This window comes from Myotis yumanensis, unplaced genomic scaffold, assembly GCF_028538775.1.
Source record: "Myotis yumanensis isolate MYYU_CA2020_CCGP unplaced genomic scaffold, mMyoYum1.0.hap1 SCAF_10, whole genome shotgun sequence".
Classification (NCBI taxonomy): domain Eukaryota; kingdom Metazoa; phylum Chordata; class Mammalia; order Chiroptera; family Vespertilionidae; genus Myotis; species Myotis yumanensis.
This window is the reverse complement of record NW_027223761.1, coordinates 21,906,379-22,194,736: the sequence shown is the minus strand read 5'-3', so window position 1 is coordinate 22,194,736 and position 288,358 is coordinate 21,906,379. Positions and strand designations below refer to the sequence as shown.

At 39.0% G+C, this 288,358-nt stretch overlaps 2 protein-coding genes across 2 annotated transcripts in view; both read right to left on the bottom strand.

Annotated features, from left to right (window-relative positions):
• Window positions 1-104,475: 104,475 nt before the first annotated feature.
• Window positions 104,476-248,951, bottom strand: LOC139018997 (doublecortin domain-containing protein 1-like). Its single transcript, XM_070428123.1, is given in 26 exon segments — window positions 104,476-106,122; window positions 113,371-113,511; window positions 116,838-116,947; window positions 119,526-119,676; window positions 123,812-123,991; window positions 125,202-125,338; window positions 131,863-131,964; window positions 132,677-132,829; window positions 137,030-137,222; window positions 139,001-139,204; window positions 140,819-141,004; window positions 143,903-144,070; window positions 146,771-146,864; window positions 151,964-152,164; window positions 153,323-153,481; window positions 157,325-157,484; window positions 158,996-159,131; window positions 160,999-161,098; window positions 165,970-166,068; window positions 169,236-169,417; window positions 177,290-177,413; window positions 234,011-234,168; window positions 234,574-234,708; window positions 240,116-240,176; window positions 246,186-246,304; window positions 248,878-248,951. Coding segments are annotated over 26 exon segments (3,567 nt in total). The 5' UTR covers window positions 248,929-248,951; the 3' UTR covers window positions 104,476-106,059.
• An 8,805-nt stretch (window positions 248,952-257,756) lies between these two features.
• LOC139018998 (doublecortin domain-containing protein 1-like) overlaps window positions 257,757-288,358 on the bottom strand; it is a 174,512-nt gene continuing 143,910 nt past the window's right edge. Inside the window, exons 10-14 of the mRNA XM_070428124.1 lie at window positions 283,208-283,378; window positions 266,707-266,808; window positions 263,387-263,550; window positions 260,100-260,139; window positions 257,757-257,809 (exon numbers count right to left, since the gene is read on the bottom strand). Of these exons, the coding sequence (XP_070284225.1) occupies window positions 257,795-257,809; window positions 260,100-260,139; window positions 263,387-263,550; window positions 266,707-266,808; window positions 283,208-283,378 (492 nt within the window). The 3' untranslated portion in view covers window positions 257,757-257,794. The remainder of the gene's footprint in view (window positions 257,810-260,099; window positions 260,140-263,386; window positions 263,551-266,706; window positions 266,809-283,207; window positions 283,379-288,358) is intronic.

The window sequence follows — 288,358 nt, the reverse complement described above, 5'->3', positions numbered from 1 at the left end:
AACGCTCTGAGAGTCAAATTCATAAAGCCTAAAATGGAACAAATCTACAGGAAGCAAAGTCTATCTCCAGGAAGCCACTCCCAGGAGGCAAAGCCAATGAGCCCATGCTACTGTCATTGTTTGGTCCCTGAACCAAACCACACCTGAAGGTAGATGTACTGTGGACCTTTGAATTTCATTAGCCAATTAATTCCTTCCTTCACCTTAATCCATTTTGAGTTGGATTTTCTGTCACTTGCAGCAAAAAGATTCTTAACTCATACAAAGGTAAGCAAAATGAACAACAAAAGTGAGCATAAAATACACTATTTCTACAAAGAGGTATAACCTATTCATTTCTACTTAATGGGTGATAGTCAATCTGAATTATTAAAGTGGTTGAGTTTATCATTATTAAATAGAAGACTAATAACTGAACAGAAATTCCATTTCATTTACTTTAGAGATATCTCTAACAATGTATTTAATGCAATGGTTGGAATCTTGTGAATCTTAACTTAGGTATTTTTGTTTGTTTGTTTTTAAGAAAATGACTAAAAATCACTTATAAAATGGCACCTTTAGTCATTGCTTAGGACAAGGGGCCCTGCTCAATGCTGTTTGAGGAATATAATAGATTTACTTCTTTATGATAGTGAAAATGTATTCTATTATATCATTAGGTCTTCCTTCTATTATTATTTTTCTAATCCTAATCCAAGGATATTTTTCCATTGATTTTTTTTTTTTTTAGAGAGAGTGGAAGAGAGAGGGAAAGACAGAGAGAAATATCGATGTGAGAGAAACACACTGATTGGTTACCTCCTGCACACATCCTGACCAGGGCCCAAGCTGGGGAGGAGCCTGCAACCTAGGTACATGCCTTTGACCAGAATCGAACCCAGGACCCTTCAGTCTGCAGGCCGACACTCTATCTACTGAGCCAAACTGGCTAGGGCAGGCCTTCCTTTTAAAAAGTAATTCTGATGGTCCTATAATAATTTACTATTTGTTGGTTGAATGACCCAATCAAAGCTCCTATGAATTAATTTAACAAAGGTTTTAAAACTTTTTAATTTCATTCATCAAATAGCATTTATGTACATTTGGAAATTCTCCATCTGTGCATTTACTAGCTCTGTTACAGTAATGCTTGCCTTACATACAGATACTCAGATCTGTGATGTAATTCTATAAAACTCCCTCGCTGACTGATGCGGAAGCTCGGTTTCTTTCCAAGCTTTCCAATTATTACAGTTATTGCACTAGTGTAGTCTCCAACAGGAATCAAAAACTTTTTTTTTTAAAAGGCCAGATAGTAATATGTTAGGCTTCATGAGTTATAACCCCTGTCATAGCTACTTAACTGTGGTTGCAGGAAAGCAACCACAGACACTAGACAAACGAATGAGTGTGGCTGTGTTCTGATAAAAGTTCACTTAAAAAAACAGGAGGCTGTCCAGCTTTGGCTTGTAAGCCGGGGTTTATCTACCCCTTGTGTAAAATAATGATATTTTAAGGTGTTAGGCACACATCTCACGCCTGTGAGAATTTTGTTTCCTAGACTTGAGTAGTTTTAAGGGGTCAAATCATTTATTTGGGGAAAATAGCAAGTATCTTGAATCATAATATTTCTTTTGGTAAGCATTGGTTACAATTAATAGTCATTGTAAATGAAGAGATTATGAAGATAGTTTAATGCGTGCCATATGGCACCATGCTATCTACTTTATTTATATGGCATCCTTTCATTCTTGCTATAACCCAAGGAAAGATATATGTTTAGAGATAGAAATGCCTAGTGGGAAAGGGAAAATTTATAGGTGTGAGACAATGAATATAATGAAAAGAACATGAGTTTTGGACAGATAGACTAGATTTCAAGTCCCAGCTTTACCACATATTCCATATGACCTTGGTCAGATTTTATACTTAACTTCTTATTTTATACTTAACTCCTTATTTACAATTGAAAATATATAGTTATTGACAAGACTATATTGTACTTGTGATTGATAATATCATCTACATTTTAGAGACATATGAGGGTTTACTGAAGTGAGCAAATAAAGCATATGGCATGGGAACATGGTAAGTACTCATGAAACCATTCCTTGTTTTACACATAACTATGAAGTGACATGCTAAAGGTCACATTCTAGGATGGGTTGGAACTAGGATTTGCACATCGGCCTGACTTCAAAGCATGTGAATTTTCCACTGCATAGCCTTGACTCCCAGCTATCAATTTGAACTGGTGGCATTCAGTTCATACATGGAAATTGCTCAATCTATTAAAATATTCTATTTCCAAAGCCAGGTGAATCCCTGTATTGGGCCATGGAGGCTGAGTGCATATTTCTGGAAGTAAACACGATGTGTCGAGCATACCCTGAGGCTGAAGCTGCCATGTAATATTTTGTCTCGCTTCCTCACACAGACACTATGGGAAATACTCTTGACCTTCTAGGTCTAGTTCAAATTCTCTTGCTACCAAATTTTGACACAGCCATAAAATGTGACCGGTGCTCTTAGCCTCTCAGGAATCTGTTACCTCAGAAGCCCAGCCACAGGAAGGACACAAGGGTGAAATGCCCAATCTCTCTGCAACTGCTCTCTTGAAAGGGGCAGGAAAATATGAAACCAACAGCGCTCATCCATGGCCCATGACATGTCTTTGGTTATGTCAAGGACATGCAAAAGCAAGATGAATTTATGAATTTTATAATTGGAGATGAGTTGAGAGAATATCTGGATCTACACTCTCATTTTGAAAATATAAAAATTGAAGCCCTGGAGAGTCAAAGAATAAGCCCAAGTAGCCAAGCTGATCTTTCTCAATTCCAGTCTCAGACCCTACCCCCACACCACATATAATTTTTGGGGAAAAAGAAGCCTAGACTCAGGCTGCCAGATTTAGCAAATAAAAACACAGATGTCGAGTTAAATTTGAATAGTAGGTAAATAAATATTTTTTTTCAGTATCACTCTGGGGGACATATAGTTACACAAAATAATTATTCTTTATCTTAAATTCAAAGTTAACTGGGCGTCTTGTATTTTATCTGGCAAACCTAGCCTAAATCAAATAAACAATGCTAAGATTTCTACCTTATAAAAACATTTGAAACTATTAAGTTAAAAACATGGCTTAAGTGGCAAAAAATTAAGTGGACAAAAAGAAATCAAAACCTTATTAATTGAAGTTGAAAACCATCAATGGCTAGAAAAGAAGTAACATGAAGCTTAAGAAGAACAAGGAAGAAGAGGAAGAAGGGAAAAGAAGGGAATGAAAGGTGAAAGGCAGAAAGAAAAGACCATTTAGAGCAGTGGTTCTCAACCTTCTGGCCCTTTAAATACAGTTCCTCATGTTGTGACCCAACCATAAAATTATTTTCGTTGCTACTTCATAACTGTAATGTTGCTATTGCTATGAATCATAATGTAAATATCTGATATGCAGGATGGTCTTAGGCGACCCCTGTGAAAGGGTCGTTCAACCGCCAAAGGGGTCGCGACCCACAGGTTGAGAACCGCTGATTTAGAGTGTCGTGGTCTGTCCTTTATCTGTGTAAGCCCTACCTCGACAAAATAATGCTCAACTTACTGTCTTTTTCTCCTTTGCCCCACCCACCACTTGCCGTTCCTACTCTACTGCTTATTTCTCTGCTAACATAGCATTCTATTTAAGTTTTAACTTTCAAATTAAAGCCATACATCTGGGTGATTTAAAACTCAGAGTAACGAAAGGCTTATACATTGAAGCGCTAGTCCTTTCCCCCATCTTTGTTCACTCCTTTGAAGAGCCACCTTTATACTTGGTATCTGTTTTTAAGATGAACAACTGTCCCTGTTTGCCCAGAACTAAGGGGTTTCACAGGATGTGGCACTTTCAGTGCTAAGCCAAGGACAGTCCTGAACAAACTGGGACCTTTCATTGGTCACCCTGTCTCTAACCTTAGAGATATTTTTCTCTCTCTAAATAATATTTCCTATTTTTTTAATTTATCCATTTTAAACATTACTGTAGAGCTCCCCTTTTGAGAGGTGAGTGTTCATTTTGGTTATTTTCCAACAGTTGGTAAAACACGTTTCCCACATAGCTCAAGTTCAATTTGGCCAAAAAAAGCCAAAAAGAGAATGTGTTTCTTCAAATCAGAGAAAACAAGAACCCACGTTGTGTGAGTGTCAAGGTGCCATTTTATTTTCCCACTGAAATACTTTCCCCCACCTAGGAGTCCTTTTAAATATTCTTAATTTTAATTGCCTTTCCCCCCCACAAAGAAGTCAATTTAAATTAGGCAGAATCCATCACTGTGATAATTTTTTAATGAGTAAAGATAATGTACTGTACAGAAATTGAAATGAGGTGTTCCCAAGATCATTTACAGTCTCGAAAAGTCCTCCTAAGAGTCAGCTGAAATTAATGAATCTCAGTCTCACGACCATCAATACCTTATAACTGAAACCGGGTTCAGTGAGGAAAAAAAAAATTCACAATAATAATAGTTACACTTTCCAATTTGAGCATTTAGCTCCTTTCATCCTGAGATCCTGAGGAATTTGATAAACATTAATTAAGCCTCACAGGTGTGATTTATTAGATTAACTCGATAGCCATCAAAGGCTCGAAGTGTGCACAGTATTGTTTAATGGAGCTGGATTGAAAAGAGGAATAAATTAACATCTGAGGCAGACTGCCACCCTAGGCTAGAGGCCCCAGGATTTGGGAAAGGTCAGGAGTGGAGATGTGCTCCTCAGCTCAACTTCTTTGACATAACACTGATCTCAAAAGATAGTGACCATCCTTTGAAGTTTCTTAATCTCTATTGAAACACCCACCCTCCACAGTTTATTTGAGCCTCTCTTTAATGCTTTGTCCTCGTTATACCATTAGGTGTCAAAGACAGGCATGGCCTGTTAAATGAGTGACCTTCAGTTCAACAAAAAGTTACCACATTTGTGGAAATCCAAACATACTTTTTGCTGATATTTTGGGGTGTTGAGGCGTTAGTCATGGTTAGATTCAAAACCTAAGGTTTTATTTAACAGGTTTTTCAGGCTCTTTCTGGGGTTGAGGGTTGGGTAGGAGAAAAGAGTCAATGCACTTTTGATAGAAGATTATGAGCAATATGTTGCCTTGATAAATTGTTTTTTGTGCTCAGAAGGCAAAAGGTTGCAAATTTAAAACATTCTCAATGCTAATTTTCAATAACGAATTGAGTTTATGTGAGTTTATGGAGGTTAAAAGATTTCCCTCATCCACCCTATGAACTGAGGAGTTGATTAGCGTGAATATAACAAGGACAATAAACTGGATTGTCTTGTTAATGCTAGCTTTTCTCTGTTAATTCATGCTGTATTCTTCCAAAGTTTCTTTTGTTTGTTTGCTTGGCAGCTGTTTTACACTGGTGCTTCACTTGCAACTTTCATTTACTTAAATGTCTAGATTTTTTTTTCCATGTGATGTTCTCTTCTGTCAGGTCTCCCTCATCTTGTGTATTTTACTCCTTGTCAGGAGACTGAATTATTGAAAAGGCCTGGCACTGGTGCTAACATGCTGGTCCCAAATGGAGACAGAGGACAGGGCACAATATTTTTAAAGCGCGTTTAGAAAAGAACATTTTAGATTATTTTATCCTAGACTCTATTTGCTCTCAGAGACAGTGTCATAAAATTTTCATGAACATGAACTTCTTTTGGCCTCCAGGGCCTTGTCTGTCCTGGGCACTAACTGCCCTTTCCTGATTGTCTTGGTTTCTGTTGAGTACTTTTCCTTTTCTCCTCTTTTAATTTTAAGCATTTTTCAGGGTTCTCTCTAAAGCCCTGTCATTTCTTTCTTTACACAGAAAAGAACATATATCGCCCAGACCGGTTTGGCTCAGTGGATAGAGCATCGGCCTACGGACTCAGGGGTCCCAGTTTCAATTCCGGTCGGGGGCATGTGCCTTGGTTGCCGGCACATCCCCAGTGAGGGGCGTGCAGGAGGCAGCTGATCGATGTTTCTCTCTCATCAATGTTTCTAGCTCTCTATCCCTCTCCCCTCCTCTCTGTAAAAAAATCAATAATATATATATTTTTTTTTAAAAAAAGAAAAGAACATATATCTTTTGAAGGCCTACTCTGTGCTGGGTACTGTGTAGGCCACTTTGTAGTCAATCCTCACAGAAACCTTGTGAAATATCTGTATTCTTATTGGATCGTGAAGAACTTGACATTATACATGAAAGAAGCTAAGGAAATGTTCTGCCTTATAGAGATAGGCCAGGCCGTGTAGAAGGTGGCCTCTTAGGAAAGGTTGTCCTGGGTGATCTTGAGCAGTGTCCTTGCCCACATTGCTGCACAGCAATAAGAGAAGAATTGAAGGAGGCATGCTGTTCAGACAGATTGGATAGTGGCTTCCCAGGAGGAAGCTAAGCCACCTTCAGGGTTGTTACTGACCAGCATAGTCGTTTTATAAGTCTATGTGTCAAAGTGCCTTAATGGTAGCTCACTGGGCAGAGGGTTCATTTCTTATTTTTATAAGGCATGAATATTAAATACTCTCCACCTTAAAATAACTTATTGCCTTCACCACATTAATATTTTTTTAAATAAGTAATATTGCATTATTTACAGGAGTTACTGATATACAGATTATTGGGAAACATTGATCTTTAAACACATTTTTAACATGTTAATTACTAAGGAAACTGAGGACTGGAAGATAGAGAAATGAACAAACAGAAATTGAGTATGAGAACTAAGAGCAAATCATTTTTTGGTAAATGCCTATGAGCAAATCTGGAATACTAGTAATGTTATTTTCTAATTGTCAGTAACTGTCACCCATTAATTGATTAGAGTAGATTTTAAAATAACACATGCTACTATATTTATATTGCCCATTAAAATGGCAAGCAATTTAGAAGCTTCAAGATTTCAGTATTTCTTGCAAAGTAAATTTAAGTGGGAAAAACAACACGCATGCACAACACACACACACACACACACACACACACACTCTAAAACATACTATGCCATGCCCACACTGTAATTTATCAACTGGGAAGGAAATTGGCATGTCTTTTCCTGCTGATTTATTGGTTAATTCCAACAATTCACTGTAGAAAAGGCCAACAATGAATTACAATGTGGGAAAAAATTAAACAGAGCATTTAGAAAGGTGTTTCAGTATACAGCCTTGAGAAACAACTTACATAGCTATTTTGTAGCCAGTCTCAAAGCAATTGGTGAATATGAAATGCTATAGAGGATAGGAAACGTACCAGAAAATGTCACATGTCTCACTTCTCTTATTTAGAATATGCCATGTCACATGAAGATTCGACTTTCCCTTTATCTTCACGTTAGAATCAGATAACATTAGCTCCCACTTACTATTTGTTTAAGGAATCACGCTGGAAGGGCAGGAACAAAAGTGAACAGTCACAGAGAAGCCAGTGAGGGACGCTTTGCTTTGGGAGAGGGACATGCATCCTTGACCGAAAAGGAGCAGAAACTCTCATGAGGAAGAACAAGTGCTCAAAGCTGGAATTCCTGTCACTATCATGTCCTGTCCCCAAGGATCCGGAGCTGATTGAAGAAGGGAATTTCCCCATCAAGAATTTCCATTTCTAATTTCTCAAATATAGTTGAACAAACCAGTTGCCTCTCTTTGCTTTCAAAGTGAGTCCCTTTGAAATGACTTAAGATGTATATGATAGTTAAGTATGGGTTCACGTGGGTGGGTCATGGTGCCCAGATATTTGATCACACATTAGGCTGGATGTTTCTGTGAGGGTCTATTTTTTTTTTATAGATTTACCTTTAAATCAGTGGACTTGAGTAAAACACATCTCCATTAGAATGTGGGGGGCCTTATCCAATCCGTTGAAGGCCTGAGTAGAATCAAAGACTAACCTCCCCTGAGCAAGAGGAAATTCTGCAACAGACTGCCTCTAGTCTTGAACTGCAGCAGCAGCAGCAGCAGCAGCTCTTCCTGGGCCCTCAGCCTACTGGCCCACCCTGCAGAAATTGGGCTTGCCGGCCTCTACAATTGCATTAGCCAATTCCTTAAAAATAATTTTCTTTATGTCTATACACACATTTAAGTGTTTTGCAAGGTTCTCGCTACAGCCCTGTCATTTTTTTCTTTGCATAACAAAGAACACATTTGCCTTTTGAAGGCCTACTCTGTGCTAGATCCTGTGTAGGTCCCTTTGCAGTCAATCCTCACACAAACCTTGTCTAATGTTTGTATTCTTATTGGAATAGAAATTGGCTCTGTTTCTCTGGAGAACCCTAATACGTGCACAAAATAAGTTGACAATTGTAGAAAGCATTGTAGGTGCAATTTACATTACCAATGTTGGGAGACAGGAATACGACAGTGTTCATATGCTTCTTTATCGTTATTCTGCTTCAGGTAGGAAAGGAAGAAAGGAGCAAATCCATTTTCAGTGTCTACTCTATCCCGAGCATTTGTTTATTGGTTTATTTCCTTAATTATTTTTATAAACACCATCGACTCTGTCTAATGTTGCTGTGATGAAGGTATGATCTCCTTTCTATAAATGAGAAAAAGGACACCCAGGAAGACAAAGCCACTTTCTAGAGGCCACAGAGCTCCTGTGTAGCCTTTGTGGGGCCATTTGATTCCAGAATCTACATATTTTGTTGTTGTTGTTTATTTGAGTCTGGGTTTTCCCTATTTCCCATGCTGCTTTCTCAGGTAACACACTGAGTCCTGCTGGAAACACATCTGTACACTGAAGTGCTCCTTTTCTAATGGAAACGACCGCTCTTGGGAGCTCACTGTGCTCTGAGGGCTCTTCCTGTATTACCTGGAAGCCTCATTTTAACCTTGTTCATCAGGTCCCAGTGTTTCTATTTGGTATTTTGGGAAACTTACACCTAAAGTCATATAACAGCCTTCACGTTACACAGCTAAACTGGAATTCATGCTCAGGTTGGTTTGTCTGATTCTAAAATCCACCCTCTTAACTCCTAGACTAATCATGCTCATTTCTTAGGAATTCTACCTCAGCACCTCCCCACAAATCCCCACCCTTGATTTTTCAGACAAAAGAGCTTCTGTGTTTTCAAGTTATCTTCTCACTAGCTCAAGGAAATAACAAAAGGATTGCTACATTTACAGCATGCTATTTACTAAGCGGAAAAATTAAAAACAAATGTGTTCTCTAGAGTACAGAATATATATACTGTAGTTTCTATTGATGTATTCTTTCTGTTGCCAGTAGGGTCTAAGGTTGCCTTTGCCCCAACACCCTACTTTATGTTGGAACAGCTGATTTCACGGGCAAGACACCCTCCAAAGTGGTTCCTTTAAAACAGGCTATCAGCACCCGCCCATTCTCTCCCTGCTCCTGTGTCTACCTGGTCCAAACAACAAAGAAATAAACGTGCCCTAACCGGTTTGGCTCAGTGGCTAGAGCGTCGGCCTGCGGACTGAAAGGTCCCAGGTTCGATTCCGGTCAAGGGCGTGTACCTTGGTTGCGGGCACATCCCCAGTAGCAGGTGTGCAGGAGGCAGCTGATCGATGTTTCTCTCTCATCGATGTTTCTAACTCTATATCCCTCTCCCTTCCTCTCTGCAAAAAATCAATAATATATATATATATATATATATATATATATATATATATATATAAACGTCTTGTTGGGATATTTCCGTACCTCCACTATTTACTGACCGTAGCCAGACATCATTGTCCAAACCCACACACATGTCTGGAAAGCAAAGAGAAACAGAATACAACTTTAAGAAAAGATACAAAATGATGTGGAAAGAAAGGTGAGTTCTCGTGTGGCTGGGTGAAGTGTGGATACCTCGTCTGGGTGTTTGTAAACGTGCAGAGAAACCTGCCTTGACTCGGGAACGGGGATGTGCTTTTTGATGTATATGCCTCTGCAGACTTCAGGAAGGTGAGCCCATTTTTTACTGCGGGAGAGTGACAGAAATCTATCAACCTGGCTTATCATCCCACAATTACAGCAATTTATGGTGTGCCGTTCGCAAGGTCACCTGCACCAGCCACCAAACAAAAGCACTCTCCCTTCTTTGTTCCGAAGAGACCTAATGCTTTGCTGTAACTCAGGTTATCCGGGATATTTTTCAATTAATTTGCAACCGCTTGGGCTGAATATCGCTCAAGCCTGGCATACAGGTAACATTTTTCATGGGCTGGGAACTGCACATCCCCCGTGTTATAGAAGCGCTGCTCTTTCTTTTCCTTTTCAGCTCACTTCATTCAGCCTTTTCTTTCCTCTTGAGATAAGGAACATGCAGCAAGAAGAAAAAAAATTCTTTGTGATTTTGAGAAGGAGCTTTCTGTCCTGATAAGCGGCCTATATTTCCCCCTATCATTGTCTGAAGGTGTCGGAAGCAATTAAAAGCATGGCTAATTCTTCTGAAAGGACTTGGAAGCCTCAGCGTGCAGAATGGGACTTCCCTGAGACAGTGCTGGGTGCCAGGATCCGGCTCCTCAACACCCAGAAGCTGTGTGCGGTGGGAACGTGTAGAGGCAGGGACTGAACCGTTTAGGTCGAAAACACGCGCATGGACACTTTGAGGGAGGTGATTAGCAAGCGCAGCAGGCGGCCTTCTTTTCTCCGCAGTGTTTCTCTGGTGATGCGCTGGCCACGAAATCTTTCCAGGTGCTGCTCTCTGCGGTGCCTGCCCAGCCTCCCTGTGCTGCTCATTCCAGCTGCCAGGGCTTCTGCTCCGCTCTCCCGGGCTCCAAACCCATCTGATCATTTTCTGTCTCCTGGTGCGTGTTTTCAGAGTCTCAAATCCGTCATCCCGGCGCCCTTCAGATTTGAGGGCAAATCGTCCTTCAGACACCTCCTGGCTGGAAGGTGTTTTCACTCTACTCCACCCACTAGGGTCATGGGGAGGGTTTTGCTTTCTCAGTCCCCACACACCTCCGGGTGCCACTGTCCCCCCACCCATTTTAATCCTCACCCCCTTTCTCTGTGAATTTCTCCGTCATCTCTCAGCACTTTTGCGGGGCGGGGTCGAAGGGGGGGGTCGGGGGGGGGGGGCGGAAGTATCGCTGAGTAGTTGAAAGTTAGTATGGGCTCATGTCAGACCCACCTGGGTTCAAATCCTGGCATCACCACGTTAACGATGTAATGTCTGTTGCCTCAGTCTCCCCGTTTGGAATTGTCACTGGTTCATAGGATTAGGTGGGCTCATATTTGGCAAGTGCATAGTACAGGGCTTCCCCACATATTTTTAGCGAGTAGAAATGGTAGAAATTATTGTTTGCCCCCCGTAACTTTCCCTCTAATCTCCCCCTTTCTTTCTGTTTATTTTTAAAATTATTTTTATCTTTGTGAAGTCGTACTTTGCATATCCTGTTATTTAAATAAAAATAGTTACCACCAGTGAAATGAGTACTAAAAACCTGGGAAACAATGTGTTGATGCAATATGTGCGTTTTACAAAGGAGAAAGCTCATGGACAACACCCCTACGACTGGGTAAGAAGGTGTCTCCCCAGGATCTCATCAGATGGAAGGAACAATGGGACACACTACCCTGGAGGGTCTGGGATTGGCAAGCCCGCTGCTCATGTGAGATGTAAGTGGTGCCACAGATCTGGACATAGAGAGCATCAAGTCCAAGGGGTTCGGAGGTGGGGGTGGGACGTTGGGCAGCATCTGGGAAGTTAGTGAGGAGGATGGCAATGCTGATCCCAGGGAAAAGCTGCTTGCTCTCCTCTCCATCACTTAATTTGGGATATGGACACTCTTAGCTCCCTATGTGATGATGGTAGCCAAAAGCTTTACATTTTTACAAGCAGGCGCAATCCAAATAGCTTTTAGCTCCCCCAGAAACCCCATAGTTGATCAATCAGCGTCTGCTGATGCCAGATTCACAATCCCATCCAACTCTTCAAGTAGCTATTCATTCACTAGGTTTTTCATAGAGTGTCTGAAATAGACTGACGACCTTCTAATTTCCTTTTGCATAACCTATACCAGTCAAACAACCTTTTCCTGATTAATCTCATTTCTCAGAGACATTTAAAAGAGGGGAGGGGTATTGTGGTTAAAGGAGAAATGTGTTGCCGAACAATACGCCAACATACTTACACTTATACATGCTATTTTCTTCCTGCTGAATTTGGACAAGGTTTCTGAACTCTTCCCAACAGGGATCCAGGTCGTTCCCTACAAATGGATGGCAATTGTCATGTAACGGTGCTCATTGTATTCCACGTGTTCACCCTTTCCCAGCTTCCCTTGGAAAGACAGGGCTGTAAGGTGAGTTCTACACAATGGACAGCAAGTGGAGGTGATGTGTGTCACTTCCCCTCATGGTCATTGCTAGAGGCAATTAAAAGCTAATGTGCTTCCTCCATCCACTCTTTTTTTACTGTGGCCAACTTGGAGGTCATGCGTTCCAGGATGCATGATGTAAGGAGGGAGGATGGCTCCTTGTGTGCACAGGGTTTTCATGAATGAGAAATATATGTGCATTGGACAGCACCCCTGAAGTTTAGGATTTGTCTATTATAGCAGAAAAATCAGATCAGGCCTAACCTAACTAGAGCATGCCAGATAAAGCGTCTTCGCTATTCCTCATGGTTGCTAAAAAGATAAAGCAGCCAGCTTAAATAAACATGGTTGGCCATGGGTAGACTGAGTTAACTTTCTGGACCTAGAGGTCCAGGGAGTGGTGCAACTCTGGACATCCCCTGAGTCTGCGCCTGAACTGCTGACTGGCTTCCTTCGGTGGCATCTTTCTCTTTACTTTCAATCGGCCTAATTTTAATAGATGAAGAACTGAGGCCCTAGGACAGTAGTTCTCAACCTGTGGGTCGCGACCCCTTTGGGGGTCGAACGACCCTTTCACAGGGGTCACCTAAGACCATCAGAAAACACATATATAATTACATATTGTTTTTGTGATTAATCACTATGCTTTAATTATGTTCAATTTGTAACAATGAGATTGGGGGTCATCACAACATGAGGAACTGTATTAAAGGGTCACGGCATTAGGAAGGTTGAGAACCACTGCCCTAGGAGGTCATGTGGCTTGCTCAAGTGTCCATACAGAGTGGATTAGAACTAGAAGCCAGCCCACCTGGCATGGCTGGGCGGTTGAGTATGAACCTATGAAGCAGGAGGTCATGGTTTGATTCCCAGTCAGAGCACATGCCTGGGTTTTGGGCTCGATCCCCAGTGTGGGGTGTGCAGGAGGCAGCCAATCAGTGATTCTCTCTCATCATTGATGTTTCTATCTCTCTCTCCCTCTCCCTTTCTCTCTGAAATCAATAAAAATATATTTAGAGAAAAAAACAACAAGAAGAAGAACTAGAAGCCACATCTCCTGACTCCAGGAACCAACCCTTCCCTCTTCTCACTGTTCCCTCTCTCTGCCTTCTGCCTCTCTCTGCATTGATGACAAGTAAGAGCAGTGGGGTTCCAGCTACTCTTGATAATGTGATATAAACAGCTAGGCAACAGCAGCGTACACACTCCAAATTATAAAGATCATTAATCTTGGGAATTGTCTTTAAATCTGCAAACTCTGCTCCCCATGAAAAAGGCCTAATTTTTTATTCCACCCCAAACTAGTCATTGAATTTATCAAGCAAAGATTCTCATTGTAGCATCCGGCATGTCTTTCTCCGCTTCTTGATTGATTGATTAATTAGTTATGTGTACTTGGGTCCAGCAGGGAGCCTAGTGACAGCTGTGACATGAAAATTACTGGAAAGTTACAAAAATATGTAGCAGTGTTGACTTGCAGAAATATAGTACCAGGGATTGATTAGAAATAGACACATATAACGATCACATCTTGAAATTACCTGTCACTGCTGAGGCCTTGAGAAGAATCCTTTTGATTAGGATGAATTAATTCAGTTCCAATCTAATCACCTGCAAAGAAAGTAGTGAATATTCTATTTATTTTAAGTTTTTTTTTTTCCTTTTTGGTCTAGAATCTTGAAGTTTAAAGAACAACTCCTGTAGAGACAAAATAATCTTTGGAAAAACTCAAGTCCAATCAGGTCATTTTTGCTTAAAATCCTCTAATGGTTTCACATTATCTTAGGGATCAAAGAATCGACTGACCATAGCTGCTAAAGCCCCGTCTTGTTCAGCCTTCAGCTGCCTCCCGGCCTCATCATATATCCCTTTTCATCCTCCTTCTCTGTGCTCCCCCCCTCCCACCAAGTCTCACTGTGGCCCTTACCACAGGGCTTTGGCACATGCTCTTTCCTTTTTAGGGAATTCTCTCCCTTATCCACTCTTTCTTACTCTTCAGGCCTCAGCTCATGTCACTGTCTGAGGGATGCCTCATCTCCTGACAGGTCAAGTCTCCCTATCCAAGGCTTTCTTAGTATCATGCACCTGCCTTCTTAGCACTTGTCACAGATATCATTTTAATTGTACATTTTTTGTATGTGTGCAAGGACATAATTAATTTTTCTTTCCCTAAATTAGATATTTAAGTTCCATGAGGACTGAGACTGCCTCTGTTTTCTGCTCACAATGTTTTTCTCCAGCAGAGCATTCCTCGGCCAGAGCAGTCACTCCATTTATATTTGATGAATAAGTGAATGAATAGCTCATTGACTCAGAAATATAGCCTGGTATAAGTTTAATAGAAATCACCACCAGGCATTTTGCTTGGAATTTTTGGACAAAACAGATGCACAAGTAGACAAGACTCTTAAACACACACACACACACACACACACACACAGACACACACAAACCAAACAAACAAACAAAACAAAACCCAAAGCTTAGTGTGATTTCTAAGCAGCAAATATCCTGTTGCACAAATAAAACAGCAAGTAAAAAGTCCAACCTTCAGCTTTCACCTGTGTGATTCGTAGATGGTTTAACAAACCTGAGGCATTCATAATTCAGAAGACTCTGAGAGTTGCCTGGTGCTTTGCATGCTCAATAAAATGACCACCTTTGTGCTTAAAAATCTCTTCGGACTGCAATACCACTCTGAGCAAAAGAATACATATCTTAATAGTGGCCAGTAGTGTCAGACAAGGTCCCGGCAGGAAGCACTTGGCTCATTCAGAAGAGATTAACTGAAAAATATATAAGGAAGTGACTACTTACGGAGGTGTGGGCAGGCTTAAGGGGACAACAAAGCAGGGTGAAGCATCCAGGAATTAGCGACATGAGGAGATGTTACTACTCCCAGGCTTGAGGAAGCCAGGGAAGGGAATAGTGGTAGAGAAACCTCATAAAAACGGGTGCCCTGTAGAAGGGACTGCTATCAGAAGCTGTAGCCATTCAGACCGTAGCCACAGAAGAATGCAGCCACTGCCAGGGCCCTGGACAGAGGGGCAGAATCAGGGAGAAATAAATCCTGGGGCCCTACAATGTCCTGGCAAACCCAACTAGCAACCAGAGGCGAGAGAGTTTGGTGACTGCAGTCTCTAGAGGTGCGCTCCTCTGGGCAGGGAGGTGGAGTGTGAGAGTGGACTTATGAAGGGAAAGGAGAGAATGGCCAGCATGCCTTTGATTTTATAAAGCACTTACTATGTGCCACTGTTTTAAATTGTGCATGTGTTCATTCCCTCCATCTTCACAACATCCCCATGGGAAAAAGCACCAATGTTTTCCTCTCTTTTACATGAAGAAACTGAAACCTAAAGAGGTTAAATCACTTGCCCAAAGCCACACAGGTGTAGCTGGTGGTAGAACTAAAAGTTCGAACCCAGGCATTCTGACTCCAGAGCCCATTCACCTCACCAGCATGTTAGACTGCAAATGAACAGTCTCAGTTTTTAGGTGAAGATGAAAAATATCTGTGCTCTTGCCACAAACAAATCACCCAGGCAGGAACTACGGAAGAAACAGACTCAAACTTTTCTCAGAACTAACATAAATATTGATGAGCCATTTGGAGACTGGGAAATCCAATTTATTTTGTATATACTGGGAATATATTGGGAATAAATTTATTTCCCAGTAAAGTGCTGTTTTGGGTTACTGACTACTCATTGCATTGGTGATGCTCAGATATGTGGGCATTCATTCAGCACCTTGATTAAGGATATAATTCAAGCTTAACTCAGAAAAGAGAATATCTACAAGAGTGATGGCACCGTCTGGTCAAATATGAAGATGAGTGTTAGAGATGGAGTTAAAGGATTTTAGTTGGAGGGAGAGAACACATTCAAGAGTTGTAAGTCTGATATTCACCCGTTGGCTCCATGACTTTGATACTTCATCCAGCAGTGAGTAACATGGCTAATATTTGATGTAAGTTTGAGAGTTGAAAGGAAGTCTGAAAACAGAGTAATATCAATCATATCTTATTTTGACCTAAAATAACTTACTGTTTTAAATTTTTCTTTGCTGGAAACTTAGAAAATAGACATACAAAAGGGGAAAATAAAAACCAACTGTAATCTCATCATCTAGAAAAAAAAATAACCATGCATTTGATATGTCACCCTAGCCTTTTCTCGGTTTGTGTCAATATTTACAGAATTGGGATCAGACTGAATATGTTGTTTTAAACTTTAGTGTACATATTGTGTTATAAGCATCTACCCATGTCATTAAGTATATTTTTTCTCATTTTATCATCTGTAGTGAGGTTTTCTTTTGTATGGGTGGAACCACATTTTATCTACTCAATCCCCTAGAGCTGACATTCAGGTTGCTTTCGATTTTTTCTGTATTATAAACAACATGCTCACAACTGAACCCTTTGTATTATTCTTGTAGAGAAAATATCCATGAAGTTATTTTCATTTCTATTTCAACATTCTTGACTCCACTTACTTAAAGTCGGAGATTTTCTGTTAATATTTGGATGTCTAACATGGTTAGGTTTGGAGAATGACAAGCCTTTGAGAATTTAATGAAATTGACTCAGCTTACCAGTATGCACAGGAGCTTTAACATATGTCCTAAGATCCAGTTTAAAACTGTTAATTTTATTCTTGCTTAACTGAAATTAATACTGGGTAATATTTAAAAGACCCTAAAATTTAAAAAAAAATCAAAACATGTAGGCCAAAAGCATCTTTCTACTAAAAAACAAAAACAAAACAAAACAAATAAAACCGTAAAACTGTTGCATGGTAGACTGAGCACTTTTAGGAAGTGTGCGCCTGAAAGCAGACCTCTTTGTATCCTTTGCCACAGTATGCAGTAACTGGCTGTATTAGATTGCAAAGGAAAAAAAAAAAAAAAAAAGCTTCCCAGACCTGTAAGTCTATAAAAAGAATGTAAGTGTCAGGCACTGTGGTGGCTTCTCTCTGAAGTCCTGAAGGCATTTTTAGGTGCTTGTGCAGTTCAGTCATAAGAAAAAGGACTTTGATCTTTCCTGCTGACTTTGCATGAAAAGAAATTAAGACACTTGGTCCTTGATGATGATAGTATTAATGCTACACAACTGTACTTGCAAAATTCAGAGACACATCAGCATCCTAAATGGGAAAGTAAAATGGGGGGAGGGGTTCTAATTTCTCCATCGAAGGGAGAGACATCCAATTATCGAGGCAGAGAAGTGCTTTCTCACTTAGTACAGCCACTGAGAACCCGTGTCCTTCTGCCCAGACCCGGCTACGGGTTTCCTGTCTGTAAAACACGGCTCAAGCTCGCAGGCTACTAATTGCTACATTTTGTACTCATTTCAAAGACTGTTTGTCAGAGCCTTTCAGAAAAGTTTTGCTAACGTATAAGCCATTCAAAATTCAAAACGAAGAACCTATCTTCCTTTAAGAAAAGTAAAATAATAGAACCTACTGTGTGTCACGGATTATGCCCCTGATCCCTAACAACAATATGAGGGAGCATTCTCAGAGAATCCCAGAGTTAAAAAAAACATCTTCCAGATCACATAGCTAGATAATGTTAGGACCAGGAGTCCAGCCCAACCCTGCTGCTCACGCTATTTTGAATACACTATGTATAGCACAGAGTGGCATACTTAAGGTATATCACCTATTACAATGTAGTATTGTGGCAGACAGTTCTTTTTTTGGCTGTCTGGTATTCAGTCATACTCCTCCCTAATTTGCCTTTGGGTGAAACTCTTCTTTGAACGTGGGATTAATGATGATCCTACCATTTCCTTTGTAGAGCCAGGGGAAGGTATGTGAGCGAGGTTGCCTGTTCTGAGAGTATGGGTTCATCACGCAGTACATGTGGTCTAGGGATGAGACATTGCCTACAATAAGATGTGGACTTTCCTCTCTAGTTCCAGAAGTCCCTTCCTTCTGATCCATTTCCATGATTTAGGTCCTCCAACCTCTCACTGATTCTGTGAACTAGCCCCTCCTTCCACTAAATTCTTCTGCCAAGCAGCCAGCATTAGGTTCTAAGGGTTACAACCAAGAGTCTCAAGTGATGTTAGTTCTTGCTTTTATGGGTAGCTGGCCAGAAAATAACCCCTAGTCTTTCCATGGTACTGGAATCCATAATAGAGTTTCAAGGGATCACCTGAAAATTATTTCTGAGATATTAATAGCAATATGTTCATTTAGATCAATAGGAGGTAGATAAATTACTAGGGCCAAGTGTAGTGCTTAATGATTGCCTTCACCTTTTAACCTGTCATATGTGGGCTGTCCCCACTGACCACTTAGAGTTTTATAGCTGCAAGGGACCCTGGTGATCATGGATACTAACTCCCTCATTTCCCTTTTATGAGGCTGCTCCCTCATCAGCAGAGAGAAGGAGATCACATTCTCTTTACCCTTTGGACTTCAATATTCATGGTGTCACTTGCAAGGCCTCCATTGTCCCTTTTGAACATTAGCCCAAAGTTATTAAGCTTAATGCACAGTTCCTTAATGCATGGGGAATGACAAAGGGTCACTGAGAGAAATGTATGCTTCTCATTTATTCTGTATTGTGGAGTTTTAATTTCAAGTGGCCTTTCCTGCTAAGTCTAAGGAGTTTTATTTTTAAAGAAATAATAATAAAAGGAGGGGAGAAATATGTCATCAAGAAAATAAAATCTGAAAATCACTTAAGAGATTCAGAATGGCAAAAGATAACTAACTGAAAACCACAGAAAACAATAACAGTTCATAATTCTACGTGGAAGCATAGGGCAGCCTAAAATGTGGGTCTGACAGGCTGATCCTCTGGGGAACAACTATTAGAAGTTTAGTATGAAGCATTTATATGCTCTAGGTAAACAGTCTTCATGTGTCCACGTACTGTTATGGCGGGTGATTACTTAGGAGTGTGGCAGCTGGAATTGGAAGAACCAAAGTTTCTGTTGGGGTTTGCAAAAGCACCAGGATCTGACCGACAGGAGAGTCTGGCTCAGTGTGATGATTCATCTTATGCATCAACTTGTCTGGGTCAGGGGATGCCCTGATATATGGTTAAACAGTCTTTCAGGGTGTGTCTGTGAGAGCGGTTCAGGGAAAAGTTAGCATGCGAATTGGTAGACTGAGTAATGCAGATGGCTCTCCCCAGGGTGGATGGGCATCATCCAACCCGTTGAGAGCCTGAATGAAACAAAAAGCAGAGAAAGGTTAAGGTTTCTTTTCTGCCTAACTGTTTGAGCTTAGACATCAGTCTTCCTCCGGTTTGCACTAGGACTTACACCATGGCTTTAGAGACAAAGGTAGCTTTGTTGTGATTGTTTAAATTGGATAAACACATTAATGCCTCATCTGCTACAATTAGTTTGAATTTCTTTATTTTATACAACAATTCATAGCTCAATTTACTACATGGTAATGTTAAACAAATATCTGCTATCCCTAATGTGATACTGTTGGGCAAGGGGTTAAAATTTCCCCTCTGATTTGTTGACTGAGCCAGGTGAATTTGGTCAGGCAATTTGTTAGGAGAGCTGAAATATAGTCAAGAAGACTCTCTTGGTTTACAGTTTGCATTTGTTTTTCTTTTATCTTTTCCCCAGTCATAAATCTTTGTTGGGGAAGAGAGTGAAAAGGGAACGAGAAAGGAAAAAAAAAAGTAGCGAAGCATGAGAAGGATCTCTCATTCCCCACACATCCATCCACCGAGCTGGGCAGGAGAGATTACAAATCATACTCCACAAATCAAAAGTCTCTGTTTCCACAGAGGCAACCATCTCAGAAATATATTCTTAGAATCTGTTCTCCCAAAACACAGCTCATTATGAATGGGCTGTAATCAAATTAACATGGCATTTTGACTTGGGAATCAATGAGAATTGATGAAAGGTACATCAATTACCACTTATGGTGTTGTAGGAAAGTGACAGAACTGGGAATCAGAATCCTGGAGTGTGCTTACTCTAGATGACTGGCTGCCACATGAGACCAAGTATCATGATCTCTAAAGTAGAAACGGGCTCTGAATCTTGTCAGGCTATAATTTTACCTTATTTGCATGCATGGCTTTTTCCTTCATTCCCATTCAAATATCTGCATCCTTGTATTTAAGGTCTAAACAGTACATAGTTGAGTTTTATCAAGCCTGACAATTTTTTGTTTTTAAAGTATTTAAAGATCTTGGGTTTATTTCTATTTATTTCTTGAGTTTATATCTACTATTTTTGTTTGTTTGTATCACCTGCTTTATTTTCTTTTGCTTCTCATTTCTTGAATTATTTTGAATAAATCTTATATCTGTATGTCTTCCCCCCATAAACTGGTAGTTATACATTCTTTAACTAACACTCAGCCTTGATTTCTAACAATTTAATATAAGTACTTAGAGCACATAACACAGGGATTTTAGCTCAATTTACTTCTGACTTCTCTGCTGTTGTTATTATGCATCTCAATTCTGTGAATTTTGTAACCGCTAAAAGGCATACTTACTGTGTTCAGTAATCCCTCCACAGGCATAATTTTATGTATTCAATATTCATTTATATTTATCTACCTATTTAATCCTTATTTTGCTTTTTATACTTTCCTGTATTTCCATGTCTCCTTCTGCAATCATTTTCTATCCACCCTTTGGTATTTCTTTTTGCTTAGATCTCCCAATGATGAATTCACTCATTTTTTGTTTGTTCAGTTTGAAGAATATTTTTTACTGAATATAAAATTATAGGTTGGCATTTTTTGTTTAGTACTTTAAAGATGTTTCCCACTGTCTTCTGACTTCAATCGTTCCTGTTGAGAAGTAAACTGTCAATTTTAACATTGCTATTTAGATAATGTATCTTATAAAGTACCTGGCTGCTTTCTAGATTTATTCTTTATTTTTAAAAGAAATGTTATTATTCTGGGGTTAGGTAACAGGCTTTTTTGTTTATTTTTGTTGGGCTGTATGTATGCTTTTTAGGTTCATAAGGCTACTTGTGTCCAACATCTTTTGTCAGTCTTGGAAAATGTTTACTACTATTTCTTCAAATATTTTTCTTTCACTTTCTTTTTCTCTGTTCTTTTTACATGCCTCATATGTCTTTATGCTCTTTCCTGTTTATTACCTCTTAGCTCTCTCTAATGCTTCAACCTGGATATTTTCTACCAACTGCTCTTCCAATTTACCAGTAAACTTTTCTTCTATATGTGACCTGATAGTAAGCTGATCTATTGAGATCTTAATTTCAGCTATTTCATTTTAATTATATAATTTATATTTGATTTAAAAATAAGTACCAGGTATCTAGTGACATTTTCCATCTTGAAACATATTTTCTTGACATAATAATTATAGAAGGAAATTAATTAGAAGGTGGCTGGCAAGGTAGGACTGGACAAGATGGGCCGGACATGCCCTGAAGCCAACCTCCCGCTGTCCCACCCTGGCCGGTTGCACCTGGGGTGGCACTGTGGCTCAAAAGGCCTGCAGAGTGAGCGGGGTCCCTCCAGCAGGTGGGGTCCCTTGGCCTAGCCTGCGGGGGTTGGGGGATCAGGCTGAAACTGGCTCTCCGACATCCCCCAAAGGAGTCCTGGAGTGCAAGAGGGCACTCTGCAAAGTTGCTGTTGTACAGGGTGTAGAATGCAAATGCAAGTGTGCAGTAAACCAGATTTGGGGCCGACAGTGCCCCAGCAACAACATAATCTATGGCCAAAGGTGGAATTGCACAGCCTCTCTAGGAATCAGGCTCCCTCCTCTTTGGTTTCAGGGTGCATCACTGGAGAACCACTGCTGTCAAGTCACTGCAGCTTGGCAGCTCCTGCACTGAGCGTCTACCCCCCAGTGGTCAGTGCATGTCATAGTGACCGGTCGAATGGAAGGAGGGACCCTTAGCATATTAGCCTCCCTGTATAATAAAAGGGTAATATGCAAATAGACCGAATGGCAGAACAACCGAACAACCAATCAAAGTGTAATATGCTAATGATATGCTAAAGCTGCTCAATTGCTCGCTATAATGTGCACTGACCACCAGGGGGAAGATACTCCGGCTAGTAGGTTAGCTTGCTGCTGGGGTCGGCTGTTTGGGATTGAGAGAGATGGGTTCGGACATGCCCCGGAGCCCTCCCGTGGTCCCTCCTGGGACCGATTGTGCACCGGTGGGGTCCCTCAACCTGGCCTGCACCTTCTCGCAATCTGGGACCCCTCAGGGAATGTCGGAGAGCTGGTTTCAGCCTGATCCCACAGGCCACTCCCCTTGGGAGGGTGCCAGATGCAAGGCTCATGGCTGGTGAGCACTGCTGTGGCAGTGTGCAAGCTTCTCCCGATTAGGACTGATTGGGCACGAGCCCGAGACAGGCACAGTGGGGCCAGGATGAGTAGGAGTGGCAGGTAGGAGCTGCAGGCAGCATTGGACTACAGGTTTTGGCCCGATCCCTGCAGGCCACCCAGAGGGACCCCACCCATGCACGAATTCGTGCACCGGGCCTCTAGTTTTTATATATATATATATATATATATATATATATATATATATATATATATATGTCTATTTCCAATACCACTAAAAGTTGGGGTTATCTGCAGGTCTGTTTCTATTGTAAGTTTTTCTCTTGGTTCATTTTTTTTGTCATATCTGGTAATATTTTACTGATGGTCAGCCACTGTTTATGATAGTATTAGAGGCTCTTGCTGTGATATCTTTCTACAAAAAGTTTATTTTATCCTCTGATAAGCAGAAGGAATGGCAACAGATAACTTTAATCTAAACAGACACTAAACTGACTCATGTTGGAGAATAATTTTTCAAACTTCTATGTACTTCTATTTTGTACATGTTCTTGGAGTGTCATCCTCAGAGTTCTCCAACTTATATTCTGATGTACCCATGAGAGGCCCTTCCCAATGTTGGGTCCTGAGAATCAGGATTTTGTGTGTGTGTCTTTCCAGTAATAAAAAAGTAAAAACTCTGCTGTGCAACATGAATCTTGTCTCACTTCTCTGTAAAATCAGCAACTATCTGAAGGGAAAATAGGCAGAGAGTTAGGCTCTCTCTCCCTAGGTCTCTCTTCTCAGCAGGATCTTGCCTCCCATCAAATTCTGGCTGTCATGGCAGCTCCAAATCCATTTTTCTTACTCTGGTGCCCTGTAAGATTGTAAGATTTTCCACTGGCTTCTCTCTCTCTTAAAAAAGCGATATGTCCTGGCCCTCTGAATGGATTCTTGGTTTCCTATCCTAAGAATCAACAAGTACCCAGAGGGAAAAAAGTGGCTATAAGTTGTCAGTTCATCATTTTTTTACAGCATCTTCGCTTTTTATATTGATTACATAAGCAGTTATTTGATAACTACTGTTTCTTTTTAAAAAATTTAATCTGTTGTTCTTTTTCCTGGTCACTCTTAGAGGAGTATTAGCCTGGTACTGTGATGGCTTTTTAAAAACATAGCTGCAAATCCTTTGGTCCCATTCTTATTGAGAGGTGAACTCAATGGCCTTTCCCCTTACATTTGAGCAGATTTGTAATTACTTTAACCAATAGGTTATGGCAGAAGTCATAAATGGCCATTCTACCTCTGCCTTGTGATCAAGAACACTTGCCTTAAAGCCCTGAAATATCATCAACTACTCTGTGACCACCATACTGGCTAGGCTACATTTAGGACACGTGCTCTTGTAGACAATCCCTTCTGATCTTGTCCTTTAGAGATTCTTTCCTAAGTTCCATATATATGATGAAGAAGCATCTTGGAAGCTGATCTCTCAAATTTACCTCTTCTTGCTCTCTACCTGCTTGAGTGACCCCAACTGAGACCTTAGGCAGCAAGGAGCTGATAAGAGCCATTCCCACTGTCTTTTCTGAATTCTTGATCCACAGGCTCTATCAGCATTATAAAATGTTGGCTAAACATCTACCTTGTATACACACTTTAACAGTTGATAGCTCAATTTTGAAAATGAAATGTATTTTAACAAAAACTGCCTTTATAATTATTCAAAGTATGTGTATACATTTTTGGGATACTCTACTAGTATGCTATATTTACTCCCATTGCTTTAAGATTGTATGCTCTACTTATCAGCTGTGAAAACAATAATTATTATAGGAATCTGTGGATCATGGGAACTTCAGTTGAAACAAGATGGTCCAATCCAACTTGCCACCCAAAGCAAATATTCATATTCCTGAGATGCTGCTATCTAGCTTCTGTCAAGAAATTTATTTATCTTAGCAAATTTGAATTAGGAAATTTTAAGACTATGCAGTCAGTTCATAAAGGATGTCACAATGGTGATTTAATGACATTTACAATGAGAGAGGAGCTAGGAAATAAAGAAGAATAGAACTCAGTCACTGGTATCAAGGCTATCACAGTCTGTCATGGAAAGAACATACAACTAACTATCCTACAATTGTATTATAGATGAAAATATATAAACAAAAAAAAGACGCATCTATAAGGAGGAATAAGTCTAGTTGGGTATGTTGGGGTATTCTGGGAAAGTCTGACAGAGAAAATGATATCTAATTTGCATTTTTTCCATAGCTGACAAGTTGACATCATTTTCAAGTTCTTCCACATTCTAATTGCCACCACTCATCTAGACATTATCCAGCTTTTCAGTTCTTGGGAAACAGAATTCTCCTAATATTATTAAATAGTCTGAATGTGACACCTCTATTTATGAAACGTAGCATTTCATTGTCATCTTTGTCAGGCACGTCATAGTTGGGCCCATACTACATCTTAAAGTATATTAAGAATCTTTTCTACATGGGTCATTTTGAAACCAGGTTTTTGTGCTGTTCATATTTTGAAACTGTACTGAAGACTTTATACCAATTCTCCATCTGAGTTCAATGTTTTAGCCTCTGGAGACTTTTGTTGGGGGGCAGGGAACAGAAGAAAGGTCTAATCTCAGATGCTAACAAATGAGCCCTTCCAGGTCTGTAGCTGCTGCAAATTTAATGAACAAGCCTTGTGTGCCTTTCTCCAAGATGGTGATTAAAAATGTTGACCAAGACGGAATCAGGTAATCTAGGCTTGGGCAATAATATATTAATGCATTTATCCTATTAGGTCACTTACTTTCATTTTAACAGTGGCCTTCTGGAGAATAGATACCTTTATCAAAAGAAGTGATGCAGATGATAGGAATATTAGGCATAATAGATGGCTACACTGGGAGATATTGTTAGGCATGAGGCCCTTTCATATTTCTTAAATCAGACTACCTGGGCAGTCTTTCATTCAGTCTATTTTGAGGTCTTTACTTCATTTGAAAACTTCCCTGCATACTGGAATCCTCTGGAGAGCACTAAAATATACAGAAGCCTTCCCAACCTTAGGGGTACAGCCTAAGCTTTGGCAGTTTGGAAAACTAACCAGATGATTCTAATGTGCAGTCAAAGTAGAAACCACTGCTTTTACAGAAAGTCATAAACTCTAAAAGGAAGAGTGTGGAGTTAGAGGTCAAACCAGGATAGACTCCAGCTCTATCACTTAATAGTTTTGTGACTTGGACAAATTGCTTCATCAATGAGCTTTAGCTTCTTTATGAAATCAGGACAAATAAGACCTCCAATGTAAGGTTATGGGAAGGGTTAAAAGAGAAAATGGGTAAATTAACGAGCACATAGTAGAGAAATCGTAGATGTCCACCCTCTCTCCTTTCTTCCAAGAGTCCCCTAAGTTGATCTATAGATCAAGGTCAGCCATGGCTGAAAGACAGATTTGACTCTTGGACTCTCCCTCCTGCTGTTCCTCTGAGGATCAGATAACTTCACCTTTGGTGACCTGTGTCTGAATTCCTCTGGCTCACGGAATGACTTATATATCATTTAAAATGCACAAATGTAGCTTAGTTGGGAAATAAAACATATAACTGACTTTATATTGCTGAATAGAAAAGAAATGTTTCACTTTCCAACTGTAGCTATTGAAGACCAGGCACTGCTCAAGTTTCATTAGTAAGCTTTTCAAATATGCCACCTTATTTTCAGTTTCTCATGTAAGACAATTTTGTATGAATATAGAATTTTTGTGGATATATGTGAAAACCAGAAAGATATATACTAGACAAAACCTTTATTTATTAACTAGAAGTTCACGGGATTTGTGCACTGGTGCAGGGCGTGGCCTGCGGGTATCAGCCCACTGTGGGAGCGCCACTCATCCCGGTCAGCCAAGAGGCAGTCCCACTGTGGGAGTGCACTGATCACCAGCGGGCGGCTCCTGCATTGAGCATCTGCCCCCTGGTGGTCGGTGCGTGTCTTAGCGACTGATTCACTGGTTTTTCTGGTCATTCTGCCGTTTGGTCGCTGGGTATATATATAACTAGTTCTATTGGAAAATCCTAGCTAGAAATTCTTTTTAAGAAAATATTTTTATTGATTTTGGAGAGGGAGAGAGAGCGAGAGAAACATCAATGATGAGAAGCATTGATCAGCTGCCTCCTGCACATCCTACACTGGGGATTGAGCCCACAACTTGGCATGTGCACCGACCGGGAATCGAACCATGACCTCCTGGTTTGTAGGTCGATGCTTAACTACTGAGCCACACCGGCCGGACCTAGCTAGAAATTCTTAGCATCTGAACTGTTAAATGGTTGTTTAAAATAAATTTTAAATTAAAGTGATATACATACAGCACATGTAGTGAAAATGAATGTATTCCTAAGTTTTTCCATTGTGAAAATATATAGCAAGAAGTCAGAGCATAGAATTTTAAATTTCATGAAAGTGTAGTGTTTCATTTACATTCTGCCTTCAACCCAAAGATACACCTATAATTGCAAATAATATGAGCAAACAGGCCCAAATTTATTTAATCGTATCTCCTCTCCTGTATTCTCCTCTCCTTTCTTCTCATTTTAAAAACATTTATTGAGATCCAAATTCCTTAGGCATTGCAAACATAAAGAGGAATTAGATGCATGGTTGCTGACTTTGAAGAGCTCACAGTCTAGTGTAAAAAATAATTAAAACTCAACATAGTTGGCAAAAACTGAATGAGGTGTGTAGTTCTAGTTAACAGTATTGTACCAATGTCAATTTCCTGTTTTTTAAATTGTGGTACAGTTGTGTAAGATGTCCGTGTTATAAGAAGTTAAGAGAACTGCACATGATTTTATGTTTGCAAATTTTATGAGATTATATTTGTTAGAAAATAAAAAGTTTGTGAAAGTCCAATATGGTAAGATAAATACTAGGCTAATAGACTAAGAAAACCTGACCCTGTATAAGAAATGATGGAAGCTTTGCAAAGAAGAGGGCATGGAATCTGGCTCTTGAAAATTGACTAGAAATTTCCCTGGTGTATTAGTCTCCAATGGCTGTTGTAACAGATATCATAATCTTGGTGGTTTAAAGCAGCAAAAATTTATTCTGTTGCAGTTTGGGAAGCCAAAATTTCCAAATCAGTTAGCGAGGCTAAAAGCCTGGTTTCTTCTGGAAGGCCTAGAGGGAAAACTTGCCTTTTCTAGTTTCTGGAGGCTTTCCATGTTCCTTGGCTTGTGACCTCTTCCTCAAATCACTCTAACCTCTTTCTTCCATGATCACATCTCCTAACTTCCTTCTTTAATGCCTCCTTTTTATAAAGACACTTGTGATTACATTTAGGGTCCACTTGGATCATTCTGGGTGATTTCTCCAACTTATGACTCTTAACTTAATTACATCTGCAAGTCCCTTTTTTGCCATATAAGTTAACGTTTACAGGCTCCAGGAATTAGGACCTGGATATCTTTGGCAGTCCTTATTCAGCCTCCCACATCTGGCAAGGACAGTATACCTTGGGGTTTATAGTTGTGAAAGATAATTTGCCCACTTGAGGAATGATTAATAGTGGGGCATAAGACAAGCAAGATAGATTGGTGTATTGGTCAGCTCAGGCTGCAACAATGAAATACCATGGGAGTCCAAGGTCATGGTTCAGGCAGGGGGCTCTGTTTCTGCTCTGGCTTGCCTTCTCTCCTTGAATGTGTGTGAAGAGAGAGGTGTCTTTCGTCCTCTTCTTATACAGCCACCAATCCTACAGGATTAGGACCTCACTCTATGCTCTCATTAACCTTAATTACATTATAAAAGCCCTATCACCAAATACAGTCATTTGGGGGTTGATGCTTCAACATATGAATTCAGGGGTGACACAATTCAGTCCATGGCACTTGGCTTCTGGCACATCATACTCTTCTCATTCTTTCTCAGTATATTTAAGTTTCTGCTCAAATATCATCACCTCAAAGAGGGCTTCCCTGACTACCCCATCTACAGTAGCTTTCTTTATGTGATACCACTGTGCTTTCCATTCTTTGGAGCATGGGTTTAAGAGCCTAGAATCTGGAACAGACTGATTTAATTGAAATACTGGATCCATTAATTATGAACTTTAAAAACTTGGCTAAAATATTTAACTTTTCTATGCCTTGGTGTCCCCATCTGTAAAATGAGGATAATGATAATGCCCATCTCCTATGAGCTAAATGATAAAATATGAAAAAAGCTGAGAATATTGCCTGGGACAATTTAAGGTCTCATTAAATGTTAGATACTATTTTTAAAATCATATTTATCAATAGAGAAAAATAAATACTCCAAAAAAACAAGGACTTTCTACCTTGCTCAATGTAGTATCTCCAGTGCCTAGAACAGTGCCTGATGCATTCCACATGTCCCCTAGGCATTTGGTGGGAGAATGCATACATGAATGAATGGCTTCTTGGAAGAGTTTCCAGAAGTGTGTTTGACAGTGTCAAATGCTTCAGACAACTCAACAAATGAGGACTTAAGTCATTTATCAATCAGAAGGTCATTGGTGACTTGAGCAGTAATAATAGCCATAATTTATTGAGGCACCTTGTTAAGTGTGCTAATCTATACAGTGACCCTACAAGGAAGCCATTATTATTTTTTTTTTTTTTTTTATTTTCCTCTTAAAGTATTACAAAGGGTATTACATAAGTATCCTTTTTCCCCCCCCCGCCCTTGACAAACCACTACCCTCCCTTACCCCCCAGTGTCTTATGTCCATTAGTTATGCTTATATGCATGCATACAAGTCCTTCGGTTGATCTCTTACTCCCCTCCCTCCTGCCCCCCAACTCTCTCTGGCCTTCCCACTGCAGTTTGACAATCAGTTTGAGGCAGCTCTGCCTCTGTATCTATTATTGTTCAAAAGTTTGTAATGGTCTTTATTATCCATGAATGAGTGAGATCATGTGGTATTTTTCCTTCATTGACTGGCTTGTTTCACTTAGCATAATGCTCTCCAGTTCCATCCATGATGTTGCAAATGGTAGGAGTTCCTTCTTTTTAACAGCAGCATAGTATTCCATCGTGTAGATGTACCACAGTTTTCTAATCCATTCATCTACTGATGGGCACTTAGGCTGTTTCCAGATCTTAGCTATGGTGAATTGTGCTGCTATGAACATCTGGGTGCATATATCCTTTCTGATTGGTGTTTCTGGTTTCTTGGGATATATTCCTAGTAGTGGGATCACAGGGTCAAATGGGAGTTCCATTTCCAATTTTTTGAGGAACCTCCATACTGCCTTCCATAGTGGCTGCACCAGTCTGCATTCCCACCAGCAGTGCACAAGTGTTCCTTTTTCTCCACATCCTCTCCAGCACTTGTCGTTTGTTGATTTGTTGATGATGGCCATTCTGACAGGTGTGAGATGGTACCTCATTGTTGTTTTGATTTGCATCTCTCGGATGATTAGTGACTTTGAGCATGTTTTCATATGTCTCTTGGCTTTCTGAATGTCCTCTTTTGAAAGGTGTCTATTTAGATCCTTTGCCCATTTTTTGATTGGATTGTTTATCTTCTTTTTGTTAAGTTGTATGAGTTCCCTATAAATTTTGGAGATTAAGCCCTTATCAGATATGACGTTGGCAAATATGTTTTCCCACGAGGTGGGTTTTCTTGTTGTTTTGTTGATGGTTTCTTTTGCTGTGCAGAAGCTTTTTATTTTGATGTAGTCCCATTTGTTCAGTTTCTCTTTAGTTTCAACTGCCCTAGGAGCTGTATCAGTGAAGAAATTGTTTTGGCATATGTCTGAGATTTTGTTGCCTTTGTATTCTTCTAGAATTTTTATGGTTTCCTGTCGTACATTTAAGTCCTTTATCCATTTTGAGTTTATTCTTGTGTATGGTGTAAGTTGGTGGTCTAGTTTCATTTTCTTGCATATGTCTGTCCAATTTTCCCAACACCATTTATTGAAGAGACTATCTTGGCTCCATTGTATGTTCATGCCTCCTTTGTCAAAAATTAATTGAGCATATTGGTTCGGGCTAATTTCTGGACTCTCTATTCTATTCCACTGATCTATATGTCTGTTCTTGTGCCAGTACCAGGCAGTTTTGAGAACAGTGGCTTTGTAATACAGCTTGATATCTGGCATTGAGATCCCACCTACTTTGTTCTTTCTCAGGATCGTTGCAGCTATTCGGGGTCTTTTTTTATTCCAGATGAATTTTTGGAGAGTTCGTTCTAGATCTTTGAAGAAGGCCATTGGTATTTTAATGGGAAGTGCGTTGAATGTATAGATTGCTTTGGGTAGTATGGACATTTTAATGATGTTGATTCTACCAATCCAAGAACATGGTATGTTCTTCCATCTGTTTATGTCTTCCTCTATCTCCTTTTTCAACGTCCTGTAGTTTTCTGAGTAGAGGTCTTTAACCTCTTTAGTTAAGTTTATTCCTAGGTATCTTAATTTTTTTGGTGCGATGGTAAATGGGATTGTTTTTCTGATCTCCCTTTCTGAAAGTTCACTATTGGTGTATAGAAATGCCTCAGATTTCTTGGGGTTAATTTTGTATCCTGCTACATTGCCAAATTCATGTATTAAGTCTAGTAGCTTTGTGATGGAGTCTCTAGGGTTTTGTATGTATAATATCATGTCATCTGCAAATAAGGACAGTTTTACTTCCTCTTTTCCAATTTGGATGCCTTTTATTTCTTCTTCTTGCCTAATTGCAATGGCTAATACTTCCAGTACTATGTTGAACAGGAGTGGTGAGAGTGGGCATCCCTGTCTTGTTCCTGTTCTTAGGGGAAATGGTGTTAGTTTTTGTCCATTGAGTATGATGTTGGCTGTGGGCCTGTCATATATGGCTTTTATTATGTTGAGGTATGATCCTTCTATTCCCACCTTTCTGAGAGTTTTTATCAAAAATGGGTGTTGGATTTTGTCGAATGCTTTTTCTGCATCAATTGATATGACCATGTGGTTTTTTTCTTTCAATTTGTTTATGTGATGTATCACATTTATTGATTTACGGATGTTGTACCATCCTTGCATCTCTGGGATGAATCCTACTTGGTCATGGTGTATGATCCTTCTGATGTACTGCTGGATCCGATTTGCTAAGATTTTGTTGAGGATTTTGGCATCTATGTTCATGAGGGATATTGGCCTGTAATTCTCTTTCATTGTGATGTCTTTACCTGGTTTTGGTATTAGGGTGATGCTGGCTTCATAGAATGAGCTTGGAAGCGTTCCTTCCTCTTGAATTTTTTGTAGTAGTCTGAGGAGGGTAGGTTTTAGTTCTTCCTTGAATGTTTGGTAGAACTCCCCTGTGAAGCCGTCTGGCCCTGGGCTTTTGTTTGCTGGAAGCTTTCTGATGACTGCTTCAATTTCTTCCATAGTTATTGGCCTATTGAGGTTTTTAGATTCTTCCTGATTGAGTTTTGGAATGTTGTATTTTTCTAGGAATTTGTCCATTTCCTCCAGGTTGTCCAGTTTGTTGGAGTAGAGTTGCTCGTAGTATTGTTTAACAATCATTTGTATTTCTGTGGGGTCTGTTGTTATTTCGCCTCTATCATTTCTGATTTGGTTTATTTGGGACCTCTCTCTTTGCTTCTTGGTGAGCCTGGCTAGGGGTTTGTCAATCTTGTTTATCCTTTCAAAGAACCAGCTCTTGGTTTCATTGATTTTCTGTATTGTTTTTTTGGTCTCTATTTCATTGATTTCTGCTCTAATCTTTATTATCTCCTTCCTTCTGCTCACTCTGGGGTTTTCTTGTTGCTCTCTTTCTAATTCTTTGAGTTGTAGAGTTAGATGATTGACTACCATTTTTTCTTGTTTTTTGAGATAGGCCTGTAGAGCTATAAACTTCCCTCTCAGGACTGCTTTCATTGTGTCCCAGAGGTTTTGGATTGTTGTGTTTTCATTGTCATTAGTGTCCAGGATGTTTTTAATTTCTTCTTTGATGTCATCGGTAACCCAATCAATATTTAATAACATGCTATTCAGCTTCCAAGTGTTTGAGTATTTTGGGTTGTTTTTATTGTAGTTTATTTCTAACATTATGCCATCGTGGTCTGTGAAGAAGCTTTTTATGATTTCAATCTTCTTGAATTTGTGGAGACTTTGCTTGTGACCCAATATGTGGTCTATTTTTGAATATGTCCCATGAGCACCTGAGAGGAATGTATATTCCGCAGCTGTGGGGTGAAGTGTTCTGAAGATGTCAATTAAGTCCATCTGATCTAGTGAGTCATTTAGGATTGCTGTTTCTTTGCTGAGTTTTTGTCTAGCGGATTTATCCAGTGATGTCAGTGGTGTATTAAAGTCCCCTACTATGATTGTATTGTTGTCGATCTCTCCCCTGATTTCTTCCAGAAGTTTTCTTATGTATGTGGGTGCTCCTGCATTGGGTGCATATATGTTTACCAGGGTTATATCTTCTTGTTGTATTGATCCCTTTAGTATTATGAAGTGGCCTTCCTTATCTCTGGTTATGGCCTTCACTTTGAGATGTACTTTGTCAGATATAAGTATTGCTACCCCAGCTTTCTTTTCCTTTCCATTTGCGTGAAAGATATTTTTCCATCCCTTCACTTTCAGTCTGTGTGAGTCCCTTCTAATGAGGTGGGTCTCTTGTAGACAGCAGATGTATGGGTCATGTTTTTTTATCCATTCAGCCACTCGATGTCTTTTGGTTGGAGCATTTAGTCCATTTACATTTAAAGTTATTATTGAAAGGTATTTGTTTGTAGCCATTTCTTTTTGTGTGTGTGTGTGTGGCTGTTTTCTTTCTGAGCTTGATATTTCTTCTTTTTACACCAGTCCCTTTAGCATTTCTTGCATGGCTGGCTTGGTGGTGATAAACTCCCTTAGCCCTTTTTTGTCTGTGAAGCTTCTTATTAAGGAAGCCATTATTATCACCATTTACAGAAGACAGAGTATTTCAGCAGCTCTGTGGGACAGAAGACTGAAGAGGATTGAGAGATGAACAGGAATTAAAGATATGGAGACAACTCTATTATAATTGGCAGTTTATTTAACTATATTAGCCTATTTGAGGGAAATAAATTCAATTGGTTGGAAACATAATCTATCAACTAATATTATCAAAGAAATCAAGTACCACTGAAGCAAAGGAAATGAGAAAAATATGAAATAAATCAAATTTCTCATCTTCATAATTTTGTTTTCTCTTGGATCATCTTAAATGCTATATCAGTGACAACCTCAGTTTTTGGATCCTTTGTGTTTGAAAATACACGGAAGATATATAAAAATCACCATTTTAGTAAAAATCTTACTAGATGAGAAAGATGTTTTTACAAATCAAACTACTAAAGAGATTCCAAGCAGACTTGGAAACCAAATCAACTCAACCTGTGGCAGAATGATGTCAGAAACAAGTCCCTGGAACATTTGAGAATTACAGGTCTGCACCTCTGCAAAGACTGTCTTTCAGATGGTTGGTGAGGGAGTAGGAGGAAATTTCCTGGGTAGGCCTATAATAACATAGCTTCCAGTGATTATGAACTACATTTCTGGAAGCTGGGACTGGGGCTTGAGTGTTTACACTGATCTTTCTAGGATAACTAAAGACATAGGTGTCTCGTTGCATGAAATTCATGCACATTAAAAGGGAATTAATTAGAGAAAATATTTTAATATTGCTATTTGCCCTTTCTCTATAATAGAAATGTCAGAGATTAAAGGAAATTAGTAAAATGTATATGAAAATCTTCCTCCTGTCAGAGTCTGGGGCACACTGCGGGATCCAGAGTCAAAACCCCGCCCACCCGCACATGCCTTGAAATGGCACGAGACCCAGACCAGGCCGGCCCCACCCCCATCAAGTCCCACCTGGCGGGGGGTGCAGCCTTAGGTACCCCAGGGCACCCTTAGGTCCCCTGGCCCAGAAACGGGGCGGGAGGCGTGGCCTCAGGTCCCCCAGTCAGGCGTCAGGGTGGGGACTCGTGGCCTGAGGTCCCCTGTCAAGCCGCGCTGGGTGGGAGGCGCAGTCTCAGGTCCCCTGCCCTGACTTGGAGTCACACAGCCTCAGGTCCCTGCTGATCGTTCATTATGGCTCATTATGGGAAGCCCGCCTCCTCTGTGGGCTCATCCATCTTGTGTTACGGGAACCCCGCCTCTGCTGTGAGCGTAGCCATCTTGTGATGGCATGATGGTATGAGGGTTAATTTACATATTACCTCTTTATTCTATAGGATAATTTGACTTCTACTTTGTTTTCTTTGGTGATATGACCTGGACTTATATGCATGTCCATCCTGCCTGTCACTTTTCAGAGCTCAGTAAGGAGACAGCAAGAATGAAGAGGCCTAATAGTCACTCTAGACAGGGAATATTAAAAACTTCTGCCTTTTGGTTTCAGTGGGAGGCTGCAATACCATTGTTTGTTTTCAGGGCAATGGAAAGCCATGAGCAAGGCTCCAAAGGTAAATTTGGATCCAGAGAAGGCACGGTACCTATTCCTCACTCTGTTCATTTTTTATTTTTTATTTTATTTTTTTAAAATTTTATTTTTTTTTAATTTTTTTATTTTTTTAATTGCTTAAAGTATTACAAAGAGTATTACATATGTCTCCTTTTTTTCCCCTGCCCTTGACAATCCCCCATCCTCCCCTACCCCCCAGTGTCTTCATTTTTTTTTTTTAATCTGTATTAGTTTTCATGAGCTATGCCTCCCCTCATCACAGCCTCCCTGTTGCTGTTCTTCATTGGTTCTCTGTTATTCGACATTTCCTTGCCCCTTAGTCCTAGCTGTTTGGCTGTTGATAAAGATGCCTATTAGGGGTTGGCAAGGGGTAATGGGTGGTGAAAAAAATCTAGATTTCCAAACTAAGAGGGGTGATTTTAGAATGCATTTCCTGCTTGGAGTATTGAAAATTAAAGCTGAAAAATATAGCTAATCAACAGTCCCCCACCCCACCCCCACCCCCATTTAATTTAAAGCCTCCGTATTGCCAGGGTGACCTTTCCTGTTCTGTGCTCACATCACCATATGAATTTTAAGTCATCTCCTGCCCCTGTAGCTATGTTAAGTTGGTAGTTAAGTCCCAGACTCCTGCTCTGAAGCACTGCACTGTTCCTCTCAGTGCCGGGCGGCAAGGGGTTAACCGTCCCCAGCGCCTACCGAGTTGTAAAAGGAACTGCTGAAGCTGATCAATGACCACTGTTAAGACCTGGAAACCAATTATAAACCTGAAATTTGTGATGAACAAAGCCCTGAAACACTGGGATGAAAACTACTGAATTAGTCCAGTTCATTAAAATCATTAATAGTCATGAAATGAAAACCACCGGAGTCCAAAAAGGCTTAATGCTCTATCCATATTAATTAGATGGGAGCAAATCTGAACTGAAAAGCAGCACATGCTTTGTAGAATTAGCAATTGGTCTATGCAGACTAAACAGATCTCTATTAAAATTCAGTTTAATTAAAATTGATCACGTTAAGAAACTGATGTGGTTAATTAACTGAATTCTTGGACTTCTTTTCATACATTTCACAGACGCCTTGTACCCTGCTTTGTTGGGTGGCACTTCATGTTGCACAGAGCAAATCCGATTGCAAAGGTTAACTCTCTGTGTTCCTGGAGATGATACAGATCGTGGAGGATGGGTGTGGAAGGGAAGAGGAAGCTAAGCTTCCTGAGGAGTCAAACCCCAAGCTAAACTCAAGTAAGCTCCTTTGGAAAACTGGCCCCATTCATGGTGTATGCATTAATGTGTACCTGTCTACAACAAAAACGTTCTCTCTCCCACACTGCCACTTCTGGAAGAACTGAGAAATATTACCAAAGATTAAGAGAGTCACTCTAATGTTGAAGGTAGGACAGTGCAGAGTTGGTGGAATGCAGTTGCACAATAAGTAGATGCCGCACCAGTCTGGCTACAGGCATCGTAGTTTTGTTACCCATAGAGCTTCTTCTTCTTTTTTTTTTTTTTTTAAATATATTTTATTGATTTTTTACAGAGAGGAAGGGAGAGAGATAGAGAGTTAGAAACATCGATGAGAGAGAAACATCGATCAGCTGCCTCCTGCACATCTCCTACTGGGGATGTTCCCGCAACCCAGGTACATGCCCTTGACCGGAATTGAACCTGGGACCTTTCAGTCCGCAGGCCGACGCTCTATCCACTGAGCCAAACCGGTTTCGGCACCCATAGAGCTTCTTATTCTGTTTGGCTCAGAGTAAGTCATTTTGTGTTTTTCCATTTGAAGAATGGGAATAATGACATTTCTAGATTTCACCAGAGTGCGTGGGGCTTAAGATGATGGCAATGGTCTCACTTGGGGCTGTCCTGTTGCTCATGGCCAAGTCTACTCCTCCCCAAATCCACCAAGCCTATTGCTGCCAACAGAGCCTTTCTGAGACTGCTGTTAGTTACGTCACTGACCTGCTCAAAACTCTCTAATGACTAGTGCACTGCCTACTGGATAAATTCCACACTCTGTAAATTTGAATTCAGAGTTCTGCATCATCTCGTCCAACATATTATTTTCTTCACCTTCTAGCTCCCTATGAAATATACTCCCGTTTCAACCAAATTGGCCAACTTACAAACTTGGAATTCCTTATTTTCTTTCCAGCCTCCAGTCTCTTTCTCTTAGAAATCTATTTTTATCCAGCCCATGCTTCAGGGTTCAACTTGAATCCCACCTCCATGAGGTCCTTCGGTCATCAACCATCCTGTCCTTCTGTAGTAGGTTTTATCTTAGATGCCCATTTGGCTCTTGTTCCTCAAGCTCTGAACTAATACCTCATGATGTACTTATCAGCTCTTAAATATTTTAAGATCTTTGTAGGTAGAGGTCATTTTTATATTTTAATGAATTATTTGCAACAGGCATCGGACAGAATGTTGCTCCATAAATGTTCGTTAATAATGAGGATGATGGTTGTCCTTTGACAGTGTCTGGCAACTTTTCCCAGAGAGGAAAATTTGAATTAGATATATTGTAAGATAATACAATAAACTAGTAGAAATATTTGAGTGTGGCATGAAAATAACAATAATAATGATAGGTATCATTAAACTTACATGCAAAGCATTGTGCTAAGGACTTAACATTTACAAAGAAATCTCCCCCTTCCTCTGATTTGTTGCAAGTGACGTTCTGGGGGTTCACTTGATTTTTTGTTGTTGTTTTTTAAAATCTGTGATTGTTTCTACTTGTATATTTTTGTTTTTTTCTTCTAACTTTCCTAATTGGGCTTTCTGGGTTTAAAAAAAAAAAGTAGATCTTATCAAGAATCAGCTTTTGAATATCTATGTTCTTTGTTTTTACCTTCATTTAATCAACATTAGCTTTTATCTTTATTAATTTCCATTTACTATTTTTGGTAGATTTTACTGCTTATTTTTTCTAATATCTTAATAAGTTTAAAAAATCTTAATAAGTATTCACTTCCTTTTCTCCCCCTTTTCCTTTTTAGGATTTTTCTCTGTGTAACACTGAAGGCCATACATTTCCCCTAAACACAACTTTTATTGTGATCCTTAGGTTTTTGACAAAGTATTTTCATTTTCACTCCTTTATAGACCATTTGTAATTTCATATTTGACTTCTTTTTTATTTACTTTAAAAAATATGTTTGTACTGACTTTTTTTAGAGAGAGAGAGGATGAGAGAGAAACATTGATCAGCTGCCTCCTGTAGGCCCCTGAGTGGAGATGGAGTCCAAAACCCAGGCATGTGCCCCAACCTGGAATCAAACCTGCAACCTTTTGGTGCAAACTTTGGCGATATTCAATCCACTGAACTATTCTGGCCAGGCTGATTTCTTTTTTGATACAAGTGCTTTTTATAAATTATTACTTCAATCTATTTAAAAATTACTTAATCCTATCTCAATTATATTTGGTCATAGAAAATGTCCTATACAGTTTCTTTGGCCAAGTATGTAATTAATTCTTATAAACATTCCATGGATATATACACAATGTATTTTTCTATTTAAAAGTTATAAAATTGTATTATTCATTTCTTTTATGTACTTCCTCATTTTTGGTCTAATACAACTGTCAAATTCTGAAATGTGCATATGAAAGGGTACTGCTATTTTGTATTTTAATTAAATTTTACTTGCATTTTTATACATTTGGATTTATATTCAGCTGCATTGTTTATTTTTATCCAAAAAGGTTTATGACAGTATATTTAATTCTGTCCAGTATTTTTAAACTAAATTCATTTTCTAATTTTAATATCGTCACTCTTTTTTCTTATAGTTTACCTTTGCCTGTTTTCTCTTTGCCCATTCCTTGCTCTCAAACTTTTTTTCATTTTTTGTAGGTACTTTTTCTTATATTTTCCTCTAAAATATAGTTGTATGTAGGCTCTTTTAAAAGATTGTTTACTATATCCTTTAAAGGATTTTTCAAAATGTATAATATATCTTGTTATAAAACTTATTTCAGGCAATTAAAAAAGCTACAGAGACTCAAAACATAAAATATCACCAAAAGGAAAAGTTAGAATGTTTAGAGCCAAAATTCTTGCTCAACTCTAAAATGCAAAGTTGATGGTACATATTTTCCTATTAATTTTTAATTAATTAATATTTTGCCTCATTTTATTTTGTAAGACTTTATTGTCCTTTGTATTTCAACCATTACAAAGATAGAAACAAGATCAGTTAATTAATGGTCACATTTATCTGTCATTCTTTTTCCTGATTTGATCAAGCAAAGTATTTATTCCAACCCCTATAACCCTGCCTATATCTACTCATTTAGAAGGGCAATTTTATTTTCCATTCCATTCCTTTTCCTGAAATTCATAATCAAACTCATAATTTTTAATTTTATATAAAAACAAGATAGTCTTTCTTTCCCAACTACTCATCTCCCTTCAGGAAGATCTATTCTCACACTAGTTTATTTGTATTGCTTATTCTTTCCCCATTTCTACCACTTTGACAACTCAGGTTTTGCTAAGATAGTTTAAAATTTTTAGTTCTAAACCATTATTGTGTCTTCCCTTGAAAAATGGCTCTTATGTTTTAAAAATCCTATATAGCTCAAATATTTATGCACTCAGGCAATTTTTTAGCTATATATTTCCCGGGGTTTATTGTTTTTTCTTCTGTCTTCTCCTATCTTCTCTATTCTGACTTATTTATTTTTAATGTAAGTGCTTTCCTTAAAAGGGGCATGTTGGCACTAAATTCTTTGAACTCTTTCATGTGTACAAATACCTTCCCAACCTCCTGGTGATTGAATAACAGTAAATCATTCTCAATCATCTATAGATGATATTTCAATGCCAGAGAGATTGTTTTCTTTTGCAAATAGTTGTTATTTTTCCTCAAATTATACTCAGAACTCAGGAAGGCCTTTTACTCATCAGTCTCATTTTCTTAAGCAAAGGGACTTTAAATATTGCCTCTCATCTATCTGTGTTTTTCTCCTTCTTCTAGATCTTCTATTATTCATGTTTAGACATCTTCCAAGTCTTCTACCTTTTCCCTCATGAGTCCCATCTCTTTGTAGTTTTGCAATGTTTTGGGATATATATTCCACTTGATATGCTGGGATACTAATTCATTCTCTGATTCAATTTATAAATTAAACAATTAGTTAAAAAATAATGATTTCTAGGCTCACAAATTCTTTAGGGATTGAAATAGAAACTTCTAATTCCTTGCATTATTTTTGTTGTATCACTTTAGTAACTGCCTATCTATTTAACAGCTCTATTTAATTAAGAGCCACCTTTTCTGGATGTTCTGTATATTTTCTTCTCTCTGGCCACTAGAACACTTTACAGAAATTACAGTTTTCTTTGAGGCTAAGCTCAAAGAGTAGGTACTTCTGTGGGTGGTGAGACACAAAGATATCTCTGTCTGTGTGGCTAAATACCAGCTGGCAGTTGCCAGTACCCAACTGAGGTTCCCTAGGGGAAGAGACAGGGACATCTCCCCTGGAATACTTTTGTGCCAAGGCACCACTTTTCCTCTTGGGATGCCAAAGATTTGCAACAGTGAGAAAGTCTGGCCCCAACTTTCTGTCTGGATCTATAGGGCCCCCAAATCCTGCCTGCATGACAGATAGACTCAGGGGAGGAGGATTGCTGTTAGACAGGAATTGAGGTCAACAAACATTGGGAACACCTTCAGGGTGCTACATTCCCAGCATTCCCCTAAATACATTTCAAAATTTTAAAATGTGAAATATAATACTCCTACAGAAATATTCATGAATCATAAATGTCTGTATAACAAATGACTACAAAATGAATCCTTATGTAAGTGCTACCAAAGTCAATACAATAAATAGAATATTGCCAGCAACCCAGAAGACCTTTATGTCTTTCTTCTTTAACATGATACCTTCTCTGCCCCTCTAGAGGTAAATCACTAGCCTGATTTTTTATGGTAGTCAGTTTTCTTGTCTTTCTAATAAAATAAGTCTTACATTTAGATATGTATCCACAAAAATTTTTAATTTAGTTTTGCCTTTCTCTCTCTCTATGTATATACAGGTTGGGGTAAAAATAGGTTTACAGTTGATCACATGGGATATAATACAATAATTAATAAATAATACTAATACAAGAATAAATTCTGTGTTTCGCATACTGAGAGCTTTAAACCTATTTTCCCCACCCTGTATATATATTCTGTTAATTATATTTCTATAGAGAACTCTTTTCTCTGAGCATTTATGGTGAGAGAGAGCTCTAGTATCTCTTCCTGTTCTTATAAGGGTATGAGCCCTATTAATTTAAGGCCCCACCCTATCACCTCACTTAATCTTAATCCCCCTCCCCCCCCCCCCCCCCCCCCCCGCGCCCCAACAAAGGCCCTATCTTCAACACAGTCACACTGTGGGTTAGAGCTTCAACATATGAATTTTGGAAAGGACACAATTCAGTCATAGAAGTGCTGCTATAAACATTCTCAACACGTGCTTTGATTCACATGTACACAACTTTCTCTAGAACATATAATGAGGAGCGAAATTGATGGCTAATAAGGTTGCATGTCTTTTACTACTAGATGATGCTAACCTGATTTCTAAAGTGGTGGTGTCAATTTACAACAACCAGCAATTTATTAGAGTTTCCATTACTGCATGTCCTTTTCAACATGTTAAATTGTCCATTTTTTTTTAACATTTACTGATCTGGTGTGTATGTAATGTAATCTAATTCTAGTTCTAATGTGCATTTCCTTGATTCAAGGTTAAGCAATGTTTTTCAGATAAGGAAAAAAAAAAAAAAGACATAAGCCTATGGAGTAATTTAAAGCTAAGAGAGTGGCCCTGGGCAATGTGGCTCAGTTGGTTGAAGCATCATCCTGTACACCAAAAGGCTGTAGGTTCAAGTCCTGATCAGGGCACATACCCAGGTTATTGGCCTGAACCCCCATCAGGGAGAGTACAGGAGGCAGTATATCGATGCTTCTCCCTCCCTCACTTCCTCCCTCCCTCCCTTGCTGTCTCTAAGTTCAATAAAAAGAAAAATTTAAATCTAAGAAAGGGGAAGTAACACAGCTGTGTTTCATAGAGTGGCAATCCCTATAACAACCCTAGAGGTGGCTTCTATTATCCCCCCATGTTCAGATAAGGAAGTTGAAATTTAGTGACAGACAGTGCAGAGCTGAGATTGAAACCCAGACTTGAACTTCTCCTCAGCACTGAGTTCCTGTGCTTGCAGAAGCTAACTAGAGCAGCCATGTGGATAATCATCTAGAGCAGGACTTACTAATGATAGGGAGAGCAGGCATGAGGCAGTAGCAGTTGGTGAAAATTTTCAGAATAAGTCATGGAAGTGTATTTTTAAAAAGCTTGTTCGCTAAGGCCTTAGGGGGGAAAATGCAAAATGTCAGGAAATTTGAGATTTAGTCTTAACAATTCCATGAAGTTTTGAGTACTTATGGCACCCAAAGTAAGAGGTTTTTGGATTTTAAAACTCAAAGCTTTACACATTTTTCTGCGATTAGGAAATATATAGCCTTGGCCAGGTAGCTCAGTTGGTTAGAGCATCATCTTGATACACCAAGTTTGAGGGTTCAGTCTCCAGTCAGGACGCATACAAGAGGCAGCCAATGCATGCATAAGTAAGTGGAACAACAAATCAATGTATCTCTGTCCCTCTCTCTCTCCCTTCCTCTCTCTAAAGTCAATCAATAAAAAATGTTTCAAAATAAATATATACATTTTTTACTGTCAGATTTTTGGAAAATTTCAGAAACCCAAAAAGCAGAAGATAAAAATTATTCTTAATCTTCCTATCCAGAGTTAATCACTATTAAATATTTTATATTATCTTTCCAGCATTGTCAGGCCTATGGACATGTATTATTTTTAGACAAAGTTGAGATCAGACTGCATATGCTGTTTTTTTTGGGGGGGGGGGGAGGCAGGGTGCCCTAAATAAAATATTGAGAATTCTTTTTCAAGTCATCAAAAAACCTGCACATGATTTTATAAATAATTGTCCACGTTGGGTTGTATCATAATCCTTCTTATAACATTCCAAATAACTAATTCTATAATGAAAACATCCTAATAGATAAATCATTGCCAATTTTCAATTACTTCTTTAAGCAATATTTTTAGAAATGTACATGACTGTGAATTCGATCTCAAGGCTCCTCCTCTTTGCCTAGCAGGATATCAGATTTGCCTTTAGGGTTTCACAAGAATTTGAGAAGCTTATGTGGCGCCCACAATGCAAGGGAATAACACATTCACCCCACACCACATGCACAGCATAGAAACAGCATTGGCCAAAACCCTGTTGTTCCTGAAAGCTGCATAACTCTACTTCTATGCCACCCATGAGACAGGAAGACTTGACAAGGCCCGGGGACCTCAGTGCTCAGAATCCAGGGACACCACACAGCTGCTCCTCTCTGAGCCCTTGTTACCACTCTGGGTGCTGCCAGGGAGAGGGCACGTGGTCGAGGTCCCTGCTGCCTCTCTCCTCAGTTTGGGAGAGAAAAGCCTGGTCTTTATCTTTTCATGATCTTCAAAGGCACTCTTCTCCCTGACTCGACACTTAACATAGGTTCTTCAATGACTTAGGCTTTTCTATGAGACAGGACATGTTCCTGCCTGTAAGCAGCCTCAGCTCTCCACCAGGCAGCAAGGAAGCCCCAAGATTTTGCTACCTGCTTGAAATGGGGAGGAGAAAAAAAAATATGATAGCACCACCGATCAAATCACCTTTGATCCCCATCTGTACACATTCCTAATATTTTCTCTTGCCATGTTTAAAAGGCTTGTCAAGGTGATTTCTGCCTAGAGCAGTGGTTCTCAACCTTGGCTGCACATTAGAATCACCTGGGATTTTAAAAAGATTCCCAGGTGATTCTAATGTGCAGCCAAGGTTGAGAACCACTGGTCTCTACGAACAGATAGAACATACATAATTGTATCACAAGGTAAAAAAGTGAAAAGTCGCATAAGAAAGGCACTGATAGGGTTCTCATGAAATTAAAAATAACAACAACAAACTCAGAACATCTCCTAGAAGAGGAAGCTTGAAAAAAAGGCTATAAATTGGACACTCCAAGCAGAAAGAACATTGTGAACCAAGGTAATGAGGCAGGAAACCAAGTGATTAAGGTCTTGCTATTCCAAGTGTGGTCGGTGGACCAGCCCCATTGGTATCACCTGGAGTTTGTTAGAGATGCAGAACCTCAGGACTCACCTCAGACTGACCGAATCAGAATCTGCGTTTCAACAAGAACTGCAGTATGATTAAGGTTTGAGAAGTTCTGTTGCACCTAGGAACATGTTAGAAATGCAAATTCTGGGGAATCAGAAATTCTGGAGGTGGGGTCCTGCGAAGAATTCTGATGCATGTGCAAGTGTGAGAACCACTGCTCCAGAGCAGAGATTGCACAAATAAACTACAAAATATTTTAGGCTTTGCAGGCAATAAGGTCTCTGCCACACCTACTCACCTTTGCTGTTGTAACAAGAAAGTTGCAACCGGCAATGTGCAATTGAACAAGCATGGCTGGGCTCCACTGAAACTTTTACAAATTGGTGCTGGATTTGGCCTGTGGGTCATATTTGCCAACACCTGCCCTGAAATGGATTTTCAAAGGTGACTGCATAGTGGAATCACTTGGGAGAGCATCATAAATCCTGACATCCAGACAATTAAAGAAGCATCTCTGTGGTCCAGGTGAGGAATCAATATTTTTTAAAAACTCTCCAAGTGATTTGAATGCATAGCTGGAAAAGAGAACCAGACACTGTAGGATGGGAGAGAAGGCCCCCAAAAAGAGGGTGTGAGAGGATCAAAGGAGATTAAGCGAGAGGCTGGCTAGAAGCCTGAATGTGGAAGCCTTTTTCCCCAAACGCCACAATCACATGGAGATTTGAATATCCATATAGGTCAGGGTGTGCATTTTCATTTTTTTCTTAACCACATGTTACTGCATTTAAACCACAATATTAAAAATGAGAAACGTCAGAACAAGGGATGGGCCAAATGGCTTTTAATTCCCCAACAGCAAAACCCTGTTAATACCTTGCCCTGTGTCAGCAAAATAATTGTGGTCCAAGTGAATATAAAAGACTTCCATTCAATCTTCTCCCTCCTCCCTAAGGCAAAGGCTTTCTTATCGTGGAGAAACAGTTCTCCTCAAACTGTCAGGCCGCATCGGGGGAGTTGAACAGGAATTACAAAGCCAGGCTGAATCAAGGCATCAGCTGGGAGGGTGACGTTCTTCTGCAGGAGAGCTTTCTTTAGCCCCTTCTCTGACCACAGCCTCCCGATGTTGGTGTATACTAACTAGTAAACGCTGGGAAAGGCGGCCAAGGCTTGGCAGGAGAATGGATTAAATGTCTTTGGTAGCAGAAGCTGTCACTGGCTAACTCGAGTGAAAAAAAGAAAGGGGAGCTGGAAAGACCTGCAGTGGCCCATAGAATAAAAGGGAAGGCTGAAGAGCTAAGGACGGAACCACGGCAGATCTGGGCCTCGGAGACAGGAGCTGTGGACAGGCTCTCCATGGTGCTGCCTTTAGAGGCATGAGCTTTGTCTGCCCTACAGTCACTCCATTCACGATGCCAGTCCCAGGAAGAGAACAGCTGATTGGCCAACCTTGGCTTGTGGGAACTTAATGAATAGTCCCACTTTGAATGATGGTTCCCCAAAGTCTACCATGAGAAGGAAGAATAGTGGGTGAGGGTACTCTCACTCTTCAAATGCTGAAGGGAGACTGTCCATCGGGTCATTGGCTTTAGAAGGAGGAGCAGGTCTTAAAGATCCAAGTCCTCATGTTACAGGGAGGAATCTGAGGAAGAGCGAATACGTTTCCCAAGCCTATTCCTATTTGTGTTTAATGTTATTCATGAAAAATATACAATTAGGTAAGACTCTAAGCTAAGCTCTTCTAGATCACTGTGCCTGTGGTTGTGAAAGTGTTTTTTTAATTTCCCTGAAGACTCTATGCATGCATCACAGTTGCTCTTTTAAAGATGAAAAATAATGGTCTCTCACATTTATGCAGTGGTTCTTATTAAAAGCACCGATTGCTCAGCTCCATCGTCCAGAGATTCTGATTCAATAGGTCTGGGTTAAGACCCAGGTCACTGCTTCTATAAACAAGCGCCTATATACAGGTGGTCTGGACACTACTTTGAAAAACAATGTGGTCCCACACACAAATGTTTGCGAAGGTCAGGGGGCAATGTGAGGAAAGCTGGGTGGGTATAAGACAATACGAGCAGGAGAGGAGGTTAAGTTGGAAAGTGTGTGTCTTAAGGGCATTCAGATTAAGTCTATTTTTAAGCATCTTCTGGGCCAAACAAAACCTATTTGCAGGAGAAACTCTGCTCTCACAGATTCTATAAGTTCTAAGTCTTATTAGTGCCTCTATATGAATTTTACTACACAGTGAACTTCTAAGAGAGACAAAACAATTATTATTTCCTCCTTCATCAATAAACATTGATGAGAGAAGTGTAGAGTGATCCACAGGAGGCTAAATGCAATCTGCTGAATTTGAACACAAATCTTCCAATTCCTAAATTTAGAAACTTTAAAATATACCCAAGAAATGCATCCTCCTTTATTTTCTCTGGGATGTGGTTTGTATAAACAACATTCCTTTCAAATGTGATTATCTCTGTTTAGTCATAAACGGGGCAGAAAAAATCTGTAATTTTTAAAATATGTAAAAAGCATGTAAAACATGTTGAAATTTTAGGATTTCAAATATGACACAAAGCTTGGCACATTATAATGTAAAACTGCTACATGCCCCTTTAAGATGGACTCTGTTTTTATAGTTTATTTTATCTAATAATGTTAACATATATTATTTCCTATCACAGTTGGATGATTTAGAAATGAAAATATGGTTGGCACAGATTCACAATTCCTTAGTAGAATGAAAGACAAAGTCCCCACAACAGTTAGAAAGTTAGTTATTTATCTTACTCAAAGACTGAATGTTGCTATGACACAGATTAAAACCACACTTTTCAAATAAGGCAGCTATTTCATGTCAAGCTTTGAAAGTGTTGGACTGAATCCCTCTCCCAGTAATTGGAAATTCTGTACATATTTGACTCAATACTTCAAACTATTGCAGTGTTCATACACGATGTCAGAGTTGAAGAACAGAATTAGGACTAGGTTAGAGGTTAACTGTGTAACATCAGTTTTTCATTGAATAAAGCTTGGTTCAGGGAACATGCTTTGACCTATTCTGCCTTAAAATCTTTGTCATAATGAACCAAATTATAACAAGGTTTTGCAGTACATGGAAGACCTTTTGTGGACATTAGAACTGATCAAAGGAACAGAAAGAAATACAGTCCCTTTTGGTGAGAAGGGATCATACTTGTGGTTTTAATTGGGTAAAGGTGGGATTAAATATTTACAGAAATACACTAAAGTAAAATTTAAAATAAACTTTTATAACAAATGAGAGAAAAAGGTTACTATCTCTAATATGTAAAGAGTGCTTAAAAATCAATAAAAATATAAATCAACCAACTACAAAAGGTGGTAAATGGGTAGTGACAATTCACAAAAGAAGAAATCAAATGGCCAATAAACATGTAAAAAAATTTTACTTTTACTAGAAATGTAATAAATGTAAGTAAGATTTGGTATAATAATAATTTTGGAAAGCAATTTTGCATACTATATAAAATTTTAAAACTTTTTCTTATCTGTCCAAATGTATTATAAATAAACTACTAGAAATACAGGTCAATATTAATTTAGAATAATGTTTATGGCAGTATTATTTTATAATTGAAAGAACTTTAGATATCTAATAGAAGATTAATGAAATAATCTAGTGTGTATTGAAATGATACAATATTGCATATCTATTTCAACAATCATATTTTCTATAAATGTTAACATTGTTGGAAAAACTACAATAATTTCAAAAGGAAAGATACAAAATTGATAAGTAGTATAATCTTAATTCTGTTTATAATATATATTCTGTATCAGTCTGCTTGGGCTGCTATAATACAATACCTCAAGCCTGAACAACAGAAATTTATTTGCTCACAGTTCTGGAAGCTAGAAGTTTAAGATAAGGTACAGCAGGAGTGGTCTCTGCTGGAGATATTTCCTGGCTTGCAGGTGGCCACCTACTTGCTTGTTCTCACATGGCCTTTCCTCTGTGTATCCATACTCTGGGTGTTCTTTCCTCTTTTTTTTTTTTTTAAATATATTTTATTGATTTTTTACAGAGAGGAAGGGAGAGAGATAGAGAGTTAGAAATATCGATGAGAGAGAAACATCGATCAGCTGCCTCCTGCACATCTCCTACTGGGGATGTGCCCGCAACCCAGGTACATGCCCCTGACCGGAATCGAACCTGGGACCCTTTAGTCCACAGGCCGACGCTCTATCCACTGAGCCAAACCGGTTTCGGCTGTTCTTTCCTCTTATAAGGACACCAGGCCTATTGGATTAAGGCCCTACCCTTATGATCTCATTTAACATTAATTACACCTTTAAAGACCCACTCTCCAAATACAGTCACCTTGGGGATTAGGGAATCAGCGTATAAACTTTGGAAGAGGAGAAGAACAATTCAGTCCATAACATGTCCTACACACATAAAGGAAATCAACAAACAGCGGAAAGATACCTAAAATGAGGTTCCAAACAAAGGAGTTTGTCCTCAAGGAGTTTGGGGCCCAATATGGTGGGACAACCTGGAAGCTCTCTGAACCCCCTCCTTTTGGGGTGTGTGGAGAGGCTTCATTACATAGGCATGTTTTATTAAATCATTGGCTATTGGTGATTGATTCAACCTCCAGCCCCATTTCCCTCCCAGGAAATCAGGGGTGGTACTGAAAGTTTCAATCCTCTACTCATGATTGGTTACCCTGGCAACCAGCTCCCAACCTTAGGTGGGATCCAAAAGCCACCTCATTACCATATCAAGAGACAGCTTTGTACTTTCAACACTTAGGAAATTTCAAGGGTTTTAGGAGCCCTGTGCCAGAAACCAAATATATATTTCTTACTATAAATCACAACACAGGGGTGGGCAAGAGTAGGTTTACAATTGTGAGTACATGAAACAGAGTTTATTCTTGTATTATTATTTATTTATTAGTTATTGTATTTTCCATATGAACAACTGTAAATCTACTTTTGTTCACTCCTGTATCTCAGGGAGCTACTAAAAGAATATGTAAATATCCTGTTTCTTATCAAAGTTTGACCCATTATTATTAGCTGGTACATTAATGATTCTTACCTGAATCAATTATTACTATAATGGTTGTCAAATGGTGATTTCCTAATTTCATCATTTATTCCACATTGATTACTTGGTATTCCATTATAGGAGTTTTTATTTCTCCCTAATTTATGTATTTATTAATTTGTATCAGTATTGATTCATGCATTCTTATTTATTCAATAGGATTTAATAGGTTCTAATCTGTTATCTTTTCTTTGATGTTTACCTGGTCCCACTGCTCTTCCATTTCAAATTTCTACTTCTCCTGGTGCTTCACTATCCTCCTTTTCTTAATCTCTTCTCCTGTCATATATTTCCCTTTCTCATCCACTATCTGCTTCGTTTCCTATCCCCACCTTCCCAGCCCCACTTCTCTTTGTCTTGGTACTGAGACCATTTTTTTCTTTTATTCATTGGGTGGTCTGAAAAGCATGAAGTTTCTCTTTCATCACAGCTTTACAAATATGTATACAATTTATATATCTATTATGTATATATATATATATATATATATATATATATATATAGTTGATTTTTTTACAGAGAGGAAGGGAGAGGGATAGAGAGTTAGAAGCATCGATGAAAGAGAAACATCCATCAGCTGCCTCCTGTACACCTCCTACTGGGGATGTACCTGCAACCAAGGTGCATGCCCTTGACCGGAATCGAACCTAGGACCCTTCAGTCCACAGGCTGACGCTCTATCCACTGAGCCAAACCGGTCAGGGCTCTTTCATCACAGCTTTCCCCCCATTTCCTTGGTTGTACACCCAACTGCAATTGCCACTAAGCAAATCTGGTCGTTTCCGAAGGTGGTACTTCTCTTGAGCTAATCGTAAAGATGCCAACTGTAGTTAAATATCTCTGTATTTCCAAGGGTTTATAACTTAGCTATAAAAATTCACTTTAGGCTACAGCTTGACATATAATCTCTCAGCCCAGGAATAAATTTCTTTAACCATTTTCTCTTTAATTCAACAGTACTTGATTCAATGTAGCTTTCATTCTCTAATAATATATGTTCGTGAGGTATTACTGCATCAATACAAATCATGTCCATTGCTAAAGTAATTACTGAGGGTAAATATGAAAAAGATAAAACTTCACTGGTTCAAGAGTTATAAAATGAAAAAAGTATTGATCTACTATGATGCTTTCTCTTCTATTCCTCCTTCTACCCATGAACCTCCAATATATGAGTCCTGAAAAAAATTTTAATGTTTAAAAAAAGATACTGTGCTATTTGTAAGACACTAGCTTCTCTGGGGGTGGCCTGTGTCCAACTTTTGTTCCATTATCTGGCCTTAAGTTAAGGGAATATCAAATGATTGACCAGCTATTCTATATTTTGAAATAAGTCACCAGAATTTGTAGAAGGAAAATACTTAGAAATTACTGGGCAACTAGCTGTACAGCTGTGGACAAATTGTAGGAAGAGAAATAGGCTATATTAGAGGAAGGGTTGAATTTAAAAGCAAGATCCTGGGACTCCAAGCCTGGTTTAGTCACCAACAATCTGAATAAGTAAGACATTTCAGCTCCCCTCTGATCCATTTTCCTCACCTATAAAAATAAGTAGGTTAGGACATAATGATCCCTTACTCTGACATAGTTCCTTTCTAACTCTGATATAGTCCTATAATCCTTCAGATCCATGAAAATGGTTGTTCTTCCATTTAGTTTCAATATGATAAAGCAAGTCTAAACTCAGGTCAAGAATGATGAGAAAGAATAGGATTGAAATCATTTCTGCCAGAACAGCTGCTTTAGCCTGCTGGGACTAACCAGCAAACCCTGAGCAACAGATGAATAGATTACTCTGACACACATTTCTGTGAAAGAGAAGGCTAAGGGGCTATTTGGCTTTAGGAACCAAAACAGCCTCGACTGCCTGCCTCATTAGGCTTTTATTGTAACAACAGCTTAAACTAAAATTAACCTCTAGATATAATCAGCAGGGTAAGTATCCTTGAGAAAGCACATACTTCTACAAGGTCAAGTTTGAAGACTAAACATAGAGATTCCAGTAAAACACCAGGGGGCTCAGACTTGTTTGGAAAAGTCAAGGCAGGGCCGCCGCCTTCAGCAAGGTACCCCCAGAGGCCCCTGACCTTTCAGAGAATCCTCCTTACAGACTTTCCAACCAAGTCCCGTGCTTCCCCACATTATCCAAGGTGGGGGTGGGGGGTGGGGGAGGGAGAAAATGAGGACAATTTCTGTCTAAAAGTTGTTTACTGATTTGCCTAGTTACTTCTTTAAACTCATTTATTCCATTTGATCAGAGTGATCTCCTGTGTATATCCAGTGTCAAAGGGTGGCTGGAGGTAGAACATCTTTAAAATTGACCACATATTTTTCTCTCTTCCTAGCCATTCATTATCATATGTATAGAAGGAAGGAAGGAGGCTTTTCCTGGACAGAGAAAAAGTATTCAGGAATCTTTTGCACAAAACTGTCCATTGAACCGAGTGCCTTAGACTTAATGGGCACAAAAAGGCATCTATTGAGTTGAATTACATTGAATCTCAATAGTAGCCCAACTAGTTCTCTGATAGTTTCTTTGTGTTTCCTTCACTGGCTTCTCTTTGTTTTCTCCCCTCTTTAAAACAAGTGTTTAGCACAACTCCTAGCACGTAACAAGGACTCCCTAAATACTTCTGTTGTCTTTGATTTCATTGCATTTTTATTTGCCTCTACAATCTCCTAACATTCCTGATTCAACCTCTTTATAGTATGTACAGCATATGAGTCTGTCCTGCAGTATTATTAGGTACTCATGTGCTGATTGTACCTGAGATACTATTAGCTCCTGGAAGGCAGCATGCTTGGCTGGACCTTCTGCAGTCAGCCATCCTATGAGCAGGAAAAGATGCAAATTTATCTTTTCCACATTTTGAAATTGAATATTTGGTCTGGAACCTGGATTCTTTGTCCGCTGGAGTCCAAGAATGAATCCATGGACAGAGGAGAGTATAGCAAAGGTGGAGATTTACTGAAGAACAAGTACAGACTCCCATGTGGGGAGAGGGAAAGAGTCCCAGAGAACAGATTCCCATGTGGGGAAGGGGAAAGGGTCTCACCGACTTCCTGTTTCCATGGTTTATAAAGGCTGCAGTTCCAGTGTCCTGATATCCCCTATGATTGGTCAATATTCCCTTTCATATTGATTACTATAGTGACTCCTGAGGCCCTCCTCCCTCATTATCCTCCTATTCCTTCTGGGCTTTCTTGCTTCTTCTTTGTTTTGTAAATACTGTGTAGACCTTTTTTGGCTACTTCCAGTTCCCTTGTCTTATGAAAATATACCTGTTGCTGCTTCCTTGTCTTATGGAAATGTAACTGCACCTGGCTTCCTTATGTTATGGAGATGTATCTGTTGCTGCTCCCTTGTCTTATGGAAATGTAACTGCACTTCCTTGTGTTATGGAAATATACCTTCTCCCAGTCTTTTTTTCCATGGACCCTAACTCTAAAAATTCCCTAAACCTGACTATATTCCCTTAAAATTCTTGTCTCAATTTTAATGACCAGAATTAATCATATGGCACCTTTGTGGGGAGAGAGGGCAAGGACTTGTTTCCTGTGTACCCAATAGAGAAATAAAACTGTGTGGAGAATGCAGGCAGGGGGAAAGGGGTACAAAAAAATGAAAGATGAAATATAGATAAGATAAATTCCATTTCTCCCAGATGTGTATGGTGTCCTTCATTTAATGTTTTCAAGTTCCAACGCCACTTAATAAGTTTTGCATGATGTCATCTATCATTGTTTCCTTTATTCAGACATTATTTTACTAAATATTTTTTTAAAAAATAGATTTTGTGTTATTGTTATAAAAGGAAAACCAGCATTTTTCTAATCTGCCTTAAAATAAATCATGAGTACTAAAATAAATCCATTTATGTCTCACCTAAAATATTTTCTGTATCACTAGTGGTAATTCTATACTTTGGGGAACACTACCTTAGTACATTAGAAACATGCACATATGCACATCTCGAATGAGGAGTGTCTTCTGTTCAGCCCGTGTGTTAAGGAAGCATATATCATGGAACAAACTCAATAAGGGAAGACTTCTTCTTGCTAAAAGAATATATATATTTTTAAAAAATATGTTTTTATTGATTTTGAGAGAGAATGGAAGAGAGAGGAATAGAGAGATAGAAACATAGATAAGAGAGAAAAACCATTGATTGGCTGCCTCCTGCACGTCCCCTACTGGGGTTCAAGCCTGCAACTCAGGTACGTGCCTTGACTGGGAATGAAACTGTGAACTCCTGGTTCACTGGAGACACTCAACCACTGGGCAACACTGGCTGGGACTAAAAAAATATCTTACTCTTTTTTTTTTTTTCCTTACTCTTCTTTTTCCCTTTTTCTCTCTTCCCTTTTTGCCTTTCCTTCTTTCTATCTTTATTCCTTCCTTCATTTCCTTCTTTCCTCCCTCCCCTCTCTTTTTTCCTTTCTCTCACTCTGTTAGATTTTGAGGTGATGGGTAGAGCAAAATCTTGGGAGAAATGGGGTTTTAATTACCTCCTCACAGTACTTTTCTTGAGCTATGCTGAATTCTGATCATTAGGGCAACATTCCCAGAGAATTTAAAAGTCCTGTCCAGTCTGGCTGGTGTGGCTCAGTGGTTGAGTGTGACCGAGGAACCAGGAGATCAGGATTTGATTTCCAGGCAGGGCACATGCCCAGGTTGCCGGCTTGATCCCCAGTAGGGGGCATGTAGGATGCAGCCCATAGATGATGTTCCTCTCTCATCCATGTCTCTAGCTCTCTTTCCCACTCCCTTCCTCTCTCTCTAAAAATCAATAAAAACATAATAATAAAATAAAATACTAGTAAAAGTCCTATCCAATGAAATGCCCTTTTAAGTTCGGGAGTGACCGCACAAGCCCCCAGTACCGTGCCCATCTTCATTTCCCAGAGAGCACCATCCTCAGTGTGCTGGGCCCTCCGTCGCCACCACCATTGGTCGAGGCCCTTGAGTGGTAGGTCAGATTATGCCTGTCAGCCTCAGCCAGAGGCTGCAAAGCTGCGCTGTTCTATTTACCTGCCCTCAATTCTGCTGAAGCAGGAGGAAAACCTTCTCGAAGCTCCGGATTCAGCACAGTGATCAAAACCGCTCAATGCGAGTGCCTGTGAAAACAGTTCACTTTCCTATCGACAGAGTTTTACATGTAGCCAGTAAATTTTATCTGAACCCTCTAACTCTAGTAAAATACAGCAATGTGCAATAAATTTCACTTTATGGGTTTTACAGTTTGAAAACAGCTTCAGGGCAGTCTGGTTACCGAGGGAACACAATTGGAGCTGTCTCCAAGGGTTGGTTTCTCACTGCGGGAGCTCTGGAGATGACCCCGTACCCTTTGGTGCCCAGTCCACTCAGGTGACGCATTGCCTCCCACTTAAACGTTATTTAAGGCACGATATAAGCTCTGTGCCTGTACCTGCAAAGCTGGCTTTAAACAGTGAAGAAAAAAGCAATTAAATTACTAAGCAAAGGGCTGCTAGCTTCCCTGGGCAAAAAGCAAACGAGCTTCATTAAAGAGGGGGATTAAGTCACTGACTTATTACAGTATAGCTGACTGCCTCAGGAGGTCCCTAGGCCTTTTTCCAGGGGCGGGGGGTGGAAGAGGTGTTGAACTGGGAGTAAATCAAATACCATTCTTTAAGGGGAACTTCTCCAACCACCCTCCTCCCCCCAATCAAAATTATTTCTGCAATTTACCTGGAGGCGGGCTTTCTTATTTCAACTGGCATTTAATTGACTGTTTTCCTTGTCTTTATAAACTGTTAAGACTTGAGAAATTCTCTTACCCTAATGAAGCCTGGTCAATTCGCTTCACATAGGATCTCCGCCTCTTACCTCAGACTTCAATGATCAAATTCTGATTCCTGCCATCTTTTGTTTTTCTTTCTTCCTTTCTTCCTTTCTTCTTTCCTTCCTCCCTTTCTTTCTTTCATTCGTTTGTTCTTTCTTTCTTTTTTCTTCCTTCCTTCCTTCCTTCCTTCCTTCCTTCCTTCCTTCCTTCCTTCCTTCCTTCCTTTCTTCCTTCCTTCCTTCCTTCCTTCCTTCCCTCCTTTCTTCCTTTCTTCCTTCCTTCCTTTCTTTCTTCCTTCCTTCCTTCCCTCCTTTCTTCCTTTCTTCCTTCCTTCCTCTCTTTCTTCCTTCCTTCCTTCCTCCCTTTCTTTCTTTCTTTCTTTCTTTTCTTTTCTTTTCTTTTCTTTTCTTTTCTTTCTTTCTTTCTTTCTTTCTTTCTTTCTTTCTTTCTTTCTTTTTCTTTCTTTCTTTCTTCCTTCCTTCCTTCCTTCCTTCCCTCCTTTCTCCCTTCCTTCCTTCCTTCCTTCCTTCCTTTCTTTCTTTCTTTCTTCCTTCCTTCCTTTCTTCCTTCCTTCCTTCCTTCCCTCCTTTCTTCCTTCCTTCCTTCCTTCCTTCCTTCTTTCCTTCCTTCCTTTCTTTCTTTCTTCCTTCCTTTCTTCCTCTCTCTCTCTCTCTCTCTTTCTTCCTTCCTCCCTCCCTTCCTTCCTCCCTTCCTTCCTTCCTTCATCCCTCCCTCCCTCCCTCCCTCCCTCCCTTCCTCCCTCCCTTCCTCCCTTCCTTCTTTTCTTCCTTCATTCTTTTCTTCCTTCCTTCTTTTCTTTCTTCTTCTTCTCCTTCTCCTTCTCCTTCTCCTTCTTCTTCTTCTTCTTTCATTTGAATCCGTTAAGATTCGAGTTGAATGCTTGTGATGGAGCCATTGGTGAAAGTCTTTTTCCTTCATGTAGCAATGCTCGCTGCCATTTACTATTTGGCAGTCATGGTTAGAAGCACTTTGCTGCCTTGTTTCATCTTCCCAAGGAGCCTATGAGATAGGGCTTTTAGTCTAATCCCTTTTGCAGGTGAGACTATTGAGGCAGAGGCTGGTTAAGTAATTTGCCCGGGTCACAAAGCTAGCAGGTAGGAAAGCCAGTAACTAACCCAGGTATTCTTGCTCTAATCTCAGTCTGACTCTGAGGCTGGAGTGCCTGGGTGGTAGACACATTCTCCCAGGTGAAAGCATCCAGTTGCATAAATTGATAAGTTGGAGAGTTTTTGTTTTGACCTGAGGAAGAAAGAGTTGCTTTGGAAGAGTAAAAGAAGTCTGAGGGGGAAAAGGATAGAAGAAGAAATGGACCCAAATGAATGCTTCAAACATTTTGGAATAGAAGGTGCAAGGTGAGAACCTAAAGATTCTGGCTTCATAAAGACTGGGAGGCTTAATGCTTTGGGAACCAGGTGGTTTAGTTAATCAGACGTGGGGGGCAGGGGAGGGTGGTGAGCAGGGAACAGAGTTGGGGATAGTAGAGGCACATTCCTTCCACAGCACTACCAGTTCCCCCCAAGAAGCATCCACAGAAGCAGTTCTGAAGCAAATGGCTTAAGTGGCCTACAGGCATCCTCAACCATTCGTCCCAGAGGACCCTTTGACACTCCTCACTTCCCCATTCTGTATCTTCTAACCCAGCCCTGTTTGTATTCCTTGGTAGTACTCATCACAGCTTGATATAAACACACTTATCTTGTTTTCTCACTTCTCTCTCTAGAGCATCAACTCTGTGGAAGCAGGAAGAGTATTTGTCTTGCTCATTGATTCTCAGTGCTCTGCACATGGTAAGATCTTAATAAATATTTGTTGAGTAAATGAATAAAATACCCAGAAAGCCACAGCAGAAGCCCATGGACCAATTTGTTCCTGTGTGGAAAGGAGATACAACCAGAGTTCCCAGGCATAATTCAGAGATGTTCAGTCGGAGTGGGGGTGGAGGTTGAATGTATGGGACAGAATCCTAAGTAGAGACCAAGAGGCATCATGATTTCAGAATAGTGAAGTCTTGGACAGTTTATTACAAACATTATCTCAATATAATTACGACCTATGTGGGAACCATTTCCATTTTGCAGATGAGGAAGCAAAGGTTCATAGCAATTAAGTAAATTAATTGCCCCGGGTACTATGTGCAAGAACAAGCATTTGAAACGCTGTCCAGCTGTTTCTATAGGTCATGCTATTTTCACTATACCATGTCAGTTCGCGCCCACCACTTGGGTCTGTTTCCCATTCATGAGGTGTATGGAGGGGAACGGACAACATGAACATAAATCTCTCAGAACAGCTGCAGTGTGTCGTTTGTTCTGACAGTACTATGCAGAACAAAACAGAAGCAAACATGGCCAAAGTTTGTGGCCTTTGCCAAGGCACAGCCAAAACAAAAGAGAGCTCTCTTTGATGTAGGTGATCTAAAATGATCTCCTCATGGTCAGCTTGTGACATGAAGTGTTTTCAACCGCTGTTACACAAAAATGATGTTGAGCTATCATATTTCATGGCCCACAAAACTCTAGGTACTAGAGCATATGAGTGATGTCACTCAGAAGAAGACTATATGTTGACTATGTGAGGTCTTCTTGTTTAAAGCTAGCTTCTTTTTATTGTGGTTGACATTTCCAGAATTTGCCCAGTTGTCACTGTCTTTTCAAACGTCAATGGTGTAGTCTTCATCCCATTCTTTGTTCCCTCGCAACTCCCATGAGTGCTCTAAAACTTGTTTTACTAGATGCAAAGACAATGGGAAGCCTAAAAAATATTTTATCCCCAATTCAATTTCAGCGATGAAGAATGAAATGACTTTTAAAAGAAGACCAAAGGGAAATTCTTTTAAGAACATCTCAGAAAGTGTACAAAGTTAGAATTAAAATGAAATCCTCAATCTTTTGCTAAAAACAAACAAACATCAGTTTCTGTAAATCATTCTTAGGAAAATGATACTAAATACAGAAGAAGTCTTATGCAAAAATCACTTTATTGAAACAATACTTATGACATTAAAAATTGGAAATACAGCCCTAACCAGTTTGGCTCAGTGGACAGAGCATCGGCCTGGGGACTGAAGGCTCCCAGGTTCGATTCCAGCCAAGGGCATGTACCTTGGTTGTGGGCACATCCCCAGGAGGGGGTGTGCAGGAGGCAGCTGATCGATGTTTCTCTCTCATCGCTGTTTCAAACTCTGTATCCCTCTCCCTTCCTCTCTGTAAAAAATCAATAAAATATACTTTAAAAAATTGGAAATACAAAAGTACATGTAATTATATTCACATATGGGATATATAGAGCAATTAAAAGATTAGGTTTATGGTTTAATATGAAATAAAAATAAGCAGAAAACAAAAGTAAATATTTGGTATCAGAGTAACTATAGTAATACCCTCCTTACCCACGGGAAATATGTTCTAAGACACGCAGTGGATACCTGAAACCATGGTTAGTACCAAATCCTATATATACCATGTTTTTTTCTATGCATACATACCTTTTCATTTAAATAAAGAAGGTTACAGCTTCTCTTTGCATATATGAATTGCCAACATCACTACTCTTGCACTTTGAGGTCATTATTAAGTAAAATAAAGATTGCTTGAACACAAGCACTGTGATACCATGAAAGCTGATCTGATAACCAGTAAGCTACTAAGTGACTAACAGGTGGGTTGCATATACAGCGTGGATACACTGTCATTTCAACATGTAGTTAACACACAAATTTTTATTGAGATATTTTGCATTCTTTTTCATATTAAATCTTCAAAATTCAGTGTGTATTCTACACTTACAGAGTATTTTAATTCAAACTAGTCATACTTCAAGTGCTCAGTAGCCACACATGGCTACTGGTTCTCATGGTATTAGACAGCACAGCTCTAGAGCATGCATTCTCCTTGGGACTGAAATTGTACACACGGGAGTAAAAGTTAAAATTGATTCCAGGGGATGGGGATCTTACTTGCTTGATTTATAAAGCATAAATATGCATATAGTGCACATAAAAATATACAGTTTATCTGTGGCATTAAAGTTTCATGAAGAAAGTGTATATTAGTCAGGGTTCTCCATAGAAAGAGGACTAATAGGATAGATATAGTATATCCTGAGGTCTGACCCTTCCATTTCGAATGGATAAAATAAAAAGAGCAACTGAAGTTTTGCAGCAGAGTACCAAGGTCAAGTACATAGCCCACAGAGCTGTAGGTGGCAATTTAAATGTAAGTTAATTAAAATAAAACAAAATTAGTAGTCAATGTGGCTCTAGCCACACGTCAAGTTCTCAACAGCTACATGTGGCTAGTAGCCACTGTATTAGACAATGCGGTATAGAGAATTTTTATCACTGTGGAAAGTTCTGTTGAACAATGCCAGTTTAGAGTGTGATGAGTCAGGATTCAAATCCCACCTCTGCTACTTGCCATTTGTGTAACCTTGGGCAAGTAGCTATACCTTTCCTTGTCTCTGTTTCGTCAACTGTAACATGACATAATCATAAAGTACCTATCTCAGAAAGTTTTGTGAGAAGAAAATGAGTTAATGCATTTAAAGAAGCTATCTCAGTGCCTGGGATATAATTAAGTATTTCATAAATGATAACTGTTATTTCAGTTGTCCTCTTTCTGTCGAGGTGGGGTTTGTTTTGGTAGCAGTAAATATTTTTAGTATTACTCGATTTGAAAAAAAGAGAGAAATAAAATGCCACTGAAATCACTTAATTTTTGTCATCAAATTAAATCATCCTGAAATAATCTCAATCATTACTTGAGATTTGCTCTTGGTAACTTCATTATCAAAGTATTTAAAATATGATTTTTATTTTGGGCTGCTTCTGTGACAGAAGACTCATCCTCATAAATATTTTAATTAATGCCTCAAATACTGATCTACTATAATTTTATCAGTATCACAATTCAGCTGTAATAAAGTCAAGAAAACAAATTGCATTAATCAGTGGAGTTTAGTCACAGGGGCTGACAAGGCCATTGGCAAATGTTATGTGGGAAGTAAGTTGTATCCTTTTCTTTCAGAATTTCCCATTTAGGTTATTTTACACCATCTATTAGTAATTCCAATCTGTGGCCCTTGTCTTGCTCTTTCCCATCAATCATTTTTCTAATGGACACAAAACCTTACTACCCTCTCTCCATTCATGTATATTTCTCACAAAGTGTCACATTAATGAATATATCAGTTTGGTTCCTGCATTTGGATACTTGGTGAAAATAAACATGTCTCGTGATCAGGATATTGCCAGGTTTTGATCAGCTGAGTTCATGTATAGTCTGATGATTTAAAAGACTACCCAGGGATGCTATCCCAGGAGAATGGGTGATGCTTTAGAATGGGTGTTGATCTAGAAGTAAGGAAAGTTGCCCAAGTTTCAAATTCTGTGTGGTACAAAAATAGTTTTTATTATTATTTTTTACAATAAAGGTCTGACACTGTTCAGTTACATGAATTTTAGAAATAAAATGTGACAAAATGCAATGTCTCTTTAAGCAGTGGTTACAAATCAGAATATGTTTGAGTTAGTAAAAATAGGGAGGAAGCTGATGGGCCATGAGTCTCCCCGCTGCTTGTGTCCAGCCTGGAGTGAACTTACTGGGTATAGCATGAGCTGCCACCCTACTTAGATTTAGGATTTAGGTTAACCTTCTCACATATGGTATTCTACATGCTTGCAGAGTTTAATGGATTTTAGTGACTTCTAAACTTTTAAAAATATATATATACATTCTTTTATGTGGAACATCAACAGATATTTAAAGAAGATAAAAGTGAAACTTCTGGTTGAAAAAAAATGGATTCTATTATCCTCTCCCCACCCAACCACCACCTTTTTATCAAATTGATTAATGCCCTAAAACCCTCTCATATTAAAATTTTGGAGCTTGAGATGATTCTGAGTCCTACCACAAATATTCTTGTGTGATATCTCTGAGAAAATATAACCCAAAGCTTCACAGAATATTGCACAGAAATAGAATTGGGGAGGGGGACTGAAAGTAGAGGGAACTATTCAACTTACATTACTTTGTGGAAATACACTATGAGTTATCATATTAAAAAAGAAGCTAGAAGGTGAAACCAAGAGATGTGATTTCAAGTCCTGACCCCCACTCATCAGCAGGGTGTTTTTTGGCACATCATTTAACCTTTAAGCTCTGTGTGATTTGATTTCATCTCCTGTAAAGTGAAAGGATTGGAATAGATATACTCTTATAACCAGGCATTAAGTTCTACAATGCTGCAATTCTAAATCTAGACATACACAGAGAATCCAACTTGGGTGAGATGTACAAATACAAGTTGAATACTGGCTATTTCATATGGTTCAACCCAATAAGGGAATCCAGATAGTCACCTTCTAAACACACACACACACACACACACACACACACACACACACGCATTATACATTACCCCAATATGACTTGATTATATGTTTGCTATTTATTTAATAGACAGTATTTAAACATTTGCCAATATGTTTACATATATTTGCACAATAGTAAAATAATTTAAGGAAAGAAGAAAGGGAAATTATAGAAAACGTATTTTGAATCATCTATGTATCAATAAGTTTTTCAGGGAGTGAAAAGTAAGGTCTGGGAAACATTAACAGAACCTGTCCGAGATATAACATCCCCAAGTCATTTTCTCTGTAGTCTATGACAAGCCAAGGAATGGTAATAGGAGCCTGTGTTAATTCTGTCTGAAAACACCATCTGGTTCTAAGCACTTATCTAGGCCATGGATGTCACAGCCTAGATGTGGTCACCATGATATGCAAAGGTCAAAGAAGGGTCTAATTACATGCCCCAGTACTTAAAGGGCAGATTCACTAGAGCTTGAACATAATCACTCAGGCCAAACAAGACCCATTTATAATTTTAATTATCAGTGAATCAGACAACTCTATCAAATACCAATTATTTGGCTGTTGCTGAAAATAACTGTCTTGTCTTATTAGTCTCTAGAATAACCCCTTGAGGGATGCAGAAATGTTTCCTTTAATGTAAATATTTGCTATTATCCATCAAGCAGAATTAGACTCCTTTAATGATTTTCAGTGTCGGTGGTTTGTTTTATTTATTGTTAAAAAAAACAATTTCCAGGCTAGGGAAAGGCTGTTGAACTTGTACATCATTACCACCCAGAAAGGTGTGCTGAGACACCATGCAGAGTCCACTCCAAAAGCTCATATTTTGTTTTTATTTAAAGCCATAGTTTCCCTCACAACTCTGCAAAAATTTATTTGGGGCCTTTCTTATTTATAATTATGGATCAGTGACAATGTTTTTGTGTCTGTGCACCTGGGACACACAATGGAAAAGACAGCCTCTCCTCGGGGTTCACAGCCTACATGTGTCTACACTCAGGGATGAAGACCACGTGCTAAATAACAATGTAGCTTTGAGCTGTAAATGATTTCTGTTTTTTTAATTTCAACATTGTGTTTTGCGTAAAGAATCCAAGGAATATGCCACAAACAATTTATTTTAACTTTAAGCAATGGTCACCCTGAACATTTCATTCAATGAACCATATGAGATGGCAGATTCAGTAACTGTTGAATATCAGTAATTTCGTAGGGTTCAACCTAATAGCATCTGGGAGGAAAGAATAACAACAATGCCCATATCCCGACTGTACCCATTTATTTTTAATAAATACTTTTGAATAAATAGTTTTGCATCATGTTCAGGGCTGTCTTGTGAGATCGGCCCTCTGGCGAGTGGCTCTTGAAGATGGGTATGAGCTCCACTTTCTTCCCGCATTCTGCTGTCATCATTTCTTCCCTTTGCTTTTACCTGCAGCAATTAAGACGTAAGTAATATGTTATCGGCACCGCTTGGATATTTCCATTTCATTTGCAACTTCAGCGCTCCTCAGTCATTTTTGACACTCTTATAATTTTTATCTGCAATTATGCTTTCATTATCTTCCTTGCCGATACTTTAGATGTCCAATAAGCCTCTCAATTTCCTTAATTAACAAGTAACCTTCCTTCTTCATGCCGAAGGCTATTTTTATTCCTACAATATTTATTACTAATTGGCACACACACACTTTCGTACTTAGAATAATTTCTCTGGTCTGCCCTTTATTTACCCTCTGTTTCTCTCTTCTAGAAACATTTCATCCTCCTTGGTGATACTTGAAATTAGATCTTGGGAGTGGCAGAAACACTGTCAGTTTCCTTGAACATAGTTTGAGGTCCTCCTCTTCACTTAAAGAATACTTTATGCTCCTGGAATGGTTGCCCCAGGCCCCCGCTGGCTTTTTTTTTTTTTTTTCCAAAGAAATATCACCGTCAAGCTCTGTAACCAGACCTTTAATTTCCTCCTAGTGCTGCTACTTGTTACTGTTGTTCTTTCACTTACCATTTAAATATTCTGCAGTTCTCATTCTGGCCTTGGAACAGAGAGTACGTGGCTTTGGATGACAGCATCATCGACACTACTTCCCTGTACATTTGGAGCATGTCTCAGGAATGCATTTCAATTACAAGTTCATGTTGTCAATTATTTCTTCCGATGAGTAGAAATTTGGACCTCTGTTGGGTAATTTATATATCATCAGAAATTCATAAGAAATTAGTATGTTGGATGTGAGTCACCAGAATATGCCCATTTAGGAATAGTAAAAAAAAATCTATCTTTAAATTATATGTGTTTTATTAAACCAGAAATACATATTAACTACAGACATATCAGATAATACAGATAAGAAAATAAAAATGAAACAAGTATTATAGTACGCCCCCCATGCAGAGCTGACTACTACTCTTGAACATTTCTAATAAACTTTAAGTCTCTCTCTCTTCTTCTCTACTTTATAATCTATATTTTTCTCTCCTGAAGGTTTACTAGTTTCTCAAGAGGTTTATGATGTTTTCGCTTTTCTTTCATCTAAGAAGTCTGCTTTTAAATTTATCTATTCCTCAAGATACAGCTTTCTCAAATTCTCTGACTATATCCACCTTCCATTCAGCTAAATGAGATTCTTTTTTTTGGCTTTTTCTCTTCTATTCTGCACTACCCACAACACTAACATACTTAGGGACTCAACTTTCCTTCTTGTCTAAATGAAAGTTTTAAATTCACACATTGCAATGAGAGGCCATTAAGTCGGAGATTAAAAACCATCTCCTGTGCTTGAGACAGAAATGAAGGAAATCTGATGATTATGATGAGGTATTTGCTCTGCAAGTCAAGTGTTTGCCCCCAAAGCTGTGTGATTGGAAAATCGAGCCGGCACGAGTCCAATGAAAGAACACTTGAACTAAAAGTATATTATCCTAAAGTGCACATTTTTATTTAATTCGGGGTAAAGCAGAATGAATCATAATAGGTCAATAATAATGATTTACGGCTTCCTTCATATGGCACATTTACAATAAATGGCAATTCACCATTAAAGAGAGGCATATTTCTTTTTTTTGTGTGTGCAAGAAAAATTAACATTAAGTCATATTGAGAAAGAACAGGTTTTCCGTGCCTACATTTAGGATTTGTATTCAGTTATTCAGGCTTAGAATATCATATGCAAGCCACTTTCCCTCAGCTTCCCCCCTCCCCATTCCCATTTAGAAAATACAGGAAGGATTAAAATGTAACCATTTATGACATCATTCCAACTGTATGCTGATGGACTGCAGATCCATTCAGTGGAGCCATTTGGAAAATATTTCATGTTCCAGTCATTAGACTTGCTAAATGAGTTCAGACTTCAAATTATATGGGTTGAGAAAGAGAAAGGTAATATCTGTAGGTGACTGTATATAAATAAAAATAATGTGTGTGTGTCATCCAAGCTCCTAAGCATCACCTGGATGTTTTAGTACATTGTATGCTTTTGTTCGTTCCTTCCTTCCTCCCTGCCTCCCTTCTCTTGCTTCCTTCTTCCTTCCTTCCTTCTTCCTTCCTTCCTTTTCTTTTGTTCTTTCTTTCTATATAATCACTTTGATGCTTTACTTCAGGCAAAGATTAATTGTGCTTATTGACAAACATATAAGCCATTATTGTTTTCATCAATAATTAAGGATCTCAGACCTGGACTCTAATTTGGAAAAGTGGAAAGTGATTGATGGTAATTTGTTTGATATCCAACCCCACCTTTGTTCTCCAGGAAAAGAAGTATTCGTGTTCAGTAGACTACAAAAATACAATTCTAAAAGTTCAGTCCCTCTATCTACCTTTTAAATATTTGGCTAAAACCCTCTTCCATCTCAGGAACATCCTAACACTTTAAAACCTGCATATTCTATTTCTGTGGTCTATGAACTGGCTCACAATAACTTGATTAGGGAAAAGTCTCAAGTAATTGGATGAAGTCAGGCTCAGAAGATTTGCCCAATAATCAATGAACTCTAGTGCTCCTAGCTCTGCCGGCTCCACACTGCCTTTCTATCTATCCAAATGGCCTTTACAAAGCTGAAGCTTCAGAGAATGAATATCAAATCCTCAAAACTAAGCTAATTCCATAAGCTTTTTGAAAGTAGATTGGATTTAACAGGGCTGTGCTTTTGGAAATGAATGGTTGATATAAATCAGAGGTAGTGGAAAGGTAACGTTTATCTGATTTGATTTAGCAGCAATCTGGTCCAGATGGCAAAGCAGAATTTAAAGATATTGAAATATACGGTTGCAGCTGGAGACTGTATAAACCTAAATATAAATAATTCAGATGTGTTTATGCATTTAACAATGTCAGTTTTAAATATAGATAAGAGCCAAGACTTTAGGCTAGCATTTGAAAACGGGAAGATGACTAAATGCAGGTGCTCTTATGTACGTGACTATATTTCAATGCCTAATTTAACTCCCATCTGAAAATGCAGGTAGAATGCACCAGATGTACCTGTCTGGCCTAAGATAGCGAAGCACAAATTAGTAGAAGATTAAATCTGGTATAGCAGAAGCAAGAGGTCTGATGAAAAACAAAAGCAAGTAGGATGAACATGTGATTAAATATAACTCAGAAATAAACAACCTTTCTAACCATTCCAGGATAAGAGACCCCTTTCTTATAAAAGGAAAAAAAGAAAGATGGTACTAAGTTAGCTTGAGCCAACAAAGGACTAACACGCTCCAGAAAGCATACTGGGGGGAAAGCCTACGGTGCCCGAATGTTGACTAGAGTCTCTAGTGCTTGTCACACTGCTCATTTACCTGTCACAAAGAACCCTGAGTTTAAAAACCTGAATTCCACTCCTGCATGTCGCTCAAGAGCTCTACGGCCATGGGTCAAGTACATGAAGTAGATAATAATTTGCATCTCCTAGGGAGCTCTGAGCTCTTATTGAATCCAGGAGTATGAAACCCTGAGCCTGCAATACCTGTTAGTTTCTTTTCCTGTGTTGGTCATTTATTTCTCCTTCTTTCTTTTTTATTTTCTTTCTTTCAATATATTACCCCACTGGATTTGAGGGTCACGGTTGGATTGAGACTTTGCATGAATGAAGGCTTTCCTGAGATTCAGAGAGATGGCGATTTTCACTAGTTGTGCCAGCACCAGATGTTCTCTGCTCTTAAATCAATCCAACATAACTAACTATACTTCTTTAAGGACAACTCTTTACATGTTGCCTTGGACTCTGCCTCTTCATTACTCTCTCTCAGCTAGAACCTACTGACAAGGTCCTCAAAATGATGATTGAAACTTTGTAAAATTTAAAGTTGGAGAAAGAAAAAAAAGCGATGACTACAGAAGATACTGTATATGAAAAATTAACAAGGTTTTTATAAGATGTCTGCGGAAAGGTAAAGGTAATGATTTGGAAGTGAGACCTTATGGATGACTCCAGGCTTCACAGTTGGGTCTGATTAAAATTATACCTAGAATCAAAGACCTTACTCGAATCTGAAGAATCTTCTTAGGAGATTAAGTGGCTTGTCAAAGTTCACAGAGCTAATTATAGTTTGGCTTAGAGAAAAGGTTCCCTGGTTCCCAATATAGAGCCTGCTCATTCCATCTCCACAGAAAAATTAGGTGAAGGAGCTCACTGAAGTCATGGAGAAAGCAAGATTGACCTAGAAGAATTTTATAATTGGAAACAAGTCTATGAGAGGATGCTGAAACTTTGGCATTCTTTCTAAGATAGATCAACTTCATCATTTTTTCCTGGAGTCTATTTTAGAAGGAGAAGCAAGAAAGAAAAACCTATTATTGAGGGAGGGTGTAGTAGGGAGGATTGGACAAGAGGTGTTTTCATTCTTTCTCAGATGCTTGAAATAATTATAAATTATTTTTCCCCTGTGATAGGTGGTTTGATTTTGTCAGAAGTATTTTTGTAATGTCAGCACTCTTCTCACCTGTCCACCATGGTTGGTTCATAACCTTGGCTTATTTCTGAAGCATCCAATCTCACCAGCCAACAGAAGGATTGATGCTCCTTTAGGTATCCCATACTTTAAGGCAGTGCCAACGAGTCAAACCTTTACATCAGACATGCCTCATAGTGCATTCCAAAGGCTCATAGCATCTGCTCTGTACTTCTCTTACAGCCCATTGAGCTGCACTCTGTGGTCACTATCCATTTATGTGCCAGTCTTTCCTACTCTGCTGTGAATGGGAAGGAGAAGAAAGGTTCTTATCTGTACATATTTGTAGTCTAAGCCCTTAATACTGAATCTGAAACAAGAGACCCACATTCTAAAAGTCAGCTGAACAATATTATGATCAACTGTTTGCATCTACATAACAAGTTAGTCCTTTGTTCATTCATTCATTCAAATTTGCATCCCAGACTGTTCTAGTGCTGGGATTACTATAGAGATTATGATATATCCCCACCAGTAAGGAGCTAATATAATCTTGCCATTAAAAAGGTAATTCCAAAAGAGAGTAAAAAGTATTATAATCATGAAAGTGCAAGAGGCTTTATTGGAAGGGCCCAGAGAGGGCACCCAGCTCAATCTTCAGGACAGAGAAGTCTTTCTTCTCTGAGTAAGCAATCGCTAAACTGAGATTCAAAAGACTGAAGGAAAGAGGAAAGGAAGGAAGGAAGGAAGGAAGGAAGGAAGGAAGGAAGGAAGGAAGGAAGGAAGGAAGGAAGGAAGGAAGGAAGGAAGGAAAGGGGGGAAGAAAGGAGGGAGCAAGGGAGGGAGAGAGAAAAATAACAGAAAAGTATTATAATAAAGGTGGAGAGGCAAAAGCACATGTGGGAACTGCGTGGTCTCCCATTTTTACAGGGACTTTCAATGCCATTATCTCTTTTGATCCCCCCATAGTTACACTCTGGGATAGATAGGCGAGTAAAGGGAGACACAGACTCAGAGTATAAATGTCTATGCAGATCATACTTGTCAGGATCTTCTGGCTCCAATTTCAGTGCCCACTCTACCATATTACAGTGAAAATCAATTGGACCTTGACTCCTGAGCTCCATGCCTAAGTGACAGAAGCCAGGGCTTCAGGCTGGCCCCTGAGCCAGAAGGGCATGCTGTCCCCATGCCTGGGATAGCATTGACCTTGCTTAGCCCAGTGGCCTCTGGCCTCCGCCTAAGTGCACAGATGCCCAGAGGCTTTAACTTCAAAGACATGCCAACCCTAGCAGCTCCAGCTCTCTGTGGCTTCTCCTGGAATCTGCACTCCCTGTGCCAGGAACTCCAACTGCCATCAGAGGAACAACTTGCCCCTGAGCCTCAGCATTTTTCTGTGAACTTTTGGGAAAGGTCCCTGGGTAACCAGGAGTGACAGGACAGGTTATCTGTGTTCAGCTGACCCCTTGGCCCACCACCAACTGAACCAAAGTCATAGCCCTCCTGGGGTAGAGAAAGTCACTAGGGTGAGTTTCAGTTCATCTCCCTCTCTCACCTTCTGCATCCAACCAGCTCCTGCCTCCAGATGAACCTGCTTCTCCCATTCATGTTGAACCTATAACTTGCTGTTCATAACTATTGCATGTTCAAAGCATGCCAGACTCCAGGATAACATTGACGGAGCACTTACTATGTGGCAGGTGCTGCATTAATTGCTCTACATGTATTTAACTTGTTTAATTTTTTACAACAACCTAGTAAAATAGGTTTGATTTTTATAACAATCTAGTAAAATAGGTAACCTTACTATTCTTATTTTACAGATGAGGAGACTAAGTCAGACAAAGTTTAGGTAACCCTTTTAAGCTTGAACATCTTAAAAAGTGGAATGATCACATTATGAACCCAAATAGCCTGACCCCAGAGGCCACACTTATCTGCTCTGCATACTGCAAGTCATGTCATACACTGAGTGGGGGGAAAAAGAGGAGATGGAGCCCGAAGATGGACTTCCCATCCCCTGTGAATGCTGATGCTGTCCTCCGGGCTATGCTGCCTTTTTCTCTTTCCCACTCTCTCCCTTCTATTCTTAAAATTAAATCCAACTCATTCATACAACAAGTAAATGTAATCTTCCTTTAGCTTCTCCAAAATCAGGCTCAAGTTCATTACTCCTTAATCAGTGTCCTCATGAGTATATAGTGTTGATGTCATTATGAGCCTCACCCCTTATATCCCCAGGAGGCAGTACTTTCTTTGAGGGTAAGAACTACTCATTTTGCAACCCAACTACACAGCACAAAGCTTACCATAAGCTGAGACCCTCACAAATGTTGAGAAAACAGGGAAACACACAAAGGCTGCCATTGAAAGAGGATTTACATTTGTTCCTCAACTCAAACAACAGATAGAAGCTGCCTCAAGCCATAATTATTTTAATAGAAGTAAAATCCAAAGGTAGAGCAAGCCAACAGGAGTCCCTTGTCACCTGCACATTCAAGCAGGTCTGGGCAGTCACATAAAGGAGAGGTGATGAAGAGGATTCTAGGTTCAGGTGGGGATGCAGGTAAGATCCTGAATAGAGACTAATTTCCACTGTTAAGGTCCCCATGGGCCTTGTCTGGACTAGATAACAACCTCTGGGATGATTAATTATATGTCAACTTGACTGGGCTAAGGAATGCCCAGATATCTGGTAAAACATGATTTCTGGGTGTGTCTGGCTCTGGAGGAGATTAGCATTTGAATCAGTGCCCTGAATAAAGAAAATGGCCTTCTCCATCTTCTGCCTTCACTGGTGGGCAGTGTCCAATCAGTTGAGACCCAAAACAGAACAAAAAGCAGAGGAAGGATGAATTCACTCTCTCTGTGTGAGCTAGGACACCCATCTTCTTGGCACTCCTGGTTCTCAAGTCTTTGGACTTGAACTGAATCACATCACCAACTTTCCAGGTTCTCCATATGAGGCAATACCTATAATAAATGCCATATATAGATTATTGCATGTATACTATTACATATACTACTGTAACATATATATATTCACAAACATACATTATTGGTTCTGTTTCTATGGAGAATCCTGACTAATACAGCCTCCTAACTGTTCTCACTCTCAAATCCATCCCCACACTATTGACTGTATCTCTCTCTCTCTCTCTCTCTCTCTCTCTCTCTCTCTCTCTCTGTCACACACACACACACACACACACACACGCGCGCGCGCGCACGCACGGTCATTTCACTTTGCCACACAAAAACTCTCAAAGTTCCCCATGGAGCACTTCAAAATTCCATCTGGTGACTCTTGGGCTCTATAGCGTAACTTAGTAGCTTCTGGGTGGAGTAGGAGGGTGGAGATAAGGAGATTCAGCTAAAAGGGTACTTACTATAAACTTTACCTTCTCTAACAGCAAAAGTAGTCTCACTATTTTTTAAATCCTCACCCAAGGATATGTTTGTTGATTTGAGAGAGAGAAACACCAATATGAGAGAGAAACATCCCATACATGCCCTGACCGGGGAATGAACCTGCAACCTAGGTATGTGTCCTGACCAGGAACTGAACCCACAAGCTTTTGGTATACAGGATGATGCTACAACCAACTGAGCCACCTGGCCAGGGAAGTAGCCTCATTTTTAACCTTTTCTCCAAAATGCCTCTTAGGTTTATATCTCTAAGTGTTTGAATATGTTAGAGGTGATGGGGATCCTATCAACCACTTTCTTATTTTGATGAAAATATTCTTCTCTTTAAAGGCTCAACTCATTCATCATTTCCTCTGCGAAGTCTCCTATTAGTGTTCCACTGACATGGACACTTATCACAGCTTATCGCACACTGACTTTGATACCTGTCTCACTAATCCCTGAACTCTTCATATCCCAATGCCTCTCACACTTGATGATGCACAGTGGGTGCTTAGTAAATGCTTATTAAAATAACATGAAGATGATACCTGAAGAAGAGTGATGTTTTCAAAAGGAAATCTTGGGTCAAGTCTTCAGAATTAAAATAAAATAGTCTTATATAATAAAAGGTTAATATGCAAATCAACCAAATGGCTGAATGACCAATCACTATGATGCACACTGACCACCAGGGGGCAGATCCTGCATTGAGTGTCTCAATGCAGGATCTGCCCCCTGGTGGTCAGTGTGTTCTCACAGGGGGAGCGCCGCTCAGCCAGAAGCCAGGCTCACAGCTGGCGATCTCAGTGGCAGTGGCAGGAGTCTCTCCTGCTTCTGCAGCTGCGCTAAGGATGTCTGATTGCTGGCTTAGGCTCATTCTTGGCCTAAGCCGGCAGTCGGACATCCCCTGAGGGATCCCAGACTGCGAGAGGGCGCAGGCCAGGCTGAGGGACCCCCCCCCCCCCAGGTGCAGGATTTTGTGCACTGGGCCTCTAGTAACAAAATAAAAATGCATGACCAGAGCCTGCCTATAGCCCAGCTTAATGTTTTGCTCTAAATGTTGATGGCCTTGAAGTTCCTTCCCTGAGATTCATGACTGGCACCATAGGAGGGGACATGTGATAAATGGGACCTGAGGAACAGTTTGGGATGGGGCTGTTTTCCAGAGCCGACAGTGCTACCCTAGTCCTGCATGTTGTCAATTAAACTTAATCATATATTGTTCTTGGCTATGTACAGAATTAAAGGAAGCAGGAAGAAGATGAATAGCCCAGTGAGTAAAGGGAGAAGTCAGAGAAGTGATAAAAGAGTCCAACCTGAGCCTTTTCCAATTTAATGACCCTATCCATGGTGTCTAGGTGTCACCTTGCCTGGGAGCAAAGGAGTTGGCAACAGTTCTCACCAGGTGAAAATACTCATGGGGCACACACACAAAAAATGATGTCAGTTTTGCCAACTTTTCCAAGGGAAAATTGCCCCCCACCCAAAGCTGTACTTACTCTTGTGGAATATGTACTTGCTTTAAGATAGATGATAGATAGATAGATAGATAGATAGATAGATAGATAGATAGATAATAGAGATAGATAGATAGATAGATAGATAGATAGATAGATATTACTTTATAGATATTATATATCTAACTAGAGGCCCAGTGCACAGATTCTTGCAATGGTGGGATTCCTCAGCCTGGCCTGCACCCTCTCGCAATCTGGGACCCCTCATGGGATGTCAGGCTGCTGGTTTCCACCTGATCCCCACAGGTCAGGCCGAAGGACCTCACTGGTGCATGAATCCATACACTGGGCCTCTAGTATGCATATAAGATCTTTGGTTAATCTCTTCCTTCCCTCTCTCCTTCCCCCTTCCCTCTGAGATTCATCAGTCTCTTCCATGTTTCCATGCCTGTGCGTTGAGCATCTGCCCCCCGGTGGTCAGTGTGCATCATAGCTATTAGTCGAATGGTCAAATGGTCGAATGGTCGCTTAGGCATTTATATATATAGATTATATATTAGATTTGGAAAACTTTGGCATTACCCAGCAAAACTTAATTTTACTTTAGCTCAAGAAGAACTTTTCCATTGTGAACATTAAATAGTCAGCAAAGAAACTGTGACAGTGTGTATATGTTTGGAGGCCAAGGAGAAAGTTTCAGCTGCATCATCTAAAAACTGCTCTTTTATATGTGAATATCTAGCAGCTAAATTTTTATGCTATAGCACTAAGGTTTCTAAGAGTCATTAATACCTGGAACTTTAATTTACAAAGGCCAAATCTGGAGCAACCTGAAAGGTCCCCCTCTCCCCTACAATGGGTCCAAAGATAAGAGCAAGGGAGTTTTGAACCATTAAAGATTGTGATCACTAGACTCCAAGATGACCTCATATGATCCTCCCCTTCTGTTATTCACATCTCTGAGTAGTCTTCTGTTGTTATTATTATTCATAAAGATATGCTACATATCTATTATATCAGTTAAATTTATAATAAACTAATGAATGCATATGTATGCAAAAATTTCCTGCCCCTGCTCCCCCAGAACACTGGTTATTGAACATTTACCAGAGCACTACTGAATAAAAGAGTGAATATGCAGCCTTATGTCAGGCTAATAATTTGAGACTATTCTGGAGGCAGTGGGAGCCATCAGGGGCTTCTGAGGAGGGTCATGGGTGTGATTAGATTTGCATGTCAGAAAGTTCATTCTGGCAGTGATGTGGAGGATAGAATGGGGGTAGGGAGAGAGAAAGGATAGAAATCACTAAGCAAATCTATTCAAAATCAAAGGCAATTAATAATATCCTTCAACTAAATGCTAGACATTATGCTAAAACATTGCTAATGTTATTTCCTTTACCCCTTATAGAAACCTAATTGAGGCAGACCTCATCACAACAGAGGCAATGTCTCTGGACAGAAAGATTCAGATTTAAGAAGGAAACTGAATGAATAGGGCTGGTTGACAGCTCCACAGGTGCTAACCTTTTTGGCTGTCTGGCAACCAGTCCCTCTGGTGAACAGCACCACCTCTATCCTCTGAAGAATTACCTCTCCCATGGCATGTACTGGCCCTCACCACCCAAGGCATAACCATGTCACTCAAGCTGGACCCAACAGTCTCTCTCTCCTTATATAAAAAGACAAGGATGGGAGAAGGATATAAAAATAGGTGTAGAACATCTACTCTAAAAGTATTAGTTAGCATAGCTAGCTGAGTCATTAGTTCCTCCCATATCTAGACTGGTTTCCGTTCTATTTCTAAACCTTGTCTCCAGCCCCCACCCCCCAAATTCTCTTTACTTATGTTTTCCAGAATTGGCCTCTGTTATCTGCAACCAAAAAAGCTCCTATCAACACAGTGACTGGTTAGAAGAGATGGTACAAGACCGGACCGGGTGATATTTAAGGAGAATCCTTTATGTTTAATAAGACAGAAAATAGTTCTAGTTTTGCAATGCCCCTGACACAAGTGATGACAATTTGTTCTAAGGGTCTCTCTTTCTCTGGAGAACTGTTTCCATTTTAACAGGCATGTACAGGGGGTTTCCTGACCTCACAGAAAGGGAGCCTCGGCTCTTTTATTTTTATCACATTCCCCACCAGCTGCACTGAGGTGCATATTAATGACGGCTTGGCAGACCCCTGTCCACAAGGCGAGGGAGCATGAAAGACACACCTATGTGTGTGTGATCTGTGCTATCAAAGGCCACAGGAACATCTGTGAAAAGGGAAATTGACCCAGCCACAGCATCCGCCCCTTATCAAGCAGAAGGTCTTCACAAATTCTCATTAGAGAGGGCCGTGTGCTTTGGCCTGATTGAAATGTTTTGGTCTGCAAGGACCCCGAAGCAAAGGTCAAAGTGTCCTTGCCATCAGGTCTTCTAGCTCCTCTTTCTTGTGGAGGAGATAAAGGGCGGCCTTAACATCAGCCAGGACCAGACCCGGGGCTAGCAGGGCTGCGTCATCAGCTGCCCCGGGTCCCAGGCAGACAAATTCTGCCCACTGCCTAGGAGGCATTAATGACGGAGACCATAAAAGGCAGTGACCTCCTATCTCTCAACTTATCTGTCAAACCCCTCGTTGGCAGTAGATCAAGGAGGCAGGTTACCACACTGGACACATCTGGCTCTGTGTCTGTAATAGAGATCAAAGTGACAGACCTGTAAGTGCGAGGGAGGCCCACTTGCCAGTTTTTATCTGAGCAGAGCCCTGCGTGGCACCTGACGGATGCGCCACAGGCCTCTGTGGTGAAGGGTGAGCAGTGAAAGGAGGAGGGATCTGCTGCCACCAGACCTGGTGGGGGGGGGGGGGGTGGGGGACGTCTTCTCTTTCTCATCACTGCAGCTCCTGGGCCTATGGTCCAGAGGGAAGAATTTCCTTCTTTTCCTATCTTGCTTCTCTATTCCCAACATCCTGAATAAGATACAGGTTCTTGCCTGACCAGCGTGGCTCAGTGGTTGAGCATTGACCTGTGAACCAGGTGGTCACCATTTGATTTCCAGTTGGGGCACACGCCCAGGTTGTGGGCTCAGTCCCCAGTGGGGTGGTGTGCAGGAGGCAGCCGATCAATGATTCTCTCTCATCATTGATGTTTCTATCTCTCTCTCCTTCTCTGAAATCAATAAAAACATATTTTGTTTAAAAGATACAGGTTCTTATGGAGGCAGCTGGAGGTCTAGGGTTCTTCTGACAACACTTCCCATTGTTTACTCTGGGGACCACTTGAAAGGTAAGATCCCCTGCTTTAGATACCCTTGCTCTAGCTTTAGCCTCTTCATTTGTTAAAAGAAGAGATGAGCCAGATTAATCTAAGAGTCTCATTCAAGGACAATCTTCCAGGTGATGGGTTGGATAGAATTATGTCTGTCACTGCCTCCCCGTATGGCAGAACGTGTCTTAACTAAAAACACAGATTCCCCAAACAGTATACAACGCCTTCCCTTCCTGACATCTGTCTTTCATGTAGATACTATTATAACCTTTCTCTGACATTTTCAAAAGCTCGATGACAGAGATAAGCAAGCTAAAGCATTCACCACAACACCTGAGCCACAGTCATGCACGAACAGCCCCAGCCAACACAACCAGGGGATGTGATCTGTCAGTTAAGCCATTTCCTGGAATGAAAACCCACATTTCTTAACAGAGCCAACTATTCAAAGCTGCCCTCTCCGCCCTTTCAAATTTAATTTGTTTCAAATCTTGTAGGAGTCACCGAATTATTTCAGGATTGGAGTCAAGTGAAAACAGGTGTGCTGCTCTTTTATCCTCCCCTCCTCCCTTTAAAGGGGCTTGATTAGGCGCCAGATTAATCAGAGTGGCCAATCGGGACAGAGGAACCCTTTTGCTCTCTTGGGCACTAGTCACCAGGATGCTAACCCAGGTTCTTAGAGGCCCCGGTATAGGACCCCTGACCCTCTCATGTCCAATCCAATGACCATGCAGTGATGGGAGCTGGCCATGACATCGTCCACCCTGGGCCAATTGCCTCCTTTGCTCTTGTGCAGGTCAGCCTGGTCTTGAAAGCCAAGGCTTGGTGGTCCCGCCCTCCAAGACAAACCAGAGTTCTGTTCTTGGCCATCTCTGCATTTGCTTTGGCAGTTCAGTTTAGACTGCCCTTCCTGATATACCAATATGTTGGGGGCTAAGCATGGAGAGCATTTGTAAAGTTTAAAATGAAAAGGAAAAGTGTTACTCAAATAGGAAAATTGGAGTTCAGCAAAAAGTCAAACCAAAGGAAAAAATGGTTCTAATTGTGCGATCCTGGGAAGTTAGCACTCAGGGACACTGGAGTGTTTTGTTTGAGTTCTTGGTATAGAGGCTGCAGAGCTCACACCTGGAATGACTTTGCTCATCTATCTATACAAAGTCCTGGGTTTTTATATTTCTTCTCATGGCTTCAAATATCATCTTGGTGTTGACAACTCCAAGCCTTCAACCTCCAAACCATACCTTTCTCTTGAACCTAAGACTTATATCAATAATTGAGTTGATATGTCTTCTTAGCATCTAAAATATTCAAATCCACTTCACCAAAGACCGAGCTCTCCCCTCGGTCTTCCCTATGGCAGCATCGTCAATTCCTTGTCCAGGGGAAATAAGGCCCTCTTCTTTGCCCTGTCCTCCTGTTGAGCTTTCCCATTTCTCTTTTTTTACTCCTCACCTGAGGACATGCTTAGAGAGAGGAAGGGAAGAGGGGCGAGAGAGAGATAGAGGGGCATGGAGGGGGGAATGTTAGAGAGAAAAATCCATTGATTGCCTCCCATAGGTTCCCTGACTGGGGATCAACCCCACAACCCAGGCATGTGCCCTGACCAGGAACCGAGGCAGACACCTTTTGGTGCATGGGACGACCCTCAACCAACTGAGCTACTCCACTTCTGAGTGGCTGAGCTTTCCCATTTCTACCATCTAGAACTGTGATGGTGCTCTAACCTAGAACAGAATGTCATATCCAACTCCAACTGACATGGGGTTCCCTGGAGCAGAAGGTGAAGAAAGACACAGAAGCTCTGAACGGTTCAGTGCGAAAATGTGCCATGATTGACCGGTAATGTCTATTGTGAGCACAAGAGTAGGGATTGGTGCATGTTAGGGCAGAATTTCTCTGTTTACAAGTAACATGTGAAAATTACATAAAGCTTAGATGTGCTTTCATGGGTAAATCATGAAAACAGAGCTAATGCCAGGAACAGAATCCTTATTAAATCTGTACCTGATGAAGGAAACAGAACAAAAGGTGCGATTGGATTGAAGGGACATTCAGGGATGGCTTCTGGCAGGCAAAACGTGAAGGAAAGCCCAGAAGTACAGACAGCTCAGACTGGCTTATCTGGAGCGGAGAGGCCGTGTCAAGGAGAAATTTAGATACGGCCGGAGATGGTCCACCGGGGACCGTGTAATTGACGAGGGCCTTGGATGCTAGACTGTAAAGGGCGGATTGGTTGCAGGCAGCAGCAGTAGGAGGCTCCGCGGGGTCCCGAGCAGGTGAGGGTTGTAATAAGATCGATGTTGGAGGCAGATTATTCTGTCAGTTGAGTCCAGGATGAATTGAAGCCGTGGGAATTGGTGGTGGGGAGGCTGGTTAGCATCCCGTGGCAATGAGTCAAGGAAATACACTCTGGAAAATGTCTTAAGCAGACCTGTCACGGGCATGACCACAGGCTCCTTAGCTCTTTCCAAACCTGTGTCGTGGGCACGTTCAGAAAAGTTTCAGAACCCCCACCCCCCCATATGGGCTTCAGAGTAAATGCCCTGAACTATTGTGGAAGGTCCTTCAATACTGTTTACTTGACAGTGGCCAGGGCAGGGCAGGCGGCGGCTCCCCAGCAGCTGTTAAAGATCCTGGTGTGGAAGGCATCTCGTGCATTTCGTTATGGTGGCACCACCGAGCGGGCTCAACAGGGTCCCCCAAAGTTTCTCCTGAACCACGTAAAGAGATGATTTGTTCATTACTTGATTTGATTCTTGAATGGAGGATATACACTTAGGTCAGCCACAGTAAGGGCACAGGGCACGAATGAAATGTTGGCAGGGCCCGGGCATGGCAGAGACTGGAGAACTGGGAACCACATGCCAGGAAAGCAGCCTCCATGGAACTCTCACTGGCGGTTTCCATCCTCCCATGAGGGCTAATGATGTTAAACTTTTAAAGAGAAATCCCCTACCTAGAGTTTCATGTAACATGTGCTCATGATTAAATGTTCAGAGCTCATTTATTTAATTATTTATTTATTTATTTTCAACGATTTCATTCTTCCATTCAGATCCTTCAACTCAGAAACTGCACATGTGGGTTCAGTCCCTGTAATTGCGTGTAGCTCTGGATTCAAGGAAGGCAGACGATGAGCTTCGATGAAATCTTGGCCTGCTCCCCTTTCCCTCTGTAAGCGTGAGTAAGGGACCCAACAGCACCCAGCTTCCGTTTCATTATCTGTCAAATGAACATAATGAGGATAATGAGGATCATTAATTCAGCACTTACTTCTACCTACTGAGTGCAAAGCACTGTTGTAATAGCGGTACTTGTTTGTATTACATCCTTTCATTGCTATGATGACTCTATGAGGTAGTTGTTATTTTCCCCATTTTTTTCAGATAAGGAGACGGAGACTTGGAATGTTAAAGTAATATTTCACTGGACCGTGACAATAATAGATGTGAAGCAGATGTGATGTCTGCAAAGCACATTGTAGGGACTAGTTTTTCCCCATTTTAGTGAGATATAATTAACACGTAATATTGTTTAGTTTTAGCTGTTGAGCATGGTGATTTGATATATGTATATATTGCAAAATGATCACCACAGTAAGTTTAGTTAACATCCATCATCTCACAGGGTTACAATTTTCTTTCTTCTGATAAGATCTTTTAAGATTTACTCTCCTTGCAACTTTCAAATATGCAGTACAGTGTCATTAACCATCGTCACCATGCTGTGCATTACATCCCCAGGACTTATTCATCTTATAACTGGAAGTTTGTACCTTTGGGCCACCTTTACCCATTATTAATTTTACTAGAAGCCTGTTGCACAAAGAGATTTGTGCAATAGGCCTTCCCTTTTCCTGGCTGCCAGCACCGGTTTTCCTCTGGCACCCGGGACCCAGGCCTTCACTCCTCCAGCCGGAGCCTTCAGTCTTCACTGCTCCAGCCAGAGCCTTCAGTCTTCGCTCCGCTGCTTCACACCTACGTATACAAATTAACTGCCATCTTTGTTGGGTTAATTTGCATACTCTCCTGATTGGCTGGTGAGTGTAGCGGAGGGATGGCCAATTTACATGTTTGTCTATTATTAGGTAAGACTAGAGGCCTGGTGCACAAAAATTTGTGCATTCGGGGGTAGGGGGTCTCTCAGCCAGGCCTGTGCCCTCTCGCAGTCTGGGACCCCTCGGGGGTGACCACTTGCTGGCTTAGGCCTGCTCCCCGGGGGATTGGGCCTAAGCTGGCAATCAGACATCCCTCTGGCAGCCCGGCAGCCCTTGGGGGATGTTCACTTGCCAGTGGGGAGCAGACCTAAGCTGCAGTCAGACATCCTTAGCGCTGCTGAGGAGGCAGGAGAGGCTCCCACCACCACTGCTGTACTGGCAGCCATCAGCCTGGCTTGTGACTGAGCAGAGCTTCCCCCTGTGAGAGCTCACTGACCACCAGAGGGCAGCTCCTGCATTGAGCGTCTGCCCCCTGGTGGTGAGTGTGTGTCATAGTGACCAGTCATTCCCAGTCTCTCTGCTGTTAGGATCAGTTTGCATATTACCCTTTTACTATATAGGATAGAGGCCTGGTGCACGGGTGGGGGCCGGCTGGTTTGCCCTGAATGGTGTCCCGGATCAGGGTGGGCATCCCGCTTGGGTGTCTGGCCAGCCTGGGTGAGGGGCTGAGGGCCATTTTCAGGCTGGCGGGTGACTGAAGCTCCCAGCCTCTTTTTTTAATTTTTTTTTTTTTATTCTGGGATTTATTTACCTTCTATAGCTGTCACTGGAGCTGAGAGCCGGCTCCAGCTCTGAGGCCATGGCTGGCTGAAAGCAGGTATCTGGGGTTTGTTTAGCTTCTATAATTGAAACATTGTTGCTTCCGGAGCTCAGAGCTGGGCCACGGCAGGTGGGGAACCTTGGCTTCCTCCATCACTGGACCAAGCAAGCCTCATGTTCGCTTCAGCTGCATGGCTGCTGGCTGCCATCTTTGTTGGCAGTTAATTTGTATATCCTGCTGATTAGCCTATGGGAAGTGTAGCAGAGGTACGGTTAATTACCATGTTTGTCTATTATTAGATAGGATTAGTAGTAAACGGAGAGAAAGGGGGGCTTTTAAAAATCACAACTGCTGGCAGCTGCTTCTGCCCCTGGGGTGGGGGTTGGGGGGATTGGCAAGTGGGGGGGTGGGATCGGCATATTTCCTTTCCTGAAAGAGCTTTTCATTTAGGAAAGTGCCTGGCAAGTTCTCTTAGGCTCATATTTCTGAGGGGTGGCTTGAAAGATACATCTGAGCAAAGAGCGATGCTGAACTATCCTGCCAAACAGTGGGAGGGTTAGGAGGGTCCAGGGGAGCCTGAGAAAGAATGAGGGGCCAAGAAGAAGGAAGGAGGAGGAGGGAGTGAGGAGGGCACGGAAGAGCAGCTCAGGTATCCTGGTCATAGCCCGGAGGACCAGGGAGACATCAGTGAGCTTGCTCTCAGCGGGACCAGTGGAGAAATTGTAATTGCTGGAAAGTCAGACTGCAAATGCTCACCTCTGACTACTGAGGCTTGAGTCAAACACCACACTGACAAGGTCTGCTTCAGGGAAGTAGAGGGAAAGGGCTGTGTCCCTTTGGGTAGATGAGGAGCAGAGAGAATAACTGACACCTACAGAGTTTCCCTGGTTGCCGGTCCTCTTCCAAGGGGTTTCTGCTAAACTTAATGTCAACAACAACCTCTGAGGAGGTAGTCTGTTAGCCCGTTTTTACAGATGGGGAAACGAGGCAGAGTAGAAGAGTGGATTGTCCAGTTACCCAGCTACAACTGACCCTGGGTTCTGAGCTCTTAACCTCTATGTCAGTGATGGCGAACCTTTTGAGCTCGGCGTGTCAGCATTTTGAAAAACCCTAACTTAACTCTGGTGCCGTGTCACATATAGAAATTTTTTAATATTTGCAATCATAGTAAAACAAAGACTTATATTTTTTATATTTATTTTATATATTTAAATGCCATTTAACAAAGAAAAATCTACCAAAAAAATGAGTTCACGTGTCACCTCTGATACGCGTGTCATAGGTTCACCATCACTGTCTTAACCTCTATGTTATTCTGGAAGAAGAGCCCAACTGCCCGAAAGGAGATACCTGTGAAAATGAGGCTTCAAAGGAAGGAGGTAGCAAGAGTGAAAGTGACAGGAGAAATGTAAGCCCCCTGGGAATCCCCAGGGACATTAGGGTCTTTAGGAGGATCAGGGAGGGGATCACTTGCTACAGTTTTTCCACTGACCAATGAGGTGGGGCCTTGAACCATTGTAATTGAAACATTAAATCAAGGTGACTCCGCTTAGGCTGATCTGTGTGTGACCCTCTGTTTATTTTCAAGATTCAAACAGTATGCAAGCAGCTAGCGTCGGTCATTCTAAGTCAGTTCAGATGCTAACCTTATCCGTGACCACTGGCCCTGTGCTGCTGGGGCATTAATACATCCAGGTAGTGTATCCACGTAGTGCCAGCTGCTTCCCTGCCTGTGGAAACACCACCACCGCAGCCTCCCAGGCATCCGAGGGCTTTCTGAAAGGGGAGGGGAGGAGAGCATTTAGTTATGCAAAAGCCTATCAACTGCTTTCAAAGACACAACTAATGCCTAGATCTGAAAAGAGAATTCATTAGGGAAGCTTTGATTTTATCTGATCATGGGGGGAAAGAGAGGCAAAACTATTACACTGTTTTGAACTTTGTTAATTGGTGTAACACATGCTACTTTTGTCCTTAAGGAGACAAAGATCCCCGAGATGGACACTTTTTTTCCTTATTGATTTGCTGAGCACAGGGCACTGCAATTACTTTTAAGAAACAATTTAACTTACAACAATGGAAAAATCTTTGAATGAAAATGCTATCCATCAAAGGTAAAAAAGTTAAGGCTTGCCACAGAGGAAAATGAGACAGGCATGATCAAAATGCAATGCATTTAACCCTTAAGTAGATCAGGCAGTCTCAGGACAGGCTGGCTTCTCTCTTTTCTTTTTCTGCCAGTAACCCACCAAGCAAGTGTCGAAAGCGTATCTGTTACTGATGACCCATTATCAAGTTTTCCAGTGTAGAAGCAGCCTCCTTCTTTCTTTCGTGTTTCTGTTTCCCAGATATGACCTTGGAAACTGAAGGGGGGAAAGGGTACCCATGAACTCTGACTTCCTTGAAATACTCTCATGTGGTGCATCAAGGGTTACTTCCCAAACCTCATCTTCTGTTATCTGCTTTGCTCTTTGCACTTAGCATACACTTTGCATCTGTATTTTCTCTCTTGGAAATTTTACATGGGAAACAACTGTAAGTATTGACGGAGCCAAGGAATTGGCCGGTGTAATGAGTATTTACAGAGAATCAAATCAGGGGACCACAAAAGAGACGAGCTTTTCGGTGGGATTCTGCTAGACTGATTGTGGTGAACTACACTAGAGCCAGGAGGGAGGGGTAAGACTCAAAGTGAGAAAAGGGCACTTAGGGAAGCTTAGAATTAAACAAAGACGTCTTTTTGAGAATTAAGAAACAAAAACAATGGGTCCAGAGCCATGGAATGGTGCCAGTGGCCCCAAATGCTCATTTGCTTTTGAGGTTGTTTGGGCTTTAATTAGTGAAGCCTTGTCCAGAGGGATTAAAAATCTTGAACTTTGAGAAAGAACAGTTTTGCAGGGCCAAATGGGAAGAAGGCTGAGTGGATGCAGATGGCCCTGCAGAACTCCCTGCTTGTTTAGCCAAGGATTAGAACTCTAAGCTCTGAGGCGGGGCTGGTCGTTTTATTCTAAAGAAAGGTTCAGACCGCTTTATTTTCTGCTTTGGGCATGTGATAAACGTACTAAGAGGAAACTTACAGAAATGACGTTCCTCTTTTTGTCATTTAATCCTTCCGCCATTATCAAGAATCAATAGTGCCCATTTCCCCCACACTGGCTCCAAAGCATCTTGAACTTCTTACAGTTCCCCCAAAGCACAAGCTATTTTATACGTATGAACCTTCTACATAAACTGCCCTTCTCTGCTCCTATGTTGTAAACTCCTCTCCAAATCTTCTCTGAATGTTGTGTCATTACCCACTTAAATCTATGCAGTTGCTTTATTACGTTGCATTTCAATTATTTGGTAACATATAGAATCCATGCAAAAGAATGTATGTAGAATATGTGTACATTTGAAATAATAATAAATTTAAAATTACCTATGCACTAACCAAACAGCTTAAAAACAGGAATATTGCCAGTAACTTAAAACTTCTTTTATAATTCACCCATACCTCTGCTTACTTACCTTACAGAGGCATAAGATGAGAAAAGGAAGAAAGGTACACAGATGGGGAAGGTAGAAATAAAACTATCTTTGTCTATAATGACATAATCTCTATGTAGAAAATGCTAAAGAATTGACCAAAAAAAAATTCTGGAACCAATAAGGAATTATTGCAGGATACAAATTAATATGCAAAAGTCTGTTATTTTCCTATAAACAGCACCAAACAAGTGATATTTGAAATTAAAAACAAATGACCATTTATATTAAATTACCCCAAAAATGAAATACCTATGTCTTAATTTAACTAAATATTATAATATCTATATGTATAAAACTCTGATAAAAAAATCAAAAAAGAGCTAGATAGAGATATTTCAGGTTCATAGATAAGGGAACTTAATATTGCCAAGATGTATAGATGAAACACAATCCCAATAAAAATTCCAGCAAAGTGTTTGTGAGTATTAACAAAGTGATTCTAAAGTTTTCATAGAGAGGCAAAAGACCCAGAGTAGCAACTTCAATATTGAAGTAGAAGCATAAAGTCAGAATACTGATACTATCCATCTTCAAGATATACTATAAAGCTACAATAATCAAAAACAGTGTGCTATTGGCAAAAGACTAGACAGATTAACTGACCAAAATAGAGAGCCCAGAAATAGCACAATATAAATATAGTCAAGTAGCCTTTGACAAAGGAGCAAAGACAATACAAAAGAACAGATAGTCTTTTCAACAAATGGTATGAGACACCTGGACATCCACATAACAAAAAAACACACACACAAGAATCTAGAACAGACCTTACACCTTTTCCAAAAGTTAACTCAAAATGGATCACAGGTCTAAATATAAAACATGAAATGATAACCCTTCTAGAAGATAACATAGGAGAAAATCTAGATGACCTTGGGTATGGCAGTGACTTTTTAGATACAATACCAAACACGCAACCCATGAAAGAAAGAACTAATATGTTGGTCCCCATTGAAATGAAAAACTTGTGCTCTGTAAAAAACAATATCATGAGAATGAGAAAACAAGGCACAGACTGGGAGAAAATATTTGCAAACACATCTAATAAAGGACTGTTTTCTAAAATATTCAAAGACTCTTAAAACTCAACAAGAAAACCAACAACCTAATTTAAAAAAAAAAAAATGGGCCAATGACCTTAAAAGACACCTTTCTAGAGAATACATGCAGATAGCAAATAAGCATATGAAAAGATGCTCCACTTCATATGTCATCAAGAAAATGCAAATTAAGACAACAATGAGGTACCACCACATACCTATTAGAAAGGCCAAAATCCAGAACACTGACAACCCCAAATACTGGGGAGGATGTGGTGCAAGAGGAACTCTCTTTCACTGCTCTTAGGGATACAAAATAGTATGGCCACTTTGAAGGACAGCTTGGCAGTCTATTAAAAAACTAAACATACTCTTATCATACAATCCAGCAATTATACTCCTGATATTTACCCAAAGGAGTTGAAAACTATGTCTACACAAGCCTACCCATGGATGTTTATAACTTTTTAAAAAATATATATTTTATTGATTTTTTTTACAGAGAGGAAGGGAGAGGGATAGAGAGTCAGAAACATTGATGAGAGAGAAACATGGATCAGCTGCCTCCTGCACAACCCCCACTGGGGATATGCCCGCAACCAAGGTACATGCCTTTGACCGGAATCGAACCCGGGACCCTTCAGTCCACAGGCCGATGCTCTAGCCACTGAGCCAAACTGGTCAGGGTGGATGTTTATAACTTTATTCATAATTGACAAAACTTGGAAACAACCAAGATGCCCTTCAGTAGGTGAATGGATAAGTAAACTATGGTACATCCAAATAATGAGATATTATTTAACACTAATAAAAAATGAGCTATTAAGCCATGTAAAAACATGAAGAAGTTTAAATGTGAATTACTACATGAAAGAATTCAATCTAAAAAAAAAAGCTATACTCTGTATGATTCCAACTATATGACCTTTTGAAAAAGAAAGGTCTATGGAGACAATAAAAATATCAATGGTTGCCAGGGGAGGGAGAAATGAATAGGAAGAGTACTGGAGATTTTTAAGGTAGGAAAACTATTTAATACTAGAGGCCCAGCGTACGAAATTGTGCATGAGTAGGGTCCCTAGGCCTAGCCTGCAATCAGGGCTATCTTCTACCCACTCACCAGTTCCCAGTCCTGCCCCGCCACTACCACCCACCTGGTTCCCCTAGCCAATTCCCAGTCCTGCCCCGCCACCACCCAACCCAGTTCCCCATTAGCCATTTGGCGATTGGAACCTGGGGGTTGAGGGAGAAGGACCGAGAGGTGGTCAGTGCACCTCATAGCGACTGGTCGAGTAGTCATTCTGGTCATTACGCCATTATGGTCACTGGGCTTTTATTATATAGGATGATACTACAATGGTAGACACATGTCATTATACATTTGTCAAAACCCATAGAATATGCAACACCAAGAGTAAACCCTACTGTAAATTATAAGCTTTAGGTGATAGGACTATGTTAATGTAGGTTCATAGATTGAAAGAAATGTACCCCTGTGGTGAGGGATATCAACTGGGAGGAGGGGGGTGGTTGTGTGTTTGTATGGGTGCAGGGAGCATATAGTAACTCTATTTCCTGCTTAATTTTGTTGTGAACCTCAAACTGCTCTAAAGAGTAATGTCTATTATAAAAAGTGCTTCAGCAGACGGTCTTGTACATGTCCACTGGTGCATAAGTACATCAGTTAATCTTGGAAATGCCTGGGAAATTAATTGACAGATTGTATGGCATATGCATGCCCAAATTTACTAAGCAAAGTCAAATTATTCAGCAAAATAGTTGTCTCAGTGTACCCTCCCATCAGCCCTGAATGAGAGTCCCCTTTGTTCCACATCCTCACCAACACATAGGAGTGTCACATGTTGAAAGTTTGCCATTCTTCTGGATATCAAGTGGAAATTTACTGGGCATTTAATTTGCAGTTAGCTGGTTATTGATAAAGTGGAGCATCTTCTTTTATACTCATGTGTTAGTGCAAGTGTCCTCATCTTAAAATGTTTATTTCTTTGCCCAGTTTTGGTTGGGTTGTTTGTCCTACTGATTGGAAATAATTACTTAAGTTCTGAATATGGATCTTTTACTGCTAATATATGCTACAAATGCCATTTCCAGCATGGGGTGTTTGGTTTTCACTCTATGGCATTTTTGGATGAACAGAATTTCTTAATTTTAAGGTCATGAAATTTATCAATCTTTCCCTTTATTTTTATTTCCTTTATTTCTATTTTTAACATTTTCTTTACTTTCTTAGGGTTTATTCTGCTGTTCTAAAGTTCTTAATTTTCAGCCTTCCTTCTTTCCTTGTGTTTACATTTACAAGGCAATAAGTTCCCCTCTAAATGCTATTTTACTTTTTTTCAGTTATAAGCATTTAAAAAATTCCATTATGGCCCTAACTGGTTTGGCTCAGTAGCTAGAGCATCAGCCTGCGGACTGAAGGGTCCCGGGTTCGATTCCGGTCAAGGGCATGTACCTTGGTTGCAGGCACATCCCCAGTAGGAGGTGTGCAAGAGGCAGCTGATGGATGTTTCTCTTTCATCGATGCTTCTAACTCTCTATCCCTCTTCCTTCCTCTCTGTAAAAAGTCAATAAAATATATTTTTAAAAATTCCATTATGATTTCATTTTTTACCCATATTCCCTCCTCCCCCATGGAAGAGGTTATTTTAATCATCTTTTTGTTGTTGATTTCTAACATACTGTGCTATGGTTAGGAATGTGGTCTGCCTGACACTGTGAAATTTGTGAAGCCCTGCTTCACGGCCTAAGCTGTAATCTGGGCTCCACGTGTGCTTGGGAAAATGTGTGCGTTCTCCAGCTATTGGTATGGTGTTTCATAATGTCTGCCAGATCAAGTTTCTTAATTATACTGTACAAATCTTCTATATTTTATTCCTTGACAGCATGCACTATCAATTACAGAGAGAAATGGGCTAAACGTCTCCTGGTCTGATGGTGATTTGTCCATTTTTCTTTGTAATTTTGTTGACACTTGCTGCACGTATTTTGCTAGGTTATTAGGTGCATACAATTTAGAGTTATGTTATATTCTCTATCACACTGTGGCTTTTTGCCTTAAAGTCTATTCTGTCTAGTGTTAATATAATTACACCATCTTTCTTTTTGTCAGTATTTGCCCGGAGTATCAGTCAGGGTCCAATTAAGAAAGCAGAAACCCTCTTAAATATCTAACCAGAAGGGAAGGAATTGAATCCAGGAAATGGGTTACACACATCACAGAAGATCTGAGAAACCCAACAGGGATGATAAGACAACTTGGTGATGAGCAACCATAAGAAGCTGCTACCTGGCATGGGATTGGCAGTCAAAGGGGACACACATTGACGTCAGAGCCTGGGGGTTGTGGCCAGCTGGCAGAGGTGGGAGTACAGTGACAATGAAGGCACAGTAGCAATGGAGGCGATATCCATGTGCTGGAGATTTAAAGGAGAGACTAGGGAAGAAACCCCTGGCCGTGGTTTTTCGCTGTCAGTCCAAACTCAGCCGCCCATTGACCCAACACAGACAGACACCTACTGGACTGGGGAAGGACCCAGGGACCAGCACCACTTTGATCTGAGCAGTGTGTGACCCTTCACACTGGCTTCTGTGTCCTTGGACGTGTCCCCAGCATTTATGAGCATTGCCTTATTTATGACACAAGATGTTCCAGGGCGATCTGGCTCTTCCCACGAAGCCCTCCACCCTGCTCTGGCTCTGACACCTTCTTCAAGGTCCCCACCCCAAGCAGAACTCTCCTTTACCACTAGGACTATGATACCTCTTGCTTCCTCAGAGCAGGAGAATGAGGGTATGAGTCTGAGGGGGAATAACTCAAGCCCTTTTCAAACTTTCTGTATCCTAATGTTCTGGGTCTGGCTGCTGTGAACCATGTGGGTAGATGTATCCTGTTTTTGTGTCCAATCTGATCATCTTTATCTTTTAATTGGATCGTGTAGTTCTTTTTCATTAAATTCTACCAACTTAGTACTTTCTATTTGCTCCTGCCCTCCTTTGTTTCTTATTTATTTCGTTCCATCCTTGTTATTTCTCTGATTGATTTAGTTTCTTTCCTTTTGGGATTTACCCTCAAATTTTAAACATGCATTTTAGTTTAACATGCTTTAAAAAAATTCTTCCTTTTCTATTTCTTTTTCATTTTTCCTCATCTTCGCTCCCTGCTACCTTCCTTTTCTTCCCTCTCCTTCACTTTCCCTTCCTTCCCTTTCCAAGCAACTTGGTCCTAAATCCATCAGGTGGGCTTAACAAGGTAAGTGTCCCCACCAGGGCAGAGTTGGTAAAGGTCAGACAGCCTGGCACAGGAGGAGGGTGCAGGGGGAGGGTGTCCATGTAGGAGGCCTGCCCAGAACAGGCGTTAGAGCCTGATCAGAACGAGGAGGGCAACCTCTTGGACGGGGGATTTGGTGAGAGGTGTTGGACTTTCAGTGGGTGGGTTGGGTGTACCCTCCGGAAGGAGATCTGAGATATAAGCAGGATAAGGAGGCATCCATGCGGGAGATGAGGGTGGGGATAAAGACAGGTTTCTGGTTCAGGGTATTGAAGTCCGAGAGGGGTGAAGAGACTGTTCACGTGGGAAGGCAGCCTGTGGGGGAGTCAAAGTCAAGGCAGGTTAAGAAGGGTTCTGGTCAGCAGGGTGGCTCTGCATGAGGTGTGGAAGCCAGAGCAGGGTAAGGAAGGTCTTACTGTGGGGGCTGTAAAGAAAGAACAAGGTGGGCCTGGAATACCTTTCTGTGTCACAATGTAGGTCAGTGCTCAACAGATGCTGAGGACATTTCAAAACAACTCAGAAGCCATCCAGAAGGGGCTCTCTGTGATAAAATTGAGGACAATGTGAACTTCAAAATAAATGAAAATAATGGACTCTAACCCACTTAATGAAATAAGAAAGCATGAGTCCCTCTGACATGAATACTGTAGCTCATTGAAAATTCAATGAGCAAAGGGCTATTGACATAGTTTTGTTACACCTCCCATCAAGTATTACTAACTACCAAGAGAAAAAAAAAAGAGTAGATTTATCAGAGTGAGTGGAAAAGCTTGGAAGATATCACTTCAATCAAGTGATCAGACTTAGCATCTCCAGAAACGGACAGCTACAAGACAGGGTGCCATAGAGTACAGCTTCACTCCTGTGCTATTTCTGCCAAAGATACATTACCTTAAATCTAATCACAAGGAAACGTTAGACAAATCCAAATGAGGAGCATTTTACACAATTACCTGGCCTGTGATTTTCCAGTGCCAAGATCATGAAAGTCAGGGGGAAACATTACTAGATTAGACTAAAGAGACATACCAACTACTAGTAAATGCAACACATGATTCTAAACAGAATGCTTTTGCTACAGAGGATATTATTAGGACAATTGGTCTAATTTGAGTTGGATAGGTTTGAGAATTAGATGTGGCAATGTATTGATGTTCATGTACTGATTCTTATGGTTAATTGTGGCTATGCAGAAACATGTTCTTGTTTGTAGAAATCACACACAAATATTCAGGGGTAATGGGGTTTGCTACTACTGTCAAATGAGGTTTGCTACTACTGTCAGGGGTTAGTGGGAGGGCAGTTTTTTTTTTATAGTGTCCTAACAACTCTTTTGTAAGTTTGAAAGTAAAATTTTGTTTAAAGATAATCAGTGTTCCTACACTTCTTTAAATCATGTTGAGAGAGCTTAGATCATTAACTCCACTCCTCTCCTTCTCAACTGAAATACTATTGTGCAGGGTTTTCATTATATCTTTCTTTTTTTAGCCCAACAGACTAAATATTATTGTTCCTTTATACATCAAGGTTTCTATAGATTTTCTCATATGTTTATATTTTCTTTGCTAACAATTACTTCTGGCAGGATAGACCTTTCTGATATTATTTTTTATTCTCTCAGAAGAAATTCTTCAGAAGTTCTTTTAATGAGAGAGCATCTGTTGATAGTACACACTTTTTTGTTAGCCTGAAAATGTTTGTGCATAATCTTCATTCTTGAAAGATGTCTTTGCATGGCATAGAATTCTAGAGTGACAATAATTTTCTTTCAATATTTTGAAAGATATTGTTTCTCTGTCTTCTGGTTTTTATTGTTGCTTTTAAGAAGTATGTGATTCTAATTGTTGTTTGTAGTTAATTTGTTTTTTTGTTTTTCCTGGATAGCTTTAAGGTTTTCACTTTGTCTTTGGTATTCTACAGTTTCACTACAAAGTCAATTGGACTTTCTGAATCTGATGATTGGTATCTTTCATGAATTCTAGAAAACTGTCCATTGTTATCTTATTGAATATTGATTCTCCTCATTCTCTCTGTCAGCAGTTCTGGAATTCCAATAGGCATTTGTTGGACCTTCACCATCACTCTCCTGCGTCTCTTAAACATCTTTTACAGCTTCCATCTTTTATATTGCTCAAAATTTTGTCTTTTATTTTTAATCATATTAAACAATATTACTTTTTATTCTATACCCGATGATGCCAAAATCTAAAGTCTTTGCAGGGCAGATTCTACAGTTTATTGTTTCAACTGACTTTCAGTTGTAGTAACTTATTCACTCACATTTCAGCCGCTTTTGATTGTTGGCTCCTGTTTCTTAGAATAATTATCCATGGCAATTCTTTTGAATTCTTTTAAGTCTAGTCTTCTGACTAGTATTTCCATTGTTTCTGCCAGACATCCAAGAGTACTGTTATCTGAGCTACTTTACCTACACGTTCACCTTGTGGTGTTTCAGGCCTGAATCTGGTAGAATGTGAGCTTCTGATAATAGATCTTTAGGAAAGACATTTTCCCCATTTCTACCCAGACACAACAGCCCGAAATGTGTCTACTCCTGCAATATCTCCTCACAGAGTGAGCTCTTATTTACTAGTTCTCACCCCAAGGGGATTATCCTACAGGGTTTCTATTTGTTTTATGTAAAAAGTCAGAAGTCCTCCACCCCCCTCCCCTCTCATCCTTCTCCCAATTCCAGATGAGGAAGCCTCCCAAATAGCATGTTATTGTGAAAGGGAAAAAGACCCTAGTAATTACCAAGACTGCATTTTTCCCACCACTTTGTAAGGGTAGGCTCTGGAAATATGACTTGATTTGATTTAAAGAAAACAAAATACTGCCCTAGGCAATAATCAAGAAAAATAGGACATGCTTCCCCATGTTCAGCATGAGGTAGTTTCTTTCCTGTTGATTTTCTATAGCAATGTGAATCAGAGTCTAAAGAAAACAAGAACAGAGAAATCACGAACGAGGGAAGCACGGCATCTGGTATAAGAGAGCAGGTCGTGACAGAGCACTTGCCCCTAAAACCATCAGCAGTTACTATAATCCCTTCTGCAGTTTCTCCCAAATCCCTAGTGTGTTGATAGTTTATTTACACAAAGAAGACTTAAAGGAAAGTCCTTGCTTATTAGATTGCAAGTTCTTTGAGAGCAAATAGTGTATCATATAGCCTTTAATTGACAGGAGACAACATAACACTTGACCATGGGTCCAGTCTCCTGGCTTCCAACTCAAGCTCAGCTACTTCCTAGAAATATGATCTTAGGCAATTCTTCTCTAAGCTCAGTTTTTAATCTATAAAATGGAAAAAAATAGCAATAGTTTTGTTATGAGGAGTTCCTAAACTCATTGGGGTACAGTGATTATTATAGAAAATATTCAGGGGTTCAGAAAAATCTTTCAAGGAAGCAGTTGTAGAGTAGTGGGCTCTGACCTGAGCTTTGAAAGATGGTGTCCCTTTGGATAGTCAGAAAGAAAGCGAAGCAAGTTCTGACACAGATGCACTCAGCTTCCTATTCCAGAGTGGGCAGCATAGCTCCTAAAATCTCTGGTTTTAACTTCCTTCCTGATTCATGGAGGTAACACCAAGTAAGTCTTACGTCTCAGACTGGATGCATTGCTCATTGCTGGGGATCAAATCATAGATCATAGATCCACCTGGAATATATATATATATATATATATGACTAAACTTCATATATATGACATATATATATATGACTAAACCTCAGATTTTTCTCTGAAAACTGGGATAGCACTTACTTACCAGGGTTGTTGAAAGGATTAAGTGAAACAACCAATGTAAGCATACCATACAGAGGAAGGCAGATCCAGCAAAAGTAGGTTTACAGTTGTGAGCCCTCGAAACAATTTATTTATTCTTGTATTATTAATTAACTATTTTATTGTTTATTATTATTATTCTACTTTTTCCGACCCCTGTATATATTAACGATTGGAATTAATATTAATTTTTAACTCTTATTCTTATTAACGTTACACTTTCCCCTAATGTTTCTTTATCAAGTCCTGAGTCTGGAGTATTGAGAGAAACTCGTGCTGGATCTGCCTTCCTCATCCACCCTTTGCCCTGGAGAAAGAACACATTCCTGATTAAAGGTACAGCCCGCAAAGACTGACTGTGAAGCAAGTCCACAATAGCCGAGACAATGCATTCTTGTTCAGAGCAGCCACCAGCAGTGATGACAACGCCCATCAATGGGCCGGGGTCAAAGATCAGCAGTCCCTCTGTCACTTCATTCTTCTTCTGGCTCCCAGTGGAGTTCATAGGAACTCTATCTCAAGTCTAAAATCCAATCAAAGCCCATCCACACAGGCCCGAACCAAGGACACCAAAGGAACAAATTCCTAAGGCAACACAAAACCTTAACTCTGTTTTCTGAAAGTCACTTTACCATCGTCCCTTTGGTGGTTGTTGAAACCCGGTGCAGCTGCTGCCAGCCGGGTGAGAGACATTGGATGACATTGGTGATTCCAGCTTTATGGGTGGGAATTACACATCAACAGGACAGCCAGATGGACACCTTGCACACCCTTGGGAACACCAGGGTGAGAGCCAGCATCTCCAGGTGGGCATCCGCGGGAGCTTGAAATGCTGAGCCAAATTAAAAATGGGGGATGTGAGCCCAGAGGTTGTTTTTGAAATCGTTCCTTTCTTGTCTCTGCCGCATGGAAAACGGAACAGCAGTGGATGCCCTTCCTGCACTCCTGGAGGCACGTGCCTGACTTCTGTCCTGGAGGCGGCTGGAGTCCATCCTTTATGGTGCAGTTCAGCCCTTGATGCCATTGTCTGCGGGGAGATTGCCCGGATACTGAAAGTATGCGAGTAATACTTTTCAATTACTGGACACACGCTCTGACATGCTGTGTGGCCTTCACCAATTTGCTGCACAATCTGTCTTGATAGTACCCACAAAGCAGGCTTCTTCATCGTGTGGACAAAGTGATTTCTCTCTTCTGTTGCCTAGGAATCCTTTTGTAGACTCAACCCACTAACGGGACTATGTAGATCAGCATGTGGGAGCGGGAAGCCCGAGTGGAAGAGGGTGGGAATGAAATGCAGACAGGTGGACAGGGCCCCAGGAATGAGCCTTGGCCACCAGAAACTTGGCTCAATGCATGGAAGGATGTGTGCAGCTCCGGGGAACCCCGAGATGGCATGAGTGTGAGTGACTCTGCTGGGGGGCCTAGCATCCTGACTTTCCCCTTACAGTGGTCGGATAATTTGTGTTGGAAAAGAATCACTTTGCCAATGCTATCCTATTGCCAAACATTATACCCAACACTTTAAATATATGGTCTCACTTGATCCCCACAACAATCATATGAGGTTTATATAAATGTCTCTATTTTGCAGATGAGATGATTGACACTCAGATATAAGGAACTTTGGGAGAAGATGGAATTCAAACACAGGCCTGGGTGAGCTAAATCCCATGCTTCCAATCACATTGCTATCAATCTAGATAAATCGAGGCTGATTTTGCATAAAATACAAAATCTCACTCCTCTCTACGGAAGCTCAGAGTGGTTCTTCAACAGCTGAGCCTCAGAAAAAGCAAGGCAGAGGATTTGATCACTTTTTACAGTTCTCTGGATACATAATAGTATATAATTTTCTTAGTGAATTTCTATAAACCTATTTTGCTTCAAGACAAAGTTATTTCCCCCTGTTCTGACCCATCCCATGTCTCATCATCACCAAAGGATTCCAGTCTAGACATTTCCCAGATATAATCATTTCTCTGCTCAAAGCTCCATTGCCCGTGGTTGTCCCCAAGGCCATGGCCACTCCTAGGTACCCTAAGCTGACCACACCCTGCCTTTCCAGGCTGACTTCCCAATGCTCCAGGCCCCAGCTGTGAGTTTTCAGCTGTGCTCTGTGGATCTCTAAAGCAGCCAGGATTTTAGACCAGAGAGTGCTGCTTTCAACATTTGGTGGGTTTGCATAGAACCTCACCTCGAGGAGGATTCTGTGGTTTCATAAAGTTTGAAAAGTAGTTTTCTCACTCAACCACACCCCAGTGCATTTGCCAATCCCCCTACTCTATGTTTCTGCTCAAGCTCTTCCTTCTCTTGAAAACAGATCCCTCCTTCCCAGCCTTTAGAAAAAAACCAACCCTACCGACAGCTCGATTGTGGACATTTAGCATCTAGAGCCTCAAGACAGTGAATGTCTGTTGTTTAAACCACGCAGTGTGTGGTACTTTGTTATGGCAGCACCAGCAAACCTATACCGAGGCCAAGTGTTTGAGGGACCAGAACGCCTCTTGTGCCCGCCTTTCCAGGCCTTTCCTGCTCTCGGTGGTGACAGTAGCATGACTTTCAATTTCTTCCTTTCAAGGATCTTAATCCAGGGGTATTTCTATCTTCAACTGAAGGGTCTGTTGAGGGCCTGGCATGGTGCTAATGCTGGGATACAGCCGGAAATGCCTTTGGTTTTGTCTCCCTCCACGTTTCCAAATTCCTTAAGCACCAGGACAGTGGCTTTCAAATTTTTTAAAATTTTTTACTTTTGCATCTTCACCAGCATCTCTCTATCTATCTGGGCAAGCAGTGTGAGTGCTGAAATAGCAGTGATTCTCTACTTCCTCAGAATTCTACTATGTGATGGCCATCCCTTCTGACCCTCATCACATATAACTCTTCTTAGTTATGTGTGTGTGTGCATGTTTCATCTTTCCCTCCAGACTACAAACTTGCCAAGAGGCGGAATCTGTGGGTAAACAACACCTAGGACTCAGTAATAAATGCCTATTGAGTGAACAGATAGATGAGTGGATAAATGGAGACAGAGGTGGGGATGCTGGGGATGGGGGTGGGGGTGGGGGCCGTGGCTAGATACCTAATCTCGGAAATAATAGAGAAGAAAACCTAGTCCAAGAAGGAAAAGGAAGGTGGATCATGATTCTTTGGCTCCTGATTTAAATACACAAAGCTGAGGTACACCTGGGGCTCATTTGTTATTATTTACAGCCACAGTGTCAGAATCTAATGGACAGAGCCTAAAGATGTATGAGGGAACCTATGGAATATTCATTTTGGCTGTCAGTGATACAAAGGGCTTCTAAGAAAAGCCATCCAGATTAATAATAATAATAATAATAATAGCTAATGTTTATTGATTTCTTGCTGCAGGGCCAGCCACTATGCTAAGAGTTCATACACATCATTTCATTTAATCCTCCCAACAACCCTATAAGATAGATGATATTTTTAAAATATAGCTTCATGCAATGTTAAATAAAATACTCGAGGTCTCAAGACAGGAAGTGGTGGAGCTGGGATTACAACCCAGTTGGTATAATGCCAGAGCCTAAGCTCATGACCTCTGCTACAAAGACTCATTTATAAAATCTCCTTGCCAGAAGCAGCCGAAAGCTCCAGTCCTGTTTGCAAGAATGTCTTTTGTGACAAAAATTATTTTTTTATACAATGTGTACTGTTTCCTGTATATCCATCTGTATCCAATTAAAGTAAGATGAGAAGCTATTTTGAGGGGGACACCTTGGTGAGGGTAGAATACCAACTGTTGCATGAGAAGTTTGTTTGTTCCTATCTACTTGTGGTCAATAAATGTTCATTTAATCTAATGCACTCAATTATGCTTGAACAGCCAAAGTTATTTCTGGGCAGCAGTCCTTGGATGCTATTTGCTCTGGTGGTGATTTAAAGCAAAAGGCCAGAATCATCATCATAATTGAGATTGGAATCTGTGGCAACGCAGGGGGAGGAGGAGGAATTTTGAATGGTGTGTTTTGGAGTGACCCTTGCACATTCTCTTCTTCCCTAGAAATTTATTTGTTTATTTAGCGAATATTTTTTTGAGGAACAGGCACTCATCTGACCCCCTCGGGATACAGTGGTGAAAGAAGAGTCAGGCTTTCTGCCTACACTGAGCTTACAGTCTAGAGGCAGAGACACATACTAAACAACAGGTAGTTGTAGTCCTGTGCAATGGGGGTGATGATGGCGGAAATATAGGGTGCGATAGGAGCATGTGGGAGGGAAACCTACCCAGGCCTAGGATGTCAATGGCTGAGCAGTGGAATGACCATCCAGACGACCATCCGGGACCACGCTATGACACCCACTGGTGCCAGGCCAGCCAAGGTGGTGCAATGTGATTGGTCGGGGGCCCAGCCATCGCCCCATGATCGCCCTGCAGAGGGAGGCCCAGGTCACCGGCCAGAGGGGCAATCAATTGGGGGGGGGGGGGTCTCCATGATCACCCTAAAGAGGGAGACCCAGACTGGCGGCTGGAGGGAAGCCCGGGACCCAGGTGCCGGTGCTGGCACTCAGGGGAAGGAAGACCTGTTCTTGCATGAATTTCGTGCATCAGGCCTCTAGTGTGTTTGTAAATCAGGCCTAAATGTCACCAGGTAGTCTGTTGTTTATATATTTTTAATCACACCTCACAGTTATGGGAGTTACCTGATAGGAGTGCCTCCATACCAACTTTTTCATCCTTGGGTGCAATTTCAGAACAGTAAGCCATCAGAAAGATAAGAAATTAGAACATTTCTTATCTAATACAGAAGCATAGCAATCTTCCAGGTCCCAAATGCTGAGAGTTCCAATAATATTACAACCAGATAGTTCAATGCAATAAACAGCTTTTTTTGCCAAAGATCCAGCTTTCTGTGTGCCGAGATGCCACCTAGTGGGCTAAAGGGTATACAAAAAGTATTCCTCTATGAGGAATAGTCCAGCATTTTCTTCCTAAAGTTTGAGGTCTGAGTGGCAAATGTCTTAGTGAAATCTTTAGATTTAAAAAGCTAACTAACTAACTAACTAACTAATTAACTATAGGTCCAGCTTGGAAGGGGAAAGTATCAGAAAATATCCACAGCAAAGGGATTGGTCTTGAGTTATTGTGGGTGGTAGTAGGAGAAGCTGATGAATAGAAGTAGCCTGCTTTATCTAAGGTGGGTAAGACTTGGAGCAAATAGAAAAGCCAGACTTCAGAATTCAAAGTAGATAATATAAAAGATACATTACTTTTCACAACTCCTTACAGAATTTGGCATCTTAATGCACCTCTATGTTCACTTGGTGAGGGTTGATGTTCAAAGAAAGTTTATTGATTATCTACTATGCGCTTGTTGAGTACTAAGCTAGGGACTGAGACAGAATAATGAGCAAAACTGAAGAGGAACCTGAGGACACAGAGAGATACTACTTCAGAACATTCTGGATTTTACCACTTACTCTTTACATTTAGTATTAATTTGACAGTCACTACTTCAGCCATGTTTTCTCTTATAGTATAAGTGGTTGGTAAACTGCGGCTCGGCAAACCGCAGCTCGTGAGCCACATGCGGCTCTTTGGCCCCTTGAGTGTGGCTCTTCCACAAAATACCATGTGCGGGTGCGCACGTACAGTGCGATTGAAACTTCGTGGCCTATGCGCAGAAGTTGATATTTTGTGGAAGAGCCACACTCAAGGGGCCAAAGAGCCACATGTGGCTCGCGAGCCACAGTTTGCCGACCACTGTATACAATCCTAACAGAACTGATTGTTCTGTTAATAAAGGCCAGGACTCTAAGGGAACTTATTGCATCTATGGCAATAAACCTGTTGAGGCAGTTTTATCTTTACTAGAGATCAGATAGTTTACCATCTTGCTGTCAGGGGGCATTGGGAGAACTCTTTGTACTCACCTGGGGATGGCTGAGTGTTGCTCACCTTTCATGGAGTGTTTGAATCATTTCCATAAGGCCCAGACTTCCAGCAGAATGTATGTGGCAATCCAAGCTTTAGTTTTTGCCAGTGTGTGTGTGTGTGTGTGTGTGTGTGTGTGTGTACGCATGTATGAGAATATGCATGTAGACTGGTCTGTCTTCGCAGAGCATTATCACCTGCTCAGCAATCTAGAGAGTTTGGAGAGTTTGGAGATGGAGCCTGGGCAGTACTTTCTCTTGCATGTTCACTCAAGACAAACTGACAATCACTTTTAAGTCTTCTCCCGCTCTGAGAACCTGGGAGTATGACCTGAGCAACATGATCATTGTATCCAAGAGTTCATGGCTTAAAAGAAGTGAGATTTCTGTGGAATGCATTATATAAGGTTGTGTCAGTAATAAAAGACTTTTATGGGTGTTGGCTACCAGCGTGCATTTTCTTTGTTTATACCATTCTAGTTTCCCCTCAAGTCTGTGATTTCTCTTCTCCCTGCCACCACCATATGGCCAGGGATTAGGCATGGAAACTGAGCTTGGCCAAACAGACATGATATTTCCTCCTGAGATTTGGAATTTTGCACTGGTGACCGGGTCTAAAGGGAATGATGGAAAGTCATTACTGCTTGGCTCTCTGGGTACCAGAGGGTTGCTGTATCTCCTGCTCTGCTTCCTGCCTTCTGCTTCTTGAGCTTCCTATTTCCAAGGGTTGTCCTCTGGCATCCCTTCAATTCCATGAGCCTCCTGTTAGCCTTCCAGCAACCTCCTGGTGGCTTATGTTGTCAAGAGTAAATTTCTGTTGCATGCAACTAAGAACTCTAACTGAAATACCAATATTAAAGCTGAAAATAGCAGGCGCATTAATAATATAAAGTGCTTGTGCATCAACATCTCTATTGCTAGAATGTAATTTCCCATGCTGGGATTGTGTGTCACCTGCTGGTCCAACCTCCATCCCTAGAATAACAATAATTATTATGTTAGCTTTACACTTATTGAGCATTAATTATTAGGCTACTTGCTTCATATACATCACCTCATTTAATTCTTAAAACAATGCTTCTAAAATAAATACTAATGTCATACTCATTTTAAAGATAAGGAAACTGTGGCTTAGAATAACCCGCCCAAGAACAAGTTAGGAAGTAGCAGAGTCAATACTTAAACCCAAGTCTGGGTCACTTCAAGATCTGTGTTTGTGATTCCTCTACTAATCTGCCTCTTATTTGGCCTTTCGGACATACACATAGCGAACACTGGTTCAATGTTTCTTCCAGTAATGAAAGCACCACAATAAATCAAATAATAGAAAAAAAATTTTAATGTGTTCACGAATTATGAATTAGCTTTAGGGAAAGAATAAGACTCAGCTCGTGTACAGAGCCGCCGAGCCTCAGCTTTGGATATTATGTGTTACCATCAGGAGTCCACGTTCCCCCTGTTCTTGGTGCATGGGTTGGGGTGGGAGGGCGGCCCTGATGGCTCAGCTGGGTCTTGCCTGTTAAATATCTACTGGACCGAACGCTCTCCCAGCTCCCAGCGCGTTCATTAGTTACCTGAACATATCTACCTCATCTGTCATCAACACTAAAATGGCCTGAGGGATTTTTCATTTCCACTCCATTTCCAAACCCTTTCTAGCATGTACCTCCCACATCTGGAATCAATCCTGACCAGGAGCGAAATGCTGAGCGGCTGGCTCCTCCCAGAGCATCCTTTCTCGGGAGGAGTGACAAGAATATGTCGCGTATGAATTAGCCATTCTCTTCTGGAGGAAACTGCCATGGCAGAGGCGGCCTTCCTAAGTTCTAATTCACTCAGATACCCCCTCTGTCTTTTCTGGGTTAAGCAAAATATTTAGTTATAACATTTTGAGCCATTAGAGCCTCAAACACGCACATATTTTTAAACTAGATTTATTTGAGTTGTAAGTTGTGAGAATCCTTTAGAAATACCTCAGCTCATTATCCTTTCATCTGTCTCTGTAGAAAAGATGTTAGATCGAGTCTTAGAAAACATCTCTGACTTTCAAGTCTCTTGCTGTGGCCCACGCTACTATTTCTGTCTGTCTGGTACCCACTCAGGAGAGAAAAGAGAGTATCAGTTTGCCAATTATAATGAAGTCAATTACAAGATTTTAATTTTATGCTATTTCTTTTTTCCTTTTCTAAGTGGTTTGGAGGCCAAATTTATAGACTTCTAGAATTGCTTCCAGGGGACAATTTTCAGATCCTTGTGAAGGAAAGATAGTTCAGGTCTTGTCTTGTCTTGTCTTTCCTTCTTCTTTTTATTCTCCTTCTTCTTCCTCTTCTCCTTCTTCTTCCTCATTTAGGTGAGGGGACTGGATAGGAAATAGGAAAAGGTGACCTCAGCATACAAAACTCCAGATGTTCTTCTTTGAGAATATCTTCATAAAAACAAATGGCGATGAAAGCCCCTTTCTGACAGCCCCCAGGAAAATATGCGTCTGCATATGGAAACCGTCAATCTAGTGATTAACCTGCATTAGTTTAGTAATACGGCGCTTCCTGGCCTTAATTTCAATCACCAACAGCTTTTTTTTTTTTTTCCTCTAGAGGAAACAATAAGAAAACTCCAAGATGTCCAATATATCTCCAGATATAGCCCTCGGCACCTGCGGGGAGGTGATCCTCGCTGATAAAGTGAAATATCACTACGGAAAATAGAAAGTTACAAAACAAGAGAGATACATAACGAGAGGCCATCAGGGAGGTAGGAAGGCAGTTTCCCACAAAAAGAGCCCATGGTTTAAGATCGTGAAGGTTGCGTTTTGTTTGGCTTCCTTTAAGGTCAGTCACTGAACAAGGAAGAGTTTGTTAAGTAGACTCAGTTGTATACATTTTGAAGTGTCTTCTCTGTGCCAGTCGTCAAGCTGAGTGCCTTCTTGACTATTGTGGTGTCCACTGTGCCGCCCTGAGTGTGCCCTGCGCACTGTGGGGGGCTGCACGTGAATGGCCAGACCCCGTGCTGTCCTTTGCCTGCACGACTGGGCGATGCAATGGTGAAACCCTTGAGAAAGCAAATCCAGATCGAGGGAACACAAACAATGTGAACAGTGAGCTCTTTGAAAAGAAAACTGCTTCCCTATGGCAGAAAGTAAGGGGGAAGGGGCCCATGCAGGGAGCCCAGCAAGCAGGGAAGGTGGGCCCTGGGGAGTGTGATATTACACAGGAACATAATGGGGTTGACTGCATACTTGTCTAATTACTGAAGCTATTAAAATCTCTATAATTTAGATTCAGGCAAAAAAAAAAAAAAAAAGGCTCCTACGCACACACATGCTCCTGATTGGATTTTATGAATCCGCTCCTTTTGATTCTAGAAGGACACCACCCTGCTGTGTCCATGTGGCTGCTGAACCTGAGTGACCTTCTCCCCCGGCCCTGCCCCTGCCCCCGACCAGTATGCTCTGTTACTGTAATAAGCGGTTCGGTTAGATAAGGCGGCGGGTGATGGGATCATCTGTGTTGAAGCCAAATTATAATGCCTCGGTCAACGGATTTAATCTAAACCAAATGCTTTGGGATTCTGAAAGCTCTGGGAACAGAGAAAATATAAGTTTTATATTTTCCCAAGTTCAAACAGAGATCAGATAGAGAGATTCCAGAAGCTCAGAGAGTGGCAGCAAGAAAAAAAAACAAATGTTGTTTCTCCCAAGTTCAATCAAAGGAACAAGTAGGCTATTCTTTGCACTCATCTTTTCCTCTTTCCCTCTTCTTCTGTGCCCTCCCTTTTCTCTTCACACAAAGAAGGGTTATCTAATGTCAAACAGAACTTGATCAAACAAGTACTTAGCCCATAGAAGGTGCGCAATAAATAAATACTCTTCGCATGAACAGACAGACAACATGAGTGCGGGGTGTAGTGCCCATGCTTTCAGCATCAGGCTTCACCCTGGCCCTTCTTCGTTGTGAGACTGCAGGCAGGTTACTTAACATCAGAGCCTCAGTTTCCTGATCTGCAAAATGGAGCTAATAACACGTGTGAGGACTAAACAGGTTCATGAATGAAAAAACTAACAAGGTGCTGGATACGTAGCAGGCAATCTCCTAGTTTAGCATTCCTTGCCTCTATCACCTGTGCTCCTACCTCTTGTGATGACCCTGGGGGTATCAGTGGAGGTGGCGGCAGTGATGACATTCTCCTGGGGCCCCAAGAGAGGAAAATACAGATTCAATAACATTTCTGAGGTCATCTCAACATTTGTTGTACTCTGCCTTTGTCAGAATCCAGTGTATCTAAAACTTGAGAGTCTTCCGATGAATCAGCTATTATCAGTCACAAGGCAGCTCTGAGATGTCATAGATTGTATGCATGAATGAAAGAAAGCTTAATATTTTGATGCATTAAGGCCTGGGGTGTGATGGTTCCTCTAATTTTAATATAGCATTAAAATTCTATAACATAAAATATCTTATTTTGAATTCGAAGTCTATGATCTCTTTCTTCCCCTTGTAATAATACAATGGTACATACTTCTTTTATATACATTGTATGCTTAATTTTGGAGACTATTCAATTATTGTTATTGTCTTTTCACAGATGAGAAAATAGATGTTCCATGGGTAGTCAGAAACCCAGCCAGGGCTGAACCTCAGCTCTGATATTTTACAAACATTTAATGAGCACCTACTGTGTTCCAGGTATGTGCTGGGTTCTGGGAACAAAGCAGAGAACAGATTGAGCAGCCTTGGAGGGTGTCTTTGACCTCCAGCTGAGTCTCCTTCCTAATATTAGGACTCTAGCCAAGGACAGTGACATTAAATTATAATCCAATATATCTATATATAAAATAGAGAAACATGCTAATTAACCAGGATGCCATAACGGGCAGACTGGACAGGAGGAGGTTGCGCTTGCAGCGTCGGGGGTGGGGCAGCAGGGGCCTCCGAGCGATTGCGCTGGGGGAGGGCCTGACCAGCAGCGGCTGCTGGCTGCTTCAAGGGCTGGAGAGGGAGGTAGGGCCAGACTGCGAGGCAGGGCCGGACTGGTGACTCAAGAGTGGGCAGCGCCCCGCAATTTCGAATCACGCACTGGGCTCCTAGTTTTCCATATAAAAACTTAACAGTTTGAAGGAGGTTTCAAAAAAATACCTTAAAGGGAGTTAAAAAAGCATTTTAACATCATTTCTGACAGGTAGTACAGTAAGCTTTGACTAAATTAACTGAAGTACAGTTGTAACATGACTTGCAATAAAATGATCAGCAAGTTACCGAAACGTGTGGAAACATCGCCACCTTATATAAAAGGTAAGTGCACTAAAGTAGCAGTGGAGACAGCAGGGGCTTCCAAGCCAATAGTTTTTCTAGGGCCAGTAGCACTGACTCCCAGGCACTGGTGTCGTCGGCCACTCCTCTGCTGAACTGCCCGGCCACCGCTCCCCAATTATTCTCCTGATAGACAGCAGGGAAACAATACGTATTCCCTTCTGCCTATAAGAGTAGCAAGTAAAACAGCTTTGTGATGGTAAGAAATGTCAACTTCATTAGCTTTTCTCTCCCAGGTAGTAAGTGCTTTCTCTAAGGAATGCCCAAAGTTCACACCACTGTGTGAAGAAGCTTATATTTCCTTCTCTTTTCTCACTTAAGATTCATAGATGCAAAAGTCACACTCAGGGATGATAAGAAATCATCATGGTTTATTGTTTTTTAATGTAACAACATAACATATTACCACAGTGAAAGTTAGAATCTGTTTCATTGGACATGTATTTTGAACTCTTCCATTGAAAAGTATAGCTCCTATGTCCTCTGAACCTTAAAGATTATGGAACTCAGAAATATCTTCCCTTATACCAGAAGTTCTTTTTTTCTTTTTTTTTTAAGAACTTTTAAAAAAATTATTTTTATTGATTTCAGAGAGGAAGGGAGAGAGGGAGAGAGAGAGATAGAAACATCAATGATGAGAGAGAATCATTGATTGGCTGCCTCTTGCACACACTCCCCCCCCCCCCCCCACTGGGCGGGGGGGGGGGGGGGGGACCAAGCGCACAACCCAGGCATGTGCCCTTGACCGTAATAGAACCTGGGACCCTTCAGTCCATAGGCCAATGCTCTATCCACCGAGCCAAATCAGCTAGGGCACCAGGAGTTTTTTACTTGGAGTTTGCAGATGTTTTTCAGGTAGACCTGTGAGCCTCATGCAATAGTATGAAAGAAACATTTTTTTGTAGGTTCATTTTGTAAGTTTATGGCCTTTCAAAAGATTCTCAAAGGGGTATATGAACGAGAATAGTTTGAGAACTCCTTACAACAATCTATTGAGGTTTTGAATGCTGTCAATTCATTTATAAGGAATTTCACATAATTTTTGAGTGTTTCTTTCAATTTGGCATTTGAAACAAAAATGTACAGTCATCAAAGATATATTTCAAGAATATCGGAGGCCTGGTTGACACCATGACATTTATTTTATTTGCACAGTTTGGAGAAGTGATTCTAGCCTCTGAAAAGCAGAAAGGACTATCCAACTATAACTCCATTTCATTTGACTCTGAGGGTTTCAGTTCCTGCACAACTGACTGAAATGAAATTCTATCAAGTAGATCCTCTGTGCCTGCTGTACAGTTGTAATGCCAGTCTGTGGTCTGCAAGAGTGAAAGATGGCTGAGCCTCATCGTCCGTCCCATCATGTTGCTCTGGGAGGAGGACTGCTGGGCATTGTCCCTGGGCCCTTGTGGGCACGACCCTGTCCCTTGATGTACTTACTTTCTGGTTGGGGAGACAAGATGTGCTCAATATACACATAATTTTCCCCCCCAATAGGCCACTCTATAGACTGGAAAAACTAGAGAATGTACACACAGAATTTTACTTGAATATAAAATATCTATGGCTAACACCGCCCTTGATTATGATGTGTCTTATTAGGAATTTATAGATGATTTATCAGTGTTGATAATTCTTCAAAATCTGCCCATGAAAAATCCAGTCATTTTAAATATTTTTTAAAATATGTTTTTATGGATTTTCAGAGAGAGGAAAGGAGAGGAAGAGAGAAATAGAAACATTAACGAAGAGAGAGAGTCACTGATCAGCTGCTTCCTACACGCCCCCTACTGGGGATCAAGCCTGCAACCTGGGCATGTGCCCTGACCAGGAATCGAACCATGACCTCCTGGTTCATGGGTCAATGCTCAGCCACTGACCCACACCTGCTGGGCTAGTCATTTCAAAGGATACATTTTAGGACTAAATTTTAAATAAATGACACAGATTTCTTTTATAGGAGTGGATTCTCCTAAATTCAGAGTGTTCTGCAATCTAAATAATAGGCTTTTCTGTCACAGTCTTCTGTTTACAAAGAGGCGAAGAAAGTTTTCTTTCCTGTAAGAGAGAGAGGGAGAAAAAGAAAATATTTTTACACACACTAATTTATATACACACATACATATCCACGAGGTTTAGTAGAAGTTGCTATTTTTAAAATATTTATCAGAATAGGTGGGTTAAAACTTGATAAGGTTTGTAAAATTTATAGAGGCATCCCTTTCAAGGCTTGATGTGAGTTATGAAATCTAATTTTGTTTTCATGGCTCTGTGATAAAATTTTATCAACGTTATAAAAGGGGTCTTTACTAAGACTGACCGGAAATCAGAACTATCTGGCCAGGCAATAAAAACACATTCCTTAGCTGCAAAGTGTCTGACAAGCAAGGTTTACCTGAAATTGATCGATAAGTCTTCTTTTTACAGTTGAGTGCATTCACTTTGCCTCATAGGATAATAGTTTTCTTTTTAATGGTTTTTCCATTAATATCGGACTCCAGTGTTAGTAAGAAACATGAAAGACATAAAAGGGAGAGAGACATGCCTTCCAGAAAGAACACTGTGATCTTTCAGGTAGAGCACTGGTGCTCACGTGAAGTGCATGTGTGGGTGAGGGTTGGGGCTTTTGCTGCTGACTGTTATGAATTGAAAAGTGCTGTCCCTCCCCCACGGTATTCACCCCCCACCCCCACCCCCAGCCCCACTCCTGTAGCATCTTAGACTGTGATCTTATTTGGAAATAAGATCACTGCAAATATAATTAGTTAAGATGAGGTCATTCTGGACTAGGGTGGGCCCTTAATCCAATATGACTGGAGTCCTTATAAAAAAGGGAAAATTTGGACACAGACAGGCACATAGGGAGAATGACATGTAAAGGTGAAGGCAGAGATTGGGTGATGATTCTACAAGCCAAGGGATGCCAAACATTGCTGGCAAACCACCCAAAGCTAGGGCAGAGGCATGGAACAGATCTTTCCCAAACCCGCTTCAGAAGGAACCCACCCTGCAGGCACCTTGATCTTGGCCTTCTAGCCTCCAGAACTGTGAGACAATGAGTTTCTGTTGTTTAAGCCTCCGGTTTGTGGTACTTTGTTACCAGAGCCTTAGCAACTAATACACGGATGAATACAGCCATTGGGGTAAGAAAGGAGAGCCCTGATGGCTTGCTGGGTCCTGATGAGCTGGCCAGGGCCTCTCCCGTGCCCTTGGCAGTGCTCCTCCTACCTCGGATTGAGCATCCAAGTGCAAATCACTTTGCCTAACTTAGCCATCATCGGGGAAATCTTTCAAGCCAGCAACGACTAGACCAGTGATGGCGAACCTTTTGAGCTCGGCGTGTCAGCATTTTGAAAAATCCTAACTTAACTCTGGTGCCGTGTCACATGTAGAAATTTTTGATATTTGCAACCATAGTAAAACAAAGACATATTTTTGATATTTATTTTATATATTTAAATGCCATTTAACAAAGAAAAGTCAACCAAAAAAATGAGTTCGCATGTCACCTCTGACACGCGTGTCATAGGTTCACCATCACTGGACTAGACCATAAAACTATTCCTTGAAGGCATCAGTGAACTCAATTTTAGCGTTACCAATAACTATGCCTAAAATTTCTACAGCACTGAATAATGGAAAAAGCACAGGCTTTGAGGTTAGGCAGATCTGGGCTCCAATACCGGCCCTGCCACTTATTGGTTGGTGGCAAGGTATTTCGCCTCTCAGAAGCGCAGCTTCATCATTTGTGAAATGTGAAAGTGGAAGTAGAAAACAGATCTACTTCTGAGGGTGGCCCTGAGTATGGAATGGAACAGACAACAGTGTAGAAGACCAACATGGGTTCTGGTGGGTGTAGGCACTCAGCAGTGTTAGTGGCCTTTCCCTTCCATGTTTCTGATTTGATCCTCATACCAAAGGGCTTGCCCAGCAGAGCAGGAGGCAAGACCCAATTCAGGCCTTTCACACCAAGACCGGAGATCTTTCCCTGGGAGGAACCACCTCCAGGCCTGAGCCACCACTCAGCTGTGCCAATCCCTCCCTCTGTCACTCTGATAACATTTAAAGTGGGTTTCTGAGGGTCGAGATGATCTGGATGCAGGTCCTAGTGAACACCTGTAGAAAGGCCTGACCAAGCAGAGAGATAGGCTTCCCAAGGTCACCTGGGGTGCTAACTGAATCTCACTACTGAATCAGAATCAGACTTTTAAAGTTGGGTGGGACTTGAGAGATGGAAGACTTTACATTCCTCATTTTATAGAAGAAGAAGCAGGAGCTCAGATGGGGCCCCAACCACTTAGCATTGAGCTGAATGATCTCATAAACCACAGTCTAATGTTCCTTCCATTCTATTATGCCCCCTGTAGCTAGAGTGTCTGCTCAGCAATGGAAGAACCAGAATAGGTCCACGGAGAGGTAAATTATTCTCAGACTAAACCTTTGTCATTGAAGAGAATTGTGGCTTTAGTGGAATCAAGGTGCCTCCCAGCTTTGTGATGCTGAGAGCAAGGCCAGGTAAACATGGATTTCAAGGTGGTGCTGCAACAGTAATGTAGCGAAGGGGTGGGCACATCAGGGCTCTTTCACACCTACTCTCAGGGGTGGTGAGTTTTGCTCATCTCAGCCCCAGCAGCTCTTTAAGCAGCTCATGGCAGTTTCCGAGTAGGTGGAGGGGGCGAGGAGCAGTGACTCGTGTTTGGAAATCTCCTAAATTGGCTGACTCCCATTTACATGCTGTTTCTGGCAACAGAGATCAGTCTGGGTCACCTCCATGTCACTGAGTAAATATGCTGAAAATTATTACTATTTCAGACAAATGTTTAACTGTTCTCAGATTATCTATGACACCCCAGGCCAGAGTCACAGCAATCTAACCTGGGAGTGAGTTTATTTTACTTGGTGATTTATGGAATGAGAACTCTGGGCGCTCTGTGGGACTAATTTAATATGAAACATTCAGATGTCTGTCTTATAATGCCATTCATCTTTCCTTAGCCTGCCGGCACCAGGGGGCATGTGGTTCAGAGAGCAGGCTCTCCCGTCTCAGCCACAAATCATCACACTTGTGAAAGGGGGGTGACATGTCTTCCCTTCCAAGCCCGGCTGCCTGCAGCAGAGAGGCAGCCAGCAGTGAAGGGTCCATCTGGGCACTGACCAGAAATGCTTTCTACTCTATCAGGCCTTAGGAGTGTTTTGAAAGTTACAACTAGCAAAGAAGGGATCATAGTCAACATTGCATTAGATTGCCATGTGATAAAGGAAGTTCAGTCAGTCTCTACTGCCTTGTCAACAAGTGCAAGACTTGTTTTATAACAAACTTGTGTAATAGTCTGTGGATTGATGTGGTAATGCATGCCTTAGTTCGGGCTCCTATAACCAAGTACCATAGGCTTACAAGCAACAGAAACTCATTTCTCACAGGTCTGGAGCCCAGAAGTCTGTGATCAGGGTGCCAGCCTGGTTAGGTTGTGGTGAGAGTCCTCTTCTGGGTTGCAGACTGCTGACTTCTCCCTGTGTCCTCACATGGCAGAGAGCAGAGCAGAGGAAGGAAGCTCTCTTATGAGGGCACTAGTTCTATTCATGAGGGCTCCATCCTCATGACTTCATCTAATCCTAATTACTTCCCAAAGACCCCACCTCCTAATGCCATCACATCAGGGCATAGAATTTCAACACATGAGTTTTGGAGGGACAAAATATTCAGTCCGTCATAATACATGTGATGAGGTAAATGGAGTGAATGTGTCTCCATAACTTGCTAACCTGAGTGTGCTTAATTTAATATGAAAGGTCTAGTCCGGCTTTTATATTAGTTCCTTTTGATGGCTCCCCACTGCATTTAAAAAAAGAAAAATTTCAGCCCAGCCAGCATGGCTCAATGGTTGACCATCGACCTATGAATCAGGGGGTCACAGTTCAATTTCTGGTCAGAGCACATGCCGGGGTTGCAGGCTCGATCCCAGTGTGGGGTGCGAAGGAGGCAACCGATTAGATTCTCTCTAATCATTGATTTTCTATCTCTCTCTCCCTCTCCTTTCTTCTCTGAAATCAATAAAAATATTTTTAAAAGACAAAAGAAAAAAGAAAAATTCAAACTCCTTAGCATGACTGACGAAGCCCTCCAGAACCGGTGTGTGCCCACCCATCCCTTGCTTCATGCCCGTTAAACCACCGTTCAAGACCTCTGCACTGTCCACGTAGCCACACCGCTATTGCATACACCTTTGCATGCCCAGCACTCAGAACAGTGAGTGTCTGGCTATATTTACATAAGAACTAGAGGCCCGGTGCACAAAAATTTGTGCACTAGGGGGGTAGGGGGGTCCCTCAGCCAGGCCTGTGCCCTCTCGCAGTCTGGGACCCCTCGGGAGACAATGACCTGCTGGCTTAGACCTGCTCTCGGGTGGCAGAAGGCAGGCCCAATCCCTAGGTGCAGCCCCTGGTCGGGCTCAGAGCAGGGCCGATTGGGGAGTTGGGGCGCCGCCCCTTGTCATGCACAGAGCAGGGCGGATCGGGAGGTTGCAGCGCCACCCCCTGTCATGCACAAAGCAGGCCCATCAGGGGGTTGGGGCTCTGTACCCTGTCAAACACAGAGCAGGGTCGATCAGTGGGTTGAGGAGCTCCCCCCTGTCACTCACAGAGTAGGGCCGATAGGGGAGTTGGGGCACTGCCCCCTGTCACACACAGAGCAGGGCGGATCAGGGGGTTGGGGCGCTGCCACTGTCACACTCAGGGCAGGGCTGATGAGGAGGTTATGGCTCTACCCCGTCACACACAGAGCAGGGCTGATCAGGTGGTTGGGGCGCTGCACCCTGTCACACACAGAGCCACAGGGCAATCAGGGGGTTGGGGAGCTACCCCCTATCAGGCACAGAGCAGGGCTGATCAGGGGTTGGGGTGCCTTCCCCTGTCACGAACAGAGCTGGGCGGATAGGGAGGTTGTGGCCTGCCCCCGTCACACACAGAGCTGCAGAGCGATCAGGGGGTTTGGTTGCTGCCCCCTGTCATACTGATTCCGGTGCTGGGAGGCCTCGTGGCTCCGCTGATCCCAGTGCTGGGAGGCATATTACCCTTTTACTATATAGGATAGAGGCCTGGTGCATGGGTGGGGGCTGACTGGTTTGTCCTGAAGGGTGTCATGGATCAGGGTGGGGGTCCCCACTGGGGTGCCTGGCCAGTCTGGGTGAGGGGCTGAGGGCTATTTTCTGGCTGGCGGGTGACTGAAGCTCCCAACCTGTCCTTTTTTTCTTTTTTTTTAATTCTGGGCCAGCTTTAGCTCTGAGGCTTGGCTCCAGCTCTGAGGCCTTGGCTGCTGAAAGCAGGTATCTGGTTTGTTTGGGTTCTATAATCGAAACACTGTTTCAACTCCAGCTCTGAGATCCTGGCTGCTGAAAGCAGGTTTCTGGGGTTTTGTTTAGCTTCTATATTTGTAACAATGTTTCAAACTGCAAGCTCAGAGGCCAGCAGCAGCAGGTGGGGACGTTGGCTTCCTCCGTCACTGAAGCAAGCAAGCCTCCTGTTCGCTTCAGTGCATGGCTGCCAGCCGCCATCTTGGCTGGCAGTTAATTTGCATATCGCCCTGATTAGCCAATGGGAAGGGTAGCGGAGGTATGGCTAATTACCATGTTTCTCTTTTATTAGATAGGATTAATTCCTTGAAAACTCATTTTCTGTTTTCTAAGTAAAGTATCTATCTCCCAACCTATATGGATTCCATTTATGGGGCAAGAGAACTATTTTGAAAATTAATTTTTCTAAGAGCACTTATTATGAAATGAAATAATATCCTGTGGAACTTCATAGTTTTCAATGAGCCTGCCAGGACTTAGAGCAAGCACAGGACAGAGAGGTGTAGTCTCCCCCCAGCAAGAAGCTCCTCCAGTGGCGAAAGGGTCACTTTGGCAAATAGGGCCCCTTTCTGCCCCTGTTCCAAAGCTTTTCCTCTTTGTGCAATAAGAATGCCTAAGAAAACTCCAGGAAGCTGGCTATTGCTCCCACCCTCAAAATGACTCTGCTCCTTTATAAATGTATCCTAACCCTGACATTATTCTTGTGACCTTTAAGATTTCATCGGCACCAAAGGCAGATTAATTAACATGGGAAGCTCAGCACCTCAACTCATTTGATTTGCCTCCAACGTCTGGGCCTGGTTATAATCTCTGGGTGGGTGGTCTGGACACAAGGACATTTCCATTACTTCTCAAGGAAATGGTGATGAGTAAACGTGAGGACATTTAGACTCAGACTCTTACACAAAGAAGTGCTTGCCTTCATAACCTCTGAACATGAGAATAACAGTGTCCATAGGGCTCTTGAAACCATACTTAGCGCTTGGGCCACACCCAGTTGGGGGGCACAGAACTCCTGGGTGGGCTTCTCAAGTGTGGTCAGCTACCGCTCTCTGTTCCAGAGGCTCGTTGAATGCAGACTCCCTGCCCCACCTCCGAATAAGAATCTCTGCTTTCGAGTCCGGGACTCTGTGTTTTATCACACCTGTGCACACATTAAACTTTGAGAAGCATATGAAGGAAGCATTCTTGCTGACCCACGAATGGCTCAGGGAGGATTGTTTTTAAGATAAAAGATGGGATTTAAAAGTCCTTAGAAGAGAAAAGCAAGGAAGACTGAAGAGAGAAGTCAAAAGGCAAGGAGAAAGAGGACAGGAAGGAAGAGTGTGGTAGAAATCTAAAAAGCAATATAATAAAATCTTATGCTTTGCGGGGTGCTAACCCTGGCATTTCTTGGGGTCCCTCCTCTACTCCATTCCTTTCCAACTCAGTCCACAGGCTTATTTAAGGAGAGTGTGCCTTTAGGCACTTTCCTTTACAACAGTTGCTGGTGGTGGCACCTAGAGATGACTGGCAGCTGTCTCAGTTGGTCTGACAGAGCTGACATTATTGACCATCCTCACCCAGGCCAACACACCAATAGTAATTCCTAAGTTGGACACACTAGGACTGATAAGCTAGGACCTAATGGAGCCAGCAGCTGACTGCACCTTGTATCTAGCCATAAACCAGCACCGGATACCGCAGATAATGAGTGATAGCACGTCCGATTCAGAATCACCATTTTCCTTGCCGTATAAATATAATTTCCTGTCTCCTTTCTTCCTCCCTCCCTTGACCCAGTTGCACCATGGATGTAAGCACTTCCTCACTCCTCATATATTTCCATTTGCACATATGGTGCAGGGTGACAGCCTATGGATAGTAGTGTCACATCACAGACGGGAAGAATTAGAAAATATGAGAGCGGGCAGCAGGCACCCACTGAGCACCCACGGTCCACGGCCGGTCCACTTACTTTCATCAGCCCTCTCCTGAGTGGTTTTTGTTGATCTTGCTCTGCAGTTGCTTCTGGCCAAGCAGCCCCAACCATGCCATTTATGCCGAATTCTAGTTTATTGTGCTGAGAACAAAACTGCTGCTTGTTCTTTCTGCTCACCTATGAGGAGGGGTTGAGATGTGCTCAGAGGCAGGCCGGAACTGCAGTCACTAGTGTAATAAAAACAACCGAGGAGCACCACTGGGTCCAAATTCCACTTAACCCAGGACATTTGCATCGGATTTTGTCATGTCCTTGAATAACGCAGACTTGTGGGTTTTGATCGCTCTCTTCCAAATGATGCCAGGAAAAATGTGCTGCCTTGGTCAATCGCAAATCTCAATGGCCCTCAGCACACCTGGGCTATTATTAAAGGTTAGCACACAAATGCTGCAACAGCTATTGGCCGAAATTTCTAAGTGGTTCTCTCTTAAAAGAGAACAGGTGTATCTTTACCTTTTGTTGTTGTTTGTTTGTTTGTTTGTTGCTTTGTTCTCTTGACCCGCAAACAAATATTTAGTTTTTATGAACAATCAAGAAAAAAAAAAGGAAATTCAAGGTTATTGCTTTAAGAAGCTACCTCTGCATTTTGAATCATTACTGATGTGTCTTGTTTTATAAAGCTGATATAAGCACCCAGATAAAATGATCCTTATTTATAAATGCTGTTGGTTAATCTCAGAATGCCTGTCAAAAGGCATATTGCTTTTAGTTCACTTGCATAGAAACATACAACTTCACTTCAACACTTCACCAGGCAACCAAAGCTAGAGTAGGGCAGAAACATCTAGAAAAGTTCTTCCCCCCAGGACAATCACCAATGCTGATCTGCTTGTTCATCACATCTGGATCACCTTAAGGGTGTTTGAGAACCAGCAGGAAATACATTTCTGGAGAAAGCCATGGACTTGAGGATGGTTGCTATAGTCTTTAATAATAAATGGTTTCCAGTTGATAGAAAAATATTAAAATGTGACTTATACATATGAGGCTGATTCAAATTTGATAAACATGGCCCCAAAGGAAATTACTGGGTTTATTAGAAGCCTAGGAGGGCTGAACAGAATTGCAGTTATCTTATCCCGGAGTCCTTGTTGAAGGTGGGGTAACGGCTCCCCAGTCCACCTTCCAGCCAACCAAAGAGGAAGGTCAGTAATAAAGAAAGAATAGGGCTGGCCTTAGTCTAAGCTAGACAAGCCGTTGTCAAGAAAGCCAGTGTTGCTGCCTTGCTGGTGGAGTGTGATGTGTTGATGACTGTTATATTACATCTAAAATCCCATTTACTAGTAATAGGAAAGTTCAGTGCAGAGTCTTGCCTTATGTCTCCTGGTACTTGATACGCATTGTGTGATATTACCAATTTTCGCTTCAGGCGTATTCACGTGCCACAGTGAAGACTTCACAGGAATTTGCACATTTGATCTGGGCTGAAATTATGCCATTTTCATTGCAAATCAACTTATGCGTGGCAGCAAAATGATAGGTACTTTTGCTCCTAGAGAAATGCCTTTGTTTCAAGATATTTTGAAAAAACATAAAATGCTCTGTGACTATGGGGATTGTGATCCTGTCATTCTAGGGAGGGGCTCAGCAGGTTAAGAATCCTGTTGGTTTTATGTTATACGTCTAAAGTTAATCTAAAATAATATGGACTATAAGCTGTAATTGAAAAAATTTAAATTAATAAACATAAAAGAATCTTGTTAGCCTACTTCATAACTGGGAGTGCATTTCTTAACCCTTCTTGTTTGAACTTTCTTTTAAAAAAGAAGAAGAAGAAGAAGAAGAAGAACAAAAGAAAATGCAATATTCTCTTTCTATGCTCCACAAAGCTGTTCTGGAATGCCTTCACATCTCTAACATCCACTGTATGTAGAGAAAATGTCTGCAAAAGGGCAAATTGCTGTGGAGGTAACACGGGAAATTTCACCTCGCTGTGCTCTGCTTTTAGCGGGGTTGGAGGCGGCAGCAATTTATTCCTGCAGCCCCACTGACTTGAAGACAGGGAGTAAATACTGGGCCTTCTGCAGCGGTTACCCAGAGCCCCCTTCAGCAGAGATGATCTACTGCCTCCCTGCATCACATTAAAGTGGTGGATGGAGGAGTGAGCCCAGCTGAGCCATTCTGTACACACCTAGCCAGGTTGCAATTTATATTCAGACAGAGCTGTGAGTGGCTTTCAGAGGAAGAGAGCGAAAAAGAGCATTTCTCTGGAAATGTTCTACCCAGACCGGAAACCAAACTCTGATTTGTCACTGCTATTTTTAAAAAATGATTCTTTCATCAACGCAGGAAGAAACTGACACCTAAGATTGCTAAGAATTTTCCTTGACCCTGCTATTAAAAAAAAAAAAAATCATTCCATGACTTTTTCTTCAAATAGTGCATGTACCCTCTCCCAGAGTTTCTGTATCAAGGACTATGACTTTTGGTTACTGAGCTTATGTGAGCAATTATGCAGCTTCACTCTTGTGCACAACATCTAGCCATGCCCTATATAGTCCTACACTGTTCCTACAGGCCAAACCCAGGGGAAATTGGAGGAGGAAAGATTGACTCATGACGTGGCATTCAGTGGCTACCAGCCATTTCCTTTTCATTCAGTAAATACAGGATTTTAACATGGAGATTTGGAAAATATGGTGGCTGAGCCAGAAAAAACGTCAGTCTGGGTCAAATTTAATGGTAGGTGGTCAAAGAGTCTATTTTATTATTTAAATATAAATAAAACTTGACACCACTAAGTTATTTTTCAATAGTAACTAGTAGTCTTCTTTCTTTTTTCCTGGAAGAAAATATACTTAACATAGTTATTTTACTGGCATTACTTTGTCTAGTTCTGTTCCCTTTCCAGGAATAGGGTTGAGGAATCAAATGCTGCTCTACGTAAAATGTAAAGGTAATAGCTTTTAAAAGAGAGAGACAGCATAAAATTAAAAAGGATAGATGGGGAGGGGTGGGAAGAGATTAGCCAGAGATCTTCTATGCATACATGCATAATCCATGGACACAGACAATAATGCAGGAGGGGGAAGGGGGTGGAGGGTGTCAATGGGGAAAAAAGGGAATATCTGTAATACTTTCAACAATAAAGAAAAAAAAAGGGGCGGGGGATGGCCCTGACTGGGTGTTTCAGTTGATTGTAGTGTCATCCCTACACCAAAAGTTTATGCATTTGATTCCTGGTCAGGGCACACACCTAGGTTATGGGTTCCATCCCTGGTCCAGGCACCTATAGGGGCAACCAATTGATGTTTCTCTCTCACATCAATGTCTCTCTCTCTCTCTCTCTCTCAATAAAAACATATTCTTGGGTAAGAATTAAAAAATTAAAAAGGATGAATAATAATCACATCAAAGCAAGTATATTAGTACACATATATAGGCTATACAGGCAAAATACAGCACAAAATATGATGGCTCTACTAGAAATTGAGTCGATGTACCAGAGACTGCAGCTTCTCGGGTGGAGACACCACGACGTCTGTGGCTTCAGGGCCCTGCTGCCTTCGGATTCTGGCATAATTGGCTCTGACCTCCATCAGTTGTTTTAACTCTGTTAAAAAAATATTTTGAGAGGCAAGTCAAGGCATTTATAGAAAATAATTAAAAGTCCAGGGTAATGAAACACTGAAGTTTCCTCAGAAATCCTTGACTCCATGCTGGACTCTCACTACACACTTGACTTCTTATCACATCACATATGTGTTAACATTCTTGGGATTTCTACCCAATGGCAGTTGCTGGAGAGGACTTCCGTCCAGGCATGTTACAAAGCCTGAGCTGAAAGCTAACCTAGGAGTGGTCTAAAAATTGAACCCACTGAGAAGAGGTAAACACAGCAGTGAGAACAGTTCAGATCTCATGACAAATGGCATAAAGCACCCTTTTAATTTTGTCAGGGGTATGTATTTGTTTTGCCAAAAACCCAATGTGACTTTTTGATGACTAACTTCCACGTGCTAAATGTTTTTACATTATAGTACACAAAATGAGTTATTATAAAGTTTTAGTTTTGAAACTCCTAGGCTGTCTTATTTTCTACTACACATAAGCCAAGAAGCCACAGAAAAATTATGAATGAAGTTTTTAATTAATTAAATGTCCCTTTATAAGTAATACATGCTAGTAGCCTTTCTCTCTCTTTTAAAACATTCTGAATATTTAGATTTCTATAAATAATTATTTCTAACTTAATTCTTTCAGAAAAGAACAATGAGATAGCACTCATATAGTAAACTAAGTTTCTAAAGTGCAATTAAAAGTCTGTTATCAATCAGATTTTTTTAGAACACGTATCACTTACTGGAAAGAATTTAGACAATTGCAGAAAACCACTAACCATACGCAGGTACTATGGGGACTCACTTTCATAAAAAAGAATCAACTTTCACATCATAGTAATCCACGTGCTTATAAAACTGGAGATGCAAAAACAAACGTTTGTCCACACAACCTAGTCACAGGTTCACAGAGCCAACAGAGAGGGAAATTGTAGGGAGAGTGATATTTGCATTTTCAATTTTCTCTCTTCCCTTCACAGTTTTTATTGGTAATGAGCCTGCCTCCGGGAAAGCAGCCTACATTTCTCACTGTATTTTGGATACCCTTTGGCTAGGTTGACTGCAGCATTCTTAGGTTTATTTATCAGAGAGGTCCAATGAACACAGTGAGGCCAGGAGGCTGAGGTCCAGACGACAGAAGGCCAACCCAAGAGTATGAAAGATTAAGCATACCAGTAAATAATGAAGGGACTTGGTAAGTTCCTCCTACTATTCAATTGTGTTGTAATATTTCAAGTGTGTTTATATACTTAGATTGAAAACTCTTTCAGGAAAGGAACCCGGAAGGGTTTCTTTGATAGGCTATGCACTTTGGGAACACACAAAGCTGTCAACTAATACCAATGATAAGAACCCCAATGATTGGCATATTCTTTCAAGGAACCACATCATGAGGGTCTGCAGGAGCTGGGCTGTTGGGTAATGGTGAGTGACAGGGACAATAGAATACAAAGAATACAAGATTGGAGCCTCTTCCTTTATTCAGGAAGGTGCTAGAGGAATAGTTGCAGCATGCCCAAAACAGTTCTGGTCATCCCAATAAATTCCTGTTTCCCTACTTTTTAGTCTTCATTCCTATGCTTTTGTTCCTTCATGACTAAATGTAAAGAACTAATTATGACAGTTTGAAAAGTTTTTGGTTTACGTACCTTATATATAACATAGTAATAATCATTTTATGGTGACCTTTTAAAAGAAACAATCTAGCTTTATTACTTTAGAAAACCAGATAATTCACTTCCTATCCTTTTAATGTCTTTAGAGTGATAGCAATGCTCTTCAGAATTTCCTAAAAATGATGTTTTTGCTGATCTATGCTTACCTACCAAAAAGGGCTTTAAATTCCTCAGGATAAATAAGATAAAGGACAACAGTTGGTTTAAAAGCAAATACTTGTTCTTTTCCACTATTATTTATGAAAGAAAATTATCAGAAAACAGGCAAAATGATTAAACAAGTATATATTTACTTTTTACTAAAGAAAGGAAATCTACCCAGCTGGCATGGCTCAGTGGTTGAGCATTGACCTATGAACCAGGAGGTCATGGTTCGATTCCAATTGGGACACATACCCAGGTTGCGGACTCGATCCCCAGTGTGTGGTGTGCAGGAAGCAGCTGATCGATGATTCTCTCTCATCATTGATGCTTGTTTCTATCTCTCTCTCCCTCTCCCTTCCTCTCTGAAATCAATAAAAAAAATATTTTTTAAAAAGAAAGGAAATCTGCAAACCAAATAGTTGTTATTAAGCAAACACTAAGTTTTAAATAATTTGAAAAGTAGGAAGACAATGGAGCCTCACTTTCCTGAGGGTTCATACTAGCACTAAGGAAATACCTTCAAATTAGGCCCTTGAGAATCCCTGCAAATAAGCCCCTTGTAAAAGGCACAAGACTAACAGAATTTTGATTTTTTTTTAAACTCTGAATTCTGTAGAGCAAACAGTGTCATGAGTTTATGCATTTAACTTTAGTAACATGGAATAGAACAGTGTAGAGGAGGAGTTCTTGGAAGAAAATACTGAATAATTTAATTCTTTGGAAACTCGATGGAAAGAAACTGTCACCACACCTTTTTGGGTTACGAAGCCATGTCCTGTGGACACACAGATGACCATGTCTCGCTCTATTTGGTCCCAGGACAGAATCAGCTCTCCCCCGGGGGTGTACAGGGTGCTGGCTGGGCGGGCCATCTTCAGACGAGCCGAGCAGTCATCTAGCAGCTGAGACACCAAGGTACACACTCAGCATTGGAAGGTGGATTGTCACAACATAGTTAAGTATTAAAGATTCAACTGTTTTAAGGGAACTAGTGTCCTGATTTGAACACTCATTTTACTTATAATTGTTGGAAAGAGATATAAAAGGAGATGAGGAGAAAAACATACAAAGTTCACTCAAGTGTTTGAACAATGAGGAACGTCAGGGCTACTGGAGAAGAATCCAGAATAAATTAAACTTGAACAATCATCAAAAAAATAGAAGAAAAATTTCCTGTCCCAAACAGGCCATGTCTTCAGATCAAATAGGTTAATGCAGGATAAGTCAAAGTTAATAAGTCAAAGTTAATTTAAATATAACTGGGTGAAAAGTATGAATTTCAGACATGGGGGAAAATTCAATTATGTTTAGACCTGTTTTCTGCAACAATGAGTTTCTAAGAAAATAAAGCAGTCTATGAAGTTTTTAGGGGAAAAGATTTTTAACATAAAATTTCAATATCCAGCTAAATTATTACTTTTGGCTATAGAAAACAAAAGATATTCTCATGTACACAAAAAGTCAAAATCATATTACATACATTTCAGATTAAGAACTGAATGAAGTAAATTCCTTCACTATGGGAAAGCCATAATATAACATGACTAATATTAGGCAGTAAGACAACTAGAACACAATTCGACTTCTACAAAAATGGTCAGAAAATTAAACAAATTAAACATTTTAAAGTAAGTTTTTATAGAAAAAAATAATAAGTGAATATAAAACATCACCAAAAAGGGACATGGACAAGAAAAAGAAAAGCTAAACAATTCTAATTAACTAATGATTTACATATAAATTTGTTCATTGGAGTAGGTTTTATAATGGCAAAAATTTAAAAACAACTTAAATGGCAAACAACAGAAAATAGGGTGAATAAATAACAATCCATCTATTTGACAGAACATAATGATACCACTGAAAATAATTAAATTGTATGGATAAAAATTAACAATAATGTTTTAGGTGAATAATACAGATTGCAAAATTGTGTATGCCCTGTGATCTACTATGATCACAATGACAAAAAAAAAATTATGACTCTATAGTAACCACATAAATATATCTACTAAAATTATAACAACTTTGGTGATTTTTGTTTTTTGACAGAATTTTCATTTCCTTCTTGGTGCCTTTTCTTTTTCTAATTTTAATACAATGTCTATATACTGTTTTATAATTAGAAAACAGAATGTTATTCAGAGAACCAAAAACTTTACTTGTAATAGACTCATATGGCTTCCCTTCACAATTTTTCTAAAATTTCCACAATAGTCACTGTCTTAGACTGCTTGGGGTCCCAAAACAAATACCATATACTGAGTGGCTTACATGGTCCAAATTTAATTCTCACAGTTCTGGAGGCAGGGAAGTCCAAGATCCAGGTGCTGGCTGGCTGATTCACTTTCTGGTGAGAGCTCTCTCCCTGGCTTTGCAGACAGCTGCTCTTTTGTGTCCTCACACAGTAGGAGAAGAGAGAAATCTCTCTTTTCCTCTTCTGATAAGGCCACAAATCCTATCAGATTAGGGCTCCACCCTTAAAACATTATTTAACCTCCATTGCCTCTTAAAATTCTCCCTTCAGATATAGTCACATTGTAAGGCCTCAAGATAAAAATGTTAAGGGTACATACTTCAATTCATAGAAGTTACTCATTTTTTTTTTCTGCTCTAGTGGTGTCCTAGAAATATGTATTGGTAGATCTCTAGAAGAAACTTGTGATGCTTGAAAAGATCCCACATAAAGGTACTGCTTATATTTTTTACTACTTTACCACTAAAATGTCACAATTCTATAGAGGTTATGTTTCCCTCTAATCAGAAAAATGAACATTATTTAAGAAAAACATATACCAAGTGCAAAATATGAATTAAATATATCATTATTTCATTTGGTTTTCACAAAGATCTGTTTACATGAGACAAATTCAGTGAGTTTACAAAACTCTTTTAAAAAATAAATTTGAAAATAAAGTATTTTCAACAAAATTAGATTCTAAAATATCTAGTCAGCATATGACCTTTAATGTTTGTAATTTCTGCCATAACCAAAGCTCGGAACAAAGGAACAATGTTCTATGCATCATTTCTCTCCCACAATCTATTTTGTGAGTTTAATTTTCCTAGACTCGATCTTCTCAGGGTGGGGCCCATGGGCATCACTGAAATACTGCATATTCTCTGTGGGCAAGAGGTACTTGCCCCTACAAATTAAAGGGAGCTGTTTCTCATTCTTTCAGCTTCCACTCATACATTCAGCACTGTCCCTGGCCAAGAGAGAACACACTGACTTTGAGATTCTGTAGAATAGGAGAGATGTTGCAGGAATGGGAGAAGATGAATGCTTCCGGTCGATAGAAGGAGGGGCCCGAGCAATCATAAATCAGAGAAAGATGTCGGCCCTGAAGAAAGAGCCAGTAATCCGGTGAGGAAGCCACCTTGGTGCATGGATGACAGATGAGCCTAAAGCAGTTGGAGATGAGAGCTGCTCTAGCAATGTTCAAAGAGTGGGTAGGAAGGATGTGGTTAAATCATCCAAATGGCCACAGCAGTGAAACAAGTTGAGGAAAAGCCTGCATTAGATGGGATTCAAATACTGTCTAGGGGCTTCATTACAGAGTGTAGAGTGAAGCTCTTTGAAATGTGTCCTGTTCCTCATTCTTCTGGCAAAAGTGCCAACCACTGAAACTTTTAGCTTCTCTGGAATTGATGACATTAGCCAGATTTCCCCAGGGAAATCTGAGCCCAACTCTTCCCATTGTGTATTTGTTTCACACACAAGTCCACTCTGTAGAAGTATTCTTGACAGCCTGATAGCCTGAGATGACACATTTCCAACTGATCACAGAGAACCTTAGGCAGGAGCCTAAAAACAAGAATAAAGGACATGGAAAAGGAAAGGAAAGCAATAAGAAATAACTTAAAAATAAATAAATAAAGCAAAAGGCTGGGCCAGTGTGGCTCAGCAGTTGAGTGTTGACCCATGAACCAACACTCAACTGCTGATCCTACATGCCCCCTACTGGCTTGATCCCCAGTAGGGGGCATGTAGGAGGCAGCGGATTGATGATATTTCTCTCTCATTGATGTTTCCATCTATCTCACACCCTTACCCTCTCTTTAAAAATCAATAAAAACATTATAAAAAAATAAAGCAAAAGAAAAACAACATGCCAAAAACTTTCTAGGCATCTCCTAAGTATCTTTCTACTAAGCCACATTAATCTCCCCAAAATATTGCTTTCATGATACCATTTCCTTATTCAGAGACAAGTAGTGGCTCAAGCACTTTAGTTCGGGGTAGTTTGATGGATTGAATTGTGTCATCCTCCAAACTCATAAGTTGAAGCCCTAACACACAATGTGACTACATTTGGAGAAAGGGCCTTTAAGCAGGTAATTATGGTTAACTGATGCCATAAGGGTGGGGCACTAATCCCACAGAACTGTGACCTTATGAGAGGAAGAAGGGCTGCTAGAGCTTTTCTCTCTCTTCTCCATGCCTGAACAGAGGTAAGGCTCTGTGAGGACACACAGCAGGGAGAAGGTGGTTGTTTGCAAGCCAGAAAGAGAGGCCTTGTCATAATCCAACCCTGTTGCCAGCCTGATCTCAGACTTCTCAGCCTTCAGAGCCCTGAGAAATAAATTTCTGTTTAATTCCTCCCACTCCCATCTGTGGTAGTATTTTGTTATGGCCATCTAAGTAGACTAATACAGATAGTATGTGGGATCCACTGTATGCTTTTAAACAATCTCTCCAGTTGTATGTATCTCTCCCTACATGTCAGATCAAGGACCATTTACCTAATATGATTTATGCATTCTAACACGCATATCTTTGTGTGTGGTACCTCTCATGAAAAAGGAAAGGAAAGCAATAAGAAATAACTTAAAAATAAATAAATAAAGCAAAAGGCTGGATCCCACATTTTCACTAGTATAAGCCCATTAAATCATCATATCAATCCTGTGAAGAAAGTATTATTCCCATTTTACAGTTGAGAAAATGAGGTTTAGAGATGTACTTTGTCTGACCCCACAGTCTAGAAATGTCAGAACTGGGATTCAAACCTTCTCTTTTCACACCAGGTTTACCTCTGAAATGCTTTTGCCCCAGGCATAAGTGCCATCGTCGGGTCTGCATCCATTTAGATAAACCCAGACCCGTTTTGCGTTGGGTTGCTTATACAGGCTGCTCGGCTTGAGTGCTGTATGTTTAGTTGCAGTTGGAGAATTTCTCTTGGATTGCCGTTCTTGGATTTCAGAAAGGTGTGCCTGTCAAGAAAAGCCCAGAGAATGCCATGTTTAGTGTGTGAAGAATGTGATGAAAGACAGGAATCTTATGATGGTTTACGTGCAAAATTTTAGGACGTGCATTACTCTCTCCTGTCCCTGAGTCTTTTGTAAATTTCCCTTGCTTCAATGAATCACTGAAGACAATAATAATCATTGCAGTGATAATAACAAGGTACTCATTTTGGCAAAGCACTTCATTTTCATTTATAATTTCAAGTAATGAATAGAGATGTGTTTTTGGACTTCTGCATGGTATTTCTCCTACTGAGAAATTTCTCTGCATCTCATAGATGAGTTTTTGATTAGAATTACAACATCGTTTCCTTTAACCAAGAAATGCTTAAGGGAGTGTGCGGGACTGTTGTTGAGTCCCTAATCTCTGTCTTTGCAAACACAGCAGCCACCCTTACACTTTGCCAGATCCCAGCCAGGCAGCTTTTCATCCCACTCCAAGCATGTCCTAGTTTAGTGCTTTGCATTTATTCCCTGGTCAGTGATTTATCCTTGTTCACTTGGCAACAAGTCCTATTTCTAGCAATGTCAATTCCTTTTTTCTAGTAACCTTGACTTGGGCACACACCCATGATGTAGATTGAACACACGTTACGATTGGAGAAACTTATTAAATAAGAACATATCATTTTAATGAAAACATCACAAAGCAAAAAGTTTTCCCAGATCTCTATCCCCAATCCTCTCTCAATAGCTGACCTTTCTCTTCTCGCCTTTTTCATGTCTAGCAATCCTGACTAATTAAGCAATTGGGTTGAAACAGCTTTTTGAATTTCTCATTTCTGAATGTCTCCATAGCAATTAGTATTTTGCTCCTTGCTCTTTTTACACATTGAGACATACCCTTAGGAGTGATGAGCAATGAAGCCATAAGGTTCAACTTGAATACACTTATTATAATCACCTTTGTACATATCCACTGGGCCTTTTTTTCTTCTTGGCTAAGGTAATAATTTCTGGTCTCCATTCAAACAAAACAGTCTTCCCTATGAGCTGGATGTCTTTTAGAGAGTTGCTCTCCAAATGCCAACTCAAGGCTTGGCATATGCCTACATGGTCATAACTGACCAGATGCTGAGAACATGTTAATGGGCATAATTTTAAAATTCAATACTGTACTTTTGAAAGCGTATAATAGAGGCAGAGTCTTTAATGTCTTGAGTCCTAAAGAACATACCTCTGTATGTCTTATACATTCCATGAGTTTAATTTCCTCTTGTGTCTGTTCGGTCCAGCCTCCTTCCACCACCACCGGTTGCACAGGGCTTTGGTTGGGAACCATGGTGGCTGGCTGACATGCTGCTACTCGCCGCCCTGGGGAAAGAAGTCTCTAGAAATGTTGTTTCTGATGATGAGCTTTCAGATTTCAAATAAATTGGTTTGGCTTTCTATGCATAAATCATTCCACTTGGGAGCAGAGGCTAAAACACTAAATATATCAGAAAAGCAAAGATGCCTAAGGTAATAATATCTAACAATGCCTCTTCATATGGGAGCTTGAGGTTTCAAATAGCCAGGATACGCATTCTCACTGCACAGATGGAAAGGAGAGGTAACATCCTGACTTCCACACTGGCCCCAGACTTTCATCAACACGATGGTTCAGCAGTAATTTAGTCAAATAGAATCCATGACCTATATAGCCCATCATCTCTTCCAGTCGTGGAACATATGTTTTGTTCTCGTCACTAATAATAAGCCTTTCCCCCACAATTAGCTTAGCAGCCTGGGGATTAAGTATTTCTAAAATAATATTAACCCAAGAGACAGGAGGCCTTTTTTTTCTATCTAATAATACCTAGTGAGCACAATTAGTTTCTGACACCTCTGCTGTGCCCCTTAGGCTGTTAAGAAGCTGTGGTAAGAGAAAATATTTATTGGAATACTGCATTCCAAAGAATCACAGGCATGATTTAATAAGTGTGGTGATGTGAATTTATGCATCCTTTCAACTAGACTACTTAAAATCGTTATTAAAGAAGCTTAAAAGTCATACTTATGAATTTTTTGTGTGCTGAAGAGATACTCAGCACTGAGTATCATGCTGATCTCTAAACTTAAGTAAAAATAATGCTTTTCTTGTATGCTCCTTCCAGAAATCAAGTTGAATAGCAGCTATGGGTCAGACATTGTGCTGGATGATGTAAATAAAAATATGTTCAAGATCAGGTCATTGCCTCAAAGGCTTACACTTTGGTGGGAAAGGCAGATGTCAAGGAGATGATTAGAACAATAACTGATTGTGACTGTGCTGCACCAGGGAAGTACACGGCCTATAAAGCCATGTAGCAGGGGTCGCTAACCTCGTCTGAGGTCTCAGGGAAGGCTTCTTTGAGATAGTAACACTTAGGTGGATATAATAATAAAAATTCTAAAATGAAGTTAAGTACTAATTATGTTGCCAAAAGACTCTTTAGCAACTCTTTTCAGAATATGACTATGAAGAAAACCTGTTGAAAATAATTCAGAACTTGTGGAGAATAAAGCATTTGTGCTCTTGTAGTTCAAGTTTGTAGAAATAGATGCAATAATAAAAATAAGTGGCAGCAATGACTTTTCATAGAAACCAAAACCCTATAGCATTCTTATGCAATTTATAAATGTGGAGAAAACATAACTGAATCAGTCAGCCAATGAGGTACACTGGCAGTACCATTATACAACATGCTTTGGAGAAGACACAATGGTAGCAGAAATATACATAACAGAAATTAATGCATTAACCATAGTTTTAAGACAACTCTATTCATAATGTGCAGAAAACATTAATTTATGACATACATTTTTATGAATAATATTTCAATAAATATTTTATTTACTAGTATAATGCATTTTGAACACTAGAATTTTGCTCAGTTAATGAGAGTTCAGCAATAGTTTATCACTTGCACTGTTGAGAGCCAGGATTTGAACATAGGAAAGAACAAAAACCATTATGCATTAGTTGCTTTTTGTCAATGCGCTTCTAATGCTCTTAAAAAAATTAAGCATGAATACACTTTCATTATCCTATCTAATAAAGAGGGAATATGCAATTTGGCCATCACACCATCACAAAGATGGAGGTGCCCATAGCCACAAGATGGCAGCGCCCAGTCCCCTCAGCCCTGCCAGAGTCCTCCAGTCCTTTCAGCCCCACCAGGGTGGGAGGGGTGGGGGGAGGTTGTGGCAGGCATGCGGTGCAGCGGGGCCCACTTTCAGCCCCTCAGCCACCCAGGGCTGGCCCAAGGAGCAAGCAAGCCTTGGATGGCGGCTGCCCAGCCACCCAGGGTGGGCCCGAGGCACAGGCAAGCTTTGAATGGCAGCTGTCCAAGGTTCAGGTAACCAGGGCTGGCCAAGGCTTGCGCTTTCAGCAGTGGCAGCAGCAGAGGTGTGATGGGGGTGTCACCTTCCCCTGATCATTGGGTCACCTCCCACCCCTGAGGGCTCCCAGACTGTGAGAGGGAGCAGGACGGGCTGAGGGACTGCCCCCCCCTCTCCAGTGCATGAATTTTTATGCACCGGGCCTCTAGTAATTATCATAAAGAGACATAATGTTATCACAAAAGGTTTTAGTTTGGGGAATGGTTTTCATAACAAACTATTATTTATGTAGGAAGAATATTGAAACCAAGCAAAAATGTATTGAATACATTATTTTTATTTTCTTATTACCATTTTCTATATATCCTATTTTATTTCACATGAGATCAAGGGAAAGTAATGATAATAGCCAACTATTAATGGGGTAAGCTAGAGAACATGAGTGCTTTGCTATTTTCAGACTATAAATCTCAAACCAAATTTCAGACTATAAAACCTAGACAGCTCTTCTCATACCCCTCCCTAATGGGGAGGCCATCCCTGTTTCAGCATCCCTGTTTCAGCATCATCTGTAGAAGCACTGTGACTTGCCCGAGAGGATAAGTCAACCTTATTTGGGGTTTCATTTAGCAGCTCCATTTAGTTATCACACTAAATAAAAGGTTCTAGTGTTGCCTTTATACATAACAAAGATGATACTTTGCCATTCTTTACTTTTACTTATCAGTATTTAAGACCCCAGGTGGGAGCATGGGCTGCCTTCTTCAGGAACTCCTATTCTAATATTTACTGAATATTTATTATGTGCTAAACATGGTGTAAATAGTTGACATTTGTTACTTAATCATAAAAGCTCTAATAAGTTATTATTAGTATTATAATTAATATTAGCAACTGCAACTAATATTACAAATGAAATGTAAAATCAACTTAGCATAGTTCTTTGTTCATAGTATATGCTCAATAGACACTTGCTGCATTTACCAATGGCTACCATAATAGGAAAGAATTGATTCAGCCACTCTTCATACCTCCAATACCTCCTCTTTCATCCAATCCTCAAGAAGCTCACAATCCAACAGGGACTGCAGTTAACTGGACTTAGATTTATTCTTATTTATCCTCATCATCCCCAAACTAGAAAAGACCTTCCTCAGGGTAGGTATTTTATAAGTATGTATTGAATTTACATTTAATAGTAGAAACATAGTTTGTAAGAAGAACCATGATTTATCTTAGCACTAAATTCTAAGAGAAACCATATCATGTAGATTTTCCCACAATGGACATCATCTGACCAACTATATTCTTCAACAGTGATATTATAAACTAGAGGCCCGGTGCACAAAAATTTGTGCACTCGGGGGGGGGGGGGCGTCCCCCAGCCTGGCCTGTGCCCTCTCACAGTCTGGGACCCCTCGGGAGATAATGACCTGCTGGCTTAGGCCTGCTCCCGGGTGGCAGAGGGCACGCCCAATTCCTAAGTGCAGCCCCTGGTCAGGCTCAGAGCAGGGCCGATTGGGGAGTTGGGGCGCCGCCCCGTCATGCACAGAGCAGGGCGGATCGGGAGGTTGCAATGCCACCCTCAGTCACGCTCAGGGTAGACTGATTGGGGGGTTGGGGCACCGCCCCCTGTTACACTCAAGGCAGGGTCAATGGGGAGGTTGTGGCGCCACCCCCTGTCACGCACAGAGCAGGGCCGATCAGGGGGTTGGTGCGCTGCACCCTGTCACACACAGAGCCGCAGGGCAATCGGGGGATTGGGGAGCCCCCCCCCCCCCCATCAGGCACAGAGCAGGGCTGATCAGGGGATTTGGGCGCTGCCCCCTGTCACGCTGATCCTGTTGCCGGGAGGCATATTACCCTTTTACTTTATAGAATAGAGGCCTGGTGCACGGGTAGGGGCCAGCTGGTTTGCCCTGAAGGGTGTCCTGGATCAGGGTGGGGGTCCCCACTGGGGTGCCTGGCCAGGCTGGCTGAGGGGCTGAGGGCTGTTTTCCCGCTGGCAGTTGACTAAAAGCTCCCAACCGCTCCTTGTTTTCTTTTTTTTTTTTTATTCTGGGCCAGCTTTAGCTCTGAGGCCTCGCTGCTGAAAACATGGATACAATGTTGCTGTCCGGGGCTGACTGAAAGCCAGTTTTGTTCAGCTTCTTATTTGCAACATAGTAATAGTTGCTTAGAGTTGCAGTTGAGAGTCCTGCAAGTGAGGCCGGGAACGTTGGAGTCTGCAGTCCCTGGAGGAAGCAAGCCTCCCTGCTCGCTTCAGTGCATGGCTGCCGGCCGCCATCTTGGCTGACAGTTAATTTGCATAAGGATACGCTGATTAGCCAATGGGAAGGGTAGCGGTCGTACGCCAATTACCATGTTTCTCTTTTATTAGTGTAGATGATGGCATTTGAATTTTAAATGCCTTTTTAATACTTATAATAATAATAAGTATTAAATTATACTTATTTAAAATAAGAGCTGAATTATCTTAATTATAATAAGAGCTGAAGACTTGATATAAAGTTAAAATTCAGTCAAGGCAGTTCTTCCAGGTGCTATTTTCAGTATGCTGCTTGGTATTGATTTAACCTGGAACAGGAATAGAGCCAAAAAAACTTGCTGGAGGGGATGGTTGAAATTCCATTCATTCTTTCATTCAATATTTCTAAAACTATTCAGAGAACAAATAAGAAATGTATATAATTTATAATATAAGAGAGAAGGTACAGTCACATGTTACATGACCAGGCAATTATACTAACGTGATGAGGACTGTCAGAGGAGAAGTTCAGAGTGTGGTAAACCACATTACCCCTAATTTGGAAAGAAATAACAAGTGAGCTGAAAAGTATAGAATGAGTAGGAGCAATCCAAGGGGACAGGAGAGAAAAAAGTTTGAGGCAGAGGGGACTGAATTGTGCAAAAAGCTCAGAGTCAAAAGAAAACACATGGTACGACTGGGAAATGAAAAAAAAAAAAAAGCCCAAATTGGTGGGGTGGAGTGGAATTGTCAAGGAAAGAGAGTAGTTTGCAGAGAACCAGACCATGAAGGGTCCCATTAAAGAGTTTCAACTTTGTCCTAACATAATGGGAGTTTTGAAATAGGGAGTTTTATGCCTGGACGACCATGACACCTTTGCATTTTTGTATGACCACTCCAGCTCAAGAATATTACCATAATGCGTAGAATGGACACTACTGTCAAAACTGGAGGCAGGGTCCAGCTAGTTGAATGAACCACTGAAGTCATTCAGGAGGCCATGGTTTGATTCCCAGCCAGGGCACATACCTGGGCTAGGGGCCTGATCCCCAGTAGGGTGTGCAGGAGGCAGCTGATCAATGATTCTCTCTCATCATTGATATTTCTATCTCTTTCTTCCTCTTCAGAATCAATAATAATAATAATAATAAATATTGGAGGCAGGAGACCAGTTAGAAAATTGTTCTAGTAATCTAAAGAATAGGTCACAGTAGCTTTAACTTGGGTAATGATAGTGGGAATTCAGACTGTTAGAAGTCATTTGAGATAAACTTAATAGCTTCAAAGCAACAAGGCTTACTGATATTCGCTTGGAGAAAGTGAGAGACATGCCTAGAATGACTCCCAGATTTCTGAGATGAAACACCTGGGTGGATGGTGGGAGTGTCCACTGTTAAAAAAAAATGATGAAGGAGGCGCTGGTGTGGGGGTCATATGATAACTTTAGTTTTGGATATACCCATGGGACATTCAAGTGAAAATGTCTAGCAGAAGTAATAGATTCTTTTCACTTAGCCCCAATAATTCTTTTTGTAAGAATGGAATAATAATCATTGAATGCAGAGTTCTGTTTAGTGCACTTAGGACTAGTTGTGTTGTTGATTGAAATAAGATTCACATACTTTTAACACCAGACAGTGCGCATACTCAGGAATTGAAATCCTGCTATGGCAGTTACAGAGCCTGAAATGTTTTCCTTTCCAGACTAAACCCCATAATGCACTGTTTCTCCCCAAAGAACCATTTGGTATCTGAAGTGCTGGGTCAAGAACCTAAAATTCTGTGACAAAAACATGTGGAAGATCAATTGCGAATTGATCACTTTGTCTATGGATAGCATAGCTTAGGCTGCGTGACAAGAGGGAGCTGTTCTGAGATACTGACAATGATCTTTGAAGAATTTAGTACTTCCTTCCTTACATTATTTAAAAACTTCTTCCAAAGCAACACCTAAGGAATGACAGCAACTTTTGTTCAAAGATTAATTCCTAAGCCCATAAAATGTCAGTGCAGGAACTGTTTCACAACAATAGGGTGTTTATATGATCCAGACAACTGCCTAAATTTTTAAATGTATATATATATATAATGTGATATTTATTTTAATATAAAATTTAAAAATATATAATCAGTACTGAAAATATATATCATTAGGTTTTAGACTAGCTCAAGTGACTTTGGTAACACTATATGTATACTTATATAACTCAGTTAAACATCTGGTAGCTAATGGTAAAAAGACTATTTAGAATTAAACATGATGATACTTGATTTAATTCATACTGACCTTTTAATTGTCTCATTTTGTGTTTCATGGTGTCTAAGTCAGCCAAAATTTTGTCCTTTTTTTGCCAGTTCTGTTTTTCTAATTTTTTTGCTTTCTGCAAAGCTAGAGTAATAAAAATACAAGATATTTTATTTTGCATTCTTTTACCAACAGTAATTTATCATGCAAGCCAATAATTTATAAAGAACTTTCTGCTCCAAGAAATAGATTCAATTAGAAAGAAGTAATTAAAAGGTAAGGGTCATTAAAAGAAACCTCATTTGAAAGATGACAGGGCTTAAGGCATTTCTTTATGGAATGCAGGGGGAGAAAGAGAAGAACAGTGCTGTTTTATTATATAGATTTACCATATGCAATAGCCATATTTCATTTTCCACTTCCACAAACTATTTGGAGGTGATGAAAGCCTGGCTTGGAACCACTCATTTTTTAAACATCCACCTACTGCCTAAAGGGTGCAATTCTTAAAAATGAAAATGTGCAGACAGGTCGTCTTCAGTGTGAATTAAACTCATTTGTTATTTTCTAATGTACACCATTATTCTCAGTCTTCACAGACCAAGGATCTCTTTATCAACTAAATTAGACATTTTTCCATGCAGCATATTCCATTCCATTAAGAAAAAACAGGCAATTGTGCAAATATAGGACTATAGCTATCCTTGTGCACATGTTAATTGATAGATCCCCGTTCTTTGCATAAATGTGATGTTATGCTGACATTATACACATTTAATTCATTTTCTTATAAATTTATTTATCCTTTCCTTCATGCACTTACTTGGAAGAAAGCAAAAACAAAAAAAACCCTTACCATTGGGAGATAAAAATGGTTCCCCACAAGATACCCAGATGGCAATCGGGCTTCTGTGAAGGAGGGTGAACAAAGACCCATCTATACCATCCAAACAATCAGATGTCACAGATGTTGGAAATAACTTGTTTTTCACTTTCAGTCTTGGGTTTTCTGGGAAACAAATGACATTTTACCATTGTTCAATGAATAATGAGTAAATCTGCTTACTGAATTAATTTGTTTATTCAAAATATTTCATTTTTCATTAATGACTTGATTTAAGTGGGCAATACCAAAACTGATACTAATATATAAATTTGATCAGAACTTCACTGAAGCCAAATAGTTTATACTCATCTGATTATAACTATGCATTTTGATTCCTACTTCTGAAGGGAATTTGAGGTGGCTTACCAACACATTTACTCTGAAAAAGAACAACACAAAGAGATTGAAAAACCAAGGAAGGGGGGAAAGGAGTATAGGAATAGACTAAAGCCAGAGATAATTGCTGTAGTGTCTTCATCTTATAAACAAATAATAATGTCTATCTCACTTTGCTGTTGGAAAGATTAAAAGAAAAAAATGGAAAGTACATAGAATAGTGTTTGGTCTATTTAATTGGGCAAGCATCCAAAAAATTACAATATTTTTATTATTAAATGTACATGAATACACACTGTTTTTATTTGCTAGAGGTAAAGCACAATTTAGGCTCTGAGCATCCTAGTGGTCAAAGCAAAATGAAAAACAAAATTTCAAGATTTGCAAAGCCCACAAAAAGAAAGAAATTCTAAGAACTTATATCAGAAGAAACCAAGATGGCGGCATAGGTTAATGCCGGAGTTTGCTGCCTCAAACAACCACTTCAAAAATACAACTAAAAGACGGAACGGACATCATCCAGAACCACAGGAAGGCTGGCTGAATGGAAGTTCTACAACTAGGAGGAACCGAGAATCGGAAGAGGCACAGTGCTGAAGTAAAATACTAAGGTGCGGAGTGCGCGCGGCGCGGGCTGGTAGCTGAGGGCGCGGTTGTCTGTTGCAATCCGGAGGGAGCCTCAGACTCAGAGCTCCAGATCCGGGCGAGTCTCTAGGGACCCAGACTCAAACAGGAGAAGCAGGACTGTCTGGCTACGGTCCCTCCGAGGTTTGCAGCTGTTGCTGGGACAGAGAGGCAGAGCCCCTGGGGACGGACTGAGAGCAGCCATAACTGCTCCCTCCTCCACCCTGTTGATCCCGTGGGATCCGCCCCGCCCAAGCCCTGCACAGAGGCATTTGCTGGATCGCCTCAGGCAAAGGCTAGATTAGCACCTCCCTAGAGGACACAAGTTCTTCCACTGCAAACACAGCTGATTATCACAGCCAGTCGGCCTGGAGGTCAAATCCCTCTAGTATTAACTATAACAATCAAGGCTTAACTACAACAAGACTGTGCACAAAGACCACTAGGGGGTATACCAAGAAAGCTTAAAAAATGCGGAGACAAAGAAACAGGACAAAACTATCAAGGGAGGATATTGAGTTCAGAACCACACTTTTGAGGTCTCTCAAGAGGCTTCTAGAGTCTGTCGATAAACTTGATGAGATGTACAGGAAATCTAATGAGACCCTCGATGGTGTGATAAAGGACCATCTAGAAAGTAAGCATACACTGACTGAAATAAAGAATATTATACAGACTCCCAATAGCAAACCAGAGGAGCGCAAGAATCAAGTCAAAGATTTGAAACTCGAAGAAGCGAGAAACACCCAACCGGAAAAGCAAAATGAAAAAAGAACCCAAAAATACGAAGATAGTGTAAGGAGCCCCTGGGACAGCTTCAAACGTACCAACATCAGAATTATAGGGGTACCAGAAGATGAGAGAGAGCAAGATATTGAAAACATATTTGAAGAAATAATGACAGAAAACTTCCCCCACCTGGTGAAAGAAATGGACTTCCAAGTCCAGGAAGCGCAGAGAACCCCAAACAAAAGGAATCCAAAGAGGACCACACCAAGGCACATCATAATTAAAATGCCAAGAGCAAAAGACAAAGAGAGAATCTTAAAAGCAGCAAGAGAAAGAAACTCAGTTACTTACAAGGGAATACCCATACGACTGTCAGCTGATTTCTCAACAGAAACTTTGCAGGCCAGAAGGGAGTGGCAAGAAATATTCAAAGTGATGAATAGCAAGAACCTACAACCAAGATTACTTTATCCAGCAAAGCTATCATTCAGAATTGAAGGTCAGATAAAGAGCTTCCCAGATAAGGAAAAGCTAAAGGAGTTCACCACCACCAAACCAGTATTATATGAAATGCTGAAAGGTATCCTTTAAGAAGAGGAAGAAGAAGAAAAAGGTAAAGATACAAACTATGAACAACAAATATGCATCTATCAACAAATGAATTTAAGAATCAAGTGAATAAATAACCTGATGTACAGAATGAACTGGTGATTATAATAGAATCAGGGACATAGAAAGGGAATGGACTGACTATTCTTGGAGGGAAAAAGGGTGTGGGAGATGCGGGAAGAGACTGGACAAAAATCGTGCACCTATGGATGAACACAGTGGGTGGGGAGTGAGGGCGGAGGGTGGGGTGGGAGCTGGAAGGAGGGGAGTTATGGGGGGAAAAAATAGGAACAAATGTAATAATCTGAACAATAAAGATTTAATTTAAAAAAAAAAAAGAACTAAAAAAAAAAAAAAAAGAAAGAAATTCTTCAGAAGATATACATCTCCTGGTCCTGAGGTCCGAGAGAAGCAATTCCATGGTTTTTAATACAGAAGTTACTTGTGATATAGCAAACAATATCCTACAATAGAAATTAACATAGATTGAGAATCTAATATGTGCTGGGCATTTTACTAAGACATCTACATACATCTTCTCATGTAATATTCAAAATGATGCTCTGAGGTAGGTTCCTGTCTATTTTACAGAAAAGGTTACTGAGATTTAGTCACATAACTAGGTGGGGGCAGAGACAGGATTAGAATCTAGGCCATCTGCCCCCAGAGCCTATGCCTTTAACCACTGCCTCTATTGTAAGCATGATGCTGAGTTTCTGACAGATGCCTATTTCTCTCAAGTTCTTAAATTCAAACTGATGGCATAACACCAAACCACAATTCTACACAGGGGGCAGCTGCTAATGGGCCTGCCTGATTCAAGGATAACCTTTAGAATACAAAGGGCAAGGGATAACCATGCCCTTTTGGTAGTCCTGCATGTAAACCAGGTTTTAAATAAAAAGAGTGAGAGTATAATCTTCCAGAACATGGAAATCAAATATTCCATATGCTAAAAAAGGCAGAACTATACACTTTAGTGATTAACTCATTAGAAAACAAAACCATATCATTGTGAAATAATAGAAACTATATAGTAGTATATTGGTCTCTATCCTTGGTTCCTGGCACACAGCTCCTGAAATTCTTCTGATTTTCTAAGTGATAAAAGCACTAGCGGCATCTTCTGTTCTAATGTTTAGTCTTTGACCCAGATTCCTGGCACAGCTCCTAAGTCCTTTGGAATTTCCTGGGTGATGGCAGTGTCTTTTGCTCTGAGACGACTCTTGGTGGGCTCCCAGATGGAGCTGGTCACCAGAAAGACCAAGCCATGATTACAAAGATGTAAACAGATAATTATAATCAACTAGAGGCCCAGTGCATGAATTTGTGCATGGGTGGTGTCCCTCTACCTGGCCGGTGATTGGGGCTGATCAGGGCCCATCTTGCCCAGTCCTGATGGGGCCAATCAGGGCCAGGGATTAGGGCTGATTGGGGCTGGCTGGCAGGGGGAGGGACATTGGGGCTGGCTGGCAGGAGGAGGGACCACGGGAGGTTGGCTGTGGGAGTGCACTGACCACCAGGAGGCAGCTTCTGCATTGAGCATCTGCCCCCTGGTGGTTAGTGCACGTCATAGCTACTGGCCAGTCATCCGGTCATCTGGTTGTCCAGTGGTCTGGTCCTTAAAGGTCACTTAGGCTTTTATATATACAGATATGCTAGGAGCTGCAATAGAGGCACATTTTCTGGACCTTCTGAGAGTTTATAGGAGCAGTGGAGATGGGCAGGGGCAAGCAAAGGAACTTGGAAGGCAGAAGGTAAGGACACCTTTGCTTCAAATCTTAGGAAGAAATTTGCATTGATCCAGCCCCACTCTCTCGAGTGGTCTCCAATGGGTTTGGGTTCTGAATTTAAGAATAAAAGCTGCTCAAGTTGCATAAAGTAGCTAAGCTGTCAAACACATTTTATAAATTCCAGGCAATTTATTTATTGTTTTAGTGATAGAGTGAAAGAATCAAAATTTACTCTTTTTTTGACCAAACATAGCAGAATCAGCTCAGCCTTGTAGAATGTAACCAACCATACGTTTAATAGTTGTCTCCTTTGTTCCAGTGGGGGCTGCCTCTTTCTTTTGTTCCTCAGGGTCTCTGTGGATAAATGATTTATCTAGAGCCCATAAAACCAGTTCACGCAGGGAAAGGATTGTGGTTCCATCTTTAGTATATACTTTGGAGGCTGCTCGAGCAAGACCAAGCTGTTCCGTGCATTCTGTAAGAAGCTAGATAACATGGACTGTAAGTGATGGGGGTAGAAATAGAATGCTGGAGAACCAGCTAGAATTGTAAGAAATATTAATCATGCTTTGTTAACTATGATTGTTTTGTCCTGATTAAAGAAGGCACATTCTAACCTGGCTGGCAGTTACACACCTGGAAATGCAGCCCATCTTCCCCATTTGGAGCTGCCTAATATCATGGAAAGATTAACAAATTCATCGCAGAAACCAGAATCACCAGAATCACCAGCTCTTTGAAGAACCCAGACCTTTTGCATACCTGTGGGCCTTTGCAAATGTCCAGCCTGCTTACCTGTTAACTGCCCATTTGGCATACCTTTTGGCTATTTCCCCATTTAATTTTTGTCCCTTTACCCAATATAAGCAGCTGGCTTATGGTGGGGTGCAGAGCAGATTTCTGTGGATGACCTGCTGCTCTCCCATACTGCCGGCAATATCAGAATAAATGCTCGTAATGATTCAACCCTGTCTCTGCTTAATTGGCTCAAGTAGTGACAGGCAGCACGGACCCATTGTTTGTCCAGTTACATAAGGAACTGAGAGGGAACAGTGACAGAACTGGGAATGATCATGAAGAGCTTGTTATCTTAGAAATCGAAGAAAATCCTTTAGTTTGAGAAAATAGAAAGCTGAATAACTGCCTATTTGATCTTTGATTAGAGACACTTTTTGATATTAGATTGTTCTACTTAATTTCATACAGCATGAGTCCAATTTAGCTGTGAAAAGTCATAGCTCCAAAAATTTAAAACGGTAGCTGATGTGTTTCCTTAGAGTATTTCCTTAAAAAATGTTTAATCTAAAAATCCACTTTCAATTTTGTTGCTTTAAAAGGTACGATATTGCTGTAGTCATCTTGATAAACTGTTTAAAATAAATGAGTAGTTGACTTTTAAACCAAAAGCTGATGCATATTATTACTTCCACTTTGCAGATAGGAAAACAAGCTAAAAGAATAATTTTGCCAAAGATCACAAAAGCCAGCTGTGGGTCCCAGGATGAATCCTGGAGGTGCTAACTTTTGTGCTTGGCTTATTTCATTGAACAACAATACCTTAGTTTAAAAATTCTATTTGTATTCAACCAAAGAGGTGAGTTAACAAGGGTGTGTATGTGTGAGTGTTTGCAAGGAAGTCTGCAGGATAACTTTATGTCATATATAACATTATTTGTAAATTATGTCATTAAGGGTATTGACAAGATTACCCGCAAACATAGGACAAAACAGGGTGTATCCTTTGGGGCTCTCTTCCTTTTCTGTTGACTACAGAGGACAGCCGCTAAGACAGAAACCACACATGCCCTGTCAGCACAACCCCGGCTTCTTCAATTTGAAAATCAGATGAATCAAATTATTTATAAACAAATAAGTGCTCAGATTCTGCAGTGATAAAGGAGGTGGCATCTTCTAAAATATGCAGATGACATACAACTTGAAGTTGGAATGGGAAGGAAGGCAGAGAAGATGCTGTGTCTATCACAAAAATGAAGAAAATCTGGTAGCTTTGTTTTCCCTTTGCTTTTATGTATCATTGCTCTGGACCCAATCTAAAAACCATCTTCTGCTTTCTCATTTTCCTAAGAAATACAATCAAAAAGAAAATCTTTACGAAAACAGAGATCTTGATCTTATCAGCATAAATCGGTGAGACTGGCCAGAGACATTTATCACTCAATTCCACTGCTGTTTTCTTGTCAGAAGAATCACCATTATCATTACTTCTGAGGATGCAAGAAGCAGTTAAGTGAGAGCCACTTACCATGGGGAATGTTTCAGCCACAATTAACTTCCCATTTCGATATCCATCTCCATTTTTGTATGCAATTATTTTCACCGGCTTCTGGAGCGCAGCTGCCGTACCAATAGGAGCTACAACTTGTGTGCAGGTCTTCATCCGTAAAGATAATAGATGTTCTTCATAATGACTTAGAGTTTTTTCAGCCTCATAAGAAGATAAGTCAACCTGATTTTAAAAAAAAAAAATCATAGGTCTACTCAAGCTTTTTTTTTTTCTTCACAGTTTTGTCATTCAGGTATACTCAGTCTCTCAATTTGATAAATATGTGCATGTACATATGTGTGGCATCTACATTTTGAAATGCTCACTCCACATGCTACCAGTATTGGATGCTGTGGTGGGATGGATATCAGGTCAGAACTCATTCTCTTCCCAGCCTGCTGCTGAGTCTTGGGTGAGGTTGGGGCTCTGGCTGTGTTCCTAGCCTCCTCCTGTTTTCTACTTTCCTTCTCTTATGACAGCAGATGAGGAAGAAAGCCAGGGCCAGGGAGAGCTTGGGGTTGAAGTAAGGGGACACTCATAGTACACATGTTCTATTAATCTATAGCGTTAGGATGATGCCCTCCTCTGGTGGCAGATACTGATGAACGAGGAGTGGATGAGCGTGGCCTTCACCACACAGTAACGAGGGTATGAACACCACACTTCACCTTTCCCTGTCCAGCCCTGCACAGGATGCTGCCCCATGGGAAAAGCCCTGTCTGAGATGATGGGACACTGGGCGGCCTTTCCAATCAGCTCACTGCCACCTCCTAACCCGTGGTTGGCAAACTGCGGCTCGCGAGCCACATGCGGCTCTTTGGCCCTTGAGTGTGGCTCTTCCTAAGCCTTAGGAATACCCTAATTAAGTTAATAACCATGTACCTACCTATATATTTTAAAATATTTGGCTCTCAAAAGAAATTTCAATCGTTGTACTGTTGATATTTGGCTCTGTTGGCTAATGAGTTTGCCGACCACTGTCCTAAACACTCTCCCTCAAGCAGAGGCCAATGACTTCCCCAGAGGACTGACTTCCTTTCTCCTTCAGAGTTATTGTTTCAGCTGATGTGTATATAACTGCTACTATCCCCTTCTCATCCCCTCCCCACAATGTGTATCGGGTTTAGGGAGGGGAGAGGAGAGTGATCTGGGAATGGGCAGCAAGCCCTGATGAGCACACCAGGCCCAAAGGTTGCCCACCTCTTAGGAATGACTCCTTTTTATACAGCGGGGTAAGTTCCCCTTAGCTCTTCTCATGTCTAAACTTGAAAGAAAGGCTTTTTTAAATGGTGCCATTTTAAATTAAGATCACAGGAAAGTGGCAGAGGTTTTTCTCTCCATAAGCTATAAATAATATTAGACATGGGTGCGTGAATTCAGGCCCCCAACCTGAAGAGTCATTGACGACGACATATCAAATTCTCCCCGAAATGCTGCATCTTGTAAAAAGGACTTTACCCCGTGGATATAGGCAAAAAAGCTGCTCTACTAAGTGAAGATTCGCAGTGATTTCCTCATCTAAAAGCAACACAGAGAGCAGTGGAAGGTGTCAGTAGATGATTAAAGCCGCAGAAGTGCCCAATTAACTTCAAAGAGTGTATCGAACTATTAATAGACAATGTATTTTAAATTACAACGGGAAAGAGAAAATCAATGCAGGTGAAATGGTAAAGGTGCATCAGAGGAAGATGAATTGGACGCTTGGAGATGAACTTGAGTGCAAGGCAGATAATGAGTGCATCAAAGTTTCTAAAGTGATGCCATGTAGGTATTAGCAGAGCTCAGATCCTTACACACCTCGGCCACATGGATGGTCTTGAAAGGCCCTCGTGAGAAGGGCCTCTGGGTCTCGGAGCCTGAGGCACAGACGAATGGCAGCCCTGCAGGCAGCTGCTTCAGTCCTTTCTCTGCTCTCAGGGATCGTCCACAGGCCAGGCACAGCGTCATTTTTTTCTTTCCAGAAGGTGAGAGAGAATAGTATCCCTAAAAAGAGGGACAAAGTTGCTTTTATATAGAAACATCTAAATTATAGCAGCATTTTTGAAGAACACTTTACAAATAAAGCATTTTTATAATTCCTGAATGAAATCTCAACATGAATGCATTATTTTGCTCACTAATAAACATATATTTTTAAAAGAGACCATATTTCCAAACTCTGTTGACTAAAAGCGCTTAGAGACAATAACAATTCAACATAATGTATATAACTTTTGCCCAGAATCAGAGTTTCTTGGAGGAATGGCTACTTCCATATTTGGGGCAAGAAATACACAAAATGAGCAAGGGATATCATGTGGTGCCCAGAAAGAAAAAATCATCATGGAATCGTGTCAAAAACACACAGGAGCCAACATAAAGAGTCTCCAAGAGCCCAAAGTGGGACAATTTAAAAGCAACAAAAAGAATGATAACCAAAACACAGAATATATTTAAATATGTAAAAATCCTATGAGTTCATAATGATGCTAAAAATGACAACAAAAAACCCTAACAAACAACAAAATCACAACTTATTGGAGTAAGGGAGCACCTGTGGAGTAAAGGAGCACCAATTTATACATCTGATATTTGGCCATTAGAAAATGTGGCTGATTATTTGCAATGATGGCCACAATAAAACTATCTGGACTCAAACCAACCAACCATAAGAAGAATTTTGTAGGAGAACCTGGAAAATAGAATTAAGAACAGGGCATTTGAGGAATTATTGTTAATTTTGTTAGATGTGATAATGGCATAATGATTATGTAAGAAAATGTTCAAATTTTTCAGAGGTGCATGCTTACGTTTGAGGTGAAGTGATATCATGTCTGGGGGGTTGTAAATGTTTCTAAACCCTGATAAGAGTTGAATTTTGATGAGAGGTACCTGAGAATTCATTGTACTAATCTCTCAACTTTGAATATGCATGAAAATTTCCACGATAACATTTTAAAGTACCTTCACATAGACTCTCTAATTGGCTTTGTTCTTCACAAGGCTGAAAGTTACATACAGTCAGAGTTAGTACCACCAGACTCAATGTACTAGTACACAAGATAAAATGAAAGTTCAGAGAGGAAGAGGATACCCAAGTAGCACATGGTAGAGATGAGATATAAAACTGTGACATCTGATTCCAAGCTCTTGGCTGTTCTGCCTTTTCCATTCTAAGTACATAGAGCTATCTCAATTCAAAGTCAACATTGACATCATACTTTCAAAGATGTCACTCTCAAATTTCACTATGAATTTCTCTATCAGCATATCTGATTTCCATTTTTCTACAAGTTACTGGAAAGCAGAAAATTAAATATCCCCTCTCAGGTGGAACTGAATGAATATTACATACAGAAAGAATCATTTAGATAGAAAAGCATGGTGTTCATGATGAATTGTGTGCCAATTCACTCATTAGCAAGGATCTATAATAATAAAAGGGTAATATGCTAATTAGACCAGATATCCTTCCGGACAACCTTCGGGATGAAGTAGGGACTGCGAGGGTCCCAGGTACCAGAGGAAAGCTGGTGCCAACAGCTGGGGGAAGGAAGGCCTACTCTTGCACGAATTTTGTGCATCGGGCCTCTAGTATTTCTATAAAGTGAAATTTCTCACCCAATATTTTGTTATCCTGAGGAAATAAAGAAAAAAAAAAGCTTGATTATTTATTTTCCACTTTTTAAAGTAATGAATTTGTTTTCATAGCATCATTTAGTTGTGAACAATGAGTTGTTGCTGCTGTTGCTTAATATCAGTATGGATTTAAATATATCTGATGTATGTCAATCCACTGCACTAATTAGCATATTAATGCTTAAATGGTTCATCTTTGGATAGTGGGAGCCTTTCCAAGTTGACTTGTTTCATTTTAAGACAGCCTTACTAGTCTGACAGTGTATCTGCTAACAGGTATGAGTTCACAGACAAAATAGAAAGAGGTACAAGGGACAGCACAGTCAAAACCAGAGAGATGCAAAATCGCATGGTACTCCTGGACATCTCTTATTCAGTGGAGCTAGAGAATGATAAGTGAGGAAGGAGCAGCAGGCCCTAGCTGGTTTTGCTCAGTGGACAGAGTGTCAGCCTGCAGACTCAAGGGTCCCGGGTTTGATTTCAGTCAGGGCACATGCCTGGGTTGCTGTCTTGATCCCCAGTAGGAGGTATGCAGGAGGTAGCTGGTCAATGATTCTTTCTCATCATTGATGTGTCTATCTCTCCCTCTCCCTTCCTCTCTGAAATCAATAAAAATATATTATTTTTAAAAAGCAGCAGCAGCAGTTTAGAGACATCTAAGAAGCAGAGTAAAGAGGGTCGTGGAGGGTCTTATAGGTGCTTTATGAGATTTCAGGTATGCCAATGGTCAGCAACAACATCAAGGCAGCTTGACTCACTGATCCACAATATCTTAGGTATTTGTAAAGCACAGTGCAAGTAATTCCTTACTAATAAAAATTAAAGGACCAAACTTGATAAATTATTTTCTTTACAAATTAGAATGTATTGAATGTGTAGGCCCATGCTTGGAATAATGTAATATAGTTAAAGTCACTTATACTCATTTGCATGTTAGGATGCTTTATGGAGTAGAGTGACACCTGGTGTGGCAGGCATACCTGTGGAGGGTAGTATGTGTGATTGTCCTCCCTCATGTGTGTTCTGGTGAACTGATGATGAACCAAAGATGGTGCTGGTGATAGGGAGCCATCAGAACCATATAAGTAGGGAGTAATATCAATATTCCCTCATTCTTTCCCACCCAGAATCCCTGAGTTCATTTACAAATCAGTGCTCAATTTATGTGAACATAAGTTTTCTATAAAGATAATTTCTGACTTTATTAAATTACTCCCTCTCCCCCTATTTTTATTTTATCCTCAGTAGGAAGGAACCACTTACTGGTTGATCAATGTTTTCTTTAACTACAGAGGATGTACAAATTCCAGCATAATTTGCGGCTGTGATTTCCTTATCCAGTGCAGTGCTATGGAAGGCCATAAAAGTTTTCTTATTTTCAATGTAATTCCACTTTTGATTGGAAGTCCCATTGTTATAGGGCTTATATTTCTGGGGGGAAAAAAAAGACAAAATCTGGAGTCAAATGGAAGAGTTTATGATTTGGCTATTGCAGCCCTAGTTTTCATTGCATAAATTCAGAAAGTACAGATAATTACTCATTCTGCTATGTAGTTGTAACTACATATTTGATTATTACATAACTACATATCTGATATTTGATTATTATAAACATCTATATATATAAAAGGCTAAGCGACCATCTGACTGGTAGCTATGATGCAAACTGACCACCTGGGAGCAGACACTCAATGCAGGAGCTGCTGAGCTGCAGTGACTGGGCAGTTGTGGTGACTCGGCAGTGGTGGTTCTCAGATGATGCACCCCAGAACCAGAGATGAGGGAAACCAATTCTGAAGTGCATCACCTGAGAATAGCCCTCTCACAATCTGGGACCCCTCAGGGGATGTCGGAGAGCCAGTTTCGGCCTTATCCCTGCAGGCCAGGCTGAGGGACCCCTCCTGCTGGAGGTACCCTGCTCACTCAGCAGATGCCCTTTGAACCATGGCACTGTCCCAGGTGCAGCCGGTGGGAAGGGACCGCGGGAGGTTGGCTCCAGGGTGTGTCCAGCCCCGCTGGCCACTTTCTAATTAATTTCCTTTCAATGTGCATGAATCTGTGCACTGTGGCACTAGTATATTTATACATATGCATTCTTTAATTTATAAAAATAGGATCACAAAATATATACAATTTGATAACTGCATTAGGTTTGTTTTGTTTGTTTTTGTTTTTACTTAACAATATTCCAGGAATCTTTTTTTAACATTTTTTAAGGGTATATATACTATTTGCTTTTAGGGATATTGTATTTTACCACCTTCTAAAAATTAAACATGTAAATTCTCAAGTTTTCCTTACTGTAAGCAAAAAAAAAGCAATGAAGAATTATACAGATAAATCCTTGTGTAAATCTAAAACTTCTTTAGAACAAACTTCTCAGGTAGAATTGTAAATAAAAGAACACAATCACTTTTAAATATTGAACTTTATCACAGCCAATAATTTCCAGAAAGGTTATTGTAGTTACAAGTCCACCAATAGTGTAAGAAATGGCCTGTTTTCCTCACACTCTTGCCAAAACATCTTCAACTTAGTAAATGAAAAGTAATACCTTGCTGATATCTTAATTTACATTTCACTGGTCATCAAGGAGGATTTTTTAAAATGTGAATGCACTCAGCTTTATATGTAATGGAAATAGCATATTTATTCAAATTATATAACTTGGTTCAAGCATAAGTAAAGAAATAAGTTGTTTCCATTTAAGAGAAATTAAACCAGATTAGTTCCAACTAAACATATGACACCTAGAGGAACTTTATAATGAATAACACTTACTTTATCAAGGAGAGATTGATAGTAAAGAGGAAAATAAATGAACCTTAGGAATGGATTTAATAGGTCAGATAACAGGGCATCCCTCAGAGGTATGAAAAATAAAGACTATATTTCAAGGAACAGGGAGGGGGGCCTAGTAAGATTAACCTAACATGCCTCATTTTTATTTATTTACTTGAACTTTAATATTTTACCACAAACTGATTGCTTCAAGAAATAAAAATGAAACACCAGCAACAACAACAAAAAATCTTGAAAATTAATACAAATTATCTTGGTATCAAACTCATTTCTTATAAAACGGGAACCTTAAGGGAAACATCCATTTCTATAATTTTATGAAACTGATTAAGGTACTAAATTTGCATCTGCCTGAGGTTTTTATCTTGCTGCCAAAGAGGCACCTGACAGGGAAGAATGTGATGCTATATATACTGTGTCTCCTAGAACAAATTTTAAGCCCATATTTATCATCAGGATAGAAGACTTAATTAAGCTTTGATATTCGTCCAGATTGCTTTGTCCCAACTTTGGATTCATTGCTATTAAAAACATGGGATAAAAGAAATGTTACTTGGAGACAATATATTCTGTTCACCAAAAAGAAGGTAAAGATTGTGGAGGATACAGAAAGTAAATTCAGAACAGGGAGGCTCCTAAACTTTCTCCCCTCCTAACAAGAAAAACACACATAAACACATATTTATTTAGAAAAGTGTCTTTGATTATAAATAAGTAAATGAGGATGACATACAAACATGAACAACAACAACAAAAAAAGACCTGCCCAGGTGTTTGCCTAAAACTTAAATGAAGGTAGACTTCTTTGGAGTCTCAAAAAATTGTTTGGCTGCTATAAATATTTGTAAAAAGTATGTCAAAAGTGTAATTAGAATTAACACTGTTGAGCTCACATCCTTCAGGAAGAGCCTTCTGACCATGTTCTTTCACTCTAGTTGCCAATGAACTTAAAACACGTGGTGCATCTAGCAGCCACTCCACTGACTGTACCCACCACTGAGACTGCAAGCTATGTGAATGCTGCTGGGACAATTGCTCGTGCTTGCCATTGGAATTGATTTAAGTAGAAAGCGTAGCTCCTGACATACAGCAAGCCCACAACCACCATCTGTTGGATTAAACTAAATTAAGAGCTACATGAACATGTTCAATTTGAAATCTAAGCAGACGGTTGTAAATATTTTAGCAATAGCATTCAAGATAGAATTCTGTGACATCCAATTTCTTTCTCCACACCAAGGACGCATGGAGCTTTACTTGCATTTAACTAAATAAAGGGCCATGATTACTCTTTAGCATATATATATATATATATATATATCTTCTTACCTGAACAATAACTGGATAGCTGCAGACTTCATTCCCCGTCTTGGTCATAGACACAGCCAGCACAAGCTCTGGGTTCCTCACCAGGTGAAAGGTCCTTGGGAAAACAGGATTAGGCACATTACACAGCAGCATGACCAGCTTAGAGCTCCCTCTGTGCCACTTATTGCTGTGTTACTTCCTGTCTCCACAATGGATGTGAATCCTTTAAGCGTTTCTCCCATTTTACTAGTACTGCAGGCACGATGTTAAGGGTTCTCACAGAGAGTGCTGGAAGAGCATTGCAGGAGGAAGGGGCTCCTCTTTCTGGCTGTGTATGGCGTCCCTAATTGGGAGTGGGATATCCAGTGATGCTCTTCCCCAACCAGGTGCCCAGAATGCGTGGTCCCTCGGCACCTTCCCAGCCCTGACCTGGCCTCATGATCGCCTGCTTGAGGCTCTCCTGACACAGATCCTGCACGCTCCAGGCCTTCTGCCACGCCAGCACCCTCACTCCCTTTACATGCCCATGTGCCCGGCAACCAGTTACACCCCCATTTATGTTCCAGAGGGCTGCTTGCTGCTTGCCCAGCAGCCAAAGACAAAGTCTGGCCAGGCAAACCAGCACCTTTCTTTGCCAGCCAGTGGGCTGCAACCATACCTTTCCAATGGGTTTTGAACTCCAGCCTTGGGGAGGGGCCCAAGTCCAAGTCTGTCTTTTCTTGCATACTCTCCCTCAGCCTTACAGTATCATATAGAATGGATGTTTGTTTAAATATCCAATAATTGCTCTGTTATCATTGTTTAATAATCATTTATGTTAAACTTCTCCTGTTTAAATCACTGTATGGTTTCTGCCTCCAGATTGTACCCAGACTGCTTTTCTCTCCTCCCCCATTTAGTTGCTATGGGAGGCAGTGTATCAGAGTGGGAGCCACAGTGCCTAAGTTTGAGTCCTGGGTCCACCTGTCAGTAGCTCCACAGCTCTGCCTAACAACTCTGCCTCAGTATGCTCATCAGTAAAATGGGGTAATACTTCATCAGATGATTGTGGGAATTAAATGAGTTAATGCATATGAAATGCAATGAATATTGTCTGTTGCATAGTACTCGTATTAGTGACTCTTACTAATGGTTGTGATTTTTTTTTATAGATTTCCCTCAATTGTTTTTCTCTAAAGGAGCTTTCCCTAAAAGTCCAAGATATGTGGTGAATATTTTTATGTGATCTTATTGGAGCTAACATAAGGCCCCCTCGATTGGAAAACAAAATGAAAATCATTGAGCTAAAACCTTCAAATTCTTTTCCTTGCATCACTTAAAAGCAAAAATAAACCAAACATTTTAGGCTCTTGTCTGTATGGAAAGAGCCAATTCTTTCCCTCTGTCAACATAGTTACATTACAGACCAATAGTGGTATTTCTGCTGTGGAAAATACAACTCCTCCTGAACATAAAATTTAATGATGTGGGAGTAGAGAAGGGATCTATTATAAAAGTAATATATTTTTCCTTTCAAGACTGAAAAAATTCCAGACATCTAATTTAAATCTCTGAACAGAGAACAATATGTCCTCATTGTAAAAATATACAAAATATTGAAGACTATAGTAAAATTATAACACAATTTTAAACATTACTCTGACTTCTACAAGATAATCACTATTAATCTTACAATGTGTTTCCTCCTTCTATTGTTAGTTAATGAAGTATCATTTTAAATCCAAAGTGGATATTCAATTTTATCAAATACCTTCTTAGCTTTTATGAAGACGGTGCACATGGCAAGGGAACTGATATTCTATATTGCTCATCTCTGCAGCCTCAGCATGTTGCGGACTTTGCACCCTCCATTCTTATTGGCATTCAATAGTATGTGAATGAATGAATGAATGAATGAGCATATATTTCTGCAGTAACCTATTGAGATGCCAATATTAGTTACCTAGCTATCTCTGTGTTTTGCTGACTAGAATGACTAGAATAGATATAGCAACTTCCCCAGGCTTCAGTACCCTGCTCAGCCATCATAGAGTTGGTTTTTCTTTTTCCTTTTGAACAAGGCAGCTAACTGGTGCTCGCCCACAGCAGGAATGCTTATATTCTGCAGGAAGCCTGAGCTTATAGAACTCTACACAAAACCCCCCGCGTGCCAAAGAGCAAGGTGAGAAATCACTCTGTGTCCTAGCAATATCCAGCACAATACCACTGTCTCTTTCATTAACCCATGCTATGAACACATACAAGTCACTTCATCTCCTTGAGCCTCAGTTTACCTAGAGTAGTGACTAAGACTAGAAGATTTTAAAGATTGCTTTGAGCTCCAAATTCCATGATGCTGAATTTCACCCTCTATAACCTTGAGTGCTTTTGAGGGAATTTTTATCCCTGAGGATTTCTTCATATTTTTTCATATTTCCCTTAAGAGACCAAATGATTAACTTGGATTGCGCCAGAGAAAATGGGAGGAAGGTGCCAGATTATCTCAAAAGTTGATCTGGACCTTCTTCTGTGGGGCTGAAAACCAAGCTACTGAGACGCTAGCAATTTCCTGTGCCTTTCAGTGTCCGCTTGCTCAGTTCTTGCCCTTCCAGCCGAGACGATGTGTTATCCCATCAAGGCCTGAATGAAAGGACTAAAAGTAGACAATTCTTGGCACAGTGATGCCCCTTAGTACCTCCTACAATGTTGGCAGTGAGATACTCTGCCCCCACCCTATTATTCCAAATACTGAAAGGGCAGTTGCCTCCCTAAACGTAAACGTATTGCCTGGGCAAAATAAGGAGGATCAAAAGACAGTGGTGCACATAAATGAATTTTCTATAGGTTCTGCTACACAGTGCAATCAAGGTTCTCCAGGCCTTACCAGTTAATCAGAACTGATGGGTTTCAATACCCAATTAGGAGGGGGTGGGGGTGGGGGGGGGGGAGTGGGGGGGTGGAACCCAAACACACACAGCAAGATGCCAAGGGGAAATGTGAAAGAAAGAATTACTGTCACTAGGCAGACACACTTCTGCCATAGGACATATATTCCTCTAAATAGTGCCTACAATCAATCATCCAGACTTCTGCAAAACCTCTGTCCAAATGTTTGTGGAGTCTCCAGATGGTGGCCAATGTGCTCATGAGCAAACCCTGTTCCACTGCCCCTCCCCCTCACTGCTCCATCTCTTCTCTCAGACTCTGGAGTTTCCCACCAGAGGTCAATCAGTACCACCATTTCCCACCAATGGTCCCTCTCTTGTACGGCTTGACATGGGTAGGCTTCTAGAAGGCCAAGTTGTAGAGTGTTTTGGGAAGTGGGAGGACATCGGAAGAGGCTGTTCTCTTTCATGTTACATGTTACATTTTCCAAAGCAGTGCTGATCATAGTCCAGTGTTTCAGAGTTTTAGGCAAATTTCTCTTTTATTTTCACTTGAATAGCTGTGCCCTCCTCCTGCTTTCTCTACAGCAATCAGGATGAAAAATGAAACCAGTGCCAGACACTCAGAAGGACCTAGAAACTGCCCTCTCTTCCAATGAACAAGTGTTTCTGAGTTAAACTCATCATGCTTGGCTTTCTCCTCTCTTAGGTCACGTTTCCCATATGTGTTCACCCCAGTTCATCAGCCATGCTTGAATTCCAGCTGAGGCTCAAGCAGGACCTGTACTATTAATACAGAAAGGCAAGGCAGTAAGATGCTAAATTCTAGAAATGTAGAGATGGGGCAGTACCAGATCTGTAGGGGCAGGGACATTTATCTGTTTTGTTCTTAAACCTAAAACACTGCCTGTGAAAATTCTTTATAGCTGAATGAATGCATTCTGGTTCCATCAGGCCAGCCATTCACAGGGACATAAAACCTGCTTCCTAGCTTCCCATTGCAAAGACAGCTTAGCTAGGCTAGGATGAATGGGACCAAGGAAAACACTCACCAGGTCCATCTACATGTTGGCTTTTCAGCTTTCTGTAAAACAAGCCCAGCAAGTCTCCCTTGCTGGCAGTTTTGCTCATCTGACAGTGAGCAGATTAAGGCTAGCTCCTTTGCGGCACATGCTGGGCCCTCTGCTGCCCCCTGCTGAAGTTTATGCAATCTCTGTCAAAGCAGCAATTCCTAAACCTTTTGCATCACACACCCTTTGAGAATCCAATGAAAATCACAGCTCCTTTCCAGAAAAAAACAACTGCATTGCACAGATACACAAACACAAATTTTATATGGCATTTCAAAAGACTGAAGAGGCCCCTGGAGACCCACCATATAACACTAATGGTAGAACCTGAAGCAAAGCAATCTAAAAACCAAGGAGTTATTTTCTTTCTTGTTAAGGAAATGTTCAAAAACACACACACACACACACACACACACACACACACACACACAAACACAAACACAGAGAGAAATGTTGAAGAAACCACCATGGGCCCAACAGTGAGCAATATTCTGCCATTCTTATTTCATCCATTCCCCTCCCAACTTTAAACATTTTTGCTTTTGCAGGAATATTTTAAAGTAAATCTGAGATAGCTCTTAATTTTACCTGTAATACAACAATATATATTCCAGTGATCAGGGTTTTCTTTTTTTTATCATAACCGTTATAACACCCAATAAAATTAACAATACTTCCTTCATATTATCTGGTACCCAGACTGCTTTGAATTTCCTCTGATTATCTCAGCAATAACTATCTACTAGTGGTTGGCTTGAATCTGGATCCAAACAAGGGCCCCCCATCAGATTGGCTTAATATATTTGAATAGGTAAGAATTAGTTTTCACTGTGAGTGGAAGTCATATCAGTTGACTATTTGATGGAAGGACGGGAGGGAAGGCATGTATATGGGGAGGTGCAGGAGATTGAGTTATGAAAAGCAAATTTTAAAAAATGATGTCTTTTTGGAATTCTTACTTTATTTCTTCAAATCATAAAAACAAAATTAGATAAGAGTCCAGTTTTCTCTTGACCTCAAAGGCCAGTTAAAGCTATGAACCCAGTAGGTCAGATTTCATGTTTCTTCTCTGAATCAATAGCAAATAAGTTGTGTATAGACTACTGAGCATTTACATTGGCTCTCGCTCTCTTGCTCTTCCTTGAGTAGGATAAAAATGTATTGGCTAGGTTACATAGAAAATCCAAAGCCCTCAAATATACATGAGCCTGCTCTGTGGGGACCAGGCAAATCTCCCACTCACTTGTTGATATATTAACCCCCAAATATAATGCGTTCACCTGCTGCCTTCCTTGTGCATCCAGCGCTGATGACCGTCATTGGCTTTTTTCTCCACCAAAACCACCTCCATGCCTGAACGCAGGTCTGGACCTCGCACCCCCAGGACTAGCTGAGGAGCCGCATGACTTATGATTTGCCCATCTCTGTATTCAAACTGCTGGTGGCAGAGCTTCTGCAATTTACTCCGCTTTGGAGAATGGCTGAGATTAAAAAAAATCCCATTATGTGCAGAAAAATACCCTGTGCCCTTGATGTGCTGGAGATGGCAAGTTCTGTCAGCAGGAGACTGCTGTGAACCAAGTTCACTTATAATGGTGAGCCATCACCCTTTGGGACAGCAGCAATGCTATTTGCACTACCACACACTGATGTACGAAATAGAATTCTGAGTTTATTTAGTAACAGAAATAAATGTTTATCCGAGAGAATATGAGAAACTCATCAGCAAAGAAAAAAGACATTCAGTTGAAGAGATAATTTAGTTAAAGTGGAAAAAGAAGTTAGGAAAAAGAAGGCATGTAGAATCAAAACAGAGAAAAATAAAGGAGTTCTGTTTAAACCATGAGTGTTTCTATCCTCTATCTAGACTCTTGGCAAATAGAACATTATTCTCCAAGTTTTTCAATTTTCCCTAACAACTCATACTCATAACAACTCAATATAATATAAAATAATAATATGTGAATAAGTTAATTTAAAGGATCTCTAAGGCTCTTAAGGGATTAAGTAAGCTTATTAAACATACTAAATATCACAATGCATTGGCAATTAAATTAATTTATAAACATTTATTAAGACTAGTAGATGTTTATATTAATAGACTAATATAAACATTTATTAGTGTATAGTGCATAGACTAATGCTAAATGTTTAAGTGCCAAAACTATTTAATACATATAAGCTGCTATAATGTTAAGTAAATGCCTAAAGATGATAGGTTGCTGTCATTTCACTGGGCACTGGCCAGAAAATAATAAAATTAAAAAAGAAGAAATTGCATTTTACTAATTTCTTAAGGACATCAGGGCATCTTATATGTTAATGCATAAGTTCATTCACACATTTATTCAACAAATATACAAGCTCTGTGCTAACTTCTCAGGAGGCAAAGATGGATAAGCTTTAACAGAAAAGACACACCAGTGAAAATAAATTATATTTTTTAGCTAAAGTGTGAAGGACCTTCCCGTCAATACTTGCAAATACTTCAATCAAAAACATAAGAAATACAAAAATGTATATGTTGATGTAAATAGCAGCTAACAATAATGCAAATCCTTAGGAATATTCTTGCCCCAAAGTGAGAAAATCTAAGATCAGCTAGAAATCTTTATAAGGAATCCATTGGAACTTTTTACCTGTATTTTCTCTGTGGTTCTACATTTTCTAAGATCTCTTCCTGCATCTTCTTTGGAAAACTGTCGCCTTCATCAGAGATATGAGAAGGTTCCTGCCAGGCATACTTGAGAGGCGTGTGACGAGCCTTCATTCAGAGATGGGCTTTTGCATGTGAATCTCTATTGAGGTTCATAAACAAACACAAGTCTAAGAATTCGGATTCATACTAACAGAATTTTCTCTGAGGTGTATTCTGATTGCATCTGAAGGATACTGACAGATCTGTAAATCATATTTCCATAGTGATGCCTAACATTGCAAATCCATATCCTACTAATACATAATTTAGATCTTTTAATATAAAATTGCAAATAAAATTCCGTTATCACATAATAAACAGCATTCATCTTTGTTACGTTTACTCAGAAAAAAATAGACCATATATTATGTTTCAAAAATTGTAAGATTAAGACTACTTAGTAGTTTAAGAAATTCCTAACAGACATGTACGGAGAATCCTTGTACCCATCCTGTAAGTGGGTCATATTTCTGTCTGGAACAGTACAGCTAGATTGTTGGGTTTCATAAAGTTTATTCATTAGACAACGTTAACGAAATCTTAATTAACTTAACTTTTCTACTCAATAGAGGAATCTAGGGAGACTCAAATAGTCTTGGCACTAATAGTGCCAGCTTCTGATAGAGAATCATGTACTAAAACACTCAGAGTAAATAGTCATCATTGGAATAACTGTGCCCGCCTTCTCACTTCTTAAGAAGATGAGCACGGAAGCATAGCCACCACACAGATCTATTTATCTCCAGTTCCAGGCCACACTGTTCAGGGCACTTTTGCCTTCTGTGGGATCATGACACAGTATGAGAACTGCTCATCTGAAAGTAGGATAAATATATAGGCAAAGCAGCAAGCATATTTCAGCACTGTAAATATGCATATGTAAAAATCAAGCTCTCTAGGATAGGCTGTGACCACCAAGGTCTGGTGGTACTTTGATGTGACTATAAGCAATATCAAATTGCCAAAATCTTCAGGGACAACTCCTGTGTCAGCAGAGCAGACCAGACACTTTTCCAGAGTAACAAAAGTATGACATGTGGATATGAAATTGGTGAGTAATCACGACCTTATTCAGAACTGGAGCACAAGCTGCTTCTCAAATGAAAACTCGCAGTAACTGTTAAAAAACAACAGTGCCATCTTGTGTTGAACATTAAAAAACACACAACAGCTTTCCCACAAACTCCATTTCTTTGAGGAAAATCTGATACAGATTTACATTTTTAGTTTTAACACATTCAGTAGTGTGCAAACAATATTCTTCCTCCAAATCCAGATGTTTCATTTTTTAACTTGGAACTTATCTACTAGTATATGCTCTTGGGTTTCCAGACAAATGAAGTAGAATCAAGTCAATTTTAAAAACGGTCATTTAAAAATCCATCTGGCTTTATTAATTCATTCATTTGTCTATCCATTCATTCATAAAACTAATTATTCATTATTAGTTATTCATGTCTGTAACTAATATTTATTGAACATTTACAATATGATAGCTGCCGAGTTCTAAGTGTCGGAATACAGTGATAAACAAAACACAATTTATCAGAGTTCATGGAGCTTACATTTTAGTGGAGAGCAGAGAGATAATAAAATGAATAAATAAACAAAATAAGTGCCAAAAGTGGAATAAAACAGAATACTGTGATACAAATCGGTTGGGGCGGGGTCTCGTTTAGGAATGGACTCAGAGAAGGCTCCTCTGAGAGATGATGTTTGAGTTGAGACCTGGACAATGGGGAGAAGTCAGCCACGTGAGGATCTGGAGGGAGAGCATTCCGGGCAGAGAAAAGAACGAATGGAAAGTCTCTGAAGCAAGAATATGTTTGTCTCATTTGAGGAACAGAGACACTGGTGTGACAGGCATGCAGCAAGTAAGGGGAAAGGTAGTAGGGGAGGAAGCTTACCAGGAGGGCAGGGTCTGCCTGCAGTGCAGTGAAGAAAAGGGAAGGAATACGCGCCCCCCACCCCCCACCCCCGTGTCAGGCTCTGAAAGCCTTTTCTTCCATAAGGCATCACAGCAGAGGTCAGTGCTCCCAGAGTTTCTCTTTCACTGTGCTTCTTACCATTTTTACCAGAAATCTTTACATAGAACCCATCTATCAAAAGGGTTCCTTCCATATTCATGGCCCAGTCACTTGCTTTATGGATGTCCCTTCTTAAGCCATCCTACTTCCCAAATAAGTGAAAACTGCCAACCAAACATATCTAAGAAAGTCTAGGGAAATCTTACAGTGACTTTCTAATGTAAGATGATTTAAAATTGATTCATCAAAAATAGTTCAAAGAACCAATGAAAGTTAGTCTGGAAAAAAAGATAATCCGGTGGGCTAATGATGGTGAGCTTTGAATATTTTAAGGACTTTTAAGTAAAAGAGGAATAGGGCATTGCATAGAGATACAGAAAAAATCATAGGATGGAGATGTTTTAAATTATTATTTCAGCATTAAAATGGGCTGCCTTGTGAAATAGTGATCTCCCTGTTATTATGAGTATTCAAGAAGACACTGTATCAAAAGGGCCTGTATGGAATGTCCAGGAGACTCCTGGATTACATTCTGAGTGGACTCCATCACTTGTACCTCAAGGACTCCAAGCCTGATGAAATCTATGAATCAGAACACTGTCAGTGTTTGTTCTCAAAGATGTTCCTTTTCTTAGTTTCTCTTTATTTTTTTCCAAGTGCAGTCTAAGGAGGCCAGATGATGCATCTTTTAGAAGAAGAATGAAAGGGGCTTTGGGAAGGTTTGGGGTCAGTTCCCGAACCATTGAGTAAGATGACATGTAGGTCAATTCATTCTCTCTGACAAAGGCTTTCTGGTGTCTCTGTTGGTATAGGACATCGAACCAGATGACTCACTCATCAAAATCTGAAGTTTGAACCCTAAAGTAAAAGTTTATATTCTTATAATTAAGGACAGAAACAGTCTTTTTAGACAGTTTATAACAATTAATTTTCACGGTTACTGCAATGGCAATAGATCAACTATTTGTGGTTTTATGATTTTAAAACTCAATCACTTATTTATTCAATAATGATTAAAGTCAGTTTACCCTGCTCTTCACAAAAGAAAGAGATTTTGCCCTCAAGGAATTCCCTGGTTGGTGGTTGTTTGTGTGGTAAAGGGGTGTGTGTGTGTGTGTGTGTGTGTGTTAATCTTGCTATCTATGATCGTTGCTATAACTTATTTCAATGATGAAAATTATTCCATGGATGAAGACAGGGCAAGTCAAGACACTTCAGGTGGAGAGAAAGGAATGTGGCTCAGAGCATGCCATGTTCAGGTGACAGCTTGTAGCTGCTGAGCTGGAGGGTGGAGTTCATGTGGCAGGAAGAAAAAAAGGTAGAGTGAGGCGGGCATGGGGGTGCCAAGGATGGTCAATGGCAAGCCTAGACCAGGGTCAGAAGGGCTCAGGATTCCAGACTAAATATTTTTTCTGTCTGCACAGGTAGCCATTAAAGAATTGTAGAAAAAGGATTGTGTTTTAGAAAGATAGAACACAGATAGATGTCCACAGATAGAACTTCAGGTGAATTGAAAGGAGATGATTGTGGAGATGAGTCCCATCAGAAAGCCATTTCAGAGTCCAGGATGGTAGCTGTACATTAACATGCACCCAACTTGAAGCTACATTAGGGAAGCATAGCTGAGGTCCACATTTATGGAAACAAAACATGATGGATTCTTCAAATAAATGCCTGCGATTCTAATATTCTAGCCTTTAAAAAATAGTAGCATTATGCCAAAATGACTGAAAGTAGATCATTGTGATGGTAGAACAGTGAAGCTGCCAGGAAACCGATTCAATATGAGCTCTTCACCTGACACCCATTTCACACACTTGGCATGGGTTCCCTACTGGGCTCTGTGCTGTTCTCAAGCTAATGAGCTGAGTTCAAATACTAAGCAGGCAGCTTTTCTGGCCACACTGATCACTTACAGAGTTTTACTGGGAGCACTTTCCGTTGTTAAAGCATTTTTTTGCATTTGCTCTTCCTCTGGCTCTATAATTTGCTTCTCTTCTCCAGAAGTTGCTACGGGCTTACACACAGCAAGCTTGGCTCCAGACACAATGTCACTTTGGACTTCTAAAACAAGAGCTGAGCAGAAATGCACACAGAGCAAGGACAGGTTAGTTCTAATTGCAGAGAACTGGGAATTTGAAAGCACATGCTAAAATACAAATGCAGAAAATGTCCAGCTATTCGGTATAAAGACATCCTAAGAGTAACTGTTAACTGTGTTTTAAACGAATACATTGGATTTCACTCCATTTAATTTGTAGATTCTTTCCTCTAAAGATATTCTTAGTCAAAAATATTAACACTAAGTTTTTCCAAAAACAATGAAGTTGTATGTTCTATTTAAGGACTTCAGTGAATGTCCCCAAGGCTTTGAAACACACATGCAAAGCTTACAGCACAGTGTTCAAAATATGCAAGAGGGTAATGTTTTTAATTATATTAATAATTTCCCCTTCTTGCCATTCTATATATAGAACCTTTGTCCTGGTGCCTGATGCAGCCTTAAGGAATGAGGAAGACCATGAGGAGATGAGAAATGCTACAAGAGGACAAGGATTGTTTTGACTTTCAAGCAGAGTATAAGTCAATGGCTATGAAAGTCAGGATGACGCTGTCTTGATTTAAGATCTTTCCAAAGGCCTTCAGCTCTCATTTAGCATATCAGAGGTTTGACCTTTCTCAGGGTTGACCTGAAAAAAACAACTGTTTCTGGGCCTAAGGGGAGAAGAGTAAGAGGAGGAGGAAGGCAGAAACCCAGCATGGGGGATCATGTTCCCCTACAGGCTTCACTTCAGGCAGCTGAGCTTCACCAAGGAAGTCTTGTGCACACTGCTCATTTTAGGACACTGTAGCAGTTACCCTTGAAGCAGCCTCCAACAAGCCATTTAAATCTGAATGTGGAAATGGTTTCTGGGAGGTGCAGCTGTGCCCCAGGATTTGCTGACAAGCCTATTGGGCGCTTTCCAGAAGAGGTTGCCCAATGAAGGTCAAGGGGTCTTGTAGCAAAGACTTGCAGAGATGACTACCCAGCAACAACCAGGCTTCCAAGGGCCAGAGGAACCAGAGGAGGGGCTAGGCAGGCAGGAAGCAGCACCCACCCAAAGCATTGTCTGAGCCAAAAGAATGGGACACCATCACCCAGCCATGGACTTTAGCCAGCAGGGCCCAGAAAGCAAGAGGATCTGCACCCAAATTCTTTCTTCCATCCTAGAGAGGAACTAAAGTGAGACTGGAACCTGCTAAATCTGAAAGTCCCATTCCCGCCCTGAAGGGACTGTTTAAAGTAATGTATGGGATAAAATTTAAACCTGACTGAACAGTTGTCTTGTCCTTGATAGGGGTGCATGAGGCTCACAAAAACCAATGTGTTAAAGACAAAATAAATTATGTTCTCTTTGCACAACCAAAGTGTAGTGTAAATGAAAATATACAGCTCTGTTAAATACAAAAATTAGTCTAAAGTGTTAAACAGCAAGATGCAGGCATGAAATACAAGCTATTTGGGCAAACTAATTTTTTTAGAAAAGCACTATCATCAAGTACTTATTTTGGCTGTATACATTAACATAAATAACTCCAGTGCTTACCCTCTGTCTTCAGTGTATTGCAGAAGGCTTGAATTTTAGAAATGTCTGATGCTAAATTCCTCAGGAAGAGTTGCTGCTTTTGATGAGCAATGGACAGGTCAGGATTGATCCAATGTTCCCCACATGAAACGTATACCTATTGAAGCAATGAGGCTCTGATCCTAAATGCAACTGCTCACAGCAGCATTATGTGCAGTAGGCAAGACTGAAAACAATCAAAACTTCCTACAATAGGTGAATAGTTAAACTGTGGCACCATGGAATAATACTCAGCGATGAAAAAGGCACAAACTATTGATAAAGGCAACAACTTTGATGGATCTCAAGTTTTGTGATTCATGCTATCTTAGCAACTTCTTGTGAATCTATAATTATTTCAAAATAAAAGTGTTTTAAAATAATTTTGAAAAGGAGAAAAAGTAGAGAAGGGAGGCAGGGAGGAAGGAGAGTGGGAAAGAAAGAGGAAAGGAGAGGAGGGGGATAGGTAGGTGTAAATCAGGGCTTTGCAAAAAATATGACTGAACCCAAATCTGGTCTGCTGCCTGTTTTTAAATAAAGTTTTATTGGAACACAGCTATGCCCATTCATTTTCATGCTGTTTGTGGCTGCATTCGTGCTATAATGGCAGATTTTTGATAGATACTATACAGTCTGTAATATATACCATCTGACCCTTTACAGAAAAAGTTTGATGACCACTGATGTAAATGAACTTGCAGTATATGCACCAAAATGTTAATGGGGATATTTCTAGGTACTAGATTATGAATGATACTTTTTCCTTTTTCATTTTGCTTATATGTATTTCATAAATGTCCTTACATAAATACATATTTCTTTGAAGTAAAAAAAAGAGAACTATTTCTATATGTTGAGAAAGATTCAGTAAGAGAACAAGGGAGCCTAATTCTGCCTGTTTTGAAGCCACTCACTGATCATCACATACATACTCTGTATGAAGATTCAGATAAAACTCTCAAAATTTTCTTTTTGAAAAACAGATTTCTTTTCCTTCTTATGGACATAACTAATCATGTAACTGCTCATGTTTAATCTTCATGTTGGCTATACAGAGCAGTGACAGGTTCATTTCTAGCAAAAATACATACAGGATCTTATAACAATCACCCCTGGCTCCACCTGACCCTCCTACACTTACAGTTCCTTTGCCCTGGTGGCCTCATCTACTTGTATTTAAATTAAATTTATCTACATTAAGTTCCTTCTTCACTAGCACAGTAACTGTAGCAAATTATATCTGTAGCATTAGAATTCCAAACAAGGCCTGCCAGTCTCCAAGAACAACGGACTCCTCTCTCTCACGCTGCCTTGGAGACTGGTCATTGATATTCTGTTTGAGACTTTCTTGAAGGGTCTTCACATTCAGAGCCTGAATTGAGTTCTGATAATATGGTGAGAGCTTGGTTTTCTGCTCAAAGAATTTCAGGTATCAGTCAAGGCAAGTCTTCTTTTCAAATTTGAGACCCCCAATTCCATAAATGGAAGCAAAGGCTGGGCTGTTAACGTCCTTCTCAGCCTCCTCCAGCCACTCAAATAGAGTGTGTGAAAGCCTAGATATAATTTTTTTTTCTGAAAAGGTAATATTATCATTAAGTAATAAATCATTAAATGACTACATTTTGAAGGTTCCAAAAAAAAAAAAGAGAGAGAGAGAGAGAATCTATTTTCTTTAGAGTAGGATAGAAACCACAAGCAGTTAATAATTTGGTCTTCTCCTTATTTACAAAATGAGAGCATCCATCTCATAGGGTTGTGATGAGCTTAAATGAATTAATTCATATACGACCCTGAAAATCATGCCTGACACATAGTAAGCTCTCAACAGTTAGCTATTAGTGTTCATCTCTGATGGTTGGTGAGTTATGATAATTCTGAGGGGGGAAATAAGAGGAAAGAGGGTAAATGTTTGAAGTTTTATATTTTAAGACATTTTAAATATTATTCATATATTAATATTTCCAGTTTCTCTTTCATGTCTTTACCAGTTCGTCTCTTTGAAGGTCTTTTACAGAAAAGATTTCCTTTCCCTTTTCATTGAACAACCTCCGAGCTGCAGAAGGTAAATGTAGAACTTCAGTACACCTGCAATAAGAGACACAAAAAATTGACCTTGCATACAGTCAGCTTCCAGCAGAGAAGAGAGGAAATAAAAGGAATGAAGGGCCTGGATCCTTCATGACAACTCCCTCTACAGCACGGTGTGTTTCGAGAGCCGGGTTCTGCAATCCATCAGACCCCATGCGAGTCTCATTCTCCCTTTCCGAGTTGTGGGACATGGGCAATGGGCATTATTTAAACTCTGTAGGCCCAAACTACTTACTTTGCAAGGTTGTTATGAGGATGACCAGTTGATTTTAAAAAGTGCTTAGTATAGTGTCAATCATGATCAATACACAGGCAAACATACCATTATTGACTTCTTATTGCTTAATATGCCCCACACTTTCCCATTTTCTTGCTCTTCCTTCTACCTAAATCACCTTCTTTAGCTTTTTCTGTTGAAGTCTACTCTCTCCCAAGCCTCCAAAGTCACATTCATTATCAAGCGATTCCTCATCCCCCTTCTCCAAAAGTGATCTCTATAGCTCTTTAACTTATTTGAAATAGAATTTTTTATTTTTTTCTTTATTGATTAAGGTATTACATATGTGTCCTTATTGCCCCATTGCCCTCCCCCGCAAACCCCCACTCATGCCCTCATCCCTCTGTTGTCTATGTCCATTGGTTAGGCTTATATGCATGCATACAAGTCCTTTGGTTGAAATAGAATTTTGTTTGCTTGGTTAAACATTAAATAGTGATTCCCCCCCATCTCCCTGCAAACAAGCACTGGGCCAGCCCTGTGGATATCAAGATAAATGATCAGCTTCCCTGTTCCCTGAGGAGTTCCCTCTCTAGTTAGGGGGAGAGACAGATCAGCAACTGATGTGTAATATGAAGCAGTGGGTGCTGTAATGGGCACCTGGCCAGGATCCTGTGAGAACACAGAGGAAACAAGATGAAATTCTCCAGGGAGCCTTGTCTATGAAAGCAGCCTTTGGGTTGGGCCTTGACAGATGAATAGGCATTCATCAAGGAGGGTTATGACCTAGAGAAGATAAGTCTTTATATGGCTGGAGCTGAGTATATGGACAGGAGGAGGAGCCAGATAAAACTGGGAAAGAAAATAGGAACTGATTGAAAGCATTTAGGTTGCCAAATAAATGAACTTGGCCTCTATTCCATTAACAGCAGGAAGTCATTGAAGGCATCAGAGCAGAGGTGTGGTGTCATCAGATCTGCTTGTTTAGGAAGTTATGTGTCAGAAAGGTGAAAGATGAACTGGAGGCTGGAGAGGTTGGAATCTATATAGCCAGCTTAGGTTAGAGGTAAAGAGGCAGAATTGTGGGGAAGAGGAAGTAGAGCTAAAGGAGAGTGAAGGGGCTTTTCCTAAAGAATGCTGTCGAGATGACCCTGCCATCAGAAGAAAGAACGTGAAAGGTTCTTGCTAAATATATTTTACATTAGAATGAACTGTCTGCAGCAAATGAATTTGATTAGAAGTGACTTAATGCTCATCAGGAAGACTTGGATGTACAAAGAATATTTCTCAATTTTATTTCCTTAGATGGGAAGAAGCAATTGAGCAGATAATTAGGCCTCTTCCATTTCTCTGAGAGGTCTTAGAAGGAAATAAGCTAGTGGGAAGTAAATTTCTACTTCTCATGTCACGAGTCTGGAAGCTGATGAACCAATGGGGGTTGAGCTGTGTTTCACATCTGCAGGAGTTGGTGGAATGGGGTTGAAAGGACACAAGATTTGCCTGATTCTCTTTGGATTCTTCCTAAAGACCAACTTCATTCTTTCTACTTTCTCCAAACCAATATCTTTTCGGGTCCAAGCAGCTCCAACCTGATCTAAGAAGAATTACCGTCATCATCTCTGCTCCAACTCAAATTGTCCCCTAGAAGAATATTTGGACTATCAGAGTATCCTGTTTTAGGACAGCAAGTGGGAGATTAGAAGGTGGTTGGTACATCTTTCCTTCCTATTTTGAAACCCTAGGTTGTTTTTGTTTTGTTTTGTTTTTGTTTTAAATATATTTTATTGATTTTTTACAGAGAGGAAGGGAGAGGGATAGAGAGAAACATCGATGAGAGAGAAACATCGATCAGCTGCCCCCCCGCACACCCTCCACTGGGAATATGCCCACAACCAAGGCACATGCCCACAACCGGAATTGAACCCAGGACCCCTCAGTCCTCAGGCCAACGCTCTATCCACTGAGCCAAACTGGTCAGGGCTGTTTTGTTTTTAAAAAATATATATTTCTATTGATTTCAGAGAGGAAGGGAGAGGGAGAAAGATAAAGAAACAATGATGAGAGAGAATTATTGATCAGCTGCCACCTGCATGCTCCCTATCAGGGAATCGAGCCTGCAACCTCAGGCTCGATTGGGAATCAAACCGTGACCTCCTGGTTCATAGGTCTATGCTCAACCACTGAGCCACACCTGCCCGGTGAAACCCTAGTTTTAATAGTGCTACATTTTATTGGCTCATGTAGGTGTGTTGGAAAGGTTTGGGATAGGCTGTTTCTGTATTTCTGTATTTCTCTAACTAGTTCACTTGTCAACCAATACAAATGGGAAAGGAGAGAAAAAAATGGCTCTTAAGAGGAGTTAGATTGCTTTGGTTCAAATTCTAGCCCTCTCATGTACTGGCTGTGCAACCTTGAAAAAGTTACTAAACTTCTTTGAGCCTCATTTGCTCCATTAGTAAAAGACAGCTATAGTAGTTCTTATCTAATAGGGATATTTTACAGATTAAGTGAGATTCCTCTAAAGCTCCTGGCACATAAAAATTAACAACATTGTTAAAATGGACCAAGCACTGCAAGCATTTCATGTCTACTCTCTCATTTAATTTTCATTTCCGAGAGACCCATTTCACTGATTTGCATGTTTGTCTTTTATTAGATTCGATTTTTATATCTCTCTCATATTCTCTCCTCTCCTTATGGCCTTTCCTGATGGCTACCCTTCACAAGGTTCTCGCTTCTTCCTGGTTATAGATAAAGTGATCCTATGATCATTTTCACTTTTGTACCATTTAAACTGCCCTTTCTGACTGTTTCTTTCATATATATATATATGACATGTATAAATACATGTATACATGTATAAATATATGTATGTATTTCAGAGAGGAAGGAAGGAGAGAGATAGAAACATCAATGATGAGAAAGAATCATTGATAGGCTGCCTCCTATATGCCCCCTACTGAGGATCAAGCCCATAACCCAGGCATGTGCCCTTGATTGGAATCAAACCTAGGACACTTTAGTCCTCAGGCTGACACTCTACCCACTGAGCCAAACCATCTAGGGATATTTCAATAAGCAAATTCTCTTCCCAACAAGTTAGGAGTTTCCTGAGAACAAGGAATGTCTTGGTCTTTAAAAAAAAAAAAATCTCCTGCAGAATATCTAAGATTGGTTGATACATATGATATGAATAAAACAGGTATTTAAAATAATTAAATTCTTTTTTGCCTTCTTCTTAGCTTCTCATTCAACTATCCTGTTTAACAAAGGAAAATAAGACTGAGAAAGGCAGTGCTTTGCTGAAGTTTTCCAGCTAGTTAATGGCAAATCTGAGATTAAAATCAATTCTTTTACTCTTAATCCAATGGTCTTTCCAATATTCCATGTTTCCACAACATTAGGTATCAACAAAAATATTCTGTATCAATTATTTTTAAATTGGCTGTTATGCTATTAGATCTTTCTTAGGCTTTGTAGATGGAAAAACTACCACCAATAACAACAAAGACTCTCAAAACTGTCTTGTGTGAATTTTATATAATAAAAGTGTAATATGCAAATCAACCGAATGGCTGAACAGCAGAACAACCATCCGGATGACCATTCAGGACCATGCTTGACACCCACTAGTGCCAGGCCAACCAAGGTGGGTGCAATGCGATTGGTCAGGGGCTGGCCATCGCCCCATGATCATCCTGCAGAGGGAGGCCCAGGCCACTGACCGATGGGCTGCAGCGGGTGGGCAGGGCCTCCCACTGCAAGGGAAGCCCGGGTCCCGGGTGCCAGAGGGAAGCTGGTGCCAGCAGCCTGGGGAAAGAAGGCCTACACTTGCACGAATTTCGTGCATCATCCTTCTAGTTATTAAATAACTAAAGGATAACAGAAGTTCCCTTAAATTCAGTAAGACTGCCTCTTTAAATTCAACAAGACATATTTTGCAAAAAAGTTTAAGTGGTCAACCTTGAAAAGTTATCAAGTTCTGTGGGAGTAATTTTTATTTTGGTAGGAACATCTTGATCAAAAGAAAATTACAACATTTCACAAATACGTTAGTGACATATAAAAATGGTTTTAAATTAGCTCCCTACCCTACCCTCAATTCAAATATAAACCAAAGAAAAGTGCTGTAAAACTATGAAATATATTTCTTAAATGGGTATAATTTATATTTGCAAAGTTGATAGTTCAAAAGCTAGGGGAAATTGCTTTGAAATTTGGGGAAAATGTATTAATTACCATTGGTATCATGAACTCACACAGTTAATGTATTTCTATGTGTTAAAAATTCTAAAATTAGCCGAAACCGGTTTGGCTCAATGGATAGAGCGTCGGCCTGCGGACTCAAGGGTCCCGGGTTCGATTCCGGTCAAGGGCATGTACCTGGGTTGCGGGCACATCCCCAGTGGGAGATGTGCAGGAGGCAGCTGATCGATGTTTCTCTCTCATTGATGTTTCTAACTCTCTATCTCTCTCCCTTCCTCTCTGTAAAAAATCAATAAAATATATAAAAAAAAAAAAAATTCTAAAATTACTATATTAACAACTTTTTCTTATGTAGGTACATATGTATGTTGTGTTCTGTGTAACACATTATCATTCAGGCATGTGAATGGAAAATACCATTGCATTTAGGATAGTAAGTACTTACCTCTCCAAAAGTTGATGATATTCAGTCTGCTTTGTTTTGGTTTTAGAATATTTAGTGGCATACTTTTTCACATTCTCTTTCATTTCAGTGTCAACATTTCTGAAACAAATGATCCAAGATTTGATTGATATGTCAGTATGTATTGCCAGTTATATTCAACGTGTTTAAATATGTGAAAAAATCTTGAGGTTTTAATTTATAATAATTTGCTCTAAAATAATCTGCCTGTTTTTGAAAATATAGGGCTTCAAAAACTACCACAATTAAATATTAAACTTCATGAACATTTATACTATGAGTAACTTATATAAGAAAATGAATTTTTAATATTTTAATCCTCTCTATTAATGCTGATCTCTCAGAGATGTGAATTTTTCAAGTTTAAAGAAAATGCAGAGATGACATTTATTTTTCCTGGGATATTTTATTCATATGTTGTGTATGTTCATATGTTTATTAATATATGCTAGGCAATCAATCCAAACCTAAAAATTGTTAAACTGAAAAATAGATAATGATGATCACAGAAAAAGGATGTTTAATTGAAATATACATCTCTTCAAACTTCCAAGTTAGAAAATTATTTTGTGTATTTAAAAAATCTCTACATTCTATTAAATAAAAGAAATAGTGGTGAAATGTAGTTGTTCATTCATTCATTAAAATAGTAATCAAATATAATTAACCATTAATTTATTTATTAATTTTATTAAACACTGATTTAGGGGCTATTGGGTTCCCTAAGCCATGTGGTGAATAAAGTGACTTAATAGTCAACTGATCAGGACACACTGTTCCATAGCCACACCATAGCAGTGAGAACATATATGGACGAATAGTGTGTTATCCTGGTTTTCTAGCTCCTGGATAGAGTCATAAGCGGATAATCACAGAATAATAGGAGCTATGGGGGTGGAAAGCAAGGAAGTACATAGCTAACTCAGGGATGGGGAGGGAAGTGTGGGATTCAGAGCCAACATCTAGCAATGAAGTACAAACTCGTTCTCAGAAGACCTTCATTATTAAGGCAGATGGAAGGTGTTGGGGAATGGAGGGGGTTTAAAAGTGGAAATTGGGGGGAATGTTGATAAGAGATGCAGCTAGAGAAATGAGCAGAGATAGGTCATAAAGGACATAAAAGCTATACTAAGGAGCTTGAGTGAGTCCAGGGATTATAACTTACTAATAACTTACTCATTGAAATTATCTAACATATAAAATTTTACTTTATAAAATCAAATTGAGCCTTTCCTTTTACAATTCTTTAAAATATCACTTAAATTTTTTTCTTTGTTTAACTTTGTTTATAGTTTTAAGAGATGAAATTCTCCTGTGACACAGAGATCACAATGGTCTTGATTTATATAAATCTGACAACCATCATCAAGACTATTTGCCAAGATTCTGTTACTAAGATAACCTTCAACTAAGTAATGAACAAGTGCTACTTGATCTTCCTGTGGCTTTGCAGATGGAGGAATCAACAAAAACAAGGACAAACGCTCCTCAAACTGTCAAGAGTGAATTATTAAATAATAAAGGAGACCATGTGATTGAAGCAGAATTTGGTTAAAATGGATCTATATTTCATCTATACCCCGAGTTTGCTTTTAAAGACATGAAATAGCTCAACCCTCTTTCTTTTTATGAATAAGTTTCAGGATACTGCGAGCAATTTGCCCCGACATCTCATTTGCATTTATTTATTCTGACTTGGATACATTAAAAGTAGCACAGCAAGGCTTCCACCTTGCACAACTCTGGGGTGCCATTCACATCGAATACAATGAAAACAGTGGCCACTGGAGCTGGACAACACAGCCTCCCTGTAATGCCAGCCAAATCTCTTTCCATTGAATCTCTGTGTTACCAGGACTTACATACAGCTCTGGGGGGAAATGCTATTGATGATGCTGTAGAAAACTTTCTGAATCAGCCAAGATAAATTAAACATATTTAGTAGAGTTTTAGAGTCAAGTGTATGCTGGTGTATTTTAATTATTTGGGAATAATTAATTCATGCAGTGAACAAAGTGGACATTTGATTAACCAGGACACACTGGTCCATGAACAAGGACAGCAGAATTTCACAGACTCTCTCTAGAATAGCAGTCCAAGTGAACAAATCTCTCATATTATGTTTGGGTTACCTTATTGAGTTATGCCTCTTAAACGTTAATGAGAAAAGACCACATCTGTATACAATTTTGAGCCACAGTTAAAGATATAGAATAAGAAAGAAAGAAATGTAGGAAGAGACAAAAATTATTTAACTTTGCATGCTAAAAAAAAAGTCATATCCTACTTTAAGGGCATTACCCTTACATTTTACATCGAGCAGAATGAGCTAATTATGAAATGTATGCGTCAAAGATTTCAATTTCAGGCTTGACTTTACTTTGAAGATTAATTTTTTACTTTATCATCTTTACAAGGCAGTTCAGTGGACAGCCGATCTGAATATTACTCATTGTTCAGCGATGTATGAAGTATATTTAATCAATGTGAAGAAAGTTATATTAAACTATTATCAGCAGCCTCAACTATTCTAAACATCTCAAAAGAAAGGTCAAGAGGTAATATCACTGCTAATCATATGAGAAACAATGTGTTTAACTCATTCTTTATATCAGAGCTTTGTGCTGACCTATGATACCTTTTGTCAGAAAATATAAAGAAAATATAGCAGGCGATTTTTCTCCAATGCTGGAAAAATATTGGCTATTTGAGAAAATTTTATTCAAATCTCATAACATCAACTAAAGTGCAGATCAATGCTTTTCTATGATGAACTTTTAAAATGTTATTCCAAGTTAAGGATATAAAATTATATAAAGTTATATTTTGAGAACTATATTTATTTGTTAAATATGCAAAAGCTATAAATGTAAACATTTGTATACAATGACTTTAATAAGGAATTGTAAAAATATATTTAAGCAATTTCAAATGAATTATTTCAAATTAATAAAACTAAAAAAATTGTTAATTCAAAATAGGTATTGATATAAAATTTTTTCCAGAACTATTCATTGCTAACTCATCATTTTATCCCATGCCTAGCCTAATTCAAGAGTTCAAATATTTCCTGACATAGAAACTAAATAAATCTGAACATCTATTTTCATCTCTAAATGTCAACATGGGAGCCATTTTTAAAAATTAAACAGAGAATTCTCTCAGAAAAACATCGGTAAGCAAGAAGACAAAAATCTGTAGAAATTAGAAAATGTACTTAATGAGAAAACTGAACAAGCTGTCCTTACTGTATTTTCCGCCCAGGTGATATGTCTGGACTCATTATAACAAGTGCTCTGTTTTTATTCTTGTCTCCATTCCGCAGAACTCTGAGTCTTACGGGCACATCGTGCTCCGGTGACTTACAGATGGGTGTCTTCATGGAAGGACTGTTTGGAATAAGCAGTCCTTCTATTGGCCAATCAAACTCCTTCAGAAAGAGAGGACAAAATATTGATAATAAATAAGAGAGTTACATTAAGTTATAAAGAAATGTAACACAATACTGATACTTTTAATCTTTTATTCAAGTCTAATTAGTGTTTTGTGTGAATAAATAGGAAGGGTAGTAATTTTTTAAGTGTATGTCAAATCTATGTTGTGTTACAACAAGGAAGATTTATTCCCTTTCAGAGAAACATCATTCTAATAAAATAGAACTGAATTAACTTGGAATGTTTTTGTTCATGTGTGAAATATCTTTAATATGAGGAAAGTTAGAATGTGTGAAAAGTGGTTTTACAACCTGAAATAATATTATCTTAAACTAGACCTTTTTGGCAAAGAAGAATATATTTGGGGAACACTCCAAAAAACATAGCAAGATGATAAAACTTAAATTTCAGATGTTTCATTTGTAGCATTCAGTTAATTTGTATTTATTTATTCATATATACATTTATTAATTCATGCATTATCCAAATATTGTTTACTACAGTACAGTGCTTAGACACTGGAAATAACATGGAGAGTACTATGCTGAGTGAAATAAGCCAGTCAGAAAAAGACAAGTATCACATGATCTCACTTAGATGTGGAATCTAATGAACAAAATAAACTGATGAACAAAATAGATCCAGAGACACAGAAGCATAGAATAGACTGGAATCTAATGGGGGGCGGGGGAAGAGATTAACCAAAGAACTTATATACATATATGCATAGCCCACGGACACAGACAATAGAGGGGTGAAGGCCTGGGGTGGGGTGGAGGTTGGGTGGAAGGGGAGTGGGGGAAAATAGGGGACATCTGCAATAACATCAATAAAAAAATAAACTTAAAATATTAATATTAAACAACACTATGAACAAGATAGGATACTCTTCCCTGAGCAATTTCTAGTGGGTGCTCAGAAACTTAGCTAGAAATAAACTGGCAATTAAGTAGTGTAAGTATAATAGCAAGAGGGTATTATGAGGTGTGGTGGGACCATATGGAGAAGAACCGAACTCAGAAACATCCTGGAACAGACCTGAAGCCTCAGCAGGAGTTAGTGCAGTAAAGGAGGGTAAGACGATGGGCAGTGTATGTATCAGGCTGAGGATTAACAGAACATGATGTTTGGGGAAATAAAAGGAAGTAAGGATGGCTCCCAGGTTTGTCACTTAGGCGACTGGGTATTCCCACTCACAGAAATAGAGGTTTGCAGAGGAAGAGAAAATGAGGAAAGGGATGATCAGAGGTGATGTTAGACAAGGTCCAAGTCTTTTCTTTCTCTTTTTTCTATCTGAATAAACAACTGTCCTAGCAGCAATTAAATCCCTATTAATCTGCTGTAACCATCTTGTAAAACATCACAATTCCATATAAGTATGGGTCTGTTTCTGTGTGTTTTACTCTCTTCAATTTGTCAGTTTATCTATCCCAGTACAGTACCATGCTGCCTTGATTATATTTGGTAAGTCTTGATATTTGGGAGGGCAAATACCCCCACCTTGTTAATCTTCTTTGGAAATTGGTTCTTGTTGGCCATTTGCTATTTCATGCACATTTAAGAATCAGTTTGGTTAGTCTTTAAAAGCCTGTTTGGGATATAAATACTTTGTATCAGGTTAAGTAATTTCCTAAAGGGTTACAAATACCCAAAGAAGGGGCAAGTCATGCTGAGCAGGCAAAATACTCAGATAACCACTACAGAGGGGGCCCTAGTGTCCAGGCTGTTTCCCACTGACAAGACCAAGATAAAGACACCTGTGGGTTGGAGAGGTGTGCTGGCATGTCAGACCAATGCAGACCAAGGCATCTGGTCTTTAGTTTATGAAAGGGGAGATAATTTTTTAAAAGCCTGGACAAAAAGTAACAATTTACTAACATATTCCCTTGAAAAAAATTGTTAGGATCTTGCAGTTATACTGAACAATCACATAGTTCAGAAAAATGTGTTGAGAATATATTATAAACAATATCTGAAAGTTGTGATTAAATATTCTGAAACAGCATCTAATTATAATGCTCTAATTTGTGAGATGAGTAAGTAAATAACATTAATTGCATGCAATTAGGAGAAAAGCAGTATAAATAAATGTTAAAAACTCATGAGCAGAGTGTTTTTTCCTTTATATTTTTAATATAAATGTACAGGTATTTATAATAGTGATATACAATGAGGCTAACTTATCACACTTGTAAGCAAGCAAAATTTGAGCTAATGAAGTTGTAATGTACTCCTGACCTTCACTGAGAACCTGTTGCCTGTATGGAATTTAAATGCAAAAGGGCAGACAACGTGTTTATTCAGATATGTGTCTATTATTATGAATGGAGCAACAAGGGGTCACTTTTCCTTACTCTTGTTACTGAGAAGAAACACAAAAGGTTATGACAAACTCATTGTATATTTTCATTTGAAGCTGTTCTATTGTACAAAGGTTATACTTAGCATGTGGGATGGTGGAGGAGTGGCGTTGCATAACTTTTCAAGAAATAAGTTCAGGATTGACATGTAATTCTTCTACAACAAAGATATTAAGCAATTCTGAGAAAATCAACATTTTAGGCATGAAGCCAGGGTTGGATAGGTGGGGGAGAGAGGAAAACAGTCTTCTTAGTAAAAACTGTCACATTGAAGCCTTGGTATAAAGTCATTAATACTTCCTCCTCTCTTTTTTTCTGAACCATGGAAGGGAAAGGCAAGAGAAACAGGTTCTTTCTTACAATGAGTCCGTGAGAAGTCAGTTCATAGAGTTAGGATCTAGAACTAAGATTTTTTTTCCATATCCACTCATGCTATCATTCTGATGAACTTATCAGAAGTGTGCCGTCTCCGCTACTAGTTATTTGTAAGTCCTTTCACTTCCTACACTTGTCTCAGGGCAAGTGGTAACCATGCCAACATTGGTTTCAGCTCCACTGTGGCATCGCTGACTTCAGATGGCATCTTTTGCTTTCCAGCCAGAGGAAGGAAGCCCGAGGCCTTCTCTTTTTAATATAAGATATTACCGAAACCCAATCAAAAGATTATTGTGGGTTTCAAAACTTTCCAAATGTATGCCGTTTCACTGGTGGTTCTTTCTTTCAGCTACTGTAAACCTTGTTCTAGTATTTAGGGAACTTTTACTTGGTACTTCATAGAAATAGAGAAATATAGTGTCAGGATAAGAAGGACAACAAGAAAACATGATTAACCGGACTGGAGTGCTATTTCCTGCCCTCCATTCATTGTTTAGTGGTTCTCTCTGTGTTCACACCACTGCAAGGCACAGCTGCATTGTCAGGAGGCCTTGCTGGGCCATGGTGCTTCCTTACACGGGCAGTTCTGCCTTTTCTTTTTCATCTCTCATAACCTAAGACCTCTTGGAATCCAGTTCTTAACCAATGACCTAAATTCTTAGTCAAATTGGCCTTCCTTCATCTATTTACTATTAATAAACAAATAGATTCTTTAATTTTCTCTCTTGGGCCTTTTCACATATCCTTTCTTGCCCTTCATAATTAGAGTTAATTATCATAATCTTTTAACAGATTAATCAAATGTGTGCTTTCAACTTTCTTTTTTTTTTTTTAACATGTGCCCCTCATAATGATTTCATTCTGGAATCTGAAAATACATTGCTCCTTTCCTTTAAATGGTTAGAAGTAGAACTTCTCAATTTATAACCTTTCCCCCAAAAGGTGAGAAAATAACCCGAGTTGCTGGAAATTATTCCAGTGAACTTCATCACAGACTAAATCGAAATAATTCATTAATCTTGTTTTCAGGGGGTTTGGGCATATTTTAAAAATACTGGTACCTAAGACATACAACATGCTATTCACTCAGAAAACAGTATCACTTGCCTTTTAGGATGATTAATAGTTAACCAAGAAGAGCATGAAATCAGTTCTCAGACCAGCTGTCACCACTGAGCGGTAAACAGTTTGGCATTAATGTAGTCTGAGTCTCCACAAAAATAATTCCTGTTGTCCATACTTCCCTTGGTTTTTATTCTATTTTAAGAGTTCTTATCCAGGAATGAACAGAAGAATTTGAGTCTCACTCAGGATAGTGTTTCTTAGGTGGTTTTCTTAGATTCCATATTTGGACTTAATTTTCAGGCTCATTCAATCAGCCTGGCTAGCTTCCCTCCTACTGACCTTATAACTGAATGAACAAATAGCCTTGTTTCTGGGACACCAAACTTTTTATCTGAGTTTCCCCTTTCTTCCTTCTTTGACTTCTATTCACCAACTCTGCCTTCTTCCTTTCCAATTCCTTCCTTTGTGGCACATAGCCTATATTGTTTAAACTGTAAGCTCCATGAAGGTAGAGGCCATGTCTACCTCCTTCCTTACTCTACCTGCATTGCCTACATATCTAATAAATAATGATTAGATAAGTAGTAAAGTTGGAATATTAAACCTACAATAAAATTAATACATATGCCTACAGTGACCAAAGTGTTCTGAATCCCATAATATGTCACATTTCTAATTGCAGTTTACTTAAATGAAAAGTCTTTTCCAAGCAAAATACTTATTGTATTTAATAATACACTAATAAAAGTATCTTTTTGCTTAACAAATAGATTATGTGGCAACAGAATTGAAGAAAATGTGGTTCAGATAAGATAGATCCAGATTTTAAGTGAAATGGATCACATTTAATTTTAATGAAAACTGAGTTCCCTGCTTGATAAGTATTTTCCTCTCTTTCTCAAATATTTCAAGAGATAACAGGACTCTTAGGCTGAGTCATTTTGCAACACATGGTCAATTTTTCTCACTTTAGCTGATTTAGTGCCTTAATCCTTTCCCTTCGGTTTACAAGTGAGGGCCAACTTCTTATTCACTCTGCCCAAAAGCTATTGTTCTCTTTGAATGGCCAGAGAACTTAGGAGTCCATTTTCAACCTTCAGATCATATAACTGTCAAATCCCAGACTATTGGCAAAAGTTTCATTTTTAAAAAAGTAAATGTTAAAAGGAACCTGGCTAACTTAGCTTTCCTAATATAATTACCACTCATTGTTTAAATTCATTAAGTAACTAAATTACTTTACTTGTATACTGAAATATATAAGCACAATATCTGTTACCTTTGCAGTCATTATCATGTTCTCTCTTCCCCTATATGAGAAAGCACACTACTGAGGCACTGCTGACCTCCCCCCATCCCACTGAGTGGGGGGAAACTTGATAGTCCAATTAGAGTTGTCCCAGTTTCTACCAAGTTGGAAAAGTCTTTTTTGCTCGTTTGTTTTTTTAGCTCTGTACTTTTGGATACATATTCAATCAAATTGAACGTGCAAACTTCTTACCAGAACTGTTGTTTCCTTTCAACGATCTATCTCTCCTTTTCCCTTCCTCGCTGTGGTTTCTGGGTATAGATGAAAGTTCAATAAACTGTATACCATTGAGTAAAGGGGGTCATGGTCTATATGTGGGTAGTTGTTCTGGATCCTTGGAAGCCCCTAATGATGTGCCTCTTGTCCTCTTCAGCCACTGGGCAACTTACTGGCACCTGCTCACCACCAGTGAGGAGCAAGTTATCCTCCCTGTTCCCTGGGTTTTAGCCTCTGCCCTTCCTGAACCTCTGAAGAAAAATGTATAATTAGCACAATTCTTTTTTCATTTTTGGTCTAATGCTGGGTCCCTTAGTTTCGCTGTGCTACCCTTCCACCTGGCCTCCACCCTGGCTCTCACTATTGCTCCAAACCCTGAATCTTAGACACATAATTCACCTAGCCCCTTGCTCAGGCTACCCAACCCACAGCTTCTGGCATTTTGAAGAATTTCCTTCTCTTTCAACAAAACTCAGCTTTCTAGACTGTTGCTTCACTGCAGTCCAAATATGTGGGCATCTTTGGGGCCCTAAGCAACTCTTCTTGGTTTCAGATCCCATCAGTCCTTCCCCTAAAAACTGACACTCATTGATTAAATAGAAAATTGTAATTTCAGGGTAAAGAAAGAAAAGTTGGTTGAAACCAGAAAATATGACAGCAACTAAGAAAAATCAGGATAGAATACTTTTAAAAATATTTTAGAACATAACATTGATCTAGCCATAAAGCAAGACACACTAGAGACCCAGAGAGGTAAACAGAGTGCTGAAGCTGGATTTTATCTTGAGGGAATTTTCCAAACTCCAGTGAACTTCCGCTTCCATGGTCTCGCAGGGGAAGAGCACAGGAGAGGATTTCCAGGGCGCGTGAAGGGTGGAAAGTCTAACAGGAGACACTCATGCATATTATGGTGAAACTAAGTATTGAAGAAAAGGGAAGGTTTTAAAAGCTGTTGGGAATAATATTTAGAGTGATAGCTGACTCCTCAATAACAACAAAGGGAGGTAGAAGTCAGTGGTGATATCTTCAGTTTGTTAAGTGGAGAAATCTTTCATGGATGAGGGCAAAATAAAGACATTTTCAGATAAGTAGAAACGAAGTTTGCTACAATAACTAAAAGAAGGATATGCTAAGTAAAAGGAAAGTAACCAAGGTTGGAAGGACTAAGATGTAAGAGGAATTTATAAGGAGAAAGAAAAAACTTTGGGGTAAATCTAAGTAAATATTATCTGCATACAATAATGTTAATATCTTACAGAAAATTTTAAGAATATAAAATTAAAATACATGACAATAATAGCATATAAGTTATAAATCAAATCACTGATGTTAAAATATCATAATGTTCTCAATTATTTGAGAGAAAAGTAGATATATTTGTTAAGTTTAGATTTTGAACATTTATATATGCAAGTTAAAATGCTCATAGTAATAAAAATAAAGAATGGAAATAGATGATATAATTTCCAAACTAGTAGATGAGAAAAATATAAGAAGAAAACTCAATCAAAAAATAAGAATGGAGAAAAAATAACACAGAAAAAAAAAACAGAACAAATAATAATCTAAATATATCCGTCATTGCAATAAATAAAAAGGGTTGGCCCAGCTGGCGTGGCTCAGTGGTTGAGTGTCGACCTATGAACTAGGAGGTCATGATTTGATTCCCAGACAGGGCACATACCTGGGTTGCGGGCTCAGGGGTGTGCAGGACGCAGCCAATCAATGATTCTCTCTCATCATTGATGTTTCTAGCTCTCTCTCCCTTTCCCTCCCTCTCTCAAATTAATAAAAATATTTAATAATAATAATAATAATAATAACCAAGTCCTTATATAGAGATAAAGACTGTCAGGTCATTTAAAAAATGAAGTATATCTGAAACCGGTTTGGCTCAGTGGATAGAGCCTCGGCCTGCGGACTGAAAGGTCCCAGGTTCGATTCCGGTCAAGGGCATGTGCCTGGGTTGCGGGCACATCCCCACTGGGAGATGTGCAGGAGGCAGCTGATCGATGTTTCTCTCTCATCGATGTTTCTGACTCTATCTCTCTCCCTTCCTCTCTGTAAAAAAATCAATAAAATATATTTTTTAAAAAAATTAAAAAAAAAAAGAAGTATATGCTGATTATTAGAGACCCCCTAAATATAAAAATATACAAATAAGATATACTAGGCAAATAAAAAAACTGAAATATTTCTATTAGTATTAGAAAACTGAGACTTTCACTAGGGCTTAAGAGAGTTTACCTGATGATAAAATAGCAATTCTCCATAGAGATACAATATTTCTGAACATGTGTGTTTCTAAGAACTAAATATCAGAATATATAAAGTAAAATTTAACAGAATACAAGAAAAAATAGATAAATTCATCTCCATAATGGGCAATTGAAATGCAAATTACCAATTAATAGAACAACAGAATGAATTGATCTTTTGCAACAAAAAACTATGAATTCGAAAACTTGCATGGAAATTGTTATAACATTGACTGGGCCCTAAAACTTAAGTCTCAACAAACACATCTTCTACTACAATACAACCTCGTTAAGTTGGCCGCTGGGAAGGACTGGCCACATGTAGGTAAGCTTATTCCAGAGAGGATTTTCGACTCTGGAATGTTTCCACTGGCCTGGCTTACTGGTCCCTGCATGTTTTATGGCCCACCTAAAACAAAATAAAAGACAAGAGTTATATAGCAAGGTTACCAACTATAACTTCAAAATATTTATTGAGGACTATTATGAAATAGGTGGACAATTAAAGACCCAAATCTGAGACTGTACAAGAGACACAAATAAAAGTAATCCTATCTAATAATAGAGAAACATGGTAATTAATCGTAACTTTGCTACCCTTCTCATTGGCTAATCAGCAAGATATGCAAATTAACTGCCAACAAAGATGGCGGCCGGCAGCCACGCAGCTGAAGTGAACATGAGGCTTGCTTGCTCCAGTGACGGAGGAAGCCAAGGTCCCCCACTTGCCGCAGTCCAGCTCTGAGCTCCAGATGCAACAATGTTGCAATTATAGAAGCTAAACAAACCCAGATACCTGCTTTCAGCTGCCAGCGGGTTCAGAGCTTAGAGCGCCAGTGATGGCAACAGAGTTTCAATTATAGAAGCTAAACAAACCCATATACCTGCTTTCAGCCAGCCACAGCCTCAGAGCTGGAGCCGGCTCTCAGCTCCAGTGACAGCTATAGAAGGTAAATAAATCCCAGAATGAAAAAAAGAAAAACAAAAGAGGCTGGGAGCTTCAGTCACCCGCTAGCCTGAAAATGGCCCTCAGCCCCTCATCCAGACTGGCCAGGCACCCCAGTGGGGACCCCCACCCTGAAGGGGGTGTGACCAGTTGCAAACAGCCATCATCCCCTCACCCAGGCTGGCCAGGCACCCAAGCAGGACCCCCACCCTAATCCAGGACACCCTTCAGGGCAAACCAGCCAGCCCCGACCCATGCACCAGGCCTCTATCCTATATAGTAAAAGGGTAATATGCGAACTGACCCTAACAGCAGAAAGACTGGGAGTGACTGGTCACTATGACACACACTGACCACCAGGGGGCAGACGCTCAATGCAGGAGCTGCCCTCTGGTGGTCAGTGTGCTCTCACAGCAGGCAGCTCTGCTCAGCCACAAGCCAGGCTGATGGCTGCCAGTACAGCGGTGGTGGTGGTGGGAGCCTCTCCTGCCTCCTCAGCAGCGCTAAGGATGTCCGACTGCAGCTTAGGTCTGCTCCCTGCTGGCAAGTGGGCATCCCCCGAGGGCTGCCGGGCTGCCAGAGGGATGTCTGATTGCCAGCTTAGGCCCAATCCCCCGGGGAGCAGGCCTAAGCCAGCAAGTGGTCATCCCCCGAGGGATCCCAGACTGCGAGAGGGCACAGGCCAGGCTGAGGAACCCCCTACCCCCAAGTGCACAAATTTTTGTGCACCGGGCCTCTAGTATTAAAATAAAAAAGTAAATGTTTAAAAATCAGGAAAAATCGGCAGTCATAACTGACAGTGGAATTTGAGACAAAGGCAAATTAGAATAACAAAATCATTTTATAATAATGATGTCATAAATAACAATACTATCATAGAAAAAATCAAGCAAAACTTTTTAGACATTCAAAAAGAAACCAATATAGACAACATATTACAATTGACTAGGCAAATATTTTTAAAGTGACAAATAAAGATATAAGATATCTGATTGTTATAACTAATAAATGTATAACTATTTTTACATAAATTGTAACCTATAAAAGAAAATATGTCTTTCTTAACAATTCTTAGAACATTTGTAATATTTGCCACTAACAAAGTAAATTTTAATAGTTTTAAAATGAAAATTGAATAAGCCACTCTTTGTGGCAAATGATAGAATAAAATTAGATGTAAAGAAAAGTACAAATTTTAATCACCAGATAATTTTTAAAAAACATTCTCCCTCCAAAAATACTATTATATCAGATAGGGAAAAAAATCACAATCATCAATACCTATTTAGAAGCAACAAAAATAACAGTCATGAAAACTTAAAAGATACATCTAGAATTATAGTCAAAGGTTAATTCATAATATTAAATGCTTATTTATTAAGAACTAGAGAAGGAAAATTATTAAAGCATTCAATTGGATGTATTTTAAATATATATTTTATTTATTTTTTTTACAGAGAGGAAGAGAGAGGGATAGAGAGTTAGAAACATCGATTAGAGAGAAACATCGATCAGCTGCCTCCTGCACATCTCCTACTGGGGATGTGCCCACAACCAAGGTACATGCCCATGACCAGAATCGAACCTGGGACCTTTCAGTCCGCAGGCCAATGCTCTATCCACTGAGCCAAACCGGTTAGGGCCAATTGGATGTATTTTAAATCTATATAATTATCCTATGGAAAGGAGATGAAAGGAAATAATATTTAAATATAAATAAATAATTTAGAAAACAGAACAGCATAAAACTGATACAGAAATGTTGAAATAAATAAAATAGCAAATCTTTTGCATATAAGTCTAGATGAAAAAAATATAATACAATCCAGATAGAAAAATTGAGCTAATCTCTGATAAATGAATATTTTTTTTAAAAAAACACCTCATAGATTTTAAATATAAAACAGAAAACATGTCCTTGCTCACATAACTTTATAGGTCATGAAACAGATTACTTTCATACTATATGAAATATTCTAGACCATAAAAATACAGAAACCTAGCTAATTCATTTCATGAATGGGGAGATAGGCTTCACTATAAAGCCAGTTACTGGTAATTTAAGAAGTGGCACAGCAATCTTATTTAAAATTGAATATGTAAAATTTCTAAATCAATGTTAGCCAATAAAATTTAACATTATGTGGAGACAATAATCACTATAGTTCAGACATAAAATGATGGACATTTATTTAATATAATAAATCACTGAGCAATGAATGAGAATACAGGAGCAGTCCATCACCCATAATTCCCTACATGATGGACTTGAAACTTTTCTGAGCTGGCTCAGCCTCATCAGAACCACCTGCAGTGTTCAAACTCATGTTCAAGGGCCCAGGTTTCCCATAAGCTTGCTGAAAATTCTGGAGGCCTGTACACCAAGAGCTGGTGGTGGCAGGAAAGACCTGCTCTTTAACAACATAGACCCTGACTCCTACGACTGTAAAGCTATCTGTGATCTGACTAAGGCCAACACTTCTGCTTGTGCCTTGATCCACGTCCTCTCTCATTTAGAAGTATTAAATTTCCCACTCTTCATCTGTATAATGTCTGACAGTTTTATATCTTAAAAACAAACAACCAAACAAAAACCCCACCTCTACCTCTAGTTATTGCCTTATTTCTTTGTGTCCCTTTAGAGTAAATTCTTTAAAAGACTCATTTCCTTTCCTTTTCCTCCCTTTTTCCCATAAACCAATTTGAGTTAGATTTTCATCTCTGAAACTCCAGTGAAACTGAGCCATCAGGTTTTTACATTACCAACATCAAAGGTCATTTATCCAGACTGAACTAACAGCAGTGTGATCATTCCCTCTTTCTTAAAATACTTTCCTGACTTCTTTGAAACCAGTGTCCTGGTTTTCTCCCACATGAGTAGACAAAATTATTAGTCTTCTCTTGTGTGCCAGAGAGTCTGACATAAATGCTATGAAAATCCAGAGCCTGCCAATCAATTGAGTTTTTGGACGTCTATTGGGTCTGATGCATATAGAGATTACTATAAGGCAAAGGACAGGCAGTTGATGAAAAGACTCATCCTCTGGTGGCAGTGCCTGTGTAACTTCCACCCATCAGGGTGTCTTTAAAAGGAACGGGTCAAGTTCAACTTGCACTGTTAATAAACACTCACATAGAGCAAAGGCCATTAGACTGCAGAGTTCCAGCCCAGCGTGAGCTTTTATGTAAAAGCAATAGACCTCTTAATATTCTGTTTTATAAATGAAGAGCTGACAGACCCTTAACTGTAATGGCACCAGCAGACCCAGCTATAATGACTGTACATGTGCATAACATAAATTAGGACTTTACAGATCAGTAAGGACTCTGGGAATCTTAATTCCTGAAAACTAGCACTAGGTGGAGACAGTGATTCATGCAATGCTCACCCCTTGAGAACTTATTTCTATTTAATAATTTCCATTCTTCTCTTCAGTGCAGAAAATGGTGCTGTTAAACAACTGATGTTTTTAATAGAAACATCTTATAAAACAAAATATTTCATGTTTTAGAAGAACCTACTTGGTAGCCAAATAAGGTTCAAAAGCAAGTTTATTTAAAATAATGTCTTTATAAACCCTGCTTTACCATTAAAGGTAACGTCCTATTTATAATACTTCATGAGTATCTACCTCCCTGGAAAGGAGTATAAAGTTAAAAACATCCTTCTAAATATATCTAAACCTAAAAGATAAAAAATTAAGATAATTCTTCAATATTTTGGCTGACAGATAGATACATTCTCCCTCAAAAACTAAGTCCAGAATTGCTCCTGTCAATTTCAGTCTGATTAATGGAGTCACGGATCCACTAGAGTGCTCTGATCAATTAATCTTATAAAGAAATGGATGGGAAACAAAACACTTTAGATCATGTTTTTTGGAGTCCAGTGCCTTTGATGGAACTTTTGGCAGACTGTGCGAAATTGTGCGAGACTGCATGCACTGTGACAGAAAAGTGTTATTTTGCAGTCTTAGAAATCAATAGTAAAATAAAAACAAATCTAAATGTGTCTCAGTGGAAGAGTCTTTTTACATAGTATATCAGGAGGTCATAATTACATTGTTTCCAACAATGTAATAAACATAGTATTAAAATATAGTATAATATATAATTAGGTTTGATATAATAAATTATAATATTCTGCCAAATTCAAACTTAAATCAGCAGTGTCTAACATGCATGTAGAAATTAGATTCACATCACATAGCTGTCAAACTTTTTGCTTTACACTATGACGTATTTCTTTAACTGGTTACTTTTCTTTTCCTTCCTTCTTTTCTTTTCTTTCTTTTCTTTCTTTTCTTTCTTTCTTTCTTTCTTTCTTTCTTTCTTTCTTTCTTTCTTTCTTTCAAGGCTTTCTAAGTCACAAGATTAGACCACTTAGAATTCATCTATAATTAATTTAAAATTATATGGTTCCTCAGAAACAGTGAAAACACATTATTCATACAGAGCAATAATATATATATTTATTTTGATAGAAATCAATTAATAAGACTAACTTTAAGTACTTCATCTCTGGAAAAAAAAGAAAATGATAGAGAAAGGAATGGGCCAATTATAAAAATAACAATAATATAAAAACTATCTACTTCAATGGGATTTAATAATAGCCCAAAAAGTTCCCATGGATTTGAACTGTTTTGAAGCTTTTTAAAGGTCTGGTCCAAATCAGGAACTACACACACAAGCTAATTTTAGACATTATAGAAGGGTTAAAATATTAGCTACATAGCTGGAACCCGGGATCCATCAGGTATCACTCTCTACTCTACCAATAGTACACCACTGTATGAAATGTGTTAGGTTACATTTATTTTGCAAGTTATACTGAATATAAAAAAGAAATGTAATATTTTATGTAAATAATTATTTTTAAGAGTTAAACCTTTGCTTCATCGGGTAGCTCAGTTGGTTAGAGCATCGTCCTGATACACTGAGGTTGCAGGTTAGATCCCTGGTCATGGCACATCCAACAGTCAACCAATGAATGCATAAATAAGTGGAACAACAAATAGATGTTTCTTTCTCTCTCTGCCCCACCTCCTCAAATTAGTAAATAAAAAAAATAAATAAAAAGGCTGTGCCTTTAAAAAAATGATTTATACCTTAAATAACTTTACCCTGACAGAAACAAGGCACTGAAGACTGCAGTGTTATACCTTTACAAGCCCAAATTCACAAAGGTCAAGTACCTTTTGCATATCAAATAGTTTTATTTCTGGGATATTTTTATTCCTGGGATATTTTGTACTCACTAAATACACTTGCAATTTGTTCTTCTGTCTTATATTTTCCCACTTGCCCATCTCTTTACATTATTTTGACAACTAGCAAATTATTTACAACAGAGTCTGGATTTTTTAAAATTTATTTTGAGAGAGAGAGACAGGGAGAGATCAATTTGTTGTCCACTTATTCATGCATTCATTGGTTGCTTCTGTATATGCTTTGACTGGGGATTGAACCCACAACCTTGGTGTGTTGGGATGATGCTCCATCCAGCTGGGGTACCTGGTGAGGACTGAGCCTGGCTTTTAGTGGCAACTAAAGGCTGAAAGGGAAGACTCTATGATCATGTTTTCATCTTGCGTAACTGGGAATTTCTGAAAATGAGAAATCATTCAACAATTACACTGAAAACAATTCTTATTTCATAATAATTTCCATAATTTTATATTATATATCTCGCAATTGAAGATAATTAATTAAGCCTTTTAATACAATTCAAAGTTATTTTTTAGAAGATCAATTATGAAATTTGATGGAAACCTATAGTACATTAATGGTAACTGCCAGCTATATGTATGTATTTAGTCTAGAAAAATAAATGGATACACAGATGGATATAAAGTCAAACCTGTCATCTCTTGCAAGTTTGCTTTTTAAAACAAGTCTTTGACCTGCTCTATTTTGCTATGTTTTTCTAGTTGGTTGAGCTTCCTGATTATTTAGATTCTGGATATGTAGACGTAATCTATATTCAGCATTAAAAACCTATCATTATCTCTCATAGAGAGTTTCATACTTGTCTAAAAGCAAAGCCCTCTTTGCAACTACAGTAAAATCTCCATCAAGTGCAAGCTTTGTAAATAAAATAAAAAATCTTCTTTCAGCAGTACTTACTTATGGTCAAACCCCATGTGATTTTAGAGTTCTATTTATCACTAAACAGATAGGGCCTGATTGGTTTGGTATCTCAGATCTTTGGGGGATCCACTACCTAAAGTTTCTGTATCAATTTTTTTTTTTTGCAAACAAGGCAAATGAATAACCATCTATTGAGCGCCTGCTCTCTGCTCCCAGCACTATGTGAGGTACTACAGGAAATTCAAACGAAGTTAGAGAGGGCTTTTCCCCTCAGAAAAATTATAGCATTTTAGGAAGAAGCAAAAAATTATATACCTGCGAAAGTATTTGAAAACAAGACAAGACAACATGTAGTGGGGAAAATGGCACTTTCAGTAAGAGTTATAACAGGTAGAACTAGCAGAATGAAAATAATATGAGCTTTTTATTATGAAATGAAATGAAACTATTGAGGGGGGACTTCTTAAAGGATGCATGAATTTTCTATTCATGGAGAATAAAAAGTTTGGAATGTTGAAAGGGAAGAAGAGAGATGCCATTTCAAGAGATGAAGAAGAATACAATCTTTGGCATTATATAATAATTCCAAAATATATGTTTCTTAAAGACACAGAGTTCTAGCTAAAAGAGAAAGTGGTTCACACCTATAGTCTTTCATTTCCCAGTCTCAGTTATATCTAGCCAACTCTTTTGTTCATAGTAAAGTGCCTCGCCACTTAAAGTTTTTGGTTGGCTCTATTTATCCACAGCAGGAAGGAATAGTTATCCCCCAAATCACTTCTCACCTCCTTCAGTAGAAATAGATTTTTAGATGGGCACATGGCTACAGAGCTAAAGATAAGACTTCCTTGCAGGTAGATGTAGCCATGTATCAAAGTTCTAGCCAAATGAGCTGTGAGATGATGCGACTCACAGACCTTCTCCTTAAAGCAATCGGACATATGCCCCCTGGTCCTTTTTCTCCATCCCACTGGCTGGAATATGTCAAGAGCTGAAACAGCCACTTTAGATCCATAGGTGGAAGCCACATAAGAATGGCAGAGCTGCCTACCAGCTCCATAGCATCACTTTAAACCTGTCATGCAGAGAGGAATGAGCTTCTGTATAAGCATAAAGGTTTGGAGGGTTTGTCACAGCAGCTTAACCTTCATGCTTTCTAGTATCATCTTGGTCCTCTCCATTGCTCCAGTCTTTTATGTTTTCCTGTGCTTCCTCTGAGTCTTTTACTGCTTCCTCTGTTCTTTACCTCTGAGGAACTTTCATAAATTTCTGCCACCATTGATAATTCATCTCTTTCCTGAGTCTCATTGCTGCTTTCATTAATTCCTGTCCTGCTTTTTTCCTTCCTTTGATAGTCACCACTGGTTTGTCCCATGGTTACCTTCTCTGACTTCTTCAATAAATGCTCTTAGAGTCTGTAAGTCGCTCTTCAGAAACACTGGCATTAAAAAGCTGGGTCCCATGTGCCTGGTCTAAAATGGTGTCGTGGGTCCCCAGGGAAAGATGGAATGGACTTTAGTCATCGCTATATCACCACTCAGGACAGGTCCAAGGAGATTGCCAGCCACGAGGAAGCAAATGATACCTTTGTAATATTTCTCCAAACAGCTTTTAAGGTCTATAGATTGTCTACTGTGAGTCTCATTTTAGTTATGCACCCCTCCCACCCCACCCCCACCCCCCATGATCCTGGGAAAGAGTTAAGGAAAAACACACAACAAGCAACCTAGAGGAAAAGAAAACAGTAGAAGTTCCCAATGAAAGGTCAAGAGCAATGATCTTGAGAAAAGAAATTAGAAGGTATGAGAACACTAGAAAAATAATAAATATCAATAGAAGTCAACAAATGTAATCAATTGTAACAAGGATCTTTTTAATTTTTATTGATTTCAGAGAGGTAGAGAGAAAGATAGAAACATCAATGATGACAGAGAATCATTGATAGGTTGTCTCCTGCATGCCCCCCACTGGGGATCTAGCATGCAACCTGGGTATATGCCCTGACCAGGAATTGAACCGGTGACCTCTTGGTTAATGGGCAACCACTGCGCAACACTGGCTGGGCCAACAAGGATCTTTTGCCTAAAGTCAGTCTTGGGAAGCACCATCTGACACATTTTCACATTATGCTGCTCTGTGCCAGGATTCCAAGGTTAGGAATGTGAAAATAATATTTTTGACCAGCAGTGGTTGAATCCATGGATATGAAACCTACAGATATTAAAATCTGACTGTATTTATTGGAAAAAAAAACGTATAAGGGGGCCTGCACAATTCAAAGCCAGGTTGTTCAAGGGTCAACTGTACTTCCTTAGGCTAGAAATTTAGAAATGTAATTCTAAGTCAAAGAACATTAACATTTATTGATGTTATTGATAAATTGATGCCTATTGATAAATTGTTTTCTAAAGGGGTGGTGTTGATTGGAATGCTTTTTCATAAAAATATCACTAAGCAATATTATTGTTTGGGCTATAAAGTTACTTAACTCTGATTTGAGAAGTGACCAAAATAAAAATGAATTCTCTAAGAGTTATAGGGGCAGCCATGTCAATTGTAGGTGATCTACCTATTCTGACATGGATCTAAAGACTTAGTAAGTTGTTCATTATATTCCACAAATGAGTGAGATGGTAAGGGGGGAGAGATCAACCAAAGGACTTGTATGCATGCATATAAGCCTCATCAATGGACACAAACACCAGGGGGGTGAGGGCATAAGTATGTGTGTGGGGAGTATTGGGGGGATAAGGACACATATGTAATACCTTAATCAATAAAGAGAGAAAAAATTATCTTTATTTTTGAAATTAAAAAAAAAACTTAGTAAGACCTTCTCAGACCTGTCTGGATTCAATGCCTCTGTAATGGACTCTTTCAACAGCAACACTTAATATGTAACCAACACCTAATATGTTTAGTTTTCTATTCCCCTTCAAGGTTTGTGAAGACAGGGATCATAACCACCTCACACATGGTTATATCCCCAGAGTTCAGCACAGATTCTAAAACACAAGAGACAGAGGAGATACTGAATAATATTTCCTGTATACATAGAAGAGTAAAACTTATTGGGATAGTTCAGAGTTTGAAGATTCCCAGATTAGAGATCCAAACTCTATATTTGCAGGTAATTCATTCCTTATGATTTTTTAAAATACCAGCGTAATCAAGTTCCTACAAATACTATATGTACATAACACTGTGCCAAATTTTGTGGGGACTTAAAAAGAAGTATAAAAATGTAACGCCTGACATTCCTTTGGACGGAAAGACAGTATATACACAATGAAATATGATACAACATAGCTTTGCTATCCAATAAGGTAGTGATTAGCCACATGGGCTCTTTAAATGTAAATTTGAATGAGCTAAAATTTAAGAAAAATAATGTATTCCTCGGTCACACTATCCACATTTGAAGTGCTCACCAGCTCAGCACAGCAAAACTGTATGAGAGAAACTAATAAGATCTAAAAGGCAGATAGATTGACAGAAGCTGAGTGTAGGGGGAGAGCAATGGGAGACAATTTGAGCTAACTCTACAGGAGATAATACTTCATGAGTTGAAAAAAAGCAAGAGAATATTGTCGAAAAATTTAAAGAATTATTTAAGAAGCCAGTGGATTAGGAACATGTCTGCCATATAAGTGGCTTCAATTTCCTAAATTGGTCTATATTTGACTACTTTACAACTAAAATATTAGTCACCCATAAAATGCCTTCCCACAAGACTCTTTACTTTCACAGTGTAGTGTGTTTCTAAGTAGCAAAAGTTTAAATATTGGATCCCCAAATAAAATTGTGTTAACAGATTCCTGTGGGGCAATGCTATATATAAACTCAATTGTTGATCTCCTTTTCCTCCTATTCCCTCTCATCTCTTCTTCCTTTCCAACCCTGTCACTGTGTTTTCTGCAAGACCAGTGCATGGCCTCTATGCTCTGGGCCCAGGCTCTTAGCACCTTGCTAGTCACTGGAGAAGCACCTGACCCTAAGGGCTTTAATATCAAATTACCTTCCAAACTGGACCATCGTGAAGTATTAAATTCTGGTAGATATTTATTAGCAGGGTCAGCTGACCCACCCAGATATACTCAAAAAACTGATGGAAAGTTGCATAAATCTTGGACTTTTGAACTATTCGTTAAGTGTGGTAAAATACTGAGTCAGCACACACCAAGGGAAGGTCCAATGCATCTCACCAATTGCTTTTTAATGTTTTATTTCTCATCACTGTGATCAGTTGGTGGGCAGGAAACATCTTCCTCACCAGCCTTCAGATCTACACGATTTTTCTCTGGAATCTGAGAGGAATTTATGGGCTACTTTATTTAATCTATTATTTCTCAATGAAGATAAGTCCTACTGGAAGAGTTTGTAGAAAACTCAGATCTCTACAGCTCAATGAATCATACAGTCCACACAGAAAAACATCCCTTTAGACATTAAGGGCCTTGAATGCCCAGAAAGGAATCTGTATTTGTACAGTAATTTTAACAATTCAGTTCAAGTTTATCAGAAAGTTTATCAATAATGTCTGTTGAGTAAACTGTTAAAATCAGGATGTAAGATGGTCCTCTCTCTGTATTTACACATAAAAAGAGAGTTTTCTCTGAGCCTCTCAAAATGGTCCTTTATTTCTTTCCTTCTAATGCAGTACTTTACACAAAAGAAAATTTTAATAAAAACACATGTGAACAATCCCAGATTTGTCACAGTGTGATACTTTATAGTTTATAAGAAATGGGTCTATTTCACTAGACTCTAAGTTTCATGGGGGTTTTATCTGTTTTGTTTCAGTGCATCTGCAGTGCCTAGAACAACATCTGGCACAGGACCTGCACTAAATAAATAGTTGTAAAATGCAGTACCAACCATAGAACTGGGCAATCAGGGCCCTGCCCTGGGCCTCGCTTTTGCCTTCTTCCAGCTTTACTCAGTGGGTGAGAGGTCCAGGGGGACAAGGGGAAGTATCCACCTGGAGTCCATGTGCCTCTTTCCTATTTCTAGGCAATTCTCTGAGACCTGAGGATTCCCTAGCTAAACAGCCCCAAACTTGTTTCCAGAGACTGGAACAGCCTCTGCCCCATCTCCATCCTAATTGCAAATCATGCTGCTAGCGTGCAGCCCCTCCTACTGAAAGATGGCCATGGGACAGCTCTGTCTGGGATGGGGCAGAGATTGGACACAGAGGCCGGTGTGGCGATCTATGTATTTTGGATGCCCGTTGCAATGCTGGGTACAGCTGGGGCTGTGAAAGGAAGGTAGATAGACATGGCCATTTGTGCTTTTATCCCAACACTGCAAACTTTAGAAGAGGTTTGGTTGTACAAACAGATAGACGGATGCATGGATAGATGCATGGATAGATAACTGAATGAAAACAATGCCCATACATGAATCAATGAACTTTATCAGGCAAAGAAATGAATGGGGGCACATGGGTTTTCCCAGAGATTCTGATAAGAGCCAATTCTGTCAGGTTGGACAAGGGCCTCTTCCAGTGTCTGAAATGATCCATCTCAAGAGTAACAACATTGTCCAGAAAAATGTGACTCTTCATGAGATATCTTAAAGTGACCTAAAAGGTAGTTCTTAAACTTTTCTTCTAAAAATAAAATAAAGTGTAAGTTTTTAAGAAAAGTTCTCAATTAAATGAAATTTTAAAATGTGTCACTCAACACATGTTCACTTGAAATAAAAATAGATTCAAACTTCAATTATAAAAAGAAAATTCTAAATTCACAAAAATAAAGCATTTTCTCAAATGGCACCTAGAGGTGCTCACCAGGCATTTGCCAGCAGAACAGAGTGGTTGAAAGCAAGCAGTCTGCTGCCAAGTTCCTGGGATCACGTTCTGGCTTCGACTCTGGCTAGCTGGGTGACCTTGGGCATGTCACTCTTGGGATTATGAGATACACACTTTGCAGGTTGGTTCAAAGATCAAACATGTCATTATTTGTAAAGGAACAGAGTAGTGTTCAGCTCATAGCATTCTGGAAGGCTGACTTCTAGAATTAAATATTATGTTATTGTTAAATGACATAAATGGTGTGTGACCCATAGTGCTAGCTATTCTTACTGTATGACAAATTATATTTACTCTCAAAAACAGGCACGGTTTCCAAGTGTTGTTCAATTTAAATTTTAAATGCTGTTCTCTAAGCTAACTACAAAGCAACTCTGGTAATAACGATAGATTTCAACCATCTCAAAATATTTTTAGTGTGCTGCCACAATCGATTGGGATTAATGTAACATTCATTCAGTGAGTTTTGTAAGTCAGCAGGAGGAAAGGCTGTGTTTTAACTTTGTCTTCCCTGGCTAGTAAGGATGTGTGTTCAATGTTTCAATCATTTAAAATCTATGCTAAAGTTGTAGAATAATAGAAAGGACCTAACCTCCGTCTGTGTTAGAATGCTGCATGCAAACTGCACCCCGGGAACACCAAAGCAGCTGGAACACAGGGTCAAGGACAGCTACCCGGAAACGAAGATAAATGGTGGATCATATAAACTATAATAATAACTAGATAATTATAACTAGGCAGTAATTAATAATGCCTTTCACCTGTTTTTTACAATGAAAATGACATCACTTATACCTGTTTTTATTTTAGAAAATTTTGTTATTTTCCTTAAAATAGATAAACATAAATTCTTAATCTCAAACATTCGCATAAATGACATGGGTGTAAACTCGTGCATGTTAAAGGCAGTCTAAAGAATTTCCATTTTGGGGGTCTCACAGATAGTTTCTATTTTCCCCATTATTAGTACTACTGTTGTTTTTCTTAAAGCATCTTTTGTTAAAAAGACACTTTACAACTCTTTCAACGGGGAGTTAAAGTCACATACCACTGAACAAACACCTTCAGATTTTAACATTGCAATGTCAGTGGGATCTGTGAATATATTATTAGAAGTGTCAGCCTCATAATGAAATTAAGTTAACACATAATATCCACCAAACTTTATAACATTACCTCCGTTTTCACACAAATCAAACTGATTTGAAAGATAAGCATTTGTTTGAAAATTAATAGCAACATTCTTTTGTTTCATTTTATGCAGCTTTAAGACCAAAGGAGCCTTAGGATTTAATTGCAGGCTTCTAGTAAACACAATGATGTAATGACGTATTTCACATTACTGGTTTATGTTTGATTCCAAATAAATTGCAGATTTTTTTCTGGTGTGATACTAAAACAATTACCATTTTGCAAAAAGGATAATTAATCTGCAATTTTTTCACATTAGATCATATATCTCTAAAGAGTGCCCACGGATTTGATCGTCTTCAGCTGCTGTGTATTTATTTTTCATTTTTTTTCTACTGATGTACCGCCCCATCCGTGCTGACATTTAAATGAGTGAGTATTCAACACAAATGTGATCATTTGTACAGCATCCAATGAGGCCCCATACTGAGATGATTGCTTCTGGGAGCCATCCTCGGTTCTCAAATAGGGGGAAAAGCCAGGCAAAATTTTATCAATTTACATTTTTATGTGATTAATTTTTATGCAAATAAGGGCCCGACAGTGCTCCCATCTCACCTGAATCATTCGGATCATCAAAGACAAATTGAGCATCACTTATTTTAAAAATAGGCTTTAAACTACTCTACAGCTGTGTTGGAAAATGCTAAGAGCAGGGCATAAACTTCTCTAATATAACTGGAGTAGATTAAAAATGCCCTTTTTGTGCATTTTGTATACAATGCCATAAACATGGAACTTAGAAAAATAAAAAAGAATCGCCTTTGCTTTGAATATTTTCTGTTCTTTGTACACATTCAGCAAAGGAAATGACAGCATCTGAAGCAACATTTCCCCAATTTCTAAACCCATAATCAGAAGTGTTTTCCATTAAACAAAATCTACTGACCGTTACATGTCTTTGCCAACTTTCTATTGCTTCTGGATGAAAGTGACTGATGAATAAAGTAAATATACAGGGAAAACAAAATGTCGCAGAATTAAATGGCAATCTTAGTTTATGGGTAAGAGGTTTGCACTACCAGTATTATGTTGCATAAAATTGACACAGCACTTTTAAGTTTATAGAATTTATTTCTAAATTCACCGAGCTTCCACTAAAATAATAGGATTCTTTAGTTTGCATTTGGGATCCAAGAGAAATTATAAAAATCATATTGGATTTTTTCAAATAATATTCTTTAGATTTATGCACTACAAATACAGATGTTTTCCATGATATCTGGAATCAAGCTATCCGTACAGTTATATAAATAAAGAGTCACAGCTTACACATGCAGCCTCAGCAATAACTAAGTTCAATTTGCTATTTTTAAGAAAAGCTTTTTCCCTCTCACATGGTATCTTTTAAAAGTGTGCTTTAGAGTTTTATATACATGACTCAGTTATCAAAATCTTCCCAGATATCTCTCTGTCTCTCTCTCTCTCTCTCTCTCTCATGAAAATAATCGACAGAGCAGAAATAAATTGTTGGCAATTCTCTGAGAATGGAAACAGACCACAGGGGGTAAAAATCTGGTTATCTGAATGGGTGATATAATCATGGAAGGTTCAGCTAAGCTAAGGGAATTTCAACATAAACAATGCTCTTATTTCCAAGAAGGGGTTCTCCTTTATATACAATCATGGAGGAATGCCAGTCCTTTCCTTACTGCTGTGAGAAAAGTGCTGGACAGGAACAAGATTAGAATCTTAACAGCTCTCCTGGGGAGCTAAATTACTGTGCAGCATGCAGGTGAGGAGGTAAAAGGAGCAAAAATAAATGGAGTTTATTCCATGGTTTTTAGAGTTTATTTCACAAAGACAGAAATAAAGATATCTAAATCCATAGTTACAGCCACTCCATGTGTGACAGCTCTGTGTGTGCGTGTGTGTGTGTGTGTGTGTGTGTGAAAGTGTGTCATGGGCCTCCTCTCTCCCTCACCAACAAAAATATGCCATTCAACACCATATTCACACACAAAAGATTCCTGTTTATATTCTCACTGTCTCACATCAAAAATCACCTGGGGGAAAAACAGGTGTTTCTCTAACAAAAAAAAGTCACAATTTTGGGCTGGTGGGCAATTTATGAACTACTAATCTGTATAAGTCTTGATGCATGTATACAGCCATCTAGCCTGGTCTCAGATGAGTCATTTTTAGACCAGCCAGCATAGAAAGTCATCTGCTGCGATTCAGTCAAAAGTGGGAGCAATTCATGTAGTTCCTAAACTGGATATTTCATATTTTCAAACAAAGGTGGGCAACTCAGCCCCCAGGGACTTACAAACTCCACCCCTGACTAAGCAGCAGTTGTTTGGTTGAAAGCGGGTCAGCTGGCAGCCATGCAGCTGCATTTTTAAAGGCCAGGACAGTCACCAGTATAACGTGAAAATGAGCCTGTCCCTCACAGAAGTCAACTGGCACCTCCCAAATGACAGGGGGAAGTGCTTCCACATGTGTCCATCGAGTACATTTAGGGGCAATGGGACAAGGGAAGGAAAGTAGAAAACCTTCAGGGATGACAACTCCTAAACTTAGGAGAGAAATAAAAGCTGATCCTAAAGGAAGGGGGAATCCAGGGCTCCTGGTGGGCTTCACAGCCCACACATTTAACCCTGGCCAAAATCTTGCTCACAGAAATGACCCCTCCTTCCATCTGAACTATCATTCTTTGGTGATCATCCCAAGCAAGGGGACACCACTGACTCTGTGGTTTAAATGAAAAGCCCAATTATTGGATTTTGCTTCAAAACTTCAGCATAGGACACAGTCACACCTCATCTTGGCAATAACTGTGATCTTACAGATCTTAGGGTAAAGAATTCTAGGAGATTCCGAAATTAGAAGAGAAAAGTTCAGCATGGCATGCTCTCAAATGTGAGCACTCCCAGGAGAATGCATGCATCTCAATTTCTGAATGTTAAAAATCAAAATACCTGTAAGTACTCCCCAGAATGATTATCTGTCCTTTTCATTATACAAGTAAGATAGTCCTAGTAAAACATTGGAATATGTGGATTTATTTTTTTCTCCATTTACGGAATACCTATTTATGCCATTTTTTTTAACAAAATGTTTTTCTTGAATTTTAGAGAGAGTGAGAAAGGGAGAAGGATAGAGAAATAGAAACATCAATGAGAGAGAAACATCATCAGTCATCATCAATCGGCTGCCTCCTGCATGCCCCCTACTGGGGATTGAGTCCACAAAGCCGGTCATGTGCCCTGACCGGGAAGGGAACTGTGACCTCTTGGTTCATAGGTTGATGCTCAACCACTGAGTCACATGGCCAGGCTTTATGCCTTTTTTTTTTTCATTGAAATGTAATTTACATAGAGTAATGTGCAGTTTCTAAATGCTTAGTCCAATGACTTTAAACACATGTAGACACCTGTGCAGAAACACAGCACACTAAATGAGATGGAATATGTATATCACCTCACTTCATCGTCATTAAAATGTTCAAGGTATTAGCAAGGTGGGTTGGGGAAGGTGAGGTTTAGATAAATGAAGAGACTTTCCAGAGGTCAGATAAGTGACAAGACTTTTAAACCCATGATCATCTGACTCCAAAGACTACATCCTTCACACTAAGCCACTATGCTCCCATCAAAAAAAAAAAGGATAGTGAGAACATGGAAATCAACATTTATGGAAAAAAATCCAAAAGTAAACTATTTATTTATTTTAAATGGATAGGAGCCTGGCTGGTGTGGCTCAGTGACACACTTTTAAAAGATGCCATGTGAGCATTTACAATGCCAGGAATTGTTCTGGACATGTGGAGGAAGCCATGAATAAGAAAGATAAATTTACTCTATTGTGGAGCTTATAACCAATATATAGAGATGATCTGAAAACGGTGTTATGCAGAGAATTAAAATATGTGAACGTGGTAGAGAATGACTGTGTGACTAACTTATGTGAAGTTATCAGAGAAGACTTCTCTTAAGAGGCCACAGTTAAGTTGAGGTGTGTATGACAAGAAAGAAAGAGCCAGGTGAAGCTCATGGGAAGAGTATTTTTAGCCAGAGGAACAGCTGGTACAATGGCATTAGAAGGAAAAAAGCTTAGTATGTTCCAGGAACAGAAAGAGAGGTAGGAGGCTAAAGTGGAGTGGAATGGGGACAGCAGTAGTCGTAGGAGATGAAGTCGTAGAGATGGGCAGGAGCCAGACCATGTAGGGTTTGGCAAGCCAAGATAAGAAGCTGAGATTTTATTCTACACATGATGGATAGTGTTCAGGACAAGAATGACATGATCTGGTTTTTATTTAAAAATACTAACTGGCTGCTGATATAGGATGGACAGTAGGGGAGCAAACACAGGAGCAGAAACAGCAGTTAAGAATCATCTGTGATAGAACAGATGATGGCCGCTGGACTAGAGTTTAACAGAAATCAAATAAATGGACAGATTCAGGATCTACACATGGAAATAAATGAACAGATTCATCAGTTAAGTTTGAGGATAAATTGGGGTTGGCATAGGGCTAACGATGCAAAAAAGTGAGATGTCCCAATGTTAAGCTTGAGGACAAGGCTAGCTGGAGGTGTCTGGAAGAGGAGCAAGTCTGGGCAAGAAAAAGAAACATTCTACCTGGGATACGTTCAGTTTGAGAGTCTAGTTACACCTCCACATGGATATGAAATTGGATCTGTGAGTCTGCAAAAGTTGGAGCTATTGGTTTGGAAATCACTGGAATTTTTATGGTATTTCAAGACACAGAAGCAAATGAGATCATCACAGAGTATAGAGGTAGAAGAGAAAAAGTCAAAGGACAGAGCCCTCAGGTACTAGATATTGAGTTAAAACAAAACAACAAACAAAAAGAGCCGGCAGCAAAAGAGATCGAAGAGGAATGTCCAGTGAGGTAGGAGAGAATCCAAGAGAAGAAAGTGTTTCATAAGTAGGAAGTAGTTAAATGTGTCAAATGCTTTGAAAGGCCATATAAGAACAGAGAAGTGACCGTTCGAAGGCCTATGTTTTCAATATTTAGTTTAATATGAGGAAAGACCTCTTCCAGAATCAAGATCACTTATACTCCTAAAGAAACAAGACAATCTAACAAACACAGACTCCTCTCTACTCCCAAATTCCATCTGAGAGCCCTGCTACACTTGAGAATTCTGAAAATGAACCTGAGAATCTGGTGTCCTCTTTGTCCTCACTCTCTAATACACAGAAATGCACCAACATCACATCAAAATTATCAAAATAAGTCCATTGAAAGTTCAACTAAGTGGGCTCTGCTCTTTTCGGTGCTCTACACATAAGAAACAAGTATGTGTGTGCTTCCTAGGCCTAAGAGGGCACTGCCAGGTGGAATATGTTATTTCTGCAAAAATCTATTCAAGAATGTATTCATAAAGTCTCAGATAAGCATCCAATAAAAAACATGTTACACATGTAAGGCATTTCTTAAATACCTTTTTTTCTTTTAAAAAAAATAAGTGTCATGAGATGTCAAAAATAAAGCCAATTAATGAATGCTTTTATGAAATGATGGGCTAGAAACCTCTCAGGTTTCCAAAAGTTGATGTGAATGGGGTGAAGAGGAGGTCAGAGGCAGATGTGAGTCTTTATTTGGAGAGGCAGAGAGTGACCAGTTGTGTGTGTGCATGTGGAGCACATCCCTGAGCCCAAGGCATTTGAAATGCAAAACTGAAGGATGTGTATCCCTACTCCAGCCAGTCCCAACATCTGGCAAGAAAGAAACTGAATACATAATGCAGATGTTTTCTGAAGAGATGTTCTAAAAACACAAGGTACCATTAGTGTTTCTTCAAAATTTAAGTAATAAAGTGCAGCCCAGAGCTGAGGTGTCAACCACAGCAGAACCTATGTATGCAGTTGAAAATATGTATGCAATGTAAGGTGCTTAGGTACCGTAAGAGAGACACAGATACAATTATTCTTACTCCTGTAAGATCTCCTTTAAATATATGCATTCTAAAAACTGTAGGGGGCACAGCACTTTTTGGCATCTTGAGGTATTTGCCGTGTTGAGATGCACTGGAAGAGGCTCCCAGGAGCAAGGAAGCCATGTTATAATGAAAGCACCTGTGGTGCAGGTAAGCGCCTTATGGGGCTATGCCCTCAACAAGAAAGCTACAGCCAAAACATAGGAGAGACAAAAGGATTATCCATAAATATATGTGAAACCATGGTGATGCTCAGGAATAATCAGGGAGGAGGAGGTATAAGAACTAAGGCTCTCTGGCTAGCAGGTGTGGCCATTTGCACAATGACTTTATTCCTAACTCAGGCTAACTCAGACATTGGGTTTCGCTAATAATAAAGCACATGTATTGTTATATTCAATTCTATGTTGATTTGCTTCTTATTAACTGTATTAAGCTATTTACACAGTGGCCTTGTGTTTGAAGAGTTATTTAGTGAAGACATAGCACAAATAGTTTCACTGATGCTAAACACATCAGTGCAGTGAAGCAAACTTGTGTTTGAACAAGTTAACATAGGTGAGAACTTTCCATTCTTATGACATTTTCCAGGCTAGTAGACTTGAAATTATGCCCTTCCAAAAGAATTCTGGGGCAGGAAGTTTCCTAGGATAACACAGGCACCTGTAAGTGAAACTTACAAAGAGAAGCTGCTGTGAGAATATTGCTGGCATAAAAGTAGTGCTGCCAGGGAGTGAGGCAGCTGACACGGGGCTTGCTGAGGGAGGGCCGGGGGACATCCCTGCTAACCAGGAGGAGGCTGGCCTGAAGCAGCAGGTGCTCGAGCCCAGGACCTCCAGGGCAGACAGGGCAGACAGGGCAGTGGCCAGAGAGGGATGCCTTAAGGAGGAGGGAAGCGTGACACCTGGCAGTGAGCGCACTGCAGAGAAGGACCAACACAGAGACAGGGGGCCAAGGCAAGGCCACTGGGTGTGGGTGGGCACTAAGGCTCCTCAGTAACGTGAAGGAAAGTTCAGTGGCGGCTGGGTCAGGATGGCCCAGACCAGGAAGCTTTAGATAAGGTGTTCACCTGGGGCCCACCACGCCGCTAGGCTCTGCTGTCACTCTCAACCCAGCTAAACCCATGTCCCTACTTGCACACCTGAGCTCCTCTTCTTTCTCTCTCCTCATTTCCCTTGTCTTCTCCAGGTTGAAAAAATATATACCCTGGAGGTGTCTGGTATGAGTGACACCAAAAAAAAAAAAAAAAAAAGGTTTATTTAAGAAGGATTTTTTTTTCCTAAATAAGATGGGGAAAATTGTATTCTCTCAAATATACATGCAAACAAATTAAAGAGAAAAAGCAGGTTTACATAATATTATTTGGAAAAAATTAAACTTACTGAAAATGAAAGATAAGGGTAAACAAGAGGAGGGACAACTGTATAGTTCATCAGCATTTATCGGTCATTCAACAAGCATTGCTTGGCACCTACTATGTGCTGTAGATTCCTGCATATTGTTGGGAGAACAAAGATGAAAGGGATCTGCTATCTACCTCAAGTTTTCTAAGAAAGAAATATTATAAAAGTAAATAAAGTACAATATAAAGTGCTCTCTCTTAGGTATCATAAGAACAACATTAATAAAATTACACTTATTTCTATAAGATTCTTATGCATATACTAGAGGCCCAATGCACGAAATTCATGCACTCGGGGGGCGGGGGGTGTCCCTCAGCCCGGCCTGCAACCTCTCGCAGTCCGGGAGCCCTGGGGGGATGTCCGACTGATGTGGAGGCAAGAGAGGCTCCCATCACCGCCACTGTGCTTGTCAGCCATGAGCCCGACTTCTGGCTGAGCGGAGCTCCCCCTGTGAGAGTGCACTGACCACCAGGGGGCAGCTACTGCGTTAAGCATCTGCCCCCTGATGGTCATTGCAGGTATAGCTACCAGTCGTTTGACCGTTTGGTTAATTTGCATATTAACCTTTTATTATATAGGATGTTAACTATAAAAGGTGGAGCATCAAGTCATTTAAAAAGAAATGCTCTATTTTCTTCTACTAAAAATGTATCCATATGTTAAACGTACAATCCTGAATGTTACTTTCAGGAGAAAGGAGGCCCTGAAATGGAGTCAGTCTGGCTGAAAGTTAACCCTTTGTGGTCGGCAGATAATGACTGAAGCTAAACCAACACAGCTACTCAACAGGTAATCTCCCTTCATCTGAGTGGAAGGTCTGACCCCCAAAGAATCCCCTGAACCCAGACTCAGTGAGGCAGCCCAGCCAAAGATGGAAACCAGCCTTACTTCTCAGACTCAAGCTGTTGAAGTTAGGACACAGGAGCCAAACTGAAAGAGCTCCCAATGGCTAAATAATTGGAGCAAAAATAAATTATAGTGTTGGGTTACCACCCAATTAATAAAATAAATATCCATGATCCCATATGGATATAATTAAAAGGTTAATAAATAAATATATGGGGGAAGAATTGGTTAATCTTCCTTACAAATTCTAATTAATAAATATAGAAAAAATAAGTGAAATAAAATATCACCATTTAAACATCGCAGTAATATGCAATGCAGGCAAAATCCACTGATACATACTAAATTAGTGAGGAAAAACAAACTTCATATTTGCATAGCTCAAGGGTACCTCTCCTCAAATATTTGTTAATTGTTGTGGTATCTTAACTATCTCTACAATTTTTTTAATACTACTCCCTCCAAGAGGTGGAGCTTAATTCTCCTCCCCTTGAGTGTGGGCTGAATGATTTGTTTCTGACAAATAGAGTATGAGAAAGGAAAATGAATAACGACTAACTTTACAGTAGAGAAATCGGGCAGACACCATCTTAACCATGGTATCAAGGTTAACATTACCAGTAATATGTAATATGTTATCATAAACACCGGATGTAAAGCAATAAAAAGGGAAGGTCACTTCTTTTATATTTTCCCCCAAATGTATAACATTAATCATAAGAAACCTCAGACAAATCCCAACTGAGGAAGATTCTACAAAATACCTGACCAGTATTCAGAAGGTTCTAGGTTATGAAAGACAACAAAATATTGAGAAATGTAGGAGAATAAGGAGACATGACTACTGAAGGCAATGAGGAATGCTGCATTGGATTCAGGAATAGAAAAGGGGATGTTAGTGGGGGGAAAAAAACAGGAAAACCCGAATAAAGTCTGTAGTTTAATTAATGCTGTTGTAGCAGTAATGACTTCCTAGTTTTGACTACTGTAGCATGGTTACAGGAACTTTCTACCACCTTTACAATTCTTCTGTAAACTTAAAATTATTTCAAAACAAAAAGTTTTAAAAACATTATGCATAATTTAACTTCTTTAGATACTCCACTTAAAAATTACTATGCTTTTCTCTTCAAAGAATTTACAAGACATTGAACAGATTCATGGCTGCTGTGAGTGGCAACATGTGAACATAACACTAGCCTGGGAACCTGAACCCTTTGGTCCAAATTCCAGCCCCATCAATAAGCATGACCCCAGGCAACATGGGGATTCCTAAAGCCCAATCCTCATTCCTTAAAATAGCAGTTTCTTAGTCCTTAAAGTAATGAGCTTGTACAAGATGGCTCTTAGAGACCTCTTCTATCATAAAACAACAAAAAAGAAAAAGATAGTGGGAGAAGGACTTATATTTCTAAGGAAACATAAAACTCAAAAGTATTTTTCAATGTAAAACCTACACTAAAAATACAAATGTCAATAAATTAAATAATTATCAGACATCTCAGGAGCACACCTCATAATATTGGTGACCTAGCTCAAATTGCAAAGGGACTGATGTTTGAGACTTGACCCATTTTCCCTTTGGAAGGGAAGTTAACTTACTATACAGTCACCAACCACAAAGAAAAGATAATTCAAAGGTGGTGGCTCCAAATAAGAGGTATGGTCTGTCCTGGCTCTGAAGAAGTGGTCAGGCCCATCGACACCTGCAAGGGCAACACCAAGGGCATTGCCGCATGAAGAAGCAGGTTAGGCAATGTCTGCTCCTTCAGACACAGCTTGAGTTGCTTAATTCCAATTTTTTAAGTTAAATTATAAGTCCATTCATTTAAGAATCACAATGCTCTATGTTAAATGAATACCAAAAATAGCCAGGAAAGAGTATAATTGTCTCCAATGCTGTTTGCAGTCTTTATTATAATATTTAGCCTCTTTTTCTTATGTGAGCAATTAGTGGGGCTGCTGTGGCTACATAATAAGGTCTTAGAAGAGGAGGATTCTTTGCCCTCCAGCTACTGAAAGCAAGCTTATTAAGAATGACATAGGAAGAATTGCAAGCATTCATTTTCTAAATTTCAGGGCCCTTTTCTGTAAAGTCAAAGGGTACTATACAATGTGTCAGGGAACCACACATGCAGATACTCCCATTTCATTTAGAAACCCTTACGGGCTGCAAGTCCCTACGTGGGTCTCTGTGAAAGGCACGGATTCAGAATGTCACTCTTTTCCCAAGAGAGAGCAGGTTTTGATTGTGGAACACGTTACATTGATGAAGCTTTGCTGGCAGCTGGCGAGTGAAGCTCTGGGCAGCACAGTGCATTTTTGCTAATACTATGTTACAAAGAGCCAAGCCTGAGCCATGCTCCAATTACGTTGGAAGAAAACAGGAGAGTACAAGTGAATACTATTTTTTGGGATTTATTTAATTTGATATAGTTTCAAACTTACAGAAAAGTTACAAAAAGAAAACAAAAGGCTCCCCTTTATCCTTTACCCAGGTTGAATTATGTACATGTAAAATACATGTAAACATGTGAGGAGACAATTTGAGACCATACATAGCCTGATTCCCATCAAACTTTCATCCACTAGTATTAGCATCCATGCATGATTTTTGCTCAGATCAATTATGACAGGACAGAAGTGAAATGGTGATTTTTCCAAGTCCATCCTTCCTTCAACATTTATTACTTGGTATTCTGTGCTTAGGAAGAGCCAATCTTCACCTTTGGTTTGTTTATGCATCCGTTTATGTCAGTTTTGACTCTGGATGCTTATTTTATTCAATGGTCTATAATTTATTACTGTCATTGTTTTGATGCTACAACTGTCAAGGAAAGGTTTTCTGAAAGAGCATTGAAGGCATCTGAGTTTTCCAAAGTTTCCTTTGGAAGCAAATGGTCCCTTTGCCTGAAAACAGTTTGAGGGGGAAAAAAGTGTCCTCTTGTTTGAACAGAAACACTAACAAGTCCTTTCCCTGTTTAGAATCTCCTGTCCGGACACATTACTCTGTCACAGCACAAAATCTCTGTCCTGCTCCCCATCCAGACCTGCAGTTAATTACATGGAGAGACAGATGCTGAGCAGCCTGAGGCTTTCTCTGCCACCGCGGCGAGGCTGGGCTCCACTCAACAAGCAGGTAGTGAGTGAAGACAAATGCTGTTTGACAAGGCAGCATATCCCAGCACCCAGGGATGGCAAACGGTCAGGCCACTCTGTGTTCCCAGGCAAAGGCGGAGAAATATCAGGCAGATCGTTTCTGACAGAAATCATATCACAGCCGCACTTCCAGACAGGGTCCGTGTGAATGAAATGATACACTTTCTGTTTCCCATCGTCCCCTTTAACAAAAAGCGAGGATATCAAAGGTACATCGAAGGTGACAGCTCCATGCAAGGTGGTTAGCAAGATTTTATAAGCTTGGTTTGCCTTTGGAGATATTAAAGCATTAGCAACAGTTCGATTTGGATGCTGTAGCTATTCCCCCGAATTCAAATGAATTTCCAGGTTCTTCGTTACTGCCACATAAATGCTCTACGTTCAGTGTTGTGTCAAAATAAAAAATTAAAGTCATGAGTAATCTTTATTTCATTGAGGAAAATAGGATCGATATATGAGTCTTTCCTAAGATTTATTAAGTGACAGTTAGGTGGGAAAGTAGTTTCCCAGATGCAAAGTCATGCTGGAATATAGGCCAAGGTTATTTTAGAGGCCACCTAATGACTTATTCTTACACATTAATGGATATAGAAAGAACATAAAATAAAAATTTCTCCTCAAATAGTATAATTTGGAGGGAAAATAATATTTTTATCCAATACAGACATAATGTTGCCAATGCTTGAGTTGTCAATGACTGTGAATTAAAATGATTCCTTTCAAAGCGTAACTAAATTATCTTAATATAATTATTTATTAAACAGTTTTGGTTTTTTATTGGGTTTGTGGAGGGTACTTAAGTGTTATGTTACAGAGAAATAAAACAAACTAACATGTAAATTCAAACCAACTGCTGTTTTCAGAAGTCAAGCAAGAACCCCAATACAACCTGCTGTGAGCATACTGTTGGATGAAAGACCATCAACAATGATCATTCCCGAAGGAGAACCACCTTGGAGAGCTATTTGTCAATACCAAATGGAGCTGCAAGTTGGCATACCCTTTACTCATAGTAATCCCACTTTCATGTATACACCCTGGAGAAGCTCTTGCAGTCATACCCACAGGAAATATCAAGGAATATGCACTTGCAATATTATGTAATAATTAAAACTAGCAATAAATACCTAGTAATATTGTGCAGTAGATAAAAGATAGATTCACACCCACCACCATAGAGAAATCTCAGAAACATAATGCTGAGCAAAGAAAGCAAATGACCAAATGTAATAGTGAAAAGTTGCAAATAGTGTATGTCTACCAAAGGAGAAGAGAAAAATAAATTGTGCTATACTCAGAACCATACAGGAATGAAATTAAATTAGAGGTAAGTATGTAACCATGAATAAGGCTTAAAAATATGTGGACCACTAAAAGCAAGAAAAAATAGTATGTTCAGCATGAGATCATTTAAATAAATATCGAAAACACCCAAAACCATACTATATATTATTTCTAGAATAAAATTAAAACATGCATGTGAATAGTGAGCACTAATTTGGGATAGAGGTATAATCTGGAGATGAAACAATAATTTGCAATTTCTGTAAAATAATCTAAAGCAAATATGGCATAATGTTAAGGATCTATTAAAGCTGAGTAGACAGCAATGGGTGGTCATTACCAGTAAAGTATTCTGCATTCTTTTCTGCTTGTTTGAAAAATTTCAAAATAATTTTGAAGAGATCGTATCTACCATATCTTTCCCCAATATTGCTCATTGGTTTCCTGTTTGGCCTTTTGTAGAATGTCTTTCTAATATATTTCATAATTTTATTTTTAATATTAAAAATAGTTTGGTTTTCAAGAGCACTTCTATGGGGACATTTCATATTGAGCATAAAGACATATTAAGCGAAGACCTTTTACTTTAGTAAATTTTTAGCAAATTAAGGAGGAATTGTCTGTTTTTATTTTTTCTCTCTTGTCCCAATGTATGGCAACAGGTCTACATGTACCTAGCAGGAACTCAGTAAACATTTGTTGTTATACAAAATAAAGGGCTTAGGAACTTTATCTGCTCTTCCATATATATAGGAAACTATATTCAAAGGAAAGTAAGAGAACATTATTGAAAACAGTAGCAGGCTAGCAAGGGCATGGTTTTAAAATATACAAAAACCCATTTACTAGAATTTACACATAATTGGATATTTATTTAGGGATTCCCCCACATAGATATGATAAATATACATAAAATTATATAACCCTATATAATAAAAGCCTAATATGCTAAGTGTCTGGTCATCCATCGGCTGTTCAACCAAACAAAGTGTAATGTGATAATGATATGCTAAGGCTGCTCAACCGCTTGCTATTACGTGCGCTTACCACCAGGGGGCAGACAGTCGACCAGGTGACCAGTCGCTATGATGTGCACTAACCACCAGGGGGAAGACACTCCAACCAGTAGGTTAGCTTGCTGCTGGGGTCCAGCCGATCAGGACTGAGTGAGATGGGCCGGACATGCTCTGGAGCCCTCCCACAGTCCCTCCTCGGCTGGCCAACCTTCTGTGTCCCTCCCTGGCTCCGATTGTGCACTGGTGAGGTCCCTCAGCCTGGCCTGTGCTCTCTCACAACCCAGGACCCCTTGGGGGATGTCGGAGAGCCAGTTTCAGCCCAATCCCGCAGGCCAGGCCAAGGAACCCCAAATTCATGCACCAGGCCTCTAGTGTAATTATAATTTCATATTTAATAAAATGGTATTCATAGTGCTTTCATTTTTGTCTTCAAATGGGCCTGACAAAAGAGTGATACCAAACCAATTCTAAAGGTAACTGCAAAGAGGAATAAAAGGTTTTTGGTGAATCTGATATGAATGAAACCATCAGAGCCAGGAATAGTCTAGGACACACCACCACCCAGTATGCTTCCTGCTACTTACATCCTAAGCAGGCTCCCTCAATGATAGACTTAATTGTGACTCCCCCCAAATTCGTATTGAAAAACTAACACCCAATGTGACTTGTGACTTGACTCTATTTGGAATAGCACTTTTAAGGAGATAATTAAGGTTAAATGAGGTCATAGGGTGGGGCCCTAATCCAATAGGACCTGCATCCTATACTAGTATAAAGAGGAAGAGGCACCACATATCTATCTATTTCTCTCTCTCTCTCTCTCTCTCTCTCTCGCACACACACACACACACACACACACACACACACACACACATGCACACCTTGATCTTGGACTTCTATCCTCCATAACATGAAAAAATAATAAATTTCTGTTAAGTCACTGAGTTTGTGACACTTTGTTATGGCAGCCTGAGCTGCCTAATAAACCTACCTCAATTTACTAAGTTTGGTCTGTGTGACCAATAGAATATGGCAAAGTGATGATATTTCACTTCTAACAGTTATACTAATAAATGGGTAATATGCTAATTAGACTGGATGTCTTCTGGACGTCCTTCCAGACAAAGTCACGGTGGCAGGACTGAGCAGAGGCAGTTAGGGGGCAATCAGGCCAGCAGGGTAGAGTAGTTAGGGGGTGATCAGGCTGGCAGGGGAGAGCAGTTAGGAGGGGATCAGGCCGTCAGGGGAGAGCAGTTAGGGAGCAGGCAATCAGGCCAGCAGGGGAGAGCAGTTAGGGGGCGGGCAATCAGGCCAGCAGGGACAGCAGTTAGGGGGCAGGCAATCAGGCCAGCAGGGACAGCAGTTAGTGGACGATCAGACAGGCAGGCAGAGGCAGTTAGGGGTGATCAGGCAGGCAGGGAGGCGAGCGGTTAGGAGTCAGTGGTCCCAGTAAGACCTGCATCCTATAGTAGTATAAAGAGGAAGAGGCAGTAGTCAGACATCCCTTGAGAGGTCCCGGATTGGAGAGGGTGTAGGCCAGGCTGAGGGACTTCCCCCTCCTCTCATGCATGAATTTCATGCACTGGGCCTCTAGTTATGTTATAAAAGGCATTGTGGCTTCCGTCTTGAATGCATTCTTTTTCTTTCATCACACACTCTGGGGGAAGTCAGCAGCCCTACAGAGAGGCCCAGGTGGCTAGAAAATGAAGTTGGCTGCCAATAGTCACCTGAGTAAACATGAAAATAGATCCTCCAGTCCTACCCAAGCCTTCAGATGACTAAAACCCTGGGTAGCAGTTTGAATACAACCTCATGAAAGATCCTGAGACAGACCACCTGCCCAAGCTGTTCCTGGATTCCTGATTCTCAGAAACTGTGTTAGATTATACATGTTTGTCGTTTTAAGTTACTCATATGACCTGATATCTATGTCTGACCCCCAATTGTAATATTGAAATTCTTATCCCCAATCTGATGTTATTAGATAGTAGAGCTTTTGGGACGTAATAAGGCCGTGAAGGCAGAGCCCTCCTGAGTGGAATTAGTGCTCTGACAAAAGAGACCCCACAGAGCTCCCCAGCCTCTACTGCCAAGGAAAAATGCAGTGAGGAGATTGCAACCCAGAAGAGGCCCTCGCTTCATCATACAGACACCCCGATCTTGGATTTGCAGCCTCCAGAACTATGAGAAGTAAATTTTCTGTTGTTTAATAGTCACCCAGCCTGTGGCTTTTTTGTTATAGCAGCCCAAAAGGATTGACAGGCACTAAGTTTGGGATGACTTTTTACTCAGCAGTAACATGCCACTTTATTCAAAACCAGCTTAAACACCTGCTGCTATATTTATCTACTTGATATACCAGCCATTTTTATTTCATGATAGTTGATAATCACTGTCCTCACTGAAGTCCTTCATAATCCTCAACCTATCAGACTGAGGCACAACCATAAGAAGCTGAATCTGTGGTATTTGGTTGTATACAAGCACTACTTTTAAGAAAAATTAACATCTAATATTTATTCCTTTTCTACCCACCAATAGTCCAGTATTCTAGATGAAAACTATGTTTTGGGGAGGGCTCAGTTGTGATTTAAATTTCATTCATTATCCCAAAATGTAAGAAGCATCTTACATCCTCCCTTTCTTAATTCTACATTAGCTATATTTAGGATTCCAGAACTTCCTTTTATAATAATATAGTTAAGTCCTGTTAAACAGACATTTAGCCATATTAAAAATCGTTTCCCAATAATAATGGGTTTTCACCGAAATGCTTCATTTTTCCTCTTCTCCTACTCATCAGCTGCTCTTCTGTTTTCCTCTCTACAGCTGCTTATGTTGTTACTTTTTTAATGTTCCTTTTCTCATGTTGATCTTCTCTCCCTCTGATCTTTCCCTGGTAGCAACAAACCCATATGATTTTGTGTAAGAGCTATATTTATGGATTTTGCCTTTCCATCATTAGCCTCTGAAATGACTTATATATGCTTAAACTCTACTTAAGAGATAATTTCAGAATCTTGGGGGAAAAGGTTGTTATTTCAAGGAGTAAAGCAGTTTGGATAAAAGCTTCAGAAAACCTTAATAATATACTTTGTGAAGTCAGTAGAAATGGTTATCTGGAGTAAGTTTTAATCAATGCTACAGCCAAAGGTAGGGTACAAGTGGGTTTCCTGGTGGGTGGAGCCAACTGGGTGGCAGCCACTGTGTAAAAGGCCCTAATGGAGATGTTAGTGGTAAAAATTAAAAAGCAAGACCACACAGATCCTGAGAACATTCACTAACCAAAACCATGTAAGTTATTTAATGTCCACTATGTATAGAAATCTGACACGGAAAAATCTCAAACACATTAAGTGAAAAAAGTAAGGTGCAAATAGTATCCATATATATAAAAGGCTAATATACAAAATGTCTTGGGAGTTTGACCAGGAGACCAGGAGTTTGATTGCTCGCTATGATGTGCGCGGACCACCAGTGGGCGGCACAGAATGAAGGAAGGCCCCAGCCAGCAGTTGGCAGCTGGGGAAGGATGGCCCTGGCTGGCAGCCGGAAGGCCCCAATCGGCCCTGATCACCGGCCAGGCCTAGGGACCATACCCGTGCATGAATTTCATGCACTGGGCCTCTAGTATGGAATATTACCACTTCCATAAAGGGGATTGGGTATTTGTTCATATTCTTTGCTTATGCAGTAAAAAAAAAATCACTGGAAAGGCCCACAAGTAACTAATAGGAGTAATTTTCTGGTGGGTAAGGGAGTGGCCTGATAGGAAGGCTGGGGGCAATGGTAGGCAGGTAACTTGTTACTGTACACCAGCTTGAATCTCTTATTTTTGAATCATGTGAATATATTACTTATCTAAAATAACTAATTTTAAAATTTGGTGGTCTGTATCTCTGTCTCTTTTCCTCTTCTTATAAGGACACCTGTCATATTGGGTTAGGACCCATCCATTAAGCATGACTTTATCTTAAATTGATTACATTTGCAAGCAAAGTCATATGCACAAGTACTGGAGGTTTAGGATTTAAACATCTCACTTTGGGACACAATTCAACCCATAAAAACCTTCTCTAGCTGGTGCCACCCTGTTTTTAGGCTGTTTCCCCTAATGTTAAATTCTATAGCATATAGATCTGCACCCTTACAGTCTCTCTTATCTAGTGACTAGTTCAGCTAATTTAAAATTTTAATTTATGCATACATGCATATACATATACAGGGTGTCCCCAAAAATATATACACACTTTAACAGTTGATAGCTCAATTTTGAAAATGAAGTGTGTTTTAATAAACATTGCCTTTATAATTATTCAAAATGTGTGCATACATTATTTGGGGAATATATATATATATATATATATATCCTCCAGAACTAGATTGTAAGTATCTCAAGAGCAGGAAATATGTGGTCTCCTAACTTTTTTTTTTTGGCCTGGTGCTAGACCCATGATAGGTACTCACAAATGACGAAGCAAAACATTGGATGAAGACAGATATTGTGACTTTTATAGATTTTAACAATCATTCAGTCATCACAACAACCTCTTAATTAGCTAAGAGGAGGCTCCTTGAATCACTCACGGAGTCAGAATCCAAAAGTAGCATTAGCTCCTCAGCACCACACAGCAGAGGCTCCACTTTAAAGAAGGGTCAAGTTTAATCAACAATGGACTTGGTCCCAGGAATGGAGGTAATTGCATGACAGGGAGGCAATCTAGTCTTCAGCTCCATGCCCAGCTGTCCAGGGCAAGGCAAGTCCCTGACTTAGTTTATAATTATGGACAAATAAGTTATCATTAGAACTGTGATGTTTTTCCTCAAAATAAAATACATGCATATATTCACATGCATATATATAGTATAGTATATGAACTACTTTTTGATATTTTTCAAACATTTAAACCAACAGATCACAGTACGATATGATTAGCAGTGCAATATGATAATTGGCTGCTGTCTCCACTCCGCTCCACGGCAATCAAAGGTGCATGGTGGAGCAAGGAACAATGAGGAAGACACTTGGTGAGTGCAGAAGCAACAGCAGAGGGAAGGGTAAGGTGGCAGAAAGAGGAGAGACACAAAAAGAGAAAATCCAAAGAAGAAAACAACTAGCCTTAATACTTGATCTAGGAACATACTGGTATATGTATGTACTTTATAATAATGAATTACATACAAATGAGACATACTCGTACAAGGTTGACAATATATGCCATTGTGCTATATTAGAAAATGCTGTTCATTTTTATCAGTAGAACAATCACAGGAGAAAAGATCAGTAAATTAGATTATATAAAATGTTAAACCTTTGTCTATTAAAAATAGCAAAATTAAAGGACAAACCACATACTGGAAACATTATTTGCTTCAAATATAACATACAAGGTTTTTTCCCTATTGTATAACTTGTATAACTTGTATATTAAAAAACAGGCTATTATATATAATGTTTTTATATATTTTATATATATATAACACATATGTAGATTTTATATATAATAAAATTTTACACATTAGAAATTCCTAAAACATTTTATACCATTACTATGAAATAAGAGCTACATATCCATACAAGACCACAAAACACTTCAGCACAGACAACTAAAATTTAATGCATTAAATAACTCTCTCTCTCTTTAGGGACAAAAGCCTAAAGTTGAATATAGCACATTTTTGGTGAAAAAAAGAATAAGGAATTAAAATACTTAATGAGACTGTTTCTAAGATATGTATGACTGCTGTCATGTCTCCAGGTAATATATTTGTTTGAATAAGTTGAGATCATTGAAATAGCTAGTGAAATTTTTTTTTTCAATTTTAACGTCATGAAAACTAAACTTACTTTAAGAAACATTAAGTTCTCATAGCAACCCCTTCCTTTCTGGCAGGAAACATCTGTGTTGTAGATGAGGAAACTGAGGCCAAGTACATATTACAATGCACCAAATCTGATACCTAGGAGGACATGAGATGACAGAAAGAAGTCGGGCTATGCGATGAGACAATAAAAATAATGACTTTAGGGAGAAGCGTTTAGAATAGAAACGTGTTGGATAGATATGCACAGCAGAGATATAAAATGCATAGTGTCAGGTTTTCTTTTCATAATTCTGTAACAAAGAAAGGAAGGAGAACATTTGAAACCTGTAATAAACATTCTTAATTCAAATATCATTTAAATTCATTAATCACTGAGGATTCATATCTGTATTTATCTCTAAAGGGAAACATAAAAAGCTTCTATCCCTTTTGACATAAAAGAGATAGAAGAAAGAAACTTGATGAAGGGCATAATGTAAGAATTACAACATTACTGATTTAATAACAATTCATTAATAGAATACTGCATGACAAGCTACCTTTATATAATGAAGACTACACATAGCAGAAACTACATAATAGCTGTACCACTGCAGATCGATTTGAATCTAACATAACAGAAATGATCACTGATTCCCAAGACGTTATGGAATAGTAAACTTAAGATATTGTGCTGCTTTTCAAGTTTATGTGACTATGATTATTTAATTTTCTTTTGTGCGTGCTCAAGTATAGCTGTTATGTGACTACACATGAGAGAACCTGAAATTAATTTGTCTGTATGAGATCAGTGACTGTACAAATTCTTATGAAAACTAACATGCCATGACAATAGTAATTTTGATAAAATTACAGCAAGTACTGCAATTCTCTGCCATCTGGCTGTCTCGTCATAACTTCTTTGATGTGCTTTTTATTACTTATTTATTTCCTTCAACCACTTCATCAGTATAGCTTTAAAGCATGTAAATTATCACAATGGAAGGGAAGACTATTTTCACATATAAATGTTGAACTTTCCACAAAATTATGAGACTCTGGCCTTTTTTGATGATAAAAATATTACTCAAGAAGAAGTCATTTAAAAAGGCGGAAAAAAGGTCATTTTGAGGAACTTTCTTAATTCATTTGATGTAATTTGTTATGTTTAATCCTTGAGAAACAGCAACCCTAACTATGAAACTGCCATTGACTTTTTCCTACATATATTTCCTATGTATTGTTTTGATCCTTAAATTTGAATTTAATACCTTATATTTGATTAAATACTTCTTATATTTTCCATCAACATTTTACATGAATATTAACTAAACCAGCATCATTTGTACCCTGTATGAAATGTGGAGGTCAGATCAGACCTTTATTCACCATGAATCCCTTTGGTTTGAAAGACTAAGAGAAACAACTTGAAAATTCAAAATATTAAATTAGTCCATAAAAGCTTCTTCTTATTTGTTTAAGACTCAATTTTATTTAATGCCTAGAAACTTCTTTTTCTTATGGTCAAATGATATCTCTTCACAATCATTTAGAAATACCCTGCCTCCAATTCTCATAAAATTCAGCTCTCCACTGTGTGTTAAGGGCAAAAGGTTGAATTATGACACACACCCATATAGAACACTTTTTCTAATGTAGGATATAGAAAATATATCTAATTGTAACTCTATTGTCATGAGGGAAATAAGTTGCTAATTTTAGTCCAATTTCCAATGGGTCAGTATCTATTTCATGGACTCTGTAGAAATAACACTTGTTAATGACTTGGAAAAAAAGTAGACAATTACAAATGATGTTTCTTCTGACCAAAAAAAATAACTGGGATTGAATAATATTTGCAAAAAAGCAATTGAGTGACATCTCAATGGTGTGTACAATCAGGAAACTTGATTATCTAACTGATGAGCCCCATTACATAATACACACTAAAGAAAATTTCAAAAAACTCTCTTCACTCAGTTGGCATAAAAAATATAGACGGTAAAAAATAGCTTAGCTGTAATTCACTTGGAACTAATTTCAGTCATTGCTAAAGCATGCTGGGTTGAAAATTAGTGTCAAACAACAAAATGGCATGACTTCTTAAAAGCATTTGAACTCACATTTTATATGCCCACAATGCACCTGAATTAAAGTTTCTAGGATTCAGGACTAAACCATAGTTATTGCTGCCAATAGTATTCTCATCTCAATCTTAAAGAAAATTGTACCCATGATTACACCTGAGATTTGGGATGGCATATCTGGAAGACACCATTGTTTATTCCTTTATAATCAAAAGCAGGCAATTAGTATAAAAACCAATAAAAATGATATACATTCTATGAAATAGAATATTCATTATCTCAGATTTGGACATTGTAAATGACATATAATAAAGCTATCTTTTACTACACAGGTAGAAATTGTTAAAATAACTTAGTTTCTAAAAGCTTCCCCAAATGAGTTTTTTAAAATACAAATGTATAAAACTATTAGATTGTTTTAATAATAGAGATACTTTTAAATATTACCCAAACATGTCTTTCTATGGATCCAGTTTTACTTTTGTCCTATAGTTCTAAAAAAAAAAGGTTTAAGGTAATCAGAAACAGAACAAGTGTCTTCTCGAGCTGTTCAGACCCATATTTGTAGTACCGTTTACGATTCTCCTCACTACACACTTCGTATCAACTACAATAAACAGAGTGACAGGGCCTGTCCACTATCTTTACTGTAATTTCATATCTAAATGTGCTAATTATTTAGTAGCCTTTAAACCATTCCTGTTTTCATTATTTACTCACAGCCTGATAAGTCTGAGGTAGCTAAATTCAGAAAGAACATAATAATGACTGGGTTTTTAAATGAAATAGAATTTGGAATGCAGAAACGGCAAAGTCATGCTGTGATAAACCTATTTGATGTTTTCTTCTCAATGAAATAAACCTGCAAGGTTTTGTTTTCCCCATAAAGTGGAATTTCTTGTTTTGAGCTTGGGTTTTCTACCAAATGGAATTTACAAACATGGCTTTAAAAGTGATTAGTGAAACCTCCATATCATTAGGGAGTCCTGTCTGTCTAAATCTAAAAATGTAAAACTGTAGCAAACTAGAGGGCTAGCTTGGGGACTAATTATATCAAAGAGTATATTTTGTCCGTGGCACTGTAGAATAAGTCAACAAGCTTTCAGTTTACCCCTGTTTGAACTGATTGCTAAGTCAGTTCTTCCTCTAGCCACATACATTATGAAGAATAAAACAGATGTTAAAGATTTTGCATCTGATGATGCTGAAAGTTGAAAAGAATTGTTCTTCTAAACTTCCCTAGAAGAAGGAATTTGGATTACTTTCCTGTCCCATTTCCTATTCTCCTGCAGAAATAAAAATTATCAAATCTCTCCATCTACCAACTCAAAGGTCAACAGAAATGATATTTTTCTTTTTAATCCAAGTAACCTTCTAAGGCAAGAACATTCTCATTACATATTTTATAATTCCTGAAATAAAAGTCCTTTTCAAATCATAGTAAGATAAGATAGGAGAGTGGATGAAATGCATGGTCTACTTCTTATTTTCTATCACAAAAATTTAAGTGGATAAAGGAGACTTTTGTGATTAAAATGTTGCTTTTCTGATAAGTGGCTCTCTGGAGAAAGGTATCTTTAGGATTTGGGAAAGAGTAGTGTGACGCAAGTAGTAGTGGTTACGATAGCAATATGCAAATGTCTATATTTCACTTGTGGAAGGAACCAAAATAGTTTTATGAGCTCTTGACTGTACAATAAAAATTGGCATTATTTTAGCAAACAATTTTTGTCTCAGATACTCTATTTTGCTTTAATTCTCTTACTAATACAAACTTTGAGAATTATCTTTATTGTTAAGAAAATATTGATCATAACTGTATCCACATCATGTCCTTAAGTATCTGTGATTTTACCTAATCTTTCTTTATAATAGTAAGACATGTTTTTAGCTTTGCTTTTTTTGTTGAATAGGGGGCTAATGTTTTTGCTATTTTCAATGAGATTTTGGCTTATATATATTTTAAAAAATACATTATTGATGCAAATGCTATACTTTTTTTCCTATAGAATGTCAAAAGAATAGTCTTTATACCTCCATGATAAGAATTTTATTCACATGGTTTCTATTAAAAAGACACACTGAAAAAAAAGGAAGTCCCCTTCCATATATGATAATTGTCGTAGTATACAACTGATAAGCTGGTAAAAGCAAGATCATCAACATTCTTCAACTTTTACGTCAATTTGGAATAAAATGATGCAAAATGCAGTTATTGTGGTATCGACTTGAAAAAAGAAAGATTTTATATACTTGGACCAATAAGTCATGTACACAAATCATTTTTTTCCCCTGGCAATTTTGAACTACTTATCTTTCATAGGATTTCTTGTGGCTATTTACATTTTCACTCAGTGAAAATCAATTACCTTCTTGCAATAAGCCTCATTTGCTACCTTTGAGTATAATAGAAACACCATTAGGATGATGACATTACCCAAAAGAAGGGCACCACACAGTTGGTAGACATAAATTAAGGGCCCTTTCACATATGCATTAGAAATACTGCTGTGACTTGAAATATGCATAAAGTCTGTATCTATTAGAGCTATTAGTATGTGGGGGTGATGATTTTGAAGGGGGAGGGAAGGATTGGTAGATTGTGATCTACTACTTGGACAAAATTATGTATTTCCTTTTTTGCCCAGTATGTGCCGTTGATGCAATAAGCCTGGGCCCCCAGCTGAGCTGCATTTGGAAATGCCACTGAGCATGGTATACGCGCTTCACTTCCCTTTGCCGAAGCAAGACACTGTCAGGAATAGAGTGCAGATGTGCCACCAAGCACACTCCTCCTCCATCACCCTGACCTCAAGCTCTGCGGATGTCTGCCTGGGTGAAGCCACCACTCATGTGGAAAACAGCTCCTGCAGATCAATTCATAGGATTTAGGGACATTTAACTTCCATCAAGCCCACTTCATCTTATTGGTATTTGAAGACTAACTTATTACTGAACATTAATGGCCATACATAGAGAGTTGTATACTGCCCAGGGGAAGAAAAATAAACTAATCTAGAAATTCCCCTCTCTGAGACCAGAAAACAGAGGAAACGACATACAAACCCCATTATTTTTATCCAAGTTCTTATAAGCTTAAGTAAAACAAAATTATAACATGTTGACCCTCAGGGTGTGAGAGAGTTATGTGCCTTTAAAAAAGATGTTAGATGTTAGGATTACACATTATAATTTTTGATAAATTATTTTCAGACCCACTTATCTTTTAGGCAAACTTACAATTCTGGAGACATATGGATAGTTCTTCATTAACAAATTTGAATAATGAACACATAAGAATTAGATGAAAGGTTGAAAAGAAGTATAGTGGAATGGTAAGAACTAACAGGTTGTCATTTTTGGACCTTAGAAGAACTGGCAAATACTAAAAACACATTTTGTTTTAAAAAGATAAATACTAGTATTTAAAACTTTATTCTCATTAATGATTTCTCAAATCCATGTAATTATGCTGTTTTTAAAAATCTAACTTGGTAATGTTAAAATATACAAGATCACACTAGGGGAGCGGGTTCCTCAGTTCAACCTGAGCCCTCTCGCAGTCCAGGACCCCTTGCTCCTTACCACCTGCCTGCTTGCTGCTCCTTACTGCTCAGCTCACTGCTCTTTAGCACTGTGGAGGATGTGTGAGAGGCTCTGCCACCGCCGCTATGCTCTCAGCCATCAGCCCAGCTTCTGGCTGAGCAGTGTTCCCACTGTGGGAGCACACTGACCACCAGGGTCAGCTCCTGCATTAAGCATCTGCCCCCTGGTGGTCAGTGTGCATCATAGCAACCAGTCATTCTGGTCTTTCGTCTGTAACAGTTGCTTAGGCTTTTATTATATAGATGTGTGTGTGTGTGTGTGTGTGTGTGTGTGTGTGTGTTTAAAATTCCCTAAGAATTATTGCATTCTAATTCTGGATATTATACTTATACTAGAAGCCCGATGCATGAAAATTCATGCAAGAGTAGGCCTTCCTTCCCCCAGCTGCCGGCATGGGCTTTCCTCTGGCACCTGGGACCCAGGCTTCCCTCCTCCGGCCACCAGCAGGCACTCTGGCCACTGGCAGGCACCCAGTACCTGGGTTGCTTCACTCCTCCGACTGCCCACAGGCTCCCAGGACCCCGGCTGGCTTCCCTCGGGCCACCTGCAGGCACCCAGGATCTGGGCTGACTTCCCTTGGGCTGCCCACAGGCACCCGGGTCCCAGGCTGGCTTCCCTCTGGCCCCGGCTTGGTCAAGAAGGACGTCCAGAATGGCGTCCAGAAGATGTCCTGTCTAATTAGCATATTACCCTTTTATTATTATAGATACAAATGTTTGTTATAATGACTTCAATTCTTTAAAGCTTTTATAATTTTAGAATTAACATAATTTTACAAGAAAAACATTTAAAAAGCAAAATTCTGCAGAAGTCATTTTTACCACTTCTTGTGAAAAGGAAAATTTTAGAGCACAAACCTACACATCTTAAGTAATCCTATTACTCCAGATACCATAATCAAATCCATATGTCATATTTTATTGCTATAAAGAAAGGAAGATATTATGACATTAATTTCAGTCATCATTGCATTATTTATAAAACTATAAAAGAAAGTTTCTCTTACAAAAACATTTAACCTGCATCTCTGCTGGAATAAACTGAATCTGGAAAGATAATGAAATGCATACTGTAGAGCTATAATTCTAAAACAGCTATTACATTTTTCTTTTATGTCCTGATGGACAAAATAAATTATGGGATCTTAGGCTACAAGGGTATTGAGACATTTTAATTTGTTTGAAATTCTGCAAATGGCATTTTTCTAAGTAGGATACATTTAGTTAAATCAACTGACACACTGCATACAAACTCAGTAGTGAATAATATTAAAATGGAGTAGACTTTCCTTAGACAACCTCCTTTATGCCATAAGTCTAGCATTTGGGGTAGAATCTATATGATATTTTGTTTTCTGAGTCTATCATATACATTCTATATGTCTATCAAATAAATGAGAGGCCCAAAGTACAGAAACCCAAAGCAGAAACCCAAATGAACTCCCCCCAAAAATTGCTTTGGATTAAAGATCAAAACTACGTATTTCAAAAGGATATATAAATCATGACAAATGAACAATTCATTCCCATTAACATTTTAAGTACAAATATGTAATATGATATATTTTCATTTTAACTCATCAGCTCATGCCTTATATACTGTATTCCCTAATGTTTTTCTATCCCATATCCTTTAAAAAGTTAGAGTGCTATGGAAGGAAGACATTTTATAATAGAGAAAAGAAATGAGTAACATTTCAGACTGCTACAACATAGTTAAGCCTCAGGTAGAGGAGAAAAAATACTAGTGAGACAATGTAAGCAAAACTAAAAACCAAAGGAGTGATTGAGGCAACCATGCAAACAGCAGGTACACAAACAACAGGTGACTGAACAGATTTGTTTTAATTCCTTTGCTCTAAATAGAGATGACTTCCCTGTTTTCATGGAAAGAAGAGCTGGTTTGAAGTTGTGGGGACAGTTTTCTTTTTCTTGTTTTAGATAGTTTAGCAAAGTGGTGGAGTTTAAAGAGATTATAGGAGGACAAAATTAACCCTGAACTGCTTGCAAGTACCTCAGGACAATTATCTTATTCTTTTTAGATCCAACATAATCAATGCCAGCAATTTAGTTAATCTTCCATTTTAAAAGGTGCAGCCCCTGCCCCTCCCCCTAATCTGTGAAAGAAGACACACCTGGCAGAGGTGGGCAGCCCTGACTGTTTATCCAAAGGGACAGAGAGCCCTTCCAGCAATTCCATCCAGATGTTTAGGGAGGGGCAGCTTCCTCAGTCCCTAGTGCAGAACTAGTAAATGAGCTAATTGCAGAAGCAATGATTTATGCACAAAATTTTGTTCCTGATAATTGTAGGCACAAAAACTGTCCATGCTAAAAGCTGGCCCACAGAGGTCTCTTTCAAGTTCAGCGAGTTAGAACTTAAATCTTGTCAGAAAGAAATTCTAGCCATAGCTGGTTTGGCTTAGTGGATAGAGTGTCGGCCTACGAACCGAAGGGTCCTGGGTTTGATTCCAGTCATGGGCACATGCCTGGTTGTGGGCTCCATCCCTATAGGAGGCATGCAGAAGGCAGCCAATCAATGATTCACCCTCATCATTGATGTTTCTATCTTTCTCTATCCCATTCCCTTCCTCTCTGAAATCAATTAAATATATATATATTTAAAAAAAAAAAAAGAAATTCTAGACAACTTGCTAGAAAAAAGTATGTATATAAACTCTGTGTTTTACTAGTGTTTATTTTTACTTCTATTTTTATATCATTTAACATCTATTCCTATTCAAATTCTGAGAAATTATATTTCCCAAATGGGAATAGACATTTAGCATTTGAAGATTTCAAAGATTTCAGTAGCCTAACTAATATGGTAAATGAAGGCAGAAAGTTACCTTGTCGTTGTGAACTATATTCTGAATGGAGTTTTTGTTAATAATTTCTTAACTCTATACTCTAAAAATTAGTATCCTTCTCCAGCTTTCATATATACATTCTATACACAGTTTACATACACATAACTGCTCAAAACAGCATGACATTGTCTAGTAAGGGTAGAAATATGAAAAATACATTTTCAAAGAATGTTTTAGGATCTTTAAAAAGTGTCCAGAAAAATTCCACAAAATCACAAGGTTAGAGCTGGTTTTTTGTAGATGTCTACTTTCTGCCTTTGCTGTGTCAGAAACATATCTAAGAAATCTCAGTTTTAAAAGAATCAGCTTTATGTTTTCACACTTTATTTTAGATAAGTTTAGACTTCTATAAGAGTTCTGAAAATAATACAGAGTTGCCATATATCTTTCACCAGTTCCCTTTTATGTTAACATTATATAATTATCAAAAATAAGAAATTAATATTAGTGCAATACTATTAGCTAAACTACAGGCTTTATGGGGACTTCATCAGGTTTTCTACCAATGTCCTTTTTCTGTTCCAGGATCCATTCCGGGATCCCACAATGCATTTAGTCATCTATCTCCTTACTTTCCTTCAATCTGATAGCTGATCAGTATTCCTTTGAAGACCTTGAAACTTTCAAAGAAAACGAATCAACTTGGGTTTGATATCTACTCATGATTACACTGAAATTATGGATTTGGGTGAAGAATACCACAGAAGTGTTTGTCTGTCTCATCAGATCAGTTCAGAAGGTACATGATGTCCACTTGCAATCACACAACCAGCTCAAAATGGTCCTATCCTGTTTCTAACCAGGTTGCTTTTCAGAAACAACAGACCAAAACCACAAGTCATGCAACCAAAGCATGAGCAGAGGAGAGAACTTTGACCTCCACCTGCACCCTGAACCCAAGTCTTGCCCCTCTCATGGGACCAAAGGACTGAGACATGACCAGAACTTGAACACTGAAACCTTTCAGAAGCCAGGAGTCCCTTGTCCAGGAATACCCCGTGCTGAAGCCCCTGACCATAAATGGTCAAGTTCCAAGGTTGCCCAATCAGACCTCCTGAGTTAGAATTAATGATTATGTATAGCTCCTTAGTCTGTAAATTTGCTTTAAACCTTTGTTCAGGGAGACAGATCTGAGATTTCCCTGAACAAAGATCTGTCTCATTAATGGGGTGCCCTGTAATAAAGCCTATTCTCTCTGCAAAAGATTCCTCCCCTAGTTCACTGTCCAGTGAGCAGTGGGCATGGAACCCACTTGCTTGGTTCAGTTATATATGTTTTATTATTTATTCATATGTCTTATACCTTATTCAGTTATACATATGTCTTACTAAATTTGATCACTATGTTAAGATGCTGTCTGTCAAGTTTCTCCACTGTAACATTACTTCTATTGTCTCTCGTAACTAATAAATATCTGAGGAATATATTAGGAAATATACTGCTCCACCTTTAACTTTCGCCCACTAATTTTAGATTCTGCTGATGGCTCTTGCCTCCAGTAATTATTGCTCCTTTGTCCTAATGGTGATTTTCTGTTTCCTTTCTTCCTTCTGCATTTATAACCAGAGCTCTCTTATTTATTCAGTATATATTTGTATAAGTATTAACTCATGAATATTTATATTTCTCTTTGGCTTATATTCATTTTTTTTGCTCAAATTATTCCAGCTCTGGCCATTGAGAGCTTTTTCAGATGGGTTCCTAGGCCCTTTCAGCATGCTTCCATTTTGTTTTTAAAGCAATTCCTTACTTTCTGGGACTAATCAACTCTACTTTAAATAATCATTTTGAAGTTGTTCTACTCTACAGAAACTGAATATTTCATCTGACAAATTACATACTCCTTTGAGACTGATCCTGTACCTCTTAGCACCTATCAGAGTAGCAGGCAAGTGACAGGCATTTGTTAAATGTGCTTCAACTGAATGCTTGTTTATTCTCTTATTTATTCTGAATTTGAGAAAAGTAAAAGCTATTTACTGTATTCTGTGTATGTTCTTACATATATGTTCACTATTTAATCACTGCTCTCTTTTCTCATTTCATATAGATTAATTATAGTTCCTCTGACAATTAGAGATATTATCATCAATTTTAGAGATTATCATCAATATTATCATTATCATCCTTACAAAGCCATCACCAGCATTGATTCACTATGTCTCAGTAACAGATACTATAAAAAACAAATTACACAAGTGTTGTCCCTACCTGACATAAAGCATTCAAATTATAATACATAAATATAATATGTATGCTTTATGAATGTTTAGTTAAATAAAGAATAAAAAGTAAAATCAATACATATTATTTAAAAGGGTGTGAAATAGTTTAGTAAAGAAGTATAGAATATGACAGGGGCTCTTGTACTCTTTAGTTTTTATAACTATCTTAATATTAATGGCCCAAGGATTATTTTTTGTTTTGTTTGTTATATTTCAAAAGAACTGTTTATTCAGATAGCTATTTACTAAGTGCTTATTATATGCCAGGCACTAATCCTATATAATAAAACCCTAATAAGCAAAACAACCTAACAGCAGAACGACCGGTGTAATGACTGGTCACTATGATACACTCTGACTACCAGGGGGCAGACGCTCAACGCAGGAGCTGCCCCAGCCTGCAGACCCCTACCGGTGGCTGTGGCGGGGAGTGGGGCCAGCAAGCGGGCGGCGCCAGGGCAGCCAAGGCAGGTGCGAGTGGGGGCTCTGATCACCCTGCCAGTTGCCCCACAGATTGGCCCTGATCACTGACCAAGCCTAGGGACCCTACCCGTGCAGGAATTTCAGGCACTAGGCCTCTAGTCTAATCATAAGAGTTAGGTACAGCTAGGACTATTATGACCATTATACAGATATGGAAAACTGACAGAGGTAAGTTACTTGTCCAAGATCAAGTAACTAGTAATTTTTGAGTCAGCATTTGAACCAAAACAGCATCTGCATTCTTAATCTTTATACTGCACTGCCTTTGTAGGAGGGAGCTAAACACATAAAGCAGAGCTATTCTTGTAGAAGTAGGAAAATGGAAAATCTTGCTTATCCTCAGTGCCCCAGAAACCAGAGGCTCTCAGAAGCAGAGTTTGGAAACCCAGGCTCTAAGCCAATTCCTGTTAGTCCTCAGGTTTGACATTCTGATTACAGAGCTGGATTCTATTCAAGGTGGAGCCAGTGTTAAGGCAAACGGGTAGGCTACCCGATAGGTCTATAATTGTGCACATGTAGGACATGTTGAAAGGACATAGGAACCAACTTGTTCGCTAGCATTTGGTGTTTCCAAGAGCCTTCTTAAAGCCTCCTACCTCTGTGAAGTCCAAGAATTTATTTGCCAGATGTGCTCATTTTTAACTTAACATTTCTTTGTTTTCCCTTAGTGAACTATCACAACTTCCTAATGAATGGAAATGGCTGAATATTTCCTCCCCTTATCAGGATTATCTTTAATTCTAATTTTTTATCTTTTAGATGCCAATCCTTTCACACCATTCATCTTGTCTTTAAAGTTGATTCAAGCAAGCATTAGTCTTTTATTATTTTTAGAACAACAGAGAGCAGAAATAGAAATTTGATTCAGCTAATGAATGTAAATACACACATCAGAATAAAAGATTTGGATATCTGAAGTATATTTGTTGACTTTTTTTCCTTCTTTTTAGCACCATACTTATTTTATTTTCCTGATTACTTACTATATATTTAAAATTAATTGAAAAATATATGATTCTTTGTTATAATTTCAACACTTTGTGCATTCTTCCATGTTTAATAATATCTGTCAAATCCTTGAAAAACAGAACAAAATGAGCAGAGTCTGAGATTATAATAATTTGTTTGGGCTGTGATTGCTATGAAGATGAAGACTTGATTCTCTGGGTTAATTGACAAATAAAATCTGTTCTGAACTCTAGAGGTCAGTTCTAGAGTTCAGAACAGATTTTTGGAAGCAGAAAATATCCAAAAATTATTTTGTTTGACCTGTTTCACTTCCAGATTCCTGGCAGGCTTACCACCTTTGGTATCAATGTCTCTGTGATTAATAGTGCCCTAGGCTTGCAGCACAGTTGAAGACTCAAATAGTATATTTGACCCAAATCCTATGCTCTAACAACAGAACAGTTCTCCTGGGGAACAATTCTATTGTTGGAAGTGCTTTCCTTTGGCTATATCTAAAAAGAGGTCACTCTCTTTTTTTTTTTTTACAGGAAGGAAGGAAGCAAGTAAGGGAGGAATGGAGGAAGGAAGGAAAAAAAGAAGGGCAAGTTTAGAAGCTAAAAGTAAAAAACATGGGACTTACAAAAATATTTTTCATATGTTATAATGTCAAATTTTTTCTTAATTTCAAATTTCATAATTTAAAAAGTAACTATCAAATGTTGATATTTAATCAACATTATAGTAAGTACTTACTGTGGATATTTAGTAATGTGATAATTAATATGAATGTGGTAAAATGCTAAATAAAAAGCTACGTCCAAAATTATTACTTTAATTTGTCATTTCCTTATTAAAGCTCTTCTCTATGACATGCAATTACACTATAGGGTTATAGGTTACAGTCCCTGATCTACAGAACTTTAAACATTAGAGCATTCTTTTTCTTTTATTGTTTAGGATTTGAAATGAAAGAGAAAAACAGTCAAAGGAAAATATTTCAAAAACATTTTAATAAAACATATGAAAAGAATGATTTAAGCAGTGCTTAAAAATGTACTAGGAGTTATGATATTTAAGAGGTTGGCCATGCTCTAAATGACAACTTGTTACAGATCCTGACTCTCCCCCTTACTAGCTTTTTGACCTTGGACTACTAGTTCCACACTCTCTATCATCTGAATTGTAAATTGGAGACAATCTTAATAAGTAAATTCATATGGTAATAAATGCAAAATAGAGTTCTAGCCTGAGACAAGTAAGCACTTAATAAACTTTAGTATTGCATTTCAAGAGGTAGGGAGAAATGATTCAGGAATTCTAGATAATTAAGGTCCATGTAGAACAACAACAAAATATGGGGAATTTTAAATAATGTGATATTCACATCAATTATTTATAGACACTGACTGTTTACTCTTTTAAAGAAATAACCAGGAAACTGGCTTTAATAACAAATTCTTAAAACATTGCCTGGGTTATGATCATTATTTTATAAATATTTGTTAAATTAATAAAATAATGTGATTTAGTCCCACAATTCCTAAGAAAAAGAACAAGTTAATGTAATCTTTGTGTTTATGGAGTGGCAAAAAGAATACAATTAGTTGTATTCCAAACAGGGCTACAATCATTAAAACTTAAACCCCAAAGTATGAAGACTAATAACAAACTAATAAAAAAAAAATTTAACATTATCAGATACTAAGTAAAGATAGGTGAAGCCATGGCAATAATGAATTCCAAAAATAAATTGAAAATGATATTGGCCATTTGAAAATGGGGATATAGCTATGTAAAAAAAAAAAAAAAATCAAAACTGAATTTGATGGAAAAAACAAAATTTAAAAAATCTAAAAATAGATACAATAGCCCAGTCGGTGTGGTTCAATGGTTGAGTACTGATCTATGAACCAGGAGGTCACCGTTCAATTTCTGGTCAGGGCATATGCCTGAGTAGTGGGATTGATCCCCAGTAGGGAGTATGCAGGAAAAAGCCGATCAATGATTCTTTCTTATCATTGATGTTTTTCCCTCTCTCTCCCTCTCCCTTCCTCTCTCTGAAAACAAAAATATATATATTTTTAAATAGATACAATAGAACCTTATGTTTTAAGCAAAAAAATGCTACTGAAATTTTTATAAATATTACATATTTCCCCAAAATGAAAATCACTTAACTCACACAGTCATATACCTGGCTAGGCTAAATTGTGTACATTTGTATATTTGTGCAATAGTTCTTGGGCTTTAGCTTATATTATTGGAAGATGCACACAGGTTGCTGCCCCCACTCTCACCCCAAATCTGGGGCAGGACCTGGAAGCAAATTTCTAGCAAATTCCCAGGAAATGCTGAGACTACTGGCCTGGGAATCACTACTATAGTAGAAAGAAGGGTAGATTTAGCTTCTGGAGACTAAGATTCAAATCAAAGCTCTGCCAGTTACTGGTTGACCCTAGAATATCAGGTAAATTTTCATTTTCCTCATAAGAATAAAAAAATGGTGAAAATGATAGTTAACTTAAAGAATTTTTATGAGAAAATATAAGAAAGAGAACATGTGAAACTGACAAGTAAAAGGAACTCATAAATTTGCTGAATTTATATGTGCTACTAATTTCAAACGTGACTTTAACTGATAGCAATAAAAAGTCCATATATTTTCTACAGAAAGACAAAAAGAACTTTGTAGCAATAGATTGCTGTTATTTGTGAAATGAGCAATAATGAAGGGTTTAGCCCTTTAAGGCCTAGAACTGAGAGGTTTTTATGTTAAAATATAAGATAGTCTCAAAATTGACTTTATGAGTTAGCCATACTTCAGAAGAAGAAAAATAAAAATATGGAGCAAGTGAGAAAGCATTTCTAACCCTGTTTTATCCAGGAGGTCAGACAATATGTCAGGAAACAGCTGTGAGTTAGAAAAGCTAGGTCAATAGCATCAAAAAATTGCAACTCCTCTGAGGTTAATGTGGTAAAACATCAAGGCATTGTATACATACAGGAGAAAAGATCTCAATCATGCTTTGCTCAAGGTATTTATAGTATGTAAAAGACCTTAAAGGAAGTTGCACATTCTGGTGCATGTCATAAGTGCCAAATTGATATAATCAAGGAAAATTTTAAGGGTTTCATTTAGAAATACAGATAAGGACTGAGAAATAATTAAGACTTCTCGTTCGGAGGCATTATCATGTGGCGGTATTACGTTTAAAGTATTAGGTGGGATTTATACTTCTGATGTTAGTTTTAATCATTAATTCAGTCAATAATGTTTTCTTGAGCTTGTCATGTCTGTGTAGAGCAATGTTCCAGTCTCTGAGTGAGATGGAACAGCCCCTGTCCTCATGCAGCTTAAATTTTCAAGGGTAAAGATAGATAATAAGTCATAACAAGTAAACAAGATGGCTTTAAACAGTGCTAAGTGCTATGAAGGGAGTAAAACAAGGTAATAGAGTGTGGGCACTTAATCATTTGTATATGCAAACTAGAGGCCCGGTGCACAAAAATTCATGCACTGGAGGGGAGGTGTCCTTCAGCCCGGCCTGCCCCATCTCACAGTCCAGGAGCCCTCAGGGGATGTCCTCTGTGGGAGGCAACCAGCCGATCAGGGGAAGGCGCCACCCCCATCACACCTCTGCTTCTACCACTGCTGGCCACCATGGCTGCCTGAGCCTTGGTCCTCGCAGCCACCACAGCCGCCACCTGTAGCATGCCTGAGCCTTTTATTAGTATAGACTGAGGCCTGTTGCATGAAAAGATTAGTGCAATAGGCCTTCCTGTCCCCTGGCTGCCAGCACCGGTTTTCCTCCGGCACCCGGCACCCAGGCCTTCGCTCCGACCGGAGCTGACTTCAGCGCCTTCGCTGCTCCACTTGGCGCCTACGTATGCAAATTAACCGCCATCTTTGTTGGTGGTTAATTTGCATATCTTGCTGATTAGCCAATGGGAGGCGTAGCGAAGGTATGGTCAATTACCCTGTTTGTCTATTATTAGATTAGATATACACTATATAAATGTACCTATTATTCTAATTGAATTATATACATTGATTCTCCTAATCCTCAGTGATCCTATAAGGTTGGTGTTGTATTATTCCCAATTTACAAGTGAAAAAACGGAAGTAGAGGTTAAGTAAGTAAACCAAGGTAACACAGCTTGGAAGAATTTGGATCCAGAGAATTTGGCTCCCAAATCTATGCTCTTACCTACTATATTATGTTATTACCGCTTGATTTTAATGTATTATCTCATTTAATTCTCATAACCACCACCTGAAGAATTATACCTCATCTCAGAATTGGCAACTAAAACACAAAGAGAAAAGAGGGCTTTGCCAAGGTTAGAATTTTTTTTTTTAACCAGGTAGTATAATATCAGATAGACATTCTAGTTTAGGGCCTACAAGTGAGAGAATGTAGAAGCAGAGTTTCCCATTCAGACCTTGGATAGGTTTACAGACAATATTGAATAAAACAGAAAAAATAAATAGTACATTTTAAAAATTGGAAATGAAGCAACATAATTCAAGGTTTGGGTACCTCATGGCAGTAAGTGAGAACAAAGATTTATCATAAAATCCTTATTTGAAAGCTTTCCATAATTTCTGAATTAATGCACATTTATGGATATAAACCTAATCCTTTGGAATACATGGTTTTGACTTTGTTTCAAGAACCAGGTGCAATTACATTATTTGTTCACACTATTTTAATTCACAGTAAACAAATGGGAATTAATTTAAAAATATGCCAAAATACAAATAGACAGCAATATCAAGTTATTTGACTCTTCTCATTTATAAAAAGAATTATAAATATAGCTCTGCATCTCTGGATCACACAACAATTTAATGTCCTAAAATCTAATACCACATTCTGATATATAGCATGAAAGAGCTAAAGGCTAATGCTTCAAAATGAGCATTTTAATAGCTAGGAATAGTAATGTAATCTAACATGAGATTCTAACCCTAGAAAGTATAATTGAATGTAGTGAATATCAAAAGCAATTAGTATGTTAACCTTTAAGTTTATTGGTAAGAGTCCTAGAAATAAGAATTAGAGTGTGGCAATTTAAACAGTTCACTTTTCTTAAAAACACAGAGTCTGACTGTTATCAAAACTGACCTGTGTATTCACCATCTCTGCAAAAATTGTGTTGATATTTAATGACCAAAATGAAAAGAATGTTCTAATCAAATAAGGTGATTACCAACTATATGCAAAGCTACATAAATCATTTAATAGAGTAATAAATCATATGCTAGTGAATTCTGAAAAAAAAACAACAGAATATGGCTTTTTCAGCTTTTAATGTGTTTTTCTACAATTTATAATTATAGAAACATGAGCATCATTTGTCTGCTTAAAGAACTTCTCATTACTATTAATTTACTTTTCTTTGAAAAGCAGGAGACTAATAGTTCTGTTAGCTAGTGCATCTCAAACCTGTTACTGAGAGAGAAAAACCTTGAATGCAAAAAAAAGCATGTCACTTCTTTCAAGCTCCATTTCTTCTATTCTATCAGGGGAAACCCGTATGAAAATTGACCAATGCAGTATAGTTTGGATTTATATTCTCTCGGAAGGGAACATGTAATAAAGTGAGTACCAAATGCTCAGTGTTTGTTCCACGCAGATTGCACCCAGACTTATTTATAGTAGAAAGACTAATTTTATAGCAATTGTAAAAATGTAAATCAGGCTTTAAAACTGATTCAGGAATTGTATTTTATAAATGAAGCTTTTATTTTAACTTAAACAGTTCTCTTACGGTATTATACACATTATTCAGAATGTTCTGTTTTTGTTATGCTTGAAATAGTAGTGATGTTTCAGGAAAACAGGGAACAGAAACACCTGTTTTTTAGCAAATTACATCTCCTAATGATTATAATAATTTTATAGACTAGATTGACTTTAAAATGTAAATATTGCAATATTTTAAAGTTTAAATTATTAAATAGAGGTTTATTTTTAAAATAGCAGTGGAAAATGTGAACCAAAATACAGCATATTCTTGCCTATTTTAGCCCAAATATTTCTACTAATAAAGTATGTATCAAGCATCTACATTAAAAATGTTTTGCTTAACATATGTTGATTTTGTTCTATTGCAAATGTAATATTCAATTATTAAAATCTAGAAAATAAATGATAAATACAAACTTAACTCAGTAACAACTGTCAATATTTTGATATAGTTTCTTCAAGTCATCTGCCCATCTGGTTAGCTTCCTATTTATCCTTATCTTTATCTACAGACAATTAGGATACTACTAAACATATTTCATAACTTGCTTTTTTATAAGTATCAAAACTCATGAGACATTAAATTATATTTTAAATGAACGATCGAAGATCTTTTTAATACATGTACTCTTTTGAAAAAGTGAAGTCCATGCCAAGTTGAGTCAAGAAGAGAAATGTCGGTGTGATCCGTGGCAGCTGCTTGCTTCCCTGGGAAGGAAGGGCCGACTAGGAGTACAGTAGCTAGCAATCCCCTCAGCGCTCCCAGAGTCTCTAGTGGGAAAAGAACAAAGGCCTTTCCAATGCAACTAACACAGATGTGCCCAAGGCAGACTGTCAGAAACAGTTAAGATGACAGCTACTCACAGTTCATTATTTCCTTCTCACAGGTCACTGGGTGACAAGCTGGGTCAGTGTGCTTTGTCAGCTGTCCCAGGCCTTCCCCACCCCCTATTCAATGTAAATAAGGGTAAAGGGCTCCATTGGATAAACCAATGTAAACAAACACATTCCAGACACTTAAAGATGCCAGCATATGATACTTATTTTATTTTGGACCAAACTTAGAATTAAATATACACACACACTTATCCAAGTAAGAAGAGAACCTCATTTCTACAACTCACTGATATAGGAAGCAAAAACTTTCTAAGTGTGGCTAAAGCAAACAAAAAATATAACCCATTATGAACTAATCAGAACCTTACATTTAGGACCTTACACAACAAAATTTTTTTTCCTTTTTCTTCAATAGAAAAAAAGAAGTTTTCCACATTACTAAAAAAAAAAAAAAAGAAAGGATCGACAATCAGATTGCTTTCCACAAGTGTTTGAAATATAAATTAAATGAAATGATTCTGACTAGATGACAGTTTGGATTGTGGCAATATAGTTTTTTAAGAATATAATTCAAAATAATGCTCAAATAAAAATGGCAGTGGCCTAATAAAATCTTTTATGAGGTAATACACATAAAATTTTAGTAATGACTTAATATGGCTTCTCAGTATGATAACATTCTGTTATGAAATCAATAGAGTAAAAACTGCTAGGAACGAGGACTAAAACTGTGGATTAGAGTGTGGGCTATACATCTAAATGGGTGTGGGTGCGAATCCCATCTTCCCCATTAACCCGCTGTATAAATGAGCACATTACAAAACCACTCTGAACCTCAGTTGCTTTTCTTCATGGATTGTAAGGTTACTTCTACCATCATCTTATAGCAATAAGTAAATCAATCTATCACGTTATTATAAGTAACTATTAAGGATGGCAGTTGGCACATGGTATAAGTATTCAATAAATGATAGCTATTAGTTACCTGTCACCAAATTCAGTATATACAAAGCTGACCTGAACCACCATTCAAGGTCTGAAATATCCTGGTTAATCATGACAAGTTATATAACATATATACACAACAGTGTGGTGATGCCCATAGAAAAAGGGGAGTAGGGGTTGGTGAAGGTGGGCAAACAGGGGGACAAACGGGGATGGAAAGAAACTTTTCTTTGGGTGATGGACGCACAATGCAGTGTGCAGAGGATGTTTTGTTGAGTTGAAACCTGTAAGGTTGTGTCAACCAATGTCACCCCAATAAATTCAATAATTATAATAATAAAAAGAAAAGAAAATTGCAAAAAAATGCTAAAAAATATCTAAACCCTTCATTTGTAAGCCTGTATAAACCAGTAAATCAATACTTGGATTCACCAAGAAATCAGGCATTCACAGTCTCTCTCCATGTTTTCTACTTCTTGTCTTTGCTGAAAGCTGCATATATTGACATATTTTTTATTAATCCCTTTATAAACTGTTCCACCTTACTTAAAGGTTCCTTTCCAAGATATCCAATCAAAAATAATAGGCCCTGTTAGAAAACCTGAAGATTTGAATAATCGCTAAGACAAAAACATGAACGGTCAGGCAGAACAATACCAAGGAGAAGCCGTAAGACTTTGGGCTCAGAGAGCCTGCCTTGGATTACTAGCTGGAAGGCCTTAGCCAGCTAACTTAACCTCTCTGTGCCAAATTTCTTCATCAGTAAAACAGAGGTTAAAGTATTACATACCTCATAGGTTATTGGGAAGTAATGTACATAAAGCCCTCAAGAAAAGTCAGTATCTACATATATATAAAAATCTAAGCGACCATTATGACTGAACAACCAGAACAACTGGAACGACCAGTCAACCAGTCACTATGACGCGCACTGACCACCAGGGGGCAGAAATTCAATATAGGAGCTGCCCCCTGGTGGTCAGTGCACTCCCACAGCCAACATCCCCAGGGCTGGCCAGCCCCCCATTGGCCCCAATGCGGGGGGGGGGGTGGGGTGGCAGCTGTCCAACCTCCCGCAGACTCTCCCCACAACTGGCCAGCCCCCCCGCCCCCCCCCCCCCCCACGCTGGCTGTCCAACCTCCCGCAGTCCCTCCCCCTGCCGGCTGGCCCCCTGATAGGGCTTGATCTCCAGCCAGGCCAAGGAACCCCACCTGTGCATGAATTCATGCACTAGGCCTCCAGTATGTTAATAATTGAATGTTATCCCTCATTGTCACATATACCTGCTGCTACTACCACACTTTCTGTCTTCCCCAAATTGGGCCACTTGTGGTTGTCTCCTTCCTTGGCTATATCTAAGGAAGTACATACATTTATATCTTTGTATTTTTTATTCTTTTCAATTATATATTCTTTATTAAAATTATTTGCTCATTAATGTTTTCCCTGTTCTAAAATTCTAATTATTTTTCAAATTTCCACAACTCAGATCACTTCACATTATTCCTTTAATTTTGGCAGCAATTTTATTCTTTATTTTGTAAAATTGATAAAAAGCAAAAAATGTGAAATTGAGGCAGTGACAATACGATGCACTGATTTCCCTTATGTTTGGAAAGTGTATAAACCTAACAAGACAACCTAAGGTTCAAAGTCATCAATATGCCAAATTCAGTACTGGGTTCTAATTTTGCCCAACGATTCCTTCCAAAGTGGGAAGAAAGTAATTGCTTTAAGTACTTATGCTTTACTCAAAATAAATTTGTTAAGGAAGAGAAAAAGAAAAACTGAAATTGCATCTATTGTGGTAAGTTGTGGAGGAGGATAGGAGAATGCAGATAAATCCCTGTGGCTTTAAGGAAAATAAAGAAGGCCAGAAGAGGGGGCCCTGGGAAATTTCTTATAAATCCAAAACATATTTACCAGTCAATTCATACTGTCTAGAAATCACAAATCTAAATGCAACCCCTATTAAAAACTCTTTTGTACCTCTACTTATTTTCAGAACATTTTCACAACTATTACTGTGTGCTTATACATTTCTGGAATTTTAAAGACATAACATTTAATTCTAACAACTCAAACAGGTATTGTGGTATGTTAACTGACATTAACTGCTTTGTTTGGGGAGTGGCCTCACATTTTCTAATACTATAAGCATTTCTCTCAATGTTCCATCATCAGCCTATATTGCTTCATGGAAACACAACAAGAAAACACAGGAGACAAATCCCTAAATTACCCAATGCCCTCAGTCCTCAGAAAAAATATTTCCAGGTTGGGAAAGGAGGGAGTCACAGAAAAGAAGGTGGATTGTCACCGGGGTCCCCTAATGCCGACCTATCAGGGCCAGGGCCAGCAGGAGACAAACACAAAAACACCAGCTAGGTTTCAGAAATCTGAGAGCAGAAGGAACCTGTGCCTCCTTGAGTAGAGGTAGGATAATGACAAGCCCCAGCCTTCCTTCAAAACGCAGTGGCTGCCGAATGAGTCTGGAAAGCTAGGTCAACAGTGGCCTCAGGAAACAGTGTTTGAGTTCCCCAGTGCCCCAGTATTTCCTGAGTTCCTGTTTTACATGAAAACTTCAAGCATGGATGCCAACAGACTTATATCCAGTGGGCAGCTGGGCAGAGAGTGGCCTAGCTGTCTAACTGTAGCCTTTGGTCCTGTTGTGAAGCATCAATGAGTTGAGAACCTTGCATAGGATTAAAAAGCAAGGAGCAGGGAAAGACCTGGAACTTAAGCTTTCATCCAGCTCCAGGAAACCCCTATACCAGTATATGATACGGGAGGTACTAAGTTTGTTACTTTGTTTAACTGTGCCACATCTTACTAAACAGTAAAACCAAAGGATCTGAGGTTTAAATAACAAATTAAAGAGACAATAAATTGAAGAGTCACTTTTTTATCAGGGGGAAAAAAAGTTTCTTTTCGGTCAAATTCTGAGGCAGGAATATGTAAATTCAGACTGTAAGAAAGTTTTTAACTGAAATAAAAAGTTGTCATGTTGCACACAAACTTACACAATGTTATATGCCAACTATATCAATAAAGCTGTCTAAAAAAATTTTTTTAAGAAAACAAAAGTTGCTATTTTTTTCATGCAACTGATATATCTACCTATAGTTAGTATATTTAAACTTAGGAATTCTCCTAAACTTTAATGAGTATGGTAAGTACTTCAATCAATAGTCAATTTCAAATAATTATATATTAAAATTGAAGTTTATAAAGTCACTTTGCAATTTATAACAACAAACCCCCCTAAAAGAATAATAGACTTTAATTTTCTAATCAAATAAAGATGATTAGAGAAACAGTTTCCATTTTCCAACCAAGGATAATTTTCAATTGGTTAGCAAAATCACTGATGTTCATTTTATTCTAGGAACAGAACTTATGTCAATCAGTTAAATGATCACTACTTAAGATCATCTACTGTGCACTCATCCTTAGGTCTAAATGTAATATCTTAAAGACCTCTTGGTAGTTTTACAATTGTTTATACTCTTATGTCTTCCCTAATTATGTTATTTCAGGCTACTTTAGTGCGATCTCAGGACAGCAATCCTTCCCAAGTATGCTTATAAACAATACCATACATTGATCTTTAATGAAATACACATAAATGTCACCTCTCTTGATCAAATGTGACCTAAAAACAACTGTGCTAGAAAGCCAAAGGGCTTTAGAGATATTACAATACACATGAAGAAATCAACCTTACATGAAACTGAAGGAAAACAGGGAATGTCATTGAGCAATGAAGCTCCGTGCTGTCAGTGCCCTACCTCTGAGCAGAAGCCTTGGGATGTTTCTCCTCCAGTCTCCTCACCAGTGCCACTGTCAGCTGCCCTGTCTCCCCAAGAGAACCTTCTGGCATCAAATGGGTGTCTGAAGGCTCCGACAGTTGCTCCAAACCAGGGATGCTGGCACTTTCTTGCAGAACCTAATAAATAAAATATAGGAATAAGTAGCTCTTTTTCACTGAGTGGAAACATCTAAACTATCTATTTCCTGAAAATTTAACATTACACTTTTCATGGTTCTTCTTCAGTCTTCTTCATCATGCAAATGAATCATTTCTATGTGGCCAGAACAAAAGAAAGCAGTCATCAAAAAAAGCTAGTGTGTCAACATTTTTCAATAAAATAATGTTTTTATAAGTATAAAGATGTTTATACAAATACTAATGTACATACCAAGATATATATTATGTGCATGATTATAAACAATATGTAACATTAAGATGTAAATTCTTGTTTGCCTCCTGAAAACAACGCACATATTTTTCTCTTTTCAAAGTACATTTTAGAGATCTATTTCTGTCTTGCCTCTGGCTCACTGCACTGACCTCTCCTGCTAAGCTGCTGCCATGTTCCTGATGAGCTGTGGTCCAGGTGCCATGGTGAATGTGATACTCTGTCTGGGTCACATCCATTTGTGCCTTTAGCTCTTCTAGGTAGGTCAGAACAAACTGAGGATAAGCCTGTAGGAAAAGAGGAAAAATGTAACAGTAGCCTTTTAAGCAACAGCCACAAATCTATCCAACTAGAATGATGGGGTCATAGACTAGATTAATAGTAAAAAGGTGTAGCTAATAAGCTTTGCACTCCATTATCAATTTCAGATCAAAATCAAGCCAAATAATTTTCATATTACAATTTCTAATTTGTTGTTTACTTCGATCAAGTTTAACTTGATTGCTAATCTTCACTCTTAGATAAGATTAAAATATTAAAGCCATGTTATCTACACTAATAAAAGACAAACATGCAAATTGACTGTACCTTTGCCACATCTTAAGCCATGCCCACTAGCCAATCAGAGCGACTATATGCAAATTAACCCAACCAAGATGGCGGCCAGCATCCATGGAGCTGGAGCAAGCAGGCTTGCTTGCCCCAATGATGGAGGAAGCCAAGCTGCCGAGAAGGCTCTGAGCTCCACTCAAAGCAACAAAGTTTCAATTATAGAAGGTAAATAAACCCCAGATACCTGCTTTCAGCTGACTGTGGCCACAGAGCTGGAGCGCCCAGGAGGCTTCCCTCCTGCCTGCCCTGGCTGGCTCTGAGCTTTACTCAAAGCAATAAAGTTTCAATTATAGAAGGTAAATAAATTCCAGAATTTAAAAGAAAAAAAGGAGAGGCTGGGAGCCAGCCTGAAGGGGGTGTGGCCAGCCTGAAAACAGCCATCAGCCCCTCACCCAGTCTGGCCAAACCTCCATGGGGTGAGGGTTCCCACTGGGGTGCCTGGCCAGTCTTGGTGAGGGGCTGAGGGCCGTTTTCAGGCTGGCCAAGCCCCTCCAGCAACGGAAGTTCCCAGCATCTCCTTTTTTTCTTTTTTTTGACCAGCCTACAAACAGCCATCAGCTTCTCACCCAGGCTGGCCAGGCACCCCAGTGGGGACCCTCACCCTGAAGGGGGTGTGACCAGCTCCAAACAGCCATCAGCCTCTCACCCAGGCTGGCCAGGCACCCCAGCGGCACCCCCACCCTGATCCGGGACACCCTTCAGGGCAAACCAGCCAGCCCCCACCTGTGCACCAGGCCTCTATCCTATATAATTAAATGGTAATATGCAAATTGACCCTAACAGCAGAACGATTGGGAATGACTGGTCACTATGACACACACTGATCGCCAGGGGGCAGACGCTCAATGCAGGAACTGCCCCCTGGTGGTCAGTGCACTCCCACAGGGGGAGCTCTGCTCAGCCACAAGCCAGGCTGATGGCTGCCAGTACAGTGGTGGTGGTGGGAGCCTCTCTCACCTCCTCAGCAGCACTAAGGATGTCCGACTGCAGCTTAGGTCTGCTCCCTGCTGGTAAGTGGACATCCCCCAAGGGCTGCTGGGCTGACAGAGGGATGTCTGACTGCAAGCTTGGGCCCAATCCCCCAGGGAGCGGGCCTAAGCCAGCAGGTGGACATCCTCTGAGGGGTCCCAGACTGCAAGAGGGCATAGGCCGGGCTGAGGGACCTCCCTGAGTGCACAAATTTTTGTGCACTGGGCCTCTAGTATATTAATAATAATAGCTAGCATTTATTGAGTTATTTCCACATAAAAGGTATTATTGTAAAAGACATTGCATATATGTAATATGTAGTTACTATATTGTTTGGGAATATTCAAATCTTCTCTATAAGACAAGAAAACAAATGGGATGGAGGAAATTCATTAGCTGCATTAAACATAAGCAAATTAGTAACCTGAGAAGTGTCAGACAGAAATTAAGTAGAGCAAATGTATATGAACATAGATAGAAAGGGGTAGAAGGAAAAGTAGCCATTTAATAGTCATGATTTACTAAATAACAAAGCAACAAATATGTATGTTACACTAACCATAAATGAAGCACGTGAGACTCACAAACATCATGAGATCTGTAATTGGCCACCCACTGCTGACTCATGTTGGATCCTCCGCTGGATAAAGTCCATAGCTGCCCATCAAGCTAACTGGGGAGCACAGTTATTAGCCAAGTGTATTTGCCAAGCAGCTCTCTCACAGAGCCAGTGTGTGTCACCGCCTCAGGCACCTTTTCTCCATTACGCCCCCTTGATCAAATTTCAACTCTGGTCCTTGTGACCACATCACTAGCAGGGAAGAGTAATGCAACACAAAGAGATTCAACTAACATGGCCCTTCAACCCACTTGCACCTTAAGAGTGTTAACCTAGCCCATTTCTTTTCCCATACATTTTGCTTTGTATTTTGAATCCATTTAACAAACATGATTTGAGCATTTTAATTTGGTCGATGTATCTTTTTGTTCCATGAGCTCTAAGATAGTCTATCTAAGAGCATATTTGGAGACTACTGTTGCATCAAAGCTATTTCCCACATGATAATATATTTACATTTTAATCTTTGCAACAGCTCTTTGAAATAAGTATTATTATGTTCATCTTAAAGACAAAACAAAACAAAACAAAAAATGACACAGGGAGATTAAGCTACTGCTCAGTGTCATCCAGTGTTTACCAGGACATAAGTTCTATACAGCCCCAAATATGATATAAACTCCTCTTTATTAAGGTGTGGAACTACAATTCTAACAAAAAATAAGAGAAGGTATTCAATGAATAATTAAAGGCACTAAAGTCCTTATATTCTTCTGGGGAAAGTGATATTGAATAACTAAACTTTGTTAGAAAATGTACAACTAAATGTGCATGTTAAAATTGTAAGGGACCCCAAAACCTTAAATGCATATTACTAAGTAAAAAAAAAAAAAGCCAACCTGGCCCTAGCTGATTTGGCTCACTGGGTAGAGCACTGGCCTGCAGACTAAAGGGTCCTGGATTTGGTTCCGGTCAAGGTACATGCCCAGGTTGTGGGCTCGATCCCCAGTGGGGGCCTGCAAGAGCATCAGTGATTCTCTCTCATTGATGTTTTTTATCTCTCTCTCCCTCTCCCTTCCTCTCTGAAATGAATAAAAATATATTTTTTAAAAAGCCCACCTGAAAGGCTATAACTGTATGATGCCAATTATGTGATGAAGAAATCATCTGCATCTCTCTGATGTTTAGTGATGTTGAGCATCTTTTCATATGTGTCTGTTGGTCATCTTTCTCTTTAAAGAAATGTCTATTCAAGACCTCTGCCTACTTTTAAATTTGATTGTTTGTTTTTATGGTGTTGAGTTGTAAGAGATCTTTATAAATTTTGGATATTAATCCCTTATTGTATGTGTCATTGGCAAATATCTCCTCCCATTCAGTAGGTTGTCATTCTGTTTTTGTTGGTGGTTTCCTTTGCTCTGCAAAAACTTTTTAGTTTGATGTAGTCCCATTTGTTAATTTTTTTCTTTTGTTTCCCTTACCCATGGATATTTGTCAAAAAAAATAATGCTAAGAGAAATGCCAAAGATTTTACTTCCTATGTTTTCTTCTAGGAGTTTTAAAGTTTCAAGTCTTACCTTTAAATCTTTAATCCATTTTGAGTTTATTCTTGTATATGGTATAAGTAAATGGTCTAGTTTCATTTTTTGCTCATATCTGTCCAATTTCCCAACACCATTTGTTGAATAGACTGTCTTTATCCTATTGTATGTTCTTGCTGAGGCTGAACCTTTTTATTTGGTTTGGCTATTTTGAGTTTTCTTCTGTCATGTATTTCCTTTTAATGCCCTTTGCTTATTTTTCTATTAAAGTGTTTATCCTTTTCTGTTATAACAGGCTTATTATACATTAAGTATTATTCAATTTTCTCACACTTATATTGCAAAGATTTTCCCTATTTGCCATATTTCTCTACTTACTTTTGCTTATGCTATTTTAGATATAGAAGTTTTAAAATATTTTTATATACTTTAAAGCCATTAGTCTTTTCCTTTATGGATTTTATCTTTTTTGCATGTTCATAAAGATATCCACTGACTGCTACTGTGGGTTAGATACTTTAATCCATGCTTTCTTCTAGATATTTTATGGTTCCATGTTTAAGTTTAAATACTTAATTTAGCTGAAACTGGTAGTTTGCATAAAGGAAGTAATTTAACTTTATCATTTCGCAAAATAATAGAGGGATGGTCAGCATTAAAAATAAACAAACAAAAGAAAATATTATCCAAGTGAAAACAGTAACAAAGTGCACTATAGTGTTTAAATTTGTCCATTATTATCATAAATAGCTACAAATTATTGATTAGCTAGAATCAATATGCCAGAATCTATTGATAGGCCAGAATCTGTGCCAAATACTCAAAATGCTGGTATGAATATCTCTATTTTGTAGACAATGAATGTGAAGTTCAGAAAGGTTAAATGACTTGCCTAAGGTTACACAGCTAAGTAGTAGAGCCAAGATTAGTTATTAATATCCTGAAGCAGTAATTCTTTTTTTTAAATGAATGAAATGAGCTCCATTTATGAACCAGCTGCAAATAATTATCAAATTATCCTCCATTTTAGCCTTAACTAGATGGATATAGTTGTGGATATGACTAAATTTAGATCTAATTACAATTTCTAAAACTCTATAAGAACGAAATGACTCATGAAAATAGTTTTGCTCTGTGAATCTAAAATAACTTTAATTTAAAAAATCAGCGATTGTCTTTGGGAATGTGACATTGAAATTTTTAGAATCAAAATTTTCTTTAAAATAATATGTTTAAAACACAAAATAATGCATGATGCAGCTATGAGGGAAAAGGCCTGCCATTTTTGACAACATGGATGGCACTTACGGGTATTATGCTAAGTGAGATAAGTCAGACAGAGAAAAACAAATACTGTATGATATCACTTAAGTGTGGAATCTAAAAACGCCAAACTCATAAAAACAGAGAGAAGACTGGGGGTTACCAGGAGTGTGGGGAATTAGGTGATGTTGTTTAAGGATACAAACTTGCAACTAGTAGATAAATAAGGTCTGGAGATCTAATGCACAGCATAGTGTTTATGGCCAATAATATTGTATTATAACTTCAAACTTGTGAAGAGAGTAGATCTTAATCTTACCTCAAAAAGAAGTGGTAATTATGTGATGTGATTGAGGTGTTAGCTAATGCTATAGTGGGAATCATATGGCAATACATACTTGTAACAAATCAATATATTGAACAACATATACAATGTTATACATCAATTATATCTCAATAAAAATAAAGAATTAAATTAAATTAAGATAAAAGAAAGAAAACTGAGGACCTGACATACTGGGTGGTTTCATAGCAATAAATTATAGAAAATTATTTTTGGCTTTGGAAAACTAGTGTTTTAAAGTCAAATAAAACCTCAGAAGAAAGTATTAAATTATAAACTTCTAGGCACAGAGTAAAATCACTTGTGCACACAAAGCATTTCTTGCTCTCGACAACAGAGAGTGCATTTTATACAAATCTGGAATGGAAAAACTTAGGAAGAAAAGCTCTGGCTTACAAAGTCCTTACCTTAGAATAAATGCAGCCATCAGTTCCAAACACCCACTTCTGAGAATCATTTTCTTTATGTCTATAATGAAAATGTAATTAGAGATTGACAACTTTTCTCCTCATTGAAACGTTCTCTAGGTTTCAAATAAAAACATCATTTTCCATATCACCTGGCAAGAGGACTGCCCACACTCTACCACGGATTCTACCATACCATCGTCACTGCCACCTCAGGAGCTAAAGCCTCTCTCAGACCACCAATTCCTTTGGTACACACAGTGCTGTGGAGTCTGGGGGGTGGCGGGGGATAGGGAGTGTTGTCTGTGTGTGTATTACCAATGGCAATAGTGATTAAGGATTTTAGAGAATAACTAGAATTGCTAAGAATATCATAGAAATCTCTGCCCCCCCCCCCCCAAAAATATCCTCGGTGACATAGAAAGGGGCTTAATTAAGTATAATGATTAAGAAAATGGGATGGAAAAAGATACCATGGAAAATTAGAAACCTTAGGCACCTGTTTCTGAAATGACCAGAAAATTTTATTAAGAAACATGAAATTTCCTGAGCTAAATCTAAGAAAGACAAACTAAAATGTGATGAAGTGAGTCATACTTAAATTAACTAATCAGGTATTCGTTAATATTTAGAAACCTTGCAAAAGTAGGACAAATGAATTAAATTAAGTGTAATGGGATGTTAAAGAAGACTTTTCCTACTGCCTCTGAGTTTTGACAGGAACATTAATGGTTGAGAATAGGTGGTGGCAGGTAATGCTCTGTTCCAAAGCAAGGGGCTCTCTGATCTGGGCAGAACATGGGAAGGCAGCAGTCCCAAACTGTTCCAGTGCATATGTACCTTTCACTCACATCCAGTTTACATATGAAAATGTGAAGAACACGTGGGTATGTCTCAGATTTTGATTCAGAAGGTCTGGACCCCCAGAAATTCACTGTAATAGATGTTGCAAGTGATGCAACTGCTGTATAAGAACTCTGGGAGCCCTACTTGGTTTGGCTCAGTGGATAGAGCGTCGGCCTGTGGACTGAAGGGTCTCAGGTTTGATTCCAGTGAAGGGCACATGCCCAGGTTGCGAACTTGATCCCCAGTGTGGGGTGTGCAGGAAGCAGCCGATCATTGATTCTCTCTCATCATTGATGTTTCTATCTCTCCCTCCCTCTCCCTTCCTTTCTGAAATCAATAAAATATATTTTTTTAAAAAGGAAGTCTGGGAATGTGTATGTGTATAGATTATGGACCCGACTTTGAGAAACACTGAACTAGAATGATGAGGGTAGGTGAGGAAGAAATAACTGCATACATAAAACATTATAAAAGAAGAACTGATTTGGTGATTGACTAAATGGGGTGGAGGTTAAAGAGAATAGACAAGGTTAATTCTCAGATGTCAATTTGGGGTTAAAAACAAAAGAGAGAAACATGACACTATTAGAAGAGTGAAATTAGAATGGAGGAGAGGGAAGCAGAGAAGTGAGGAAATATGAAGAATTCTATACTTAGGTAAACATTTGTTTATGGAACATTGTTCAAGGCTTACCTGATACCTAAGCTAAAAATCCCATTCTCAGGCTTGAGACAAATGTAATGGTTGCTCAATTTCAGCATTGGGTGGGGTGGGATGTGTTGAGAGAGGTTAATCTTTCTAGAGATCTTTGTATTTTATAATTAATAAAGGAAAAAATCAGCGTTTAATAGATGTCTTAGGGTCCAGAACTAAAATTTATGATGATAATAATATTAATTAATACCTAAAAAAAATTCCTTTGAAATATTCCGTTTGTCAGAGGCTCTAAGCAAAAAGGCATTCATGAGCACAGTTCAGTTTGGGGGAAATTTCATAGGCTAATACTCATCGTTTCTCAGTTGACTAAAAGAAGGCTGGTCACCATGTTTCACAATTACAAATCCACATTCCCAACCAGTTTCAAATGGCTCTGGTGTCTTCCAATGCTACCTGGACCAAAAGTAGGATCCATAGAGACTGGGGAAAAGGGATTTCTACTCCATGATTCTTAACATGGTAAGAGTATAAAGAAGTTTCATCCATCAATGCACATATTGTGAAATTAAATGTGGGCAATTTTCTACCTGATGCTGACCTTTCTGATGGCATTATCTACATGTTTGAATATTACTTCGAAGTCCACTGCATGGCAAACAGTCCTTCCTACATTGGATACTTGATAGAGTCTACTACTCTGCTTTAATCTAACTCTCAAACTTTAAGACTTGACTAATGAGATGATTTCAATCTCTCTGAATACCTGGTGATGTGCTGTCTACTTACTTGTCTTTATCTCTCTACACCTAGCATTACAGACCCACTTGTTCATTGTGTCCAATGGTGTCCTTAAAGAAGTATTTGTTTAACCTAGTCTAGATTAATGTTGGCCAATTATCACACTATTTTTAGCAAGACCTAAATGTGGGAGGAGGAGAGAGAAGTTGGCAAAAAAAGTATAACTAAAAGATTAACATTGAAATAAGGAAAACAGTAAGGATTACCAGACAGGTAATGGAAACCAATAAAGCAGGCTAAAGCTAGTGTGAGGGTGGCAATTGGGAATGGTGGAGAATGTAGCAAACCAGAGGGTATATGTTCTATCTAAATGGGGAATCTGTTCCTGCATGACTAGTGCCATGAGAGAATGAAAGTCCATTGCACCCCATTCTTCTTTTTTTTTTAAGAAAAAACAGAAATTTGTATTTTTGTGTGAAATCTCCATATGTCTATAGGCTTACCACTAATTCAAAAAATATAATAATGTGCAGGCCAAACAAAATCCATGGTTCCCCAATATTTAGTTTAATTTAACCTCTATGTATGAATGAGTGTGTGTGTGTGTGTGTGTGTGTGTGTTGCTTTAATTAGTTTAAGAATTTAATACTAAACGCCAGATTCTGCATACCCACATTCTTTAAAAATTAAGCAAAATTAAGATTTAATGGTGGCCTGAAGAAGAACTTTAGTTCTTTGATTTGTTTATAAGATGACCAAAAAAAACTTTTGGAGGAAACATATCTTTGACTTTGAAATTTATCATTTTTATCATTTTCAGATTACTTGGTAACAACATCATTGTTCTGCCTTTCATCCACTCATGGTCAGATGCACATCACAGAAAAATACTAAAAAGACAAATATGTGCAAGCACTTGATATATTGAATAAGAAAAAGATGAGTGACACCAAATGAGACATAACTGAACTAATGAGGCATGATCTGTTTACAATATTCTTTGTGAGTTGTCAGGTTGCTACTTTAAGTGCTAGTTCTATTATTTTTAGCATAGCTTTTGCTATGTCTTGATTCATAGCTTTTGTGAAAATTACATTATACTACTTAGGAGAAGAAAAGAAAATTTGTCTCCAGCAGCTGCTGGAGACATGAGGATACTTATTATTGTTTATAATGAACTATGGTTATGTTAAAAATAAATGTCATACAGGCACTTCAGATGCTGAGGAATAGATAAACATATTTGAAAGCATAAATCCAGAGTGAGGTAAGTCTGGATCCTTGTTGCTTTTTAAAGAACAAAACGTAGCTTCACAGTTAATGAGAACCTCTAGTTTTCCAAATCTTCTGCTATTTTGTCTCCATCTTACAGTAGATTTTGTTTTTCAAAAAAGGTGAGTTGAATTAATAGAAAGGCAAATGATCCTATTTGCATAGGGATCCACCCTTTCTACTGCCCATTTCTCCCTCTCACCCCCTCTCTCGTCTTTCCTTCCTTTCTAAAGTAAACCATATCCTTTCCTGTCAATAGAGATTTTCAAATAAAACTACCTTTTTAATTTTTTTAATCATCTCTTTCCTTGCCCACGCTCTATTCTCCATAGGCAACAAGGACATCCAGTTTGAGGCTTCAGTCCCACCCAGTTCTATGACAATCCTGGCCAGAGTAGCATGTGAAGAACTTCAGTGTGCTGAGACCACATCAACACTAGTTTTAGTATTCAGTTAGCTAATATTAAATTTAGTATTTAGTATTCAGTTTAGTATTTAGTTTTCATTCCTGGGCATGAAAAGCATGTTCATCAAGTGATATGTAAAACCTTTCCAAACACCTGCCATTTCAACTAGACCACTGATAACTCTCCCATGGAGAGTGGTCGTTCTTCACCATTTCCCTGCAGCGGTTCTCAACCTGTGGGTCGTGAACAATGAAAATACATCCTGCATATTAGATATTTACATTACGATTCATAACAGTAGCAAAATTACAGTTATGAAGTAGCAACGAAAATAATTTTATGGTTGGGGGTCACCACAACATGAGGCACTGTATTAAAGGGTCGCGGCATCAGGAAGGTTGAGAACCACTGCAAGGTAACCACTTAGTCACTCTTTACCCATCGAGTTGACTTTTTGTTTGTTTTATTTTCTCAGTTTTGTTTTGTTTTGTTTTTCTCTTTTTAAATACAACTATTGAGGAATAATTGACATACAATGTAAAGTTTCTCACATATCACTAATATTTGGTTCATTTTTTTTTCCAATTTTCTCTGTGGCTTTCATTGTTAATAGTTTCTATTGTTTTCTCTTCAAGTTCATTAATATTTTCTTCCACATTTTCTGCCATCAGTCATATATTTTTCATTTTATAAATTTCCATTTTCATCTCTAGAAATTGGATTTGAGTCTTGTATATCTTCCACGTCTCTACTTAATATGTTTAATCTTTTCCCTTGCTTCCTAAATATATGGAATACAGTTATAACAATTGTTTTAATTTCCTGTATGTTAATTCTATAATCTGTATAATTTCTGGGTCAGTTACAATTGACTGATTTTTTTATTTGTCATAACAAATAGAGCTAAAGCCTCTGTGGTTCCATGTCCCATGGTTTGGCCTTGTCATTATCATCATACGTTGATCCTTGATATGTCTCTAGTTTATAGTACTGATTCTGCTGCAGAAATCTTGTTACCCATTCCACATACAGCATCACATCAACCTGGGACTTGATTTGGGTTTGTTTATCCTTCTTGGGAACTGTGTGTTTAGGATACTACTAGCACTAGCTAGTTTGCATGCTGCCAAGCTAATGCCTCCCTCTTCCTTTTCCTATGTTTCTCAATGAATGTACCCTACTAATCCACTGAAATATCTGCTACCATGCTTGACACTAATTGGCAATGGTCTGACTAGACTTTGACGTGCAGACATTGTAGTGTTGTGGCTAAGAGTAAGTTGTAGAGCCTGACTGCTTAGGTTTGCATTCCTGCCCAGCCACTTAGCAGGCTCGACCTTGAGTAAATGATTGACTTCTCTATGATTCAATTTCCTCAACTGTAAAGATAATTATAATAATATATGCCTTCTCCAGTTGTTGTGAGGATTAACTGTGACAATATAATATAAAGAAATTAGAATAGTGTTGGGCTCAGAAATTAATTTTTGTTAGAGTACCAGGTATAGCCAGAATTTACACATGTGAATCTGACTCTGTAGATCACATTCCTAATCATGATGTGATATTCTAATACCTGTTGAACAATCTGTTTCACATATTGGAGAAAATTTCCCTTCTGTACAGAGGCTGGGCTAGTTTTTCTGGTGCTTAAATGCCCTACTTCTGGTTTCAGCCCTAAGCACAAACCTACTGCCTATCCATCTAAACAAAAAAACAGAAAGGGCACTTTCAGTGCTTTACAAGCCATCAATATCTTGTCTCCTTAATTTTTCTTTTACAGTTCAATATTTTATATTTAGAAGATGGAGAAAAGGTTAGGAGCACACATAGAACATTACATTTTTAATTATCAATCAAAATAGAGATAAAGAAATGAGTTCAATAATTATAGAGTAAAGCAGCAGCTTGTCTACAGAATAGGTACATGTTGAAGGCCAACACTTTGCTGTTTAAAATATCTAAGAATCACTACCAAACTAAGTGGGATATGTTTTCAAGCTTATTTCAGATTAGAAAAATTAATAATCATGTTGTGAACATAAATTTAAATACCTAATGAACATCTATCTAAGCAGTATAATTTGACTGTTCAGAAATTTTGAAACGAACATTTATTGTTTTGAGCTAAGTAATGTATGGGTATTACCTTTTCTGGAGGATTAATTTATATCCTTCCAGTGATGTTCCCTCAGTGGCCTTGACTCTGATTGGATGACCAATAGCTAGGCAGCCCTGAGTTATGGCTCGGCTCAAGATCATTCCAGTCTGCCAATGAATAGAGAAGGGAGACAGGTCTAAATAAGTTAAAAGAACCAGAAAATTCAACAATGTGTCACAAATAGTGAGGTCATTATGCCTGGATAACCCCGGATATTAACAGTTGCTGAAAGTGAAACACTACCCACAACTTAGCAGTCAGTGAGCCGTGCTCAGAATCAGTGAGCTTCCCTGTCCGACAAGGGTGGCATTTTATAGTTCAGTGCAAAATAAAACAGGGCTTGATATCTTCATTTGTCCTTCTTTTCTGTGCATATTTCACAGTGCAGCAATTGGGGGTCCATCACATGTCACTTCTTGTAGTTATAACTATAGAACTTCCTTGAAATATGCATGCACAGAAGAAAAAGTGCAGTGAACTGAAGATGGAAACAAATCCTTAACCTTCACACAACGTAAAGCTTTGCTCTGGGTCTAAATACCACGGGTTAAACATTTTAAGATGACTCGTGAGCTGCATTTGTTTTAAACGTTGAAATTCTCTAATAAGGAAATTGATGGGAATATTGTTTGAATGTCCATGTAACAATTTTCCTAGTGAATCAACACATTTTAAATAAGTGACAACAACTGACGAATTCATTTACACATTTGAGAATTTGTGGCATGCAAAATTCTCTATTTTTACAGGTAAAAAAATTTTACTTTTTAAAAAAGCTCTAGCTGGTTTGGCTCAGTGGATAGAGTGTCAGCCTGCAGACTGAAGGATCCTGGCTTCCATTCCGGTCAAGGACATATGCCTGGGTTACAGGCTTTCTTCCCAGTAGGGGGTGTGCAGGAGGCAGCTGATCAGTGATTCTCTCTCATCTTTGATGTTTCTATCTCTCCCTCTCCCTTCCTCTCTGAAATCAATACAAATATATTTTAATAAATAAATAAATAAGGAAAAAATATTCAATCTAAAAACATTTTCAAAATCGTTTTCTTTTTTGCATGTAACTTATTTCTCAACGTTTTGTGGTGTGGGGAAGGAATATATGATGACTTAAGAAAATATTTATTTTTAATTTGGTTCTAATATAAGCACTGAATGGAATCCTCATTTGATAATGTTACAGAAAGGAAATGGCTGGGGATGAGAAAAAGAATCGCCATTTATTAAGCACTTTCTATCTACCAGACACCATGCTTGAACCTCAAACATGCCTTCTCATATGACTAACTTCATTTTATGGATGAGAAAACGGTGGCTCAGAGCAGCTAAGTAACTCTCCCCAGATGTATATTTTGAATATCATAAACTTCTAGAAACAGATACCAGAGAATTACAAAATAGAAGATCTAGGAAAGAACCTTCCATATCTACGGGTCCAATTGGTGACACAGGTGTTCAGTGCAGTGCTAAAACTAAAACACTTCCCTCAAGCTCATAAATTGGTCAAATATAGAGCAGTGTCGTGTATTACAGTGAAAAGATATGTTTTGAATCCAGAGAGACCAAGAATCCTTCTTCTACCCTTACTAGACTCAGTTTTTTTTCAGCTACATAATGAAAATCTGCAGTTTGTATAAGATTGAATGAGATAAGTGTGTATATAATGCCTAACATATAGCAGATGTTTAATAAAATGGCAGATATTATTATCAAATCAGACACAAAATACAACTTTAAAAGGGCTAGTACTTCAAGTCTCCAAGTTGGAAACAGATTTAAGAAGTATCTCATCTAACCTCATTCTGCCTTGTTATGTAAAATGAATACTATTTCTTAGTACATTTATGCCATAATTATTCTATATGTTTGTTTTGAACTCTCAGGGAAACTAAAAATAATAATTAAGGGCAATCTAAGATTTCACTAAGAAAATAGTTTTGAGCTCCTCTCCCCCACCCCAAACTAAGTAGCAGCAAACTTCCCTGGACTACTCTGCACCCACAGAAGTACTAAGAGGAAGCAAAATTAATCTATAGTGAAAGATGGAGGGAGACACAGGAAGGGTAGATACCACAGGAAGGGTAGAGAGGGCTGTGCCATCTCTTTCCAGACATAAATATTTGCTAGCAATTACAAAACGTATTTTAATAGTAAGAGAGAAGGGGAGGGTGATTATATGCTCTCAATTTAAATCAGATCCAAAAGTAAAATAATAAAGTAAAAAATTAGTGCTAACACATAGGTATAAATCTGTTAGGCATTGTTCACATTTTGTACTCAGGGATTACAAAGACCACATGCTGTCATTATATGGTGCTAATCCACCAGACTCCACAAAGCACAATAGTGAAGCCTGAGAGTGGAAGCAAATGACGTTCAGACAAATCTCAGGAAAATGGCAAGTCTATGGACTATACATAAGCTCTATGCTGGGTGTAGATATACTCTGGAGTATGAACAAATCAGCGCATCTAAAAGTGGACTGAATGCTCAGAGCCGGGGGGGCGGGGGGTGTCTACAGCGTTCCTCTGTAATAGACAACCCAAGTGCAGAGAAAGAGCATTTATTAAGGCCAGCAATTGATCATACTCTCACTTGCATGCTTGAGTGCATGAGGACCAGGTGAGCACATGGTAAGCCAGCCAGCACAGGACTTCACTCAGGGACAACAGACACTCTCAGGTACCTTCATGATCAGCCACACACTGGCTGCAGGCCACGGGGTCGATGGCACCATCTGACATCTGTTGCTCTCTTCACTATCTGAGGAACCCCACTTTCCAATGGAAACCGAGGCATGAAGGACGATACTGGAATCCACCTGTACCATGAGAACATGTATGCGTTCTTAACAGATTCTGAAGGTTAACCTTCCTCAACACACTTACCCAAAATAAGTTATCCTGGAACATCATGTTTCCAATTGAGAAGGGCTCTTTTGAAACAGCAGTGCTCAATCCCACTTGATTCAATTCAATTGATAGTTGTTGAGCACCGGTTCTGATAGGCAAGGCCCCAGACTGTGTGGTACATGATATTATAAAATACAGGGTAGGATAAAAGGTTTACAGTTGTTCATATGGAAAATAATATAATCTACACTAATAAAAGAGAAACATGGTAATTAGCATACGACCACTACCCTTCCCATTGGCTAATCAGCATATCCTTATGCAAATTAACTGTCAGCCAAGATGGCGGCCGGCAGCCAGGCAGCTGGAAGCGAACATGAGGCTTGCTTGCTTCAGTGACTGCAGACTCCAACGTTCCCCGCCTGACTTGCAGACCTCTGAGGTACAACTCTAAGAAACTATGTTGCAAATATAGAAGCTAAACAAAAGCCCAGAAACCAGCTTTCAGCCAGCCGGGATCTCAGAGCTAGAGTTATACATTGTTTCGATTATAGCAGCGGAAGCCTCAGAGCTAGAGCCAGAGCTAAAGCTGGCCCAGAATAAAAAAAAAAAAAAAAAAAAAAGGAAACAAGGAGCGGTTGGGAGCTTCAGTCAATTGCCAGCCTGAAAGCAGCCCTCAGGTCCTCACCCAGACTGGCCAGGCACCCCAGTGGGGACCCCCACCCTGATCCAGGACACCCTTCAGGGCAAACCAGCCAGCCCCCAGGCCTCTATCCTATATAGTAAAAGGGTAATATTCCTCCCAGCACCAGGATCAGCGGAGCCACAAGGCCTCCTGGCACCGGATCAGCGTGACAGGGGGCAGCGCCCAAACCCCCTGATTGCCCTGTGGCTCTGTGTGTGACAGGGTGCGGCGCCCCAACCCCTTCCCCCACAGGCCCTGCTCTGTGTGTGTCAGGGTAGAGCCATAACCTCCCCATCGGCCCTGCCCTGAGTGTGAGAGTGGCGGCGCCCCAACCCCCTGATCGGCCCTGCTCTGTGGGTGATAGAGGGTGGCGCCCCAACCCCCCACACACATGGGCCCTGCTCTGTGTGTGACAGGGTAGAGCCATAACCTCCCCATCGGCCCTTCCCTGAGTGTGACAGTGGCGGCGCCCCAACCCCCTGATCCACCCTGCTGTGTGTGTGACAGGGAGCAGTGCCCTAACTCCCCTATCGGCCCTACTCTGTGAGTGACAGGGGGGAGCTCCTCAACCCCCTGATCGGCCCTGCTCTGTGCATGACAGCGGGGAGCTCCCCAACCCCGATTGGCCCTGCTCTGTGCGTGACAGGGTACGGAGCCCCAAACCTCTGATGGGCCCTGCTCTGTGCGTGACAGGGGGCAGCGCCCCAACCCCCTGATTGGCCCTGCAGAATACAGAGCCCCAACGCCCCTGATGGGCCCTGCTCTGTGCGTGACAGGGGGTGGCACCACAACCTCCCCATCAACCCTGCCTTGAGTGTGATAGGGGGCGGTGCCCCAACCCCCCAATCAACCCTACCCTGAGCGTAACTGAGGGTGGCATCGCAACCTCCCAATCCTCCCTGCTCTGTGCATGACAGGGGGCGGCGCCCCAACTCCCCAATCAGCCCTGCTCCGACCCCGACCAGGGGCTGCACCTAGGGATTGGGCCTGCCCTCTGCCACCCAGGAGCAGGCCTAAGCCAGCAGGTCATTATCTCCCAAGGGGTCCCAGACTGTGAGAGGGCACAGGCCGGGCTGAGGGACCCCCCCCTTCCCCGCCCCGAGTGCACAAATTTTTGTGCACCGGGCCTCTAGTAATTAATAAATAATAATGCATGAATAAACTCTGTTTCATGTACTCACAAATGTAAAATTACTTTTGCCTCACCTGTATTTTTCCTGCCCTAAAGAAACTCACAACAGTAGATGCAATAACACACACACACACACACACACACACACACACACACTTGCATGTTAAGCTCCATATGGATGAATAAATAGTACTCTAGTATTCAAAGAATGGTAGAGGTCATTTCTACTGGAGCAACAAAAAGTGGAGTGTCTTGAAAGAAGTAACATCTGGACCAGACCTGAAAGGATAAAGACAGATTGACAGGAATAATAAAGAACATAAAGATATTCCAAGTAAAGGCAAGGAAGTATAATCAACATATCTTAGGATTTTTTGATAGGCTCAAAAAATAAACTTGGCCAAACTGTAGAAGGTGTCCAGTGTAAGGCTAAGGAGTTAGACCTTGGTAGGGAGCCAGTGAACCCTTTTAAGCAGGAGGGACTGGATTATAGCAAATACTAGTAGGTTGATATGGCAAAGGGTAGACATAATGGATTGCAGAATGGAAGTATCAAAGGCAAGGAGAACTGTTGGGAGCCCACATAATCTCCTAAGAATAAAAGGTTATGAGTTGAGACTTTAGTGATAGTTGTGCAAAAGGACAGGAGGGGATTGATTGGGGAGACACTGCGTCTGTGTTTATCAGACTACATAGGTCAAAGGTATTGCGCACCTTCTACTTTTTCTCACTTAGACTTGATTCTCAAATTAATAGGTATTTGTATCACCTGTAGGGATTCTATTCAAATTTAACACTTTATCTCCTAACTTACATGCTCACTTTCTCTGAGTAATCATGCTAAGTTTGTAAGTACAAGTATTTATTTGTATAGGATTATGGGAACATGACTTTCTGCTTTAAACCCAATAAATGATGTTGCTTCAATAACAATCAAAATTATTTTCTAATACTAAAAAGTGCAAGTTGGTACTAATACTAGCTATTTGTTGGGTGGCAAATGACTTCTTAAAATACAAAAATTAAATTATAATTTAAAAGATAAAAATTTTCAAGTGTGATCAGGCGATAACAAAAGGGTAGAACTAATATATTTGGTAATTATTCTATAATGGAAGAGCATTACTTCTCAAAAGAAGAAAATGTTACATGACCCCTGTATGTGAAAATAAAATTTTAGGGATACAGCAACCCCACCACGTAAGCAGATTTGACTTATAGCTCTTTGATTGTGTATTCCCCAGCTAGCCAATTGTGGCTGGATTCAAGAGGGGAATCACCCGCAGTCTCTCAACAATGATAAACCATATTCTACTAATCCATCCACCGCAGGACTCAGCATTTAAAGTAACACTCTTACTCCACCTCCTAACTTCAAGTTGCCATCACACTCAAAACTCTCCCCTGCAACTGGGAAGAAGATTGTTTTGACTGGAATTAGTCAGACAGAAGGAACACACTGCCAACTGCTTCTTTGTACAGCACCTGCTGCCAGCGCCTAAATTCTTGTTATCTCCACAACATGGTTTAATCTTTTAACAGTTGGCTTATTGGTGAAGAGCAGAGGGGTCTTTTGTGTCTGTCTTGGGTTGGCACCCAGTACCAACACCATGCTGTTCTTTGAGAGATATTTTGCTGGACAGTTCCCAAGTGATTCTACATAGACGAGACACAGTCAGGGCCACTAACTCAGCTGCATTTCATGTTATAGAGAAAAAAAAATCCTGCCAAGTCTGAGGACACCTAAAACTGACAATGGCCATTAAATTTCTCTTCATGACTTCACCTTCTTTTTTTCTTTTTAATTTAATCCAGTTGCTTAGCTTTAGACCAAATATTTGTGAAGGTGGGGAAGATAAAAAAAAAAAAACCTGTGAAAATTGGAATTCTGAAAAACAAAAATGCTCTGACATAATATACTCTGTATGTGTGTGTAGGTGTGAGCCTGTACACACATGTGTGCATGTACAGGTGTGTGTGCAAAAGCATCTATGTTGAGACTGATTTCTAAATCCATGCCATCAGATATGCCATTAGAAAATCCTTTTAAGTCCTATTGAGAAACAACACAGGAAATTCTCTCATTCTTTTGAATACCCTTTCCCTTTAAATGACCACTATGATATTGCTTGCCTGAATAAGCTGTGCTGACAGAAAGGCTGCCATTGATAAAAATGAAGTGTACACATGCTGGGCCGGTTAAAACTTGTTTAATTTTATTTTCCCAAATCACTAATGAAAGTGGAGTTGCCTTCAATATTCCTGTTCAAAATTCTAAACAATAGGGGAACCGCTTGTCTTGTCTTACAGATCTATTGAGGAACAAAATACAAAACAACAAAAGTTTTCTTGAAAGGAGAAGCTCATAAGTCAATCACAATCTCCATTCCAAATAAGTTGTTTGCTACGTACACATTTTATACTTTTTCTAGAGAATTTAGGGCCAAGTCAAATAATCTGATATATAAATTAAAATCACAACTATACGAAATGTTCTAAAACCTCTTTCTTCCTGTCTCTGATGTTCACTCCTATTGTTTCCATTCTCTGATCAATCCACCCCACTCCAAAGAGGAAAACTGAAACAGTTTGAAAGCAGAAAATATCAGTGAGCACATAATGATGCAACCAAATAAAGCAACTTTAAGATCTAGGTAAGGAGTCTCTAAATAGCCTCTAACTATTGATCTAAAAATATGAAAGGGACTTGGGGTTTTATTTAAAGTCCTGTATCCTATCCTAACAGCAATCAGTTCAAATTTTAAATTAAAATTTTGTATTTTCCACAATACGAATTATTTGTAGAAAATATTATTTCTGACTGACTTGCTCTCCAAAGAAACAGGACAGTAAAGACTTATTTGCCTTTCCCAGCCTCCTTTGTGCAATACAGAATAATATATTCTGCTAGTATCCATGACTGCTGAATTCACTAGTTAACTTGTAATAACCATGCCATGATTCAAAAATTATAACTTGGTATTTTCTTACTGTTTTCATACTGAAAGTTGTCACTACTATCCTGATGATGTCTGATCATACTGAAAGGCGAGGATCAAAATATATTTCCTTTTCCTTTTGCAAACTATATGGCCTGCCAAACACTGAAGTATCCATTTTTCTGCAATATTTTCCCATAACCAGGCATATGATTTTTTCTTTTACATTATCTAACGTGAAGTTTAAACTTCATCCATTTTATGGAAACATAATTTTATTGCCCTTAAATTGGGGCAATCTAAAAATGCTGCCAATCTAAGTAACAATACAGAACTGTTGAAAGATGTATTTGCCAAATAGTTCATTGTATTAGACTCCAAATCTTCTTTAGAAATGGATAAAAGAGCAACAGGTTGTAATTGCCAGGGTTATATCTGTCTCCCACCTTACTAATAGGGATTATATGTTCCAAATTTCTCTCTGTGGGAAAGGGTTTACTTGTCAATAAGAGATTTGAACAAACAGTAAGGGGTTGGGCACTGATATCTCTATCTCAAGCCAATTTCAAAACATACCCACCAAGAATATTGGCTTTTGCCTCCCTCCTCTCTACCCATGTTTTAATCCTCTTAGTATCTTCTTTACTGCAATGAGCATCATGATTCTACCATAAAATGCCCTACAGGTAACCATCACCACTGCTTGAATCTCTCTTTAAAAGTGCTCTTTTTTAAGTTATTAAATTACTATTTCCAATGCACTGATCACCTCTCTGTATATAATCAAATCATTATTCTGAAAGGATTTAAAAAGGTTTCATAACTAAGAGAAGGCCGTTTTTCTTTGAAAGCTTCTCTTTACTTGTCACATTATCAAACTTTTGTTTTCTTATAACACTGTTTTGGTTGGATTGTAATTTTATTCAAAACCAATTTCTTCTTCCAAAAATGCAATAGTGTACAAACCTTTATTTAAGATGAGTGCTTTCTCACTTTCACTGAATCACTAGAACCAATTAATCATGATGCAATGACTGTGGATTGTTATTGTATCATTTTTCAACATTAGAAAATACAGTTTTCTTTTAAAGTACTTTGACTTAAAATCAAAGAGAGAAGCCACCATGGGGTTCTTTTCCTGTAACAACTCTTTAAAATTCCATTTTCTTTTAGGTTTGAGCTGGCTTCTGTTGAATGAGTTAATTCACTAGTGAATTCAATTTCATTGAGCTAACTCTGGGTATTTAGAGATTGCAGCACAGACAGGAGGATCAGGATGTCCTCTGGTGCAAAGGAATTTCTAACCTAGCAACAAGGGTAAGTAAGACAAGGACCTCCTGGATTATCTTCCTAACACAAGGATCAAATCAGATCTTGCCTCTGCTTCATGTTTCCAATGGATCCTTGTTTTCTACAGAACATCCAGAATTCCTAACATCAAATTAAGACCCTTTGCAATCTGATCTCAACATCCCCAGTGGAATCAGCCATTCTTCCCTTTTTACCCCAATGTGACCTGAAATAGGCCTAAACTTGGAGCACTAATTGACTTCAAATAATGCAACAATGACAACAAAGTTGTAAGGGGGAACAGCATCAAGTTCATTTTCACTATAAATGGCACAGAATTGATGCAATGGGGTTATCAAGGCCAGAGAGATCCTATCTGGTTTGGGGATGGGGGTGGGGTAAAGAAGATTGCATGAAGCTGGTACAGATCAGATAAAGTTAGAATGACGGGCAGGATTTCAACAAGCATTTGTTGAATGCCAACTATATGTCAGACATCGTGCTAGGATATGGCACAAGGGTGAAAGAGAAGGCTGGGGTTGGTGGCAAAGAAAGAGAGGTTGAATTCCAAGCAGAGGGTTCCACATGGACATAATAACAGAAATCATGGAGTGCTTTCAGAAAACAACAAAGGAACAATCTGGCTTGGCTGACACACACATATTAGACAATAGAGAGCCTTGTAAGATAAGTCACAGCTAAATTTTAAAAATCCTTCATCAAAAATATATTGTGCACTTGCCCTACAGTCAAGACTTTGTGCCAGCACTCCAGAATACAAAGATGAATGAGACACATCTAAAGAATTCTCAGTTTCAGGGAGGAGAAAGGCACAAAAGCAAATAAATGCCAATACCAAAACACAAGATCTAAGAACAATTTTCAAAGGAGTTCTGAGAATACAAAGTAATTTGAGGTTAATTCTCTCTGGAGGATCTGAAAAGGCTTTATGGAAGAAGAGGAAGTTGAATATAGGCCTTAAGGCAAACACACACACACACACACACACACACACACACACACACAGTAATGATAGGGGTTATTTCCTAGGCAAAGAACAACACATGCCATGGCATAAGTATACCAAAGTGAAAAGCATGTTGTGGGACACAATTTATTAGCTCTGATTGTAGTGTATGAAGAAGTTCAAGAAGAGAAGATTGGAAAGGCAGGGGAAGACTGAAGAGAATCATGGGTTTCACTGAAGGCCAGATCAGGATATGCAACTTCAGTAGGCAACAGCCAAGCATACAAGTTTTTGAGCGGGAAAATAATGTTACAGCAAAAATCTACTAGTAAAAAGAGCCCTAGCACGTTTGGCTCAATGGATAGAGCATCAGGCTATGGACCACAGGGTCCCAGGTTTGATTCTGGTCAAGGACACATACTTTGGTTGCAGGCTCCTCCCCAGCAACCAATCTATGTATTTCTCTCACATTGATATTTCTCTCTGTCTTTCCCTTTCTCTCCCACTCTCACTAAATATCAATGAAAAAATAGCCTCAGGTGAGGAAAAGAAAGAAAAGAAGAGAAGAGAAGAGAAGAGAAGAGAAAGAAAGAAAGCAAGAAAGCAAGAAAGCAAGAAAGCAAGAAAGCAAGAAAGCAAGAAAGCAAGAAAGAAAGAAAGAAAGAAAGAAAGAAAGAAAGAAAGAAAGAAAGAAAGAAAGAAAGAACTGGCAACTGGATCAGAACTATGGTAAATAAATCTAAATGTCAGGTGAATAAAAAATATAAAAGGCATTAATTCTTGGCACACCATTCAACTTACATTTATTTTCTAAAGTTGTTCAAGAACAGACAGGCTTAGAAATAATTATTGATTTTATTCTATTTTTTATAATTATATTATTTAGATTTATATGCACCTTGAAACAACTAATATTCTCAATATAAGTTTTGACATAATAACATGAGTGGGCAGCATGGAGAAATTAAAAATATTAGTTTGGGACAATGTACTCTTACACTGTGTCTTGGAAATAGAGGGCCCAGACCAGTGAACAGAAGTCCTACTTTCTTTGGGCATCTCCATCTCTGTGGGTGCCTTTTGGTTTTGAATTCACAAACTAAAGCTTATATAGTTGAAATGAACAACTCTACATAGTTTCCCAGATGAGAAAAACAAAAAAAAGATTCCTTTTTAAAAGACACGTTTTAAGTGCCTTTAATAGCTCAGTTGGAGAACAAAATTCTTTACTGGCAGGATACCTAAGTGCAAATTAATCCATAGACCCATGAATTGGGTTTTCTGAAGAACTCATGTTCGTTAGATACATCAACCCATAGAGCAAACAGATCAGATCCTAAAGTATACAGAACAGCCATCTGCATGGCTTTTTCACGTAATTCAAACTTATAATATAGTAGGTGTAGAGGAAATTTGCCAAAAACAGTACTTGAGTGACATCATTCAGGTCGAATTTCTTTCAAGCAGAAATGCTATATATTGACTCAGTTTTAAAGGGCTTAATAATAGGAAGTAAAGAATAATGCCCCAACACTTGTAGAATAATTCATAGTTTTTAAAACTCACCAATATCCACTCAGTCACCATGTATTGACTGAAAATCCAATACATAAAATACCCACATTAATTACAACATATAATTCTGACCTTGTTCTGTAGGAAATGGTCCTCTAAGTCCACCTTTTCAAATTGATCAGGTATCTGTTGACTGTTGGCATTAAAATTCACTGGAAATCCCTCACAAACTTCCCAACTAAAAAAAGTGAAACATTGATTATTTTTGCTAGAATAAAATATATTTATTTATAATACTCTTTAATATACTAGTATAATAATTTACGCATTTTATACTCCACTAGTAAGAGAAAACTCAATGTATAATTTTAAACAAAAAATTTGTAAAGTTCTTTGGTATTGATAAATGGGAAAGGGAAAGTTTTACATTTTTACCTTGCAATTATTTATGACAGTGGGGGATTCCATGCCTAATTAATTATTAATAGACCAAAGAAACAAAGAAATGACTTTTATTCTTAAAGAATCACTCATAGTTAAGGCCATCTTCACTGTTACATTCATATTCTAAATACAATGGAGTATGAATAATAAAGGATGTTTTTATACTTATGATAGTTGTGCTAAGCATGAGTTTGTCATTGTTAAGAACATCCTAAGAGGCAACAGTCTAGTGGGTACATGGACAAACCACAAACTGGAGGTGTTGAATGCCATTCTTAATTCAGCCAAATCACTTGTTTTAACAGTGAGCAAACCCCTACTCTAAAGAAAATTACTTGGCTCAACATTGATATGTTAAGACATATCCTAGAACATGCTGCTATTCAACAGGTTGTGGGCTGGTAATAGTATTTTTTTCAATACTCTGAGAAATACAAGTAAGAATATGATCATTAGGATTTCAAATGATACACTTAAGAGTACAGAAAGAAAATTCAAATGGAATCCAAATATTAAGGAAATTATCTTCAAATTAGTTCAATAAGGGCAGGCAGTTTCATATTGTTGTTCTTAAGGAGCTAAATCTAATTTGAATCCACTCACTAAAACAATATTTATTGCACCTGGGAAGTAAAATTAAGAAGGAATACATGAATTTAAAATTAAACTCCTAGCTAAAAATTGAAGGGTCGAGGCAAATGTAACAGCTTGGAGAAAGATCATTGCACATGAAATTCATCTCATAAATGGAAATGCCTATTTAAAAAAAAAAGAATGCTGATGAGTTATTTCTATCCATAAAGAAACAGAACAGGACAAAAGAAATTCAAATCTTGCCTAATACATGGCAGGCAGTCATTGGGGGAAGAGCTGGTCTTCATGGACATATGTAGCAATAGGTTGACTCTAGACTGTGACCTCATCAGACTGCCTTTGGTTTTGTGGATCTACCCTCTACCTCAGTCTTTTCACTTACATCTTAAGGAAAGTTGTGATTTGTTAAATTATAAAATATTAAAGCTAGATAGGACCTTACAGATAGATCACATAACCCAACATAGTATCAGTTTTCTGCTTCGATGTCCAATACAGTAGCCACTAGCCACATATTCCTATTTTAATTAAAATGCATTTAATTTAAACAAAATTAAAAATTCAGTTCCTCAGTCACATTAGTTAGACATCAAGTTCTCAATAGTCACAAAGTATGTTTTCATCATCACAGAAATTCTGTTAGACAGTGCAGGATAGTGTTTAAACCCCTCAGTTCTTAAGAAAGACAGTCTGGGTTAGAATTTGGGATCTATCTTGTACCAGTTGCCCTTCTGTGCCTCAGTTTCTGTCTCTATAAAATGAAGTAATAACAGGATAACATGTAATGATGTGATCAAAATAACTGTCTTGAGGATTAGATTATTTCTACCCAATTCATTTAAAACTGTGCCTGGACTATGGTTAACACTCAGGGAATGCTGGGTTTTATCTTTTTACAGGCAAGACAGACACCCAATCTGCCCATGGACAATTATAAGCGGATATGAGACAAGATGCCCAACCCTCTACCTCCTGCTCTTCTTCTCACTATCCCAACAAGCCTCCAGCATATTGCTTTTGTTTTTAATTTATCATCAAATGAGATCCTTAAATATGAACACATGTATAAACATATTATATAAGAATTTAATGATTCCATGCAAATATTAGAATGGAAGCACTAAAAAAGCTTTTTCATTTCAAATAAAATTATCACATCTGCAAAGCTGAAACTATAATCTGCTCATTGGCCCATACGTTTTTTTAAAACTCGAGGAAAGTTAATGATGTTAATGATTAAGTCTTTTAGGCATTAGCTCATTATATCATGAAATAAGTCAATAAAATAAATAATTGTTTATGTAAGATGATTCAAAGAACATCTTTTACTGTTTTAATCTCTCATTCTGAAAAATCTGAATTTAGATGATTCAGATTAATCTAACCAAGCACATATTAATTTACTTGTCACATCCAGGTAGCAGAACAGCTTTGGGATCCAAGAAGGTTTTATATGCAATTGTAATGCCACCTCTGGCAAATGCAGTCACCTGGTCAAAGGTCAAACTCAAAACAGGGTTCCATGGAGATCTGAAAAATGAAAAAAAAAAATCAAAGCTATCTGCAAAATTATGCAAACACTGAAATTTGAGCAAAAGTAAATACTAAAACATAAAATATCAGTGTCTAATAAAATCCAAAAATCTTAAATGCACATTTTACTTTATTTGGCTGATTTATAATATGCCAAGGATAGTTGTAACACATAATATTTTTTAAAATAATTTAAACAATAAAAGTAAAATATTTAGTGGAGAAAAACAACCATTTTTTCATATAGTGTTCATTTTGTAATAACTATATCCTGTATAACTAAATGATGTTCATCAATGTGTAGCTACAATGCAATACGCCAATAATAATCTTTGGATCTGATATTTAAATAAATCCTTAATATTTGATTAAAAACAACCTTTTTTCTTTATGGGCTAACTAAATGTTCTGCTATTTTGTTTTTTATTTTACATACTGTTAGGAACATTTTTAGGTTAATTTAAATATTTGAGAATAAAATAGAAAAAGACTCATAGACAGAGAGCAGGCAGCCAGCTCTGGTGGGGGAGTGTCAGAAGGAGGGTGAAGGGATTGAGCAAAAAAGAAGAAAAGGGGGAAAGAACTCATAGACACAAAAAACAGTGTGGTGATGGGGGGGGGGGGGGGTGAAAGAGGATATAGGGGGATAAATGGTGATTGAAATAAAATAAAGAAAAAATAAATCAGATGGAAAACATCTTAAAAATAAGAATGGCCACTATGTCAAATATGAGGGTTTTTTCTAAATTGATGACAAAAACTTGCTATTTAACTTTATAATTATATGACTCAACCATATCACTTGTATAGTATAATAAAAAATGCTTGAACTGAATCTAATCATGAGAAAACACTCAGAAAAATCCAGAATATGGGACATTCCACAAGAAAAGTGCTGAACTCTTTTTAAAAAAATCAATGTCATGAAAAACAAAATAAAAGGTGGAGGAATATTCTAGATTGAAGAGAACTAAAGAAAATAACTAAGTGCAATACATGAAGCTTATTTGGATCCCAGGTTACAAATAGCTCTAAAGTGCATTTTGGGTAGTTTGAATATAATCTGTATATTAGGTGATATCACATTATTGTTGCCTATGTTAGATATTATAATGTGGTGATATAGAAGAATAATTATAATTCTTCAGCTATGTGACCTAAAGCAGTTAAGAGTAAAACTTTAATGATTGTCTGAAATTAATTTCTAACCATTCAAAAGAGAGAGAAGGGAGATTAAAAAAAAGCGGTAAAATAAATGTGGCAAACTTTAAATTGTTGAGCCTTGGTGAAGGGATATATAGATATTCATTGTATTATCATTTCAAGTTGTCTGTAGATTTGACATTTTTCTAAATAAAAATTGGGAGAAAATAATTAAAGAACTCAAAATTAAACTAGACATTGGCAATATCATCTTTCGTAAGTTAGTAACCTAATCCCCCATATCAACATATTCTAGGCAAGTTAGAATTACTCCCTAAAAATGAGTATCATGTACTTAGTACACATTGCACATTTTCTCAATATATTTTAAATTGGGATGGAAATAACTTTTTAGAAATAAATTTTAGAAATCCCAATAATAGCAAATGCATAATGGTTTTCAAGTGCCTCATATTAGATTCAAAACCAGAAAAAGAACACATTAGCCTATTAAAATAACAATAATGAATAAATAAATATATAGACTATGGATTCCTCCAGCTATAATCCTCAGTTGATTTTGGAGTTATTTCAAATATACTTAGCGTTTCTATTAGTTATTCCAATAATATGATACAAATAACCAAAAACAAGTGTTTGAGCTTATTAAAATCCAGTAGTATAGCAAACATTAATAAAAACATCAAAATTAGTCAGTCATTGCTTTCACTTTAACAATGATATTTAAGAAGAGATTACTAGCCAAAAATTTTAGTTAAAAATCTTTCCTTGTAATAAAATTCGTGGCTGTTTGTATCATGCAAAAACCATTTTCACAGTGCAATTAAAATGTATTTTGAAATCTGCCTTTGGGGAAAAAACACTATTCCTTACAGATATTTTGAGTTTTATAAATTATACACCATTAGAAATTATTAAGTATTTTAATTTTATTCTACTAGGACAGGTGAAATAGAATTTTGTAGTATATTACCAACACTAATCCTCCCAACTTCTTCCAAAACCATCATGGACTTCTGAGTAAATTTATTTCCATACTTAAAATTTTGACTATTAGAATATAGTCAAATCCAATTAGCTTCTAGCTCTGTCCAGGTTATTTTCATTATAATTATGATCAATTATACTCTATAAGCAAAATTATTTTCCCCATGTCCTCTATTGTGTTCTACAAATAAAGAGCTAAAAAAAATTAAGAGAAGGCAGAAGAGTGTATTTAAGTTTCCTGACAAGCAGTTTCAGAGTTCATCTGGATGTATTCTGTCAAAATATGCATAAATCTCCAAGACAGTCCACACACAGCCCAGCTCATCAGTGCCTGCAGACTGCAGCCTTTTTCTTTCCTCAGAAACACAAATAATTGTATGCAGGAATTTACCAATCTACAAAAATTTACACAACACTTTGCAATAACCAGTAATTATTGTGGGATAATATAAGGCGCCTCTGAGAAATACAACTTTGATACGATAGAGCTTATGAGCTTTACCAATTTATCTCTAGCTGTTCTGTCGTTGGTGCTTAAAAGGTTAAGACTTTATTTGTGAAAACAGAGAGATAGTAGGGAATCATGTTGTCTACAGCTTCATAAATCTTGCTTAAAATCCTTTTCAATTACCATCCATTTCTCCTTTAAAAAAGGACAAAAAATAGAGGAGTGGAAGCAGGTCAGGGCAGTGTGCGACAATGACAGTGTGATGGGCTTGGGCCCCCCGTGGCGTTTCCATCTGCTATCATTAAGGTGACTACTCAGACATGAACAAATCCCACTTGCTGTGCTGACAGGCAGACTTCAAGAACTATGACAAGGCATTAAGACAGAAAAGTCAGAGAGAGACAGAGAGAGAGAGAGAGACAGAGAGAGAGAGGAGGGAGAGAGGAGAAGGAGATGGAGAAAGAGAGAGATAGAGATGACAAATTTCACAAACAATACTGCCTCACAAAAAAAAGCACATTTTATTGGAATTCAAAATTTAAAAAAAATTTCATAAATGGTGCTCTTTGGCTTCTCAACTCTCTTTTTAAATTCGTTTGCCCCAGAAGAGACTGAGGACAGACAGAAGAAACACCTCGCTCCTACCTGTACGCTTTACCATAAGAGACCCAAATTTTTTGCTCATTCTTCAGCAAAAGTGGATTCTTAATTTCTTGACCATGCTCATCGAAAAGCCGTGTTGAAGAAAAATTGAGGCCTGGTGGGTTGATGGAAGATCCTTGAAGCCTTTGATGAATCCTGAGAAGTAACTGGTGGTGGGGGAAAATAAGGAAGAAGAAAGAATTACATAAATTGTGAACATCTGGAATAAACTGTCTTTACTCTGTAACAAATGAAGTCCAAACAAATGATAATTAAATTCATATAGAATGCTAAAAGAAGTGTGAAATGATGGCAGTGTTTAGCTCAAAGGAAAGTAACAAAATGAGCATGGGCTTTTAACCAGCAGGGGGTGCCACAGGCTTGTGATTGAGCTCTGACCCTTTGGCGCTGGGACTGAAAGCAGATGTGACAGTTTTACAGGAAGAGCGTTTAGCTTCTACACATGGTAACAGTCCTCTTTGATGAGGGTTATGCTTTTCTTGTGGGAGCTACACATTCTCTTAGGGCCCTTGCAGAGCATGTTCAGGTTTTACAATGGGTGGTCTCCCTATCCCCACTAACCTGAGATAACCAATGGTCGAGCAATTCACCATCTACAGGATTGCAAAAATAAACATGACTTTCAACCCATGTTGCTTCAGAAGGACTCTTCCTGGCTGTATTTTAATGAAGGGCCCTGCAAATGCTTGTGAGCCACTTCAATAAGAGATGTTTTCAAGTTGTAAATAAGATGTAACTGAAGTGTGAAGTATGAAATGCTGTCATTTAATAATTTAAGTACAAGCATTGTCAGTGTTTGCATCTACCTTACCTTTAGGGTCTCTGGATTATCAAAATATTTCTAATTTAAGGCATATTTCAAATGAAAGTAAATACAACAGAACTGGGTTGCAGATGGCATTTTAAAAGACTTTTTCATTAGTTTCAGTTACCTTTGAGTGTTTAGGCCTCTACTCTTTCCCACCCTGTGCCCCACACTATCCATCATTCTGTTATCCCCCCCACCCCCAACCCCAGCCTAGCCTTCTGTCACAGGCTTCCTTTTCTTCTCTCCCTTATCAGTTCCTGTGTCTCTCAATTTCTTGTGACTCTGTAATCTTGGCAGGGATGCAGATATAGCTGTGGACTTTCCTTGCCTAGTTCTGTTTAGGGCGCTTCTTTCACTCCTTCTATTAATTTCCATGGAGGTATATTGGGATGTGTTAAATGCCAAGGCTCAAAGGAAAGAAGAGAAAGTTGCAATCTTGTCATATATGCCAGTTTCCTCTCCTATTGGTTCTAAACTCTTGACTGAGTAAAATATTTTCTTTGATCAGCAACTATATTTGTAGAATACCTAAGAATTAGGCTTTGTCCTAATTAGAGATAAATAATTATATCTCTAATTTTATCAGCTCTACATTGTTTTCAAAAGCTCTATATTGACCAGATTTTCAGCATCAGAAAGGCTGAAAATGATAACACATTTTTTATTTCAATAAAGTTAATACTTCTCACACAGTATCATCAAATCCTTTGAATTACAAGTAATAGCTACTATTTTCTTTAGGGGTATAATAGGCAAAGATGTTAGAATTGTAAGAGTTTGCATTTTTTACTGGAATCACAAACATGTATTGAAAATCTGTATATTGAATTCACAAAACCCTACATATATTTCTGTGCGGTCTCAGCCATTGAGCTTATTTTTTGTTGCCTTGCTATTATGTTGGAAAATCAAGCAATGCTGATCATTGTTAAAATCACAGTGATTTTGTTTTATAGTCATCGCCTTTTTTGTAAAAGGGAATGATTTCTAGTCCAGGAGAGAAATGTGTACACCAAGAACGGGAATGTGTGGTAGGAAAGTATGTGAGTGCCTGACCACAAAACAAAATACACTTTCACTGGACTTGCATCTCGATCTCCATTTTCTCAACTTGGTGACAGACTGCATTTTAGGGTTTCAAAGATGAGCATCCCACAGCTTCCAGGAGATAGGGCCCCAGTGCCTTTCATCTCAAGGCAGTTGGTTAAGGCTGGAATGCAGTGACCAAATATATGTGATATTCGTCACCCATTTACCTTTAAAACTATCATCACCAGGACTTTATAGGATAAGAATTTGTTCAGGAACCTGGGAAGAGTATGAAACAGTTCAGGCTCATGACTGAGACACGTGTGCACCAAGGAAACAGACATCCTTGAATGTCACCAGGGATCTCCCAAAGAGCTTTGCCGTGTTCCTAATTCAAGTTTCCCCCGGTCCCCCAAGGTTAATTTGCATATTATAGAAGCAAAGAACAGTCCATTTCAATGTGTCACAAGCCAACTCAAAAAATTCCTACAGAGTATTAGCTTCCTATATAAAATAATATAAATGCCATCTTTAATTTAATATGAACCAAAGAGTAAAGTATCCTAATGTGAAAAGGGGGGGGGGGGGGTGACAAGTAGATAATTCTAGGAAAACTTTCATATCATGGTAGTTTTAAATAGTCAGAGATGTGATGGTAAAAAGAAACCAGCCAAGACACTTGACCCTTCTCTTTTTAATTAATGAAGGTAGCATTTCCCTTCTCTTCTGGGCCAAACCAATGATCAGATAAGAGTCTTCTAATTTTATGCAACTTTAGTGGCTGACCGTAAAAGCCAGGTAATAGATACCACCAGGGAGAGGCAAGTCAGAGGGTGCTGAACTCAAGAGGGGGGGGGGGGGAGAAGCAAGTTCCAAACAAAAGCCAAGCCACAGAGCCCCAAACACTGGTGTGCGCTGGGGCGCATAACCCCAATTTGTAAACAACAGGGGTATTCAGTGTCTTTTTATGCAAGACAAAGACCCCAAATAAAGGTCCTGAATATGTTGACTCTGCCTGAGAAACATCCCAATGGTCTGGAAAATAAAGGTAAGAGTGTCTAAGCAAAACTATTTGGACTTGCCCACAATGAGCATAGGAGATCAAAGCTGCGTGTTAGTCGCTCAGGGTCTTGGGCTTGGGAACACCCTAAATCCAGAACATACCCTCCACTGAATATCATGTCACTTCTTTTCAAAGTGTAAACAAGAGGGCAATCCCAGAGTCCAGTGTAGACAGATTTCCAAATACAAGCATAATGAAGGTTAAGATGCTGTTAAATAAGCAGCCCAGAGTTGATTAACAGAGAGCCAAAGGAATTCAGAAGTCAATCTTAAGATTATCAATCTTTACAGACCAGCAAATGACTGATCTTTTCTAAATAACTTTAAAGATGTGATTATCTAAATTAATGACAAGTAGCTTGGAAGACACTTAGAATCATAAATGAACAGTCGGTAAACTCACTTTTTCCATCATATCACCAGTTTGGTTTGGGCTATTAGACACCAAATCTTTTTGGCTGATACAGATAGAGATCTCTCCAGTGTCTTTACCATTTTCAAGTACCTGAAAAATAAGTACATTCAAAAATATAAATAAATACATGTACACACACATACGTACATATATTCATACATACATATATAAACACAAACGGTCCTGGCTTTGCACAACAGGGTGTCAAATGAAAGTCATGGTTACAGGAACTGTGCGAAGCAAGGCCTCCTGTATGAACATGTGCAGGCAATTGGCAATGAAACCCAACAGGACTAGAATAGTAAAAAGGCCCTCATTTCTTCTTTGGGATTCAGCGTCTTTAAACTGACTAGCACTCCCTACAATCTTAACATAGAAGGAAATGCGGACATTAAAGGAGGAATCACGCATCAGAAAGCTCAGCTAGACACCAACTGACTAGCTCATTTCACTCTTCTTGAAAAACATAAAGCCACAACGTACGTGAGGGACGTCTGATTTATATTTAAAATAGATCAGTGTTCAGTTTATCTATTGACTCTTTAACAGAAAATTCAACCTGACAGATTTATTGCAAAATAGTACTATGAAAGCCATCCACTTTAAGTGCATATATTCGACAAGTTGTTGAGAACAGACATTATGCAACAGCCGCTAAACAAACAAATACGCTAGCAAACATTCTAGTCTAAAGTATCCCAACAAACCAGTCTCAAAGGAGGGAACTAAAGTAAACTCCACCCTCTGACCACATTGAGGGCCCATGTGGGTGTGCCATTCACCTGGAAAGAAAGGAAGCAGGCCAAGAGAGGCCTGATGAGTAATTTAAATGCTTGCTTTTATTTTGCTTCTTTTTTATCAAAAGTTATTTTCTTCCCTTTCTGATAGACCTACCACATCAAGGTAGCCATTTTATGTATTTCTAGCACTATTTCCAGAGAAGATGATTTGGGGCAATAACTTATTATAAAGAAAGAAATCTGTTTTAATTTTAAGATAGTTCAAGGGTTATTTAATAGGTCCTAACCTGGTTTGGGGAATATTGTTCTTCAATAGCACTTCCTCAGACAATACACATAAAAGGAGGGGAAGGGGATTAAAAAGAAAAAAGAAAAAAGGAGTAACAGTTCAAGAACTGCGGGTCCATCTCTATTTGGAGCTTTTCATCGCACTGATGGTCCAGTGGAGAAGGTATAGCTCTCAGCCTTGATTTGGTGATATTCCACACCCTATAGTGTCTTTTGCTACCAGGGATTACTTTAAATCTCTTTTCTAAGTAAAGATATGCTGGAAGCTAATTCCAGCATGGCATAATAAAATGCAAGAAGTCCTCAAAAGGTTGATGGGTTTCTATATTCAGCAGGCTGAATCATGTTATTGCCTGCTGGAATAACTGAAAGCATTTCCCCAAACCTAAAGATTTGCATATATTATTGCCTGTTGCCTGACAGCTGAGGGCAGTTCCCCCAACCTGACAATGCCTACTGTATACCAAACCTTGCCTTTGATATGTATATCTGCTTTGCCTTAGGGCAATTTGTGTTAATAAAGAGTGAAGGGTCCAGAGATTCAGGGAACTTGGTTACTGAAGCTAGGTCTCCTCTGCTCCCCCATGTATTCCAAATTTATATTTCATGTCTAGCCTCTTCATTTACTCACAGCCCTTCTCCAGATTCCTGAACCTTTCTAGATGCTGAGAAAGACCCCCGCAAAGATACAATTCCAAGCAAGAAACCTCTCTAATTTTGCGAGGAACTTCATAAACCCAACTGTGGCCAGCAAACCAATGGGAAATGAAGTAGGAGGAAAATCTTACTCTCCCAACAATCCCTTCAGGGCCCTAATCTGGAATAAAACTCTTCAATAGAGAAATTGAACAGTTAAGGTCACAATTCTAGCCGCATGCAATTCTGCAAGGTTAGTGTTGACAAAAGCTCAGTTAGATGAACATATTGATGTTCCTTTGTCAAGACTTGCTAGATGTGAAATCAGAGTGCAGCAAATTATATTCTAGAAAATGAGAGTGTGAGTGCCAAGTGCCAAACTGAGAAAGCAAATAGGACTTGGTCAACACCTAGCAGCAGCACTAGCTCACTGCTTTCTCCACAACTTCTAACAAGTCTTCCTTTCTATGTCTAGAAAAAGTATTCTGAAGAAGAAGAAGAAGAAGAAGAAGAAGAAGAAGAAGAAGAAGAAGAAGAAGAAGAAGAAGAAGAAGAAGAAGAAGAAGAAGAAGAAGAAGAAGAAAAAGAAGGAGGAGGAGGAGGAAGAGGAGGAGGAGGAGGTATTTTAATGCTTCAGAAAAAGTTTAGGTGTTTGAGTGAAAGAAGGCTATATACCATTCATATAATATGTGGAGTTTTTTCTTTATTTCTACAAAAATAAAAATTCCCCAAGCTGAAATCCTATGAGATTCTGCTTTTCTTAAGGCTCAGCTCTGGTTCTTAAGGTCTATATTACTATGCCCATTTTTTAAAATCCAAGTACTGAATTTATTTTTTCGTCCTTTGCATGAGAAATATTTTTATTTCTATTGTCCAATGTCTAACAAAGATAGCTCTCTACACAGAATTACTATGATTGACTAGATATAGGAAAGTAAAAAATAGTCTACACCTTTATTTTCCTGTTGCCTGATCCTTGACTTAAGAAAAACCCAACTGCTATATTGGCTTCCCAGTGTCTCTTTGGATGGCCTCACCTCCCTACAGTTCTAAAATAAAATTCTCACCCTTGGAGTGGGACGATGCACAAAGCCAGCTGAGTCTAGTCTTGGGTCCTAAGGAGGAAGGTAACAGAACCTAAATTTTTTTTTTAAATGATCAAGATCCTCTTGAAAATATGGTAGCTAATGACTAATTAAGAAAATAACTACAAATAGAAGTTTACTTTTACGCCCTTAATTAGGCAATGTACAGAATTTTAAGGAGTGTTTGCCATTAACTACAGTCTTTTTACTTTGATTCACATGAATATTAACATTTCCTGAGCAAGATTAAATTGGATTAAGGTCAATATTTTATTTTAATGTTGTTAAGTGATTTGCTCATTCATCAAATGAGTTTATTGAGTTTATCATATGTGCCAAGCAGTGCCCAGGTGTTTAAGTTAGACCCGTGAGCCCCACTGGCATAGCTCAGTGTCACGTGCCTGGGTTGCAAGCTCAATCCCCAATGTGGGGTATGCAGGAGGCAGCCAATTGATGATTCTCTCTCACCATTGATGTTTCTTTCTCTCTCTCTACCTCTCCCTTCCTCTCTGAAATCAATAAAAATATATATTTTTTAAAAAGTTAGACAAGTGAACTAAGATTCTCACTCATGAGGAACAGAACAAGTTAAGTAAATCATACAGTATAGTCAGGGAATATTCAGGTCTTACGAGGTTTGAAGTTTACACATTTTGGTGGGCTCTCTTCAACAAAAAGAATGCAGAATTGCCCTAACTGGTTTGGCTCAGTGGATAGAGCTCGGCCTGTGGACTGAAGGGTCCCAGGTTCGATTCTGGTTAAGGGCACAAAAAAAAAAAAAAAAAAAAAGAATGCAGAATTAAAGATGGAAAACTAGATACAAAACATTCACTTAAAATGAGTAAAGATACCATAATAATTTACACATATTTAAAAGCTCACATATAATAAAAACATTACAAAATTCAGAAACTGTCCCAAAATACTTGCATTAATAAGCTATCCAATGCACATAATTTGGCTGAATTGTCTTTGATCACCTCTTTATATGGTAATCTTATAATATTTTCTAAAAGGAGAGAAAGAATAGAAAGATAATGCCATCTTCCCTCTTGCATGGTTAATCAGCAATATTTTTATTATTAATTAGAAAAACTACTCTCAACTTCATAACTTGGTCATTTTATTTAAAAAAATTTTAGGACTGTTGGCAAGTTTGGAGAAACCTTAATCAGGTTTCTTTAAAATATGAGCTGTAAAGTATAGAAGAATTTCCTACAACTTAGTTTGCTTTGTTAATTTCACACCATTTTCCCCTCCAATATCCACATATGTTGGTGTCACCCACTCTAGTCACAGTCAAAGAGCAACTCTCTGGCCAGCAGGCAGTAGCTATCTACCTGGAAGCTCTTCCCACACCAGATGGCTAGTACTAACTGAGCTGTATGGCGAAGTGACTGCAGACCACTAATGACATTTAGCCACACCCAAACTAAATGTATCCCCAACTCAATTTCCCCTTTGCTAGACTTCGGAAATGCCTGAAGCCATTTCAGCACCACTTGGTGAAAGGGGAAGCTTGACAGAGAGGAAGTTGGAGTGGAAACAGACAATGGTCTTAACCAATTATAATAAAAATGTATTATGTTTGCAAATCTTACAGAACCATGCAGCCATGTGTACATATCACTAGGGCCTCTCCCCGAGATGTAGAAGGGACCTATGCAAGGACAGGGCCCTGAAGCTTACATTTCACTAGCTTCATGACAAATGCACCTCTGAGGGGGCTGCAAGGTACTAAGTGCTATGTGAAGAAGAAAAATATAGCAGGGCAGGGGATATAGGGTCTGGGATCTGGGAGTGAGATGGGTGTGGTGGCCACCAATGGAAGCAGGTGATCAGAATAGGTCTTTAAGAGAGGGAAGATCTGAGTGAAGACTTAATGATGAGAAGGTGAGCTAAGCAGATAGCTGGTGGAGGAGCACTGCAGGCAGAAGGAGCAGCTAGAGCAAAGAAACCAAGACAGGGATGTGCCCCCGTATGTTCCAGGGGTCTCAAGGAGACTAGTGTGACAGAGCAGCGTGATTGAGAGGGAGAATAACGTGAGGTCAGAGAATTAAGGGGTTGGCAGCCAAATAGGAAATCTTTGGAGGATTTTGAACAGAGAAGTAACAGGATCCAACTTACACTTTTTAAAGGATCATTGTGGCTGCTGGGTGGAGAGTAGGCTACAGGCAATTAAGGTCATATGAAGGGTGGATGATGGTGACTCAAAGTACTATATGTATATGCTATGAGTAACAATGGGCATGGTGAGAAATGGTCCGTTTCTATTATTCATTCCAGAGCAATTTTACTTGCTTAATTTATTGATTAGCAGGATTGGGAAATCAAATGTGTAGCTAGTCTAATATTTCTGAAACAGGATGTCTGCATCTATGGGTGTAAATAAAATCAAACTAAGTAACTGTTCATACTCAGTATTTGTGAAGGCATAAAAATATCAACAAAGTACTGAAATAATGTTATAGAGACAATGAGAAAAGATGAGCTAAATGGGGAGTTTTGAGCTAATGTGGCTCTTTGACAAGTTTGCTTGGCACCACTTATGACATCCATTTAAGGACTTGTATATGGCCTAGTTTAGTGTCATTATCCAGACTTCAATGTTACAAGTCTGGTTAAGAGGTTGCTGTTGGGGGAACAGCAGGCTCCCAAACTCTCCATAACTGCTGAGCAGACCCCCCTGGAAGCTCTCTGTGTGTGAGTGGAAGGCCAAACACTGAAGCTTCAAAATGTCTCAGGATGCAATGCTGTCAAGAGGCAATAATAGGAAAATGACAGTGCAGTGTGTTGCCAAAAGTTGGGAGGCTGAACAGTAACAGGATTTACTAGTAGAGGTCTGATGAAGGAAAGGAATATAAAATAGCCACACAAAACTATTTGGCATATTCCAGGTGAGCATAATTAACTATGTTGAAAAAAGGATAACTTACACTTTGTCTTGGATTAGGTTCCCCAGGAAACAGACTCTGAGGCCAAGATTTACCTCTGGAAGTTTGCTGGGTAGTGTTCTCAAGAGCAATACTAGTTAGGAAGTGAGGGAAGTAGGACTGGGCATGGGGAGGTGAATTGTTATGCAGTTGCAACAGAGGCCTCTAGTGGGAGCTCTAGAGCTGAGATGGCCCTTCAGAGTTCTTCAGAATTGAGGCCAGGGAACCACGCCTTTGCACTGCCTGCCAACCAAATGCTGGACGAAGGATGCCCCCAGAATGAGGCCTAATCTTGGGAAAAGCAGCTCCTTTACACGGAGGGCAATTGTCTAAGAAGTATGTAGCTGTGGCAACTGGAAGGTGGGTATCTCAATCCTGAAGAGAGAATCCTGACAGTGTGGCATGGCATCCACTCACACATGCACGGTTATCGAGAGTGGAGGATGCTGTCACAGGCATTCAATCACTCAATACTCAAAACAACCAGATTTTCTAGATGAGTCCCAGGAAGGTTAAGTGACTTTAGAGAGATCTACTCATAAGGGGCAGAGAAATCTTTAAAAATCAAATTCTATGATTTTTTTCCAGCTTTATTGAGTTACAATGGATATGTTACATTGTGTAAGTTTATATTGATATATATTGCAAAATGATTACCAGTTTTAGCTAACACCTCCATCATGTCACCTAATTACCTTTTTTTCCCCTATGGTGAGAACATTTAAGATCTACTCTTTTGTCCTGGCTGGTGTGGCTCAGTTAGTTGAGAGTCATCCCATTCACCAAGGGGTCACAGTTTGATTCCCAGTCAGGGCACATACCCAGGTTATGGGTTTGATTTCCAATGGGGGTGCATATGTGAAGCAACTGATCGATGTTCCTCTCTCTCATTGATGCTTCTCTCTCTCCTTCTCTCATCCTCTCTTTCTAAAGATCAATAAAAAATTTTTTTAAAAAATCTACTCTTTTAACAACTTCCAAGAATATAATTCAGTATTGCTGATTATAATCGCAATGCTATGCATTAGATCTCAGAATTTATTCCTCTTCTAACTGGAAGTTTGTACCCTTTTGTCAACATCTCCCCATTTCCTCTACCCCCTAGTTCCTGGTATCCACCATTCTACTATTTCTACAAGTTTGTGTGTTTTTTAACCAAAGTCAAATAACATGAAAGTTAAAATATTTTTGTTATGTAAGAAGGTCATCAGTCATATTTATGGGTAATTTTTTAAAAATCTTCATCCAATCAGAATTAAAATTTACCTTTGGAGATAGAAAATAAACTCTAACTGAACTAACATTTTATGAACATTAAGTCAAATAAATGTACTGTTAGTTTTTCATTTTTACAGACTTGCAAGATAGTTTTTAGAATATTCTCATTTTCTATGTTTTCTCAAATGTATAATATATTATAAATCAAACAATAAACATGTCTAACTCTAATATTTAGATATAAAGCAAATATTTATAATCTTATCTTTAGATAAGCTATAAAGCAAATATTAAAATTATAGGGTTCATTCAGGCAGTGAAAATTTAATAATGAATTAGTATATTTATAATACATTTTAAAAAGTGTTTTAATGCCGAACAGAGATGTTTTTGAATATTATCTAACAGGGAAGGAGCCAGTATCCATATTTTGTCTCAGGAAATAAAAATGCACTTAAGTGAAAACAAGTTATATAATTGTTAAATTCATCAATCTAAATGAAGCTGGATAGGATATCAAATAACATTTTTTAAAGCCCAGAAAAGGTATACTTAAGAAAATAATTTATTTTAAAAGAGACATTTTGATTTTCCTCTCTAAGTTGTAGCAGAGTCTACCATTTAGATGTAGAGTGGGTGACTGTCCATGGGATAGGATTTTAGGGGTCAGCCAGAAGACTGACCTCAAATACCTCTCCCACCAACTTACCAATACTTGAAATTGCAGTTAGAGATTCACTGTTCTGTCATAATTGAAACCCCACAGAGCAAATGATATTCAGCTTTATTGGTTATTGATCCTTTGAGGCTGTGATGTTCAATCTCGGCTCTCTGGATTCCCTCGGAGGGCTTGGGGTAGGCAGGGCTGGTAGGTAGGGGGTGAAAGTGGGGGGGTTGGTCCCAAGCAAGAGATCAAACCTGATGAGTGAGTCTGTGGGGGCAGCCACCTTCCTGGCTTCAAATAGGGTAGATCCTATTTTCATTTAACTTTCATAGTAGATTCTAAGAAAAATCTTTGATCTAAGAAAAAAATATTTTTAACTGTCTTAACTTGAAAGAAAGTATGGCATGCCTATTTCCTAAGAGAAAGTTGTGTGCTTTGGGGGGGGCTGGGGTGGGGGAGGTAGACGTGAGATCCTGGGATAGCTGACAGCCTGGATTGGGGATTGGAGGCTGAGAATGGAGAGGCCTGTGAGATGGCCCTGACTGGCTTCAGTTACCCTGGGACTGGGCCTGTGTTCCTTTCCTTTAAGCATGTAAAGTCAAATTCATTGTTTTGTTATAATTTTTTAAAGTGCTTTTCCCTTATCCCATTTTCTGTCTACTAATAGTAAAAATTTCAAAGCAAGGTGAATGGTTCTGCAAAAATATTCTCTTTGTATCTAATTAAAATTCTCACTAAATTCAATATATGAAAATGTTCAAAATTATCTAGAAGATGGTGGCAAAGTAAAGGTACTGGTATGTCATGTCCTAAGCTAAGTAATTTCAATATTTCAAGGAAAAATGGAACAAGTATCTCATTTTGTTTAAATTAATTTAGCGCTTAAAATTATATTTAATTGGAATTAAAATACCAGCTATATTAGTCCTATGTGTAGCTGAATATAATATGATATATTATATACCAGAACATGGTAAATGAAAATCTTTGAAAGTGCCTGGGCTTAGTGTATTTTTTTCTCATAGGAAGTAAGGGCTTTTTTGATGAGAAAAAATATACTCATATCCCCCAAATTATATTTTACCTGAGGAAATGAACATTACAGTATTACATGTGAACCAAATTATCAGACTTCCCCAAATTCTCAGCCTCAGAGGTCATATACTCATCTTTAAATAGAGTATATGTTTTTAATGCTATTTCGTTTCTTGTTAAAATATACCAAATATACCTGTAAACATACTTTTCCCCCTAATATAAATGAGTACTCTGGGTAACCAAAACTTATACAAAAGCTTACTGCCTGTGGCAATATTTTTTCTTTAAGAAATAGTCAATTTTTTTCATAAAAAATTATCAAAACTGTAGTTAGAATCTTAAGTAGGTATAAATGCATCACTTCGTTTGCACTGACTAGAAAATCTGCATTCATTTCTACGTTCAGATGGACTGATGCTTGCTAATATTCATGGTGAGCGGGACTAACATAGACGTCAGTGGGTAATCCCAGGGACATGAGCATATATGCAGGAAGAGAATCTCAGCAATTTGAGCATCTAAAACACTCTGTAAAAAAGCTAATTGAGAGGTAAAAACAAATTACCTGCTATGGAGGACAATCTCCCCGAGAGAGTGTGTGCCTGCAGCAGCAAGGTTCAGTGGTTGCATTTAGTCTGGGTAACTGCTGGGACAGTAATCCAGCTCTGGCCCGTGGACCTTCCCTGCTGACTGCCCACCTGGCAATTCTCTGGGCACCTCTAGACTGTCAGGACTGCCGGGGCTGGGGGGGAACCTGTTTCATTACAACCAGCTCTGCCCCAACCAATTGCTCTTCCCTGATTTTGATACAGATGCAGTTTTTCCCTTCAGCAGGTCTAGGAGAGGAAGATTGTAGCTTCCTGCACACAGAGCTTTACACCTGGCTGCTGATGCCTGTCAGGAAATAGGCTGGGTGAATACACTGGCATTTCCACCCAGCCCTCCAAGAGTCAGGGGTTGGGGGAGAAAAAAAAGGAAGGCAGGATGGAAGTGAGCTCTGGAAAGAAAGGTAGCTGAGAGGTTTCGGTGCCTACTGCTAAAAGCTATCCCATGAGGTGTTAGAGAAGGCATTTCAAGTTTCTTTGCTTTTAAAATGAACAATCCAACATTTGCTCACTATGGTAAAATCTACATATGAAAATCAATTCTCTCCTTCACATTTTGCCAAACATTTAATGAAAGTTCTTGAAGTCACAACATCCCAGTTTTTCTATGCTAGCCACATTCCTTTGAAAATGAATGTAAAGTTGACGTTTTACAACTTATACTTAGAACGTACTTTAAATTTGTTTTCCTACTGTCTACTCAAATAATGTAGGTGAAATAACAGTTCAGTGGTTGTAAATACATATATGGAGGAAGTAGTTAAATGGAAAGACAAAGATCAAGGAATGTACAATGGAAATATGGACATAATAATTATGCAGAACAGTGACAAGGACACACACAAAAGAAATCTTGCCACAATTTTATGGATAGCTGACTGCAGTTATATCCTTCTATGCACTTAACTGTTTCATGGAATAAATTAAATATTTAAGTAAGCTTGCTAGTAATACATATGGTTAGAGAAGTGTAAATTTTAAAAATGACCACAAAATAGATTGCAAATTGCAAATAGTTCCACAGAGCTCCTGTGTCGTTGGTAGAGCCAATTCAAGTGTCCAAAGCATAGGAAAGACCAGGAGAATATTATGGATAAAAATTAGCATTTTTTTCTGTCATCAATCAAATTACCCCATTTTCTAAATATAGATATGCCTGTAAATGAAAAATGATGACATTGTATAAAAAGCTGAAAAGACCTAACATTAGTTTTACTGTCTTCATAAGGTATTAGATTGTTCAAATTCTATGAAAATTCATGGGCTTGGACCAACAAGATGTTCATTCCAGCCTTCTCCGCACCTTCCCACAGTACTTAGCACAATACTTTGTTAATATTAGCACAATATGTATTTGGTAATGTCTGGATTTACTAGACTATGGACTTAAAATCTTTTTTTTCTGTAATTTGAAGAATAAAAATGGTTAGACACATACTTCCCAGAGAGTGAACTCCATGATAGACAACAACATTCTATACAAATAAATCTGTGAATTACCTTTTTAAACACACACACACACACACACACACACACACACACAGGTTAATGTCTTTAAGCTATAAGAGAACAGTATAAAACTAGAAAGGCTAATAAAACCTCAAAATCACAGCCCTCTGAATCTTGTTTTTACCCAGGTCACTAAATTCCACTATATTTCTCCTGTTCGCAGTCAGAGGGAACCGTGTGAAATTAGCAAAGATCAAGCTTTGAGACCCTTACTTGCTGCAGCTCTTTGGAGTGCCAGGAGTTGCTGAGAGCTAGAGAATATCAGAGATGGGGAAAGGAAGCCAGAGAGCAATTAGGTAGTATTTCCGATAAGCTTCCTTAAAGAGATCTTGGAAGAAAAGATCCAAATCTCCAAGCCTTCATTCATTTGCTTTATTGATTTACTTTACTGTTTTAAATAAATAACCACGTTCAGGCCTGATTTTAAAGAGACTCTTCTGCCCCCAAATTTTATAAGCTCTCGGCCCCACAGAAACTGGATCTGTCTCTATTGGCAGCAAATAGAAGACAACCCACAGAGCATCATTGACCAATTGTGTGTGAAAAGCACTAATTCCAGTTGAAAGGATGTCCCTGTACCCATCTTCCACTCATTCCCCTATGCTTTCTCCCTCCTACTCACACATCCCACACGCTTGCTCATCAATTCTGTGTCAGATCACCCACCTTCCTCCTAGTTTTTCCACCCACCATCCCCTACAGATTTGCTAATACCCTTTCCTATCAATCCTCTCTCCCAGGGAAATGCTAACATTTCTGACAGCATCTCCATGGGGATGAAGAGGAGGAGGAGTTGCAGGGAAAGAACAGGACTGGGAAGGCAGAAGTCACTGAGCCATGGCTACAGCAGATGTTCTCAGAGTGGCTGGGGGTGGTGGCAGTGACAGGGAATATGGAGTAAGAGAAGGTTTGGGATAGTTAAGAGTTGTTACCTGAAGGGTTTCATAAAGTATGGTGTGCACTGAGTGTGACCACCTTTTTAAAGGTAAAAATAATAAGAAACCTCATCAACCTTAAAAGCGCTGTGATGCAAGAGAATGTGCCAGAAAACCAAACAAAAAAGTGCACACTGAGCTTGTGATTACACAAGACATATGAGTGAACATGGAAATGATATGCAAGGGTGAGAATAGTCATATAACAATTAATGTGATTATGGGTAATATAACTTTTTCCTAAAATTATCTAACGTTGTTGTCATGCTGTATTTTCTTTCTTTCTTCCTTCCTTCCTTCCTTCCTTCCTTCCTTCCTTCCTTCCTTCCTTCCTTTCTTTCTTTCTTTCTTTCTTTCTTTCTTTCTTTCTTTCAACAAGGAACTTTCCTATAGTGGGGATGGACATCCAAACTTAAGCTGTTCTGGGTCCTTTGTCTTATATGTCCACTTAAACTGTATTATGCCATGTGATTCAAAAAATGGGACTGAGGCAATATAGAACACAGAAAGAGTGTGTCCTTTTAAGAGATGACCTTCTCATATTAACACCTAACTAAATTACATATTTAAATTATCAATGAAATATATGGTGAGGATGAGGTCAGTGAAAAAGTTAAGGCAACCATATACAATATGAAAAAGCACCCCAGGAAATTTTGAATCATACCCAGCATCAGCCCCTAGTTGAGAACCACTGCTCTAGATGATGATGGGTACAATCGATTATTTTGGTTCTTGAAGCTGAGCTTGGGCTTATACAGATATTCAATAGAGCGATATAAGTCAACAAATAGAGAAAATTGGAAAGATAATCATCACAATTCATTTTTATCAGCTCTAAGATAAAAATGAATAGGAAAGGAGAATAAGTTTATTAAGTTCCTTCCTACTTTACCTTTCAGAGTCCATTGCCTCAAATCTTTGAAGCTAGCAATAATTTTAAATCATCCCCCATATTCAGCCTACACAGTGTGGTCTAGGAAGTTACATGATCATCAGAAAAGATTCAGACTAGCTGCGGGTCTAAGCGCATTAGACCTGGGTCACTTCATTTATTATTATTACTCAAGTCTGGTCATTCCAGCCAGAGAAGTCTTTCTATGTCTTTGCTCTCTACTTTTCCTTCTGAAAATATATCTTGAAAAGAAAATATAAAAAATATATAATTGTTCGTCTTGTTGATACTGTTTAAAAGAAACTTTCCCTTTCCACAATCTTGAGATGAATGATTTTACTGCTAGCCTTTCCCACATTACTGATTACAGAGAAAAGTTACGGCTGGTTAACTGTCTGGAATGAGAACTTATTTTTGAGGGGCTATTGGCTATGTTTCTAAAAGTTACTTTAATAAGCCTGCTGTGGTTCTCAACCCTCCCTCTACAATGCAATTCTAACCTGAATGTGATTGATATCTTCATTCATGCTAATTAAGGCAAAAGTGAAACAAGGAAGCTATATGTAGAGATACTCTTGTTTTTCAATGATGAGCAATTTTTTTTTTCTAAATCAGGTCATAGTTTTTATATACTGGAAGAATACTTCAACTTTTTGTGCTATTCACAATGTAATCGTCACAGATTGGACACCTTCATATTTAATCTGAATTGTAAATATTTTCTCCATCACTTTAGTCAAACCCAGGGTTGGCAAACTTTTCTGTAAAGGACCAAATAGTAAACATTTTAGGCTTTTCAGTCATAGGCTTTGCACCTCAAATGCTCAGCTCTGCTATTATAACGTGAAAGCAGCGATAGGCAATACATCAACAAATAGGTATGGCTGTGTTCCAAAAACACTTTCTTTACAAAAACATGCAGGTTTGGTTTGCCAACTCCCTGGTCTAGACAGTCAACAAAACAGTAACTCAAGTCTGTATGTGCTGATTTCTGACTATGGCCACTTTTAAGTTACAACAAGCCATAATTTTTATAAATTTATTTTAAATCTTTATTTTTGAAAGTATTACATAACATCCCTCATTTGCCCCCACTGACTCCTTCTAGCCTGCCCTCCCCCAGGCCTTTACCTCCCTATTGTCTGTGTCCATGGGTTATGCATATATGCATACAAGTTCTTCCGTTGATCTCTTCCCACCCAGCCATCCGCCCATCCCCCTTCCCTCTGAGATTCAATAGTCTGTTCCATGCTTCTATGTCTCTGGATCTATTTTGTTCATCAGTTTATTTTGTTCACCCACCAACATATGAGTGAGATCATGTGATACTTGTCTTTCTCTGACTGACTTATTTCTCTTAGTATAATACTCTCCAGGTCCCTCCATGCTGTCTCAAAAGGTAAGAGATCCTTCTTTTTTACCACTGCATAGTATTCCATGGTGTAAATGTACCACAGTTGTTGTTTTTTTAACATAGCCTTTGGAAGAGGCACGCAGTAGCACACTAAATATGTAGCATTCCCACTAAACAGATACCATTGGTATAAAAAACTTGAAGAAGCTTAAGTAATATTAAAATGCAATAAAATTATTAGAAGTGAAAAGTATTTGTTGTTTGTTTTAGATATGACTTATTTAATTGTAACTTTATATAACTTAGTTTTTTTAACAACTGGCTCACAAAATTCCTGAAAATTTATAATCAGCGTTCTCAAGCCAGGAGAAGCCAGCCTCAGCGTACCACGTCAATTAACAAACCCCTGGAGGTGGGGGCACGGATGTTTTAAAAGATCTCCAGATGATTCTAACCTGTCACTGCATAAAGGCCTGAGGGTGGGGCTGATATCCAGCTTTCTTGGAATATGGGAAGAAGGGGAACTTAATCTTTGAGAAAAAATTAGACATTTAATAGGGAAAAACTGGAGAGAAAGAAGAGAGAAGCAAATGAGGCTATATGAAAAGAGGCACAATGAAGGAGGCAGCCTTGGAGGAGGAAGAGAGAATGCAGACCAAACTAGGGTGACCAACATCCCAGTTTGTCTGGAACTGAGTGGTTTCCTGGATGTGGGGTTTCCAGTGCTAAAAGCAGAAAAGTCATGGCCAAACAACCAGAGGCACTGGATTTTTAACTTTAATTAATTGTTACTAATTTAAGATTAAATAACTACATGTGGCTAGTCACTACTGTATCACACAGCACAGCAAGCAAAAACAAATACAAGATGGCTTCTTTGCATATATAAACTTCCTCTGTGTTTGCTGGCATGGAGATAGTTTTGAAGCATGTTAAAAGGGCAATGTGTGAGAGGAACAATTCAGATTCTAACATTAAATATTTGCTACCCACTGTTGGTGGGAGTATAAAATGGTGCAGTCACTCTGGAAAACAGTATAGCAGTTCCGCAAAAAAATTAAAAATACTATATGTCTCAGTATTCCACTTCTTGGAATTTATTTGAAGAAAACAAAATAACTAATTAGAAAAGATATATGTACCTCTATGTTCATACCGACATTATTTACAACTAGAGGCTCAGTGCATGAAATTCATGCACTGGAGGAGGGGGGGGAGCCCTCAGCCCAGCCTTCACTCTCTCACAGTCTGGGATCCCTCAGGGGATGTCCGGGACCCCTCGCTCCTTACCACCCACCTGCTCGCTGCTCCTTACGCTTGGCTCGCTGCTCCGTAGTGCTGCCACAGAGTGGGAGAGGCTCCCGCCATCGCAACTGCTCTAGCCAGCCATGAGCTGGGCTTCTAGCTGAGCGGCACTCCCCTTGTGGGAGCACACTGACCACCAGGGGGCAGCCCCTGCATTGAGTGTCTGTTCCCTGGTGGTCAGTGTGCATCATAGCAACTAGTTGTTTTGGTCGTTCCACCATAACGGTCACTTAGGCTTTTATTATATAGATAGCCAAGATGTGGACATACTAGGTTTCCATTGAGAGGTGAATTGCATTCTAATGGGCATGACATTAGAAAAAACAAGTTATAGGAAAAAAAATATAATGTTATTTTCAGCATAAAATTGAATGGTAAGAAAGAAGAATTGTAGTGATAAAGGCTGATCAAAATACAACTACCTTTAATGTTATTACATTCAAATATAAATATAATTGAAGGAAATGAGTTAGTTGAGATGTACTAATGATTCCTTAACTAGAATTGGGTCATACATAGAATAATTCAAATTGAAATAATTATAGTCTCTTAAATACGGGAAGTAAAATTATAAAATGATATTAATCTGACAGACTTAACATGGATACTCTATTATGATAACAGCACTTAAACTCCCTAAGCTTTCAGTACCTAAACCACTTTAATCAGGTATGACTTTTTTTTCTCTTCTGAAGATGCAACATCATATAACAGTCGGGCATTTTGCCATCTTGTTCTGACAAATAACCAATTCACCTTTTTGCCCAGCATATTCTTAAGTATTGATTTTACCAAGTGAACCCAGACATGTGTCACACTTATCCAATACAGATTCTTTTCCTTGGAAATGTAGTTTGAACATCAATCAGCCACTTGGCCTTCCACCTCTAACTCCTATTACCACTGTCTGTCAATTATTAAAGCTTGCCCATTTCTCCAAACAAGTTGTTTTTAAAAACTGAAATACATAGTGACTCCTGTGAAAAATTTGTTTCTTGGGAAAGTTTGCAAATGTTCACGATTAAATTTCTTCACTGAAATTACTTTCCTGGATTGAAAACTACTTGAAGTGTTATAAATCCACATTTCAAAGGCCTCTAGGTATTTTCTTTTAAAATACATTCCCTGAATGGTAATATTAGCACTTGTAAGCCAAACTCCAGTTTGAGGAAAGACAACATAAAAAGAAATTCAAGCTGAGCTGCATTGTTACATGGGCCTTCAAATGCAGCAGAATGTTTTGTCTCTGGCTAAACTCAATGCAAGGCATAGAATGACACCCACCTTGAGCTGCAGGCCTCTTGGGATAAGAGTTTTTGCTGGAAGGCTTTTAATGTGTTGGTAGACATAAGAGGAGAATTGCTCCTGCTCAGCCTGTAATTGGGGGCCAAGTTTAGAGAGATGATCTCTGTTGCTTTTGATAGCTGTCTGCAATTCATCAATCAGCCTGCTCACCTGAAGGGGTTAAATTACAAGAGTTGTTAGCAAGAAGTAATTGTTGATGTCACACCTATTAGATTTTGAGTACCTAGTTTGATAAGGGGGGAAATTACTGCAATACAAGGATTTGAGTATAGATCTATCTTCAAGTAAAAAGACTAGATGAGATATACATTCCTTCATCAACAAATTTTATTGATGGGAAAATTTGTAACTTTTGCACTTCAATAATATGAAACAGGTAGTCATTTACAATTGCCGAACAAAAAATATCTCTGGGTATAAAAAGAAAATACATCTGACAAGTTTGCCAAAGACTTTTAAACTACTTAACATCATAAAACCTCCTTAGACTTTAAATGACCTGATATATGTGGCAACAACATTTAATTTTATTAGATGTAACTTCCTTTTTATAATATTTTATTTTAACATACATATATATGATATTTAAATTTTTAATATTAATTTCATTAACATTTGTTGGCCTTTTAAATGAATCAATCTGATATCTTCCTTCCAGATATCCAAAATATAATTTTCCAAATTTCTGAAATACAATTTTCCAAAATAGTCATACTTTAAAGAAAATGCTCTATTCTAGACAGTATTTTAAATACATATCAATTTCCAAATAATGCAGAGAACTTTTCCAGAGACAGCGACGGCTTAGAAACATGTATCCTTTATTTTAAAATTTCTAGATTTATAATCACCATATTTAAGAGAGATATGAACTTGACCTATGGATTATTAGACATGTTGAGGATTCAGAAATAGTAAGTTAATTTTTTACAAATTAAAAGTCATTACCACCTTTTGTCTCTTCACTGTGTTTATAAACTTATACTCTCTCTAATAGATTAGAATCTTACATAAATACTGGTCCATATTTGGTAGTGACAAAAAAGATGAAAAGCAAAAATCCACATTATCCCAAAGTGATCAAATTAGACCCATTTAGAATTATGACTGACTGTGAAGAGAGAATGGACTTTCTGAAATCTTGGATTAAAATCCTGGCTCTCCAATTTACTTACTGAAAGACTTTGAACAGGTAATAAATGCCTCATCCATAAATAAAGAACAATATTGGCTTTATCATATTAAAAATTAAATAAGATAAAAGAATGAACACCATAATGTCTAACCTATAATAGATGACTAGCACACATGTTATATTATTATTTTCATGTTTAAGTGTCTTCTGCATATTAAATTTTTTATTGTTTTTCTTATACTATCTTTCTATCCCAAACCCTACTTCAGATGAAGCAGATAAAAATTTAAAACCATTTGCTATAAATGATAAAAATTTTCTTATACTGTCTTTCTATCCCAAACCCTACTTCAGATGAAGCAGATAAAAATTTAAAACCATTTGCTATAGAGATTCTCTACCTCCTTTCAATATCTAGGTAATTTGAGATTATATATATATATATATATTATTGTATTATTCTATTATATATTCCAACTATATTTAACTTTCCCCAAGAACTTCAGAAGCATTATAAACAAGCCACTTAAAATTATTGCTATTTTTCTTTGGTCTCCCATATCTCTCTTATTTGTCCCTATGACTTCAGTCATCTACTTCTTTTAAACAATCCTTCCTTCTATATAAAAGATTGATACACTTTTTCTCTTTAAGAAACCACATAACAAATATCTTCAGCTTTATGGGCCATATCATCTCCATCAAAACTATTCGACCCTGTAGTTGTAGTTTGAAAGCCAGCACAATATATAAACAGTTGTTCCAGTCAAACTTTATTAAGAAAAACAAGTGGTGGGCTGGATTTGGCCCCAGGACTATAGTTTGCCAACCCTTCTTTTAAATACATATATTGTCTCTCCTTCATTTTCTTTCTTTTAAGTAATACTCTGGTCCAAGCCATCATCTCATCACCATCCCTTACTTAAATTATCAAAACACCTACTGAGTGGTTTCCCTGTCTGTGGTCTCTCCCTTTCTAATTCTTCTTGCCATCTCAACTGAATTAATTTACCTCCAATAGCATATTAAACTTCCAGTTGCTCCCTCAGGTTCCTGCACTTGGTATTCAAGATTCAAGATCTTTTCTTACTTTCTGGAACAAATGTATGTACTTTCCATAAAATACTGTTAGACCTTTAAGAAAGTTGTAACATTTAAAATATGGAAATAATCCCATATTAGTCAATGTTTTCAGCCTAATCTTCACTATTCTACCTTTTAGCAGTGTTATCATTAAAAATGATGGGTAATAGCCTGGCTGGCATAGCTCAGTATTTGAGCATCAACTTATGAACCAGGAGGTTGCAATTCGATTCCCGATCAGGGCACATGCCCGGGTTACAGCCTCAATCCCCAGTGTGAAGCATACGGGAGGAAGCCAATCAATGATTCTTTCTCATCATTGATGTCTCTCTCTCTCTCTCTCTCTCTCTCTCTCCCTCTCCCTTCCTTTCTGAAATCAATAAAAATATATTTTTTAAAAATGATGGTAATAACATTTCCCATTCCCAAACTAGAGACCAATACAGGCCAGCTTACTTGCTCTTACAGTTTTCTGACAAAATTAAAATCCAAGAATCAAAAGCCTTAAATAGAAAGTTTCCATTTCTGGAAAGCACTGATCCCCTCTGAGCTTATTTCCAGGGTCTTATGGTTCAGGAAGATATAATTTCATGTAGTCTTTAAAGTACACTAAATATGTAATATATTTTGCTTGTCAGTAATACTGCTATTTTAAATTTTATATAGCACAGCATGTGTTATAGAAAGCCACAGAAAGAAAGAAAGAAAGAAAGAAAGAAAGAAAGAAAGAAAGAAAGAAAGAGAAAGAAAAAAAGAAAGAAAGAAAGAAAGAAAGAAAGAAAGAAAGAAAGAAAGAAAGAAAGAAAGAAAGAAAGAAAGAGAGGGAGGGAGGGAGGGAGGGAGGGAGGGAGGGAGGGAGGAAGGAAGGAAGGAAGAAAGAAAGAAAGAAAGAAAGAAAGAAAGAAAGAAAGAAAGAAAGAAAGAAAGAAAGAAAGAAAGAAAGAAAGAAAGAAAGGAAGAAAGAGAAAGAAAACAAAGGGAAGGGAAGGGAAGGGAAGGGAAGGGAAGGGAAGGGAAGGGAAGGGAAGGGAAGGGAAGGGAAGGGAAGGGAAGGGAAGGGAAGGGAAGGGAAGAAAGAAAGAAAGAAAGAAAGAAAGAAAGAAAGAAAGAAAGAAAGAAAGAAAGAAAGAAATTTTTGGCTTTGATTTGAGAGCATTTTTATACATGACTGATTTTACTGTCACAATCCATAGCCTTTCACTGATAGGGGATTTCATGTGACATCAGAAATCAACCAACCATACAACTGATGATGTCATTTGCAATTTAAACTAAACGACTGTTGTTGGTTAAAGCCTTAAAAGTTTCATTTCCTATGAATTCTTCACTGCTCCACAAAGTCTACAATTTTTGCTATTTTAATTGGCATCATGATTATTTGTTAATGTATGTCAAATTTCATTTCACCAGTTATCACCTATTTTTTTAACAAATGACTAAAAACCATCAAGTTAAATGTTTTAGAAAAAATAATATATTTATTAAATATATTAGAAAATATAAAGAGAATTCTGCCATTGATGTTTTGATGAAATTCCATCCAATTTTATTAAAACTTTGTAACTTTACATATTCATAAGGTCTTTTAGCCTCAAAGTGTGATATTTTGTTCTCAATTATTGTGATAACTTGTTACCCTTAAAAATAACCCTAAAGATGAACTAATTCATATACCAAAATAGGGTAGGTTATACAATACTTCTGAATTACTTTACATAATATAATTTTTTTTTTCAAATCACAGATGTTACTAAAAGGGGAAAAATGTTCTTTAAATTCTTCATCATGATCTTTTTTTTTCTGCAAATCCTTTTTTCCCCCCTCTCTACAAAGGCAATGTGAATAGGAGTAAAAGAAGACAAAACTTGACCTTTTGTGATCCCAGCATTAATGGGTCTGTTCATAATTCAATCTATGTGTGTGTGGGAGCATCCATGTGGAAACATAGAGGCCCGAGAGACATAAAGCCTTTCCCTTTAAACATTATCTGACCCTATCAGTCCCATTCACAAGAGAAGGCTTACGTATGCATATGTTGAAAAAATGCACCATCTCATTGTGCAGTGGAAAGCCTACACATTCTACTCCTCACTCTCTGTGGAAATGCTGCACGGAAGTGACACTTGTTCAGAATTTGAGAGAGTGACAAATGAGCAGAAGATAACAAAAAAATTGAGTATTCTGAGGAAACAAACTAAACTTCTGAAAGGATGTAAATGCACACCTGTCTATAAACATACATGTAGGTTTTTGCATAACATGCAGGGCAGTTTGGTCATGTTTTCTGATACATTCATGCAACTCTTGAATTTAATTATAATTCTCAAGATGATTTAGAATCATTATATAATATTTTGTTTGTAATCATTCTAAAATGTATACATACTGAAGTTGTACGTTCTGAGCCATACATTCTGAATACTGTACTCCGGCTACAATGAATGACTCCTGGAGAAGCTCCTGGATTTTATAGTGATGAGACCAAAGTTCAGCTGTCTGCCTGAATTCTATGTGGCCTTGAGTCCATCTATGTTAGTAAGGAGGACCTGAGAACACTTTGCACTGAACTATCACTTGAAATCAGTACTAAGGGCAGCAGCCTCTATGTTAGGAATGTCATCTTGGCATGTAACATACAGCCAGGATGGGCTCAAAGCCAGGTGAGCACTTAAACTGAAGACCAAGAAACTCTCTAATTCACAACAGAATTAAGAAGAACCAGAAAGGGGCATGGAGATGAAAATTAGTATTTTAAACTTCCTAAAATCTCTTCTTGGTTTCAGGCCCCAGAGTACAATGTTTTTCAGATTAAAAAGTGAACATAGCCGAAACCGGTTTGGCTCAGTGGATAGAGCGTCGGCCTGCGGACTGAAGGGTCCCGGGTTCGATTCCGGTCAAGGGCATGTACCTGG